Source organism: Rhinatrema bivittatum, chromosome 8 (assembly GCF_901001135.1).
Source record: "Rhinatrema bivittatum chromosome 8, aRhiBiv1.1, whole genome shotgun sequence".
In the NCBI taxonomy this organism is placed as follows: Eukaryota; Metazoa; Chordata; class Amphibia; order Gymnophiona; family Rhinatrematidae; genus Rhinatrema; species Rhinatrema bivittatum.
In genome coordinates this window covers 180,458,176-180,687,987 of record NC_042622.1, presented here as the reverse complement: position 1 = coordinate 180,687,987, position 229,812 = coordinate 180,458,176, and the positions used below count along the sequence as shown (strand labels likewise).

Sequence of the window (229,812 nt, the reverse complement as noted above, 5' to 3'; positions counted from 1 at the left end):
CTCACGACTCAAATACCAACCAATCAAAAGTTGAGCTGTGCAAACCAATGGAAATCCCTAACTATCAGGTCAATACAGTAAAGTGCGGCCGCGGTTACCCTGCTCCTAACCCGCTTTCTACCTACTTTTCGGCTGCATTAGCCCTTCCTGTGATACACAATCCCCTTTAACTTACTCTTACCGCGTCCTTAAATCACCGGGTAACCCCTTCTGCCCGCGGCATGTATATTACATGTAAACGATCGAATTAGCTATTCCCTCCCATACAGTAACGCGCGCCCTGACTCGCTTTTTTACCCTGCCGTTTTGCCGCGCGTTTAACCTGCTAACTTACCGCCTACCCTTACCCCCTGCGTTAGGGGTAAGGGTAGGTGGCAAACTTTCCCCCAGCCCCCACTCACCTGCCCTGGCCGCGTCCATGGGTGCTGGTCTCTAGTGCAGCCCAGTCCTCTCCCCTCCTCCCGAAGCAACGAAAAGCGGAAAAATAGTTGCAAGAGAGAGGGGAGAGAGGACAGGCAATCCTACGCTCGAGATTTCCAGTCCTCTCTCCCCTCCTCCCAAAGCGAGGCGCGAAAAGCAACGAAGCGACTTACTTTTTTGCAGCCCCCCTCCGGAGACGGACATTGGCGACGAGGGACCGCGGATCCCCTCCCCTGCCTCCAGCTGCCCGTGAAGATAGACGCATCGCACGGGCGAAAGCGGCCCCTGTGCGTGCAATTGGGCCACTCAAGATGTGATGTCACGACTCGCCGAGTTTCACCACATTCCAGTGGCTGCCTCAGGGGCTTAAATCAAAGCACACTGAACAAATATATTAGTTCCAAACACGCATCCGCAGTACAAAGCAAAAGCTTTTCCTTTGAATCGAGTGGAGACAGTGTACGCTGATGTGCAGATACATGTATGCAGCACCATTAGAGAATGGAACCGAGAGAGGCTTAAGCGATACAGTTTGCATTCAAGATACGTTTGTACTGTGGATGCGTGTTTGGAACTAATATATTTGTTCAGTGTGCTTTGATTTAAGCCCCTGAGGCAGCCACTGGAATGTGGCGAAACTCGGCGCGAGTTGAGCATTTTAACTAATTATTTACATCTCCACTAATTAAAGATTTGGAAAAGACCCTTGGGCATCTATTCTTTGTTGTTCCCACATAGGATATGAGGACATAACATAAGAAATGACACAGCATATAAGACATATAACATTTAATTTTATTTATTTTAAAGCTTTTTATATACCGAGTATAGCTAGCTGCCTTCATCCCGGTTTACATCATCAACAACCATTACATAACAATAAGTGAACTCATAGAACGTAATCAACACGCTTGCTCCTTCATACGTTTTACAATTTAACATCAAAAACACAACCTTACATCTAACAGTAACTGGTCTCAGTAACAAAATTAAGAAATTAAAAAGAAACTGCTCAAATTCTCTTATTATTGGCATATCTAATCAATCTTACACATTGTCTAAGGTAAGACCATTAAACATATCAGGTAAACTGGGGGGGGGGAGAGGATCTAATCATGTGTTGTATGTAATCTATAGGCCTATTTTAACTCATAGTCCTAGCTTTATGTTCGCTATTGCATACCCGAAGAAGGTATGTATTATATTTGTTGAGATGTTATACAATGCCATTCTTGTGTGTTTGTAAGAATAACCACATCTTGAGCTCTTTTTTGAAGGATTTAAAGTTACTTTGAGAGCTCAGGTGTTCTGGTAGAGAGTTCCATAATTTTGGACCGGCAATAGATATTGCTCTGTTTCTTGTTGTGGATAATTTGGCTACTGGGAGTGAGGGAATTACTAGATTTATTTTACTTGCTGTTCTAGTTGTACGTTGTGCTCCGTGTAAGTGAATGACATTGTCAAAGGCTGTGTGGTGTTATCTACTTTGTATATTGCATTGTATAGTACTGTTAGTACTTTGAATTAAATTTGTTTGTTCACCGGAAGCCAGTGTAGACTTGAGTATAGGGGTGATGTGTTCTGTTTTCTTTTTGCCCGTCAGGACTCTAGCTGCTGCATTCTGCAGCAATTGTAGTGGTTTTAATGTCGCTTTAGGTGAACCCAACAAGTGAGTTGCAGTAGTCAAGGCTGGAGCAAATTAGGGATTGTAGTGGTGTAGCATTGGTTTTAGATGTTTCAGAAAACATAGGACATTCCCTGTATGTACCAGGATCAGTCCAGACTGCTGGGTTATGCCTCCCTTCCAGCAGATGCAGTCAGAGAAAAGCTGAAAAGCACCCCCTAGATATACTGGAGTGCTACCTTCCATCCTTCAGTATCTCTCTGACTCCAGCAGATGCAAGAGAGCATAACTTTCGGTCCTGATCCTTGTCAAGTTTTCTACAGATTCATATTCCTTCTGACAGGTTTGGTTTCTGACTCTTGACTAATCAACCTTGGTTTAAAAAAAAAAAGAAAATAATTCTTTGAGTTTTTTTCTAAGGGGAGGCCAGGCAGGGCATTGCCCTAAAGCCTTTATTCCCGGAGACAGTTACCTTGCCCGGTGAACTGGGGGGAATATTTACCGGTGGGCCGGTCACTCTACCCCCTCTATACTAGCCCAGAGAAGTATAATTCCTCTGGCCCAAGAAGTACAATCCCTCTGGTGGGTGATATCATAGTTTTCTTCAGGGAGGTTTGGATTTTCCCTGTAGCTGGCTGAAAAAAAAAATAAAATTACATATATACATACATACATATATACACACACACATATATACATATATATACACGAGTGACAAATTAAGCACAGACCTTTTTTCACTCCTAGCCTGCCGCGATCTCCTGGGCCTCCGGAGGGGGTGGAATTGTTCACCTGACTGCTAAGATTTTTCGTGTGCTTTCATGCTGCGTGGTTCGTCATGTGAGGCGTGTGGGGAGCCGTCGACACGGATCTCCCGTGAAGGCCTCTGCTCCCGGTGTATTCCCAGGGGCGAGGGGCCTTCGCGGAGGCCGATTTCGGGGCGGAGCTCTTCTTCCTCACGATCGTGCGGCCCCACTAATGCTCCAGCAGCCAAGAGGCAGAGGCCTGACCCCGGCACGGGAGCGGTGGCCATCTTGCCTGCATCGGGTGCCGATGCAGATCAGACCTGGGAAGGAGATGATATCCCTCCTCTCTCCCCGCTGGCCTTAAGCCTTCAGTGACCCTGCGATTCACAGCCAGATTCGGCCCCTCCCTCGAGTTTACAGCTGGGGGGGCCTTGAAAGAGGACATCCTTTTTCTTCGCAGTTTGTGCTACTGCTTCATAAAGCATATATGGAGGCTGAGGCTGGCTTGGATCATCCAGTTCCTCCTCCGGTTCCACTTTCAAGATCGGTGGCGTACCTGGGGAGTGCTGGGCCATGACTTCCTTGCTCAGCTCCGGATCAGGAGCTCTCCATGGCCTCTGCACTTGCGGATCCCGGACTTCAGGGCTCCTCCACTCTAGATACGGGCGATGATATGGACAGTGCTGCTCCAGTGGAGGGGGATGATCAGCAGGTGCTCCGCTTTTTCAGCAAGGAGGAATTTGGACCCCTTGATAACTCATGTGCTGCAAGAACTTGAAATCCCTCCCCCATTAACTCCAGTGGATCCCTCTCCAGGGGATTCCATTTTATCAGGGCTTCGAGCCCCGCCTCAGACCTTTCCTTTTCACCCAAAGCTTTTTCAGATTGTTTCTTGGGAATGGGATTCGCCTGAAGTCTCATTACATGTTAGCAGAGCCATGGAAAAGCTTTATCTGCTGCCTCAGGAATCTTTGGATCTCCTTAGAATTCCTAAAGTGGACGCGGCCGTCATGGCCATAGCTAAGCACACCACGATTCCCGTGACTGGGGGGGGGGCAGCGCGCTCAAGGATCTTCAGGATGGAAAGCTGGAGATTTTACTTAAACGCATTTTTTAAGTCTCTGCTTTAGGGGTAAGGGCCGCTGTTTGCAGCAGCCTCATGCAGAGGGCTACCCAATTGCTCACATCCCAGGAGTTTCCCCTGGGGGAGACTGAGCAGGCTAACCGAATGGAGTCTGCGGTTGCCTATACGGCTGATGCACTGTATGATCTTCTCTGGACCTCTGCGCGCACTATGTCTTCAGCGGTCTCTGCAAGGAGGTTCTTGTGGCTCCGCCATTGGTCGGCGGATACCTCTAAGTCTCATCTTGGTTCTTTTCCTTTCAAGGGGAAGCTGTTTGGGGACGAGTTAGAACAACTTAAGGCTTTGGGGGACAACAAGGTCTACAAGCTCCCAGAGGAGAAGCCCAGATTGTTTCGCTCCTCGGGCGCCTTTAGGGGCCGTTTTTGGAGCCAGCGCCATTTCTTTTGCTCCTAGGCAAACGTGGACGAGGTCACAGACATTGGTGGCCTTAGCGCAATGCTGTCTCTCACAGTTTCACCCCTAATAATCCTTCCCAATAAAGGGACGCCGGCCTATTTCTCCGTTCCGGAGATCGGGGGGTGGCTCTCCCTATTTCTCGAGGAGTGGGTCAAGATAACCTCGGACCAGTGGGTGCTAGATATTATAAATCACGGCTACGCTTTGGATTTTGCTCACCCGCTTCAAGATCTCTTTCTAGTGTCTCCCTGCAGGCCTCGGGAAAAAACAGGTGATTCTTCAAACTCTCTCTCGGTTGAGGGTGCTGGGAGCGATTGTCCCCGTCCCTTCAGCCAAATGTCGGACCGGTCGTTACTCCATATACTTCGTGGTTCCCAAGAAGAAGGGCTCCTTCTGACCGATACTGGATTTGAAGAAGGTCAACCGAGCATTGCAGATCCCACGGTTTTGGATGGAGACATTGAGATCAGTCATTGCGGCCGAGTTTTTGGCTTCTTTGGATTTGACAGAAGCCTACCTTCATATAGGTATACAAGAACACCATCAAAAGTTTCTGCAGGTTCATGGTGCTGGGAGAGCATTACCAGTTCCGTGCCCTACCCTTTGGTCTGGCGACGGCTCCACGAGTTTTCACCAATATGATGGTGGTCGTGGCGGCGTGCCTTCATCGGGAGGGGATACTAGTTCATCCCTACCTAGACGACTGGCTCATTCGGGCAAAATCAGAGGTTCTTTGCAAGGTGGCGGTATGGTCGGTTTTGAACCGCCTGCATTCCCTAGGCTGGATTGTCAATTATGCCAAGAGCCACCTGGTCCCGTCACAAGTATTGGAATTTCTAGGAGCGTGCTTAGATACTGCGGTGAGCAAAGTTTACCTGCCTCCGGTGTGGATGGAGAAGTTGATGACTCAGGTTCAACATCTGTTGACCCTTCCTTTGCCCCAGTGTGGGATTATTTACAGGTTCTTGGTTCTATGGCATCTACCCTGGAGTTGGTCCTGTGGGCCTTTGCTCATATGCAACCGTTGCAGAGGGCACTGCTTTCCCATTGGGACCCCAGGTCGGAAGAGTTCCATCTACCCCTGCCATTGCTGGAACCGGCAAGGGCCAGCCTGGCTTGGTCCCGGATCACTTGCTTCAGGGCGTGGAACTGGAGATGCCCCAATGGATCATAGTCACAACAGATGCCAGCCTGACAGGTTGGGGAGCAGTTTGCCAATCTCATTCAACACAGGGCAAATGGTCCCCTATGCAAGCCAAGTGGTCCATAAATCGATTGGAGACCAGAGCAGTTCATCTAGCGCTGCGCCAATTTCTACCACTTGTCCAACACCAGTCGGTCCGGATCCTATCAGACAACACAACCACTGTGGCTTACATAAACAGTCAGGGTGGTACCAAGAGTCGGCCGGGAGCCTCCAAAGCAGACCAGCTCATGGCCTGGGTGGAGCAGAATCTGTCCCGCATAGTAGCATCTCATATAGCCGGAGTGGACAACGTTCAGGAAGACTCTCAGCCAGCAGTGGATAGACCCCGGAGAATGGGAATTGTCCGAGGAAGTGATGAGACTTATAACACGCCGCTGGGGGACCCCCCCGGCTAGACTTGATGGCGACTCGACTAAACGCCAAGGCGGCTCGTTTCTTCAGTCACAGAAGAGAGCACAGGTCAGAAGGAGTGGATGCTCTGGTTCTACCGTGGCCTCTCGACATTTTCCTCTACGTGTTTCCTCCTTAGCCCTTGGTGGGAAAGATTCTGTGACGCATAGAGATTCACAGAGGACCAGAATTCTCATAGCTCCAGAGTGTCCGAGAAGGCCGTGGTTTGCAGATCTGATCAACCTAAAGGTGGACGGACCTTTGCGTCTGCATAATCTACCGAATCTTCTACGCCAGGATCCAGTATATTTAGACCAGGCGGATCGCTTTTGTCTAGCGGCTTATGAGAGGAGGCAATTGAGAAAGAAAGGCTATCCAGAGGCGGAGATTACCACTCTTCTACAGGCACGAAAGACATCTACCTCCCTCACCTATGTTAGGGTGTGGAAAGTGTTTGATTCCTGGTGTAGTGGGTTGAAGGTATCCCCACCCCAGGCCACGATCGTCCACATCCTTGCCTTCTTGCAGGATGGCTTGAAGAAGGGTTTGGCATATAGTTCCCTCAGGGTTCAGGTAGCAGCATTAGGTTGCTTAAGAGGTAAGATTGCGGGTTCCTCCATTGCGGGCCATCCAGATGTTGTTCTTTTGAGGGGAGCTAAACATTTACACCCGCCGGTGTGAGCAGTTTGTCCTTCATGGAGTTTGAACCTGGTACTCCGTGGACTTTGTGGTTCTCCTTTTGAGCTTATAAAGCGTGCCACGTTGAAGGATTTAACTCTTAAAGCTGTGTTTCTCGTGGCTATCTGTTCAGCTCGCTGCGTCTCGGAACTTCAAGCGTTGTCCTGTAGGGAACCGTTCCTATGAATATCGGACTCGGGAGTCTCGCTTCGGACGGTGCTTTCTTTTCTGCCAAAGGTGGTCTTGGCATTTCACGTCAACCAGTCTGTTGAATTGCCAGCTTTTCCGGAGGTGGATAAGTCTTCCCTTCAAGGACAGGATATGAGGAGGTTAGATGTGCGGATTCTTCTGCGGTATTTGGAGGTGACTAATTCTTTTCGGCTGTCTGATCATCTTTTTGTCTTATGGAGTGGTCCAAAGAAACGATGTAAGGCTTCTAAGATTACCATTGCCCGTTGGCTAAAGGACGCTATTGCTTCCACTTACATATGTCACGAGCGGCAAGTGCCTGATGGGGTTAAGGCTCATTGTATCAGATCGCAAGCGGTGTCGTGAGCTGGGAGCCAATGTGTCTCGCCTCAAATCTGCAGGGCAGCTACTTGGAAATCGTTGCACACGTTTGCTAGGCATTACAGATTGGATGTCTGGGCACTGGATGTGGATTCCTTTGGCAGCAGTGTGCTCAGAGTGGGACTCTCTGGGTCCCACCCCATTTAGTGCAGCTTGGGTACATCCCAGCAGTCTGGACTGATCCTGGTACGTACAGGGGAAGGAAAATTTGTTCTTACCTGCTAATTTTTGTTCCTATAGTAAGGATCAGTGCAGACGCCCGCCCAGAAATGATTTGTCCAGAAGAGTCCGCTCAGATGTTGTTTGTTTCTACTTGCAGATCTTGTCACGTTGACGTATTGTATGTGCACGTCTACATAGTTCTTTTCGCTGTTTGTTTAAAAAAATAAATATATAAATAACTAAATAAAATGAGCTCAATAGGGCAGGTTGTTTTGCTTGATCTAGTCATTGGTTATTAAATTTACTTCATTCTGCTTTGATATTGATTATACTGAAGGATGGAAGGTAGCACTCTGGTCTATCTAGGGGGTGCTTTTGAGCTTTTCTCTGACTCCATCTGCTGGAAGGGAGGCATAACCCAGCAGTTTGGACTGATCCTTGGTACTACAGGAACGGAAATTAGCAGGTAAGAACCAATTTTCCTTTATGCCATAGCACATAAGACAAGATATAGGAAAGACATAGGACATAAGAAATGACATAAGACATAGGTCATTAGGACATTAGACAGGACGTAACATAACATAGGACATAAGAAAATACATAGGACACATAAGATACATAGGACAAAAGAAATGACATAGGACAAAACACATAAGACAGGACATAGGACAGACAGAAGACATGTCTTTCCTGTGTCTGATTTATGTCCTATAAGACATAGGACAGAAGACTGCATAAGGACATAAGAAATGACATAGGACAGAAGAACACAGGAAATAAGACAGACAGGATGTTAGACATAGGACATAAGACAGACATAAAACATAGGACAGAAGAGATGACATAGGAAAGGCAGAGGTAGATCTTAAAAAAAGTATGCGCAACCAGTGCAAACAAAAGTATGCCAAAGTGGCCTCTGAGGGAACTTTCCTTCCACGTTCCCCCACCTACCCCTCCCTTATCTAACCCACCACCCAGCCCTACCTAAATCCCCCCTCACCTTTGTTGTGCAAGTTACGCCTGCTTGAGGCCGCAGTGCCAGGGGTCTCGGGACTGCCCCCGGCCCGCCCCTGAACTGTCGCCATGCCCCCGGACACGCCCCCTCCCGCCCCTTTTACGAAGCCCCGGGGCTTTGCGCGCGCCAGTGCGCGAGTGCCCTGCGCGCATAACTGAGTCACTACTATCCATTAAGAGACCTTTCTGCACAATGTAAATAGTTACTTCTGTAAAGATTCTTATACTCTTGTCTCCTTCCTCCCCCAGTTCCAGTAACCCTGTTTTATTGTAACTTTTTTGTTTCCGCTGCACTTGTTAAATGTACAAGGTTACTGCACCCCCCGTTACCTGTAAACCGGCATGATATGATTGTATCATGAATGCCGGTATAGAAAAGCTCTAAATAAATAAAACATAGGAAATTAGGACATACGACATAGGACAGACAGAAGACATAGGACAAATATAGGACACAGGAAACTAGACAGACATAAGAAATGACACATAGGATGTTAGGACATACGAAATAACAAGACATAAGAAATGACAGGACATAAGACATTAGGGATATAGGACAGACATAAGAAATGACAGAAGACATAGGACATTAGGACAAAGGAAATTACATAGGACAGTAGGACATAGGAAATGACAAGACAAAGGACAGAAGACAAAGGAAAAAAGACAAATAGTTCATAGGACATAAGACATTTATTTATTTAAAAGCTTTTCTATACTGTCGCTCAGTGGTGTACCATCACAACGGTTTACATATAGGCACAAAATAGGTTTGGTTGGTTTCTAAGTTATCCATAGGGTGCCAATATTATACAGTTACATAGATCAATAATATATTCTAAATGATACGTGGATTAGGGTTACTATTTGTCTGATTAATGAGATAATCATATGAGAATACTGTTTTAATTTAATTATGACTAAAATAAAATAATCAGTTCAGTTTTGTTTTTTTTTTACAGGTGACATTCGCCTGAATATTTTGTTATTCAGCATCCTCACTGTGAAATGCTTTTTTGTAGAGCCAGGTTTAGGCTTTTTTTGAAAAGTTTCAGTTCTTTCATTAGTCTTAGCTCAAGTGGTAATGTGTTCCATAGCAATGGCCCTGCTAAGGATAGTGCTCTCTCTTTCTAACTTGTCAACTTTGCTGTTTTGACATAAGACAGATATAAGACATAGGACACAAGACATGGGACGTCTTTTCAATAGTATGTCCACAATGGCTTTTGAAGAGAATACTGAATGGCTGAGGTCACTGCAAAGTTGTATCCAAGGTGACGTCAGCTTTGAAACCTGACTCAGTCTCCATCTGCTAGCAGGGGAGCATAACCCATTGGTCTTGAGTCTGTCTACATTAAGGAAAACGAAATGATCAGGTAAGTCATTTCTCCATTGTCTTTCCATTATCATCCACTAGAGCAGCCCAGACAATTGTGTTTTTCTCCCCTATCAGCAGATGGAGCCTGAGAAAAAAAGCTTTACTGTACTGTCAGTACTTAAGTTACTGTGCCACCTGCAGTCTTTCAATATTATGTCTCCAGCAGATGGTAGGGGTGTCTAACCTGCATTCCCTATAAATACCCAGATCAGTCCAGACTCCTGGGTTTTGCTTCCCTTTCAGCTGATGGAGACAGAGAATGTTTCACAGGCACCACTTCTTAACCTGGTGAGCTATCTGGATCTCCTCAGTATTTTTCTATCTCCAGCAGATGGAAGTGGTGCAAAACCTGCGGTTCTGTACCTGAGTAAAAAAAAACAAAAAAAACACAAAACCACAAAGTAGGAAAAGGTGGAGAGAAGAGAGAAATTCCTCCCAGGGAGTTGGCAGGTTCTGGTGGGACCATCCTTCCTGGTAGCAAGTTGCCGACAAGCAGGGGTTGGGAACTAAATTGCTCTTTTCTGGTGCACCAGGGGTGATAGCTGGTGGTCCGGCTCCCTCCTCTTCAGCGAGGATTGTGAGAAGCCTCTGCCACTCTTCTTCAGAGAAGTAGTTTGTCGTCACTTGTCCTGTGTAAAGTTAAAAAAAAAAAAAAGACAGGAAAGCAGCTGCTCGCCCTGTCGCTGGTGGCGGCTAGAGGCAGGGCACTCAGGCAGTAGGGCTATTGCGGCTACCAGCTCCCAATCCTGCTTGCTCGTGTCTGCGCTTGCCCCGTGGACAGTTGTGCCGGCTATGCCTGTGGAGAGCAATCTTTGCGGCTCTCCCAGGCTGGCCGATACTCCTGCTGCCTCTTGGGGAGGGGAGGTTTGTCATTGGGTGCTGTAGTGGCATCGGGTAGGTAACGCTGCCCTGGTAGGTTGCCGGCTGCCCCAGAGGATGAAGCCATTCCTGCTTAGCGCAGGAATGGCAGCTATTTTGTAAACTTTTAAGGCTGCTGAGGAGAGAGCAGCAGGGCGAAGATCCTGGAGGGAGATTTGTTTTTCCCTGGACTTTGTGCTTTTCCGTTCGGCTTAGCCACAGCTCTGAGATGTTCACCAAGGTGGTGGTAGTGGCAGCCCTCAGAAAGGAGGGGATGCTGGTTCATCCGTATCTGGACAACTGGCTCATCCGGGCGAAGTCAGAGGAACTTTGCAGACAGGTGGTGGAAGTGGTCTTGCACCACTTGAGATCCTTGGGCTGGGTTGTAAACCTGGCCAAGAGCCACCTTCACAGTTTCTGGAGTTCTTGGGCATGCGCTTCGATACCCGGGTGGGCAAGGTCTTTCTCACGAGGCGTGTTACGGTTATGGCTGCTGTGCAACCGCCTCACCACCAGGGGTCCTTCAAGAGCAGGCTCTCCTGACTGGCCCAGTCCATCTTCCTTGTTTTCTCTATGTTCTGGACTTCCCCTTTAACCCTGCCTGGCAGTTCCCTCGGTGCTTCGGCATCGAGCTCACTTGGGCTCTCTGCTCTAGCCTTTCTTGCCTTGCTGTGCGTGTGGCCTCCGGGCCTTCTGTCTTGCCTTGCCTTGTGTGGGGCCTTCTGTCATCTTGCCTTGCTGTGCGTGTGGCCTTCGGGCCTACTGCCCTGCCTTGCTGTGCGTGGACTCTGACCGACTCTGCTTGCCTGCCGCCTGCCCTGACCCAGCCTGGACTTGGACTTTGTCCCAGCAAGTACTCTGCTCCATTTACCAGCCATCACCCAGCTCCATATACTCTTGCCACAACACTTCTCTCCCAGCTATCAGAGACTTTCCAGTTACCCCTGTCTCTCTCCACCTGGAGCCACCCTTCTGGGTGGTGTTCACAACACTGGACCAGTGCTCAGCGTAACAAGGAGCAAATCATAAAGCTGCAGGCACAAATGCTGCACCTGTTGGACACCCAAGTACCCAGTGTCTGGGATTACTTGCAGGTCCTTGGTTCCATAGCCTTGACTCTTGAGCTTGTCCCGTGGGCATTTGTTCATACGAGACCACTACAGGAAGCGTTGCTATCCCACTGGAATCTGATAGAGCAGTTTCATCTTCCACTACTGCTTACAGAATTCACCAGGCCCAGTCTTGGCTGGTGGCTTGCCTGGGACTATTTGGGGCGCGGGGTGGACCTCAAAGTGCCTCAATGTGTGGTAGTGACTACTGATGCCAATCTCATCGGTTGGGGGGGCTGTAGGTCAGTTCCAGTTGGTTTAGGGCCAATGGTCAGAGGAGGCGACTTGGTCCATTAATCATCTAGAGACAAGAGCGGTATGATTGGTTATGGAGAGGTTTCTTCCTCTTCTGCACAATCTGGCAGTCAGAGTCCTATCGGACAATGCGACAACAGTGGCCTACATCAATCGTCAGGGAGGAAGCAAGAGTTGGCCAGTAGCTCTGGAAGCGGAGGTGCTGATGTCCTGGGCAGAGCAGCATTTGGCCTTGATAGCAGCGTCACACATAGCAGGGTCTGACTGTGCAAGTGGATTTTCTGAGTTGACAACGGTTGGATCCTGGAGAGTGGGTGCTATTGGAGAATGTAATGGCCCTCATTTCTCGTAGATTTATTTATTTTACTCTTTTCTATACTGACATTCATGATAAGTATCATATCACATCGGTTTACATGGAACAATGGGTGATAACTGTAAAACAAACCATTTAACAAGAAGCAAAAGTTACATTAAAACAAGGAGAGAAGAACTTGGGGGGCTGAGGTAGCCGGAAAACAAAGGATAGAGGGTAAATAATAAAAACTAACTGGCAGTGGGGCACTCCTCAGATGGGCTACTCCTCACATGGATCTGATGGCAACTCAAAGGAATGCCAAGGCGCCGCATTTCTTCAGTCACAGAAGAAACATAGAAATGACAGCAGAAGAAGACCAAACAGCCCATCCCGTCTGCCCAGCAAGCTTTCACAGTTATTTTTCTCATACTTATCTGTTACTCTGACCGCTGAGGTCAGTGGCAATGGGAGACGAAATTCTTCCGATACCGGGTTCCAGCAGGAGAGTACTGCTGACTGTAAGGGACTGTGATGCTTTCACCGGTCCGTACACCGTCAATTGCATCCGTTCCAGAGTCCAATCCCTGAACGAGCTTCCCTGGTCACTCGGAAACTCAAATAGCAGTTTAAGGTTATTTATCTTTACAAGTCCTCAGGTGGGGTGTGAACCCTCCCCACCTGGATGAAAGGCAGATGCCCTCCCCACTGAGCCAGCAACTCAATTTCTGAAGGCTGGCTTCAAAGGTTCATCTCCTGTCTTTAGCCTTTGCTGTCCTTCCGCTAGGCCATTCACCAGCAAATAAAACTCTTCCTAGGTTCTCACCAAGTCCAAAGTCTGGCCCACTAGGCCTAACTGCCACCTCCCACTGTATCGCTCAGGATATTTTCTTGTCCCTTTAGATACATCCACCCGCCTGGCAGTTCTCCCGGTAAAGTGTCCTTAAAATAAATCAAAACACACAGAAGCTCTTATATCCCCAAGCTCACCTTCTTTGTGATAAACTCTTGCCATCCTTCTGCACACGGTAATGGGATATCCAGAAACAAAGTCTCCCCGAGCAAACAAGCAGGCCAGTCCTTCCTCCTCAGTCCCCAGCAGGAGACGACTCTGCTCTACTGGGGAGTCCTTTTTATCCTGTGGAAACTCCTCCTTCAATCATAGGCGATTGGCTCGGACAGGATCCTCCTCAATTTGGCCCTCCCCTTGATCCCAAGGATTGGTTTCCAGAGCTCCACCCTTAACCTCCCACACCTGTGGTTCCTCCGCCCTTGTAACATCCGGGGGAAGGAACCAAGGGACGTCTCTAGTCTGGTGTTGCCATATTTTCCTTCCCCCCTTCTCTTGAATCTTTGGTTCCGGGGATTTTAACTGGCCTCTCGGGTTTGGGACATAAACCCCGTCACAGGGACGCATATGAGCGAAGGCCCAGGGAACCAATTCCAGAGTGGAAGTCATGGACCCTAACACCTGTAAATAGTCCCAGACGATCGGAACCTGCTTGGATAACAATCTTCGAACTTGCATCTGCAATTTGAACATTCGCTCCTGCGTGAGAGACACCGTTCCCTGGCACGTGTCGAACAAAGCTCCCAAATACTCCACAGACTGCGACGGCACCAGGCGACTCTTGGATACATTGACTATCCAACCAAGGGTGCATAATAATTGGAGCACTCGCTGAACAGCTGCTTGGCAGAGTATCTCCGACTTGGCCTGAATCAGCCAATCGTCCAAATACGGGTGCACCAACAGACCTTCCCTGCGTAGCTGAGCTGCTACCACAACCATGATCTTGGTGAACTTTCGAGGTGCCGTCTCAAGGCCGAATGGAAGCGCTTGAAACTGGAAGTGCTGCCCCAGCACTGTGAACCTGAGAAACTGTTGGTGTTCCGCCCGAATGCCGATGGGAAGATACGCCTCCGTGAGGTCCAGGGAGGCCAGAAACTCCCCTTGTCTTAAGGACGCGATCACAGAACGCAAGGTTTCCATCCGAAATCAAGGAATCCGAAGACATCTGTTGACTCTCTTTAGATCGAGAATAGGACGAAACGTTCCTTCCTTCTTTGGCACCACGAAGAAATTGGAATACCGGCCCTTGCAGAGCTCAGTGGGAGGAACCGGGGAATTGCGCCAAGATCTCTAAGCCGACCCAGCGTCGCCTGTACCACCCAGCGCTTGTCTGAAAAACCGCAAGGCGATACCAGGAAACACTGGCACGGCCGGCGTAAAAAATCTAACGCGTAACCGTGTCTTATCACCTCTAGGACCCATTGATCCGACGTGATTCTGGTCCATTCCTCGTAAAACTGACTCAACCTGCTGCCAATTCTGGGTATGAAGGAATGAACCAGCCGCACATCATTGTGCAGGCTTACCCCCCTGCACATTCTGACCGGACGACCGAAACAGCGCCCGCGAAAGGACTGCGAATAAGATTGTTGCCGGTTAGCACTGTGACGAAAGGAAGAAGTCGAGCCCCGAGATGTCCTAGGCCAGCGACCGCCACGAAAACGAGAGCGAGCAGCTGGAACTCCCCTGTTCCCTGGTCTATCTTCTGGTAGCCGATGCACCTTATTCTCACCTAACGATTCAATCAGATCTTCTAATTCCTTGCCAAACAACAGTTTTCCCTTAAAGGGTAAAGAACCCAATCGAGCCTTGAAGGTCACATCCGCCGACCAATGACGGAGTCACGGCAGACGCCGCACAGACACCGCAGAAACCATTGTTCTGGCCAAGGTGCGCAAAAGATCATAAAAAGCGTCAGCACTATAGGCAATCACCGCTTCTAAGTGCCCCGCCTGGCGCGCCTCCTTAAGCGACAGAGATTCATTGGCCAAAAGCTGTTGCGCCCAGCGAAGACCTGCCCTTAAGGAAAAATTACTGCAAATCTCCACACGAATTCCCAACGCCGAGACCTTGAAGATTCTCTTGAGCTGAACTTCCAGCTTCCTGTCCTGTAAGTCTTTAAGCGCGGTACCCCCGGTTACCGGGATGATGGTCTTCTTCGTCACTGCCGCTAACGCCGAATCTATCTTCGGCATGTGCAACATCTCCAGGGCGTCTTCCGGCAGGGGATATAGCTTATCCATCGCCTTTGCCACCTTCAGCCCCAAGTCAGGAGTATCCCACTCCTTAAAGAGCAAATCCGAGGCCGAGAAATGCAAAGGAAAAGCTGAAAGAGGACCCCGAATTCCCAAAAGGACCGGGTCCATCATGCCGAGCCACGACTCCTCCTGCGGTACCTGGATCCCTAATTCTCCCAGAATTTCCAGAATAAGGGGCCCCAGCTGATCCTTTTGGAACAATCTAATCACCTTCGGATCATCTCCCTCTGTCCAATGGGGAATGCGGGAACCCATGGCCCCTGGTCTCCGTCCCCATCAACCCCCCTCGGGGGCTGGGACGGAAGGTCCTGATCCTCTGTATGCTCCACCGGCTTATCCGTATCCGTTGTGGAATCCGGCTCACCTCTGGAAGCCCAGGGCTGGAGGGGCCGGGACCTGGCTGGGCCCTCTGGCACTGGGACTGACTTAGACTGCTTCCCCGCTCTAGACCCTGGGTCCGGAGTGGAGGTATCCTGGGACCTCTTCCTGGCCAGTCTATGGGCCTTGATTGCCTTGTGCATAAGAAGTACAAACTGGGAGCCAAATGACGAATCCGAGGACTCCCCATCATCATCCCCCTCAGAGATGGGATCAACAAATGGGAACAATTGGACGTGCAGATCTGTCTCCCCCCGGGGACCCTGCGCTGGGGTGATAAACGCGGTGGGGGTCGTCCTCCCGCCTACCCGCTGGCATCGCGTTTGCCTCGGCTCCACGAGGCGAGAAAATGGCCGCTGTTCCCATCAAAAATGCAGAGACAGGATTCAAAATGGCGCCCGTCCCCGGGATCCCCGAGGATGGCCCGCCAGTAACCGCCGCTGTGCCTGCAGTGGACCTGGTACACATCTGCTTACCCCCCCGGGTCCCCATCACAGTCACCGAAACTCCCTCCCCTCCGGAAATGCAGGAGGAACAAAGGCTGTCCCTAGACAGCCGCGCCAACGCGGACCCGCAGGCCCGACAGGCAGACTGCCTCGGCATGCTCTGCTGCGGCGCGGGAGAGAGGAGCACACAAATCAAAACTTAAAAATAAACAGGCCCTCCCCCCCCCCTGCGAAGGAAGGGAGACAAACAGGCAGGCAATCCAAAAACGTGACTTTTTTTTTTTTTTTTTTTAACACGTTACCGATCACCTCGGGTCTGGAGCCAGCTGGGGGGAGTGAACCGGGCACCCCGGTGTCACCCCCAGCCTCGATGGTGCGCCGGAATATGGGGATCCCCCACTCATCGGCGGCCTCAACCAGAAGGGATGGTCCCTTCAGGACCTCACAACCCTCTGGGAGGCGGAATCCGGGACCAGCAGGCAAGCCTCTGCGGTCCTTAACCCTAACTGAGCTTATCCCTTTTTTTTTTTTTGAAACTAACTACCACCTAAAACTTAGGACTCAGCACAGACTGTGGGGTAGATCTTTAAAAAGTACGCTGGATTTTATAAGATTCACGCGTAGCCGTGCGTATCTTATAAAATCCGGGGTCGGCGCGCACAAGGGGGTGCACATTTGTGCAACCTGCGCGCGCCGAGCCCAGCGCGGCCTGCCTGTTCCCTCCGAGGCCGCTCCGATTTCGGAGCGGCCTCGGAAGGAACTTTTCTTCACCCTCCCCCCACCTTCCCCTCCCTTCCCCTACCTAACCCACCCCCCCGGCCCTATCTAAACCCCCCCCACCTTTGTCGGCAAAGTGCAGGCGTAACTTTGCGTGCATCGGCCAGCAGCCCGGCTCCGTCCTCCGGTCCCGGGGGCTGGTCCGGAGGCCTCGACCATGCCCCCGGGCCGGCACCACGCCCCCGAAACGCCACGGCCCGCCCCGAAACGCCGCGTCATTTCGGGAACGCCCCCGGACACGCCCCCTCCCTCCCCTTTTCGAAAGCCCCGGGACTTACGCGTGTCCCGGGGCTTTACGCGCGCCGGCCTTTTAAAATCCGCCCCTGTAGGTTTTGCACCCTCTCCCCCTGCTAGGAGACCAGAAGAATACTGCCAGACTGTAGGTGGCACCAGCCTAGATATAGGCGGAGTTTTAGTTTGTAAACTTCTGTCTCCATCTGCTGGGGGGGGGGGGGGCAAAACCCAGGAGTCTGGACTGATCCGGGTACGTACAGGGAACCTGAAGTTACTCAGTATTCTCTGTCTCCAGCAGATGGTAGGGGTGTCTAACCTGCAGGCGGACTTTGAGACTAAATTACTCCCAGGGGTGGTAGGTTCTGTTTCTTGGATCATCACCCTGGTAGAGTAGGGTGACTCTTGTAGGAGGAGGATTTGATAACCAGTGCTGCTGGCTACCTCATTCCCTGACTTCCTATTCCTCTCTCTCTAGTTGGCTGGTTCTTTCTCTCCTCAGAAGACTCCTTCAAAGGGAAGTATTTTTTCTTTATTGGTTTGTGGATTTGGTTGGTTTTTAAAGGATTTTAGTTCATTTAAGAAACTAAAAAAACAAACAAAAAACCAAAGCAAACCAGTCAATTTCAAGCATTGGTCATCTCCAGGGACTGAAGGGGGAGGTACAGCCAGTCCTACCAGAGGTATGGGCTGGATCAGGGCAGAAGTTTGCTGCCAAGAATAGGATGAAGGACGGCGGCAGTTTCCCCACTGGGATTAGAGCCATGCATGGGAAGCAGTGCCTGGCCTACGGTAAGCGAACAAGGAAGTTACAGGCCTTGGGTGTATGCACTGTAGGGAGGGCGGCTCAGAATCCTCTTGCTCCTCCGCTGAGGGGAGGAAGTAGTGATTAGGAAGCACCAGTCCCGCGGTGCAGATGTATGCATGGTATGGGATTCAGGTACTTGCAGGCCACTCAAGCTCGAGAGAAGGGGTTTCGGTCCCCTGTGCTTGTCCCCCTTGTGCTCAGTGATGTCTCAGCTGGTGTTTCTGAGCATGATCCCAGTTCAGAAGAACTGTTTTCTCCAGAGTTTATGCTGTTTACGCACAAAGCATTTTTGGCTAAGAGGAGCTCTGAGGGGGAAGAGGTCTCGCCCCAAGCTGTCCCCGGTGGGTGGCTTTTAGTTCCATCCTAGACAAAAAAAAAAAAATGAGTAGAGCCTGATCCAGATTTGGCATCATTTGCTTCAGAGGATGATATTGAGCTCCTAGAGGATCCTCTAGGGGAAGAGGGCACAGATGTGGAGTCCTTAGAGGAGGGCAAACTCCCAGTAGCAGTGGGGGATGACCCTAAGGTGGTTCGCCTCTTCAAACAAAATGAAGACTTACCCACTATGATTTCTCAAGCTGAGCCAGAGCTGGGGATAAAGGAGCAGAAAGTGGGGTTGGACCGTATTGAGGATTCCATTCTGAAGGTAGTGGGGTGGGGGCAGCTATAGGCTTTCCTTTTCACAGGAATGTGAAGGCCATTGTTTTCTAGGAATGGGATACTCTGAAGTCAGGGTTGAAAACTGTTAGAACCATGGCAACATTATGTCCTCTGCAGGGGTAGGCCTTGGATCTCTTCAAATTGCCCAGGGTGAATGACTGGGATGAAGAAGGCCACTGTCCTGAGGGAGTGGTATGTGTGGCCTGAACGACTCAGGATTGAGAGAGAGAGTTTCATTTTGAGAAGATTTTTTAAATTTTGGCCTTAGCGATCTGAGCAGTGGTGTGCAGTAGCTTCATGGCTCGGGCATGTTTAGGATGAGGACAGCAGATTCCACTAGCAGATTTGGATGAGGCTCTTTCCATAAAGGAGACTGAGTGCCTGGAAGCTGGGTTGGCCTTTATATCAGATGCCTTGTATGATTTGCTTTGTACAAAAATCTGAAATATGGTATCGGTGGTCTTGGCCTGAAGATTATTCTATTTGCATAATTGGTGGGCAAACATCTGGTCCAAGTCTCAGCTTGGTAATCTTCCCATTAGAGGGAAACTGCTCTTTGGGGAAGATTTGGAAAAGTTGGTCAAACACCCGAGGGAGGCTGTTTCATAAGCTCTCAGCAGATAAGCCTAAGTATTATCTTCTCCGTGAGGAGTTAGCAATCCGTTAGTGAAAATCTGTGATGAAAGCTGGGAGTTAGCAATCTGTTATTAAAGCTCTGCTGAGAGTTAGCAGTATGATGTTATATAGAATAGTTGTGGGTGGATCCTTGGATCAGTGGCAGGTGACCACGCCCTCAGGGGAAATCCCGAGAGGGACCACTAGTCAGGCTTAGTGTAGTAGACAGACACACTCTAGTTCTTTTATTAGACAAAATAGTAAACCACCAGAGGTGGCAGTAGTGAGCTGGAAGTGCCCGGCAGGGCTGTAGTCCCTCAGGTACTGGAACAGATATCCCCAGGTGGCTGAGCTGTAGAGAAACTAAGAAAGTGAGTAGGCAGGCTGTGACTGTGTGATTGAGAAGGAGCACCCGGAGAGCCCCGATATTTCCTGTGCTTTCGTTTGCCTGCCAGCCCCGACGTCATTGGGAGGGGCCAAGGAGACAGAGCGGCATCAAGGAGGTACCTTGTGCTGTGACTGTGTGATTGAGAAGGAGCACCTGGAGAGCCCTGATATTTCCTGTGCTTTCGTTTGCCTGCCAGCCCCGACGTCATCAGGAGGGGCCGAGGAGACGCCATAAGAGCAGCGTCAAGGAGGTACCTTGTGCTGTGACTGTGTGATTGAGAAGGAGCACCCGGAGAGCCCCGATATTTCCTGTGCTTTCGTTTGCCTGCCAGCCCTGATGTCATTGGGAGGGGCCGAGGAGACGCCATAAGAGCGGCGTGCTCTAGGCGCGCCACTGCCGCCGGCTCGCCGCCAAAGCCGCACGCGCCTAAGGGGCGCACGCGGCTTTGCTCGGCTTAGCTCGGTTAGTGAGGTTCGAGGAGGAACTCTGCTACACTAGTCACCGCCACAGAGGCAAGTAATATTGCATTGTTAGCAGGAACGAGCTGATTGCTGATTAATAATTTAATCATATTATAAGATGCCGCCAAAACGGAAGGGGAAGATAAGGGTTTTTCCCTCATTGCCCCCTCCGTCTCCTATTCAGCAAGAGATTGTTCGTTTTCTGTCTGTTCCTGCATCACCAGCAGTTAAGGATACCGCTGACTCAGGCTCTTTGGGAGAACAGCCTGAGTCTTTGGAGGAAGCGTCGCTGAGTCCCAATCTGGATATACCACCAATGTACAGGGAGGCTGAAGGTTTCTTGGGAGGTTCGCCAGAAGAAATCAATTTAATTGAGTCAGGAACCCCGATTAGAAATATCGGAGGTGGAAATGGAAAAACGGCTGAGGGAGGAGATCTAGCCTCAGGGGGTGACCACATTGAAACTTTAAAGCGCCCTGCGGTGGTCACATTGGAACTGTTATGGGATATGATGGCTAAAATGTCAATGGATATAAAAGGGTTAGAGAAAAAGGTGGACATTGTGACAGGGAAAAATCAGCAGAACTTAATGCAAATCCAAGAATGTGTTAAGAATTCTGAATTAAGGATAAAGGTTTTAGAGGATAAGGAGGAAAAGAATTTAGAATTTCAGTCAACTGTAGCAAAAGACAGAGATTATTTGTCCAGACGACTTGAATTATTTGAAAATAATAATAAGGGTTTGAATTTGCGCCTGCTCAACTTCCCTAGGGTAGTTGGGCAGGTACCGATGGAAACCCTAAAGTCATTCCTGGTGGAAGTATTGAGTTTCTCAGAAAATGATTTACCGATAATTAGTTATTGCTATTTTTTACCTAAGAGAAACCCAAATCTGAATACAGAAGAGATGCCTTATCAGGGCAATCTCACAAATTTCCTTGAAAGTACTGACAACCAGATAATTGATAGGGGTTTACTATTGGTTTCTTTTTCAAATTTACTTGATTTAAATAAAGTTATGAAACAATATTTTGGTAAATACCCTATCATTTTTCATGAAAGTTGGGTAAAAGTTTTTCCAGATTTATCCATTACTACTCAAGTTAGAAGAAGAGAGTTCGTTTTAGACAGGAAGTGCTATCAATGGGATTTACATTTACCCTCCGATATCCCTGTAAATGTATTATTAAAAAACATCAGGATATTTATATATTCTTTGTCCCTGATCATCGAAAAACTTTTATGAGCAAAAAAGATTAGCCATGTTACCAGCACAGACCAGTGAAATGTAATTAAAAGCAGGACTACAATGCATGATCGTGGATTATATTAATTTCTGTTTTGTTTCTCCCTTAGTTTGCCATGTCTCTGGTATTTTAGATGTGTAATGTAATGATATCTTTTGATTAGATCATAATTAGACCAATAATTGTGATTGGAAGGTAAATTTTGGATTTTGAATTCTTAAACTATGGTGTAATTATTTACTTATTTTTCTGTCTAATTTTGAAAAACCAATAAAAATTATAAATTAAAAAAAAAAAAAAAGAAAGTGAGTAGGCAGTATATGCAGAGTTCTGGAACAAGTCCTTGATAGTAACATTCACACAATAGTCTCTTGAGACAGCCCAGGAGATGGTTTACACCAGGCCCTCGAGGAGCGAGTACCTGATCCTAGGGAAAGCTCTGAGAGATAGATGGAAACTCACTGATGTTGTAAGCAGCGATGACTTCTTAGCAGAAGTGGTATTCAGGAGCAAGTCCGGGATGTGGGCCCTCGAGGAGCAAGTACCGGTTCCGGACTGCGACCTGAAAAGAGAAAGAGAGAGCGAGGCCCCCGAGGAGCGGGTACCTTTAGTGAAGTCCAAGGAGGCAGAGTAGCGAGGGTTGCGGACAGCGAATCCCATCCGCAGCAACCAGGAAGAAGCTAGGTAATCCAATACCTTGCTAACTCGTCTTGTTAGCGAAAACTGAGACCTTAAATATCTGGAGCTGATGACGTCATCTCAGGGGGACGCCCCTGAGGTTCCCGGCAACGCCAGTACATCAGTTGGGCTGCGTGCCCGCCCTTAGGCATCTAGTCAACATGGCGGCTTGCAGCGTCGAGCTGGTCCGGGAACGCCGGAGGACAGCCAGAAGAGGCCGCAGCAGCTAGCCTTCCATCAACCCCGAAGGGAGTTGCCAACAAGGTAAGGTGGGTGGAGAAGAGACGTCGGACAGCGATGGACACAACACTAAGGGAGGCAGGAAGACCTTTCCCAGCAGATAGAAGTTAAGGAAGCCAGGCATTATTGCCTAGGAAAAGGGTCCTCTTTGCAGCACTAGTGAACGAATTTTGGAAATTCTCACAGGAACTTGGGCCCCAGTTCTAAAGGGATCTCAATAATTTGCAAATGATCCACTTTGTGTTCACATGGGGGGGGGGGGGGGGGGGGGGGGGGTGTCAGCTCGCCTTCACAGAGAGTAGATCAAAATCATTGAGTCCGTTCTGTTGTAAGAGATGGCTATGGCTTAGAATTTGCTTGCCTAGTAGTCGAGTCCTTCATCCTGTGTGTGTGTGTCATGAGAGGCTTCTAAGAAAACTAAAAAGTCATGGGATAGGAGGCGATGTCCTTTCGCGGATTACAAACTGGTTAAAAGACAGGAAACAGAGAGTAGGATTAAATGGTAAATTTTCTCAGTGGAAAAGGGTAAACAATGGAGTGCCTCAGGGATCTGTACTTCGACCGATGCCTTTCAATATATATATAAATGATCTGGAAAGGAATATGACGAATGAGGTTATCAAATTTGCGGATGATACAAAATTATTCAGAGTAGTTAAATTACAAGCGGATTGTGATACATTACAGGAGGACCTTGTAAGACTGGAAGATTGGGCATCCAAATGGCAGATGAAATTTAATGTGGATAAGTGCAAGGTTTTGCATATAGGGAAAAATAACCCTTGCTGTAGTTACACGATGTTAGGTTCTATATTAGGAAGTACCACCCCGGAAAAAGATCTAGGCGTCATAGTGGATAATACTTTAAACTCGTAGGCTCAGTGTGCTGCAGCAGTCAAAAAAGCAAATAGAATGTTAGGAATTATTAGGAAGGGAATGGTTAATAAAACGGAAAATGTCATTATTTATTTATTTATTTATTTAGAATTTTTCTATACCGACATTCTTGAACAAAATATCAAATCATATCGATTTCCATAGAACAGAACAGTAGCGGCTATGGCGTTACATAGAACATTTGAGCAATTGAACATTTGTGCAATGCACATAGAACAAGTCAACAATAACAAGTCAACAATAACAGGCAACAGTAAAATAATTCGTCAGAGAATAACATAATAAATAGAGCCACATAATAACATAACATAATGCCTCTTTATCGCTCCATGGTGAGACCTCACCTTGAATACTGTGTACAATTCTGGTCGCCGCATCTCAAAAAAGATATAGTTGCGATGGAGAAGGTACAGAGAAGGGCAACCAAAATGATAAAGGGGATGGAACAGCTCCCCTATGAGGAAAGGCTGAAGAGGGTAGGGCTGTTCAGCTTGGAGAAGAGTCGGCTGAGGGGGGATATGATAGAGGTCTTTAAGATCATGAGAGGTCTTGAACGAGTAGATGTGAATCGGTTGTTTACACTTTCGAATAATAGAAGGACTAGGGGGCATTCCACTCTGGACTTCAAGAAGGTGAACTCATATCTAGGGATGCCCCACTTTCACATGGAAACTGTGCACTCTGTGTTCAGGAAAGGGAAATTCCTGGCATCCTTGGATCTGTCGGAAACCTGACTTCACATGCCCATTCAAAAAGAACACCAAAGCTTCCTAAGGTTTGCAGTTGTGAGAGGCCATTTTCAGTTTCAGGCACTTCTTTTTGGATTGGTGACAGCTCCTTGCACTTTTTCCAAGATGATGGTGGCAGGGGTGGTTGCAGTCCTGCGCAGGGAAAGTATTCTTGTGCATCCCTGCTTGGATGACTGGATTAGTCAGGCAAAGTCCAGGGCAGATTGCCTGCAGTTCATTCACAGGATGATTCAGAGATTGCAGGCTCTTGGTTCGGTGATAAATTTTCTCAAGAGCAAGCTGCTCCCATTCCAGACCTTGGAATACCTTGGGCAGGGGCAGCCAATCCTGGTCCTCAAGATCCTCAAACAGGCAGGTTTTCAGGATAATCACAATGAATATGCATGAGATAGATTTACATGCAGCACCTTCATTGTATGCAAATCTATCTCATGTGTATTCATTGCGGATATCTTGAAAGCCTGGCTTGGTTTGTGGCTCTCGAGGACCAGGATTGGGGTTCAATTCAAAATGAATGTAGATAAAGTATCTTTAAAATTATGAGAGGTCTAGTACGGGTAAATGTGAATTGGTTATTTACTCTTTCGGATAATAGAAGGAATAGGGGGCACTCCATGAAATTAGCATGTGGCACATTTAAAACTAATCTGAGAAATTCTTTTTCACTCAATGCACAATTAATCTCTGGGTTTTGTTGCCAGGGGATGTGGCTAGCTCAGTTAGTGTAGCTGGGTTTAAAAAGGGTTTGGATAAGTTCTTGGAGGAGAAGTCCATTACCTGCTATTAATTAAGTTGACTTAGATAATAACCACCGCTATTACTAGCAATGGTAACATGGAATAGACTTAGTTTTTGGATAATTGCCAGGTTCTTATGGCCTGGACTGGCCACTGTTGGAAACAGGATGCTGGGCTTGATGGGCCCTTGGTCTGACCCAGTATGGCATGTTCTTATGTTGTTAAAGGATGGTATAACTGCAGGGGCAGGTCTGGCAGTAGTCAAGTCTTTCTTGATGGCTCTCACAGGACAATTTGTCTAAAGGTGTGGATTTGGAAATTCCAGATTGGGTAACAGTGATTATGGATGCCAGTGTGGATGTCTGAGGAACCATTTGGCAAGGCCACTTTACTGAGTCGGAGGCTTCTTGATCCATCAATTGGTTGGAGATGAGAGATATATGGAGGACCTTACTAGTCTTTCAGCTGTTAGTCAGACACAAGGTTGTGAGAGTATTTTTGGGCAATGCGATGGAAGTGGCAAATAGAAACAGACACAAAAGAGTGAAAAGCCCCTCATTTTTCTTGGAAATGGAGATGTTTTTCCGTTGGGCTGAAGAAAGTGCGAAAAGCGGAATATAAATCTAAATAAATAAAATAAATTGTCTGCAACACATGTAGCTGGGGTGCAGAGTGTGCAAGCAGATTATCTTGCTAGGCATACTCTGGTCTCTAGTGAGGGACTTAGCAGAGGAAGCCATGTCCTTCATCAGGACCATGAGGGGCAGTCCCAAGTTGGATCTGATTGGCAATGAGGCAACATGCCAAGGCTCTGAGATGCTAGTATACTATGGAATTTCTGGAGAAGGGAAGAATGATGGTGGGGCTACCATGAAGAACTAATGAGAGTCTTTAGGAAAGTGATATATGACAAAGGACAATTTTTTTTTATTTATAGTTTTATTTTAAGCTCTTTCACTTAAATGATACAGTGCAGACTGAATTAATAAACAGCTTAAGATTTCTAAATAATTTTTGGTTAATTGTGTTTAGCTTTGTAAAGCTGCCAGGGCCCTATTATAAAATTGTTAATGTATACTTTGTGCTGGCTTTAAATCTCATCAAAGTCCTTAGCGGTAGGATGTTAAATACCTCTCCCTACCCCTGCTGCCCTTTAAAATAAACGCACCAACTCACCGCCCCCTGCACCGTAGCAATGCCCAGATTATTGCATTATATTTTCAAAGCTATATTATGTGTTCAGGTCTGCCTTACTCCTCACTTACATCAGCTCTGGTTTACTGAGCAAAGGTGTATGCCTTAATAATTTTTTTAATGAGTCTGAACAGCTCTTGGTCTTATTAAGTCTATTTAGCCTCACATTCTTTCGAATCTGAAATCAATTGTGGTAATGAAGGGGGAGGAAAAGTCAAGGCTTCTTCTTCCCCCTGCACTTCCAAACCAAAAATTGTTTATGAAACGCCAGAAATAAAAAGAGAAGGTACCTCGCAGCACCTACCGCCTACCGGAGGGGGCGTGGCCGGCCAGGGGGAGGGGCTTCAGCTGACCCCGGAAGCGGTCGCCGCTCAGCTGACACTTCTCCCCTCCTCGGAGCAGGAAAGATGGCGTTGCAGCCGGGACCCGGAAGAGGCGGTGGAGCCGGCGGCAGGTAGCTGTGACTGGGTAGGGGGGGGAGGCGGGGAACGGTTCTGGAGAGTCGCCTGGACGGGGCCTACACGAGGGGTTCCCGTCCCCAGTTAGCCCAGTGTGAAAAGATTGGCTGCAGGGGCTAAGGTGCTCTGCGCTCGTAAAACGACGCTTTTGCAGTCTCTTGGGACCCGGGGAATAGGGGTCCGTGCTCTGCCGCTGCGGTGAAGGCGGGAGCGTTATCTCATTTGGGGACTGAGGAGGGGGGGACTTTATTTTTGTTGTCACAGCAGGATTGTTTATGATGCAGCGCCTCTTACCTTCCAGTTTATCCTTAGGTTTTATTACTGAACTTCTGAGGAAAGGCAGGTAAAAACCTGGAAGATTAAAAAAAAAAAAAAAAAAAGTAAGGATGATAGAAGACAAAAATCGCAATGTTCCTGCGATTTAAACCCCAGAAATGAGGCTGGGTAGCGGAGGCGCAGCCTACTGGTTAGAGTAGTGGGTTGGGGGACTAGGGTTCAAATCCTGCTTCCCCCCACCTTATGACTTTGGGAAGCACCTTAGGTTCCCGATTGTAAACTCTTTGGGCAGAAACGTGACTATTGCCATTGTGATCGTCTAGCAGTGCTATAAAAATAAGCATTATAAGATGGCATTTAGACTTTATTTCTAGTCTAGTGGATCAGCATTGAGTTTTCATTCTTACCTGTTTCTTTTACAATTCCATTTTAAGTAAACTACACATCCAGCTAAGTAAACTTGTACCAAACTACACATCCAATAAATGTAGTTGTAGTAAACAGCATAATAAAGTAGAAATTTGATCTTTAGTAACATTGTCAGAGTGGTTTGAATGTATATAGATAGCTTCTTTCTGCCTTCCTGATATATTACTATCCTGTACCTTTCATACTCTTGCCATGTATTACCCAAACATTACAGGTTGTTCTTGATGGTATGTGATTTTGTGAATGTGAGAGGTGTGCAGGCAAAAAATATACTCCCTTTTGCTAGAAAGGTATCCCCCAACAAAATCATAGAATGTTTAATATAGATCTAAAATAAAGCCTCCAGAAATGTGAAAGAGAAGATACTGTAACAGCAGTTAATTGGATGAGACTCAATACAAAATGGAAAGTATGCATAAAATGTACATGGTTACTGCTACTTAATATTTCTGTATATACTAGGTGTATGCTATGCTGTGTATGTGTTGTATATGAAGGACCATATATATGGTCCTTCATTTTCCATTTAAACTGATTTTCACCCATACATTCCAAAGGTGACAATCAGTTTAAATTGATATTCACTCTCATTTTAGCATGATTAAAATGCTTCAGATGCAATATTTTAAGGCCTCCCACCACTGCTAGAAGTCAGTGTGGGCCCAAGTACATGCTATGTTTCAAGTCCCACCCTCCACAGCCACCCATGCTGTGTTTTCAAGTCTTGCCTCCACCCCCAAGCAGCCAAACTGTCTGCTGTTTGGTCCTGTAAATGCATTTTGAAGCAGGCCTTGTCTGCCAGAAGTAATTCCTGGTAGGCTTTCTGGCTCAGCACAAAAGCAGAAGTGAAGTGCTGCAGGGGAAGAGAGCCTCAGGAAGCATGCTGCTCAAGGAGAGAGGAGACACCTAGAACCACCATTGGTTAGGTTGAATGCTATTGCAGTGTGGGGGTGGAGGAAGAGGGAGGGACTTGCCAGGCAGGGGATGGGAGTAGAGATGGGGATGCTGCTAAGTGTGTGAGTGGGAAAATCTGTTTTATATTTTATTGTCCAGGCTATGTCCACCAAAATAAACTCTATTTACCCGGAAAAATGCGGAGACTTTTTTTTGTTTTTTTTTAATGACTTTCTCCTATTTTTGTTCTTGTCATAATAAACCCTGATAAATTCCTGAGAAAAATAAAGAACAATACACACCGAAAAGCATACATTTAAATAAAATATCTATCTATCTATGACAATGAAAGGTCCACCAAACAGTTACCAGCATGGTAAATGGTGAGGTGAAAGAGGCTATTTAAAAAGAAAACAATTAAAAAAAAAAATGGTAGGTAGATCCAAATGAGAAAAAGAAATCAAAAGCACTGGGAGGATGGGTATAAAACATTAATAAGGCAGTCCAAGAAAGAATTTGAAAAGAAACATGCCATAGACGCAAAAACTAATAAAATATTTTTCTATTATAGGAAAAGCAAAAAGCTTGTGTGTGTCATTTGAACCAGTAGATAACCAGGGGAAAAGGGGTGCTGAGGGAGTACAGGGTCATAGCAGAAAAACTAAATGAGTTCTTTGCTTTGGTTTGTACTGATGGGGATTTTGGGAATATTGTCACACCAGAAACTATCTTTGAAGGTGATAATTCAGAGGAACTGAAGCAAAATAATTGTGAAACTGGAAGATAGAGCACCTTGACAAACTAAAATTGAACAAATCACCAGGCCCAGATGGTATTCACCTCAGAGTTCTAAGGACTTGAATTTGAAATTGTAAACTTTTTACTGTCAATCTGTATCCTATCATTAAAATCAACCACTATGCCTGAAGACTGGAGGGTGACCAGTGTAATGGGCTCCAGGGTGATCCAGAAAAATATAGATGTGAGCCTGATGTTGGTGCTGGGCAAATTAATAGAAGCTATTCTTTAGAGCAGAATTATTAGTGTGGGTTGGTAACTGGTTAAAAGATAGGAAACAGTGTAAATGGTCTGTTGTCAAAATGGAGAGAGATGGATAGTGAGTGTCCCAGGGAATAGTAGTTCGATTGGTTCTGTTTAACATTTTACATAAATGATCTGGATGAGGGAGCTATGAGTGAGTTGCAGTTGAAACAAAATTATTCAGAGTTGTTGAAACACGAGTGGACCGTGAGGAACAGCAGAAGGATCTTGTCAGACTGGGGAAATTAGGCGTCCGAGTAGCAGATGCAATGAACTGTAATGCAGATAAGTGCAAAGTGATGTACAGAGAGAAAAATAATTCTAACCTTAGGTACACAATGTTGGGCTCAGTAATCACCCAGGCAAAGGGTCTTGGAATCATTGTGGACAGTATATTGAAATCCTCAGCCCAGTGTGTGGCAACGGTCAAAAAGACAAATAACATGTTAGAAATAATTTGGAAAGGAGTGGAGAATAAAACAGAGAATACATTTCCTCTGTATTTGTCTATGGTGTGTGTTCGCACCTTTGATTATAGAAACCTAGAAATGACAGCAGAAAAGGTCCATCCAGTTTGCCCAGCAAGCTTCCCATGGTGGTATTTGCCGCACTGTGCAGGTTACCCCCATATATCAGTCACTTTTGCTTGACATGCTTTGCTTAATGACTTGACCATAGAAGCAGTTCTGTGTATTTTTGTTTCTTAATCTCTGGGCATCGGTACCCCAGACTGTGGTTCTGGTCTCCACATATCAAAAAAGATATAGTGGAAATGGAAAAGATACAGAGAAGGGCAATAAAAATGATGAAGGGAATGGAAGGGCTCCCTGTGAAGAAAGTCTAAACAGGTTAGGGCTCTTCAGCTTGGAGGAGACAAGGTGACTGAGGGAATATAACAGAGCAGGGGTGGCCAACTCTGGTCCTCGAGCTACAAACAGGCCTAGTTTTCAGGCCATCCCCAACGAATATGCATATGAGAGGTTTGCATGCACTGCCACCCTTGTATATAAATCTATTTCATGCATATTCAATATGGGTAGCCAGAAAACCAGGCTTGTTTGTGACTCTCCAGGACTGGCATTAGCCACCCCTGTGAAGGAGGTTTATAAAATTATGAATGGCATTGAACAGCTAAATGGGAATAGTTAATTTAATCTTTCAGATAGTACTAGGGTGCACTCCATGAAATTAGGTAGCAGATTTAAACAAATTTGTAAAAAGCAATTTTTTCATTCAGTGCACAGTCAAGCTGTGAAATGTATTGCCAGAGGATGTGGTCACAGTATCTAGCAGAGCTGGACTTTAAAGAATCTTTGGATAAATTATTGAAGGAAGGATATTCATAAATGATCTGGAGACAGGAATGATGAGTGAGTTGACCAAAGTTGCAGTTGACACAATTGTTTTGAATCATTAAAATAACAGCAGATTCAGGCCGATACAGTACAGTGCGATCCGGAGCGCACTGTTAACACGCATCCAACCCCCCCCCCCCCCCCCCGGAACTAATAGCGCCCGCAACATGCATGCTATTAGTTAATCCCGCACGCTTCACTAAGTAAAATGTGCAGCCAAGCCGCACATTTTACTTTCAGAAATTAGTGCCTACCCAAAGGCGATATTAAGTTGGAGGTCCCAAAGTAAAAAATAATTAAAAATTTAAAAAAAATGTTAAATCGGCTTGCGGATTGAAAAACAGACTCTCAATTTTGCCGGTGTCCGGTTTCCAAACCTGTGGCTGTCAGCAGGTTTGAGAACCGACACTGGCAAAATTTGAGAGTCGGCTGTCAAACTCGCTGACAGCCGCCGCTCCTGTCAAAAAAAGAGGTGCTAGGGACGCGCTAGTGTCTCTAGCGCCTCTTTTTACCATGGGCCCTCATTTAAATACTGAATCGCGCGCACGAGTGGCCTGTGCGCTCGCCCGCGACTTTTACTGAATCGGCCTGATTGTGAGGAACTGTAGATAGACCTTGTCTGATTAGGAGCAAAGTAATGCACTGATTAGGAGCAAAATAATGCACATAGGGAAAAATAATCCCAACTACAGGTACCCGATGCTGGGTTCTGTGTCAGGAGTCACTACCCAGGAAAAGGACTTACAATCAATACCTTGAAATCTTCGCTCAGTCTGTTGCGGCGGTCAAAAAGGCAAATAGAATGTTAGAAATTATTTGGAAAGGAAGAGAGAACAGAACTGAGATTATTGTTAATGCCTCTATATAGATCCATGGTGCGACTGCACCTAGAGTATAGTGTCAGTTCTGGTAGCTGCACCTCAAAAACGTCATAGTGGACATAGAAAAGGTAGAGAGAAGGGTGACAAAATGATGAAGGGAATGAAAAACTCTTATTGAGAGAGGCTAAACAGATTAGGGCTCTTTAGCTTGGAAAAGAAACTGCGATGGGATATAAAATCATGGTAAATAGGGCATGGTTATTTACCCTTTCTGACAACACTAGGACTAGGGGACACTCCATGAAACTAACAGCTAGTAGGTTTAAAACAAATCCGTAGGAAATATTTTTTTTCACTCGGGGCACAGTGAAGCTATAGAATCTGTTGCCGGGGGACGTGGTCAAGGCAACTATAACTTAGTGTGGTTGAAAAGAGGATTGGACGAGTTCCCGAAGGAAAAGTCCATAAACAGTTCTTAGCCAGGTAACCTTGGAAAAGCCAAGCGCTTATCTCTGGGAGTGAGATACAAGAAATAGGTCAACCATTGGGGACCTGATGGGTACTTGCAACGCAGACTGGGCTTGATGGAATTTGCTGTGACATAGCTTGACATCGCTTATGTTCTACATCATTATTAGCCAGCTAGACTCGGTGGGAAAGCCATTGTTTACCCCCGGTGGGGGGGCAACAAGAAATTGTATCTATGCTTTGAATCTGTTGGGTACTTCATAGTGACCCAGATTGAGCACTTTTGGAGACAGGATGCTGGGCTCGATGACATTTGGTCTGACCGAACATGGCACATCTTATGTTCTTATGCTTCAAACTGGTCAATTTTGTTGGTTACTTAATTATTACTGTAAATTGTTAAACTTGAGAGAGCCATCAGGACAAGTCAAATAATCTTAGCTTAGTAAATAATGGATGATGGTATAGGTGTACATGCTCCCTGCTCTGCTTTTCTCCTCTTCATTATCTGATTCATTCTGCCTCTTTGGGCTATGCTGGCTTGAGCCTTGAAACACAGTCAGCAGCTACCATAGCCCCACTCGAAGTAGTGACAGTCGTCCTGACGGCGTCCCCTGAGATTTTGTGCACTCTGTCTCTCTGCAGCCCCCTCAAGGGAAATCCAACTTAAAATATCAGCTGGACATTTCTTGATTTTCCTCTTCAGGTATGATTTTTCAGGTATGTTCAGAATTACATAAACTATGAATTGGAAACCATTAGTTCAATAAACCTAACTGAATTTTTAATGAAAATCCTAATATTTTTTTTCTGCCATGCTGGCTCATCCAAATTAAAATGAAATTGCCACAGATTTCAAATTTTCACCCTCAGTATACTAACCAGCAAAAACAGTCATCCATATTTATTTATTTTTTTTAAATAATTACTATTTTAGGTGACTAGTGTGCCCTGTGTGTAAACTTGGAATCTCTGTTTTGTCAACTTAGCTTTCTCAGTGTTGGATTAAATGTAATCCTTGAGTGATATTAGTTCACTGTTCAGAGAGTCTTGAGTAGATAGTATTTTTTTTTTTTTTTTAACGATGGTATTTCTTACTAGCAACTGTGCCCGTTCTATGCCTGGGCGGGGAGCCTTTTTATTGGCACATCTGCTCTTGTTTTGAGCCGAATTTCCCTAGAAATTCACTGTAAGAGTGTCCCTTCCACATACAGACACCCTCATGCAGGCTCCCTCACTCTGGCATACACACACATCCCCTCATATAGGCTCCCTCTCTGAAACCCACAGTCAAGCAGCCCGCGCACTCCCCCTCTTACCCACCAAAACTGTCTCTCGCACTCCCTCACACACACAGTCTCTCTCACCGGCATCCCCCTCCACCCACCCTCTCTTACCTCCCATGTTCTCTCTCATACCCTCCCCACCCACCTCTCACCAACCATGCTCTCTGTCACTCCCTCTCTCACATACACATTCTCTCTCACCGGCATCCCGCCTCCCCACCCTGCGCTCACCAACCATGCTCTCACACACACACACACATTCTCTCTCACGGCATCCCTCCCCATGCTCTGTCTCACACCCTCCTGCTCTCTCTCATTCTCCCCTCCCCGACAAACATTTATCTCTCACCGGCAAGCGCGGGATCCGCGCCGTTCATGGTGAAGATGAAGCCTTCCATTTTCAGCGTGATCAGAAAACACACGGAGCCTTCCGTTTTCACTGCGAACAGCGCACCAGGCCTTCCTCCTCGCCGCGAACGGAGCGTGTGCCGCGGGACGCGCTCCGTTCGCTGCATGCCAGGGTCTCCTCTGCTATATTCTGCCTTTCCCGCGATGGCCGCTGTCCTTCCTACCTGTGCTGTGTTTGAGCTGCCTTCGCCATTTATCGGCGGGCTGGGAAACTCAATGCCACTCAAAATTAGACTGCAGAGAAGCTTTAAACTTTTCAAAGTAAGTCTAAAAACCTGGCTTTTTAAACAGGTTTTTTATAAGGAGAACGAAGAAAACAAATGAGCGCATAAGTAAGCATCAAGCAATCAGTTTTTAAAATTTTTTTTCGTATCTCCTAATACATATTAGAGTGTTAAATTTTATATAGGAACCGTAAAGAAGTTTTTTCAACCAACATATAAGTAAAATCAACACAGCTTTTTATATTAGAAAAAACATGTTACCGTTCACTAATGGCACATCTATAATATGTAATGTATACCAATCAACTTTTAATACTATTTGTGCCTTTTTGTAAACCGTTGTGATGGTGAATTAACTTAACGACGGTATAGAAAAGATTTTAAATAAATAAAAATAAATATTATAGCGCCATCTATCGGTGGGCTGCGGAACATCTGTGATCACTGACGGACACACTCCAAGCCCGATATATTATGGATGATGACTTGTTTGATCTGCAACTGGAATTTGCGTGTTTATTTGGTGTTGGTCCATATTTCTTTTCTCACTTTTTTTCTTGACTTATCTTTTGGATGTTATAGTAGCTCTGGTTGCTCCTGAATAACCTGCGTTGGGGGACAGGATTGTGTTGAATTTTATAGCACTGGAATGGCTTTCAGAGCATTTCCCTTTTGGTTCTTGTATGCCCTTTACAGGACATTGGAGAGGGGAGGTGAGCAATTGCTTTTGTGTGTGAGTTCTGACATGGAACGTGTATTCGGATCCATAACACAGTTCTTACAGTTACAGGTGCTAATAAATAAATCAGTGTTCCCTTGAGAGGTTAGCAGAAGGTAAATATTTAATGACTTAGCCTCTTTCCATGCCACTCATGACGGTAATTTATTTTGTCACAAGCACACCCTACAGTTTTTTGACCCATTCTGAGATGGAGAATTTTTTTGAGCACAAAATTAATTACAAGTTTTAATTAATTTGGTATGTTCTCAGGAAATGCAAAATTCCTCCATCGACAAATGAACGTAGCATAAAGCACTTTTGTTATAAAAGAAAAGGTTATTCTGAAAGGATTATCAATTTATAAGTTGTATCTCCCTGCTTCAACGGCAGGGGAGAAGAAAAACTGATACTTCACGCATATCCAGCATAGCTCTCTGCTTCAACGGCAGGGGAGAAGAAAAACTGATACTTCACGCATATCCAGCATAGCTCACTGCTTCAACGGCAGGGGAGAAGAAAAAAGGATTCGCACTCACAAAGCGGGGAGTAGCTGGCTTGTTACGGCGGTTACTACCCCAAACCAAATAAGCCTGATACTTCACTTTCAATGCATTTCCAGCATAGCTCTCTGCTTTAACGGCAGGGGAGAAGAAAAACTGATACTTCACGCATATCCAGCATAGCTCTCTGCTTCAACGGCAGGGGAGAAGAAAAACTGATACTACACGCATATCCAGCATAGCTCCCTGCTTCAACGGCAGGGGAGAAGAAAAACAACCAATAAGGGCTGAATAAAATAGTCTGGGTAAAACAAATAAGCATGGGTGTAGCTTGCTTATTGCGGCGGTTACTTCCCCTACTACCCCTAACTAATCAAGCTTGATATTTCACTTGGATGCAGCTTTATCACTGCTCTCTACATTAATGGTGGGGGTGGAAGGGAAATAGAACCAAAGAGCTAAGAGAAACAGATAAGTATGAGAGAAAATGTGTGAAGCTTGCTGGGCAGACTGAATGGGCCGTTTGGTCGTCTTCTGCCGTCATTTCTAAGTTTCTATTTATCTGCAAGTATGGTGGCTGAAAGCGCTGGAGTACAGAATCATGGCATATTCCTTTGTTTGGTTCTGTCCTCTGTGAAATACTTTTTTTGTTTGTGTTCACCAGATTAGATATAGGTAGTCTCAAAGGTATGGCGCTGTATTATAGAAATAAATGGAAATCTTATACATGTTAACATAAAAGCCGTTTTCAATTAGCGGCAGAGCTAATGCAGAATCCCTGCTATTCGATGAGCCATTTCTCTAGTGGCCTGAGTTTGTTCTATGAATGCTGCTTTTGGAGGCTCCCTAGCCTTGGGCTTGGTGCTCTTAGTTAGAGGAAAGGACAGTGAGCCTGAAAGTGCCTGAGTCTGAGGCCTGACCTTGCCTTTTCATTCAGCACAACTCTGAATTGTTAGTTGCTTTTCTTGGGTATTTATTTGTATAGTTTGTAGTCCGCTAATCCACAGATCTCTGATTACAGTCAAACATTCACAATTAATTTTGATTTAGTATCATGACAATCATGGGAAAGGACAAGACACACAGCTCAAAGGACAACCTGCATCAATTGTGTTACCACGCTGTCACTGCAGATGAGGGAAGAGAAAGAGAAACACTCTTAATCCCAGCAAAGTCAGTGGTCAAAGGCACAGGTGAACAGATTGGTTTTGAGGAGCTTGCAAAAATGGAGCAAGTCCTGCTCAGCCCTGATCTCATCAGGAAGACTTTTCAGAGCACAGAGACAGCCATGCTGAAGATATGATCCCTAGATTCAGCTAGACAGATATGTTTTACAGAGGGGACTTCAATCAAGATTTTGGAGGAAGAACAAAGAGGGTGGGTCAGATGAAAGCCTGAGATGCTAGAGGCAATGCATAGAGGACCTTGTCCATGAAGAGCCTTGAAGGCCAAGATAAGTATCTTGAATCTCACATGCCATGCAACCTGAAGCCAGTGTAAACTGGCCAGGACAGGGGAGATATGATCTCTGAGAGCAGAGCTAGTAATGAGACAAGTGGCGGAATTTTGAACTAATTGTAAGGGGCATACATAAGAGGCTTGAAAGCTCAGGAAAAGTGCATTATGGTAGTTGAGGGATGATAGCACCAAAAATTGTGTTCCCTGTATGTACCCGGATCAGTCCAGACCGCTGGGTTATGCCACCCTTCCAGCAGATGGAGACAGAGAAAAACTTGAAAGCACCCCCTCGTAGACTGGTGTGCCACCTGCGATCCTTCAGTATTTCTCTGTCTCCAGCAGATGAAGGTGGCAGAACCTGTGGTCCTGATCCTTTTAAAAAAAAAAAAAAAAAGAAAATTTAAAGTTAGCCTTCTGTTGGGAAGGTCCTTGTACTTTTAATTTTTTCCTCTCACTAGATCAATCAGTTTAAAAAAAAAAAAAAAAAAGGGAGAAAAGGAGTACAAGTCCTCCCAAGGGGTTGGAGCCTATCCCCCTTGGTAGCAGGCACGGCTGGGGTTGGGGACCCTGAGAGCCTGATTGCCCAGAGCTTGTCTGTCAGACCGGTGAGTAGGGGGATTTACCGGTGGGCCGGTCCCTCCCCCTAACAACCCAGAGACATTTCCATTCCTCTGAGACCTGCATTTACAAAGCCTAGACCCAGGGATGTTTCATTCCCCTGGTTGATTGTGAGCAATATAAAAAAAAAAAAAGAAGAAAGCACTTAGCTGGCTCAGGTCTCCGGAGGTACTAGTTTTTTACTGATTTTACTTCCCTCGTCGCAGCTCCATTTGAGAATACCGCGGGGATCACGGCGCTCTGCATGCGGGGAGCCGGCTGTGTGGCTGTCCCACGATGGGCTCTGCTCCCGATGCCTTCCTGGGGGAGAAGGCCCATCGGGGACGACTAGGAGCGATAGTGGGACATCCCTCATGCAGTCCCAAGGTGCGGGGAAGAAACTACCTGCTTGGAAGCCTTGGCCTGCCCTGTTCCCGAACAGTGCTGGAAAGGCGGCCATTTTGGATCCTCCTGGCTCCGATGCAGTGCAGAGCTTGGGGGGGGGGGAGGGGATTTCCTTCCGCACCTTTCCCCACCAAATCTGAGCCCTGAGAGGCCTCAGGGCTCTGTCTGCTTCTCCCCATGGTTCGGGCTTACCCCCGGGGTGGGGGGGGGCCTTAAAGAGACAGCACCCTTTTTCTTCGCAGTTTGTGCTTTTACTGCACAAAGCATATCTTGAGGCAGAGGCTGATTTTCAGGCACAGGAGCCTCAACCAGTGAAGGTCTCCAGACCTGCTGAGTGCTAGGACACTGCTAGAATTTGGGTGGTTTGTGGGACTTCGGACGCGTCGGGGGCCCCAATAGCCGAACTTCTGGATCTTTCATCGCAGGACCCTCCCGACGAGGAGGCTGACAAGTCCGTCCCGGTTGAGGGAGATGATCCACGGGTGCTCAGATTGTTTCGAAGGGATGAGCTTGATCCTATGATCCCTCGGTTCTTGCGGAGCTGGGGATTCAGGTTCCGCAGCAAGTTTCTGAGCCTTCCACTATGGATCCCATCCTGTTGGGTATTCAAGCTCCTTCTAGGACTTTTCCTTTCCACCCGATGCTATTGCAGCTCATGACCCAGGAGTGGGACACGCCGGAGGCCAGTCTGCGGGTTGGATGAGCTATGGAGAAGCTCTATCCGCTACCGGAGGAGTCGGATCTTCTCAAAGTTCCTAAGGTGGACGTGGCAGTTTTATCCATCACCAAGCAGACAACAATTCCGGTGGCAGGAGCGGCTGCGCTTAAGGATCTCCAGGATAGGAAGCTTGAAGTCCTCCTTAAGCAGATTTTTGAGGTGTCGGCGCTTGGCGTCAGAGCGGCTGTCTGCAGTAGTCTCCTGCAGCGGGCAGTCCTGAGATGGGTGCAACAGTTGCTCACTGCTCAGGATCTTCCCAAGGTGGAGCGTGTGGAGGCGGCAGCGTATACGCAGACACTTTGTATGATCTCCTCCATACTTCCTCGCGCACGATGGTCTCTGCGGTTTCGGCCAGGAGGCTTCTATGGCTCCGCAATTGGTCTACTGACGTCTCTTCCACGTCTCAGTTGAGGGCTCTTCCGTTCAAAGGAAAATTTTTATTTGGAGACTATCTAGAACATCTCATCAAGTCCATAGGGGACAATAAAGTGTACAAACTTCCGGCGGACAAACCTAGGCCTTCTAGGACCTTCAGTTCATCTCGTCCCCTTCCTTCGCTCCGCGGCAGCCTTCGGCAAGGTCCCAGTCTTGGGCTCCATTCCTTTCGCGGCCAAAGGCCTCCCTGCAACGGGGTCCCCCAAGGATCTTCCAGCAACAAGTCTTCCCAATGAAGGTGCGCCGACTCACTCCTCCATTCCAGTAATAGGAGGTCGTCTCTGTTTTTCAAGGAATGGGTCAAGATTACTTCGGATCAGTGTGTTCTGAGCATCATAGAACACGGTTACGCTTTAGATTTTGCTCACCCACTGTGAAACCTGTCTCCCTGTGGGTCTCCCTGTGGGTCTCCCTGTGGGTCTCGGGCAAAACAACTGGTAAACCAAACCCTGTGTCGGTTGAAAGCCCTGGGAGCCATTGTTCCAGTTCCTCCGGCCGAACGCAGGACCAGCAGGTACTCCATATATTTCATGGTTCCCAAGAAGGAAGGCTCCTTCCGCCCGATATTGGACCTAAAGAAAGTGAACAAGGCGCTTCGGGTGCCCCGCTTTCACATGGAAACTCTACGGTCAGTCATTGTGGCCGTCCGCACAGGCAAATTTTTGGCTTCCTTGGATCTGACGGAGGCTTATCTTCACCTAGGGATCCGCGAGTATCATCAGAGGTTTATGGTCTTAGGCGAGCATTATCAATTCCAAGCGCTTCCGTTCGGATTGGTGACGGCTCCCAGCATCTTCACCAAGGTGATGGTAGTAGTGGCGGCGGCGCTCAGGTGGGAAGGGATCTTGGTTCATCCCTACTTGGATGATTCTCATTCGTGCGAAGTCGGAGGAGTTTTGCAGAATAGCAGTTCACTCTGTTTTGCAGCGTCATCACTCTCTCTTGGGTGGGTCGTCAATTTTTCCAAAAGCCATTTGGTCCCGTCCCAGGTGCTGGATTTCTTGGGAGCCCGATTTGGCACTGCTGTTGGCAATGTTTTCCTCCTGCAGGAGCGGATCAACAAGCTGACATCTCAGATTCAGCGGCTGTTGGCCCTGCCGATGCCCAAGGTATGGGACTACTTGCAGGTTCTTGGTTCTATGGCATCTACTCTGGAGTTAGTCCCCTGGGCCTTTGCTCATATGAGACCTTTGCAGAGGGCGTTGCTTTCCCGCTGGGATCCCAAGTCAGAAGAATTCCAGTTACCCTTACCGCTCATGGACCCCGCCAGAGCCCGTCTCAGCTGGTGGTTGGTCCCCGAGCACTTGTGACGTGGGGTGGACCTGGAGGAGCCCCAGTGGGTAATCATAACAACAGATGCCAGCCTTTCTGGTTGGGGGGCAGTTTGTCAATCGCGGTCGGTACAAGGTAAATGGACACGTCAGGAGGCGAAGTGGTCCATAAATCACTTTGAAACAGCAGTATGCCTGGCGCTGAGCCACTGTCTCCCTCTCGCCTGACATCGGTCAGTACGGATTTTGTCCAATAACGCGACGATAGTGGCATACATCAATCGTTAAGGAGGAACAAGAAGTCATCTGGTGGCCAGGGAGGCGGACAAGCTGATGGTCTGGGCGGAATGCAGTCTCGCCCGATTGGCAGCTTCACACACAACCGGGGTAGACAACGTGCAGGCGGATTTTCTCAGCCGACAGCAATTAGACCCCAGAGAGTGGGAGCTATCCGAGGAAGCGAGGCAGCTCTTAACTTGTCAGTGTGGAGTGCCTCGTCTGGACTTGATGGCGACTTTGCGGAACGCGAAGGCGGCTCGTTTCTTCAGTCGCAGAAGGGAGCACGGTGTGGAAGGAGTGGAAGCTCTGGTCCTTCCATGGCTCCGCAACATTCTGCTCTACGTTTTTCCTCCTTGGCCATTGGTGGGCAAGGTCTTAAGAATAGAGACCCACCCGTGGTTGGTCATCCTTGTAGCCCCGGAATGGCCATGGAGGCCATGGTTCGCGGATCTGGTCAATTTGACGGTGGACGGCCCCTTTCATCTTGGTCATCTTCTGAATCTTCTTCGGCAAGGTCCAGTATTTTTCGATCAGGCGGCTCGCTTTTGTCTAGCGGGCTAGCTTATGAAAGGAGACAGTTGAGGAAGAAGTTTATCCTGATTCAGTCATTTCCACCCTCCTACGGGCGCAAAAGACATCTACTTCACTCACATATGTTCGGGTCTGGAAGGTTTTCCATTCGTGGTGTAACGGGTTGGATGTTTTCCCATGGCGAGCCACCATTGTTCATATTCTCGCCTTCTTACAAGAAGGGTTGGAAAAAGGGTTGGCATACAGTTCTCTCTGGGTTCAAGTAGCAGCTCTGGACTGTTTAAGGGGAAAGATTGACTGGGCATCCCTTGCAGCCCATCCTGACAAAGCGCATTTTCTGAAGGGTGCTAAGCATTTAAAGCCCCCAGTTCGACCAGTGTGTCCTTCTTGGAGTCTGAATCTGGTTCTCCGGGGGTTGTGCGGTCTTCCTTTTGAGCCTCTCAAATGGGCCACTTTAAAAGACCTAATGCTCAAGGCGGTTTTCCTAGCGGCTATCTGTTCGGGTTTTCACTTGAATCAGTCAGTGGAGTTGCCGGCCTTTCCAGATTTGCATTGTGATTCCCCTCAGGCTTGTGACTTGTGGAAATTGGATGTCTGACGGGTTCTCCTTCGATATTTGGAGGTGACTAATTATTTTAGGTTTTCGGACCATCTTTTTGTCTTATGGAGCGGTCCTAAGAAGGGCCATAAGGCATCTAAAGCTACCATTGCCCGATGGTTGAAGGAAGCTATAGCTTCGGCATATATATGTCATGGATGGGCAGTGCTGGATGGTCTAAAAGCTCATTTGATCAGATCTCAGGCGGCATCTTGGGCAGAGAGTCAGTTTGTCTCGCCGCAGGAGATTTACAGAGCAGCTACTTGGAAGTCCCTACACACCTTTGCTAAGCATTACCGTTTGGACGTCCGGGCCCCGGATGTTGACTGTTTTGGCAGCAGTGTTCTTTGAGTGGGACTCGCCCAACATGGGGTGGGACCTGGAGAGTCCCATTCAAAGAACACTGCTGCCAAAACAGTCGACATCCGGGGCCCGGACGTCCAAATGGTAATGCTTAGCAAAGGTGTGTAAAGACTTTCAAGTAGCCACTCTGTAAATCTCAAGCGGCGAGACAAACTGACTCTCTGCCCAGGGTATTTTGGTCTGGAGAGCCCGCTCAGTATATATATTTTGTCCTTTTCATTGACATGTTTTTTCTACAGAATATATTGAAGAGGGAAACTTATATCGGAGATATCCAAAACAGTACTCCTTCCATGTGCATAGTTTCAAAGTTTACTGTTGGGCTGTTTTTTGGTCTAGCCATTGGTTCTTAAATTTACTTTGTTCTGCTATGGTATTGATTATACTGAAGGATCGCAGGTGGCACACCAGTCTAAAAGGGGGTGCCTTTCAAGTTTTTCTCTGTCTCCATCTGCTAAAAGGGAGGCATAACCCAGCGGTCTGGACTGATCCGTGGTTCTACAAGAATGAAAATTAGCAGGTAAGAACCAATTTTCCTTTATGGACCAGAAATCTTGATAAGAGAGAATAATTTTCAAGGAGTATAAAAGATGCAGCTTGAAATAGGATGAGTGAATCAAGGTGTTAATATGAAGTTTGAGAGAGTGAAGAGTCCACTACTACCCCAAGATCATGGACATGCTGAGAAACAAACTAAAGTTTGTAGGGGCATCAGCAATAGGTGTCTGAGAGAGCAGGATGATCTCCATTTTGTTAGCATTCCATGTGAGTTTATTGGCAGTCAATTGATCTGCATCAGGCAAGCAGCTAACTTTGTAAAAGCAGCATAGTAAGAGGAAGTTATGGGAAAGAAAAAACTGGATGTCTGCATATAATTTGAAGGTAATAAACAATTAGGGCTAGCTCAAATTAAAGTGATTATATATGGTAGAATCGGGGAAACCTCATATAGTGCCAATTGAGACTGCCTATATGGCTACACAGTTAGAACCACTAACTCCAACAATGTGGTTGTTAGCTTGTATAATCATTGGAAACCCCGGATGGACAAGATGAGAAACCTGTTACTTGGTTCAACTATCTTGACAATCTAGTATAAGTCCACTGTTGCAGGAGTGTCCGATGGTATACAATGCGAATTCAATGTTATACCAATCACCACTCACGGTTATGACGCCAAGGTACTGTATATAAGACTTCATGCGATAAGTGTGATGATCCCGACACTGCAATGTTTCGAATTGGCTTTCTTCCTCAGGGTGTCAAAAAGATGCTCCTTTATTCAAGAGCTATGTGTGAGCTGATGGCACGATCCAGCTACACAGCGCAAGAACTGGATCACAAATAAAGAGATCATAATCGCGTAAAAAAGAAGTACTACTCTGACCACGGAAAGGCTGGATCGTGCCATCAGCTCACGCATAGCTCTCGAATAAAGGAGCATCTTTTTGCCCATGTTTCTCGAGTGTTTTTTGCACAGCCGAGACACACAAGTACATCCATGCTTAAGAGTGACACCCTGAGGAAGAAAGCCAATTCGAAACATTGCAGTGTCGGGATCATCACACTTATCGCATGAAGTCTTATATACAGTACCTTGGCGTCATAACCGTGAGTGGTGATTGGTATAACATTTATACCATCGTATATTTAATACACCAGTATTAAAAGGAAAGGACTTAGGAGGAGGCATTCCCAAGTGTGTTTGACAGAAAAGAAGCAAACCATGGAGTGGCCAAGATGGCGCCCGTGAGAGACGTTGGTGTGTGAAGCTCCTGAAGCGTTGTTTTCTTTTTTGATACTTTCTTGTTTGTTGGCCTCCGAGAGATGCCACACACAAAGCGTAAAGGCCGGGTAAGAGAGGGAGCCGCACCCCTCACTAGACCCGCGCTGATTCAAACAATGCTGACTGGCTTTCAACCTCTGGCGGAGGTAACGGTCCCGGAGAGTCCCACTGAGCAGTTAGGTAGAGAGCAAGCACCTCTGCTCCTGGGAGATACCACGCTAAGTCCCGGGGCTCCTACAACCCCTAATCCACCAGGTGATGCCGAGACCGCTGCGGACTTTGGCTCAAGACGAGGATGGATGGCGTCTCTGGAAATGAGTCCTATTGGGGAAGGTGCAGCTGGAGAAACGGCGCCATTAGGAAGATCGGGAGGACCTTTCATCTCCTCCCCACAAGTGGAGGGAAATATTGGCTTGGACCGAGCTGCAACCAGCGAAATGGAAGCTGGATTAGCAGTGAAGATTGCTCAGCTTCAAAGGAATTCAGAAGCTCAAGGTATTTCTCTATCACAAGCTATAAATTTAACACCTTTTTTTATCGAATGAAAAACCTAAAGTTGTGACTATGGACTTAATATGGCAGGCGTTAATGTCGATGCAAAACGCTTTGTTGAACTTGTCTCTGTAAAAAAAAATGCAAATAACTTTACATAACTTAATCCCAGAAATAAATCAACATACTGTTAACTTGATAAAGTGGAAGAAGAAATAAATCAGATAAAGCAAGTACAGCTTTCTATAATCAAAGGAGAAACTATGCTGGAGAGAAAGGTGGAAAATATAGAAAACTCTATAAGGTACAACAATCTAAGGATATTAAATTTTCTGAAGTGCAAAATGACTTCTCCAAAAGAACAATTAAAGAACTACTTTCAAGAAATACTATTATTACCGTCTGATATGTTACCAGTGATTCTGAAGGCATATTTTCTACCGAGGAAGAAAGAACAAGTACATGAAAATCCCCCAGCAGAGAGAATGTCACTAAATGTTACCAAATTGATAGACTTCCTGTAGTTCCCAAATAGAAATGCGAGGAACCTTATTGGTAAAATTTAAGTTTTCAGAAGACGGCGATAATGTATTAAAATTATTCCTAAGTAAAAGATCTTGTTTATATCTAGGAAAAAAAATTATGGGTCTACCCTGACGTCTCTAAAGAGACTGACAAGGCGTAAGAAATTCTTAATGTTGGCTAATCAGGCTAGAATTTTTGGGATTCAGTTAAATATTAGATTCCCTTGTAAATGCATAATGAAAGTGGATGGTACAAGATTTGTTTATTATGAACCTGAACAGCTCGAGAAATACAGTACTTAGAGAGCCGAAGGAGCCATGAGACTGAGCATATAACATCTTCTTCTTAGTGTAGGAAAGAATGTGAATACTCCTAAGACTCTCAATGTTTGGTTTATATTTCTTTTTAGTAGATACTTGCTTACAAATGGAACTCTCCCCCATTGTTTGGTAATAGGGAGTCGAGATAATTATATTTTGTGACAGTATATAATACAGAGTATATGTTTTCCTATTAGGATAATATATTTAATGTTATTCTATGTACTCCCGAATTATGTTTGCTGAATTTGAATTTGTCAAATTTGAAATATGCAAAATTAAAAGAAAAAAAAAGAAGCAAACCACATACAATCCCAAAGGAGCCAAGATGGTGTAATAATATATCATGGTTTAAGGTATTGATGAAGATGAAATATCTATTAGAATCAGAATTTAATACCGGCATCAAAACCCCGACTAAGGTGGACAAAGCAAGATAGAAGTAAAGTTTCAGTTTTATGTAAATGATGAAACCCAAATTGTCAATGACATTTTGCAATTGGTCAAGGACCACCTTCTCAATGATTTTAGAGATAAGGGGAAGATTGGAAATAGGGCGATAGCTCATGGGATCCAGAGAAGCCAGTTCAGGTTTTTTAATAAGGGGGGATGAACCGCACAGATTTTAAAGATTGAGGCAGTAGCCCTTCGGAAAGGAAGGCATTAACCTGGTCCACTAAGAAGCTGCTGATCTCAGAGCGTAATGTTTTGATCAGTGCTGTGAAGCAATTGTTGAAAATTTCAGAAACCTCAGACAGAATAGAAGGCAAGAACTCATTCCACGTGGCCTATACAGGCAAATCAGGAATGAGGACTACAGTGGTAGGAAATGATTCAATAATCAGAGAGACTTTCTCATTAAAGGAGGACGCAAGTTTTTCACAAGAAGCAATGGACACAGGCAGGGAGCTGCAAGTGGGCATTGAGGTCAGAGAATGGACAATTTGAAGCAGCTTGCAGGGTTAGGAGGCAGCTGCAGATATCTGTGCAGAGTACCAGGTCCACTTGTCAGTATCAATAGCAGCTTTGTAAGCCTCTAAACAGAACAGTAGATAGAATAATTAGAGTTGGACTTGTCCTTGCACCACTGGTACCCAAGCTTTTGTAAAGTGCGCTTATGGTCGCATAAGGCAGTTGAATACCAGGATGCTATTGTGTGGCGCTTTATTGTGAAAGACTTCATGGGGGCAATGGCATCCTAAGCAGCATGCAAGGATGGCTGCCAATGTACAATCAAACTAGGCCCATCCTTGGAGCAGGCTTTCATGAGAGAAGGAACCTAATGAGATATGAGCCACTCAACATTGACTGGGGACAAGAAGACATGACACAAGATGGTAGAACCCCATGAAACGGTGAGGAGCATTGCAACAGGCAGCGGCGTTTCAGTGAGTGATCAGACCATAGCACTTCAGAGCAGGATATATGTGGCTGTGCATTATCAAATAACCACTGTTCATGAACAAAAATCAAGTCAAGTGTGTGACACTCCCCCCCCACCCCCCCCCCCCATGTTGGGACATGGAGTAACTGACTCCATCCCAGCAAATGCAAAATATTCAGGAAGAGTCCCTACATATGTTGGATGGCAGGTAGCAGTCAACATGCAGGTTAAAATCACCTAAGACAATAGCATTCTTTGCATCAGCCTTGATAGAAATCAAGCAATCAATAAACGTAGACAAGTTGAGGCCAATACTGCCTGGGGTGGGGGAGGGTAGAAAACCAAGCAAAGTCTCCAATTTAAAGGGGAGGTCGCAAATCGTTCCACTGGTGAAATGTCATCAGATACAGACAGATAACTGCAGAGAGGATTTGGCCGCAATTAGTAACCCACCCCCATTCCTCTACACTTGAGGCTTAGAGAATGCCACTTAGATGGCTAGGCATAATTGATTAATCAGGGCAGAAGCAGGAGAGTAACCTGCTTCTGCCCTGAGAGGAAGTCCCAGATGCATAAAGCATCTGGGACTTCCTCTCTCCGATCAGCCAAGAGAGAGATTTTCTTATGAACAACTTAGCCATTTACAAGCATAATTGATAGATGGGATTCTAACAAGGTAGAATGCACACCCAACTTCACATACTCTTGGTATGATACCAAGGGCCAGATGGTAATAAGAAAAGTATGTCTGTGATATATAGAGTTATCTGTCTTAACTGAGGGTTCACTTTTTATGTTTGGTTTTGAATTTTTACTATGTATTTAGGTTAGATGCATTTGATGTAATTGTTTGTTAGTGCTGTAACTTGTTTGGATATTTGTGTGATTAAGGTGCATGCTAAATAAAGCCTGTTGATTTAATATATTCCTTTTCTGTACTTTTCAGCTTTATATTCCCAGTAGCAAGTGGCATCGGTCCTCCTCAAGGTCTGTATAGATTTTGATTAATTAATCTGTTCTGTCTCCCTGTTCATTCTTCCTTGTCTAAGTGTAGAAGAATATAAACCGAGTTTAGTTTAAATATGGAAGGAGCTTTTCCTGCATGTCTCCTGTACAGCACAAAATTCTCAGGCATGTTAACCTTTACATAATCTCCTTTAGCCACCTCACAGACTTCTCTCCTCTCTACTTTATTTGGGTGCGGTGGTCTCACCCTGAAACTCAGAAAGCCATACTTCAGCTTGGTCCAAACTTACTGTGTTGTCACACGCATCTGTGTTGTGCACACCACCTATTTGCAAACATCTTTCTTTTTTTTCTTTTTTTTTTCGTATGTGCGCAGTTTTACAGTTTAGCGTGTACCGTAAGACTTCTTTGACATTTCCAGATTCTTGGGCCTGAAAGAACTGCCCAGTGGTCATATAGGAAAACACAGAACTGCATATCATAGTTGGCTTATTGTTTTGACCTCAATATCATTTTGATAGTATTTTATTAGTGAGAAACTTTAATATGTCTGCCTGGTGATACCCCGTGTAAAATGAACAGTCTAGTTTTCCTTGGCCATATATATCTTCTAGAAAAGATCCTTTGTCTTAGACAATCTTAGCATTCCAGCCATGCACTGCCACCTGTCCTGTAACACTTCCTTTCTTTGGATTACTTATGTTTTTCAGAGCTTGCACTTTGCTTTTCTAACCCCCTCCCTCTCCTCAGGCGTGCCAGGGAATATTACCAGCCTCAGACGCAGAGCTCTTAACAGGCAAAAGGTTCTGATGAGCTCTTTTAAATCTCATGCTGTGTGCCTTGTACATTTCTCACCTTTTAAAGCCACTTTCTTTTGACCATTTGCACTGTTTTAGTTACCAAATCATTCTTAAGTGTGTTGATGTGCGCAGTTTCTGAATGCTTTTGTCTATCTAATGTTGGCGTAGGCATGATGCCCATTCAGCAGCAGCATCATACTTTCCCCATGGTCTCTGTAATGCAGCCTAACATGCAAGGCATGATGGGAATGAATTATGCCTCTCCGATGTCTCCAGGACCCATGGCAATGCAGGTAATTTGTAAATCCTTTCAGATTATTAAACTGCCAAGTAAGAAACAACATGAAGAGTCACACACTTTCAAACTATACATAAAAACTGCTCGGAGAATGAAAATACCAGGTCAGAGGCCCCCCGGCTCAGGATGTAGGACCCTGTGCTAGGCTGTGAGAGAGCGATGCTTGGATCCTGCTACTGATGAGCCCCGGGAGGCAAGTCCACTACCACTCAAGTAGCAGCATTTCAGGTGCACCTCGGGCAAGACACCCCCTGCAGCCCTGGGGCTGGCGAGGGATTCCCATGCTGCCCAGGCAGGAGCAAACAATAACATAAGTAAATAAGAATAGAAAAGTGAAACTTTTTTTTTTTTTTTTAAATTAAATTTTGGAGATATTTTCCCCCTCCTTCATAACATGACTGAGGCATAAATACTGGCTCTGAAAAGCATCTTCTATATCTTTATTTTGTACATTTCTCATTTTTTCATCTGCATACGGATACCTAGATTAAGCCTTTTGTCATGTAACTGGATGCTATTTTGTTATTTTTGTTCCATATGATACCCCCCCCCCCAGTCCCTAGTGCATGTCCCTGAAATAGCACAGCCCAGCTCTGTGCATGGGCTGGAAAAAGGACGTCGAGGACTGCTGAATTTCTGTGCCAGCAAGACTGCAGGAATTGCCCAAGGCATTTCTTCTCATTGCCTTCTCCTCCTATCTCGGATATATGGCAGCTCTTGAATGCATTTAGCCCGGGAAGGGAGAAACCCTGGGTCCTTCTAGAGTTGCCTTTGGCTCACGATCCCGGTTGAACTTGAAAAGTTAGTTCCTTGAGTAAGATGTGCCTGAGCTGAAGTCACAGCTGGCTACCTTTGTACAGATCTGGATTTTGTAAATAGAGTGGTGTATACACAACCAAATAATTTATTCTTCAAACAATTGTCGGGGGGGGGGGGGGGTTTTATGATACAAGTCAAGGTCATAGAAGTGCAATGCTGGGTCAGACCAATGGTCCACTGGCGCTAAAACAATCTTTAGAAAGAAATGCTTCCTTCATTCAGCCTTGCAGCCCAATCTAAATAAAAGGCCGAGATGAGTGCACACACTTGATTTCCTTGTAGCAACATAAGAAAAAGGTCACAGTCTGCAGGTAATTGTTAGCATTAATGTGGGTGAAAATAATTTTAGTTTTGTGCGGTGACAGAATATTTTTCTTTTCTCCCAAGATCAGGAGAATGATATTGGAGGGAGGTTTGGAGCTTGTTACCCTAACTGTGAAAGTCCTGTTTTTTTGATAGGGTGGCATGCCGATGGGCTCTCTGCCAACAGCGGGAATGCCTTATATGCGACAGGCTCCTTTCATGGGGATGCGCCCTGCTGGATCACAGTACTCCCCTGACCTACAGAAACAGTTTGCAGAGGAGCAGCAGTAAGTGACAACTAGCAGAGAGAGATTATTATATATGTAGCCTGCATAGTCTGTTAACTTTCCACAGAATCAGAAAGTTTTGTCAGATGTGAGCTCTCGTATGGCTTTTCTGTTGTGGTAAGTGGATGTTTTTGTAGGTAAAGAACAATACAATTAACACCGAAGCTGGGGCTTTTCTTTAAGCATAGTCTTCAGTGTAGCTAACTTGACAGTCGACTGCTGATATGGACCCTCATGAGAGTGTTAGAGTAGCGCTATACAGTTATAAAGTGCAAAGTAAATGCATCAGCAGCTGAAAATGATCTTTTCTCGGCGCGCAGAGTCCCTGCTTAGCTTGCTGGCAGGCATCACCAAGAATGTGTGACCTGGCAGCAGGCCCAGTAGGGGTGCTACCTGGGAGAGAATGGTTAGTTCCTAGCTTATCCATAAAATAGAGAAGTAAACAATTTTTTTGACCTTCTAATGGTGTGTGGCACCATAATCTAACAGGAGTGCATGTTCTCATTGCCAACTGCGAGGAGCGCTATTGTTTTTGTTTAACACATTTCTAGTCTGCATTTTACAAATATATTGTGCAAAGTGGATTCCAGATTTAAAAAGTGTAACATGGAGATCCATATGTTTAACATTAACATGGCATTGCACAATAAAAAATAAAATACCGTAACATAAATCCCTGAACTTAAACTTATTTATCTAATGACATTTTAGGTAGGGACTCCAATGACTTGAGACTGGTGCCCTTTTTTAATGGGGCAGTGACTCTGTAGGAGCTGAATATTTGGGTTGCAGCTGCATGTTTTCTCCCAGACAAAGAAATACCCTGTCCAGTGTGAAATGTTATTAGTCTAATGCCTGTTTGAAAAGCAGAAGCAATACTTGAGCAATATGAGTGATTTATATTTTGTGAAATGGGGCCTGGTTGTAGATAGAACAACTAATAAGTCCCCAGGATTGTGGATGATTTTTGTTTTTAATCCTGACTTCTGAGAAGGAGAAAACTAGCTGAATACATTGTATCTTGTCTGCTGCTTTAGGAAAAGGTTTGAACATCAGCAAAAACTGTTAGAAGAAGATAGAAAAAGGCGCCAGTTTGAAGAACAAAAACAGAAGCTAAGACTTCTGAGTAGTGTAAAACCCAAGGTAAGTGTAGAGAATGATTATTTCTTGTTTGTGTCCTTAATGTAGACTTGTTGGCTGTGCAGCTCTGTGCCATGACTGGCTTTGTAGCTCTATTAGGAGTCCTGAGATGATGATGTTAAGGATAGTGTCTTTTTTTTTTTTTTTTTTCCATTTCATTTTGGAGTGTGGTGTTTCCCTGTACGTACCTAGATCAGTCCAGACTCCTGGGTTTTGCCTCCCTGCCAGCAGATGGAAACAGAGAAAGTTTCACAGACACTGTACATAATCCAGTGTGCCACCTGCAGTCCCTCACTATTTCTCTGTCTCCAGCAGATGGTAGATGGTGTAAAATGTGCAGTCTGGCGAGGGGAAAAAAAAGATTAAAAGACAATTTCTGGGGGGGGCGCTCTAGGGAGCCGATGAGAGAGGACGTCTGAGGGCAGTGCTCCGCTCTCCGCAGGCCTAATTACCGTCCAAACGTAGCAATTTCCACCCAAAGCTTCGCCAAATTTGCAGTATCCCTAAGAGGAGTACGCCTCGGCTCTCCCTATGGCAAGCAAGCGCCGAACGACGGATTTGAAACAATTTGCTTACGGCAAGTTGCCTGAGGATCCGGATCTTGAGATGGCCGCCGCTGCGTCTGAAACACCGACCGGCCCGGAGAACAGCCTGCCGGAGCTCCCTGTCGCGAGTTCGGTAGGTGAGGACCCGCGTTTTAATTTCCCCTCAAGGGATGAATTACGGGGCTGGTTTATCGAGCTGCGAGCGGAGTTGCGCCAGCAGAAAACCGACCTCATGGCGGCCATGTCGGATCTCAGGGAGGATTTTGGCGCGCTGGGCCGTAGGGTCGATGAGATAGACTTGCGAGTGGAGCAACACGGGGACTCTCTCAATCATTTAAATTCTCAGCAAGGCATCTGTCGCAAAGAAGTACTGGCTCTTTCTGATAAAGTGGAAGATTTAGAAAATAGAAATAGGAGTAACCTACGTATCAGAGGGGTTCCGGATACAGAAGCGTTCTCTGATGCAGCGCTGATAGCGAAGCAAATTTGTGCTTTTATCTTAAATCAGAACACCTCTGATCAAAATGTTGAAATGATCACAGAAGCTGATATCACACTGGATAGAGCGCATCGAGCATTAGGGCCGCGAAGGGACAATGGTGCCCGGGATATTATTATATGCTTCCATAGCTATGTACAAAAAGAGCGGGTACTGGAGTCAACTAGGAAGATGAAGGAGATAAATTGGCAAACCAACAAATTGGCTGTTTACCAGGACTTGGCACCATCCACGTTATCTAAAAGGTATGCACTCCGGGAAGTAACAGCTAACCTTCGCGAGTGTTCCATCCGGTATCGGTGGACATTCCCTTTTGGCCTCCAGTTTCAAGTTAAGGGGGTGACTTATAAAATTCAAACACTGGAGGACGCTGCGGAGGCTTTTCAGCGGGCGCAGTTGCCAGCCTCCTTCCAGGTACCTAAAATGGCGGCTACAACATCTAAACTGGACACCTATCCCAGGTGGCAGCGTGCAGCCAAAGGCGGCAAACGCCTGAAGAGGCAGTCTGATATCTCCAAACAGCCCACTAGTGTCCAGGGGTGAGGATGTGAACCCCTCTGCGAATCTGTGTGTTAATCTCGCAGCGAGAGGAACCGCTGCAGGATGGCTACATTTGCCTTCATAGCGGGAAACTCTGGTGGATGCCAATAGGGTGGACTGTGAGCTTCTGGTTACTAATATTGGACGGTTATTTTTTCAAATTTTTCAAAGTTTTAAAGTTTAAACGTTTACAGGTTTAATAGTACTAGCCAATGTTGCTGAATGATTTTGCAGTAAACCTATTTATAATGGGTGCAATTTTTCTTCACTCTCTTACGGCCTGGGGAGGGGGGGGGGCGGAGATGTCTAACCTTGTCTAAGGGGGAGGAGTGCACCCCGGATGGCCAATCCCAGTACTCAGACAGGGATTGGGTTCAAATTCTGCAAGCTGACAGTCACTGATATACTTATTCAAGGATGGTTTGGGGTGAAGTGGAGCTTTTTCTTGGTGGGAGGGCCCGTAGGCCCTACCGTTAAATTCATAGGGTTGGGAGTATTTGGCCTTCCAAGGGCGTGGGAGTTACACAACTTTTCTTTCCAATGGATACACGTTTAATTTCTTTAAATGTTAAAGGTTTGAACTCGCCTCAGAAGCGTCTCATGCTTAACAGGGAGTTACAAGCGCAGAAGGCAATGATTGCCTTCGTACAAGAGACCCATGTGAGGAGGAAGCATGAACACCTCTTATTGAATCCTCAGTATCACAGTGCTCACTGGGCGGCGAGTGCGAAGGGCTCCCGTTATGCGGGGGTGGGTATTCTTGTAGCGAATTCATTGATACATGAGGTCCTGTTCAAGTTAGCGGATGAGAATGGTCGTTATTTGCTCCTTCATGTTCGTGTTGGTATTAGAGTTTTCACCTTTCTCAATGTATACTTTCCAAACACGGAGCAGGGGTCTTTTTTAAAAACCATCGATAAAGTCCTGCATCGCCATTTATTGGGGGACTTGATTATAGGGGGCGACTTTAATGCTATAAGGGATTCCAAGTTAGACTCATCACATGGTGGTGTAGCTCCAAGAGGCATGAGACAGGAGTGGGCAGCATTTTTGGACCGCTGGAGTCTTACTGATATTTGGCGTCAGCGCTACCCCAGATCACGCTCCTATACTTTTTTCTCTAAGCCCCACAATACGTACACACGTATAGACTACCTATTTTTGCATGTAAACCTACAAAATGCGGTTGGTCGTGTCGGAATCGATAGTATCACCTGGTCGGACCATGCCCTCATTTGGCTGGAGATTCAATTTCGGGACCCAGACACAGGGTATAGGCCTTGGAGACTTAATGAAAGTCTGTTGACTGACAAGGCATTTGTGGGCACTGTAAATGTACAGCTTAAATCATATTTTGAATTAAACCGCGTTGACGACCAGGCTGACACCACGGTCTGGGAATGTTCCAAGGCAGTGGTAAGGGGTCTTTTCATAGCCAGGGCAGCTTATTGCAACAGGGAAAGAGAAAAATCTCGACGGCTACTCACGGAGGAGTTAGAGGCGCTGACGCGACAGCACCAGTCCTCCCTCTCTCCGACAGTTTATGGCAAACTGCTCAAAGTAAGGGACGCACTGAGGGCCATTGATGACGCAGCTATTAGCCACTCTTTAAATCTTCTTAAACAACAGTATTACGAAGGCGGTAACAAAGCGGGCCGGTATTTAGCACGCAAATTGCGGGCGGTCAGGGCTCAAACACTAATAGCTAAAGTGAATACCCCCAGAGGGAAGCCTGTCACAGCGTCAGCGGACATTCGTAAGGCCTTTACAGACTTTTATGCTACTTTATACACTCCAGGGCGGACGGTGGGGGGATCTAATATCCAGACCTATCTAGATTCGGTTGTCTTGCCATCGCTTACCCCAGAACAGGCCTGTAGGCTGGACAAGCCTATTGCTTTCTCGGAGGTTATGGCCGCCATTAAACTATTGAAAAAAGGAAAGGCCCCAGGATTGGATGGTCTTTCAGCGGCCTATTATAAAACATTTCAGGAGACCCTTGTGGAGCCTCTGGTGGACATGTTTAACTCCTTACAGGAAGGGGGGCGGTTGGATACACAGGCTAATACGGCTGGGATATCGGTCATTGCAAAACCGGGTCGAGATCCGGACCTATGTAGCTCTTATAGGCCGATTTCCTTGATTAATTTGGATCTCAAAATATTGGCTAGAATTCTAGCCGCGAGGTTGAATCTTATATTGTCCGAACTGGTTCATCCCGATCAAGTGGGGTTTGTCCCAGGACGCCTTGCTGCCGACAACGTACGTCGGATTGTAGACCTCATAGAATATGTCCAGCAAGAGGGTATACCATCCGTCCTTCTATCTCTGGATGCCGAAAAGGCGTTCGACCTTGTTCACTGGCCATTTTTGTTTGCCACCCTTAAAAAGATAGGGTTTGGGGCCTATTTTGTACAATGGATTGAGAAATTATGACTCCCCTTTTGCTAGGGTAAAAGTCAATGGCAGATACGGCGAGGCCTTCGCAATCGGGAGGGGAACGCGTCAGGGCTGTCCACTGTCCCCGCTCTTATTTGCCCTTTTTTTGGAGCCATTCGCATCGCGTGTCCGTGATGCTATAGGGGTACAGGGGGTAGTTCATGGTCGCCACCACTTTAAGATCTCTTTATTTGCAGACGATGTGATGTTCACTTTAACGGACCCTATGTCATCCCTACAGGGGGTGATGTCAGAGCTGATATCTTTTAGTGATGTATCAGGTTTGCGTGTGAATTATGACAAATCTGAAATCCTTAATATTAATTTACCCGAGGTTGAGGCAGCTGAAATAGCGAAACGTTATCAGTTTAAGTGGGCGGCAACTGCACTGAAATACCTCGGTGTCCGTATAGGCGCAAGGGCCAGTCAATTGTTAGCCCTTAATTATACTCCACTGATTAACTCTCTACAGAAGGACATGGAGGGTTGGCAAGGGGGAACCTTTTCATGGTTGGGCCGCATAGCCATCGTTAAGATGAATATCCTGCCTAGACTCTTATATTTTTTCACTACCATTCCCATCCTTCTCCCTTCTGCGCTCATAAAGAAATGGCAGAAACTCATCTTTGGGTTCATATGGAGGCGCCGCCCGTCCAGGGTGGGTAGGTCGACCCTGTATTTATTTAAAGTGCAGGGGGGACTTGGTGTACCGAATCTCGAAAAATACTATGGTGCCGCACAACTCAGAGCCCTAGTTATCATGCATAAGTCCAAAGCGCTACCGCAGTGGGGCCCTATTTAAACAATCCTGTGTTGGTCATATTCCCCTTTCTGCTCTCCCCTGGCAGGCAAAGAGCACCTGGGAGGGGATCGACTATGTGCCTTTTGCCTTGGAGACCACTCTGCAGGTGTGGTGTCGTTGGAAATTGTCACTGGTAGGATCGGGAAAGTATACTCCGCTGACTCATATCTTTAGTAATGCTCTTATCCCGTCCACTATTGGGGGTGGCGTTGTCTCGCAATGGCAGCATGCCGGGATTGTGCGTATCAAGGATGTTGTTCGCACAGCGACTATAATGTCTAGTGCGGACTTGGGGACACATTATCATTTAGCGCAGGTTGACTTTTTACTGTATGCTAGTGTGTATTATGCTCTCAAGCACCAGTTACGCTGTGGAGCTCTCCGCCTCACCACAACGTTATTTGAAACTATATGTCTCAATGCTCAATCTGTCAAAGGAATTATATCTAAGATATATGTTTTGTTAGCTAACAAAAAACCAGTTCTTTTCCGTCAGCTACACTTATGGATGCAGGATTTTGACCACCAATTCTCCAATCAGGACTGGGATTTGATCTTCCTCGCGATGTTCAAATGTTCTATCTCGGCCAACATTCAAGAGAACTGTTACAAACTGTTGTATAGATGGCATTATTCTCCGAGTCAGATCCATAGGTTCGCACCCACTTCTTCTGACCAATGCTGGAGGGGCTGCGGAGGAGTGGGTACCTATTATCACATGTGGTGGCAATGCCCAAAGGTACAACTTTACTGGTCCTCAGTTATTGCGTGGGCCTCTACTATTCTTCACATGGATATACAAGCAGAGCCCTGGCATGCCCTGCTAACTTTGCCTTTGGAGAACTATAATAAAGACACGCAGCGTTTTCTTTAGCAACTCTTTATTGCGGCGCGACTGGAGCTAGCACTACATTGGAAAGACATTAATACACCCACCATGGCCATGTTACAGCATAGAGTGCATCATACGTTCCAAATGGCACGACTAACGGCCGTACATTGGGATCGCCTTTCCGCTTTTACTAAAATTTGGTCTCCATATCAGAAATGGATAGACTCTCAACAATGACTCTCTAGTATTGCTCACATAGGAATGTGCTCCTTCACTTTGACTTTAATTTCCATCGTTCTTTACTATTCGCTTGATGTACTTGTATATGTTTTGACTGTCGGGGGGGGGGGGGGGGGGCGAGAGGCGTGGGCTCTCTCAGGGGGATTGTAGGGTATCCAAAATGTTTTGACAGAGTACACAGTATGGGTATTTGTGTTGGACCTGCTGCTGTTGGTCCTCTGTATGTCCTGTCAATAAAATGTTTAAACTAAAAAAAAAAAAAAAAAAAAAAAGACAATTTCTGGATCCTCCCAGGGGGTTGTGAGCTCCTGGTGGGGCCATCCTCCCTGGTTTGAGGCGGACGAGCAGAGGGTTGGTGACCCATCTGATAGCTCGGCCAGGAGGTCCATGGAGTGGACATCGGGTGGTCCAGATCCCTCATCCCCTACGAGACAGCGGTGGAACCTGCTGGCAGTTCTGCACTGCAAGCCCAGTGAAGCAGGAGTGTGCCCCTTTTATATGGTTTGTCCTGGGCTGGGTCACTAAAGTTTGATGAAAAGAACTGATAGCCAGTGGTCTGGCTCTTTTCTGATCTGCCATGCAGCCTGTGCACATGGAAGCTGAATTTCTGCACCAAAGGAAAGTATTGGTTTCTATGTAGTTCCAGGGGGGAAGCTAGCAGCTCCCAGGGAGCTCAGCGATGGGGTTTTTCAGCAGCTTCTCTCCCTGCAGAGGAGACTGGGTATTGGCTCCGTGACACTGAGGGGACTGTTCCCCTGTTTGCCATTGAGGTGCTAGTGGTGGTGTGGGGAGGAACAGTGTGTGCGTGAGGCAGAAGTGGCATGGCATTCGGGGGTCTGTGTTGATCATGACCGTATCAGTAGAACAAGCCTTGTGGGTAATGGGGGTCTAGCACTGATGCTTTCTCTGTCAGCACGGAAACGGTGGCCATTTTTTATTCCCTTGCTGAGTCGGCGGGAGAGGCAGGGGAATCCCCTCCTCAACTTTCACCGGCAGTTCCCTGTCAGGCAGTGGTGCAGAGAGGCACTTGCACTGAGGGAGGAGTCTCTGGTTCTGTAGAAGTCTTCTGCCAGTTTTAATTTGCTTATGCAGGATGCTGGCTCTCTGCCCCAGTCTTCATGGATTTTTGGCCAGTCAAGAGGCCTAAACTGTTGAGAAGCTCTTCAGGCCAATGATTTTCGTGCCAGATGTTCAACGGATTCTGGCCTAAACGCGATGAAGGTGCAGTTAGGCTTTGCTTAGCTATGTGTTAGTCCAAGGCAGCGGTTCTTTTCCCACATGCGTAGGCGTGCTCGCACATTCTTGCCACGTGGCGGTTGCATGCGCAGGGACCTGTGGCATAAGAACTCATGCATTTGCGATCTAGACTTGAGTGCGTATTTGCACAGGTACTTGAGCGTGAACTGCGACCTAGTCTTGAGAGGTAGGGGTGTGCGTGTGTGTACACCCGGGTGGCATTGGTGTGCGCACGGGAGGCCGCCTAGTGCCAAAGTTCAGGAGAGCTAGGTGCTGGAGGCAAACAGGTCCAAGCGTCTTGCCGTCTGATAGCAATTTAATCCTCATTCTCTCTCCATTTTTGTGTCGGCGCTGTTTAGAAGCTCAAAGCGATTTGACTACTACAGCTTTTGCCCATGGAGGGACATCCCCTCGGCCTATGGTGTCTCTGGAGGGGAGTGGAGTGGGAGGCAAGGCAATGGTCAGTTCTCCTCTTCCCTTGTTCCCGAGGGCAGAAGTGTCCCTGAAAGAGATTGGAGAGAGCGAGTTTGGGCCTATGGGCTCCGGTATAGATCCATCCTCCTCTTCCTGGGTAGAATGCTCCCAGGGTCTGCAGCCTTTCTGTGGGGGCACCCAGCAAAAGTGAAGCAACCTACTATATAGGGATCTCGTGCTCGGGCCTCCCATTTGTCAGTGACAGCAGACAAATGCTGCAGGGAGGCAGTTCCTGGTAATGTTCAAGGGGATATGGATCATGAGACATCGGAGGATTTCAATGGGGAATTGGCTTTCTCCCCTCTAGAAGAGAGAGAAATTGCATTTTCCTAGCGTGTAGCCAGATGGACACGGGACCAGTGGGTTATGCTCCCCTGCCAGGAGATGGAGACTGAGTCAGGTTTCAAAACTGACATCACCCTACGTACACTCCTGCAGTGACCTCAGCTCTTCTGTATTTCTCGGTCTCCAGCAGATGCGGACATGCTTTCCTTATGGAGATCACTGTATCTTTTGGAAGATGAAATTCTACTTTTAAATTGGAGAAAAGATTGAGCCCCACTCTCCTGCGGTGATACCTAAGGGTCCCTCCCCCAGTTGAGAATTCCTGAGGTGATTTCCGAGATCCCTCAGAGGTGGGCCTTGGACTGGTTAGCCGGTCCCCGACGTTGACTTTGTTGCTCAAGCAGCTGAAAGGTAGCGGGTGTAGGAAGCCGAGCGGAGCAGTGACGGCCAAATTCCTCTCCCCCTGCAGCTGGAGACCATCTCTGTACTCAGCCGGTAAGCGCTGAGCCCAGGTAAGTTTAAAAAAAAAAAAAAAAAAAAAAAAAAAGGAAGATTTGCCTTCAGAGAAGCAAGATTTCCCAATCTCATTGAGGCAAAGGAAAGCAGTCTTTCGAATGGGTTGAGAGGCCCCCCCGGTGGGCCGCTCCCTGCTTTAAGCTTGGTCGGCACACTGCCTGGTGGTAGGCCACGCAGCACCATCTTGTGCGCGTCTTTGTGCATCTCGTATTGCCTGCCATAGGATGTCTGTACATGCAGTGCATCTGCTCTGCCCACTGCTCGTACTGTTGCTTTGTATATAGTGCAGAGTTGTTGAAGGTTTTCAGTGCTGATCGCTGATGTTAAATTTGGGAAACGAGTTTTCCATTGTCTTTTTGGGCAACTTCACTTTCTTCCAGCTCGTTGGAGGGGAGCGAGTTTGCTTAGAAATTAAGGTTGTTGCTGTCATCTTGGCTTGGGTACAGGTCAATACTGAGGGACTTCAGGTGGCATCCTGGGTTATGTCCAGTGTCAGTGAAACTTGGTCTCCATCTGCTGGCAGGGAGGCAACACCCAGGAGTCTGGACTGATCTGTGGTACTACAGGAACGAAAAGTAGCAGGTAAGAACTAGTGTTCCTTTTTGTCCCATTTCAGACAGGGGAGAAGAGCAGAGATGATGCTTTGGAAGCAATCAAAGGAAATTTAGATGGGTTCACCAGAGAAGCAAAGATGCATCCTACACCATCCCACCCAAAAAAGCCAGGTATTGTGTGTGTAAAAAAAAAAAAAGAGAATTGAAATGCTAGTCATGTCCTGATTTACTGAATTGATGCAGGTCTGTGAATGTGGATATTTTAGTTCCAAAATGACACTTTGGCCTTGTGGCTTACTCTGAGTTTGGTAAGAGTATAATAGCTCAAATACATTGTAGAAAGTTATGCACAAGACCTTTTTCTCCCTGACTCTGAGACAATGTATATGAATGACTATATCAAATGTGTGTGTAATTTTATTTATTTTCATTTGATTTTCTGCCTTTAAGTAATATAAGCCTCAGTGGATTGAATTAGTATAGAAAACACCACTTGCTTAGTAAAGTAACACAATAGCTAAATTCCATTTTATTTAAACAGCTTGTAAATCACAAGATCTAAACATCATAAAATCTACCTCTAACAGATAACAAGGGTGAAAATAATTTCCTGGGGCTTTGGCCTGGTGTTAGAGTATGACCAGGCTTAGTTGATCCCGTGCATGGCTATTGAAAGGGAAGTTGAATGCTGTGGTAGTTTGGAGAGGGCTCCCAGGTCTGCTGCCTTACCCTGGGCGGAGGTTCAGATGTTACCCCTTCACAGATATCTGCTGATTTGCATCATCCTGGACTGGCCGGGGATAGTGAAGCTCCAAGATTTACTACATTGGTTACAAATGGCAGCGGGAACTACAACCAGGCACTAATCCAGTAGTCCATTCCTATTAAACCTAAATAAATGTTACATTTGATGTGTATTTTGCCATTCTGTGGCACATTACGAAGAGCAATGTCGTCCCCCGTCGTCCCCTTATTTATTGATGGGGTGAATGATTTATGAAGAAATACTATTTTAAGTGCTATGGGACTGTATTTCTTTTTTTTTTTTTTCTCTTTAAACCTAGTACAGTTCAGGGTTATGACTTAGCTGGCTCTAATGAGCTAGTGATTAGCCAAAGAAAAATGTCATAAATCGAGTAAGCCCTAGACTTAGAACTAGCTTTCCATTCTTGAATGTTTGTGTCTCATCATTATTTGTCTTTTTTAGAAACATTTGCCAACCCAATTTCCTGTGGTTCTTTTCCTTCATTTTTCCTCCATGGTCTGTCTCATTGCTGTTCTCATTTTTCCATTTACAGATGGTCCCTCGCCATCCCATCCTGTTTTCTCTGTCTCCCAACACAGTACTTTTCGCAGTGACGAAGAATTCAGTGACTTTGTACAAGGGCCCACCCACTCCCCTTCATTTAGGGCTCCGGCCCCCTCCCAACCCTTCCAGCCTTTCCACCCTTCTGCCGGGGCTGGGCACTTGCTTTCTGAGCAGGCTGCAACTGTGGCCCAGCCTCCTCCTCCAGCACAGGTCCAGGGGTCCTCTCTTCCTCATGACATTGTTGGGCAAGTTCCTTATTCCTCTACCTCTGCAGCTCCACACCCTGCCCAGAACACAGGTAACTTGTGCTGTAAAGTGTAGTGCTCATGAATGGGGCTTTCTTCTCCTCTGCCCTTCTGTGAATGTCCCAGTTATGTAACTGGATTTACAGTGAGAGTGAGGCGAAGGAATTTGCACAGCATAACTTGCTGAATAAACTGATGCAGAAGACTCGAATGGTAGCTAAATACAGGTCTGCAATACTCTTGTGTCTTTATTAGAATGGTCTTGCTCAGGCTTATAATAAATTTTAACTATGAGCAAAATGTCACAAGGAGACGAGCGAGTGGGGAAATCCCGCTTTGAGTTCCATTAATATTATGTTCCCTGTACGTACCTGGATCAGTCCAGACTCCTGGGTTTTGCCTCCCTTCCAGCAGATGGTGACAGAACATTTTGACAGACTCTGCCATATTATACCAAGGTGCCACCCACAGTCTGCCTGTATTCCTCTGTCTCCAGCAGATGGTTGAGGTGCAAAACCCACAGTCTGATTTGATCAGTAGCATTTAGGTAGAGATTGGTTTGGAAGTTGTTAGTGTAGATAGAGAGGTGTGTTAGCTGTAAAGTTTAAAAAAAAAAAAAAAAAAAAAGTTGAACAGCTTGGAGTCTCAAGCCGCCCGGAGGGTTGTCAGGTCCTGAGGGGACCATCCCCTCTCGTGTTGCAGGCAGCTGCTTGAAGGGGTCAAGGGCCCTAGTACCACAGACAGAGCAGCTCTGGGGGTGCTCACTCCACCCAGATGGAACTGAGGCTCACACGGGCTGTCGTGCCAGCACGGGGGTAAATATTAAAAAAAAATAAAAATTATACAATTCTTCTGTTTTTTGGTGTGCGGCCTCTCCCTTGACTTCCTAGGTCTGCGACTCATTTGGCGATTTGCTCGTTCGGGGGGCTGTGTGCTTGCGTGGCAAGGCTGTCATGCACCGATCGTGCGGCTTGGTGCACGCGCGATTGTCCCGCAATGGAATTTGTTCCGCTTGCCTTCCCGGAGGGGAGGGCCCTGGGAAGGTTGGCAACAGGCGCGCACGAACGCGGCGAGGTCCCCTGCTGCCCCGGTGAGCCGTTCCCGCAGAGTGCGGGAACGGCGGCCATTTTGTCAACGGGCAGCATAAGCAGGAGAGCCACGAGGAGCGCGCGGGGGAGGGAATTCTCCTCCCGCTTTATCTCCGCAGAGGTCTGTCTCCGGAGGACAGGGGAGGCAGATCCAGAGTCTACTGGAACGGATGATGACCCCGACGGTGCAGGTGACTCCTCCTCTTCCTCTTCGTTTTCCTCTGAGTTTGTATTGCTTATGCATGAGGCCTTTAGGGCAAAGAAGGCAGGTAGGAAGCAGGTTGAGGAGGGTCCCTCCCCCAGTGGCTCCCACAAGACTAATCAGAAGCGGCATGGATAAGGGGGGCTCCGGTCCCTCTAAGGTACAATGCCCGTTGAGAACAAGGGCCCATCAGACAGGTACAGACACCTCTGATACGGATTTGCAAGAAAAGCCCTCAGGAGAGGTGGATGAGAATCCGGACTTGCCAGCGGACGAGGTTCGAGCAACCCAAAGGTAGTACGGCTGTTCCGTAGAAATGAGCTTGGCCTGCTCATCCCCTTTATTTTGAGAGAGTTGGGGATCGAGGCGCCCCCGGCAGAGGTCAAATGGGAATATGGATCCTGTCTTGTTGGGCCTGAGGGGTCCCACTACTTCATTCCCATTCCATTTTTCCGCCACGGATTTGTTATTCCGTGAGTGGGATACCCCTGACCTCTGGCTCAAGGTGAGTAAAGCTATGGACAAGCTATATCCTTTGCCGGAGGATGCTCTGGAGATGTTACGAGTTCCTAAGGTGGACTCGGCGATGACAGCGGTTACCAAGCGGACCACTATACCAGTCACCAGAGCGACGGCCCTCAAGGATCTGCAGGATAGGAAGTTGGAGATTCAACTAAAGAAGATTTTTGAAGTGTCAGCGCTGGCGGTGCGGGCCGCCATGTGTAGCAATTTTGCCCTGCGGGCGGGCCTCCGCTGGGTTCAGCAGCTGCAGGCAAATGAGGACTTGTCGGAGGGTGAGGCTCTCCAAGCGGGCCGACTTGAGTCGGTGGTTGCATATAGTGCTGACACCCTTCATGATCTGTTGAGGGCCTCGGCCAGGTCCATGGTATCAGCGGTGTCAGTGGTTGAGAAACTGGGCAGCCGATGTTTCGACTAAGGCGCAACTTGGCTCCATGCCCTTTAAGGGAAAGTTGCTTTTTGGTAAGCAGTTGGAGGATTTGATCCAATCTTTGGGAGAAAATAAGGTCCATCATTTGCCGGAGGATTGGCCCAAGTCCAGAGGTTCCTTTTCTGCGAGGTCTCGTTTTCGAGGAAATTGGAAGTTTCGTCCTGCCAGGGCTGCGGGGCCTGCCTTCAGGCCAGGGCCTAACAGGCAACAGTCATGGTCTCGGTCCTTTCGTGGCCGCCGGTTCAGGAGACCCGGAGCTTCCCCAGCTCTTGACTCTAGTCAAGTCTTCGCAATGAGATGGGGCGGGCCCACTCCTCGGAGGTTGTTGTGGGGGGGGGGGGGGGGGGGCGGACTGTCCTTGTTTTCCAAGGAATGGGCCAGGGTGACGTCGGATCAGTGGGTCCTCACAGTGATAAAACACAGTTACGCATTAGATTTTGTATGCCGTCCCCGCGACCTATTTCTGAGGTCTTTGTGCGCATATCAAGAAAAGCGTCAGGCAGTACTCGACACGTTACGACGACTTCGGGCCCTGGAGGCAATTGCCCCGGTCCCGTTGGGCAAACAAAGGAAAGGCCGGTATTCCATCTACTTCGTGGCCCCAAAGAAAGAGGGAACTTTCCAAGCCATCCTAGACTTAAAAGGAGTCGATCGTTGTCTTCGGGTGCCTCGCTTCCGCATGGAGACCCTGCGGTCGGTGATTGCCTCCGTACGTCCAGGCGAGTTTCTGGCGTCGCTGGACTTAATGGAAGCTTATCTACACATCAGCATACGAAAAGATCACAGCGGTTTCTACGGTTTTTCGTCCTCTGACACCATTATCAATTTCAAGCCCTGCCTTTCGGGCTGGCCACCGCTCCCAGAACGTTCACCAAGATCATAGTTGTAGTGGGTCGCAGGGAAGGCTGGTTGGTGCAGCCATATCTGGACAACTGGCTGATTCGAGCAAAGTCCAAAGAGCTTTGTCAAGAGGCGATTCACCGGGTGCTACAGCTACTGAGATCCCTCGGGTGAGTGATCAACTTGGCCAAGAGTCAGCTTATTCCTTTCCAGACCTTGGAGTTTCTGGGAGCGCTGTTCGACACGCGACAAGGGAAAGGTGTTCCTGACAGCGGACCGCATTACCAGGATACAGAGTCAGGTTCAGGCTCTGTTGGTAAACTGTCTTCCCTGGATGTAGGACTACCTGACGGTCTTGGGATCCATGACTTCCACTCTGAAGCTCGTACCGTGGGCCTTTGCGCATATGCGTTAGTTACAGTCTGCATTGCTGTCCAAGTGGAGTCCGGTCTCAGAACAGTTTCAATTCCCTCTCCCACTCCCGGCGGTGGCGAGATCCAGTCTCGACTGGTGGCTTTGCTCGGACAATTTGCAAAAGGGAGTTTCCCTAGTAATGCCCGAATGGACAATTGTGACTACGGTTGCCAGTCTCCCTGGTTGGGGAGCAGTATGCCTCCGGAAGTCTGTGCAGGGCCTATGGTCTCTACAGGAGTCTCAGTGGTCCATCAATCATCTAGAGACCAGAGCGGTGCTTCTGTTCTTACAAGCGTTCCGTCCTCTGATTCAGGGGAAATCGGTCCGGGTCTTGTCCGACAATGCGACCATGGTGGCGTATATCAATCGACAAGGAGGGACCAAAAGTCGCCCGGTGGCGGAGGAAGTGCAGAAGCTGATACACTGGGCGGAGCAGCACTTGTCTGGTATAGCAGCGTCCCACATAGCGGGCGTCAAAAATGTACAAGGCGGACTTTCTCAGTCACAACAGCCTCGACCCAGGAGACTGGGAGTTGGCGGACGAAGCCTTTTGACTCATTTGAGATGAATGGGGCACTCCCGCTCTTGATCTGATGGCGACCTTCAAGAATGCCAAGGCACCTCTGTTTTTCAGCAGATGCAGGGAGAGAGGCACTGAGGGCGTGGACGCGCTAGTCCTCCTGTGGCCAACCGACATACTACTGTATGCTTTTCCACCATGGCCCCTCATAGGGAAGATGCTTCGGATAGAACTACACCTGGTGGAGGTAATACTAGTAGTCCTGGAGCGGCCGAGACACCCGTGGTTTGCAGATCTACTCAACCTGACTGTGTCGGGGCCCCTCTCTCTACGGGCCATCCCGTTCTCCTTCATTAAGGCCCTGTATGTTTGGAAGAGGCGGATCGCTTTTGTCTAGCGGCATGGCTTTTGAGAGGTGATGCTTAAAAGGCAAGGGTTACTCAGACACTGTGATTGCTACCCTTTTTGAGTTCGCGAAAGTCGTCTACGTCTTTAATGTACGCTAGGGTGTGGAAGGTGTTTGAAGATTGGTGCGTAGCATGGAAAGTTGATCCCACCTGGGCGTCTATAGCGGATATTTTGGGTTTTCTGTAAGCTGGTCTCGCAAAGGGTTTGTCTTGCAGTTCGCTTAGGGTCCAGATGGCGGCGCTTGGTTGTTTCCAAGGTTCTCTTAACGGAATGTTGTTGGCTACCCATCCGGATGTGGCGCATTTTCTTCGGGGAGCCAAACATTTGTGTCCCCCGCTTCGGTCCCCTTGTCCTTCGTGGAATCTGAATTTGGTTCTCAATACTTTGTGTGGTACTCCCTTTGAGCCTTTAAGGAGAGCAACCTTGAAGGATCTTCCCTTAAAAGTGGTTTTGGTTGCTATTTCCTCAGCTCGAAGGGTGTCGTAACTTCAGGCATTGTCTTGTAGGGAGCCTTTCCTACAGATTTCTGAGTCGGAAGTTTCATTGCGTACGGTCCCGTCTTTTCTTCCAAAGGTAGTTTCCTCCTTTTACCTGAATCACAGTGGAACTTCCATCGTTTGCGGATGTGGATCGGTCGGATCCCCTCGCGCGAGACTTGCGGAAGTTGGATGTTTGGAGAGCGCTCCTACTACAGTACCTGGAAGTCACGCATGCCTTTCGATTGTCGGACAATCTCTTTGTACTGTGGAGTGGTCCGAAGAGGGGAAATATGGCTTCCAAGACTACTATCGCTCGCTGGTTGAAGGAAGCTATCAACTCGGCTTATTTACTGCGGGGCAAGACCTCGCTGATAAATGTTCGAGCACACTCTACTAGAGCTCAGGCGGCCTCCTGGGTGGAATGTCAACATATTTCTCCTCAAGAGGTTTGTAGAGCGGCCTCGTGGAAATCTTTGCATACGTTTGTGAAACATTATCGACTGGATGTCCGGGCGCCGGTCCCGGGGGGATTTGGAAAAGGTGTGCTTCGAGCGGGCCTCTCCGGGTCCCACCCTAAGTAATTGCGCTCTGGTACATCTCAGGAGTCTGGACTAATCCGGGTACATACAGGGAAAGGAAAATTGGTTCTTGCCTGATAATTTTCGTTCCTGTAGTACCACGGATCAGTCCAGAATCCTACCCTTTTCTCAGCATTAAGTCAAGGGAGAGTCCGCTTGGTCGATAATTGTCTAAGATGATTCTGCAGATTTGATTTCTCCGGTTTGGGTCATGGTCAGCCTTAGTGATTCGGTTGTTCAAGTTTGGATTTACATTTCCTGTATATAGTTAGTTTGGTTGGATCCATTCTGCTTTGACATTGAATAATACTGACAGACTGTGGGTGGCACCTTGGTATATATGGCAGAGTCTGTCAAAACTTTCTCTGTCTCCATCTGCTGGAAGGGAGGCAAAACCCAGGAGTCTGGACTGATCCGTGGTACTACAGGAACGAAAATTCAGGTAAGAACCAACTTTCCTTTGATTAGGGAAGGTGCTGAAGATACACAAGATTTTGCTGTAGTGTGTTTTTTTTAACCATCCTAATGGTGCTTATGAAAACGGCAAACTGTACAACATCCCTGTAGAGAAATAAAAAATCGCCTTGATCACCTTGCAAGCGAAACTGCATGAGATTTTGATTCAAACCAGACTGCCCTGTTACTTAAGGGATTTAAACAGTTATTTTTGGTATTTAAATGTTTCTGATGATCAAAATTTTATATAGCTTAAAAAAAACTTATAATTCCTGATTTATTTAGTAAAATTTGATTACATGCTTTACATAAAAATATCAAAGCATTGGACATTAATTCATAAAATACTTTAAATTTCCAATTTTATTAAATGCCTTCCCACCCCCCAAAGAATAGGAATTCCAGCCAATGCTCTAACCCTCATTTCTGAAATTGTCAAAGCAAGAGAAGTTGCTAGGTAGCTTTAGAAGTGTTCAGATTCTGATCTCTCTCGCTGCTTTGCTGTTTGGAGAGTCCGCTCCAAACAGCAAAGCAGCGAGCATAGCTGGATTTTCTGGTCCTCTCTGCCTTTTTTGTGAATTTTTTGTTTCCTCTTAAATGCATACACAGTGCTTTATCAATATTAAAGGAACTGGATTGCTCCTCTGGGCTTCCGTTTTATTGCTTCTGAGTTAGCCAGTAAGTTAGTGCTAGGTTTTGGGAGCGGGTTGCAGGTAAATAAACCCTGCGTTGGCTGTTGCATGCCACCATGTTCTAGGGTCGTCAGTCGGCTCCCAATCAGAAGGGAAAGGGCTGAGCCAGTCCTGATTTTTTTTTTTTTTTTTTTGCCCTGCATTTTTCTAGGATGCAGCTGGGAGTAAAACCAGACCTGGTTCATCTTGTCTCTCCTGTTTCGGACCAGCTGATAACTCCATTGCTGTTGCACTCAATATTATCCCTATGACCTAGTCTTAGGACAATGGGCGAAAAACTAAAAACAAACCTCAGCTGTCCCTCGTGCTGTTTATTTAGGCCCTGCTGTGGAGGCGAAACCTTTAACTTCCTGTGACTTGAGTGCATCCAGCCAGAGGCAAATAAAATTGAAACCTTCTGAAGCTGCAGGTGACGTGGGGCACAAGGCCGCGGCCTCGGCTGAAAGCCGAGCTCCCCCCAGTTTCACAGCCCATGCCTGTGGGGCTTTGGGCCGGCAGTTCAGTGGTTCTTTTGCAGCAGAGTCACCCAAGTCTTCTGAACAAAATATGTCGGCCGAGGAGTGCGGTGAGCTGGTAAAACGTTCGCACAGTACACCTGGATCCTGTCGCTTTGAGTACTAACTCCTCACCTGCATTAATACTGAAGGGGGGGTGCTGCATAATTCTGCTTGGATTTGCTGCCCTGCTCTGATGCCTCGAATGACGACTCCTGATCACGCTTTCACTTACCATAAGATGTCACTTTTCATCCCCCTGACTAATTGCAATTGTTTTCTTTCTTTTGCTTTACACCTATGCACATCTTTCCAAATTGTTTTTCTTCTTATATTCATCAACCTTTGAAGTGTGTCATTTTTGTGCAAAACAAAAATGTGTAGCGCAGAAGGCGGGTACTCTTTTATGTTTAAATTTTGGGGTTTTCTCTCCAGGGTCAGAGAGGAAAATTTCCTTTTGGTAGGTTTGATGAAATCATCTGTGACGGTTCTGCCATTCATGGCTAAAAATTGTATTTTAATGAAAAGTATATGGAACTGACCACCTGATCTGGAGGCTGTGCTCGGGGTTGCAGCATAGAAGACCCAGGGTGAAGAGAGTGACCCATGATTAATATTTATGGGACAGGATCTGCATTGTACTGGACTTTCACTGCATTGTACTGCAGTGAAAGTCCAGAATTTCCCCCAATAGCAGGGATGGAAAAACGGAAAAACACTGAAATCTCACAAGTAGTCTGTGGTGCTAAAATATAGTAAATGCATTTTCTTTTTTTTTTTTTTTTTCTTTTTTTGCATTTTGTTGCCAGAGGATGTGGTTAATGCAGCTAAGTTTAAAAAAGGTTTGGATAAGTTCTTGGAGGAGAAGTTCATTAACTGCTGTTAATCAAGTTGCCTTAGGGAATAGCCACTGCTATTACTGGAATTAGTAGCATCTGATCTACTTAGTGTTTGGGTACTTGCCAGGTTCTTATGACCTGGATTGGCCACTGTTGGAAACAGGATGCTGGGCTTGATGGACCCTTGACCTGACCCAGTATGGCAATTTCTTATGTTCTTAAAATTCTTTTCTGTGTAACATTGGGGGTTGCCTGAATGCTGCATGCATGGGCTGATCTCTGACCCCTTCCCACCCCAGAGGATGGTATAGGGCAGCCACTGCTGGAGTGCCACCGGCTAGGAAATGCACATGCCAAGCCACTTAGAAAATAACATTGATTCCAAAATGAATTGCCCTACTGGAGGATGTGTAGGGCTATGTTTAATGTGGTATGCCTCCCAGGAGCCTTTCAGGATCCAACCATGTTAGTCGGTGAGGTTGGAGCGTCTATGTGAAGAGTTCACGCGACAGCAATTTTCAGACTGCCTTCAGAAGTTCAAAGTCGGCGTCTGCTTGCTTTCTTAGCTCCAATTTTCAAAGGGAAAATATGCACCTGCTCTTTAAATTTTTTTTGTGTAAAAGTTTGTGCAGGCTCCTCTTCCGGCACGTCCCTCCAGGAACTCCTTTCGCTGCAGATAGTTACACCTGTAATTGTATCTGCACGTAGATCTTTAGAAGTCCTAGTTTCTGCAGGGAAAGGTGTGATTTATCCTCAGAAATGGCTCTGAATATTACTCTCGCTGTACTTTGGTGTTAATGCAAGGACTATAACTCAGCATAAATGGCATGCTGGGTCAGACCAAGCTCCGTCTCTACCAGTGGCCAGGCCAAATGTCCGGCAGGGTCCCTTTAGAGTCCAGGTTGGATGTGACCAATCTTGTGCTAATATTAGTCAAGCTAAAGCAGCAAGAAACAAAGCAGTTGGCTGAAAGTTGTTCTAGTCACTTGAAAATAAAACAACCCCCCCCCCTCACCCCTCAGATTTCTTATTTAGGTAAAATCCTTCTGTTTTGCAATCTGCATGGCCTCATTTGAAATGTAGTATGGTGACATTTTCTTTGCATGGAGCTGCTGATCTTTTTAGCTGCTGGGTGTTAGCCATTGTTTTAGGCTATGGAAAAGGGGGTTCCAAGTCAGTTCGGCGGCGGGAGGTGGCTTCTGGTGAACAGATTAATGAAGCGATATTGGCTTGCGCTTACACAGGTGAGGGAACCAGTTTTCACAACTTGCCGGCCTATTCATCCAGCAGTATTAACAGGGTTAGATTTCAGCCCCTTCACAAACAGCAAAGGGAGTTACAGGAAATTATTTTTTTTTTTGCCATAGACATGCGTGCTTGAGAGCTTCCTTGCTACTGAAATGATCTTGAGCTTATCATTGGGTTGTCTCTCTTTGTGTTTAAGCTTAACGTGTAACCTTCCTTCCTTCACACACCTGTAGGTGTCGGCATGTTCCCCTCTCAAGATCCGATCCAGCCTGTGGTACCTTCTTGGATTTACAATGACAGCTTGGTTCCAGGTAACACACTGCTACTATGGCATGATGCAGCACCTTAAAGAGTCCCCTGGTTTTCTTTGTCATATCTTTCAACAGTGAGAAATTTGGTAGCTTTTCACTATCTTGTATTTCAGTTCTAATGCTACTTGGGCAAATGTATTTTTTCCCTTGCATGTTACCTTGTTAAGCAATGCTGATTTTGTGTCCACACCTCTAGTTCCCTGTACGTACCTGGATCAGTCCAGACTGTGGTTGAGCCTCCTGTCCAGCAGATGGAGACAGACCAAAACTGCAAGGGTATCCTATATCAGGACAGAGCCTACCCTGCAGCTCTTCAGTATTTGTCTGTCTTCAGCAGATGGATCAGCTCACCCTGCGGTCTCCTGATTTGCGCTAGTCAGCCTTCTTTCCTTCGGGATTCTTGTAGGATTTTTCAAATAAAAAAAAAAAGATTTTACCTTTTAAAGTTAATTGATTTCAGTGCTTTGCAGGAGATGGTCCCGTCTCCTGGCTCTTGCCGGACTTAGGGGGGCTTCGCCCCTTGTACTGGGCATAGCCTAAGTCCGTGGTTGCTTCCTGGTTTGGGGACCGAGGCTGGTGGTCCAGTCATTAATCTCCCCCCTTCTGGCTGCCTAGGGAGCTTAGGGCTCCATTGCTTTTTGCTCAGTTTGGCTTCATAGAGAGAAAAAAAAAATTCTAAACTTTAAACTTTTTTTCAATTGGTATCAAACCAGCAGCCAGACACAGAGGAGCGTGCAGGCTTCACTCCCTTCCTCCGCTCCTGCCGGCAGAGCTGCCAATCATCTATTTTTAGATTTTTTTTTTTCTTCAGCTCGCGGCTCCTCTTCGCTGAGGATGCTGCGGCCAGCCGCCTGCCTAGCTTGTGGGGAGCCTTTGTCGCGCCAGGGGCTCTGCTCGGCCGGCCGAGGAAGGCCCCTCCTCGGCAGGACAAGCAAATTTAGCCCAGGGACGGAATCTCTCGTGCATGGCCAGGCCGTTCCCGGGTTGGCAAACTGCAGGAATGGTGGCCATCTTGGGGATTTCGGCAGCTCCCGATTCGGAGCTGCCTGGGGCTGGGAAGCAAGAATTTCAGGATTTTCCCCCCCCGATTTAAGCCCAGAGGTCCCCCAGAATAACGTCCCTGACCCTCCTTTGCCCCCCCCCCCCCTCCCGGGAAATCCAAGGCTGAATTTTCCTCCAATTTTGTTCTCCTCCTGCATGAATCATATTTAGCTTGCAGGAGGAGGAGGAGGACCCTTCCCCAGGCCCCCTCCCAATGAAAATTCCGTGCCCTGCGCTGCTACCCATTTTTCCTGTCTCAGAACCCCCAGGGGTCTGTTTGGGTGTGGGTGGCCCCGATCCTGATCCCACATCAGATTTAGCGAGTGCACTCCCACCCCTGGAGGGGGATGATCCTAGGTCCTCCGCATGTTCCAGAGGGAGGAGTTGGAGCCCCTCATCCCCTTTGTCCTTCAGGAACTGGGGCTGGAGGGGGCCCCCTGCGGGATACCCTTACGGCCTCCTTGCCCAAGGATATGGACCTGGTCCTGGCGGGACTCAGGGCTCCGGCAAGTGCTTTTCCCTTTCATCCTATGCATAAGTTGCTGCTCCTGCAGGAATGGGAGGCTCTCGAAGCGGGACTCCGGGTGGGGCGGGCTATGGATAAGCTCTATCCCCTCCCGGAGGAATGCTTGGACATGCTGAAGATCCCTACCGTGGACTCTTCTTTTTCGGCGGTCACCAAGCACACCACTATCCCTGTGGTGGGATTGACTGCTCTGAAGGACGGACAGGATCGTAAGCTCGAGGCCCATCTGAAGCGTATCTTTGAAGTCCTGGCTCTGGGGGTCCGAGCAACTATCTGCAGCAGTCTCATGCAGCGGGCAGGTCCTAGATGGGTTCAGCAATTACTCGGCACCCAGGACCTCCCATCTGCAGAGGCGGAGCAGGCTGAACATCTGGAAGGCGTCATAGCATATGGGGCTGATGCGCTCTACGACCTCCTCCGTGTCCAGGCGAAGGCGATGGTCTCGGCGGTCTCCGCTAGACGTCTCCTCTGGCTGCGCAATTGGTTGGCCGACCCGTCCTCCAAGGCACGGCTGGGCACGTTGCCTTTCAAAGGTTAAGTTGCTTTTTGGAGAGGACCTTAAGCAGCTTATTAATTCCTTGGGGGAAAACAAGGTTCATAAGCTACCAGAGGACCATCCGAAACAGTCTCGATCCTTTACGCCCTCCCGCCTCGCTTCCGGGGGCAGAGGAGGTATATGCCCCGAGGACGAGGTGGCTCCTCTAGGGGTTATTCGTCCCGGTCTCAATCTTGGTCTCAGCCCTTTCGTGGGCATCGCTCCTTCCGTGACGAACAGTCTCAGTGCGCCACCCCTAAGCCAGCCACACAGTGAAGTTCAGTTGACCCATTCCTCGGTCCCTTTTCTGGGCGGTCGTCTCTCCCTGTTCTTCAGGGAATGGGTCAAAATTATGTCGGACCAGTGGGTCCTCGACATTGTCAGAGACGGTTACGGCTTAGAATTTGTTCGCGATCTACCAGACCTCTTCGTATTCTCGCCAAGCGGTCGTCTCAAGGGGGAGGCGGTGGTGCAAACCCTCGCCAGACTACTGAGTCTGGGTGCAGTTGTCCCGGTTCCGAAGGAGGAGCTCGGCGCAGGCCAGTATTCTATTTACTTCATGGTTCCCAAGAAGGATGGGGCTTTTCGGTCGATCTTAGACCACAAGAGGGTCAACTGGGCCCTCAAGATCCCACATTTTCGCATGGAAACCTTGAGAGCGGTCACCCTGGCGGTTCACCCCTGAGAGTTCCTCGCCTCTCTCGATTTGACAGAGGCATACTTCCATATTCCGATTCACCTCAATTACCAGAAGTATCTTCGCTTCCACATCCTCAACCGGGATTTTCAGTTTCGGGCGCTGCTTTTCGGCCTCGCTACCGCACCACGCACCTTCACCAAGGTCATAGTGGTGGTGGCAGCGGCCCTCCGCCACGAAGGAGTCTTAGTCCACCCCTATCTGGACGACTGGCTCATAAGGGCCAAGTCGGAGACTCTCTGCAGATAGGCGGTGGATCGGGTTCTAGCTCTCCTCGCATCTCTCGGCTGGATCGTGAATTTTCCCAAAAGCAAGCTTCAGCCTTCCCAGGTGTTAGAGTTCCTGGGAGCCCACTTCGATACTCGGATAGGCAAGGTGTTCCTCCCTCGTGTGGGGGCTATCAAGTTGATCGACCAGCTTCAGAATCTGCTCTCGCTGCCTCTTCCGACGGCCTGGGAGTACCTTCAGGTCTTGGGCTTGATGGCTTCCACCATCGACCTCGTCCCCTGGGCATTTGCTCATATGCGACCGTTACAGAGGGCTTTGCTATCCCATTGGCAGCTGGTGTCGGAACAGTTCCAAGTAGTTCTCCCGCTTTCGGCCTCTACCTTCGCCGCCTTGCAGTGGTGGCTTTCGCTTCCTCATCTTCTCCAGGGAATGCCTCTCCAATCTCCACAGTGCACGATAGTAACCACAGATGCCAGTCTCTCGGGCTGGGGTGCAGTCTGCCAGACCCAGTCCACTCAGGGGATCTGGTCGCCGGTTCAGGCTCATTGGCACATCAATCGGTTGGAGGCTCGGGCGGTGCGTCTGGCTCTGCAAGAGTTTCTGCCCAGATATGCGGCAAAGCGGTGAGGGTTCTTTCCAACAACTCCACCACCGTGGCTTACATCAATCGTCAGGGAGGCACTCGCAGTCACCTAGTGGCCCTAGAAGCCAGCCGTCACTTCGACTGGATGGAATGGCATCTGGATTATCTGGCGGCCTCCACATAGTGGGCAAGGAGAATGTTCAGGCTGATTTCCTCAGTCTCCAGTCTCTAGATCCAGAAGAGTGGGAACACTTGGAAGAAGCCATGGATCTGATCGTCGACAGGTGGGGTCCCCCTCACCTGGACCTCATGGCGACCTTGCGCAATGCCAAGGCCAATCGGTTTTTTCAGCCGCTGGAGAGAGCACGGCTCGGAGGGAGTGGATGCTCTGGCTCTTTCTTGGCCCGCAGACGTCCTTCTGTACGTATTCCCTCCGTGGTCTCTGGTGGGAAAAGTTCTCCGAAGAATAGAACTACACTGAGGGCCAGTGGTTCTAGTAGCACCCGAATGGCCTCGCAGACCATGGTTCGCGGATCTCGTCAACCTGGCGACGGACGACCTTCTCCGCCTAGGTCATCTTCCTCGTCTGCCCGTATTTTTCGACCAGGCTGATCGCTTTTGTCTAGCGGCCTGGCTTTTGAATGGAAATGCCTGAGGCGTAAGGGCTATAAGGAGGAGGTTATCTCCACTTTACTGCGAGCTCGGAAGCAGTCGACTTCTCTAGCTTACGTGCGCGTTTGGAAGGTTTTTGAGACTGTTTGTGTGGAGTCGGGCATCTCAGCATGCTCCGCTCCGGTCTCGTTGGTTCTTTCTTTTCTACAGAAGGGTCTCTCCAAGGGCCTTTCATTCAGTTCCCTGCACGTGCAAATTTCCACTCTCGGCTCTCTCCTTGGACGGGTCAAGGGTCATCCCTTAGCGGGCCACCCAGACGTGGTTCGGTTCTTGAAGGGAGTCAAGCACCTGCGTCCGTCTGCTCGCTCTACTTGCCCATCGTAGAGTCTTAATCTTGTCCTCCGGGCCCTCTGTGTTGCTCCATTTGAGCCTCTCCATCGGGCTACGGTAAAGGACCTCACGCTCAAGACAGCTTTTCTAGTCTCTATTTCTTCTGCTCTGCGTGTTTCCGAGATCCAGGCATTGTCCTGTCGGGGAACCTTTTTTGCGTTTTTCCGATTCAGGAGTTTCTCTCAAGACTGTGCCTTCTTTCCTGCCAAAGGTTTTCTCCACTTTCCATGTCAACCAGTCAGTGGAGCTTCCAGCATTCTCCCCAGAGGAGATTGCGGGTACCGCTGGGGGTGATCTTCGCAGACTTGATGTCAAACGAGTTCTACTCCAGTATCTGCAGGTCACCAATGACTTTCGGGTCTCGGATCATCTTTTTGTCCTCTGGAGAGGTTCCAATCGGGGCAAGCAGGCTTCAAAGACTACTGTTGCGCAGTGGTTGAACGAGGTGATTTCCTCTGCCTATCTTTGCCAAGGTCGGGCGGTTTCTGAGGGCCTAAAGGCTCATTCGTTGAGTTCTCAAGCTACTTCCTGGGAGGAGAGCCAATCGGTTTCTCCGCAAGAGATTTGCAGGGCCGCCACATGGATGACCTGCATACTTTTGCTGGACACTACTGTCTGGATGTGCAAGCACCGGTTTTTGGTTCTTTTGGGCAGCAAGTGCTTTGAGCGGGATGGTCTCTGTCCCACCCGGGTTAGGGAAGCTTTGGTACATCCCACGGTCTGGACTGATCGGGTACATACAGAGAAAGGAAAATTAGTTCTTACCTGTTAATTTTCGTTCCTGTAGTACCACGGATCAGTCCAAATGCCCTTCCCTGTTTCTTTTTGTTACTGTCCACTAGAAGCTTGTTATTGCAGATTCTCAGAAGTTGATACTTCATTTTCTACTGAACACAGGACGATTTACACCGGAAGCCTTGGTCGTTGAGAACCAAGTATATGCAAGAGCGCTTAGTTCTACCATGTTCTGTGCAATGTTATTGAATTGCTCAACTGAGCTTTTTGGTTACTTGCTTGATCCTACTTGTTTGATCTGCTTTGACAATGATTATGCTGAAGGGCTGCAGGGTAGGCTCTGCCTGATATAGGATACCCTTTCAGTTTTGGTCTGTCTCCATCTGCTGGACAGGAGGCTCAACCCATGGTCTGGACTGATCCGTGGTACTACAGGAATGAAAATTAACAGGTAAGAACTAATTTTCCTCTTTCTATCAGGCCGATACAGTAAAATTCACAGGCGAGCGCCCGCTCTCCCAGCGCGCGCACAGGCCAGTGTCCTGTGCACGCGAATCAGTAAACCAAAATATTTAAATTAGGGCGCTAGGAACACTAGCGCGTCCTTAGCGCCTCTTTTTGGACAGGAGCGGCAGCTATCAGCGGGTTTGATAGCCGACGCTCAATTTTGCCGGCGTCTGTTCTCAAGCCCGCTGACAGCCACAGGTTCAGAAACCGGACACCGGCAAAATTGAGCGTCTGGTTTTCGAGCCACGGGCCGATTTTTTTTTAAATTTTTTTTTTTTTTTTTTTAAACTTTTGGGACCTCTGACTTAATATTGCCATGAAGTGGTATCTCTCTGTTCAGGGAGTGCATTAAGAATTCCTTTGCACCACTGCAATGTGCTGCAGCAGAGTGGGCCAGTGTCCTTGTGGCAGAGCATACTCTTAGTAGAAGGACTCCTATAAAATTGGCAGTGTAATGATGGCACGCTTTCTGTACACAGCGTAAAAAACAGGGCAGTGATTTTAGAAAGGACCACATTTTTGGACAGCTGGAATATTAGTTGAAATCCTTGTTGTTTGCTGTGTGAATTGTGATGCTGTATAAGTCACTATATCTGCCTGTGACTCACTTTATCCAGTTTTGGTGGAGGAGAAATACTAATGCTGGTTTCTTTTCACTTTGAATTCTGTTGTGTGTTGTACCAGAAATGAGCTACCAGGTTGTCCCACCCCAGAAGAGGCTACATGACCACTTCCGGAGCGCTAGCATGGCATACTTTAACAAGTAACACAGAAAGAGAGTTGATAGAAACACCAGTATTATGTGTTGATGTAAACTTTTTTATTTTGTTTGTTTTTTAACCTTTTCACTAGAACTTTATAAGAAAATATTTGAAACAACTGTTTCTCCAAGTGGAATAGACACTGCTAAGCTGTACCCGATCCTGATGTCATCTGGGCTTCCCCGAGAGACTCTTGGACAGATCTGGGCTTTATCTAATCGCACCACACCTGGGAAGCTTACAAAGGAAGAGCTTTATACCGTGCTGGCCATGATAGCGCTAACACAGGTATGGATCTGTGCCCTGGCTACTGTTCTCAGAAGATTTTCTTTAGAACTTCATAGGGTGTGTTATGACGATGTCTTGTTTCATGTATACCTGGCATGTACTGTCGAGTAAATGTTCAAAGGCGTTTCGCATGTAAAAATAGCATATATGTGAGTGTTTTATAAATGTCGAGAGTGTGCACGGATTTTCCATTTTGTGCTTACATTTTATTATGGAAGTAAAGGGGCAGAGCTTAGAATTCTGCATGGTGGTTGCACTGTTGTGAGAGAGATGTGTGTGTATATATTACTGAACCTCTTTACACTCTTATACCTGCTAATTGACTCGCGCAAGTGAAATCGGACTTGTCAGTTGTCTGCAGTTTTTGGGTGGGAGGCCTGGGTGAAGTGTGAGGAGGACTGGGTGAACTGGTGAAGGTATGTGCAAAGTATTTTCAACAGACAGTTTGCATGCATAATTTATAAAATGCATGCCTCTGCCTATAAATTGGGGTTATTATGCATGCAATTTTAAATTTTTTTTCACACTTATGCGTGTACATTTTTATGTTTATAAAATAGGTAGAGAAAGTATGCATTTTCTTGCATTGGAAATACTCACACATACTTTTGGAGCAGAAAATCAGCTCCTGCCTAGTATTAATCTCTGTCTATCCTCTTAAGCATGTAAATGCTGTAGCGTGGATAGGTTTGAAAGTTAGGCTCTGTGTGCTTAGTACGGTCTCTTTTTAGTGTCCTGGGAGGGGTGATCAAGTGGTTAGATGTGATGGATCTGCTGGCAACAGAGCTGATGAAGGCTTTGTTTTGGGTTCATCTGAAGGTTTGAAAGATCAATTAAACCTCCATGGAGGTCTGGATGATCCTGGGTCTTTAGACAGGGATATGGTTTAGCAAGCTAGGCACTGGTTTTTTTCACAATTCTTTGGAGCACCTTTCTGACACCACCTCTGATATTTGAACCTACGGAAATTATTGGATGTTCCCGCTGATAATTCTTATGACTGCAGCAGACTGTTGGGGTTCAGCTGTGTCTGAGCTTCAGCTTGTATGTAATTTGGTGGCTGAACAAGTATTGTCATGTTAGGTATTGATTTTGCTTTTCTTTTTGGTGGTTTGAGGGTCCTCGTTTGTTTTGGTTAGTGTTCTATTTATAATTTTTTTTACTTTATTTTTTTAGGTAAATTATTTGTATATAATGTGTTGCTTTTGTTTGGTACCATTCTTAAGATCGTTTATTCCTCACTACTTTGCTTGTAAAATGCCCTTGATTGCAGCCCATATCAGTCAGCTTATGGTGGGGTTTTTTTTTTGTAATAGCTTTCTCTTGTACTTGTTTTGGGCTGTTGCATATGATTCTTCATTTGTATCTAGGCTTCCACTTTGTATGTTTTTCTTCTGTATGTCGTTTTTGTGCAATGCTAAGGAGTCTTTACGCTGAAGTAAATAAAATTAATTTTTCAACTTACTTGGTCTGCTGGCTTTGTAAATAACCACTTAAATGTATTTGCATGCACACAGTGGTAATTCTCTTGTTTTCCTATATATATAGAGAGGAGTGCCTGCCATGAGTCCTGATTCTCTAAACCAGTTCCCGACTGCCCCCATACCCACCTTAACTGGTTTCCCGCTGACGTTGCCTGCCCCGATGAATCAGCAGCCCATGATGCCTTCTGGACCAGCTGTCTCCAGGCCCCTGAACATTGCACAGCCAGTGATGGGAATAAATATCACGGCCCCAGTAGGTGGCGCTGCAGCACAACTACCAAGTGGTTTTATACCCTCTTACCCTCCAAATCAGGTCAGTGTTCTGAGTGCAGACAGGTTGGTGGCTCCAGCTAATGTTACCATTCCAAAGGTGGATTGACTTCTAAATGTTTTTTTGAAATTCTGTTTCTTGTTGGTGAACTTCGAAAGACTGGTGTTGGAATTAACAGAGCTTGTGATGCTTCGTAGCAATGGGCCTCTGCCATCGTGTAAGGTGAAGAGTGTTCAGGTCTGGGCAGGAAATACAAGGGCATCTCCTTTTCAGAGGTGTCTCAGATGGCTTACAGGACACTATAGAAATCTTGCAATACCTGTCCTTTACCGAAAGGAAAGAAGTCACCCACGCTTTTTTTAACATGTCCTTTAGCTAATCATCGTGCTCCATGCCACTAATCCCTATATATATATATATTTTTTTTTTTTAAATTTTTTGTTCTAACCCCAAATAACTAACTGAATCTTATACTAATCTCTCTAAACAGCCTTACCCTACAAGGGGGCAAATTTTTCATAACGCAGAGGAACACATTTTTTATGTTTCTCACGAGCCTGTGACTGCAAGTAAACTTTGCTCCACCTCCAGAGCTGGAGTTAATTTTCCGGGGTAAAACACAATGTGCAATGGGTGGCCCAGCCTTTGGGCCTGCTTTCCTCCATTGGGTGGTAAGAGCTGACTAATGTCTTTGTCTGCATGCAGTTTAAATGTGACGGGCGCTATCTGATGCGCTTCGGTTAGGATGTGTGTTATGGATGCTCTGCTCTCCTCACTGCATCCTCCTGCGAGTAAGCCTGTGTGCTAGGCTGAGCATACTTTATTGCATCAGCCCGAGGGACTTCCAAAGCTGGCTTCTTTAGGACTTGTTGAAGGAGGACGGCTCAGGCATGGGTTGTTTTTTTTTTTTTTTTTTATTCTTTATTTATGAATTTTTCAATATAATTACAAGAATAAACCTTGACTGAAATTACAGAAATTATTATAACATGAAATAATATAATTACCATTAGCATATATATTCATATCCAATGGTTACATCAACAATAATTTTCTTTGTTTTTCATAGGCAAAAAAAGGGGGGGGGGGGAGGAGAACCAAAGGAAAAAATAGAGAAGTACATCATTGAAATAATATTCACTTAACTATTGGTATCTCTCTATATATTGACTCCGAGCATTTTAACTTAGGCCCTTCCATCCAAAAACTTTCTCAATTGGTCTGGCATAAAGAAAACATATATATTTCCAGCAAATTTTACAATACACCTACAAGGAAAACGGAGAGCAAAGCTAGCCCCTTTGGCCAAGACCTCCGGGCGCATAGCTAAGAATAATCTCCTTCGTTGTTGGGTGGGACGTGATAGGTCAGGATATACCCTCACAACCCCTCCCATGAAAACATCATTAATATTTTGAAAAAATGCTTTCATCAAAAAATTTCTTTCTGTTTCAGTATAAAATTGAACAAACAGTGTGGCCCTTTCCGTGATTTCCAATTCCGAATTCTCCAAATATTGTGTCAAATTATTGGAAGTCTCTCTTTCTCCTCCAACGGAACTTTGTAAACTACTCCTTAAAAAGAAGAGTTTTTTAACAGTCGGAACTTTTGCAGCTTCAATCTTGAGTGTTTCCATGGCAAAACGCTTGAAAGTCACCAAAACTGGCTCACCCATTACTTTGGGGAAATTAACCAATCTTGCATTGGAACAACGTAAATAATTTTCAACAGACTCCAGTCTCCTTTGTGATGTTATACAATCCTTCATAATTGAGGCATTTTGGGACTGTGTCTGATTTACTTTAGTAGTTAAATCTTGGATGCAATTTGTATGGTTTTGGATCAACAAAATATGTTCTTTTTTAACAGATTCAACTTTTGATTCAAATTTGCCAAGCAATTGAGATTGAGTGTTCAGAGTACGAGCCATGGTAGCCATTAATTCCCAAATGGCTTCCAGTGTTACAACTGCTGGCTTCTCAAACTCCAAGGGACTTAGAGTGTTTCCTCCCAATTCCCCCAGTGGAGCCTCTCTTGATATTCTTTGAGATTCCTCACTGCCCGCGTTAACCGAAGTCTCCTCGGGCCTTTCACATACCTCCAGCAGCTGGGGGAGGGGAAGTCCTGCTCCGTATAGAGGAGTAGATCCCTCTCGTTGTTCACCCGCAGCTGGTGTTGCTTCCGGGGTTACAATTCCACTGCTCGAACGAAGGGGAGAGCTACTCAGCAGGCCTCGGGGTGCTGGTGGGCTCAAGGTGATCTCGCCTGGTGATAGTACCGCTTCTCCCGGTTCCACCACAGCGGCGCTTGAATTCCCCACCACCGGAGATACCGACGCGAACTCAGTAATGTATCGTTGCCCCGCAGGACTGGGTAGGCTTGAGGGATAAACTCTTACCCTTCCTTTGCGCTTATGAGGCATATTAAGAAAATTGAGCCTCTTCGGAAAATTTTAAACAGGAAAATTGTAAGCGCAGTGCGGAGCAACTCGGTTCAGCGTCTGCTGGCGGCGGCCATCTTGGCTCCTCCCCCGGGTTTTTTTTTTTGGTTTTTTTTTTTGTACATGAGCCAGATGAAATGGTTGATGCCAGTTTATAAAGTAGTTTGCAATACTTCTTGCCTGCCATCGGCTAACTTTATTTGCAAAAATATGTGGACTTGCTTAGGAGAGCACAGCAGTGCACATTCTTCCCATGGAATCTGCATTATTTTATTGAAAAATTGAAGAAATGGTACCGATGGATATAGTACGGTGGCTTTTAAAATGGATTTTCCCTGTACGTACCCAGATCAGTCCAGACTCCTGGGTTTTACCTCCCTGCCAGCAGATGGAGACAGAGAAAGTTTCACTGTCACTGTACATAACCCAGTGTGCCACCTGCAGTCCCTCGGTATTGACCTATACCCAAGCCGAGAAAATTTCTGGATCCTCCCAAGGGGTTGTGAGGTTCTGGTGGGCCATCCCCCCGGTTTGAGGCAGATGAGCAGAGGGTTGGTGCCCCTTCTGATAGCTCGGTCAGGAGGTCCATGGAGTGGACATCTGGTGGTCCAGATCTCTCATCCCCCCCCCACAAGACAGAAGTGGAACCTGCAGGCAGTTCTGCAGTGCAAGCTCAGTAGAGCAGGAAGGTATCCCTTTTTTATATGATTTGTCTTGGGCTGGGTCGCTAAAGTTTGGCAAAATGAGACAGATATAGCCGGTGGTCTGGCTCTTTTCCGATCTTCCTTGCGGCCTGTGCTCCTGGAACTGGAACTTCTGCACCAAAGGAAAGTATTGGTTTCAATGTATCTTTATTTGTTCTCGGACAGTAACAAAAAACAAGGAACTAGTTATGAGAATCTGTGCAGTATCGGGGTTCCAGGGGGGGGGGGGGGGGGCCAGCTACTTTAGCTGCTCAGGGAGCTCAGCAATAGTTTTTCAGCAGCTTCTCTGCCTGCAGAAGAAACTGGCTCTGGGGCACTGAGGGACTGTTCCCCTGCTTGCCGTTTAGGTGCCGATGGTGCCCCTGGCATGGGGAGTAACTGTGTGTGGGCGGCAAAAGCAGCATGGCTGCACCAGTAGAATGAGCCTCGTGGGGGGTGGGGTCTAGCGTTGAGGCTTTCCCTGTCAGTGTGGAAATGGTGGCCATTTTTTATTCCCTGCAGCATCGGCAGGAGAGGCAGGGGAATTCCCTCTTCAACTATCGCCAGTGGTTCCCTGTCCCTGGGAGATGCAGAGAGGTATTTGCTCTGAGGAGTCATCTCTGGTTCTAGTAGAGGTCTTCTGCTGGTTTTAATTTGCTTATGTGCAAAGCTTGTTTAGCGGAACAGGCAGTGGAAGATGGTTTCCTTCTGTTTTTGGCCAGTCAAGAGGCCTGAGCTGTTGAGAAGCTCTTCAGGCCTTTGATTTTTAGTCGGAGATGTTGAATGGATTCGGGCCTAAACACGCTGAAGGTGCAGGCAGGCTTTGCTTAACCGTGTGGTAGGCCGTGTCAGCGGATCTTTTCCTGTGTGCTTAGGCCTGTGCGTGCATTCTCGTTGCATGGTGGTTGCATGTGCAGGGACCTGTGTGCTTAAGGCTGTGGCCTAGATTTGAGCGTGTATTTTCGCAGGTACTTATGTGTGTAAGACCGTGACCTAGACTGGAGCACGTAGTTGTGTGGGTATTGTGCATATAAGACTGCAACCTAAACTTGAGTGCATATTTGCGCAGCTACTTGTGCACCTAACACCATGGTCTATAAGAGTGCATATTTACGCATGTATTTGTGTGTGTGTGTGTGTACGACCGCAACCTAGTTTTGAGCGTGTCATTGCGTGCTTTCTGGAGGGATATGCGTATACACCCGAGTGGCATTGGTATGCACACAGGAGGCCGCCTAGAGCCAAAGTTCAGGAGAGCTAGGTGCTGGGGTCGACCAACCTTCTACATTCTTGACGTATATGCGAATTTGGAGGATCTTGAAGTCCTGGTCTGCTGTTGATGGAGTGCAGCCTCAGTCTGTTCAGGCTAAGGTGTTGCGTATTTTGACTTTTCTAAAGAAAGGTTCTGATCAAGGGACTGGCCTTTAACTCTCTGAGAGTCCAGGTAGCGATATTGGGTTTTCGCCAGGGTAAGGGGCAAAGATATCCTCTATCCACACATCTGGATGTTATACAGTTCATTCGGGGAGCTAAGAACTTGCGTCCTCAGGTGTGGAACATTGGTCCATCTTGGAATCTGAATCTAGTCCTTAGAGGATTGTGTGAGGCTTGGTTTGAATCACTAAAGAGAACCATGGTTAAGGACTTGACTCGTCAAGTGGTTTTCTTGGTGGCTATTTGTTCAGCCAGGAGAATTTTGGAACTCCAGGTGCTGCTGTGTTGAGATCCCTTTCTGCAGATGTCTGATTCGGTGGTGCCTTCTTTTCCACCTGAGGTAGTCTCTGTGTTCCATCTGAGTTACAGTGGAGCTTCCAGCTTTTCCAGATTTGGATTCCTCTACACCTCACATGGGGGAGCTTACGTTCTTAGATAGGAATCATGCACTATTGAGGTATCGAATGTCACATGATTTCTGTAGATAAAATCACCTCTTTGTACTGTAGAGCTGTCCAAAGAAGGGGGAAGTAAGGTGTCTAAGGTTGCTGAGGGGTTTAGGGGTGTACTTGACATGTTCTTGGGCAACTTCCTGGGCTGAGTCGTAACAGGTGTCTCTGCATGAAATTTGCTGGATGGCTACTGGGAAGTCGCTGCCCACTTTTGCTAGGCATTATCGCTTGGATGTCAGGGCTCCAGCTTCCATGTGCTTTGGTGAGAGTGTTCTATGAGCGGAACTTTCCAGCTCCTACCTAAGTTAAGGGGAGCTTAGCTACATCCCAGGAGTCTGGACAGTTCTGGGTACATAAAGGGAAAGAAAAATTTGGTTCTTACCTGCTAATTTTCGTTCCTGTAGTACCTCAGATCAGTCAGAGCGGGGAATCCACTGCCCGTACTGTTGCTTTTTGTTGCTATTTATTGCGGAGCTGTTGGATGTTTTTCAATGCTGACAGCTTAAAATGTTAAATCTGGAAGCACATTTTCCATTGTCTTTTTGGCCAACTTCACCTTCTTCTGGCTCATTGGAGGGGGGGAGGGAGTTTGCTTAAAAATATATGGTTGTTGCTGTCATCTTGGCTTGGATACAGGTCAATACTGAGGGACTGCAAGTGGCACACTGGGTTATGTACAGTGTCAGTGAAACTTCTTCTATCTGCTGGAAGCGAGGCAAAACCCAGGAGTCTAGACTGATCTGTGGTATTACAGGAACAAAAAATTAGCAGGTAAGAACCAATTTTCCTATACCTGCCATCTCCCTCCATTTGCCTTTTTCGTTGTCATTGTGAAGCCTGTAGCTTGATGTACTATCAATCAGTCCAGTCCATGTAGTAGTATGGAAGAACCAGCTGCTAGAACATACTGCCTCAGGTAGAAATAAAATTCTAGTATGATTCAGCTGCCTTGTCACATTTTCCGACAGACACTGAAGCCAGAAGATGATGACTTTCAAGATTTCCAAGATGCCTCAAAATCAGGATCACTTGATGATTCCTTCACCGATTTCCAGGGAGATACAGCTGGGGCATCGAAAACAGCAAATTCCCAGTTATGCAGCAGGTGGGGAAAATGTTGCTTGTTCTAATGCTCTTTCAGAAATTTAATAATTTTCATAAATTTACCGATTGGGTATCCATTTAACAAGGGGACTGATTCATTAAGGTTTTTCTCCATGGGCACAAAGCCATTTTGGGACAAACTGTGCTCACCTGTGTTGGGAATAGCTGTCGCCAGACCATTGGAATGGGCTATACACTTCTTCTAGCGTTACTGCAATGCCATTATTGATGTGACAAACAAGTTCCTGAATGCTATCTAACTGCGCTTTCACGATTTGTCATTATCTTCTGAAATTATATATTCTAGTTAACAATATTTTAGATTCTAAATGCTATTACCAACGCTTTACCTCTGACATATATTATAGCTGTTATCATTCCTTTACTATATCATTATTGCACTTTCCTATAGCATTACTGCACTTTCCTTGCTAAATGTTTATAAACCACCAAGAAAGCTCCCACTGATTAGAAAACCAGTGATCAACCCTTGGCATTTGCTTTGCTTATCCCTTAGATATACTATTGAATTACGCTCCCATGATTTGTTACTGTCTTCTGATAATTATATATATTAGTCAAGAATATTTTAGATTTTGACTGCTATTTCCAATGATCTACCTTTGATATATACTATAGCTGTAATCATTCCTTACTATATCATTATTGTACTCTCCTATAACATTACTGTACTTTCCTTGATAAATGTTTGTAAACCGTTATGAAGGTTCCGACTGATATGACGGTTTAGAAAACCAAATAAACCATAAACCATGGCATATCTGATTTACTTGTACAATGCCATGAAATTTGAATTCTATTTCCAGGCCTGCTTTTTGATATTTGTACTTGGGTATATGCTGTGAGCAGCCTTGTTTAGTTGACTGATGAGATGTATAAGGGGCTGTGGGAAGTTTCTTGCTCCACACCCGAGGAGTTAATAGAAAGAAAGGCATTCCTGACGTCAGCATGCATGGCACAAAATAGAGGCAAGATCTAATCTTTCATATATAAAGATTTTTCTTTTGTGGCACTGCTAGTCAGATCCAAAAAAAATAGGAAGTTGCTGAGTACACTTTAAACCATTCATGAATAGCAGTGTAGGACTGAGTAATGTTAGTTTCCTATTAAAAACAGTTTGTCAACATCTGAATGGTTTGGCACAGCTTGTCTGTCTTAAGGTACAGTGCTGCTTTTACGGGAATGCAAATAGTAGCATGATGTGAATGGGTTGAAGTGTCCTAAGCTCAGCCATGTGCACAGTCACTGAATAGTGACAGATAATGCAAAGCAGAGTTGTTGCAACAGTGGCCTGCCAGAGCAGCAAGGCTTGGAACTTGCATGCTCTGCTCAGATACCATTCTTTTGAATTATTAAATTCAGAATCTAGTCTGAGGCAAGTCTTTTAAGACTGCTAAATAGTGTTAGCCATATAAGCACCTGTGTACACACTAACCACATGCATGCACTGTACACAACATTAGCAGGGGGGCAAGTATGTGCATCTCTGTGGCTTTTGCTTTCCTTCCTACCACTCCCTGGCTGTTTTCATAAGTTTGACGGTATCGTGCTCTCACCACAAGGAGTGTGCTGAAGTCCTGATTTGTGTTTTTAAGTAATATTGATTTTTATTTTAAAAGTTTCCCAGTTATCATGAAACGTGTGTGTGTGTGTGTAATATATATTCTCCTCTCTGTAAGCTATAGAAAGGTTTTGTTTTTTTTGTTAAACTATTTTAGTGGCCCTTCCTTACTGCTTCCCCTTTCTGGAAGTGCATCTGCCACAGACAAGTATGCTGTGTTTAAAGGAATTACAGTTGATGGGCCCTCTGAAAGCCCAGCTATATATGGAGGTAAGCAATCTGTTTAACTATGCAATGTCTCACTGCTTGGGATTAAACATGTGGGTTTAGTTCTCTTGGAAAAGATGTGGTCTAGTTGGTTACAGAAAAGGGCTGCAAACAGGAAAAACCAGGATTCAGATCCCACTTCCCCCACCAACATTCCTTGTATCGTTAGTCACTTTCTCCCTCTGCCTCAGATCCCCACTTGACAGTAACCTGTTTGGGATAGGGACATATTATACCTGAATTATAATAATGCTGAAAGCTTCTGAGCATCAATTGGAAAGGTGGGCGATTTAAAATGTATTTATAGAATATTTTCTGCTCACCTGGGCACATAGTATTTTTCCTGTAAAAGACCAATTTTAAAAAGTGGTTTCTCTGCTTTTGAGCCTATTGTTAAAGCCTTTATGAAATCTTTTTGTCACCCCCTTCCTCCTCCTAATTTAAAGTTTACAGCAGTTTCCACAAAAGTTCCCTTACAGCCCAGTGATTGTGCTTAAAAACATTCACTTAAGATAGCAAGGAGTTGTATTGCACTGCTTTTGAGGTATTCCAGCCATGTGTGTTAAACATACTTGCCCCTCGAAACTTATAAAAAGTTGGTTGTTTTTTTTAATCCAAGAAGGTTTCTAACGTCCCTCACTCTTTGGAACACCCTTTACCTCTTATATTTAAATCTTTTTTTTATTGAACAAAACATTCATAGTACGGTACAAAAAGTCTGAAGGTGGGTTGGCTGTGCACCCCACCCCCACACACACACTTTAATCCCTAAAAGGTAAGGTGCCCCAAGAACTGCAGTGGAGCAGACTAACTTGTAATGTTATCAGGCTCAGTCTTTGCAGCCCTACTAGTGACCAGCACCTTATAACACATTGACTAGATATTGAAGGATTTTAGTATCTGGCTCACTGTGCCAACTAACCAGTCCAGGCTTGAACTTCAGAATTGTGTTATAATATGTATTTTCCTAGCATGTAGCCAGATGGACTCAGGACCAATGGGTTATATGCTCCCCTGCTAGCAGATGGAAACTGAGTCAGGTTTCAGAGCTGACATCACCGTAGATACGCTCCTGCAGTGACCCCAGCCCTTCAGTATCTCTCCGTCTCCTAGCAGATGTGGACCTTCTTTCCCTATGGGGATCACTGAACCCTGTGGTGATAAAGGTCCCTCCCCCAGTTGGGTGTTCTTGAGGTGATTTCTGAGATCCCTCAGAGGTGGGCCTTGGTCTAGTAACTGGTTCCCGGCATAGACTTTGCTGCTGAAGCAGCTGAAAGGCAGCGGGTGCAGGAAGTCAAGTATGGCGGCGACTGCCAAAGCCCTCTCCCCCCGCAGCCAATAAGCACCGAGCTCAGATAAGTTAAAAAAAAAAAAAAAAGAGTATTTCCTGATCAAATGGGTTTCGGTAGACTTCCTCCGGTCTCCTTGCTCGGTGCGCTGTACCGATGTTGTTCCCGATCCATTGGTGTAAAGGGAAGTGGGCATCCGAGCAGGTTGAGTGACCCTCCCAGTGGGCTAGGCCCCGCTTCAGGCTTAGTTGGCACTCCACATGGTAGGCTGCGTCGGCCCCATCTTGCGCACGGTTTTCTGCACCTTGTATTGCCCTCCATATAGTGTCGGTACGTGCGGTGTGTGCCAGCTCTATGCACAAGTGCGCGCACAATGTCGCGTGCATTCATATACGCACAACTACATAGGTGCAGAATTCTCTAGTGCTGGGCTGTGTGCGCCTCGTCGCAGCCTGCTTAGGCACCCGAAATATGTGCCCACTAAAGTCTTTAAGTGTGAGCCGGCTGAATTCGCAGCTGCCATCTCTAATGGCTCCGGCAGCAAAGAAACATAAGCACCATTCTCTCTGTGCTGCTTCTCATATTAGGGCTATACAGTTTGACCTGGATTCTTAGTTATGTCAGCAGTGAGGAGGCCCAGGGAGAATTGGCCTCCCCAGACCTTAGCAAGCCCGGTTCCTCCCATTCTGAGGATAGTTCAGCCACAATCTTAATCGAAGTACCCATGATCTGAATAATCCTGGGCCTGGATCTTCCATGGGAGAGGGAAATTCAGCGGCACCTACTCCAGTTTCTCCTGGGCTAGATATGGATCAGACTGCCTTCTCTTGGGTGGAAGTTTTTCAAGGCTTTCAAGCCTTTTACCAGGTGCAGTCTGCTTCACTTGCCCCTGCAAGACAGAACCTCAGCCGGTAAAGCTTCCCTCTCCCAGCCCTATCGGCAGATATCAAGACATGACTTGCCCTACCAAGCGTATTCCTGGCAGGGACCCAGACAGCATGGACAAAGAAAGGGATCCAGATTCCTTGGAAGTTGGAGAAATCCCTTTGGGGTTAGAACCATATTGGACCATGTTACATTTTTTTCCATAAAGATGAATTGCCGGCCCTGGTTTCCCAGACTCTGAAGACGCTGGGAGTTCCTGGGGTGGACTCCATGATGGAACCTAAGAAGAATCCCATTCTGGTGTCTCTGCAGAAAGCCTCTTGCTATTTTCCGGTACTGAAAACCATCCAGGAGTTGATTGACCTGGAATGGGACACCCCTGAAGTGAATTTTAAAGGTGATCGAGCCTTAGAAGCTCTATATCCACTGGATCCGGTGGCAAGAGAACGCCTGCACTTCCCTAAATGGATGCACTGTTCTGTGCTGTTTCGAAGCGAACAACTATCCCAGTGGAGGGAGGCACGGCCTTAAAGGATGTTCATGATAGGCGGATGGAGTCCATCCTCAAGCCTTTGACGCGACAGCAATGACCATAAGATTGCTTCCTGTTGTGCCCTGGTGGCTTGCTCATACATGTTCCTCTCGAGAGAGGTTGATGACTCCGGAGCGTGTTAAAATGAGCTATGGAGCCTGCCACTGCCTTTTTAGCTGACGCGGGTTCTGACCTAGTCCGCACCTCGTCCAGAGTGGCATCAGTAATAGCAGTCAGAAGACAGCTGCGAAATTGGTCAGCAGACATGATCTGTAAGGAAAACCTCACAAAGATGCCCATTAAGGGATCACTCCTCTTTGGAAGCGAATTGTAAAAGTTGGCCAGTAAGCGGGGTGAATTTCTGGTGCCCCGGCTACTGGAAGATAAGAGAGAGCAGTTGCAGCACCCCTTATCTATGAGGGGTCGATCCAGGGGCGCCCAACGCTTTCAGCTCTACAGAAACTCAACATTTCAGAGGTCTCTGTCCTCGGGGAGTTCTCAGTCCTTTCAGAGCCGACAGCCCAAGAAAAAGGGCAGGTTCAAGTTCGGCCCGAACTCCCCAGTGAAGTTTTGCCGACCCATCCATGGAATGAGGAGAGAGGTCAACTCTTCTACCAGTGGTGGGTCGAGATCACATCGGACAAATGGATAATGGTAGTCATACGAGAAGGATACGCACTGGAGTTTTGCAGCACTCCTCGGGACATGTTCATGATGTCTCCTTGCCACTTCCAGCACAAGAAGCAGGCAGTGGAGTCTACCTTGATAAGGTTCCTCAAATTGAGGGCTATAATTCCAGTACCTGTGCCCCAGGAAAATATGGGGCATTATTCCATCTATTTCATTGAACCCAAGAAGGAGGGTTCTTTTCGCCCCATCCTGTACCTCAAGAGTGTCAACTGACATCTACAGGTAATTCATTTCTGCATGAAAATTCTGCACTCCATGATAATGGCCATACAATCGGGAGAGTTCTTAACTTCCTTAGACTTCTCTGAGGCCTACCTTCATATTCCAATCCGGCAAGAACATCAGTGTTTCCTAAACTTTGTGGTACTGGGCACTGCCCTTCGGCCTGGCCACCACCCCCAGATCATTTTCCAAGGTTATGTGGTTGTAGCAGTGGCACTGAGGAAAGAGGGAATCCTGGTGCACCTGTACTTGGATGACTGGTTGATCCGGGCAAGGTCATTGGGAGAGAGTCTCCGGGTGACCAGCAGGATGACGTTCCTGCTTCAGGAGCTTAGTTGAGTCATAAATATGGACAAAAGCATCCTCAAGCCCTCCCAGTCCTTGGAATATCTGGGAGTCCGGTTCAACACCAAGCAGGGCAAGGTCTTCTTTCCACCCTCGCAGATGAAGAAGTTGATATCCCAAGTGCATCTGTTGACGAACACGATACGCCCCATAGTGTGGAGCTATCTTCAGGTCCTCTGTTTGATGGCGTCAACCCTGGAGGTTGAAGTCATCAAACCGAGAACACATATGCAGCCACTTCAGCGCTTCCTGCTGTCACGTTGGAACCTGCTGTCTCAAGAAGATTGGATTCGCTTCCACCTACCAATGGAAGTATGTTATTGGCTCCAGTGGTGGCTGCAGGAAGCTCACCTGCGCAAGGGTGTAAGCCTATCCCTGCCGAACTGGCTGGTCCTCATAACAGACGCAAGCCTCTGGGGATGGGTTGCTCACTGTCAGAAACTGACGGCCCAGGGGAATTGGACAAAGGAAGAAGCGCTCTGGAACCTAAACTGCCTGGTTGGTCAGATTGGCGTGTCTACAGTTCAGCCACATATTCCAGGGTCAGGCTGTCAGTATGATGTCAGACAATGCAACAACGGTAGCCTACATCAATTGCTATGGGGGAGCCAAGAGCCAGCAAGTGTCACTGGAAATAGATCTCCTTATGGAATGGGCGGAATTACATCTACAGATGATCTCTGCTTCCTACATCGTGGGAAAAGACAACATCAGAGCAGACTTTTTAAGCAGGGAGAGTCTGGATCCAGGAGAATGTGTGTTGTCGGCCAAAGCTTTTCAGCTGGAGGTAGATCGCTGGGGGCTCCCATCAATCGACCTGCTGGCTGCATCTTACAATGCGAAGGTTCCCCAAATTTTCAGTCACAGAAAAGATTAGTGGTCCCTGGGAATTGACACCCTAGTTCAGACCTGGCCAGAAAAGGGATTATATACACACTTCCTCTGTGGCTCCTTCTGGGCAGGGTCATCCGCAGGTTTGAGCACCACAGGGAACTAGTTCTACTAATAGCACCGGATTAGCCCAGGGGCCTGTGGTATGCAGATTTGTGGAGACCCCCCTATGACTCCCACTGCACAGAGACCTGCTCCAGCAAGGTCCGGTCTTTCGCGAGGATCCAGCTGGATTCTGTCTTACGGTTTGGCCCTTGAAAGGGCTCGCCTAATGAAGTGTGGATATTTGGTGCAGTAATTACCCCTTGCTCCGCATGTGAAAGTTATCTTCGTCCTTAGTGTATGTATGGGTCTGGAGAGTATTTGAGGCCTGGTGCAAGGAGCATGATGTTGCCCCTCGGATGGCCAAAATCTTATTGGTTCTGGAATTTTTACACAATGGCTTGAATAAAGGGTTGGCCCTTACCTCCTTGAAGGTCCAGGTAGTGGCTCTCCTGTTTCAGGGGCAAGGTGAATGGAACCTGCCTGTCCATGCATCTGGACATGACCTGTTTTCTGAAAAGGGTAAAACACCTCCGGCCACCCCTACGGTGGCCGGTTACCTTGTAGCACTGGCACGATCTTTCCTTGTGTTTATTTACCCTGAAAACGGTGTTCCTGGTGGCGATATACTTGCCTCTTTGTATCTCTGAAGTACAGGCATTGTGTTGGGAAACATTCCTCCAAATCACTCCAGGAGCATTACAACTTTGTTCTGTTCCATCCTTCTTGCTCAAGATAGTCTTGGAGTTTCATTTGAATCAGTCCATTTTGTTGCCATCCCTAGACAGGCTGAAGGATACGGAAGAATACTGCCTCCTCTGCCATTTAAACATCAGTACACGTTTGGTGCAGTATCTGGAAGTTTCAGAGCCAGTGCGCAAGACGAGACTGCCTGTTGTTTGTTCATTGTGGAAGGAGACAGGCGAACCAGCTTCGCAGGCAACCATAGCTGCCTATGTAAAGACAGGAAAGCCATTACCTTTTCAGTTTAAAGCTCATTCCACTAGGGCTCAGGCAGTATCCTGGGCAGAAGCTTAGACTGCTGTCTCCCGTCGTCATCTGCCGAGCGGCAACGTGCTCCTCCTTGCACACCTTCTCCAGGTTCTAGCGCCTGGACGTTCAGGCCCGAGAGGACGCAGCCTTTGCGAGGGCGGTGCTAATTGGACTGTGGGCAGCCTCTTGCCCCAATCGGGAGTAGCTTTTGTACATCCAGTTGGTCCTGAGTCCATCTGACTAAACACTAGGAAATGGAGAAATTACTTATTTGATACTTTCGTTTTCCTTAGTGTAGACAGATGGACTCAGCATCTTGCCCGCGGCTGCCCAAGAACGGTGCCAAGGAATCGTCCTCTAGGAGGTTTACGGGTAAGCTGTCGCTCAACCCCTAGATCAGGGCATCTATAATCTTGCCTGGATTCAGCATTCGTTTGAGTAGAGTTACGGTTATCTGTTTTTAATCAAGTCTTTTCAATACTATGTCCACAATGGCCTTTGAGGAGAATACTGAAGGGCTGAGGTCACTGCAGGGGGTGTATCTAAGGTTACATCAGCTTTGAAACCTGACTCCATCTCCATCTGCTAGCAGGGGAGTACATAACCCATTGGTCCTGAGTCCATTTGTCTACTGTAAGGAAAACAAAATTATCAGATAAGTAATTTCTGCATTTGTAGCAATTAACTACATTCTTATGTTTAATGTGCACCACAGATGGGGGAGACAAATACAGTGCCTTCCGGGAGTTAGAGCCAACACCTGAGGCGAAGTCCTTTGGTAAGCGTTAGTCATGTTGATAAAATGACGACCACCACCATTAATTCCAGATGCATTGTTTTCCCTGGTGTTTGTGTATGTGTCTGCTTAGAGCTGTAATAATTACTGTATATGGCATGTGCCATGTTTTCCAACTGGAATTGCTAAACCTGACATAAGGGCATACAGCATGGATCACGACATAAACTAAGTGGATGGTTTCTGAAGAAGTGAGAGACAACCTGAGCGATTTATAAGGTTCTCTTCCCAGGGCCTGCAGTGAGGCCATATTGACCAGCTTGACCAAGGCTGGCATTGGATGTGTAGGGGGCTCAGAGAGCAGCTGGAAGATGAGAAGCTATGAACAGGTAGAATTAAATGGTTTTTGGCAAGCTGAGGTTTTTTTTTTTTTTTTTAATAGCTGTTCCCTTAGTGCAATGGCAAAGTGTGATCATATCCCAAAGGTATCGCAGCTGTGCTCGGCTTGTGTGTGTGTGGTGTATGGCTCATTGTACGCAGAGTTGTTGAGAAACTGATGTAACTAGGCAGGTTGTTGCTTTCTGTGTACATACGGTGCTTTGCACAATTACTTGGAGTCGTCTGTCACTGACATCTGAAATCCTTTTGTCAGCTTACACTTCTAATGGAGAAGCTTGCAATCTGTCAGTAAGTGACAGCTTTACTGTGCACTTTTTGTGTGTTGGTTTTGCATTGGGGATGTTTTTTGGCTTGAAAAGTTTTGAGCTATCGAATTTTCCTAAAATGAGCATTGATTTCACAAATGTATTTCTACTACAATGTAATGATGGCCCAGGCAGGATAAGCATAAGATCTTCAAAAGTCTGAACACCCTATGTGCAAATTAGCACACATAGGATATAAACTGCTTATAATGATGACTCTCTAGAAAGATTTGTGGAATCTGCTTACTTTCTGAATAATTAATTTGTAAATTCTGAAGTAAAAATCCTTTTTTTTAAATGAATATCTCTTCACATTACTGTCTCTGTGGTACTAAAGACTGTGTCCATTTTTTAATACTTTAAAAATGGACAATACTAGTGATTTCTCTTTTTAAATTTTTTTGTGTTCTGGCTGCTCTCTAATCTACTCTGATGGTCAAATAAGCACATACTGTACAAGTATTGTCCTCCCATGTGTTCTTTTATAATACAATATTGCTACTAGCAAATAATCATTTCTAGAGAGTTGCCAGGTAAAATATGAAGGTCCTTGTCTCTCTGTTCAAATTGTTTTCATTTTATTCTTGTGCTTTAAGATTTTGCTTGCTTAGCCGCTGCTGTTGTCATGACCCTTCATTCACAACTACCAGAGGATTTTTTTGTACTTTATTTTTACATCCCTGCCTCAGTCCAGTCGTTGCTGCGACAGTCCTCAGGCCATAGGCCTTGCAGCAGGAGTCCTTCCAGGGAACGTGGCCCTCTGAGGTGTGCGGGAGCCTGCCGATGCTTTTCTTCTCGGCAGGTGTGCTCTAGCGGCACAGGGTCCCATTGTCTGTGAGAGTTGCCGACCCTGGGACTGCTGGAGTGCTCCTGGAGAGGAGAAATGTCTCTGGCTGGTGTCGGTAGGACTTCCTTTTCTGTTAAGAATTGTGTGCCTTCTGAGCACCAATAGGGGACTGGCTGTGAGTGATAGCACAGGGTCAGCTTTAGTGGCCTAAGTTTTTGAAAATGTAAATAAGCAAAACCAATTGGAAGCTGATTTTTTAGATGGGCTAACTCCTTGAAGCAACAGGCTTTATCTGTTGCTTCAAGGAGCTTTCCAATCCTCTCATCTTAACTTCAGTCACAAGCATTCTGAGTCTCTCTTTCATGGATACTTAAGTCAGATAATCAAAACCAAATAGCTCCCCCTTCACTCCCAACATCTAGCTGAAAAGCTGTTAGATTTGAAGATATGCAATATGATTGCTAAGAAAATGGAACAGTACAATAATTTAAACTGGAACACATTTATTAGAGAGGATAAGAGCCATATATTGGTTGTTGATGAGCAAGTTAGAATGTGTAGTAGTGCATTAGGACTGGACATATCAAGCAACCCTGCACTTTGGGGTGAATGACCTCCAGAGCTCCTGGGACTGATCCGGTAGTAGCAAGTGTTCTGTGGAAGACTTGGGTTTAATTCCTGGATCCACTTTCCTGGCTGGCTGGGTCTAGGGATGCTGCAGAGGCGGTATTCACGGCCTCTGCAGGAAGGAAGGGAGGGCCCATCATAACTCGATGATGACATCTACTGACTGGACCTAGCTGGGTTCTGGAGGGAGCCGAAGTCTGTGGCACCTGGTGGAGTACTGTTGCTGCAGTAGGTCAGATACCTTAGATAGCTGTGAATGAAGGCTTAAGGCACCGCAGCCCAGTAGAGACTTATTCAGCTGGAAGCCTGAAGAAGCGGGAGGATATTTACAATTTACTATATGTGCCTTCATGTAAACCGTTGTGACGGTATAGAAAAGATTTTAAATAAATAAATATTGCCAGGCTAATTAAATAAAACTAGTAGATTTATGGTTTGAGGGCTTTTGTGATCGATTAAAATGTTAATAGAATAAACACACTTTTTGCAACTTCTGATGCAGACAGTCTTAGTAGGACATCTTTTAAAAACTGTTTCCATTTGATATTGCATGAAGTAATGCTAGCTTTTGGTTTGTGTTTGTGGGTGTGTGGTAGAGGTAGGCAGTGTTACTTGCATCTTAAAATCTTCTTTATTTGTGTGTGTTTTAATGTGCAGGAGACGGTTTTGCAGACTTCAAATCAGCAGGGTGTGATGATGGTTTTACCGACTTTAAAACCGCTGACAGTATTTCACCATTAGAAGCATCAGCAAAAGATACTTTTCCAGCACCCTTCCCCTCGCTACCTGTACAAACAAAGCAATCCCCACAGCCGAAAACGTCTCTGCATCTTGAGGACCTAGATCTGTTTTCCTCTGGTAGCTCCACTACAGACAACAAACCACTTTCCTTTCCAGCTGCCTTCGGTCTGACCAAACCTACCTCCTTCCCTGCAACTGCGCCCCTGTCCTCTGCTGCTGCCATGGCACCTGCTAAAACTTCCAGCGATGAATTTGGAGAGTTTGGCCTCTTTGGAGAGTCTGCCAATGGAGTGTCGGCAGGGGGGCAGGATGACTTTGCCGATTTTATGGCCTTCCATAACAGCGGTGGCTCCGTGGAGCGAAAGGCAGGCGACCGGCCCGTGGCTTGTAAACCAGAGCCAAGCAGTGGCACGAAAAGCAGGCAGCTGTCTGCAGCCGCCACACCTGATAAGTATGATATCTTTAAACAGCTTTCCTCGGAGCTGGACTCCTCCTCCACAGGGTTTGAGGATCTGAAAGACCCCGCCCCTTCTAGCACAAAGAGCGACTTTGACTTCGCCGACTTCCAGCCCAACCGGTTTTCAGCGGCGGGCGGCAACTCGGAGAAATCCCTGGTGGACAAAGTGGCAGCTTTCAAACAGGGCAAAGAGGATTCTGCGTCGGTCAAGTCTCTGGACCTTCCTTCCATTGGCGGGAGCAGCGGCGGGAAGGAGGACTCGGAGGATGCCCTCTCTGTTCAGTTTGACATGAAGCTGGCCGACGTGGGAGGGGATCTCAAGCACGTTCTGTCGGACAGCTCTCTGGATTTGCCCACGGTTAGTGGTCAGCATCCCCCAGCTGCAGGTGAGGAATTGGTTAGATTGCTCTGGTGATTTGAAGGGGGATAGAGATGGAAAATAACCAACAAGCAGAAAAATAATTTGTGTGTACTAGCCTGTAGTATTATATATATATATATTTATATTCACTGGCCTTTCAGTTCTGCTAGGTACCTCGGGCTATGAAGCACATCTTTCTTGCCAATCCCTAGCCAGAAAATAGCGTGATTGTGGATTCTGTTCAATCATGTGTGTGGATTTGGCACTCTTTGTAACCCTGTGCTGTGTCTTCTTACTTAATACACACAATGCGACTTCTTTAATGAACACGTGAAGTTCCCCCGGCCCCCCTCAGATATTGCAAAGAGTTAAGCAGCAATTCCGTGTTGACGCCTGTGCAGAACCCAAGCGGTATTAATAAGCTTACTCTTGCCATTTAATTAATCGGAAGCAGCTACCTGACGAAGGAATTGCTACCTATGCTCCGCCAACCTTATAGCTATTACGAGCGTGCGTACGGCCAAGCTGGTGTGCTTGAGCACGCCGCTGCGTTTCCAGTATTAAAAATCCGTGATAGTGCTGCTAACTTGAACCAGTGCAGGATTGCAGTGTGCTTTTTTTTTTTTTTTTAGTAAATCTGCCTCAGACACCTGTGCAGCCACCTCTGGGGGGGGGGGTGAGGTGGCCTTGTCGCACAAATCTAGGGTCCACGGGGCATGAAATCTAGGAAGGCGCCTTGCTGTTGCTACCCGATTACAGTATTGCGAACGGACGTAGCCGAGAGAGAGAGAGAGAGACGGAGCTCACGCGCAGGGTCACGCAGTCCGTGGCAGAGCCAGGATTCAAGCACCACATCCGCTGCATTCTCCTAATCTTTAATCCCGTGCTGGACTGCACCTGTTCCCGAGAGTAATGCCTTGTGTGTGTGATGAGCCTGCAGATGTTAGGAAGGTAACCAGAGGAACCCGTGGTAATCTTTCCTACCCTTTTCTAAAGTTTTCTTTTGGAAAATGACTTGGCAGTAGGGAATATATTGTGTTTCTCTCTCTCTCTCGTTTTTGAGTTTTGTATACAAAACTAATTCCCAAGTGTCCTGTTTTTCTACTATATGTGTAGAAATAAGATTATGTAAGTAAATCTGTTCTGTGGCCTTTAATTCCATAGTAGGAGACATTATCTCTGCATTTTGAGTGTTAGGAGAGGGATGATGACAATAGTGTTTTTTGAACGGTGGACTGTCATTGTAAGACTGACTAGTATAAAATAAAAATGTTCTGTTTGGAAACCTGAGCCAACAAAATACCTAAATGGTAGCTTTATAAGAGAGAGAATGATGTTTAAATGTCTGTTTTGGTGTGAGGTGATGAGAAGTAACTTCAGCTTGTCTGGCTGGAAAGCTATCCCTCTTCAGTTGGGGTTATAATGTTATGGGGTGTTACATAGCTGACCAAGCTGAAGTGCCTCCTACACCTCAGAGAGCTTCATCTTTAAAAAAAAAAAACCAAAAAAACATACGCAGGAGCCTACAATCTGATCCTATCCGGGCTTGTGCTATCAAGACAAGCTCACTGTCCTCAGAGCAACCATAAAGTGTGTTTTCTAAGCACAGACCCAAATATCTCTCCCGTCTTTCTTTTCCCTTGCCTTACTGGTCTCAGACAGTGCCATGCATTGTAAGCGGAATACAGTTTTGATCAAGTTCCATGACAATCTGTGTATTGGGGAAGATGAAAAAAGATTAGGTTTTTTTTTTTTTTTGGGGGGGGGGTGGAGAGGGTGGGGTGGGTTTTTGGGAGCTCCAACTGCTTTTTTTTTTTTTTTTTTTTTTCACCTTAACAGAATCGTATTGGAGGGCTGTCTACATTTATCAGAGGATTGGAGGGTTCCTATGGGTGGCTGGAGGTGGGGAGTCAGACTAACATTTTGTAATGCTCGCTTTGCTTCCAAAGTGAGCCAGCACTAGTGAGTGCACTGTAAAATATTTTCTCTCTCTAAATAAGGGAGAGCTCCCGCTGGGATGTTGCTCACACCATGAGTAGTAGCTGCTAGATTTTGCTGAAAACATGCTTTAAATGTTTGTGCTATAACAGTATTGGCACAGTTTCTAACCTGTGTGAGGCTATACATTTAAAGTCTGCAGTATTAACCCTGATTTAAAAAGCAAACATTCTGATAAAAGTAGTAGCTAACTATTCATGTATGCTTTCATGATACCAAACTCTTTATTTTGACAAAGAAATGTTGATCGCTGTCCCGCTTTCCTGGGGATAATTTGACTATTTCTACTCCTCTGTGTTCTCAATAACCTGCTGTGCTCACCTGCTTCTTATGTGTGTATCTTATTTTTACAGCTTTGAACTTATAATGTTCAGGCTGCTTCTGTTAGATTTGATTCATATATGCGTCAACAGAACTTTTTCCACTTTCTTTGGTAAATTTTGTCAGAAAGGGACAGTATTCCTTTTTGGTGGTTAGCATGATGGACTTGTTAATCACCCAATGATTTTTTTTTTTTTTGTGGTGAATGGGGAGATCATAAGCTGGTACAGAAACCAAAGCTTGACCTTGGAAAATGATTAGAAACCCCCTTCCTAAACCATCTAGCTCTCATCAAGGAGCCATTGGGAGGTGCAGTCAGTCCAAGCCCAGTTTTCCTTCTCCCATTCCTGTGCATCTGCTTTTGCTGAAGACTCTGGGATAAGTTCCTGCTGCTGCATTTTGGACCGCCAGCAGGTGGCGCAGTAAGAGCCGGCACTTCGCTTTGCTTGCGCAGGTCCCAGAAGCTGGGAGCCTGCCTCTTTGGGTCTGATGGAACATCATGACATTAAATCTTGTTTTCTTTACACTAATATTATGAGTGTGTTGAGCTTTAATGCAAATATAACTAATGTTATCGCATTTATTTCCAGAGCAGTACAACATTTTGTGCTTGCCGGTTTGGACCCTTGTGGCAGTATTCATGGCTTATAACTTCTGAGGAAGAATGTAGTGGAAATACGTCAGATCAAGGGACGACCCCTTTGTATGGTACCACTTTTGGCCAAACAGTCGTCCATGCTGTAGCTGAAGGGGATACTGTCTCTTTAAACTCTGCTTTATTTTGCTTTGTATGGGAGCTGGGACTAATAACGCTGTCTGGTTTCTCGCTGCCTTACACGCTGTAAACCCTTGAGCACTTGGCATGTGATCAGCTTTAAGTAACTGTGCTATATAGTTGGGTTTTGTTTTGGTGTTTTGTTTTTTTTAACCAAAGTTCTCCAGCCTCTCCTGCCACCGAGAGGCCCGTTCAAATCTATCTACAGCCACAGAATCTGCCCAGTATGATGAAGTTTGAGTGGCACCCTAACCAGTTTGGATTATATTGTGAAAGTTACGTGGCATATACTTTGTGAATTGCTAATATAAATAAAATAGACTTTTCTCACGAGGGCTCATCTGATCACAAATGTCCTCAAAGTGTTAAGCGCAACTGCTCTGCTGACTGACCTGTAAAGTCATTTATTTGGCAGTATTGAAAAATCTCTGTATTTTAAACCAACATATTTAATTTTCTCTGCTTCTTTGTCTGACATGTCCTCCTCTGAACGACCATTTCCTGTGTGAAATGTGCCTCCTCCAATCTGCTCTGATAACTTTTCTGCAAAGATTGACCTGCATGTGTCCTCTTTACAAGCTCTGATGTATCACTTTTATCTTTTTGTGATCTGTAAGTCCTGCTGTCTTTAATAAATATTACCTTGGCATATTTTGAAAGCTTAAGGGTGTGTTCAATTTCTTTGTGATCCACACATCTCCTCTGTCTACCTTAGCGGGCTATAGTGTTTAAAGCGATAGTATCCCTCTCTGAGCTTGGTGCATGAGAATTTTCTTCCAGTGATACAGAGGTGACTATGTTGACTGGTTATGTGGCAGAATAATTACTTTTTTTTTTTTCTTCTTTGGTTTTAATGTTTGTGTTTTCCATTCTTTGCACAGTATGGAATTTTGAATTCAACTAGACTTACGTCAAATGTAAAACAAAAAGGTGCAACTGAGCTGGCCTGGACTTTTGGAGGTCTTGGGTTTTTTTTTTGTTAAATATTTCTTTATTTAAAGACACACAATAAATGTCAATCTCTAATGGAGCCTTCAAGTGGTACATAACATACAGCCTGCAGTATAAAACAACAATATATTCAGAAGGGCATAAAAATGTTAAGCCCGGCTATAAACAGGATTGTCTCATCGGCTCAGTGTGCTGTGGCGATCAAAAAAGAAAACAGAATGTTAGGAATTATTAGGAAGGGAATGGCAAAACGATGGATGTCATAATGCCTCTGTATGGGTCCATGGTGAGACCACATCTTGAATACTGTGTGCAGTTCTGGTCACCACATCTCAAAAAGGATATAGCTGCACTGGAGAAAGTGCAAAGAAGGGCGACCAAAATGAACGGCTGTCCTATGAGGAAAGGCTAAAGAAGTTAGGGCTGTTAAGTTTTGAGAAGAGATGACTGAGGGGGGTATGATAGTCTACAAAATCATGAAAGGACTTGAACAGGTTAATATAAATGGTGATTTACTCTCAGATAATAGAAGGACTAGGGGGCACTCCATGAAGTTAGCAAGTACCTCATTTAAAACAAATCAAACAAAATTCTTTTTCACTCAGCGCATAGTTAAGCTCTGGAATTCATTGCCAGAGGATGTGGTTACAGGAGTTAGTGTAACTGGGTTTAAAAAAGATTTGGATAAGTTCTAGAGGAAAAAATCCATAAACTGCTATTAATTAATAAGCATAATAGCTTGAGATTTATTTAATGTTTGGGTACTTACTAGGTGCTTATGACTTGGAAACAGAATACTGGGCTTGATTGGACCCTTGGTCTGGCCCAGTATGGCATATCTTCTGTTCCATTGCCAGTAAACCCTCCAAATCGTCTCGTAACCCTTCAAATTATTTTTAAGCACATATGACACTTTTTCCATTACAGCCATGTCAACTATTACAGTTCACCAGTGAGTTAGTTGTGGCATGGACTTCCCAATAATAAGCCATAGTGATGAGTGCAGCATGTCACAAATGTACAAGGAGGAGCTTGAGTGATTTTTTCCAAAATCTTGATCACCCCACTGACCTACTTAACATAAAAGAGCAGTGAATTGTAGACCGGAATTAACAATGGCCCATTCGTCAATTTGCACTCATCCACAAAAATCACGCACAAGCAACAGTCCCACTACATACGTAAATATGAACCTGAAATCCCGCAACTCTGCTAATGTAGCGGACTCACTAAATCTAGGAAAATGAAAGGCATATCAATATATTCTGTGTAATAAATGAAATGTCATTTCCCTTACTTTATACCTAGGAATTTTAAGGTTAGCATTATTATTTATATTCTGCTTTTTAACACTTCAAAGTGGATTACGTTGAGGCACTATAGGTATTACTCCATATGTCTCTCCGATCATCCTCGTCCAGTGTTAATGATAAATCTGCGTTCCATATTTCTATAAGGGATGTACCACCATCAAATACCTTGGTTCCCTCTTGTAATCATGTATAAAGATGTGACATCAGCTTGGATTGAAATTTAGAAATTATTCCACCCCAGCAAGTCCTCTAGGTACAAGCATATCTCTACGCAATTGGAGGAAAACATAGTGTGTGTGATCAGTTACCAAATTCTGCCTTAAATTCACCAAATATTCTAAATCGACCCCTTTGCCAAATTTGATCCAAGAAACATAATCCTTTTTCATACTATTCCGCACTAAGGTTGCTATTAAGGACTTTAAAAAAGCATTAAAAACTTGGCTTTTTAAGATAGCATTTCAAGAATAATGTACCTGGTCGGAGCAATATAAGAAGCAGCTAAGGTAGTAGTGATGGCTCAAATTTTTAATTAAGAAGGATGATTTATATCCTGTCTAAATGGTTGGACATAGAATGCTTGATTGCATTTTTAAAAGTGTATATCTGTTACTTTTAATGTTGTTAGTGATCTGATTGTGTGTTTTTGATGTAAGCTACATCAATCTGCAGCGTGTGCAGCTAAGAAATTTTAAATAAATAAAATATCAATCGCCCATATCCACTGACATAGTAGCCATAGGCTATGATGGGTTTGCCTTCAAAGAAAAATTAGAGAAGAATACCTCTAAATTAAAACCCAGTAACTTTATTTGTTAAACGCTAGTTCCTGTTCATACCCCAGATCAGTCCAGACTAGTGGATTTTGCATCCCTACCAGCAGATTGAGGTAGAGAACTAAAAACTTTGAGGCACTGCTACATAACAGAGAGTGCCGCCTGCAGTCCCTCAGTATTTCTCGGTCTCCACAGATGGTAGAGGTGCAAACCTGCAGTTAAGAAAAAAGAAAGCAAGAAGAGAAGTTACTGAGGTGTTAGGTTCCTTTTGTGAGCCATCCCTCAGGTTGAGCTGGGTGAGCGAGGGGTTGGTAATCCCTGATCAGCTTTAGCCCGCAGCAGATCCAGGGTTCTGACAACCAGGGGTCCTGGTTCCCTCGTATCGCCTGAAGGCTCCTTCCCAGAGGTGTTCCTTTTTTTTTTTTTGCTTGAATTTCTTCCTTTGCGGCTGCTGTTTCTTTAAAAAAAAAAAAAAAGTTACATTTTTCTTTCAGCAGCAACCGCTCGGGCTGTTTCTTGTTTTAACATTGGGACAGGCTCAAGCTGGGGAAGGGGAGCAGTGTAGCCTCCTCGGTTTGCGGCTTTGGGCTGTTTGGGGAGCTGGAGGTTGCATTGGGCAGGGTTTCCCTCCTCTTCCATGCGCCGCGATCACGCAGCTTCTGTTTCTCTGCAGCAGGCCCAGCCACATGGAGATAAGATGGCACTGACTGTAGTTTCCCAGCATGGGAAAGTTTGTCGGGCCGGTGGCCTGGCTCTTGGATAACTGAATGCAGCGGCGCCTTGCTGCGATTTGTTTCTGGAGTAGAGTGAACAAGGCTGGTAGGAGGTTACCAAGGCCCTGACTGGATCAATGGTAGGAGGTTACCAAGGCCCTGACTGGATCAATGCTGGGAGCCTAGACATGCAGGAGAAGGGCTATAGCTCAGAAAGTGACAGACTCTTAGGAGCCCAGAGACTCCCCTCTCCTGTTGTCTCCGGCGATCCCGTTTGGGGGGGGGGGGGGGAAGGAGCTGCGAGCACTGGGCCAGACAGGGGAGAGGATGACACAGTTTTCCTCGGAATTTGTCTTGCTTATGCATAAGGCCTTTTTAACTACAAAAAGCACTGGCTATAAAAGGGCATTTCTGTCAGCTGTTTCGTCCTACTGCAAAGAGGCCGAGGGGCTCCTTGCCCAGGGGGTCAGGGGACCTCCTTCGCCGGCTGGGCCTGGACCATCCGGAAGGAACTGGTATTAAGGTGGTTCAGGAGGAGTGTGACAATGAAGGGGTGGATCCTGTGTTGTCTCTGGGGCCCACCAAAAGCCTTTCCACTCCCTAAAAGGATCAAGAAGCTGGTGAACCAGGAATGGGACTTCCTGGAGGCGAGCCCCAGGGTGGCTAGAGCCAAAGCAAAATTGTATCCTCTCACGGAGGATATCCTGCAGCTGCTGGTACTGCTGATGCTTTGGTCTCGGCAGTCACTAGCAAGACGACCATTCTGGTTGCGGGTTTGGCAGCATTAAAGGACTTGCAGGACCGTAAGCTAGAGATTCATCGGGAGAGGATGTTTTAAGTCTTGGTGCTGAGCCTGCGAGCTGCGATTTGTAGAAGTCTGATGCAGAGGGCCTGTTTATGCTGGGTCCAGAAGTCTCAGGAGAAGTCTTCAGCAGACGCTGGTGTTAATAGCCAGGTAACTCAGGTGGAGGCCGGGATTGCATATGAGGCTGACGCGATTTGACTTGAGCTGGACTTCGTCTAGGAATATGGTTGTGGCAGTCTCATTGTAACAGTTGCTCTGGTTGCGGAATTGGTCAGCTGATATGTGGTCCAAGCCTCAGCTCTGTAATCTTCCCTTTAAAGGAAGGAAAACTGTTGTTTGGGAGGATCTGAAACAATTGATAAAGGTTTTGGGGGAGTCTAAAGGGAATAAGCTGCTGGAGGATAAGATGACAGGAAGTCTTTTTCTGCCTTGCTCTAGGCTTTGGGAGGTGCAGCGGTTTTCATCCCAATAAGGGTTCTGCCCTGTCTTCTGGGCAGAACCAGGGTTCCGGTAGGCAGCAGTCCTTTCGAGGCGCCCAGAGACTTCTCTGAAAGGGCTCCAACCAGGGGACTGGCGGCGGTAATGGTTCACAATGAAGCCATGCTGGTCCACTCTTTCTTAAGATGGCGGTGGAAGGCTGTCTATCACAGTTTTACGAAGAGTGGAACAGGATTACCTTGAACCAATGGGTCCTCACTGGGCTTGATGTAAGCCTATCTGCACATACCCATTCGGGAACAACATTGGTTCAAGGACAGCTATGCTTTAGAATTTTTTCGTCCCAACATGGAAGCTTTCATGATGTCTCATTACAATGTCTGAGCAAGCAAGCAGCAATTCGGTACACGTTGTCGCCTTCAGTTGCTGGCATGATAGTACCGGTGGTGGCCAGGGAGCGTGGTCAAAGGAGGTAATTGATTTACTGTGTTGTGCCAAAAAAGGAAGTAGCCTTTTGTCCCATCCTCAATCTGCAAAAGGTGAAATGTGATACTGCGAGTTCCCTGTTTTCCCGTATGGAAACATTGCAGATTGTGATAGCAGCAGTTTGTCCCGTGAAGTTTTTCGGGCCTCACTGGGCTTGACGTAAGCCTATCTGCACATACCCATTTGGGAACAACATCAAAGTTTCTTCGTGTTATGGTTCTGGGGTAACTTTTCCAGTTTTGGGCCCTCCTGTTCGGTTTGGCAACTGCACTTCACATGTTCACAAAAGTGATGGTGGCAGCAGCTCTCCTCAGGGAGGGGATCCTAGTTCATACTTATCTGGATGACTGGCTTATCTGAGGGAAATTGGAGGAGGTATACTGGCAGTGTGTGCACATGGTGATGGATATGTTGCAGTCCTTAAGCTGGTGAATTTGACTGAGTCACCTGAGCCGTACCCAGATGCTGGAATACTTGGGGGTGAAGTTTGATGCTCAGCTAGGAGAGGATTCAGAAGTTCTCACCTAGGAGAGGATTCAGAAGTTACAATCCCAGGTGGTGCGGATTTTTCAGATGCCAATGTCCAAGGCTTGGGATTATTTTCAGGTCCTCTACAGAGGGTGTTGCTGATGCGCTGGAATCCATTGTCAGAGGAGTTTCATTGGCTTTTACCGCTGCAAGGTACTTCCAGGTCCAGTCTTTCGTGGTAGTTGTGTTGGCCTAATTTGGAGAAAGGGATGGACCTGGAGGTTCTGGACTGGGTTATAGGGATCACTGATGCCAACCTCAAGGGTTGGGGGCCAATCTGTCAAGAATGGATAGCACAAGGGCTATGGTCACCAGTGGAAGCATCCTAGAATCTCAATCTCTTGGAAACGAGAGCAGTGTGCAGAGCGTTGGTGGAATTCCTTCCACAAGTCCAAGGTCAAATGGTCAGAGTGTTTTCGGATAATGCTACAATGGTGGCTTATATCAATCAGCAAAGGGGAGTGAAGAGTTGCGCAGTTGTCCAAGGAGCCCAGGATCTTTTTGCCTGGGCAGAGTAACATTTGCAGGGGATAGCCACTTCACATGTTGCAGGAGTGGACAATGTGTAAGTGGACTATCTCAGCAGGCAACAGTTGGACCCAGGTGAATGGGAGCTGTTGAAGGAGGCCTTTGGCCTTATCCAGTCTTGTTGGGGCAGTCCCCTTCTGGATCTGATGGTGTCAAGGAGCAACACCAAGGCAGCAAGTTTATTCAGCCGCAGATGATAGGTTGCAACAGAGGGCATAGACGCTCGGGCTCTGGTTCTTCTAAGGATCCTGCTGTACGTGTTCCCTTTGTGATGGTTAATAGGTTGAGTGTTTAGGTCCATCAAGAGGCATCCGGGCCTAGGTGCTACTGGGGGTGCCAGAGAGGAGGCGTCAGCTGTGGTTCGCAGAACTGGTTCAGCGCACAATTGATGAGTCCCTGAGATTGGCTCATTTGCAGGGGCTGTTAAGGCAAGGTCTTATTTTCTCGGATCAGGTGGATCACTTTTGTCTAGCGACTTGACTTTTGAGAACAAGCACTTTCAACAAAAAGAATACTCTGATCCCATGATTTTCAAGGGCTTAGTTTACAATTCCTTGCGGGTTCAGGTGGCAGCCTTGGGGTGTCTCAAAGGTATACTCCAGAGAAAAGGTCATTGGCCTCTGATATGGATGTTGTAAGGTTTTTGAAAGGGGGCGAGCATCTGCAACTGCCAGTGCATAGACTGAGTCCGGCATGGAATTTAAACTTGGTCTGCTGGACAGGAGGCTCAACCCATGGTCTGGACTGATCCGTGGTACTACAGGAACGAAAATTATCAGGTAAGAACTAATTTTCCTTTATCCTCAGGAGTTGAGCAGGTAGTATAAAAAATAGAATAGAGCTTTCCATCAGAGTAAGATATAGCAGAATACCATCCTTGTACAAAGATACTCTATGCATTGAGTGTACCCGAAAGCCTACAATAGCTGTTGAGTCCCTTATCAATTGTGCCATGGTTCAAGAGCAAGGTTGAACATCTCTATATCTAATATCCCTATATGTGTATAAAAAAAAACAAAACTGAAGGGCCCCAATTTGCCATTATTTGAGCTCTTGGACTTTTATATAAAGCTTGTACCCATTGTAAAAACTGGTAGAAAACCATAATTCTTTAATATTAAAAATAAGTATCCGCAGAAAATCCTGTCCAACACCTTATTGGCATCTAAGGATAAAATTATCCTGGGAGTCTTTTGTTTGCAAATGAATAATAATCATTTTCTTAGTATTACTGATAGAAGTTCTCCCTTTTACAAATCTAGTCTCATCAGGACCAGTTAACCATGATAGCAAATGCTCCAGATGAAGCGGCAAAACCTTTTGCCATGATCTTCACATCTGCATTTATAAGGGGGATTTGTAATCGAGAGGATCTTGCCCAGGTGTAGGAATCAAAATAAGAGCATCGAGTAGATTCCTAGCTTGAGAGGTCAGAGTTTCTAAAAAATAAAATCATTATGTCAATAAGAGCCAATTCCTCTCTTGATGATGATGATAATCCAATGGAAAACCATCAGGCCCTGGACTCTTCTTCTTCAATGGCAGGGGGAAAGGGGAATTGGATTCAGACAACCAACGAGGGCCCCAACTTCTACAGTCTGGGGACCTGATAAGCATGGAAGTAACATGCACGGAACAGCAATTACTATCCTTAACAGAAGGCATGGGATTACTACCCTTAACCAATAAGCCTTTGATGCAGCTGCAACACTGCTGTCTGCTTTGACGACAGGGTGGGGGTGGGGGAAGAGGAATTAGATTCAGTTGACAAACAGCATGGGCAATGACCATTACAGTCTTGGGTTACTGATATGCAGACATAAAGGAAAAAGCACAGCAGTTTCCTTGGCCAAGTCCATAAGCAAAATGCATCAAGCAGCACAATCTGAATTTTCAAAAAAAGCTTATCACTCAGTAAAAAGGTTGCTAGCAGTACATTTTTCTATGGGATATCATAAGGCTTAGGGATAACTGCATGGAGCAAGCAGATACTACCATAAGAAGCGTGCTGGACAGATTGGATGGACCATTTGGTCCTTTTCTGCCATCATTACTATGTAAGGCCAAGGATATGATAGCCAGAAAGACTCTGTAAAGTGAATCCCTAACATCCTCAGGAAGCTTGGGTAGGCAAATAATATACAAAAACTGTATAATCTCATCTGTCACACTGGTAGATTCCATATATAATTGTTCAAAGTATATTTTAAACACATTTAATATTTGAGTTTTAGAATTTAAAAGAATATCTGAAAGCCCACTAACAGAACTGATGCCAAAAGAGGAGCTAAGCATTAATCTGATGAGCCAATAAGGTACAGGGTTTATTTCCTTGCTCATAGCACTTGTGCTTAGTAAAGCTAATTGGGTTTTTTTTTATCTGCTGATCTTGTAATTTAGCAAGCTCATCCCTCGCTAATTGTAATGACCTATAGATTTTTAGTGAGCAATCCAATTTATGCCTATTTCCTAGAATCTCAATAGTGAGTAGAAGCTGTTTTTGATTAATCAAAAACTGTTTTATTTCATGACTGGCAAAAGAAGAGAGTATTGGGGGAAGAGATTATCTTTAAGGTTTCCCAGCATAGTCTAGGGTCATAATTGGAGACTTGGAGATGACCCTGAAAGTCTCATACAGTCTTTTTTTTTAATTTTATTTTTATTATGTATTTCCATTTTTCAAAGGATAATACACAGCATTTAAAGATATACATAGTATTTGAAACACAATAATACAGGAAAATTACCATGTACAATGAATGCTGTGAAACCCAGAATAACATATTTATCAGAAATTTAAATACTGGCAAAAGGGAAAAGAGCAGATTAACATAGTAATTTAACATTCAAACATTTATGTCTAAACCATATACATTCATTCTTTACCCCATTGTTAACTAAGGAGACAATTGAAGTTAAGAATCCAGGTATGAGAGCAGTTGGTCAGGAGAATTAAAAACATATCTCACATTTTGATGCAATATTATACAATGACATGGGAAGCGTAAAATAAACTTGGCCCCTCGTTGGATGACTCTGTCTCTCATTGAAAGAAACTCTCTTCTTCTTGCCTGAGTATTGAAAGATATGTCAGGGAAGATTCTAATAGGGTGACCATGAAAATTCACATTTTGATACTTAAAATATAATTTAAGTATTAAATCTCTTTGAGACATTTCTGTAAATTGAACAACTAAAGTAGCTCTTGTTTTAATTTCCATTTCAAATGACTTCTCTAATAACTCTGTTAAATTCGTATCTTCCTTTTGATCTCCCTGATTCTGATCTTGAGTACCTGTAGGGGGTGCAGGATAGGAAATATAATATATCCTTGCAATTAACGGTATTAATATTTCCGTATATTTCAATACATTAATTAGGTAACTCCTAAATAATTCTTTGGGGGATAATAGATGAGTTTTAGGAAAATTTAAGATCCTCAAATTAACTCTCCTTATCTGATTTTCTAATTGTTCAATTTTGTCTGCGTGTATCTTTTCTGATTTAATTAAATTCACTTGAACATTTTCTATCTGATTAGTTTTAACTCCCAAAGTAGTTACCGACCCCTCTATCTGTTCTATTTTTGTTTGCAAAACTTTATTTTGACTCAAGCCATCTTGAACGAGTTTGGCCAACTCATTAATTGATTTTTGCATGGAAAAAATCATGCTCCCAATTTCTTCTAAAGTAAATTTCGTAGGGGAAATTAATACCATTTCCTGCTTTGCTCCCACTGGGCTCCTTCTAACTCCTTCTCCTTAGAGGCCATACCGGAACTGACTTCCCTCCCTTGAACACTAAAAGACTGCAAATCTAAATCAATCGGCGGGCAATCTAAACCTCCTGCCCCCCCTTGATCACTAGATATTGAAGAGGTCGAATTCAGTATAGGTTCTTCGAAGATATAATCTACTCCCCCTTTCCTCGTAGGTGGCTCAGGTGTAGTAGGGGCACCAGGGCTTAACGATGTTTCTAAAGTCAAAGAGCTTTGGCCCTGCTCCTGGCCAAAGTCTCTAGCGACTTGGCTTCCTGGTGATAATATGGTCCTTGCAAAAAGATCCGATATACGTGGTTGATTATTAGTTGCAACTGGTGTAGATGTAGATATTTTCCCTTTTCTCTTGGTGTATGGCATCACAGAGAAAACTGAAACCCACTAGAATTTAGAAAAATATAAAAAGTACCTCAAAGTTTGGATCCTTTGTGACACAATTATTACTTCTGCCAGTATCAAATGGCCGCTGAATCCTGACTAAGTCCGGATTTCCAAGATGGTCCAACGAAGCCGCGCGCCCCTTAGGTGCGCGGCTTTGGCGACGTGCCGACGGCGATCGCGCCATCTGGACGTCGATGATATGGGCGTCCAAAGTTGCTCCTCCCTCTGATGTCAGAGCCCGGTGGGCCGGCGGGAAAACCAGGAAATGGCTCAGTAAAGCAATATTAGCAGTGTCAACCGCTCCAAATAGCAAAGAAAGAGCCAAAGAAATCTCCACAGGTAATGTCCTCAATCAGAGCGGTGTCTGCTTCAGCAGATAGCTCAGACAGTGGCAGTCTCGTACAGTCTTTTTAACCATCTCTAAAATCCCAAGACAATTTAAAAAAAAAAAAAAAAGATTGATACCATCTATTTTGAGAGCCTCTATACCCCAATAAGTCTAAGGTGGCAGTGAAAGGATGGTGATCGGATAAAAAGAAGCCAGAATATCAAAATCTGTAATGTTCCTCAATAGAAAGAAATCTATCCTGCTGTAAGTTTGATGCCGAGGCAAGTTGAAAGTATAATTGACTACTGGGGTCCCATTCCCTCCAAATATCTTCTAAGGGTATAAAGTTGTATAATATTTTGAAGCGCTACTGGGCTTGGTGTACACTTGATGTGGAATGAGATCTAGCAACTTGAGAATTTAAATGGAGGCTCCAACCACCACCCCTGATAACTCTCTGTGAAGGAAAGGCTTTTGAAGTCTGTCAAAAGGTACAGCAATAAATGCCCTGCGAGCACTGATTTGGGACCATAGACTTTTTTACCAATAATAACTCTACACTATATAAAATCCCCTCTATGATATCATAACGTTCTTCTGGAACTTTTAAAAAGATCTCGGAATAAAGAGTTGTAGAGTTTTATGGATCAGTACACAAGCATCCCTACTCCTGCAGTTAAATTTTTAAAAGTGGCACATGTGTGCACCTATTCGGCTCGCGCAAAAGGACGCGGCTATTTTATAACATAGGCGTGTATATGCATGCATGTTATAAAATAGGCTGAACGCACGTGTATGTGTGCAAGTTTATAAGGGACGCACGTATGTGCTCACAAATGCCGCCTCTAGCACGTAAGTAGGGGAATCTTATAAGAGATGCGCGGTGACACAATTGGCTAATTTCCCAGTTCATTCCCAGTTTGGCCAGGTAAGGAATAAGACTTCCTAACCCCCCTAGTTACCCTGTTAACCCCCACCCTTAAAACCCCGCTCACCTCTTCACTTTTTTTTTGTTTTGGGACTTAACACACCATCCATAGCTGAAGTAAATAAAGTTATTGTAGTAGGGGATCCTGGCGTGTGCTTGTGCACATAAAAAAAATCTAGGAATTGCCCATGCCCTGCCCTTTTTTGAAAAAAAATGTGCGCGTAGCAGGAGATACATGAGTACTCGGGTGGCTTGCGCCAGCCTGAGATACTCGCGTGTCTCCCGGGTTTGGTGCACGCAGGGCTTTTAAAATTCACCTGTTAGTGTTATAGGGCGATGCTGTCACAGTGCCCACCGAGGCCCTTGTGAATTTCTCAAGTTTAATTTTAGACACATGAGTTTCTTGAAGAAATGCCAAATGGAATTTGTTTCTTTAGATACTGTAAAAGCCTGGTTCATTTGAGAAGCCCTTTATATTCAGGGAGACAGTTTTTAAATTAGAAAGAGACATCATGCCTTATGAACATATTGAGTACCAGATATCAATCGGAAACACAAAATAGATGAACTAGCATCGTAAATGTATTACCAAATGTTTAGGGTCCTTTGTTTTCAGTTTAAACCAATTTTAAGCTGATTAAAGAGCAGCCCCAGAGCTGCAGGTACAGTTTCTCAAGACCTCCAACTATTGCTAGAAGCCAGTAGAGGCCAAAACACCTGCAGCGTTTCATCCTGATCCCACCAATGCCGCTGATGTGTTTTCAATGTCCCACTCACCAAGGCAGCCAATGTGCTTGCTGCTTGATGCTGCCAATGCAGCATTTCAAGCAGGCTATGCCCACCAGAAGCACTGCCTGGCAGGAAGTGCCGTGCTGCAGAGCACGGGAGCCTCAATAAGCTGCTGCTGATGGAGAGAGAAGCCTGGAGACCCCACCAGTAAGGAGGAATGCTATTGCAATGGGTGGGAAGAGATTCTCTGGGCATGGGGAGAAATAGGGTCATGCTAGGCAGGGGATGGGGTAGAGAGAGAGATGCTGCTGAGTGGGAGAATCTGCTCAATATTTGTCCTGGCTTCTGGCCACCAAAATAAACTGATATTTACCCAGAAAAATGAGTTACATTTTTCCACTAGCTTTTCTCCTAGTCTTGTTCTTGTTATAATAATCCTTGATAATCCCAGGAAGAATTTAAAAAATAAAAACAAAGGTCCCTACAAATGCTTCACCTTCCAAAAGTATAAAAGGCATAAGAACATGCCATACTGGGTCAGACCCAAGGGACCATCAAGCCCAGCATCCTGTTTCCAACAGTGGCCAATCCAGGCCATAAGAACCTGGCCAAGTTCCCAAAAACTAAGTCTATCCCATGTTACTGCTGCTAGTAATAGCAAAGTTATTGAGATGTCTAATTTTATCATTTAACCCTTTCCTCCCTCTAAACTGGGAAGAGCTAAAAAAAACAAAACAAAACCCACGCCCTCACGAACCTCATCCAACCCCCTCTGTAAGCAGAGATTATCCACCCTAGCCCTTTTCCTCCCCCACTCCCCTCCCTCACCCCAATTTACAGCCACAAAAAACCCCAAAACGTTTGCAACACTGAGCAGATACCAAAACCAGGCTCATAATTTTTGCAACTTTGTGCAAATAAAAAAGAACTCCCCCCCCCCCCCCCCCCCCCCCGGAAAAAAGTGTCTAAAAATAGATGGGTCCTGAATACCACTTGGGTAGTAAAAGACTTATTCTGCCAATCCTAGGGCTAGGGAAAAAACATTTAAAAAAAAAAAGCCTCAAACATTTCCAGATCACAACAAAGAATGCAAAGCACAGCCCACAACAACTTAAATAATGGGCATAAAGGTGTTCCACTATCTGAAAACACATCACCAGGATTTGAAAATAAAGCATCCCGAATTCCAGTCCCTATAAAATATCCTGCCTGCATCCTCAGTCCAGCAAAAGTAATCAAAGCATACAAAAACAAAATAGCAAGGACCACAGCTCTCAGCAATGTAGTAGGCACAACAGACGTGCACATCCGCTCGATCCAGTATTAACGTGATCTTACGTCACATTTTAAATGTTATCCCCATTGTGTGAAGAACTGTTATGAGCAAGGAAAGGCCTCAGCCTCCTCTGGCGATTGGAACATCCGTTGTCATTATTAGTCTACTGGAGTTCCGCCGGATACCCCTTAGCATATTGCAGGCCTCTCTTCTGCAGTTTGCGTTTCACATCAGAAAAGCCCTGGTGACGTTTCTGTACCATGTCTGAGAAATCTGGGACCATAGACTCTTTTCCCTTGTTGTGATGGCTCTTTTTTTTTTCTGTTGAACCACATCCAGGATTCAGTGCTTATCTCAGAAATTAAGTAATTGGATAACCATCATACTTGGCCTACCATTTGGGCCTGGTTGAAGGGCCAGAGTTCTGTGGGCCTTGTCCACCTTCATTTGTACCTCCATCGTGAGCTCCAACAATATTGGCAGCCATTTTGAAATAAAGACTACAGTGTCACGGCCTTCATTAGATTCTGTAAGTCAACTAATCTTATGTTACGTCGACTTCTGTTGTCCAAGTCTTAAGATTTTTCTTTGAGGACTGGACGGATCTCTCCAGTTTATCAGTTTTCTTTCCGTATACAGAGGGATGGTAACTTTAATGCTGGCGTGTGGGCGCACATGTACGTGGCCATTTTATAACACACGCGTGTATGTGCATGCATGGTATAAAATAGGCTGAACATGTGCACACAATTTTATATGGACGTACATGTGTGCGCAAATGTCGCCTCTACCGCGTAAGTGGGGGGAACTTTAATAGAAACACGTGCTGACACAATTACCAGATAAACCGCTTCGTTCCCAGTTCACCCAGGTAAGGGATAGGACTTCCCGGCCCCCTATTTAAATAGCATTTAATTAGCCTTCCTTTTCCCCTTATAACCCTGACCCTTAAAGCCCTGCTGACTAGCCTAGTCTTTTTGGTGTATTAGGACTTACACGCCATCCATAGCAGAAGTAAAGTTAGGCGGTAGGGGACCCCAGCGTGCACTTGTGTGTGTAAGTTTTTACGTGCGCGTTTCATTCATAAATCTAGGAACGCCCCTGCCCCACCCCTTTTTTTTAGACTTTTTCATTTGTGCGCATACCGGGAGGCTTTTAAAATCCGCTAGGCCCATGCCGGCCCACCATATTTGCGCATCTCCTGGTTTTGGTGCACGTTGGGCTTTTTAAATTCACCTAGCAGTGTGTTCCAGATCACCCACATGCAGGTCTGTATCCTCCAGCTGCTCTTCCTGTTCGCGTATGAAGCCTCACTAGATTAGCTACTTTTTCCACCACTGTCGAAAGTGTAGAATCAATACTCTTAGCCATTTTTTCTGAAAATACAGCAAAATATTTCTTGAAGGCATTGCCCGAAGCTGTCGTCATTTGAGATTGCAGCGCAGCCTTCCTCACTGGAAGATGAATCTTCTGCTGCACTGCTGTGTTCTTTCTCGGGAGCTGTCTTGCACTCTGATTTTTCCTTTTTTTTTTTTTTTCACCCACATTTTGGCAATAGATCTTTTCAGTAACTCTTTTGTACCCATGTCTCTTGTTTCTGAAGTCCACCAGTGATGTTTAAAGGATAAATTTAGAGGATCAGGCAGGAACTTTTCCAGCTTGCTGCTGCACACTCAGATCATCAACTTTGGAAGTTGCTTGAGAACTTTATAAACCCTACCTCATCGTTGTTGTTAAACGCTCTTCCAACATATAAGCTCAAAGTGAATTACAAAACAAGGCCAAGGAGGCCAAAGTTAACAACTTACATGGTGTGCTTTTGTAACTGAGGTGCAGCCGTTACTGTGACGGGGCTGAATCTATTCAATTGCTCAGTTCCAAACTGTAATTTTCTAGTTCTGGAAAATAGAACTTCAGGATTTGGAGAAATTGCCTGAAGTGCCACCAACCTTTCTGGTCCTCCTTTCAGCTCAGTGGTGGTAGGGTCTCTGAGTTGGGTGCTAGGACAAGAAGGGGGCAAAAGGCTCAAATCCTGAGATACGTGGTTAGAAAAATAGGCCATGGAACTCTGCCACACACCTGTAGAAGTGTTTCTTGGAAGTGGGTGAGTCCATTTTAAATAAAATGGTAGAAGATAGGCCGACTTGGAGGATCTGGGGCAGTGCTGCACATTGCCAGACAGAGCATCCAAGTTAACTTCCCACATTAGATCTTCCAGCTGGCCGAGGTGGCTTTCAAAGCCTTTGGGGGTGGGGGAGGGTCCCAGTGATCATTCAGTGACAGCACTTAGGGGCTGGACGTCTGGACCATGATCACAGGATTCTGGCAGGAGCCCTGGGCTGTGAGCCCACTCAGCTGAAGGCAGTGGTTGCAGTGACTGAGCTGAGTGAACTGGGAGGGGATATAAAATAAGGGCAAATTTCCTCAGGTAGTTGTAAATGAAGTTTCATGCTGCAGAGTCCCAAGCCTGGTTCCAGTTGATCAGGAAGCCCAAAAGGTGCAGGAGAAAACTGCTGAGCCCAAAAAAAAAGAAAGGAACAAAACAAGTGAGAGAGCCTAGCTGGGAAAGTGATTAAAAATTCACCTGCTGTGAGCTTTTCATTTTAACGGAATTAATCAGCTTTTATGATCTGTAATATAACTTTTATTGGGTAAATTTTCAATAAGACATCTTAAGTGGCAATGTGCATGTGTACTTTCAGCCTGCATAAACCAACCTGATATTCAGACAAAAAGAACCCACAGTGTTTCTGTGAAGATCTGGCAGTTGTGTGTACTTTGTCATGTCAAATGGAGGGGTAAAGTATGTTAGGGACTTGTTGACTTTTTTTTTAAAATAATTGTATGCATATAATTTTCAACATCTTTCCCTTCCCCTTAGAATGCCTCTCTAATGCGGCTGCAAGGGTGCATGTTCTGAAAGTGCATGTCCACTTTTACCTCGAATTCCGCCATTCTAATTGCATAACACTTTTTAAAAAAAATTTTTTACCCTGCGTAGATCCCAGCTAGGTCTCTGAAAATGTACACCTCTGCATGTTGAGAGAACACATTTTATTGCTTTACTAAAATTTAAAATTTATTAAAGAAACACCTGTGGCATATGACCTGAGAAACGTCAGCTTGAAAGCATTCACCTATCTGCTGCTTTCGTTTACGTGTAAACTGAAGCGAAACGAATGTCTGCACCTGTTCCTTGTTAACTGCTACGGAGTCTCATGCTGCTGTTAAACATAAGAAGCGTGACGGCAGAAAAAGACCATATGGACTCTCTGGTCAGCCCATCCATACAAGCTACTCCACTTTACAATCCCTACCACTCCCTCAGAGATCCTTTGTACTTATCCCATGCTTTCTTGAATTCTTCATATTGTTGCTGCACACTGGTGGTAACAGATAGTGGGACTCACAGTGGCCCTTAAACATTCACATTTTTGTTAAAATAAAAATCTCTTCTCCCCCCCCCCCCCCCCCGCCCCCACCCAAAAAAATGGATCCAAAATTAGTTTTGGCTGTTAGAGATTTTTTTAGTATTCAAAATATACCCCCAAAGTACAAAAAATAATTGCAAATGATAGTACCTGGTCAACGATATAAAAACATACTTAATGAAAATTATTTGAGGGAAAAAGACTTCAGATGCCAAATCAAAAACTTTAACCGCCTTTGAGATGGACTCAAATTGCACCACAATAAGTCAAAAAAACCCTCTTTTTTTTTTTTTTTTTTTAATATTTTAAAGTGAGATGTGTCTTCAAAACAAAATTGTGTAAAAATTGAAAAATGTGGCAAAGCACAGTACTCGTATCTTGTCTGAGTACTCGTATCGTATCATTTCAAAATCCAGAATTATGAGAATGCAATCACACTTATCTTACGTAAAACTTCACTTTCAAATCTGGATGAATTCAGCTCCAATCAATGTCCAATGTCTAATGCGGTCAGTGTATGTATGGCAATTGTATTCTCCCCTGAAACCTTTCTGAAGTATGTGCTTGGGCCAGTTAGTAGCACTTGCTCATTTTCAATGACAGCTGGTCTCCTCGAAGGGATGTATCATAGCTGTGATTGTAAGGCAGAAAGAGACCAAATAGATCTATTCACGTGGCACAGTTATTCTGGTCTACACTGCTAAGCAGGGCTGACTCTAAGGGCGAATCAGCAGACATGGGGACTCCCCTCAGACAGAATTGGGGAGAGGGGTTCTGGATTGTCTGCCAACATCGGGAACATCGTTGGGCTAATATGAAATTAAGAGAACTGGGGGCGAGGCTGATGTGATCGTGTGGGGTCGTCCAGGGCAGTTGTCACATTTTGCTCTTTCGTGCCCCCCTTCCCCAAGCATGCCTCTGCTGCTAAGGATATACTCCAGCTGCCAACTGTAAATGCTTGACTGCTTTTGGGATATTACTTTTGATCCAGATTTAGTTGTGTGTGTGTGTTTTTTGTTTGTTTTTTTTTAATCTTTGGTTCTCTAAGTAAATAAGCACACAAGATCCCATACTTAATTCAACATCTGGTGTACATCCCTCTCCCTATGTTTTACCAACAAGCTTTATAATCTAAACCACTACCAAGTGAGGCTGTTGCCTGAAGATCCAGCTCTCTGTGTCCCTCTGGCTTGCTGGACAGTGTCTAGTTGCCACCAACCTTCTGGCGTTATCCCAGTTACATTTTTGGAGAGTTGCAGCCTGTTGATTTCCTACCCGGTCTCTACAGCATTCACACCCCCTGTCAACTGACCTACCGGAGAAGCAATAGCCTGGGACAGGAATTGAATCTCCTCCCCACCCCCAAAATGGCAGTGAGGTTGGACTGATCTAGCATTACAACTTTAACCCCTTCAGTATTCACGGCCTCTCACATTAGAGCTGATAATACGTTTTGGAAGTCCCAAGAGCAGATGCCAGAGGGTAGCTGAAGCCAGTAAGGTTTCTGATAATGCAGCTTACATGGGAGACTTGCGTTTCCGATGTAGCTTAACACTGCAGACAGTTTAAAGATGGCTTTTGTAGATTAGTATATAAATCTGTTTTTCCGTTAGTTCGGTGATCTTATTTTGGATGTTGCTTTATGTTTGTAAGCTGCTCAGAGCTTTTGTAATTGGGCTGCTTATAAATATTTTAAATAAATGTCATGCAGTCGCTTAGCATAAGTTGGTGTTAGCTAGAAGGACCTTAGTCCTCCCTGTCCTGCAGTGTGCTCTGGGGCAGATCTCATTCAGATTGGAATCAGCCCCTCTCATGCTGTTTCGGGTTCTGCAGCTGTTCTCAGCAGGCCAGATGTGCCAGCTTGTCAGCAGAAGCTACTGGAGCATGTTTATAATTTCTCCACTTTGCTCTTGGTTTTCTGGTCAGTAGCCAATATTTTTCAGTTTCTCGACATTTCACTTTTTTAAATTCTGGCAGTTTTGCAAAGAGTTTTGAGAGGGATTATTTTTTAAGTAATGAATCTTTGTGTGATAACATTTGGCTTTCCTGTTTCCGGTGGATGTGATAACCGCTGATTCTGCTTTAGCTGATGCCTTTAAGAACCTTTTTTTGGCTGCACCAGCAATGCTCTCAATTGAAAATGGCAGATCTCCATTTCATGTGGCAAGGGGAGCAATCCTGGATCATCACACTTTCACCTGCACTAGCAGCCCGCTAGGATCCCCAGTCTTCTAGCGTCTGTTCTTCCAGAGCTGAGATGGGTGTAGGAGAGCACACTGCTTGACTTTTATCAGTCAGATGATTGAACCAAGGCCAATGAGCCTTCATGTTCATGCTTTAAACTGTAACACATGATCAACTATATGCCAGTGGAAATACATTGTCCCACCGTTTCCTTTTCAACCTTAGTTCACTTCTTTCTTTTTGTAGCTTTACCTTTTTTTTTTAACCATTTTTACTGGAGTCTGTGCTTAGTTGCAATTCATTTTTTTTTTCAAAGTCATTAAGCATAAAAATTGGACGCATACCTACTATCGTGTTACTGTCTGAATGCCCACTGAGAATGTAGCCAAATACATTTGATTGCCAGGAAAGGCTTGACCACCTTTAAAATATATTTAAGGTCTTTTTCAGATTTTTAACTGTAAAAACTAAAAAAATTTTATATATTTTTTTAAGTATCTTATTGAACTTTTCACCTGCACCTAAATACCCTAGGATTAAGCCATTTGCTACTGCTCTCCTTGATGTGTAGCAACTGTGACTGCTTCTCTTTTATGAGTGCGCTCATAATTTTTTCTTTTTTTGTCTTTATCTTGATTCTGGTACCAGAGACCAGTATTTAACCACCAAATATTCAGTAAACAATCCTTAATTTTTTACAAATTTTCTGAGTTTTTTAATACATGAATACATTTGTGAGAAATGTTTAGTTTGGTTTTTTTATACTTCTACGCATGGCCCACTGTAGTCCATGCATGGAATGCCCTCACGAGCAGGTGCTAAGATAGTAGCAGACTTCAGGAAGTCCTGGGATAATCCCAGAGGTTCCTCGCTTAGAATAAAGAGAAGAGAGAGAGAGAGTGGAAATGCAATCTAGCAGTACATGCTTAACGTGACCACCTCATATGATCCAACACCACACATTGGAGCTGCTAAAAGGAATAAGAAATTGAATGGTGTGGAAAGGCAGGCAGCCATGCTATCTGGCAGGCTGCAGTGATGGAACGAACGAGCCTGTCAGGTTGCAAGAACAGAAATGATTAGAAGACCTAGTGGAAATGCAGGTGCTCACATAGCCAGGTTATGCACTTCTCAGGTTGGCGTGACAGGTTGTTGGGTTTAGGATACCATCCAGAAAGGTCTTAGGGACCCAACTGGTCTAAGGATTGTGCAGTGCCCTAGGAATCTCTCTTCCCAGTGGTGGAAAGACAGCATGCATGCTTTTTTCAGCAGAAAAATACTCCTGCTTTTATCGGTACAGAGGCCCGGCAATGTTCAGAAGGCCTTTTTACACACACACACAAGCACAATTTTACTCGTGTGAAATGTGTAGGATATTGCCATCTTTATATGCCTCATCAAAAAATCCTTTTTATTGTATTTCATGTTCAGGTAGGGTTAAGGGTCAATTTTTGTTGAAATAGCAAGAGTAGATTAAGGAAATGAGATCTTTCAGTAAAATGCCCCTACAAATTGGCGCAAATGTGTATTTTGGAGCATGACCAACACACAAATGCAGCAAATTATCAAGAGAGAGGCCTTGCTATCTGCAGTGCTACACTGTCACTTGATCTTGTTCTCTGGCTATCATTGGTTTCAGGAGGAAATTTAAAAGAGAACATTTTAGTTTGAAGTGATTTAGACATTTCTAGTGAATAAAAATCAAAGCGATGTACAGGAAAATGGTTTGTTACAATTTCAAGTATAGGTAAAATAATGGACATAAAATAGTAAGGTAAAATATGGAATGGTCAACACAAACATTTCAGTATAAATAAAAGAAAGGTATAAAACTAAACACAACCAATGAGAGCTAGTGGTTTTGTAAAGGCACACACAAAATGAATAAAAGTACATTTAGAAACTTAATACATAAAAGTAACTTAATAAAATGATCAAGTTTGGCTGGGAAGCTAAATAACTATGCCTTTACATGTTTCCTGAATTTAAGATGTTCTTATTCCGAGAACTGACAATAAGGAATTCCATAGCAGGAGAGCAAGGCATGAAAACCTCAGCTCCCGCGTTTATTCTAATCTGAGCTCTTTGGTGGAGGGGAGTCTTAACTCCTGATATGACCGTAGAGAATGCCCTGGCTGGTAAGAGACAAGAATTGGTGAGGGGGGGGGGGGGGGGGGGGTGTAATACTCGTGTGAGCAAAAGGCTTTAAAAGTAAGGCTCCGAGACCTACACTGGATAGCCAGTGTAGGTCTCGGAGCAAAGGGGTTATATGATCATAGTTTCTTCTTAAAAATCAATTTTGCTGCAGTATTTTGGACTATCCAAATCCTTTTTTTTTCTAAACTAGATTTAGAACTTGGTCAAGGCTGCTCAAGAATAAACGAATGAGTCAAGATTTTAAGATCATAAAGGTCAAGGAATGGCCGGAGACACCAGTTAAAGCGCACAAAATAGTAGGAACGTTGGCCAAAACCCAAAACTTGGTGGGAGAAATGTAATTTGGAGTCTCTTTTAACTCCAAGTTTAATAACTACGTCTTTTAGTAGAATAGGGGGGCCAGCCATCAAGCGGGGTGGGTAGTCCAGATTTGTCACCTTTATAGTAAGCCACACTGCTTCACATTTGTTTGGGTTCCCTTTTAGTTTGGAGGGGAAGAGCCAGTCGGCGACCTTAGTCAGACGGTCATTAGGATGGAGGTGTGTGACCATCTCTATATCATCTGCAAACAAAAAAAAACCTGAAACCTAGGCTTGGAATTGAGGTGGCTGAAGGTAAATCCCTGAAGGGGACTCCACGTGTTTAATGAACAGCTAGACTCCCAATCGACTTGGTAAGTGTGATTTGTAAGGAAAGAGCACAGGCAGTTTAGTGGCGTGCCTTGGATCCCAATATCTGTCAACCATCTGGCTAGAAGGAAATGATCAACAATATCCCGATGTCGAGGAAAACTAAGGCAGCATCTTTGACCCTTGTCTTGATTTACAGAGCTACTCTATTCTAAAACGTTTCTGAAAACCTGACTGTCGGGGATAGAAGACCAAAGTTTTATCAAAAAAATCCAATGGTTGAGTAAAAACATCTTTTACTGGCAAATTAGAAATGGGTCTAAAATGGTTAGGAATGGCAGAATCTGTTGTTGTAGGTTGTTGTAGGTGGTTGTTTTTTTTCAGGGCAGGTTGCACCTTTGCTCAAGTCGGGTGTTAATGATACTGGCACATTAAGGGAGGAGGCACAAAATCTGAGTTATTTTAAAGTTTAAATGGTATAGGGTCCAACAGCGAAGAAGTAGGATTCATCTGCCTTACAGTAAGATTAAAGGCAACTGGAGTAAAGTATTAAAACAGGAGACTTTACTGACAGCAGTCTTAGGTTCATCTGCAGCTATGGTTGCATCTGTTTCTGGAAGAATTGGAGGCTCAGTTGACGCTCTGGTCATAGACTTGTTTTTATCCTCCGGTACACTTAGAACAGGAGCAACTATAGTTGCATCTGCTTCTTGGGGGAAGGCGAGGTCTCAGAATACAGTTCTGCTTGTTTATTCTTGATTTTGTCCTCAAACGCATTGGTAAACTCTTCTGCTGTGAATTTGCTAGGGTTGGAACTGTGACTAGGCTGAATTTCAGAAACTTGGGAGATCAGTTTGAAGAGCTGCTTAGGCCTATTTTCAGCTTTTATTAAGTTCTTTCTTCGTGTAATTGTAAGAAAATTTAGGCTAGCATGCTCTGTGCTTTGGATGTTCAGATCTGCTTTCTACTAGTGAAATACATTCCCTTCATAAGATAAGAGGTAGCCCAAGTATCTTATTTCTGGCTGCGACATCCATTAAGCTTTGTTTCCATGGGAACTGGTTTTAATTTGAGATAATTGCTCATTAATTGTATTTTTAGTTTGAGGAAATAAGATGCTTCCTGTTAGTTTCTGAAAAATGTGAAAAACCTTTATGAATAAAGTTAATATGGTCAACCGTAGAAGCATCCATTTACAGAGCAGCATAAAGCTATTCCCCTGTGGTGGATGGCCCTGTTTTTGGAGTCCTTTAGAAATTCTTGGCACCCACCTCTTTACCCTGCCCTTTGCCTTATTTCCTGTTTCTTGTTTTGCTATCCGGCAGGTCTTCACAGTAGAAACCCATGCTCCATTCCTCGCTCCCTGACACCTTTGTTTTAATATGGGGCTTAGCAAATTGTGGCAGCATTTGAGAGAATGTTAAAGTTTTAATCTGTCGCATCCTAAACTCACAAGCTCAAGAATCTGCTAGCAAGATGTATGGGCAAAGAGTCTCTCTTCTTTCAGGGAGCCGGCTACCGTAAGCCATATAAGGTGGTTCAACGTGGTTGGCTCAGAAAGTTGGCGGGGTACAAATGCAGGTGTGCTTGAAAGCACTTTCAGGCCGATACAGTAAAAACGCAGGAAAGCGGGCGAACGCCCGCTCTCCCAGCGCACGCACAGGCCACTCTCCTGTGCGCGCGATTCAGTATTTAAATTTATTTTAATTGGGGCCGGCGGTTAAAGAGGCGCTAGGGCCATCAACATGCATTTGCATGTTGTGGGCGCTATTAGGTTCGGGGGGGTTGGACCGCATGTTTTGGACGTGCTATTACCCCTTACTGAATAAGGGGTAAAGCTAGCGCATCCAAATGCCGTACTGTATCGGCCCGATTGAGAGCTATTAAATCCTTTTTTAAATAGGACATTTTCTTCATAATTCTGAGGCATCCTTTCAGTTGCCGTACACCCACCTACTGGGAAGAAACATGCAACTCCGAGTTAGTGGCTAATACAGTATGTTAGAGAGTGATATATCAAACCCCCCCCCCCCCCCCCCCCCAAAGCAAAGAAAATGTTTCAGTGGAGATTTTTTCCTTCTCAGAGCCCTGTAGTGCCAGGCACCCGTGGGTAGGAGGAATTTCACCTGAGCTGGCTGCCCTCTCTAAAACCGACGTGTCACGCAGAGATCAGAGTTTGAACGACTTTGTATTATCACCCATGCAATGTATTTTTTTTATTAGAGATTGCACAACATGCTTTGGGCCTTTACAGTTATTACTGTTTTTATTTCTAACAGAACAGTATGACTGCATGGGTTCAAAGCGTCTGCCTCAGAGACCGTGCAAACTTGTTTGATGTTGCAGGAGGTCCATGTGATTTGCTCAAGGTCACACGGGTTGTTGGAACCTGGCTCTGCAGACTCTACAGCTCTGTGCACTTGAGTTTCACTGCCTCTGCCATTGTTCTGGGGTTTCTAGCAATTTGATCCCATTACCAGATTACAGTAGAAGGACATAAGGCATGAAGTAAATTGCCAAAGATCACGCAGAGGAAATCTTTAGAAAAGAACCATCAAGAACTGTGCTAGCTTTCAACGCCTCTCTTGGCCTTGACACAATCTCTGCATGTCCCAGTGCTGTTAACAGTTACAAATACAATATTGCAGGGCTTGGTTCAGACTGATAAACAGTTCATTTTATCTTTCTGAGACACAGTACTTTATAATTCATTGTTCTGCTTGAGGCAGGGACTCTGGTTGCAGCTCTTTGGAGCCCTCATTGTCGCCGGTTATCCAAATTTCAGTTATTAAATTGGCAGAGAAGAAAATGGAGCATAAGAACATGCCATACTGGGTCCATCAAGCCCAGCATCCTGTTTCCAACAGTGGCCAATCCAGACCATAAGAACCTGGCAAGTCCCAAAAACTGTCTATCCCATGTTACTGCTGCTAGTAATAGCAGTGGCTATTTTCTAAGTCAACTTAATTAATAGCAGGTAATGGACTTCTCCAATAACTTCTCCAATCCTTTTTTAAGCACAGCTATACTAACTGCACTAACCACATCCCCTGGCAACAAATTCCAGAGTTTGTGCGTTGAGTAAAAAGAACTTTCTCCAATTAGTTTTAAATGTGCCACATGCTAACTTCATGGAGTGCCCCCTAGTCTTTCTATTATCCGAAAGAGTAAATAACCGATTCACATTTACCCGATCTAGACCTATCATGATTTTAAACACCTCTATCATATCCCCCCTCAGCTGTCTCTTCTCCAAGCTGAACAGTCCTAACCTCTTTAGTCTTTCCTCATAGGGGAGCTGTTCCATCCCTTTATCATTTTGGTTGCCCTTCTCTGTACCTTCTCCATCGCAACTATATCTTTTTTGAGATGCGGCAACCAGAATTGTACACAGTATTCAAGGTGCGGTCTCACCATGGAGCGATACAGAGGCATTATGACATTTTGTGTTTTATTCACCATTCCCTTTCTAATAATTTCCAACATTCTGTTTGCTTTTTTGACTGCCGCAGCACACTGAACCGACTATTTCAATGTGTTATCCACTATGACGCCTACATCTCTTTTTGGGTTGTAGCACCTAATATGGAACCTAACATTGTGTAACTATAGCATGGGTTATTTTTCCCTATATGCATCACCTTGCACTTATCCACATTAAATTTCATCTGCCATTTTGATGCCCAATTTTCCAATCTCACAAGGTCTTCCTGCAATTTATCACAATCTACTTGTGATTTAACTACTCTGAACAATTTTGTATCATCTGCAAATTTGATTATCTCACTTGTCGTATTTCTTTCCAGATCATTTATAAATATTTTGAAAAGTAAGGGTCCCAGTACAGATCCCCGAGGCACTCCACTGCCCACTCCCTTCCACTGAGAAAATTGACCCTTTAATCCTACTCTTTGTTTCCTGTCTTTTAGCCAGTTTGCAATCCACGAAAGACATCGCCACCTATCCCATGACTTTTTACTTTTCCTAGAAGCCTCTCATGAGGAACTTTGTCAAACGCCTTCTGAAAATCCAAGTATACTATATCTACCGGTTCACCTTTATCCACATGTTTATTAACTCCTTAAAAAAAGTGAAGCAGATTTGTGAGGCAAGACTTGCCTTGGGTAAAGCCATGCTGACTTTGTTCCATTAAACCATGTCTTTCTATATGTTCTGTGATTTTGATCTTTAGAATAGTTTCCACTATTTTTCCTGGCACTGAAGTCAGACTCGCTGGTCTGTAGTTTCCCGGATTGCCCCTGGAGCCCTTTTTAATTATGGGGGTTACATTAGCTGTCCTCCAGTCTTCAGGTACAGATGCTTCTGTCTTTTATTCTTTTACAGGAATATTTCTATTCCTGTAGCCAAAACTGTTTTTAGGGGAGAGAGCATGGCCCAAGGAGAACCAGCAGCAGCTGGGCCCTTGAACACTATAAAATTATAGTGTTAGGTTTGGGAGTTACCATGGCACAGGGCGGTTGCCACTTTTAATCCCAACCCCAAGGATGGCCCTGCCTGCAGAGTACCTTGCACTTCCAGCCGGGAGAAATACAGCAAGGTTACAATTGTTCTGCATGACCACTGTTCTCCAGACTGCTCTTTTTGTGAGGCAAAATCATGTTGATTGGTTGGAAACTGTTCTCCCTCATGCCCACCTTAATGTGAGCATTTTATCCCTGCTCTCTGACACTTTATGTAGCAGCATTTCCTTTGCAGTATTGGTTTGTTTGGCCGTTGATCTGCTGTGTCTTTCCTTCTTCTCTACTGTGATTGCAGAATATTTTGAAGATATACATGGGTCTGGTAGTGAGGTACTGAGGCCTAAAGCCCAGGTAAATGAAGAGAAATGCTTGATAAACTAGACTTAACCCTGCAGCTCGCTGAAAAGGGCAGCTGGAATTTAAGCCTGCCTCTGCACTCTCCACATTAAACCCAAAGGTTCTTACATAAGAAATTGCCATGCTGGGTCAGACCAAGGGTCCATCAAGCCCAGCATCCTGTTTCCAACAGAGGCCAAACCAGGCCACAAGAACCTGGCAATTATCCAAACACTAAGATGATCCCATGCCGCTGATGCAATTAATAGCAGTGGCTATTCCCTAAGTAAACTTGACTAATAGCCGTTAATGGACTTCTCCTCCAAGAACTTGGTTGCTTTGAAGCAAGTTAGAACGTCCACTGAAATGATGGTAAGATTCTCTGTTCTCCTCCCTTGCTTATGCCGACTATGTTCAGAGCATTTTACTGTCTGCATTCGGTATCAAATCCAAGCTTTCTGATCTAAGTTGACAGTGGTTAATGGCCAAAAACCAACACCAAACACATATATTAAAATTCTTGCCAAAATAAATGGCTTCTGGCTTTTCTTTCTTCCTCTTATGTCATGATCTCAGTTTAAATGATAGAAACATAAAAAGAAAAGTGAGATGTAGAGCCAGAAAGCCTTGAGCATGCCAGATCATTAGTTTAAATCCGTTTCCTTTTGTGCGCTTGAGTAGAGACACTGGCTTTCGCCCTCTTCCACCCAGTTCTGGCAGCATGAAGGGCTTACTGGCCCAGGGAGTTACTCTGTAAGTGAAGCTACTTAAAGCCTGGGATCTAGCTGGCAGTGCAGGGGACTTTTGAATAGGGAGAAAGTGATGTGAGGGGATTCTGGTTCTAAAATCAGATAGGAGAAAGGTTTGAGAACTCAGTGGAAAGTAACCTGTGAATGAAAAATGAGGAGGGGGGAGGGGAAATGATTTAAATGAGGAAGGCAAAAAAAACAGAAGTGTGTTAATGTCCTTCAGAGCAGCCAACCAGTGCAAGTGGGGACTCGAAGTGGTCGCTGTAAGTTGCCCATATAAGCAGTGAAGGAAAACCAGGTTTAAAAGTGTTGTTCAATACTAAAAACAACCAATATTTCAGTTTCTCTGTTATGCTACACACATTACAATTTTGCAAATTGTACTTAGATGTTGAGGCTGAATTTTTACATTTTGATTACTTAAAGATAAACCCCAAAATATTAGCACTAAAAATGTAAAATTTGCATACTTGTTATATAAATAAATGTGATATTGGAAAGGATGGCTATGGTATGTCATCCTATCTGAATGATTGCTATGTTGCCAGGATTACAGGGTTTTTTTTCCCCTCCAGGTCCAGTAGCCCAGGAAAATACATTTTTACTCTGAACATGGTAAATGTTTAATGCTGCATTTTTTGGGTTTTTTTTGTCAGCTGATGCTGAATACCAATAGCTCATTGATTAGAGTAAAATTGACAAAACTTGATGAAAACAGTGTAAAACATTTTGCTAATGTAGAAAGGTCTTCTAAAATAACTTGGTAATTTAATATAAGAAATCCATCAGAATGTCTTCATAATTTCACTGCACGTAGATGGTGGTAACTTCTAGTGGATCAACAACAAAAAAAAAGTAATATGATTTTGAGATCACAAGTCCCTTTTCCAGATAGGATATCTTTTTGTGATACTGTCAACCTCTGTTCTGTTTTTGGTCCAATTAAATTACAAGTTGCAAAAATTCCAGTTTTCTGCAGGACCCATGGCTAGAAGAATGCCGGACGATGTAAGTTCAATAAAAATATAAGATAATTGGGCATTGTAGATCTCTAGTGATGATCCTAGATTGTAATATAGTAGAATTTAGAAAACCTAAACTAATTTATCCTGTTAGATGTGCACTCAGTGTGGGTTCTTATTTCTTTTAGATATAGATGATTTAAAATATCTCTCCTTTGGAAACTACAATAGTGATTCGGCAACAAGTAGTCTTACCAGCTATGACTGGTCAGAGAGAGAAGATGCAACCCAGAGCAGAAAGCTTCCTTCCTACTTCCTGAGCTCTGAAAATGGAACCTCTATTCTTCAGAAGAAGGAAACTTCGTTTGGCAGTTCGGAAAACATCACCACCACCACTGTTTCGAAGGTGACTACCTTCTCGAGCGAGGAAACCTCCCAGGAGGCTGGCTTTGTCACCGTCGCAAAGTTTCGAGATTTTCCCCTGGGACCTGGTCAACGAAAGGATGAGGCCGATGAGTTTGGGAACTTTGCTAGGCCTGTGCGAGATGGGCCAGAGGCTGAGGTGGACCCTAGACCAGAGTGCTCAGGACTCTGCGAGACTTTGTCTAAAGAGCAGGAGGAATCCACAGATGAGTTTGGGGAGTTCCAAAGAGAAAAGCCTAAGATTAGTAAATTTGATTTTCTTGTGGCCAATTCCCAAGTGAAATCTAGTGAAGAAATGATCAAGAGTGAGCTTGCAACCTTTGACCTTTCTGTTCAAGGTGAGCATGCTCAGTGCTTTTATTTTTTTTCCTCATTTTGGTGTGTTACAATTAAGATATTGCGATATGCTTGAATGGTTCTTTTGATTCTTATCTTACCAGTTAGTAGTAATGGTAGTTTCCTAGCGTGTAGACAGATGGACTCAGGACCAGTGGGTTATGCTCCCCTGCCAGCAGATGGAGGCGGAGCAAGCTGACGTCACAGTATATATAACCCTGCAGTGACCCCAGTCTGCCAGTATTCTCCGTCTCCAGCAGATGGACGTGCATCTCCCTAAGGGGATTGTTTCAGATTTTGGAAGGAAAATTTAAAATTGGAAGATGAAAAGCCCTGCTCTCCTGCAGTGATACCAGATGGTCCCTCCCCCAGTTGAGAATTGAGGTGATTTCCATGGTCCCTCAGATTTGTGCCTTGGTCCAGTAGCTGGGTTTCCTTGCGTGGATGTAGCTGATTGTACAGCTTAAAGGCAGTGGATGCAGGAGGCCGAGTGCGGCGGTAACAGCAGATGCCCTCTCCCCCTGCAGCTGGAGACAGTCTCTGTACTCAGCTGGTAAGTAAGAGCTGAGCTCAGGTAAGGTTTAAAAAAAAAAAAGATTTATTTTTTTTTACTTTAAGAAACAGAGAGAGGGGTTTGTAGGACTTCCTCCAGTATCCATGCTCGGCGCGCCATTCTGATGCTCTCTGTATGTACCCAGATCAGTCTAGATTCCTGGGTTTTGCTTCCAGCAGATGGAGACAGAAAGTTTTACTGACACTTAACATGAGGTGCTACCTGCAGACCTTCAGTATTTCTCTGTCTCCAGCAGCTGGTGGAGGTGCAAAGCCTGCAGTCTGAGTTTAAATTAAAACAAAAAAAAGTAGAACAGTTATCAGCAGTGCTTGCCTCCTAGGGGATTGTTAGGTGTTGATGGGGCCATCTCCCCTGGTGTTTGAGGCGGACGAGCAGGGGGTCTGGGACCCTTTCGTAGCTCACTCCTTACTAGCTGGACAGGGCTGAAAACCAGGGTTCCCGGTTCACTCGCCCTGAGGGACAGATGGAGCCTACAGCCATTCTTAAGGGAAGTGCTTTCTTTATTATTTTGTTTTAGTTTTTGTTTAAAAAAAAAAGGAATAAGAGGAAGGAAATTTTTTCAGAGCAGAAGGGGGTTGCTGTGGGACAGCACATTTTCGATCCCGGCTCTGCTACCTTCTCCTTCGAGCAGCTCAAGTCTGTTTTCTCCTGTTCCTCCTCTGTTTTCTTTCTTGCTGCCCAGCACCAACATCAATGCTGCGTGGTTCGGCTTGTACAGCTTGTGGAGATGCTCGTGTCTCTCATGCGACGGCTTGTGCTCCCGATGCCTTCCCAGTGGGGAGGGCACTTTGAGAGCATGGCGGGGGGAAAAGTCAGCCAGGCGCCATGAGTCTGGGAGGCTCTCGCTGGCGCGGCATCTCTCCAATCCCTTCCGGCTGAGCGTGGGAACGGCAGCCATTTTATCAAAATTAAGGACTCCCACGCAGACCACGGAGGGGGATGGAGATTTCCCTTTTCCTTTATCTCCGGAGGTGGGGACCTCCGGGGGAGGACAGACGCTGAGGGGCCCTCATTGCGAAGTGAGGAGGACCCTAAAGTAGATTCAGATGCCTCTTCTACCTTCTCTTTGGATTTTGTGCTTTTATTACACAAAATCTATAAGGCTAGGAAGTTTGCACAACGCAGACCTGAAAAGGGGGCTCTCCCGTAAGGCCAGCAAAGAGGTCCAGACCCTCTGGGGAGGTGGTGACCACGAGGGGTCAGGTGACTCCTGAGGGCCACAGCACCGCCATCTGCTGAAGACAGCTCCTCTGAAGCTTCTGAAAAGGATGATCGACAAGTGCAGGACCCTCAAGTGTCTGATCTAAGTTTGGTGGTTCAGGACCCAGATCAGGCGTTATCAAAGAACTCTGCATTTGATGGAGATGATCCTAAGGTGGTTCGATTGTTCCACAGGGAGGAGCTGAGTCCCCTCATACCCACAGCATAGAGATCCTATGAGAGGATTCAGAATTGGGAGCAGTGGGACCCGGTCATGGTTGACCTCCAGGGTCCAGCCAGGTCTTTCCCTTTTCATAAGTTGGTTAGCACTTTACTGTTCAGGGAGTGGGATACTCCAGACACTGGTTTAAAGGTCAGCAGGGCCATGGATAAGTTGTATTCGTTGCCGGAAGATGCGCTTGACCTTCTCAAGGTCCCAAAGGTGGATGCCTCAGTCTCGGTAGTCACCAAGAAGATGACCATTCCAGTTGCCGGCGCCACAGCTCTGAAAGACCTTTAGGTTAGGAAGCTGGAGGTGCACCTCAGGAAGGTTTGAGGTGTCTGCCCTTGGTGCTCAGGCTGCTATATGTAGCAGATTAATGTTGAGAGCAAGACTTTGCTGGGTGCAGCAGTTGCAGGCAGTCAAGTCTTTGATTCTGAGTCTAGACATGCAGAGCAGCTGGAAACCGTTGTGGCGTATAGTGCGGATGCATTGTATGATCTTTTCAGAGACTCCTCTGGTTGAGGAATTGGTCGGCCGATGTTTCCTCCAAATCTCAGTTGGGATTTTTGCCCTTTAAGGGGAAATTGCTCTTTGCTAAAGTTGGGGGAGCAAGGGATAGGCCGCTATTCCATTTATTTCATAGCTCCTAAGAAGGAGGGAATGTTCCATCCAATCTTCATGGCTCTGAGGGTTCCTTGATACTGAATGGAGCACCTACGTTTGTTGTTTGCCGTGGTGCACAAGGGGGGGGTACCTAGATTCCCTGGATTTAACCAAAGCGTACCTGCACATAGGATGTCATAATGCCACTATATTGGTCCATGGTGAAGACCGCACCTTGAATACTGTTTGCAATTCCAGTCACTGCATCTCAAAAAGGATATAGCTGCACTGGAGAAAGTGCAGAGAAGGGCGACCAAAATAAGGGGCATGGAACGGCTGCCCTATGAAGAAAGGCTAAAGAACTTAGGGCTGTTCAGTTTGGAGAAGAGCCGACTGAGGGGGGGATATGAAAGAGGTCTACAGAATCATGAAAGGACTTGAACAAGTTAATGTAAATCAGTTATTTACTCTCTCAGATAATAGGACCAGGGGGCACTCCATGAAGTTAACAAGTAGCTCATTTAAAACAAATCAAAGAAAATTCTTTTTCACTCAGCATATAGTTAAGCTCTGGGATTCATTGCCAGAGGATGTGGGTACAGCAGTTAGTATAACTGGGTTTTGAAAAGGTTTGGATAAGTTCATAGAGGATAAATCCATAAACTGCTATTACGGTAATTAATAAGCAATAGTAGCTTGAGATTTATTTAATGTTTGGGTACTTGCCAGGAACTTGTGTCTTGGATTGGCCACTGTTGGAAACAGGATGCTGGGCTTGATGGGCCCTTGGTCTGATCCAGTATGGTATTTCTTATGTTCTTAGGAATCCAGCCTGATCATCAGAGATATCTGCGTTTCATGATTCTGGGGGAGCATTTTCAATTTTATGCTCTGCCCTTCAGTCTAGCGACTGCATCCAGGACTTTTACCAAGGTAATAGTCGTGGTGGCTACAACTCTTCGGAGAGAAGGGGGTTCTGGTCCACCCCTAGCTGGATGACTGGCTGATTCAGGCGAAGTCTGAATCCATTTGTCGAAGGGCAGTATATTTGGTCCTCTGGTACCTGAGATTGTTGGGGTGGATAGTCAGTCTGTCCAAGAGTCATCTTGTTTCTTCCCAGAGTTTGGAATTCCTGGGGGGACGTTTCAATGCAAGGGTGGGGAAGGTGTTCCTCACCGAAGAGCGGATTTCCAAATAGCAAGCTCAGGTTCGTGGATTGTTGGAAAAGCATGTACCCAAGGTCTGGGATTACTTGCAAGTTCTCAAGTCTATGGCTTCCACCTTGGAATTGGTTCCTTGGGCGTTTGCTCATATGAGACCTCTCCAGACGGCTTTACTATCTCGCTGGGACCCCTTGTCGGAGCGTTTTCAGCTACCTCTCTCTCTTCCGGAGTTTGCGATTTCAAATCTTTTTTGGTGGCTCCTCCCAGACAAGTTGAGTTGAGGCGTGGACCTGGATATTCCAATCTGGTCGATCGTCACCATTGATATCAGTCTCTCCGGTTGGGGAGTGGTATGTCAGAACCAGTCTGTGCAAGGGCGGTTATCAACGGAGGAAGCCTTGTGGGCAATCAATCATCTAGGGACGAGAGCTGTGCGATTGGCCCTGCAGGCGTTTCTACTCTTGGTGAGAGGAAGGCCGGTGGAGAGTCTGACAATGCGACAACAGTGGCTTACATCAATCGACAGGGGGGGCGGGTTTACCAAGAGTCGAGTGGATGCTCAGGAGGCCCGGATTTTGGTTGATTGGGCAGAACAACATTTGGAGTGCTTGGCAGCCTCCTACATTGCAGGTTTGGACATTGTGCAAGCGGATTTTCTAAGCCAGCAGCAGCTGGATCCCGGAGAGTGGGAGCTGTCAAAAGAAGCGATGCACCTCATCAATCACAGGTGGGAAACACTGCGCATATTTGGCAACCTCCCACAATATCAAGGCCCCGCGTTTCTTCAGCCAGCGAAGAGAGAGAGGAGCAGGGGGGGTAGATGCCTTGGTTCTACCTTGGTCGACGGACATCCTCCTATATGTGTTTCCTTCTTGGCCTTTAGTAGGCAAGATCTTGCAGCACATAGAGATTCATCCGGGCGACATGATTCTCATCGCACCAAAGAGGCCGAGGCATCTGTGGTTTGTGGACTTAATCAACCTACAGTGGACGGACCATTGCGGCTTTCTCACCTGCCAAATCTTCTACGCCAAGGTCCTGTTTATTTAGATCAGGCAGATCGATTTTGTCTAGCGGCTTGGCTTTTGAGAGGCAAAGTTTGAGAGAGAAAAGTTATTTTGATGCGGTCATTGCTACCCTCTTGTAGTATAGGAAGACCTCCACCTCCCTCGCTTGTGCGAGGGTACGGAGAGTTTTTGAGGCCTGGTGTTCCATTCAGCAAGTGGATCCTAGGAGAGCCTCGGTGGTGCATTTTTTGGCCTTTCTGCAGGACAGTTGGTCAAAGGGTTTATCCTTTAATTCCCTCAGGGTTCAAGTGGCGGCATTAGGATGTCTATGAGGTAAGGTTCGAGGAGTTTCGCTGGGAGCGAAACATTTGCGTCCCTCTGTTCGGCAGCTGTGCCCTTCTGGAGTCTTAATGTGGTCTTAGAGAGCATGTGTGTGCCCCCCTTCGAACCTCTGAGACATGCGACTATGAAGGATCTCACCCTGAATGTGGTTCCTGGTGGCAATCTGTTTGGCTCGTTGAATTTCCAAACTTTAAGCCTTATCACGCAGGGAACCTTTTTTGAGAATTTCAGACGAGGGAGTGTCCTTGAGAACGGTTCCCTCCTCTCTTTTCAAGGTGGTGTCCTCATTCCACTTAAATCAGTTAGTGGAACTCCTGTCCTTCTCAAGTTTGGATCCTTTGACGCTGCACACTAAAGATTTATGGCAGTTGGACGTAAAGTGTGCTGGATTTCTTGGTGGGCCCTATGTTGCAACTATTGTGTAGCCTTTCCTTGCGGTTATTGACCTTGAAGGCAGTGTTCCTGGTGGCTATATGTTCTGCGCATTGAATTTCCAAGCTGCAGGCCTTGTCTTGCCGGGAGCTGTTCCTTTGGGTGACTCAAGGGGCATTGCAGCTGTGTATGGTTCCATCCTTCTTGCCTAAGGAGGTCTCAGAATTTCATTTGAATCAGTCCGTTTCCTCTCTGTCCCTGGATAAGGTCAGGGACTTGGATGAGTATTGTCTCTTGCGTCTCTTGGACGTAAGGAGACTTGTGCAGTATCTGGAAGTTTCTGAACCTTTCTGGAAGATGAATCACCTGTTTGTCCTCCATGGTGGAAGGAAGCAGGGCAAACCAGCTTCGCAGACAATAGCTAACTGGATTAAGGAGGAGGTCACAACCTCATACGTGGATGCTGAAAAGCCGTTGCCTACTCATGTTAGGGCTCATTCCACTAGGGCTCAGGCAGCGTCATGGGCAGAGGTTAGATTGTTGTCTCCTCCTGTCGATATCTGCTGAGCTGTGACGTGGTCTTCCTTATACACTTTTTCCAGGTTTTATCTTCTGGATGTGCAGACCCGGGAGGACTTGGCCTTTGCACATGCTTTGGTACATCCCACTGTTCCTGAGTCCATCTGTCTACATGCTAGGAAATGGAGAAATTACTTACCTGATAATTTTGTTTTCCATAGTGTAGACAGATGAATTCAGCTTCCCGCCCTCTGCTGTCGAATGATTGTCAATAGTCCTCATGTGGGGCTCCGGTCCCAGGGAATTACTGGTAAGTGTTCATCCAGTCACTAGATTGGGGTACATACATTATTACTTGAGTTCAATGTTTCTTGTTGGTCGAGTACAGTTATGGTTGCCTGTTTTTAATTAAGGTTTTGCTAGTCATCCATAATTGCTTTTGAAGAGAATACTGGCAGGCTGGGGTCACTGCAGGGTTATATATACTGTGATAGCAGCTTGCTTTGTCTCGCTCTGTCTCCATCTGCTGGCTGGGGAGCATAAACCCACTGGTCCTGAGTCCATCTGTCTACACTAAGGAAAACAAAATTATCAGGTAAGTAATTTTTTCATTTTGTGTTGTGTGGGGTTTGTTTTTTTGTTTTGTTTTTTAGCCAGAAGTTAAAATATCTTAACAGGAAAGCTTGTATTTTACAGTAGGATATGGAGTATGGTTGCAGATACTCTCCAATTTCCCACTGGGCATAGCAAACCTATGCTAGCACGACTGCTATATAGCTTATATGGACTGCTATATAGCTTATATGGTGCTAAATCCACCATATAAGCTAACATTGTCCATTTTGGCAAGACTTTTAAGCTACCTAACCATGCAGATAGTTCACATAGTCACTAAGGGGGTAATTTGATAAAATTGCACATAAATGACACCAGTTTTCAAAGCAGACAAACACACATAAGCCCACTTTGAAAGTTATCCCACCAAATCAACTCGCACGTTCTTATGCATGCTATTTAGTGCATGGGAAATTTTGTGGGAAAATATTTTGAATTTTCAAATGTATGCGCATAAGCACGAATAAGTCCGGTGCTTTTGTTTATACAAACTAGAGCACCAAAATTTTGGGGGCGGCAAAATCCCACCAATGCGTGGCCCAGCGGAAGGCTAGTTCTTTGGCAGAATTGGCTCTGTAGGGGGGAACGCTGTGCTAGAGCTACTTCCAGTAGATAAGTTGGGGGCAGGCTTGCCTAGGGAGTCAAATACTCTTGTACTGGCCATGAGTACAAACTCCTCCCCAGCTCCGTCCCCAGGAAACCCTCTGCTCAGCCCAGGCAAACTTCAGGGTTGTATGTCCTATTGTACGCAAGTTTATTTGCGTATAGGGTGGGCGATTTAAAAAAAAAAAAAAAAAAAATTTCTGAGGATAAAACACTGCACCTGTAGAAATGCTTTTGAAAATTGCTCTCCCTATGCAAACTCCTTAGTATATATCAAAAAAACCAGTGCAAAGAATTTTTTTTTTTTTACCTTTTTAGTTAAGATTATTTTAAGCTACCACAGTTCTTCATAGTGTTTCAGTAATCCTAGGCCATGCCCCAGCATGTGATTCAGCTGTACAGTGAATCTTCATCAGAGAAATTGATCCTTGCACATAAACTTTCTTTTTGTAAAAGGCCTCAAAATGGCACAAACTTAACAGGTCATCAGACAACTGAGACGTGAATAATCTAAACTCTGCACAGAGGCACGAGTTGCAGCATTGTGTGTGTATCTATATAAAACATAAATTAAAATAGAGGATATACTCTAAGTACTCTTTACACCATGAGATAATGCCTAGTTTTGATTTTAATGCTGATTAATTGCCTGAGTTCTGTCCTGTTTAATGGTTGTTTACCATAACCCCTTTCTAGGGACTCATAAAAGGAGTTTGAGTTTGGGGGATAAAGAGATAAGTCGCTCTTCTCCAGCTCTAGAGCAACCTTTCAGAGACCGCTCCAATACGCTAAGTGAAAAGCCAGCTTTGCCCGTCATCCGCGACAAGTACAAAGACCTAACTGGTGAGGTGGAGGTAAGGAAGAAGGCATGCTGAGGCCCCATAGCATTATTGGAAAAATGCAAACGCGTTTATTTTTTTGGTATTTGGAAGCCCTCACAATAGGATGTCCTAGGCTGTAATTTAGGTAGCCTGTGCCTAAATCTGGCACTAGATAGTACCCAGGACAAGATGATTAGCTCCAGAATAACAGATGGGCATATCCAGAGCACAAATGGATCCCTCGTGTCCTTCCTACCCTCCACCAATCTCCAATCCTGACATCTTCTACCTGAAATGAAGCATCCTCTGTGAAGACTGTAAATATGTGCACCATGAGGCAGACTGGATGGGCGATTATAGGTAGTAAATACCAATTTGCCTGTTTTCCCATCATTGTGTAGTGATCTGCGTCAGCAGTGCTATTGCCATGCTGTATCTGGCCCAGTAGCACTTGTTAGAGCAGAATCTATTGCTGTAAGCTTTCCTGTTCCCTATTGCACGTTTTATGTTGCAGCTGACGCCGTAAAACTGTTATCTGAAACCGATTCTCTTTCAGCCCCATTTTACATTAGTTTCCAGCGTGGTTATGTGGGGAGCCAGTCTTAGGAGCTTCCAAAGAGCTTGCCCCTCAGTGCACAACCACTGGAAATTGAAAATCCATTTAAAATCAACAAGTGCCAACACCAAGACCTACAGATCCCCAAATCTTCCCAGCCAATGATGGGGTGGCACCTAGCCAGGTCATTACGGTTCCTCTGCATGTGCTGCTTTTGGCATGTATTGTAAACCAAATAGCTTGAGTGGATTAACAAAACCTAAAAGACTAGAACTGCATTTCTTGCATGGTAGAGTAAGTAGTTCCCGTAAAAAAAAAACAAAACCCCCCCCCCCCCCCCCCAAAAAACCCCCCGTTAATATCTCAATGATTTCAACAGAGGCTAAACGTGGAACTGGCTTTTCCTTCTAGGAGAGCGAGCGGTATGCGTACGAATGGCAGCGATGCTTGGAAAGTGCCCTGCAAGTACGTTGGTTTTTTTTCTTTTTGCATTCTTTCAATTTGCATGCATCTATCTGCAGAATTTTAGATTCAGAGAGCTTTCCAAAGTGAAATTCCCATTGAGTTAAATGAACTCATTTTTATGGACGAGGGCACGTTTGCAGATGATAGATGATTGATTATAAAACACATCTGTATCATTTTTGAAATATGCACTTTTTTTTTTTTTTAAAGGAAAACGCTTTAGCTTGTAATGGATACTAGTTATACTTTAAGCATTTTAAATATGAAGCGGCCATGGTGGGATATAGTTTCATGATAAAGTGAGACTTCTCCTATCTGCATTTGGTGACACCGTAATAAACATCCTACTGTTCACCACTCTGTTAAGTAGACTACACTTTATGCCAAAAGTAATTGGTCATGTAGAGCCAGGATAATGTTTACAGTGAAGTCTATCCCTGTATGGAGGATAGTTCTGTACAAGTTCTAAACAAAAGTCCTTAAAAGTTGTTGAAGTCTCAAAGACCCTTCTGATCGCTCTTATTTTTCTCTTCATGCCTTTCACGTCACTTCCTGTAGTTGACAGGTTTCCAATAGCTTCTGTCTAGGACAGCTCCTCTTGCTGATGTACATTTGGTTCTTTTGTAGGTCATTAGGAATGCAAATGACACCTGAATGGAATCAGCAGCTCATCTGTTTGCACAGAAGTCATTCAGTCTGCGCAAGGCATGGAATACCTGCTTGGTGCGTTTCTTGTGCTAATGTCATTCCAGCAGTCCCTCTTTGCTTCTCCCCCTTTGGAAGTTTTTATGCAGGCCTTGTGCCTTAAATTCCGGGTCATCTATCCCAGGAGAGGCTGCATGTATGTTTCTTACCAGTTAACTGTAAAATTAGGGGCTGTGTTTAGTTAGAGCCTGTATAAATTCAGATTATCATTAGTAGGTGGCTTCTTTTGGAAATGCACATTTCTGATGATTGACCGGAAGGTGAGTGTATGAGAGTGTTTTTTTTTTCATTCTGTGGCCCTGTGTTGCTCTACAAACATTCATGCATTGATCTCTGAGGCTGATGGACCGGCACAAAGGGATATCCATACTTGATGGATTCCTTTATCCACAAGACACTGTCTCATCTTGCAAGATTCAAGTTTGCTCCTGCACGTATTGTAGATGCTATCCATGTCTTCCGGAGTGACCTAAAGATTTCACCCACTTAAATCTGCCACCAATGAAACCTGGTGATGCTTCATCAAACTCTGTACAGCAGCAGCATAGTACATAAATGCAAAAGTTGTTTACTGCAGATGTGTTTGTCGGGGTGGGAGGGAGGTGAGGAGATTTCCCTCTGCCACTGCCCATCTCCTCTCCACAGTTTTTTGTTTTTTTTCCACTGTGCAGTAATCTGACATCGCTAAGATGTGTGAAAGTGCACCCAGCAACAAAGACAGTACTTAGCTGTGTCCATTCCCCATGCTACTAGTCACAAACAGTATAGAGAGTGGTGTTTAAAAGACCGCACTAAAATTATTGCGTGAAATATTTTAGGCCTTGCTAAGTTCCCTGTACTTCTCTCCACGTTTGGGGCAGGTGTTGTGGAGGTGTACAGAGTGGCCAAGCGGGTGGAACTGGGCATAAAAGCCACGGCGGTGTGCAGTGAGAAGCTCCAGCAGCTACTGAAAGACATTGACAAAATGTGGAACAACCTCATTGGATTCATGTCGCTGGTCGCTGTGACGGTGAGGCTGGCGGTCGTGCTCTCATGTTCCTCTGCACGTGCAGATATCTTTGCACTCATTTCTATTTTTAATGTATTCATTGGTGGCCCTTTGATTGTGGATATCCTGATAAGTTTCATGGCTGAACAGAGCTTACAAGCAAAAACAGACTAACGTGCCTGCATTTCATTATTGGTTGGTTGTTTCAGTGCCCGATTAATGATTTAAGAACATTGCTGTTCAGTGAAGTCAGTGGTCATGTCATGATGTCCAGTGTCCTGCTCCAACCACTAGGGCACACCTTCTCCATCCACATGTCATCAGAAGTTGGTGGCCTGGTTAGTGTACCCAGTACATGGAGGGCATCTTATTACAAAGTCTTATCAGTGCATTGTGTGTTAACTTGGAGCAAGTCCTTTTGTGAATATGTCTGCAATCATGGCTGTTACTAATGTGAAACAAATAGTGGCACCAGAACATGGGACTAACAAAGTTGATCTTTGGTTGCCCTTCAGCCAGACGAAAGTGCTTTGGACTTCTCGTCCTGCCTTCTGCGTCCTGGAATCAAAAACGCTCAGGAACTTGCATGTGGGGTTTGCCTGTTGAACGTGGACTCCAGAAGTAAAGTAAGTAGATAGTTCTTTGTGCCCGCTCATACCTCTTGTGCTTTTCATTTTTCTTTTTTTTCTTTTCTTAGCTCGTCATTTGAATTCCTAGAAGGTAGTAATGGAACAAGCCTTGATAGTACAAGCATTCCTCCTCGTCTGACGAGTCCAATGTAACCTGAATGCTTATGCCCGGTCTGTCATGTTTCTAATGAATTGGGCCAGGAGTTTCACATGGAGATGGCCAGATCTGTGGGACTGGAAGTTTGTCCTGTTAATGCAGAAGCATAGAATCTGATGGCAGATAAGGACCTTAAGACCCATCTAGTCTGTCCAATTTACTTCCTGGTGCAGCTGATCTCTGGCTTTACCCTCTCTTCTTCACAAGCAGGGGTCGTCTGTGCTTATCCCAGGCTTTCCTGAATTTCATTACTGTCCTTGTCCCTTCCACCCACACAAGGAGGTCATTCCATGCATTCACCATCCTTTTCTGTTGAAATGGTGCTGTACGCAGTAGTTTTCGGGATTGTCCACATGAGAGAGGAGGCTCCGTGTACCCCCAGGACTGCATGCAGTGAAATCAGTCTATCCAGGACTAGCGCAGTTACAGCATCCCCTGTAGAAAAAACTGTTTGGCCTTCCTTCCAGGCTTTTAACCTTGCTTCAAGTCAGGAGCTGAATCCCTCAGCTGCTTAAAATGCCCATTATTAATTAAGTGGTAAAAAACACTAAGAAGGTAAAGTGATGAGGAGATGCACCTGGAACATTTAATGACACTTTGCAAGCATAGAATGGGTCCTGCCTCATGAAAGTTAAATGCCCCTTCCCCCCTCCCCTCTGTGCAGGGCCTGAGGGCATCAATTGAGAGGCGATGTAGAAATGTGAGTGAGCAGGAAGTGATCTCCTTACCGTACCTCCTAAGCGTGCAGAGGGACTTCCATTGACCTCTTGGTTTCAAACGTTTTCTTATAGAAAGAAGAGAGAGCTGGCCGGGAGCGTCGTAGAAAAGTACAGTACAGTGTTGATTATTTTTTATAACTATTATTATTGATTTTGTGAATTGCAAGGCCGACTTTGTCTTCAGCTGTTCTAAATTTCACTGCTCCCGACCCCTGTCTGACTTTGTTTCTGTAGCTATAACAGTTTAGACCTGTAATCCCACCTGGGTGCGGCTGCTGCTTCTCTTGCTTGAGTACCTGTGCACTGTAGGATGCACCTCTCCTGATCCATGCTTCTGAGTAGTTTTTCATTAAAACAGGAATAAAAAAAACAAACCACTAGAAGCACACGAAGGCAGCTGGAATGATGGTATCAGTGATTGAAACTTTCCCCAAACACCATCCATAGGAAAAAAAGAGTTCCTGAACATACCCAGATCAGTCCTGACAAGTGGGTTTATGCATCCCTACCAGCTGATGGAGGCAGAGAACAAAAACTTTTGAGGCACTGCTACATAACAGAGAGTGCCACCTGCAGTCCCTCAGTATTTCTCTGTCTCCAGCAGATGGTAGAGGTGCAAACCTGCAGTCCTGACTGAAAGTGAAGACTTGGAGATTTTAAAGTTGGATTCAGCTCCCCAAGGTGCTAGGTTCCTTTGTGGGCCATCCCTCGGGTTGAACTAGGTGACCAGGGGGTTGGATACCCCTAGCTGTAGTGGCCCGATACCCCCAGGGAACTTAATAAAGGACTGGCTCACTCTGGGTGGCCAGAAGTCTCCTCCTGTCTGGCTCTGTGCAGAGTAATATCCCTATTTTTGTTATTGCATTTAAGCTTGTTTAAAAAAAAAAAAAAAACCCCAAAACAAAAGAGAATCAAGTGGAGTGAACCAGGATTATCGGCCTGTGGTGCAGTGCTGGGGCAGTTGACCAGCATGAATTGCTGGGATCGTCAGGAGGGTGAGAACACTTAGGCCCGCATGTGAGTTTGCCTCTTTCCCCCAGTGGGGGAAGGTTTGGTGGATGCTGCACTGCTTGAGCAGCTCTTAGGCCGCTACCGTTTTTCTTCCCATGCGCCGTCAGTGCCAGGTGTGTGTCGCCGCTGCTTGTGCGGCGTTTAGGTCACTGCTGATTTCCCGCACACCGTCAGGGCTGGTTAGGACACATGTTTTCGCGCAACTCGGCAGGGTGATGATGGCATGGCAGATAAGCCATGCATGGAATCTTGTAAAGCCTATGGGCTTTGGTCAGCCTGCGTGAATGATCAATCCCTCTGCCCAGGTTGTGCTAAGGGAGGGGAGGGCTCTTCCGGTAAACCTTCAAAGGCCAGGAAGGCCTCTCGATCCCCAGATATCACAGCTGGCTCCAAGGGAGGGGTCTCCTTTGCTGCTTCTCCCATGGGGGATCGCAGTCAGGGGGCCTCGGCTACCGGGATTCTTGTGACTCTCCTCCCCCCAACTCCCCTGCGGTGCAGGAGCCTGAGGAAGTGCAAGAAGAGGGAGTGGATCCAGAGTCCAGTCTCTTTGCTCAAGGGATTGGGGGCCCGTGGGGTTTTTCCCCCACGTTTGTCCTGCTAATGCATGAGGCTTTCCTGGCTAGGGAAAGCTCAGGACAGAGGAGATCCAGAGAGAGAAGGTCGGGTCCACCCAAAAGACTAAGACTGGCTTTGGTGAGTGATTCTGAGCGGTCAATCCATGCCACAAGTAATCAACACCCTCTGCTCTCTGGGTTGGGTCATCAATGTGGCAAAGAGTCACCTGGTTCCATCTCAGTCACTGAAATATCTAGGAGCCTATTTCAATACTCAGAAGGGCAGAGAGTGTAACTGACAGCGGACAGATTGTCAAAGTTGCAGGCGCAGGTGACAAGGCTGTTGCGTCTACCAGTGCCAAGGGTCTGGGATTACTTACAGGTGCTGGGATCCATGGCCTCTACATTGGATCTGGTTCCATGGGCCTTTGCTAACAAGTGTCCGCTGCAGAGGGTGCTGTTGTCCAGATGGAATCAGATATCAGAGCAGTTTTATCTAGCCTTGCATCTTCTAGCAGAGTGCAGGTCCAGTCTTTCGTGGTGGCTGTCAAGGAGCAACCTAGATAGGGGAGTGGACCAGGAGGCTCCGGATTGGATGGTAGTGACCACAGATGCCAGCCTCAAGGGCTGGGGAACAGTATGCCTGGGTCGTCCTGCCCAGGAGTTCTAGGCAGTGGCAGAGGCAGCCTGGTCCATCAATTGTCTGGAGACAAGGGTGGTGCACAGAGCCCTGGAAGAGTTTCTGCCTCTGGTCCAGGGTTGAATAGTCCAGGTGTTTTTGGACAATGCGACAACAGTGGCATACATCAGCTATCGGGGAGGAATGAAGTCTCGCTGTGGCTCAGGAAACTCAGCTATTGTTTGCGTGAGCAGAGTTTCACCTCGAGGGAATTGCGGCTTCCCACGTAGCGGGTGCAGGCAACATGCAGGCGGATTTCCTAAGCAAGCAACAGCTGGATCCCAGGGAGTGGGAGCTGTCCCCAGAAGCCTGGAATCACATTTGTACTAGATGGAGTGTTCCACAGCTGGACCTCATGGCAATGTGGGGCCAATGCAAAGTCGACAAGATTCTTCAGTCACAGAATGGAGGTCGGTTCGGTAGGACTGGATTGCCCCAGTGTGCCCATGGCCGAGGGTGATCCTTTCCTCTGTAGCCACTCATAGATCGAGTGTTACGGCACATAGAGACATATCCAGGGACAGTAGTGTTGGTGCCGGAATGGCTGCAGCATCCATGGTTCGCGTATCTGGCGGTGGACAATCCTTTTCGGCTGACTCACTTGCCGGGATTATTGTGGCAGGGGCCCATATTTTCGGATCGGGAGGGATCGCTTTTGTATCACGGCTTGGCTTTTGAGAGGCGGCGCTTGCCTATGAAGGAATATTCAGAACCAGTAATTACTACCCTTTTACAGGTGAGAAGGCCTGCTACTTCCATGGTACACATCAGAGTATGGAAGGTTTTTGAGACCTGGTGTCTACAACAATGCCTGGATCCTCTGTCTGTGTCCATTCTGCATATTTTGTTCTTTCTACAGCGGGGCTTATCCAAGAGCTTGGCCTATAGTTCACTCTTCCATGTCCAGGTTTCTGCCTTGGGTTGTCTCGGGGGCAAGGTGTGAGGTAGGCCTTTGGCCTACCATTCTGATGTCATCCAGTTCCTTGAGGGGTGAAGCATGTGCTCAGATTGGAACCACAGTTGAGTCTTCAGGTTCTCTGTGAGGCACCCTTTGAGCCTTTAGGACAAGCTTCTTTGAAGGATCTTACATTGAAGGCAGTTTTTCTGGACGCGATTTGCTCAGCCAGATGGATTTTGGCCCTTCAGGCTCTTTCTTGTCGTGGTCCTTTTTTGTGTATTACTAGCAACAGAGTGCCCTTGCATACGGTGCCTTCATTTTTGCCGAAAGTGGTTTCTGCCTTCCATGTGTAATTGCCAGGTTTTCCGGAATGGTCTAGAGATTCGGCGGAGGGTAGAGATTGCCATCTTTTGGATGTGCATTGTACTCTGTTGGGCTATTTTGAAGGTCACTAATTCCTTCCGGCTCTCGGACCATCTTTTTATGTTCAGTAGAGCTAAGAAGGGAGAGAGAGCTTCCAAAGCTACTTTGGCTTGTCTGTTGAAAGAGGCTATTTGTTCGGCCTACATTTGTAAGAACTGAGCCATTCTGACAGGTCTCAAAGCGCATTCAACTAGAGCTCAGACAGCCTCTTGGACGGAGTGTCAGTTGGTGTCTCCCCAAGAGATCTGTAGTGCCGCAGAGTGGTCCTCGCTTCATACTTTCACCAAGCACTACCGATTGGATGTTTGGTCGCAATAGGATTCGACCTTCGGTGAAAGTGTGTTGAGAGCAGGTCTTTCGGGTTCCCGCCCGGTATAGGGTTGCTTTGGCACATCCCACTTGTCTGGACTGATCTGGGTTTGTTCAGGAAAGGAAAATTGGTTCTTACTGCTAATTTTCATTCCTGCAATACCACCGATCACACCAGAGAACCGCCTCTGAATTGCTGCCGAAAGACTGGTTTTCCTGATATATTTCACTGTATATTAAAGATTTTCTTACCAATTATTCTGTTCAATTTTTGTTGGATCAAGTGGTTGTCTGGTTGTTTGGGTACTGGAGTTATGTTGGTCTTCAGTTCAAGGGTATCTGACCCTGGGGGTTTTTGGTTCACTCTGTTGTAGGAGAATGCTTTCTAATCTTGGCTTGGGTACAGGTCAATACTGAGGGACTGCAGGTGGCACTCTCGGTTTATGTACCAGTGCCTCAAAGGTTTTGTTCTCTGTTTCCATCTGCTGGTAGGGATGCATAAACCCACTTGTCTGGACTGATCTGTGGTATTACAGGAAAGAAAATTAGCAGGTAAGAACCAAATTTTCTTTTAGGGGCAGAAAGAGGGGGCAAGTCCCAGCTTTGTAAATTCCATTGGCACAGTTCATCAACAAATCACTGTCTAGAATGAGAAATATATTCTGTGTTCCCATGTTGAACAGATTGGAGAGATTCTCTTTTTGGTGGTGGGGCTGCGTTATTGGAAAATATTTAGAAATTTGGTGGTAGTTTTGAAAAGACAGTGGGTGGCCCTCTCTTCTTGTCTAGAATCTGTAAAGCATGACCACTGCAGAAAGGAGGGTGCTGCTGGGGTGAGGAGGGGGCCCCCTAAGACCCGCCACTCTTTATTCTTCTGCTTGAAGTTGTATGAGGAGGAATAAAGAGGAGCTGAACTGCATGTATCCTAGCAGGACACGAATATACTAATACATATCATCTCCACGGTAACATGATAAAATGCCAGCCACACCATTCCTTGCACTTAAAGTTCACTGATTGTCACTTCCCATGTGTTGGGAATGATTGCAAAATGGAACGGGCCCAGTAAAAGCTCCCAGGCGTTTCACTTTGGCAAGCTTAACTAGCCACGCCTACACAGGTTAAGAACCCCTTTGCCATATCTGTGCAGGTAAGCAAGTCAAACGTACCAATTGCAGCTCAGTGCAAGTGATTGGTGAGATCTAAAGATTCTCTTTTCAGAATAATCCTCCCTTTCACAGCATTTTGTGACTTATTTAGAGGGTTCGATGACAGAGGGGTTTTGGGGCACTGAGTTTTATTTTGATAATGTGTGTGTGTGTGTGTGTGTGTATATGTGTGTGTGTATATATATATATATATATATTATATTGCATTTTTTATAGTTTTTTATATTGTATTTCTTTTGCATTTGTTAATTGCAACATTTGCAATATTATTGCTTGATTGTGCTTACACGGTGCTGAGGTGTGTAATAAGAATGCTATTCTTATGAGAAGATCGGTGTGGCCTTCCAGCAAAAAAATTGTCTTAAGTGTCTGAAGGTCTACAGCTGAAGTGCAGTCTTGAAATGATGTTGCACAGCTGTCAGCGTCTGCTGTGGGCTCAGGGTGCAGAGCGGGGCCTGCTCTGCCGTTTCCTGCATTCTTTATCTTTTTGAAACAGGAGTAGTTCTACGAGATGATCCCATATTTATACCGCTTGGTCCAAGCTGCTACAGTAGCATAGTTTCTTTCCCAAAGAACTCTCAGTATTAGTACTTAATATTCAGTTACACTTGGGTGTACTGAAGCATAGATGTAAAGTACTATTTTTTTTCTTTTAAACTTATTCACTCTGTCTCCCCAAAGTCACCTTGGGGGATTGGTAGAAGATTCCATCCCTTCACTTTCTGATGAAATTGTAAATCCGCTTTTTCTGTTGCCACAGGAGCACAATAGCTCATCCCGGCACTGCTGAGAATCCCTAAATCCAGACTCTGTTGACAGCCAGGGAGCCGGAAGTTTAGCCTCCTTCCTGGGTTTCGTCTTTACTCTTATTTCTTAAAGCGGTGCCACTTTCCTAGTGTGTAGCCAGATGGACTCAGGACCAATGGGTTTATGCTCCCTTGTTAGCAGATGGAGCCAGTCAGGTTTCAAAGCTGATGTCTCCCTAGATACACCCCTGCAGTGACCTCAGCCCCTCAGTATTTCTCAGTTTCCAACAGATGCGGACATGCTTTCCCTATGGGGATCGCTGTACCTTTTGGAAGAAGAAAATTCTACTTTTAAATTGGAGAAAATATTGAGCTCCACTTGGTCCAGTAGCTGATTCCCAGCATGGACTTTGCTACTGAAGTAGCTGAAAGGCAGCGGGTGAAGGCCAAAGCCCCCCCCCCCCCCCCCCCCCCCCCGCAGCTGGAGTCCATCTCTGAACTCAGCTGGTAAGCGCTTAGCCCAGCAGCATGTTAAATAATTGATAGTTGAAACAAAATCCTTAAGATCCCCCTGTAACGGTCTGATTACAGTTTAAGTATTGTTTTTAAAAGCTGTTTTTATTTGACCACGATGAATACAAAGGCAGTCAGAGTGTCTCCTGTAGGTATCGCACAGAGAGATGCGAAGCAGGGTTATAACAGCTGGTGTGGATTCTGGGAAAAGATTTATTTTTAAGAAGTGGTGTGGATAAATTTCTACTAAAAACATGGATTAGGAATCGGACCTAAGTTACAGACAAGCAGGTATTTTGAACAGCCGCTTGTGAAACTTCACCATGTCTAAAGTGAACCAGGGAACATAAGAAATTGCCATACTGTGTCAGACCAAAGGTCCATCAAGCTCAGCATCCTGTTTCCAACAGAGACCAATCCACGTTACAAGTACCTGCCAAATAACCAAACACCAAGAAGATCCCATGCTATTGATACCAGTAATAGCAGCAACTATTCCCTAATTCAACTTGATTAATAGTAGTTAATGGACTTCTCCACCAAGAACTTATTCAAACCTTTTTTAAACCCAGCTACACTAACTGCACTAATCACATCCTCTGGCAACAAATTCCAGAGCTTAATTGTGCGCTGAGTGAAAAAGAATTTTCTCAGATTACTTTCAAATGTGCTACTTGCTAACTCCATGGAGTGCCCCCCAGTCCGTCTGTTATCCAAGAGTAAATAACATTCACATTTACCCATTCTAGACCTCTCATGATTTTAAACACCTCTATCATATCCCCCCTCAGTCATCTCTTCTCCAGGCTGAATAGCCCTAACCTCTTTGGCCTTTCCTCATAGGGGAGCTGTTCCATCCCCTTTATCATTTTGGTCTCCCTTCTCTGTACCTTCTCCATTGCAACTATATCTTTTTTAAGGTGCAGGTCTCACCATGGAGCGATATAGAGGCATTATGATATTTTCTGTTTTATCCACCTTTCCCTTCCTAATAATTCCTAACATTCTGTTTGCTTTTTTGACTGCCACAGCACACTGAGCAAACAAATTCAATGTATTATCCACTATGATGCCTAAATCTTTCCTGGGTGATAGTTCCTAATATGCAACCTAAGATCGTGTAACTACAGCATGGATTATTTTTCCCTATATGCACCACCTTGCACTTGTCCACATTAAATTTCAACTGCCATTTGGATGCCCAATCTTCCAGTCTCACAAGGTGGTCCTGAAATTTATCACAATCCGCTTGTGATTTTACTGCTCTGAATAATTTTGTATCATCTTCAGATTTGATTATCTCATTCATTGTATTCCTTTCCAGATCATTTATAAATATTTTAACAAGCACAGGTCCAAATACAGAACCTTGAGGCACTCCACTGTTTACCCTTTTCCACTGAGAAAATTGACCATTTAATCCTACTTTCTGTTTCCTGTCTTTTAATCAGTTTGTAATCCACGAAAGGACACCACCTCCTATCCCATGACTTTTTAGTTTCCTTAAAAGCCTCTCATGGGGGACTTTGTCAAACGCCTTCTGAAAATCCAAATATACCTCATCTACTGCTCATCTTTATCCACAGGTTTATTAACCCCTTCAAAAAAAATGAAGCAGATATGTGAGGCAAGACTTGCCTTGGGTAAATCCATGCTGACTGTGTTCCATTAAACCCTGTCTTTCTATATGCTCTGTGATTTTGATCTTTAGAATAATGTCCACTATTTTTCCCAGCATTGAAGTCAGGCTCACTGATCTATAATTTCCTGGATTACCCCTGGAACCCTTCTTAAATATTGGGGTTACATTGGCCACCCTCCAGTCTTCAGGTACAATGGATGATTTTAATGATAGATTACAAATTTTAACTAATAATTCTGAAATGTCATTTTTGAGTTCCTTCAGTACCCTAGGATGCATACCATCCAGTCCAGGTGTTTTGCTACTCTTTAATTTGTCAATCTGGCCTACTGTATCTTCCAGGTTCATAGTAATTTGGTTCAGTTCATCTCACTCATCACCCTTGAAAACCATCTCTGGAACTGGTAGTTTCCCAGCATCATCATTAGTAAACACAGAAGCAAAGAATTAATTTAGTCTTTCTGCAATGGCCTTATCTTACCTAAGAGCCCCTTTAACCCCTCGGTCATCTAACTGTCCAGCTGAATCCCTCACAGGTTTCTTGCTTCGGATATATTTTTAAAAGTTTTTATTATGAGTTTTTGCCTCTACGGTCAACTTCATTTCAAATTCTCTCTTAGCCTGCCTTATCAATGTTTTATACTTAACTCAATGCTTATGCTTTTCCTGTTTTCTTCAGATGGATCCGTCTTCCAGTTTTTGAAGGATTTTTTTTTTGGGGCTAAAATAGCCTCTTTCACTTCATCTTTTAACCATGCCGATAATCATTTTGCCTTCCTCCCACCTCTCTTAATGCATGGACATCTGGACTGCGCTTCTAAGATTGTATTTTAAACAATGTCCATGCTTGTTGTACATTTTTAACCTTTGTAGATGCACCTTTCAGTTTTTTTCTATTTCCCTCATTATATCAAAGGTTCCCTTTTGAAAATTTACTGTTAGAGCTGTAGATTTACATATTGCTCCCCCTTCCAGTCATTAGTTCAAATTTGATCATGTTATGATAACTGTTTCCAAGTGGCCCCACCACTGTTATCTCTCTCACCAAATCTTGAGTTCTACTAAGAATTAAATCTAAAATAGCTCCCTCTCTTGTTGGTTCCTGAACCAATTGCTCCAAGAAGCAATCGTTTATTCCATGCAGAAATTTTATGTCTCTAGCATGTCCCGATGTTACATTTACCAGTCAATATTGGGGTAATTGAAATCTCAATGCCGCAGTAAGGGTAAGTATACAATCAATTTCAAAAACATCTATTAAAATACATTCATTAAAAAATGTATTAGCTTAAACAACTTATATATTGAATTAAATCAATTGTTAACAATATGCTTAGTCAAGTACAAAACAATGTACATATCTACTGTTTATATATCAAAAACATATAAGGCATACAAACAAAATATTACCAAGCATCATACACACATACCAGATACATACAATATAAAATCCAAGCAAAAATAGCACGGCAACAATCACCTAAATTCTTTCTAATACAAAAAGAAACAGCTAGTACTTGGTTTACTCTGCTACAAGTATATGGAGATCTTCCTGAAGGAATGACTAGTTCTTCAGTTCATCGCATAGGTCTTCTTATGAGGAATCAAACAAATGTATAAATCCTTCCTAAGGGAATAGCTTAGATCTTCAGTTCATCACATAGATCTTCGGTATGGCGAATCGTCCCTAAATTTGCATGCTAGAGTATGATCCTTTATTGAGGAAAATATCCCATCCTGGGCCCAGGTTTCACCTCCAAAACGAGGCTGCTTCAGAGGAACTAGAATATGAAAAGTGAACAATCAAAAACATTTTTACATAAATGGAATTAATAACTATTATATTTTAATATATTCTTACCCCAGAGGTAACAGTTACCAACTAACAAAATTCTTGCACCAAAAAAAACCAAGGAATGTCTAAGACAACATCAATCGAGAAAAGCTGCTTTGATTGCAGTCTTTCAGCGTTGCTCTCAGTCGGCACCAATCCTTATTATATACCTCGGCAATACTGAAACCATCTATGAAAAATTTAAAAAAAAAAGAAAGGGTTAAAATCCAATCCAATCTTTCAGACACTGCCAAACGGAACAAAAAAATTTTCCGAGTAGTAAAAACTACCTTTAACAAGCAAACATAAATATTGCCGCATGAGACAAAAAAACCAATGCAATATGTAAGTAACTCAAAGGACTGGAACCGCTGCTTGGTAGAGTAGGAAATTCTTCAGAAAAATGCGTCCATCACCGAAAACCGCCAACAACTGGTCACCGTTATTAACCTCAAAAAGAGAGAGATACATATAAAACTACTTTAAAAAATCTTTACTCATAAGTAACAGCCATAGATGTTAAATATCATAACAGGAATATTTTCTATATAAAGCCACGATAGCCCAATTTAAATGTTATTTATATAGAGCTGCATAGTAGCCCGATTTTAAATAATCTATCTGAAGCAGGAAAAACCTCATATAACCACACTCAAAACTCGCAGCTTTGCAGTCCATGCCAAACTGACTCAACCAAAGCTACTGCAAACAAATGTGTGCCACATTTCCTTCCCTTTTTAAACCAACCTAATGCTAAGAAATAGCCAATCAGGAAGAGCTAACAGATATGAAAATCAGCCAATCACAACTTGCCAAAACAAAGACAAAAACAAAGCATTCAACCACTGCTGCTTCTACACTTCAACACAAACTTGATACCATAGGTAGTTATTGCTATCATCACTAGTTCACAAAACTAAGCACCCATAACAATAAAATAACCAATCAAAGAAACTTTTTATAAAAATAACACAAATACAATATATAAAACTAGAAAAATGGCCAGTGATACTCAAATATTACCACAAGCTGTCTACCTATTTAACACCGAATAATAAAAATAAAATATATTGGAAAAACCAACAGAAGACAAAAAATTCAAAAGAAAACCAAAATTATCTCTTCTAAATAAAGGGTGTACACCACCTTTACCCACAGATGTCAAAAATTAAAAAATTATAAATTATATGAAGATGCCCCACTCTATCTTTTGGTTGAGACCATTAGGAATCACTGAATTTCAACAAAAAATCCATTTTTGCTCAACCTTAATCAGAAATTTGGATGAATCTCCACTACAAGTGTGTGAATGGACCTGCTCTATGGCAAAAAAACACAAATCATTAAGTTCATGCTTTAGCTCCAGCCAATGTGATACTTAAAGGTTCTTCGGTATGTGCATGTTTTAAATTACTCCGATGCTCAATAATCCTTGTTTTTAAAGAATGAGAGGTCTCACCTACATACAGCAATCCACAAGGACAAATGATGATGTAAATAAGATGTTTAGATTGACAAGTGGTAAGCATCCGTAATAGAAATTCTTGCAGTGTTCTGGGATGTTTAAAGATCTCCAATGAAAGGGACAGTGTACATACAGTACAATTAACACAGGGGTAATGTCCCCCATGAGCTTCACCTCCCATATTCCTAGGGTCAGATAAAAATGAGGAAACCAATTCATCTCTCAAGTTCTTCCTCCGCTTGTAAGCAAATAAAGGGAAGTCTTTAAAAATATCAAAATCACTAAGGATTGGCCAATAAGTTTTAATAATCTTCACAACCTTATGTACACTGGAAGTGTGTGGTAAAACACACTCAATCCTGTTGGTAGGAGAAGGAGATCTTCATGTAATAACCATTCATGATCACAAAAATGTGCCCTCTTGTATGCTTTCTTGATCACCTTACAAGGATATCCCTTCTCTATAAACGGGATACGCATAATTTCTGCCTGCTCTTTAAATTCCTCCAGTGTTGAACAAACATGGCAAAGACGAAAGAACTGGCTTACAGGTATGGCTTCCTTCATGGCTTGTATGTGTCAGCTTTTGAGGCACGGTTTATATATCCTAATCCTTTTTGGAATTGTGTTAAGTTTTATAGCTTTGTTACATAGATGATGTTTTTTTGATTTGGAGTGGGGATGAGATCTGTTTAAAATATTTTTTGAGTTTTTCAATTCTTGTGACCCTAATTTGCATTTTGTATATACTGCTAGTCCTCATCGGATAGCCTTTTTGGATATGTAGGTTTTACATGCCAGCTCTGGTTTCGAAACAACTTTGCATAGAAAGAAAACTGATTACAATTCCTTACTGCGATTTGATAGCTGCCATCCTCATCAAATGAAGGAAGCCATACCTATAAGCCAATTCTTTTGTCTTCACTGTATTTGTTCAACACTGGAGGAATTTAAAGGGCAGGCAGAAGTTATGCGTTCTATGTTTATAGAGAAGGGATATCCATATAAGGTGATCAAGAAAATTTACAAGGGCACGTTTTTGTGATCATGAATGGTAGTTACGCATAAGATCTCCTTCTAACAGGATTGTGTATGTGCTTTACCACATACTCCCAGTGTACATAAGGTTGTGAAGATTATTAAAACTCATTGGCCAATCCTTAGGGATTTTGATATTTTTAAAGAATCCCCTTTATTTGCTTACAAGTGAGGGAAGAACTTGAAAGATGAATTGGTTTCCTCTTTTTTTTATTTGACCCTAGGAATATGGCGGTTGACGCTCTCGGAGGACATCACCCCTGTGGTAATTGTAGTGTATGTACACTGTTCCTTTCCTTGGAGATCTTTAAACATCCAAGGATACTGCAAGAAATTTGATTACGGACACTTACCACTTGTCAATCTAAACATCTTATTTACATCATCATTTGTCCTTCCACTCCCCCTCGCAGTCCCCTTTCAGGTAACCTCCTTATTAAGGAGACTTTCATTGTAAATTGTTTTGGTTATTACCTTCTTGTTCTCCTATCCTTCCTACTGCCTTTCTGTTCTTCCCCCGCCCAGTTACATTCCCCTGTTGCAATGTATTTTCCAATCTTTCAGTTACTATGTGAACCGGTATGATGTCCCCACAAATACCGGTATATAAAAGTTTCTAAATAAATAAATAAATAGATTGCTCTATGTAGGTAAGACCTCTTTCTTTAAAAACAAGGATTATTGAGCATTGGAGTAATTTAAAACATATACGTACCAAAGAACCTTTAGATCACATTGGCTGAAGCTAAAGCATGAACCTACTGATTTGCGGTTTTTTGCCATAGAGCAGGACCATTCACATACTCATGGTGGAGATTCATCCAAATTTCTGATTAAGGTTGAGCAAAAATTGATTTTTCGTTTAAACTCTGTGATTCTTTATGGTCTCAACCAAAAGATAGAGTGGGGCATCTTCATATAATTTATAATTATTTTTAATTTTTGACATCTGTGAGTAAGGAGGTGTTCCTCCTCTATTTAGAAGGGTTCATTTTGGTTTTCTTTTGATTTTTTTGTCTTCTGTTTTCTTTTTATTCTTTGATGTTATATAGGTAGAGAGCTTGTGGTAGTACCACTGGTCATTTCTCTAGTTTTATATAGTGTATTTGTTATTTTTATAAAACTTTTCTTTGGTTATTTTATTGTTATGGGTGCTTAGCTTCGCGAATCAGTGATGATAGAAATAGCTATGGTATCAAGTTTGTGTTGAAGTGTAGAAGCAGCAGTGGTTGAATTTTTTTGTTTTGGCAAGCTGTGATTGGCTGATTTTCATATGTTAGCTCTTCCTAATTGGCTATTTCTTAGCTTTAGGTTGGCTTAAAAAGGGAAGGAAACGCGGCACACGTTTGTTTGCAGTAGCTTTGGTTGAGTTGGTTTGACGCAGACTGCAGTGCTGCGAGCTGGAGTGTGGTTATGAGGTTTTTCCTGCTTGAGGTAGGTTATTTAAATCGGGCTATTATGCTATTTAACTTTTATGGTTGTTACTTATGAGTAAAGATTTTTTTTTAAGTAGTTTTTATATATCTCTCTCTTTGAGGTTAACAATGGTGCGGTTTTCGGCAATGGTCGCATTTTTCTGAAGAATTTCCTACTGTAACAGGCAGCGGTTCCAGTCCTTTGAGTTACTTATATATTACATCGTTTTTGGGTTTTTTTTAGTCATGCGGCAATATGAATGCTTCCTTGTTAAAGGTAGTTTTTACTACTCGGAAAATGTTTTCGTTCCGTTGGCAGTGTCTGAAAGATTGTATTGTATTCTAACCCTTTTTTTTGTATTTTTTATAGATAATATATAATAAGGATTGGTGCCAATTGAGAGCAAAGCTGAAAGATTGCATTCAAAGTGGCTTTTTTTGATTGATGTTGTCTTATATATTCCTTGGCTTTTTTTGGTGCAAGAACTTTGTTAGATGGGGAGTAACTGTTACCTGTGGGGTAAGAACATATAGAAATATTAATTATTACAGTTATATAACATTTGTTTTTTGATTATTCATTTTTCATATTCTAGTTCCTCTGAAGCAGCCTCGTTTTGGAGGCGAAACTTGGGCCCTGGAAGGGATATTTTCCTCAAAGGTTCATACTCTAGTATGCAAATTTAGGGACGATTCCCCATACTGAAGATCTATGTGATGAACTGAAGATCTAGCTGGTCCCTTAGGAAGAATTTATACATTTGTATGATTCCTCATATGAAGACCTATGCGATGAACTGAAGAACTAGTCATCCATTCTGGAAGATCTCCATACACTTGTAGCAGAGTAAACCAAGTACTAGCTGTTTCTTTTTGTATTTGTGTTAGAAAGAATTTAGGTAATTGTTTCAGGGCTATTTTTGTTTGGATTTTATATTGTATGTATGTGGATTGTGTGTGAAATGCTTGGTAATATTTTGTTTGTATGTCTTATATGTTTTTATATATAAACAGTAGATATGTACATATTGTACTGGACTGTAAGCATATTGTTCACAGTTGATTTGATTCAATATATAAGTTTAAGCAAATAAAAGCTTTTTATGAATGTATATTAATAGATGTTTTTGAAATTGATTGTATACTTATCCTTACTGCGGCACTGAGAGATCTTTCTAGGGTAGTAGTTTTTTTTTGCCAATATGTTTTTTCCACGGTAATTGAAATCTCCCATTATTACTGCACTGCCAAATTGGTTAGCTTCCCTGGTCTCTCTTAGCATTTCATTACCTGTCTGATCATTTTGGCCAGGTGGACGATAGTATACTCCTATCACTATACTCTTACCCAAGACACATGGGATTTCTACCCATATAGATTCTACTGAGCATTTAGTCTCTTGTATGATCTTTATCCTGTTGGGCTCAATATCCTCCCAGACATAAAGTGCTACACCCCCCACCAAGTTGATCCTCCCTGTCATTGCAGTATAATTTGTATTCTAATATAGCACTGTCCCATTGGTTATCCTCCTTCTACCAGGTCCCTGAGATGCCAATTATGTCTATCTCATCATTCACTGCTCTACACTCTAACTCTCCCATCTTACTACTTAGGCTTCTGGCATTGGCATACAGACATTTCAAAATGTGTTTTTGTTTGTATGAGCAACCTTCTTTTCAGATGATATGGATAATTTGGAATTCTTTAGCTTAGGTGATTATTTACTTAGAGGCACATGGGCTGCTTTTGTATTTATTGGAACCTCTTTGGATGCTCTAACTCTCCTATTTCATTAGTATCCTTCAAAGATACATTCCTTCTAATCATACACTGCTGAGTGACTGTCTGCTTTCCCCCTTTTTGAAAGTTAGCGGCAGCAGCCTTGTTCTATTTTGATTAAGGTGTAGCCCGTCCTTTCGAAAAAGCCTCCCCCTTCCCCAAAAGATTGTCCAGTTCCTTAAAAAATGGAATCCTTCTTCCCTGCACCATTGTCTCATCCACGCATTGAGACTCTGGAGCTCTGCCTGCCTCTGGGGACCTGCATGTGGAACAGGGAGCATTTCAGAGATTGCCACCCTGGAGTTCTGGATTTCAGCTTTCTACCTAAATTTGGCTGCCAAAACCTCCCTCCCACGTTTTCCTATATCATTGGTGCCCACATGTACCACAACAGCCAGCTCCTCCCCAGCACTGTCTATAATCTATCTAGGTGACACTTGAGGTCCGCCACCTTCGCACCAGGCAGGCAAGTTACCAGGCAGTCCTCATGTCCACCAGCCACCCAACTATCTACATTTCTAATAATTGAATCACCAACTATGATGGCCAACCTAACCCTTCCCTCCTGGGCAGTAGCTCTGGAAGACTTGTCCTCAGTGTGAGATGACAACAAATCACCCGGAGAGCAGGTCCTTGCTATAGGATCACTTCCTGCTACACTAGGGTAATGTGCCTCCAACTGGGAGACCTTTCTGATCCAAGGCAGCACTGGGGCTGCCAGATTGGATTTGGGACTTGGCTACTATGTCCCTGAAGGTCACATCAATGTACCTTTTTGTCTGCCTCAGCTCCTCCAGGTCTGCCACTCTAGCCTCCAGAGATTGGACGCGTTCTCTGAGAGCTAGGAGCTCTTTGCACCGGGTGCACACGTATGATCTCTCACCAGCAGGTAAAAAATCATACATGTGATACTCTATGCAAAAGACTGTGAAGCCCCCCTCTTGCTGCTGCCTTCATCTTAATTTTGTTGAGTTCCTAGTTAAGTTTAGGTTGCTAAGGGAGTTGGAATTAGAGTACTTTAAATTTATGGTATATTCACTAATTAATCTGCTAATGACCTACAGGGGGATGATTAAACTCTCAATAAGGGCTGATTTAGAAAAGAGCCTGGTTGGTTTTTTTTTACTGAGAAAGTATTTCTTGCCTAAAAATCCAGGGTTGAGCTAGGGGTGGGTGGGAGAGTAAGACACACTAGAATTAACTCCCTCTGTCTTGCTTATTATCTCAGAAATACACAAACTCTAAAGAATATATCCCACTATTAAATCTCTCTCCAAACTTTTAAGTCCTAAGAATTTCCAAGCCTATACTTACCAATTCTCTTCAACCACCATTAAGTTGATCTTCACTCAAAGGATTGAGAGGTTAGCTGTGTTGTGCTTCCAGTTCTCTTCTACTACAAAGGTCAAAACCTGGATCACTCGCTGAGCCCTCTGGAAGCCTTTTTATAATATTAGGCTATAAGCCAGGGATACCGCAAGGATATTAAAACTGCTGGATCTTAGTCTACATATAGTAATTTATTTTTATTTTAGGATATATCAGCTTTTGATGGGTGGTGTCATCTGTAACCCATGAGACGATGCAGGGCATTGCAGCAGGCTGAGATACAGTTAGGGCTGACAGAAAAGATGTGCTCATGCCATGGCTCCTAAACCTGATCTATTGATCCTATAGCCAGTCGGGGTTTCAGGATAGCCACAGTGAATATGCATGAGAAAGGGAGTTGCATAAATTGGAGGCACAGTATAGGCAAATCTACATCTCATGCATGTTCAGTGGAGACTTCCTAAAAGCCTGGTTGGCTCTGGGGATCACCAGGACAAGTTAGGGAAGCTCTGGTGCAATGCCTGAGCCTTGGATATCTTCGGGTAAGGAGGTTTGTAATTAATATATATGAAGTTCATTTCATTTCATTTTTTTTTTTTTATAGGCATTCAATTCAGAAACTGATAATTTCAAGTTGTCTTATGGTGGGCACCAGTACCATGCGAGCTGCGCCAACTTCTGGATCAACTGTGTGGAGCCCAAGCCGCCAGGCCTCATTCTGCCTGACCTGCTGTAGAGCAATAGAAAGGGGGGGATAGGGGGGGCCCTTGAGTGAGTGTGTGGTGCAGGTTGTGACAGAAGGTGGCCTGCAGGCGAGGCTCCTGGATGCTGAATCTGAAGGCTCCTTTTCAAACGGCCTGGCTATCGCTAAAAGGATCACGCAACACCCCTCTCTCTCTCTCTCCCTGGTGCAACTTTTCAGCGACAAGATTGCTGGAAAGGGAAGTGAAGTATCGGCCCTGTGGTTACCACTTTCTTCTGCCTTAAAATTCCAGGATAGATTCCCAGGCTTTGGACCAGTCGCTACTGGGAAGATTGCTATTGGCCAGTTGAGTAGCCCTGGAAGGAGCTTCCTCTATTCAGCCTCTTATTAAAACAAAGACCACATGCTCTTGAAATGTATTTAATATGACATCTTTGGGTGAACAAAAACATTTCCTGCCGAAGGTTAGTGAATTTAAGACACTTTTTGGTAAAGATTTGGGCACATGCCCTTAGAAAAACAATGTTGAGCAGAAGTCTACGATCCGGCCAGGAATGCAAGCTTCACTTTCCATTATTTATATTTAGCAGCTCTCCTATTGTAACATGGGTTCTGCTTTCAGGGTCAGAAGAAAAATATCCTGTTTGTGTTATTTTTCTTTTCTGTTTGGTCCTTTGCCTGGTAGCTTCCTTTTGGGCCTTGAACTCACTAAGAATCAGCCTCTGGTATCATGAGACCTTCATTCTCAACTACCCCCTGCCCCATTTTTATAGCATCTTCCCAGCCATTACAGCACCGCTTCTTCGGTTAGGGCTATAGACTGTGGCTGCATCAGGAAGATAGCCATAGGGACCTCGGGGCTGGCCACTAGGTGTTGCCATTGAGCAATGGGGGGTGGGGGTGGCACTCCTTCCACCTACCACAGAGGCTGTGAAGGTGGCTTAGTCCTTGAAATGAAATCCAGGCAGGATGCAGCCCCAAAACCTTCTACGTTCCTGGACCCTGTGCAGTTGTCTGCTGAGCCGGTAAGGTAAGACAGCCCTGCTGTCCAGGAGCCTAAAGCTGCTTCCTCCAGGAGTCTCACTGTTGCTAGTGCTGAGGTCCAGCAGGCTGGCAGCTGAGCAAAGGGTATTTTGTTACTTATTCTAAAAGGGACTTACCTACTGCCTGATCCTATTTCAGTATGTGCATTTCACGATTTGGTGATTTTGTTTGCTTTCACAGAGGATTAAAAAGAGAGTTTTTATAATTTTATTTTTTACGTCAAATGCATACTTTTGCAGGTTACAGTTTCCACTTGAGAAGGGTCCAGATCCCTAATGTCAACCTTGTTCGTTAAACACGGGTGTTGGCTGCAGGACATCGGCCACATGCAGACACGGCTAAAAAGGCATTTGCAGATAGTAGTGGCCTCCTTCGTAGCCCACTCGCCCTTTTCCTATGCAGAATTGGCAAGAGCTGGAGGGGAAGATGCTGGAAAAATTCTGGCAGGATGGCTTCCCCTCCCCCCCCCCCCCTCCAAAAAAAACCCCCCAAAAAACCCATTGCTTTTGGTACTGTCTGCAGAAAGGGGCACCTTCGCCTCCCACGTCCCCTTCCTCAGGATGACCTTCACTTCCTCCCACCCTTATGCTTTATGCAGAGTATGCCTGTGTCCTTGGAGACTGTAACTAGGGAAACTGTGCACTCTGCGCAGGGCTTGGCGCCAGGCTGCCTACCCTCGTGTGGCCATGCACCTTGCATTCTGGCACGCGCTGGCTCTCAAGCTGTGCAAAAGGAAGTGCCGTCTTTACAGTGTGCTGTGTACGCGTGTGCGATTGTGATGTATTTATTTTAACTTGATCTTCTGTGTATATCTTGACTACTCTTCAAAGTTAATTTTAGCACACATGCATGGGGCGTTTTAGAAAGGCAGGTCTTGTTTGTGACTTTTTTGGCCCGCTTGCGGTTTTTTGTTTTTTTTAATTGTGTGATGGGAGATTTGTGTGGGGGTTTTGTTTTTTTTTCTTCCTTATAACACGCTGCACTGTACTGTGATGTCTCATAATGACTTTGAATAGGTCGTGGATTGTAAATTTTTTTTTGTACACGAATCCAACTTTGACACTCGTGTTGAGACAGTCAAACCACAGCGCATGAGAAATGCTCTTTCCCACAGCCCATACCTTGCTCACCTCATGTCCTGTCATCTACTTACGAAGTCACTGCTCAATGCACAAGTTTGAATTTTGTAAAATTAATTTCTTAAAATGGTTTAGAATTGCTGCTACTGGACCAGAGATATCACCTTCCCTCCCCTATCAGGGTGATATATTCCTGCTGTCCCGACTCCTCCTCCACCTTCCTTAACAAGTGGAGATGAAGAGGAAAAAATGAGTGGGGGAAAAATGCATTAATTCACTAAAGAGCATCTGTGATGAGTAAAGGATGGAGGGGGGAAAAAAAGGGCCTTGCTGCATGGGACACTTTCACGGTTAGTCACAAGTTGAGATTTTTTTGTTCTGGCATTTTTCTGTTCCCTGTGAAAATCTGCCGATGGTGGGACCCAGGAGAGAATCGCTGCTCTCAAAGCTGTTCCGGGTTCCTTTTCTTGCCGGTCTGAGCCTTTTCTGCTTTAAATGTTACAAAATAAATAGTATGTAAAAGCCGAATGCAGCGTTTCATTTGAAGCGACTGGGGATATATTCTCTTGTATTGCTGTGTCTAAACGCAAATATGTGGTTTGTAAAATCGTGAACAGTATTGTTGTGAATCCTGTTATAGGTGGTATTAAAGCTTGTTTTTTGCTCTGTATTTTAATGTTGATTAGAGGAACAGATTTTATTCTTTGCATTTTAATAAATGATGTACTTGGTAATACAATATTTTATACCAGGCTTTTAATGTATTTTTTTGTTGAGATCAAAGGAGAAATTACTACTTACCTGATGATTTCCTTTTCTTTAATTAAGACAGGGGTTATGTACTTCTACCAGCAGATGGAGCAAAGCTGATGTCACGGTATTATATTACCCTGCCATATTCTCTGCAAAAGCCAACTGTGGACAACTAAATAATACATGATCGTAACTACTAACAGATAACCCTTCAAACACTCAATTAACAGGAAAACATTGAGCTCAGTCAAGGCATGTAGTATCACTAATCTAGGCACTGGATCTGACACTTAACCAGTAATCCCCAGAAATGCAGCCACTCAGGAAAACAATAGCACCACCATCCGGCAGCCAAGGGCAGGAAGGTAGATTAACCTGTCTTCATTAAAGAAAAGGAAATTATCAGGTAAGTAGTAATGTCTCCTTTCTTAGCATTTAGACGGGTTAATCCACCATCAGTGGGATGTACCAAAGCTACTCCTGAACAGGGCAGGAGGCTGTCCACAGTCCAATCAACACCATCAAATGCTGCGTCCTGCCAGGCCTGCACATCCAGATGATAATGCCTGAAAGGTTGTGTGAGGAGGACCACGTTGCAGCTCAGCAAATCTTGAAGGGAGACAACCTAATCTCCGCCTATGACACTGACTGAGCCCTAGTAGAATGAACCCTAACTTGACTAGGCATCGGCTGCTCAGCATCCACATACGCAGCCGTGATAACCTCCTTAATCCAGCGGGCTATCGTAGCCCATGATACCGGCTCATCCTGTTTACTCCCGATGTGGAGTATAAACTGTCTGTCCTTCTTCCTGAGAGGTTTAGAAACCTCCAAACACAATGATATGCCATTTAATATCCAAGATCCATAACAGACTATATTCATCTACATCTCTCTCCCTGTCCAATGTCGGCAGGGAAATAATTGATTCAAGTGAAAATCCAAGACTACCTTTGGCAGCAGTCCAGCTGTGAACTCTTCTGTCCTTTTTTGCCGGAGTCACTCGCAGGAACAGTTCCGGGCAAGACAGGGCCTGCAGTTTGGAAACTCTATGCATAGAACACCGTCCTCAAGTAAGTAACCTCAAGGAGAGGCTATGCAGAGGTCGAAAGGTGGGACCTGCCAGAAAATACAGAACCCGATTAAGACTCCACAAGGGCACAGGCAACCGCAAGGGGGGATGAAGATGCTTCACTCCTTTCAAGAATCGGGCCACATCCGGATGGGCTGACAAGGGTTTACCATTCACCTGACCTTGGAAACAGGCAAGAGCCGTCACCTGAACCTTCAAGGAATTAAGGGCTAAGCTCTTAATGCATCCTGCAAAAAATCCAAAATGAGCGGGATCTTAACCAAACAAGGATGAACCCTTCGTTCCTCACACCAAGCCTAAAACATTCGCCAAACCTGAACATAGGCTAAGGAAGTGGAGAACTTTTGCGCTCGAAGCAAGGTGGAAATCACAGCAGTGCAATATCCATGCTTCAGCCACTGAGCCCTCTCAAGGGCCATACCGTAAGACAAAAATAAGTCAAATAGGCCCTTGCTGTAGCAGATCCCTGTGGCCTGTTAATTTGAGAGGAGATTCCACCAGGAGCCTCCACAGATCTGGATACCACAGTCTCCTGGGCCAATCTGGTGCTACCAGAAGCACCAACCCCATGTGTATCTCGATCCTGTGAACTGGAATGTTTTGTTTGATCTCCTGGATCCAGATTCTGGCTGCTGAGAGAGTCTGCTTACATTGTCTTTTCCTGTAACATGTGATGAAATCTCCTGAAGATGTACTTCCAGCCATTCCATGAATTGGGCCATTTCCTGCGACACTTGCTGGCTCTTGGTATCTCCCAGGCGACCCCACTATCTCCTGTTCGTGGGGGTGCCACCCCTCTGTCAGAAGTGTGGACCAGGTCACAGCTCACAATCACCAAAAAAGGCAACTGCTGGTTCCAGCGGTGCCCTGAAATTCAAACCAGACTTATCAACTTCCTAAGAGAGAATCAAACAAGTGTGAGCCACCAGGGAGCAGCAAGAGCCTATCTGCAAATTCATTGCTACCAGCTCAAAGGCCTGCTTAAGGATAGCTTTGATTCGCCTATCCTGCACATCCTTTAATGTCACTTCCCCTTCTACAGGGATAGCCGTCCACTTGGTGATGGCACACATCAGTGCATCCACTTTCAGAAAGCACAACTGTTCTCTTGCCGCCGGATCCAGTGCACCCCATTCAAGACCAATTCGTGAGTAACATCCATGATGCTTTATGCAAAGAAACTAAAATGGGATTCTTCTTTGGCTCAGACATGAAATCAGCAGCTGGCACCCCCAATATCTTCAGTGTCTGGGAAATCAAAACAACTTATCTCTATGAAAGAAACGTAACATTGTTCTGTACGGCTCCAAACCCGGAGGAATTTCCCCATCCTCCAGGGAGTAAGGATCGCTTTCTTCATTCATGCCATCTGGGTCCCTCTCAGTGTGACCCGCAGTAGGCCTAGACATATTCTGATGCTTACCCGTGGCACCAGGCGTGCAGGTATCTGTGATCCTGAACACTTAGGTTTGGCCGACTGTGCCTGAAAAGAGGACTGCAGCTCTTGAAAAAATTCCACCCAAGAAAAGGTAGAAGGATCAATACCAAAACCAGGAGGTGTCTGTCCTGTGCCCATTGAGTAGCCTTCCCCTGCTGACGAATCAGTTAGAGGAGCTTCAAAACCAGGCGAAACCTCTGGCAAGTCCCATTCCCGCATCATGCTGGGAAGGGCCGAGCTCAGCAAAATCAGCCGGAGATAACTCTCCCTGAGCCTCCAAACAGGGCTGACACAAGTTAGAGAGAACACCAGGCTGAGATGCCTGCAGATGGGAAGCAACATAACATACATATACATATATATATATATGTAGTGATTATATAAATTCATTAGAAAAGATTTTATTATTGTATATAAAACATTTTATCAAAAAACTTCAAAAAACATTCAATTACTATTCATCTTCGGATACATAGAGTGAATAACAAATATTCACCATAAAAACTCATTCACACACAGTCATGCTATTAAAAATTTTTTCTTTTAGAAAATCTATATAACAATGCAGTTCTCACTCCCTCTTTATTATAATATATTTCTTTTGTAGTTCTATTTCACAAATCCATACTCCCAACATGTTTCGCCATTCAATAGGCTTCTTCAGGGGAGCATAATACATAGATCTTCAAAATTTCCTCCCCAAATTCACCCAAATGTATCCACACTCCATTTTCACAGTACAGGTAGTCCTCTGGTTACGACTGTCTCGAGTTACGTTGTTTCATGGTTACGACGCTTTATTACGACGCCTTATTCCGACTTACGGTTACGACGCTTTATTACGACGGACGTCTTATTCCGACTTACGTGGTTGTGCGTCGTAACGCGAACTACGTTCAGCGGCTGACGAATACAGTGTGGTACTGTACTGTCACAGAGCTACTGGCATCTCCTGGAGAGGAGTTATCTTCTGAGGACCTCATTCAACTGGAGAAGCAGATGATAGAGGAAGAGGAAGATGTACCAACCCCAGAACCCAAGAGATTTACAAGGCAGGGCTTGGCAGGAGGATTTGCCTTGATAGAGAAAGGGTTGTCAAGGTTTGAGGCTGAGGATCACGACACGGAAAGGTACACTAGGGTTGCCAGAGGAGTCATGGATTCCCTTAGGTGTTACAAGGAGATCTTGGAGGAGAAGAAGATGGTCTCCTTCCAGGCTAACCTGCAGCAGTACTTTAAGAAGGTAGAGAGACCTGCAACAGATCCTGTACCTGTACCCTCTACTTCACCTATCCCTCTGGACTCACCTGCCAATCTTGACTCGGCTGCCCCAGTATCTCCAGCACCTTCTGCAGCTTCCTTCCAATAAGCCTGTTCTCTCTTTGGAATTGTTCTCTGTTTTTTACAGTACGCAAGTACAGTTTTTTTTATTACAGTACTGTACACTGTTTATGACTGTACTGTTGTACAGTATTTCATTATTAAACCTACTGCACAATATTTTACTGTACTTGTGTGTTTATTGATAATTACTAACTGTGTTAGTATAGGCTAAGTGTTTACAGTACTGTATGAACGTATGGTCCGACTTACGTCGAAATTCGGTTTACGACGCTGCGTAAGAACGGATCAACGTCGTAAGTCGAGGACTACCTGTATATTACTTTTTCCACATCAAGACAAACCAAATGTATTGTATCCACAGTTCCACCTTTGTCTCATTTAAAATCACAGCACTCCCATTTTTTCAGAGAGTCCACATCTTCAAACTGCGTTTACTATTGACTTCCTTACATCAATGACGCTGAAAAGCCCAACTGTCCCAAAACCTCAGTGTTCTCGCACAGCTGTTTGAAGATGTGGAATCTCTGCAAAATGGGAGTGCCGTGCTGTGAAAATTGAGTGTGGATACATTTGGGTGAATTTGTGGAGGAAATTTTGAAGATCTATGTATTATGCTCCCCTGAAGAAGCCTATTGAATGGCGAAACATGTTGGGAGTATGGGGCAAGATGCTGGCAATCCTACAGTTTGTGGAGCCTCTTAAAAAGATCATAATGGTTCCAATACATGAGATCTTTAAGGTGTTGCTGTTGAGGATTTGGGAGCACCCCCCTCACAGTTCCTCCTGTAAACAGGAAGGCAGATGGGGTTTATCTCGTCCCAACAGGCTACTGGATGTGAAAGGCATCGGTTGGCACACCAGTCAGTAGTGGTTGAATCTGCTCTCTGACCCATACCTTGTCACACCTGGAGAAGGATCACAGAGCAATGGATGCTCTTGGGAAGAAGGTATTTTAGGGGATGATGGTCATTGACCGCATTGCCTCCTACCAGTTCTACATGAGCCAGTACACGTGCAACCTCTGGAAGCAGGTGCAGGAGGCGGACAAGCAGCTGCTTCAACAGCAGCAAGACACCTTAGCGCTGGTGTGTCAGGGCCTGGAGTGTGAAAAACATGAGGTACACTCCACCTACGATGTTTTTGAAATGGCAGCGCAAGTCTCTGCAGCATTAAGTGGAGCCCACAGAATGGCAAGGCTGTGGGCTTTGGCTCTCCCATCGAGGTACAGGAAAGACTCACTGACCTGCTATGGCCAGGAGAGAATCTCTTTGGAGATAAGGTGAGGGACGTGGTGGCCCAGTTACGGGATCGCCATGAGACCCTCCAGTATCTCCTCACTGGCACTGCAGACATGTTCTCCTCAGCTTGGAGGTCTGCGAGGCAGGGTCAGAGGAGGTTTTTCTACCGTAAAGAGGAAGTACTATCCTCCGGCCCCTCGCTCCTGTTAAGAGAGGGTGAGTGCCTAAGGTAGTCCCAGGCACCAGTGAGCTCCTAAGCCCCAGCCAAATCCTGGGATGGTTTTGACTGGATCATAAGGAGCATAAGCCAGTCAGCCACCTGTACCTGAGACGCTGGACCTACCCCTGGTCAGAAGCAAGCTATGGTTCTTTGCAAATCGGTGGCCCAGTATAACCTCAGACCAGTGCGTGTTGTCCATCATCCACCAAGGATACCGATTTGAACCTATTGGGTGTCCCGTCAAATTCTCCTCTGTGCCTGTTTTGGGGGCTGATAGTACAGCAGGAGGTACTGTTATGGGCGCGCTCTGCCCTCTTATGGCCAGAGTGGTCAAGCCTGTTCCACCAGGGCAAAGAAGGCAGGGATTCGACTCCCGGTATTTCTTGATTCTAAAGAGAACAGGGGCACTCTGTCCCATCCTAGACCTCAGGGCCTTGAAAAAGTTTCTAAAAAGAGAAAAGTTAAAGATTGTTTCCCTGGGCACCCTGATTACCCTCCTGCAAAAATGGGATTGGCTATGCTCCCTTCATTTAAAGGACACATACTTCATGTGACTTGGAAAACTCTTGATGTGAATGTATCTCAGATTTGTGGTAGGAAACAGCACTTCCAGTACAGAGTGTTGCCATTTGGGCTAGCATCGGCCCCATGTGTCTGGCTGTGGAGGGGGTGCACCTCTGAAGGCTGGGAGTGCATATTTTCCCTTACTTGGATGATTAGTTGGTTGAGGGCACCTCTCAGGCAGGGGCAAATTGGTTCTTGCACTTGACCATCTACGTGTTGGAGTCATTAGGGCTCATCATAAACTACCTGAAGTCCCATCTCAGCCCATCACCTCAATTGGACATCTTAGGAGCTCGCCTAGACATGGCTCAGGCAAAAGCCTTCCTGCTGCACTTCAGGGCGGTCACCGTGGTATCCATAGTGGCGGTGCAGAGCCAGCATGTCAGCTCAGCATATGTTGAGGCTGTTGGGCCACATGCCTGAAACTGTCCATGTCACTCCCTTGGTCTGTTTACACATTCATAACCCAAATGGACCTTAAGGTCACAGTGGCACCAGGCCTACCAAGAGCTTCACGCTCGCATCTGCATCACTTCGTCTCTCCGGGACTCCTTGTCCTGGTAGCAAGTTCTCTCGAATTTGGAGCAGGGAACATCTTTCCAAACTTCCCCTACCCAAATTGTCCCAAATGGACCACGGCTGCGTCTAGCCTGGGGTGAGGTGCTCATGTAGAGGGGCTCTGCACCGAGTCTATGGTCCGCCCAGGAAGCATAATGTCAAATCAACTTCCTGGAGCTCCGGGTGATTAGGTACGCTCTATGGGTTTTCAGGGATCAGCTGTCCAACAAAATTGTCCTGATCCAAACAGCAATATGGTTTGTCAACAAGCAGGGAGGCACAGGGTCATACCTCCTGTGTCAGGAAGTGGTTCAGGTATGGTCCTGGGCTTTGTCCCAAGGGATGGAGCTCTGGTCCATGTATGTGGCCGGAACAGAGAACATGATAGCGGCCAGACTGAGTTGAGCCTTTAGACCCCACGAGTGGTCACTGGACCAGCATGTGGTAAATCGGATCTTCTGTCTTTGGGGAAACCCAGATGTGGACTTGTTCATATCCCCCTGCAACAGGCAGGTGACTCTGTTCTGCTCCCCGTACAGATCAGATGGTGAACCAGCCTCTGATGCCTTTTCTTGCTATTGGGGCAAGGGTCTTCTGTACGCATATCCTCCAATTTCTCTAGTAATGAAGACTCCTGAAGCTTCGAGAGGACCGAGGGGCTATGATCCTCATTGCCTCTCATTAGCCGAGACAGATCTGGTTTCCATTCCTTTGGGAGTTGACCTTCTGGGGACTTCCCCAGATCTCATGCAGGATCAGGGCAGGCTCCGCCCTCCCCAACCTTCAGGCCCTGTCACTCTCAGCCTGGATGTTGAGAGGGTGATCCTGCCGCTGCCTGATCTTCCACTTCAGTCCTATGGACTGAAGTGGAAGAGGTATTCGGTTTGGTGTGAGAAGCCCCTAGATCTATTCTCCTGCCCCCCACAAAAACTGCTTGATTACCTTCTGCACCTATCGTAGGCTGGCCTAAAAACCAACTCCATTCTAGTTCTTCTAAATGCAATTGGCGCTTACCACCAAGGTGCAGATGGTACGCCAATCTCTGAACAGCCTCTAGTGGTACATTTCATGCAGGACCTGCTTCACTGGAAGCCTCCCTTAAGGCCTCCCGCTGTATCTTGGGGCCTTAAAGTGGTGTTCGCTCTGCTGATGAAAGCTCCTTTTCAGCTGATTTCTACCTGTGACCTGAAGTACTTAACCTGGGAAGTCATATTTTTGGTGGTGGTCACTTCAGCACGCAGGGTCAGCAAGCTCCAGGTCTTAGTGACATCCATCTTACACCAAGTTGTATCATGACAGGGTCATCCTGTGTACACCCCCTAAGTTCCTGCCTAAGGTGGTGATGAATTTCCATCTTAACCAGTCAATCATTCTTTTCCAGGCCCCATTCACACCTTTACTCTTTCGGATAGTAGAAAGACTAGGGGGCACTCCATGAAGTTAGCATGGGGCACATTTAAAACTAATCGGAGAAAGTTCTTTTTTACTCAACGCACAATTAAACTCTGGAATTTGTTGCCAGAGGATGTGGTTAGTGCAGTTAGTATAGCTGTGTTTAAGAAAGGATTGGATAAGTTCTTGGAGGAGAAGTCCATTACCTGCTATTAAGTTCACTTAGAGAATAGCCACTGCCATTAGCAACGGTAACATGGAATAGACTTAGTTTTTGGGTACTTGCCAGGTTCTTATGGCCTGGATTGGCCACTGTTGGAAACAGGATGCTGGGCTTGATGGACCCTTGGTCTGACCCAGTATGACATTTTCTTATGTCCTTATGTTCAAAGCGAATGAGCACTGCACAATTTGGATTGCAAGAGAGCCTTAGCCTTCTACCTGGAGCAGATAGAAGCCCATAGACAGTCAACCCAATTTTTCATTTCTTTTGATAGGAATAGATTGGGAGTTGCTGTTGCCAAACAGACACTATCCAGTTGGCTAGCAGATTACATCTCCTCCTGCATCTTGGGGCTCATGTCAAGGCTCATTCGGTTAGCGATGGTAATGTCTGTGGCCCACTTATGAGCAGTTCCCGTGGACAAGATGTGCAAGGTTGTGACATGGAGCTCTCTCCACACATTCATAATCACACTACTGACCGGCTTGGGATGGCCAATATGACAGGTTTAAGTCTGTCTGCCAGAATCTCTTTGAGGTGTAGAACCCAACTCTCCCTGCCTAAGGCACATTGTTTGGGTTCAGGCTATCTCCCCCTCTGTTACCAACAGCACTATGGTGGTTGTGCCTGTTGGTCCCCTTTTATATTGGGAAGCAGCCTGTAGCAAGGGATTCACCCATGGGTGAGGACTACCATCCTGTCCTAAGCAAAAGCTTACCTGTAACAGGTATTCTCCTAGGACAGCAAGATATTAGGCCTCACGAAACCTGCCCACCACCCTGCAGAGGTGGGTTTCTCCTGTTTATTATTTTATTTTTATTGTAATTCTATGTTACGAGACTGAAGAGGGACCCCACGTGGTATAGTGCATGCTGGGCATGCGCCGTGTACCTACTCAAAGTTCTAGAAACTATGACATAAGTTTTCCGTGTCTGGCTTCATCCCTGCTGTGCTAGGAGAAACCTGTTAGATTAACCAGAGTTGCATACCTGTAACCTTGATAGGATTGCCTGCATCAGGTACTTGTATATCATTTGCATAGTTAGCAAATGCCATGCAGGTACCTGAAACAATTCCTCAGTATTACTGAGATTTTTGTATCAGCTTGGAGCCTAATCTGATTCCTAAGAGACATAAAGGAATAGCAGAACTGTTACTTAACACTTAGCAATCTGACACTGTCTCTTTCCAGCTAGAATCTCTTTGCTTTCCTAGTATTTAATTTCAGCCTATGCCTTGGCAGCCCTTAGGCTACTACTTTTAAGCCATTATTAGTTTAGCTGAAATGGAAAAAATTATTGGATAAAAGAAATGTTGAAGTCATGCATAACAAGTACACTGTAGGCCTCTTCCCCCCCCCCCATTATATAATACAGTGGAAACAGACATTAAATAAGTAGGGGGGGGCACAGAATTGAACCTTGCAGTATTCTACATGTCAAACTCTGCAACTTAGACCAAATAAAATGGCCCATCACAACTTGCTGTGATCTTTCCTGTAAGGAGGAGCTGAACCTTCTGTTCCCTACTGACCCAGCCTCCCTCAACTGATCTGACAACTCCTTTGTGGTTGACTGTGGCGAAGACTCCTGACAAATCAAGGAAAATCACCACTGTTCCTGGGCCCTTAAGTTCCAAAAGAAGGCTTTAGACCAGCCAGGGCTGGGAATGCTGCAGAGGTAGCAATTATAGCCCCTATGGGTACTGGTAATAACTACAAGCCGGGCATGAGTACTGGTTGCCAAGCAGAGGCACAGTCCATGCCTCTTTGATTGTTGGGTGAGGGGGGAGAGAGTAGCACATTTGGATAGATTTACGCTAGAGCACAAGAATTACCAGAGGCATTCTTTCCACTCAGTGCAAGCTTCCAAAATGCATATATGTGTTAGAGAGAGAGAGAGGAGGATTTGTGTGTGTGAGCAAGAGGCAGATTGTAGTTTTTCACTTCTGCATGAAATAGAAGGTGATCGTGGCTCTATAGGAGTGGGTCTAGTTCCTTATCAATTTGGGTCCATGTGCTTTTTGAGCACATAGATGGAAATCTGCATTACCCTAAAGCATGCCACAGCACTTACTGTAAAGAGCATCTAAAACTGGAACTTTCATCCTATCTCTGCTAAGCATTTGCAAACGACGGCTCCATGCTCCTCATAGAGGCTGTCCCCTAGCAAACTGGAGGTTCAAAAAGGAATAAGAGGAAACAGCCAGAAACTCCCCCCACCCCCCAAAAAGGAAAATTGGTTCTTGTCTGCTAATTTTCCTTCCTGTAGTACCATGGATCTGTCCAAACTCCTGGGTTTATTCCCCCCCTGCCAGCAGATGGAGACAGAGAAAAGTTTCACTGACACTGCATCATAAACCCCAGTGCCCCCTGCAGTTCCTCAGTATCCATATCTCCTACATCTAGATGATTACTGCCTCGCAAAGGTATGCAGTGACTTCCAAGTTGCCACCCTGCAACTTTCCTGTGGAGAATAAAGTTGTGCTTCCACTCACGAAGTTGCTTGTGAACGTGAAGAATGAGCATGCAAACCTTCCGGAACCAGACAACCCCGTGTCATGTACATAGAAGCAATCGCCTCCTTCAACCAACGCACAATAGAGGCTTTAGAAAACGTGGAATCTTTGCACCACTCCACAGCACAAAGATGATCAGACCACCTAAACTCATTCGTAACCTCAAGGTAACGTAACAAAGCTCTCCTAACATCCAAACATCTGAGCTTCCTTGCCTGAGGATTGGACGCACCTAAGGCAGGAAAAGATGGAAGCTCCACCAACTGCTTGACATGAAACGCTGAGACTACCTTTGGTAAAAATGAAGGTATTGTCCATAAAGAAACTCCCACATCAGAAATCTGAAGGAAAGGATTGCAGTAAGACAGAGCCTGCAATTCAGAAATCCTCCTAGCCGAACAGATGGCCACAAGAAAAACCACCTCAAGAGTCAAATCCTTCAACATTGGCTCCAGAGCGGTTCAAACCTCTAAGGATGAGATTAAGATTTCAGGACGGCCACATTCATTGTCCCCCTAAGAAACCTAATGACATCTGGATGAGCCTAAATAGGAGAACCATCAATTTTGCCACAAAGAGAGCCCAGCACTGCCACCTGCACTTTAATCGAACTGAGACAAGCCCTTGGCGAAGTCATCTTGTAAGAAAGATAGAATATCAGATTAAAACCCTGAGCGGACGCACACCCTTAGCAGAGCACCAGGACTCAAAAAACCTTCCCTACTCTAATGTAAGACAGGTTCGTAGACTTCTTTCTAGACTGTAACAATGTAGGGACGACAATCTGGATAACCTTTCCGCCTCAAATGCCTCCTCTCAAAAGCCATGCTGCTAGAAAAATGTGAGCAGCCTGGACTGAAAATATGGGACCCTGACAAAGGAGATGCATCAGGTGGCTGAAGCAAAACCTCTTAGCCTTAGGCTTATCCTTGGCCAACGCGAGGTCCCTATTGTCCCCAAGCGACTGCAGCAAACTGCTTAAAGGTCCTCCCCAAACAAGAGTTGACCCTTAAAAGGCAATGAAGCCAACTGCGCTTTGGAGGAAACATCCGTCGCCCAATTGTGGAGCCAGAGCAACTTTCTGGCAGTCTCGGCTGAAGCCATAAACCTCGACGAGGTATGCACCAAATTGTAGAGAGCATCCTCCCCACAAGCCACTGCTACTTCCACTCTGTCGGCCATGTCCTTGTCCTCACTCGACTGCAGTAAGTTTCCTGGAGCTGCTGCACCCAGCGAAGACAAGCCCGCTGTATAAAGCTGGAACAAACAGCCGCACGCAAGCGATCCTGCACAACCTTCAACACGGCTGAACCAATCACAGGAATCGTGGGTTTCTTAGTAACCGCTGAAACCGCCGTGTCTACCTTAGGGAGAGAAAAAAAGACTCCAAATCCTACTGTGGTAAGGGATAGAGCTTCCCCATAGACCTGTCAACCTTTAAGCCAGAATCAAGAGTCCCCCACTCCGCTTCTACCGGGTTCCTAACCGACTTGTGGTATGGAAAAAAAAAGTCAGGGGACCCTGCATGCCATCCAGGACTGGGTCCGTTCCCTCCAAATCCTGGTCCTCCTGGGGCATTTTTACCCCAAGGACCTGAAAAGCCAAAACAAGCAAAACATCTAGCTCTTTCTTTTTAAAAAGGCGCACCACTTAAGAACATAAGAAAATGTCATACTGGGTCAGACCAAGGGTCCATCAAGCCCAGCATCCTGTTTCCAACAGTGGCCAATCCAGGCCATAAGAACCTGGCAAGTACCCAAAAACTAAGTCTATTCCATGTAACCATTGCTAATGGCAGTGGCTATTCTCTAAGTGAACTTAATAGCAGGTAATGGACTTCTCCTCCAAGAACTTATCCAATCCTTTTTTAAACACAGCTATACTAACTGCACGAACCACATTCTCTGGCAACAAATTCCAGAGTTTAATTGTGCGTTGAGTAAAAAAGAACTTTCTCCGATTAGTTTTAAATGTGCCCCATGCTAACTTCATGGAGTGTCCCCTAGTCTTTCTACTATCCGAAAGAGTAAATATCCGATTCACATCTACCCGTTCTAGACCTCTCATGATTTTAAACACCTCTATCATATCCCCCTTCAGTCATCTCTTCTCCAAGCTGAAAAGTCCTAACCTCTTTAGTCTTTCCTCATAGGGGAGTTGTTCCATTCCCCTTATCATTTTGGTAGCCCTTCTCTGTACCTTCTCCATCGCAATTATATCTTTTTTGAGATGCGGCGACCAGAATTGTACACAGTATTCAAGGTGCGGTCTTACCATGGAGCGATACAGAGGCATTATGACATTTTCTGTTTTATTCACCATTCCTTTTCTAATAATTCCCAACATTCTGTTTGCTTTTTTGACTGCCGCAGCACACTGAACCGACGATTCTTAGGTGGAGGACTTTAGGGTCCTCCACCTTGAAAACAGTGGGTCATCCCCTTAACCCACATCCCCGACTGCTGGTTGAACTGGACCCACCGGTGCTCCTGGGTCAGGCTCATCCCCAGGGGCCACGCTGGGCTCATCCAGAAGAGACCCCCAAAAGGGGACCTAGCAACCTCTGCACCGCGGGAACTCTCCTCCTAGATATACTGGCCCGAGTGGAACCCCCTGTAGCCCCCCCCCCCCAAGCTGGGGGCTGAACTGGAAGCAGCAGTGGCTGGCTAGCCCCCCCTCCCCCTCAAGCTGCCTGTTGCCTGGCCAAATATGCATCATGGAGCAAGAGAATAAAGTCAATAGAAAAGGTCTCCCTGCACCAACTCCTGCAGGGCCTGGCTGTAAAACTGGAGGCAACAGGCTTTCCTCCCCCCCCCCCCCCCAACCTCAGAACAGGCCGGAGAGAAACATGAGGGATCATCTCCCACCCCAGCCCCCAATGCGGGAACTATCGCTGAGATATCCAAAATGGCCACCGTTCCCAGTCGGCTGGGTGAGGGATCGCAACCACGCTAGAGACCTTGTTCGCAGCCAGCACGAAACTGCCCGAAATGAGACGCTGCTTAGCTGGTGGGGGGGCCAATGGAGGAGCCCTTCCCACAGACCACACATCCCACGAACAACCCCGACCTGTTTAGGCATGAGAAAACTGAGCCACATGAGCGGCATGTACTGCCGTGAGCTGTTCAGAGAGGAAGCCACCCGAGGGAGAAAAAGCCCCAAAAAGCACACACCTCCAAATGCCTGAAGAAGACTCCCCCAAGCACGCTAGGACCTGTAACTAACCCCAACCTAAGGGGAGGAAGCCGCCCACCCAGCTGAGCTGTGCTCCGCTGCAAATACCTTTTTCTTTCTTTTTTTAACTTTATCCCAGAGACAAACTGCCCCTAAAAAACAAACAAACAAACAAAAATAGGCTAAGTCTCAAACAGGGACCCAAAAAAATCAAATGTAGCCTGCAGCCGCCTCGTGAAGAGGAAAGATCTGGACAACCAGATTTACACCCCACGGCTACACAGAAGGGCACCAACCCCCGGCTCAGCTGCCTCAGCTGGACAGGGCAGAACTCACTAGGAGTCTCAAAAACCAAAAGAAACCCGAGGAAGGCTCAAAAGGAAAAAAACTGCTGAAAAGAGGGAAAACGCAGAATTGCAGGACTCGCGCCATCTGCTGGAGACAGAGAAATACTAAGGAACTGCAGGGGGCACTGGGGTTTAAGATGCAGTGTCAGCGAAGCTTTTCTCTGTTTCCATCTGCTGGCAGGGGGGGGGGAATAAACCCAGGAGTCTGGACTGATTGGGCACATAGAGGGAAAAGGAAATATCCCTAATTAAAGATAATCTGAAGAAATGCTCTTATCCCAAAGGTTAGGCAATGATTGTAGAATAATAACCCTCTAAATGGAAGCCTATACCTGTGATCTCAGTATGGGAGTGAAAAGTCACTGGGAGAATTGTGCAGTTAGGGAGGAAAAAATTCGATGTGTATCACTTGGATTATAATTATCATCTTTATTTTTTGAACTGAGACAAAGTTGAAGAAAGGTTTCATACACACTACTGAACAGCTTAGGATCATAAAACCAAATTCTGCAGGAACACATTATTGTCACACCCCTGTTGTATTTTGTGCAACAGCCGAGGCTGAGAGCTATCAGAAAGAGCCACGCAGAGTTGCTGCTGTCAAGGCCATATTCACACAGCCTCTGTTAAGGCCAGTTCTGCAGAACCACCTTTTCTGTGCATGCCACTGAATTAAAGTTATGATTCCAAGATATGTTCCCATTCTCCTTTGCTCTTGAAAAAAGGAATCCATTCCTTCCCTGAGCACCACTTTTTTTTCAGCTGTGATAACGGGAGGTAACATGATGTGGGTAGCTCTCCATCAATGATTAATTGAATTTGTGCTCTTGTTCTATGTGCAGGACATGTTAATTTTCCTTTCAGTTCTTAGAAACTGGTCCCAAAAGCAGTTCTCCTTTCATGTCTTTTTAACTTGGTAATCCTACCAAGTCAACACCGGAACAATAAGGTTGTATCCCACCTGTTTACTATAACGGTAAGGACTCAAGCTTGTCTTGGATCTTATTACCCACTATCTGGGAAGCATTTGGATCAGTGTTCGCAGTGTGGCTAAGCAGGGTCAGACTTCATGACGGACCACCGGGGACTACCAGGTGGTCAGCTGGCTAAGGAACCCACTGATGCATTGCAGCCCCCACCCAGTCTCCAACTATTATCAGCCTCTGGACAAAATTGGTCCTTTTTATTTTACAAAATAACTTAAAATGCTCTTTTCTAAAATTAAAGGTTTTGAAGCAGCATGTTACAGAAGTTGGAAAATACCATAATCTTATGTGCTCACGGGAGTTTCCCCTTTACAGATGTGGAAAATTGTTAAGATTTAAGCTGCCTAGGCTGCAGCATTATTTACCTTTCCCATTGCAGAAGAGCCGGCTAAGTTATATCCCCCAGTAAGGCATCAGGTTTCTCCGCTCCTTCTCATAAATGTCTGGTATAATACCATAAGGGGTGTGCACCATTTTCACACTGGTTTTCCCAAACAGCTTGCGTTCGTAGTCTATTAACTGCCTCCAGAAACCCACATTGGGCCTAATGACTGGGCGTCTGGATTTCACCCAGTTGTAAGCTTCCAGCAGAGACACCTTGTGGTACTTCATCAGATAGGCGATACATAGTGAGGCCGACCTGCTCACCCCTGCTGCGCAGTGCACCAGCGTGGCGCCGTGTTTCCTGGCAATGCTGTGGATTTTGTCGGCAACGCTGTCAAAGTACAAGGAGATGGGCGCGTGGGGCATGTCGGCCAGAGGCACTTTCACGTATTCAAACTGGGGCCAGTTGAAGTTTGGGATCTCTATGGTGGCGTTGATGATGCTGGTGATGCCCCGAGATAGCAGCAGGGTCCTGTTAGAAGCCACACTCCCTCGGCCGAGGTACAGGCAGGAGGTGATTTCGGCAATGCCTCCCAGCGCCCCATCAGACAGTAGGCGAGGGGCCAGAATGGCACGGTGAAGGTAGCTGTGACTTCTGGAGCTCATTGGGTTGTTGTGTGTCATGCCCTCATGGCCAGCAACAGAAGAGTGACTCTGCTCTGCAAAACAAAAGTGCAGTGATCTCTAATACTGCAAGATTTAAAAAAAAAAAAAAAAAAAAAAAATATATATATATATATATATTTATATATATATATATATATATATATTTATATATATATATACACATACACACACACATTGGTTCATGTGTCATAGCCAGAGGCCTTGTACAGATCAGCAGACAATCCTGGTAAAAGGTTACGTGAGCCAACATCTTTCTGCTCCCAGAGTGTGACTGATTTAATAGAAGCCTCATCGGTGCTGAATCTGATCTAGATCACAATACCCCCCACCCCCATTAAGATAATCTCAACATCAGCAGTGGCAGCAGGTGTTCATAAACTTCTGCAGGCATTAAAAACTGCACAAGGAAAGCATTGTCATAATTTGTGCATGAGGTTTTGTTTTTTTTTTTTCCTCCCTCACGTATCCAAAGATGGGATGACATACTGATACCAGACAAAGCCTTGTGGTGGCTGCCAAAGTTAAATTATGAAATTCTACTAAGGTGTTTGCTAGCCCTATGTTAATAGTTTGCATGCCATGGTTTAAAACTTGCACAGTTCCCCACCTTGCAGGAAGCCCCCATGTCTCTCCTAAGCTGCACTAACCCTTGCAGATTTCCCTGCAGGAGAAAACTGAGACCATGTTAACTGAAGCAATGAGAAATTCCTACTTACCTGATCATTTCCTTTTCTTTAATGAAGACAGGTTAATCCACGACCAGTGGGTTATGCACCTCTACCAGCAGGTGGAGATGAAGCACAGCTGATGTCATGGAATATTTATACCCCTGCAAGGACATCAGCCCGCCAGTATTGTCTGGAAAAGCCAACTGTGGACAAACTAACAATACTTAATTATCACCATTAACAGACATCTGTTCAAGCACTTAGCAACAGGAAACACTGAGCTCAGCCAAAGAGTGTAACCACTAATCTAGGGACTAAAACTGACACTTACTAGTTATCTATCCCCAGAACGCAGCCACTCAGGAGGACAAACTGGCATCCAAGGGCAGGAAAGTGGATTAACCTGTCTTCATTAGAGAAAAGGAAATTATCAGATAAACAGTAATTTCTCATTTCTCAGCAATCAGGTAGGTTAATCTACAACGAGTGGGATTTACCAAAGCTATTCTTGAACAGGGTGGAAGGCTGCCCTCAATCCAACCAACATCGCATGCACAGAGGCTGCTTTCTGGGCCTGCAATCCGGGCAGTAAAACCTGAAAAAAAAAGAGAGTGTAAGGAGGAGCATGTCGCAGCTCAGCAAAGCGAAGGGAGACAACAATTGAAGCTTCGCCTATGACACTGCCTGATCTCTAGTGGAATGAGCCCTAACCTGTTTAGTCAACAGATACTCAACATCCATATATGCAGCCGTGATAACTGCCTTAACCCAACGGGCTAATGTAGCCTGCTACGCCGACTCCCGCTGTTTACCTCCACCGTGGAGAAAAACAGGCAGTCAGCCTTCCTGAGAGGTTTTAATAACCTCCAATACCGCATCAGATGCTTCTTGACTTCCAAGTTCTGCAACAGACTATATTCATCCACAACTCTCTCCCTGTCCAGCACTAGCAGGGAAATTGATTGGTTCAAATGAAAATCCAAGGCCACTTTCGGCAAAAAAGGATGGTATAGTCAGAAGCTGGATCGCCCCCGGGGGTCACCTGCAAGAACGGTTCCCGGCAAGAAAAAGCTTGGACCCGACACGTGGAACAATTCATCACGAGAAACACCGCCTTCAAGACTTTAACCTCAAGGAGAGGCTACGCAGTAACCAAAAAGTGGAATTTGCCAAAATTCTAGAACCAGATTAAGGCTCTAATATGGCACCAGCACCCGCATGGGAGTATGAAGAAGCCTCACCCCCAACAAAACCAGGCCACATCTGGATGGGCCGACAAGGGTCCACCATTCACCTGACGCTTAAATAGGCAAGAGCTATCACCTGCACCTTCAAGAATGTAAGTGACTCATCCTGTGAGAATTCCAAAATGAGCGGGATCTTAACCGAATGAGGAAGCATGCCTCATTCCCATACCAAGCCTCAATACTCTCCAACCCGAACATAATCTAAAGAGAGAAAACGTTTTGTGCTCGAAGCAAAGTGGAAATCACAGCAGTGGAGACTTCACGCATCAGCAACAGAGCCCTTTTGAGGACCACACCGAAAGACACAATTGAGATGGACCTACACAAAGAATAGGTCCCTGTGGACAGGTAACCAAAAAGGAGAGTCTGCCAGGAGTCTCCGCAAATCTGCATACCACAGCCTCCTGGACCAATCTATCACCAGAAGCACCAGTCCCGTGTGTCCTTCGATCTTCTAATCACTCTGCCCAACATGGGCAGTGGAAAAAGCAAACCAAAGCTTGTCTTCCGGCCACTTCTGCTCAAGAACATCAATGCCCAAGGACTTCAGATATCCCCTTTGAGTGAAGAAGGGGAGGAACCTTAAATGGTGGGCCCCAGCAGCCCACTATGAGCTGGAACACTTCGTCCGACAATTTCCATTCTCCTGGATCCAGACTGTCTGCTGAATAATTGGCTCTTACATTGTCTTTTCCTGCAATATGGGAGGTGGAAATTTCCTGAAGATGTACTTCTGCCAATTCCAAGAGCTGGACTATTTCCTGCAACACTTGCTGGCTCTTGGTGCCTTCCTGGCGACTGATGCAAGCCACTATCATTGCGGTGTCCAACATTACTTGGAGCATTTGACGTTGCCAGCAATCAACAAACTGCAAGCATGCCAACTGTATGGCTCATGCTTCCAGATGATAGATGATCCAGATAAACTACTCTGCAGTCCTGCGCCATTAATTCCTGAAAGTGAACCTCCCAACCCTGGAGGCTCGCATCTGTCGTGAGTACCAGTCAGTTCGGTGTTTGTAGGTAAATGTTCTTCCTTAGATTATCCACTTTCAACCATCCCTGCATTTGGATCCTAGTCTTCACCAGTAACTGAAGCCGTATTGAAAAGTCCTGACTATGGACGCCATCATGCCACCAGTGTGCACTGAAGAGGACACGTGTGCCCTTGCCCATGGAACCACTTCTAGGGTGGCTACCATCAACCGAACACCTGCAGGTAAGACCGTATCACCGGGCGAATTGCTTATGTCAGTAGCCGTGCTGCACTATTTATTTCTAAATGTGGGACTCCGACAGGAACACTCTGCCTTGCTTTGTGTCGAAATGAACACCAAGACACTCCACTATCTGAGACAGCTGTAACTTGCTCTTGGTCAAGTTCACCACCCAACCTACATATTGCAGTAAGGAAACCACCTTGTGCGAGGCCTGAAGACTTCCTCCATGCCCAAATTATCCAAACGTCTTGATATGGGTGGACCAGAATACCATCCTGTCTCGACACTGTTGCTATCACCACCAGGTCCTTGAAGAAGGTTCTGGGCGTGGTGGCCAAACTGAAAACTGATAATGCTGCCCCAAAACAACAAACCCCAGAACCGATGATGCTCCAGCCAAGTGGAAATATGAAGATACACCTCGACAAATCCAGAGACTTAAACTCCCCCGTCTGTAATGCCATTTTCACTGAGCATAAGACTTCCATGTGTAAACGAGCCACTCGCAATGACTATTGACTTCCTTTAGGATCAGGATGACAAGAGGAAACCTTTTTGGGTATAATGAAATTAATGGAAAAACGACCTGTACTTTCTTATGATTTTAAGCACTGGAACCATGGCCCACCTGCTCAAGAGCCTTGATAATGTTATCTCTACTGCCAGCCTCTTTTCCAAAGAGTTGCAGAGAGAAGTCATGAAGTCGCCCCAAGGAAAGCAGAACTCCAGAGCATGGCCGTTCCTTATCACCTCCAGAACTCACTGGTCTGACGTGATCTTGACCCAACCTTGATAAGAGAAGACAGACGAACCGCTATCTCCAGTTCTAGGAGGTGGTTCAGCACACCTTCATTGAGGGAGTCTGGATACATCACCACTTAGGCCTACGGCCCATCTGAGCTACCTGGGCCAAAAGGACTACTTAGAGGTAGAGCCTTCTGAAAAGGCGCTTCACTGTAGGGCCAAAAATGTTTGAAAGCCCTTGTGCCGAAACAGTGCGATGCCTGCTTTTAATCCTCTGGTAAACGAGGAACTTGGAACTCACTCCACCTGTTGGCATTTATTCTAACTCACTCCCAGAACCAAGTGTGATCCTTTAAGCCGGTTCCATCACTGCCCTGATATTCAAACCATTCTCGTCAACTTCCTGAGATAGAAGCAAAAAAGCACGAGCCACCAGGGAGCAGCAAGAGGCTAACTGCAATTCATTGCCACCACCTCAAGGCCTGTATAAGGATAGCCTCAACTCTCCTGTCCTATGCATTTGCCAAAGCTGCTGCCCCTTCTGCAAGAAAGGTCATCCACTTGGAGACTGTACACACCAGCACATTCCCTTTCAGAAAACACAACTGCTGTCTCTCGCTGCAGGATCCAAGGCGTACAGACTTACCAAGCTCATCCCCCTTTAAAATTAGTTTCTGGAGTGCCCCATTCAAGGCCAATCTTACTCTCCAACCTGAATGCTACTGGTGCCATTTATTTATTTATTTAGAATTTTTTTATATACTGACAACCGTTTGCACATCGTATCGGTTTACAAATAACTTGTAACTTTTCGGCAATGCCTTTACAGAGAACAATAACTATGAATACAGGAACTAACAAACTAATAAAGAAACAGAGTAACAATTAACAAGATTCAATGGCATATAGTCGATAAACTGATTAGAGAACTGGGTAGGCAAAAGGAAAATTACAGGATTTTCGACCAAACATTAGGGTAGCAGATATAGGATTCAAAAGGAGTGTTAGCAGGAGGGGGGAGAGTAGAGTGGAATGAGCAGTTTAAAAAAGTGTTAGCATGGTGGGGAAGTAGAAGCACATTGTACAAGGTTATGCCATGGATAAGACAGCCACTAGCAGCATGCTTACAAACAGCATCTGACAATTGTGCGTCCAGGTGTACGTCCTTGTACAAGGCAAGCCCAGACAGGATGCCTAAAATTAGGGTGCGCAAGTATGAGATACCTTTATTTAAGATAGGATGTCCCATAAGTGCATACTCTTAGGGGCGGATTTTAAAAGGCGCACGAATAGCCTACTTTTGTTTGCGCTCCAGGCGCAAACAAAAGTACGCTGGATTTTAGTAGATACGCGCGGAGCCGCGCGTATCTGCTAAAAACCTGGATCGGCGCGCGCAAGGCTATGGATTTTGTATAGCCGGCGCGCGCCGAGCCGCGCAGCCTACCCCCGTTCCCTCCAAGGCCGCTCCGAAATCGGAGCGGCCTCGGAGGGAACTTTCCTTTGCCCTCCCCTCACCTTCCCCTCCCTTCCCCTACCTAACCCACCCGCCCGGCCCTGTCTAAACCCCCCCCCTTACCTTTGTCGGGGGATTTACGCCTCCCGGAGGGAGGCGTAAATCCCCGCGCGCGAGCGGGCCTCCTGCGCGCCGGGCCGCGACCTGGGGGCGGGTACGGAGGGCACGGCCACGCCCCCGGACCGCCCCGGGCCGTAGCCACGCCCCCGTACCCGCCCCCAAAACGCTGCCGACACGCCCCTGAAACGCCACGACGACCGGGCCCGCCCCCGACACGCCCCCCTCAGAGAACCCCGGGACTTACGCGAGTCCCGGGGCTCTGCGCGCCGGGAGGCCTATGTAAAATAGGCTTCCCGGCCCGCAGGGCCCTGCTCGCGTAAATCCACCCGGTTTTGGGCGGATTTATGCGAGCAGGGCTCTGAAAATCCGCCCCTTAGGCAGCAGGAGCAGAGAACTACACGAACTAAGGACGTCCAAAATTTGGACGTCCAATCCATGCGGTCCAGACGGATGCCCAACCTAGACATGCATTCAGTTATATTGTAAACCGGCATGATGTACCCACGAATGTCGATATTTAAAAGCTAATAAATAAATAAAAAGTGTGAACAGACGTCAGTCACTGTTTCGCGGCAGACTTGCACAGAAGGAGGCGCGTGAATGCCACTGCAGCCTATGACAGGGCGTCTCGGAGAAACCTGAGACCAGGGCCTAGCCAAAAGGCTGCTCAACCCGCCAAAACTGCCTTGACTTCCCAAGACCTTCACAGAGGCAGGAACTAACGTTGGATTGACACGCTGAAGGTCAGAAACCAGACCAGATGAGGGGACGAGGGATCCCTAGAATTATCCCTCACGGTTTTTTTGTTTTTAACATCTCCTTACCTGAGCTCAGCCAGTTCCGGCCGAGTACAGAGTCTGTCTCTGGCTGCAAGGGAAGAGGGCTAATGCCTTCACTTGACATTCCTGCAACTGCTACTCTCTCAGCTAATTCTCTCCTGGCATCTAAGTCCATACTGGAAAACTGGTTACCAGACCAAGGCACTTGACTGAGGCAGGGATCATGAGCTATCACCTCAGGAGAACTCGACTGAGGGAGGGACCATAAGGTATCACCTCAAGAGAAGCAGTGCATGATTAATCTCCTCCTTTTTTTCTCCTTCTCTCTCTCTTTTATTTATTTATTTTTTTTTTTTAAACATTCCCCACTAGGGCGATACACGTAAATCATCTGCTGAAGATGAAGAATACTGGCAGGCTGATGTCACAGCAGGGGGTATATATACCATGATATAATTTGCTCCTGTCTGAATGCTGAGAAAAAATTCTTATTGATCTCAGTAATTTAAGTATTGCATTACACTTAGTTTTTATTATGAAATTCAATACCTAGAGCACCAAAGGATATCTTCCCCTCTTATATATGTAAAAAAACAAACAAGGATATGTTATGATATATAAACATGCAGAGGTAGAGCTACTATTTTGCTGCAATAGGGTGTGAATTTGTTTTTCATTTACAGTTGGATTATGAAATATAGCAATATGCTGAATGAAGGCAGAAAATCACAATCCGGTCCATCCATTCTGACCTCTTCTTCTGTACATGCTGCAGAGGACACATCTCGGCTACCTGCCACTGTATGTGACCAACTGCATGGTTTCTCCTTAGCCAGGACTTCTGTGTTTTGTTTTTTTTTGTTTGTTTTTTTTTATCTTCCTCCTCTGCATGTCACCATCTTGGGCAGAAGAGCACACACAATCCCCACTAAAATTCCTCCAGCCCCCCTTATCCCCCAACAATATGGGCATGACTTTTACCTAAACACCTGGCCTCCTGCAAGCCAGAACCAGCTCCTTGAGCACACCCTAGTGTTTCCATTGGGAATAATGGAAAGCGTTTGGTGAAATGAAGAAATTACTTACCTGATACTTCTTCCTTAGAGTAGGCAGATGGTCTCAGGACCAATGGGGTTTATATTCCCCTGCCAGCAGATGGAGACGGAGTCAGGTTTCAAAGCTGACGTCACCCTAGATACAACCCTGCAGTGACCTCAGCCCTTTAGTATTCTCTTCAAAAGTTACTGTGGATATACTATTGAAAAAACGATTAAAAACGGATAACTGTAATTATACTCAACCAAACAAACACTGAACTCCAGTAAGATTATAGATGCCCTGAACTAGTGACTGGATGACTGTTTACCCGTAATCTCTTGGAATCAATATCCATTCCACAGGCGAATCCTTGGCACCGTTCTTGGGCAGCCGTTGGTGGGATGTTGAATCCATCCGTCTACACTAAGGAAAACAAAATTATCAGGTAAGTAATTTCCCCATTTCCTAGCGTGCAGCCAGATGGACTCAGGACCAATGGGATGTACAAAAACTACTCCCAATCGGGGGTGGGAGACTGCCCGCAGTCCGGTTAACACCGCTCTTGCAAGGGCTGCATCCTCCCGGGCCTGAACATCCAGGCGATAGAACCTGAAGAAGGTGTGCAAGGAGGACCACTTTGCCGCTCGGCAGATGACGACGGGAGACAGCAGTCTAACTTCCACCCATGAGACTGCCTTAGCCCTAGTGGAACGAGCTTTAAACTGAAGGGGTAATGGCTTTCCTGCCTCCGCATAGGCTCCTGTGACCACCTCCTTAATCCAGCGTGCTATGGTAGCCCGCAAAGTTGGTTTGCCCTGCTTCCATCCACCGTGAAGGACAAACAGGGGTCCGTCTTTTGGAACGATTCTGAAACTTCCAGTTACTGCACCAAAAGCCTACTGTGACCTTGGGCAAGTCACTTTCCCTCTATTGCCTCAGGTACAAACTTAGATTGTAAGCCCTCTGGGGATAGAGAAATACCTACAGGACCTGAATGTAATCCACTTTGAAGTACTGAAAAAAAAAGTGTGAAAAGCGGAATATAAATCTAAATAAATAAATACATACATATTGACATTCAAATGGCGGAGGAGGTAGTGCTTATCTAGGGATGACAACGAAATGGACTGATTCAAATAAAATTCCGAGTCTACCTTGGACAAGAAGGATGGAACGGTACAAAGCTGTAATGCTCCTGAAATCATCCGGAGGAACGGTTCCCGACACAACAATGCCTGTAGTTCAGAGATGCGATATAGACACCAGGAACACTTTTTTCAGGGTTAATAAATGCAAAGAAAGACTGCGCAGTGGCTGAAAGGAGGGCCCTGCCAAAATCCCCCCAATACAAGATTAAAATTCCACAAGGGAACCCGCCACCGTAGGGCTGTCCGGAGGTGCTACGCCCCTTTCAGAAAACGGGCCATGTTTGGATGAGCCGACAAGCGGGTTCTGTTCCCTCGCCCCGAAACAGGAGCGAGCTGCTACCTGGACATTCAAGGAGTTAAGGGTCAAACCTTAAGTTGTCCTGCAAAAATTCCAGAATTAGTGGGATTTTGACCATCTGAGGGGAAACACCGCATTCCTTGTACCAGGCCTCAAATACTCTCCAGACCCGTACATACGCTAGGGACATAAAGAACTTCCGTGTGTGGAGTAAGATGGCAATTACTGCCGCCGAATATCCTTTCTTCATCAGGCGAGTCTTCTGAAGGGCCAGACAGTAAGACAAAATTGAATCGGATCCTTGTGAAGGACTGGTCCCCGCTGTTACAGGTCCCTGTGCGGTGGGAGGTACAGAGGGGGACTCCACCTGGAGTCTCCACTTCTCCGCATACCACAGATGCCTGGGCCAATCTGGAGCTACTAGTAGGACTAATCCCCTGTGGTGCTCGATTCTGCGAATGACCTTGCCGAGGAAGGGCCATGGAGGGAAGGCGAATAGCAGCTCCTCTTCCAGCCAGGACTGAATGAGAACGTCGATCCCCAGGGTCAACTGATCTCTTCTGCGAATGAAGAATCAGAGAATCATCACATTGTGAGATGCGGCCGGCAGATCGATGGACGGGAGACCCCAGTGATCTACTATCAGCTGAAAGGCTTTCGCCAACAATGTCCACTGTCCTGGATCCAGACTCTCCCTGCTTAGAAAGTCTGCTATGATGTTGTCTTTTCCTGTGATGTGGGAGGCTGAGATCATCTGTAGATAGATCTCCTTATGGAATGGGCAGAAATTAATCTCCTGTGACACTTGCTGGCTTTTAGTTCCACCCTGGCAGTTGATGTAGGCTACTGTTGTTGCATTGTCCAATATTACGCAGACCACTTAACCTTGAAATATGTGGCTGAACTGTACACACGCTAGTCTGACTGCCCGAGCTTCCACGTGGTTTATGTTCCAGAGGGCCTCTTCCTTGATCCAACGCTCCTGGGCCATCAGTTCCTGAAAGTGAGCTCCCCAGTCCAGAGGCTCGCCTCTGTCGTGAGGACCAGCCAGTTTGGAGGGGACAGGGGTATACCCCTGCCCAGATACGCTTCTTGCAGCCACCACTGGAGCTGAGAGCATATTTCCATTGGTATGTGGAGGCAAATCGAATAGTCTTGAGACAGTGGGTTCCAACGTGAGAGCAGGGAGCGTTGAAGTGGTTGCATGTGTGCCCTCGCCCACAGCACTACTTCCATGGTTGCCGCCATCAAACCAAGGACTTGAAGATAGCTCCATACCGTCAGGCATATTGTGTTCATCAACAGACACACTTGGGACATCAATTTCCTTATCCTCGTGGTCGGGAGGAAGAACTTGCCCTGCTTGGTGTCGAACCAGGCTCCCAGTTATTCCAAGGACTGGGAGGGTTTCAGACGGATTTTGTCCACGTTTACAACCCAACTGATTTCCTGAAGCAAAGAGGTCACCCTGTTGGTCACCCAGAGACTCTCTTCCATGAACTTTACTTGGATCAACCAGTTATCTAAGTACGGGTGCGCCAGGATTCCCTCTTTTCTCAAAGCTGCCACTACGACCACTATAATCTTGGAAAATGTTCTGGGGCAGTGGCCAGGCCAAAGGGCAGTGCCCATAACTGATAATGGCAACACAGTACCACAAAACATAGGAAACTATGTTCTTGCCAGATTGGAATATGTAGGTAGGCCTCAAATAGGTCCAGGGAGGTTAAGAACTCTCCTGATTGTACAGCCGTTTTCATAGAGCGTAGGGTTTCCATGCGGAAATGAATCACTTGTAGATGTCGGTTGAGGTCCAGGATGGAGAGAGAGGAACTTCCTTCTTGGGTACGATGAAATAGATGGAATAATGCCCCATATTTTCCTGGGGCACAGGTTCTGGGATTATAGTTCTCATACTGAGGAGCCTTAACAGGGTAGTCTCCACTGCCTGTTTCTTGTGCTGGGAGTGGCAAGGAGATATGAATATGTCCCGAGGCGTGATGCAAATTTCCGGCACATATCCTTCTCATATGACCTCCAGTACCCATTTGTCCAAAGTGATCTTAACCCACTGTTGGTAGAAGAGGGACAAGTGACCCCCCTAATTCTTTGTTCCGAGGGTAGGTTGGCAAAACTTCATTGGGGGTTTCAGAACAAACCTGAATCCAGTCTAACCCTCTCTTGGCTGCCGACTCTGAAAGGACTGCAACCTCCCAAAGGACAGACACCTCTGAAATGTCAAGTTTCTCTAGGGGCAAAAGCATTGGGAGCCCCTGGATCAACCCCTCATGGATGAGGGGCGCTGTAACTGCTTTCTCTTATCTTTTGGTAGCTGGGATGGAGATTCGCCCCATTTACTGGCCAGATTTTCCAATTCGCTTCCGAAGAAAAGCGATCCTTTAAAGGGCATCTTTAGGAGAGTTGCCTTGAAGGTTACGTCTGCTGACCAATTTCGCAGCCATAGTTGTCTTCTGGGCGCCACCACTGAGGCCACTCTTCTGGCTGAGGTACAGACTAGGTCCGAGCCCGCGTCAGATAAAAAGGTGGTGGCAGATTCCATAACCGCTTGAAATTCACCACAGAGTCATCTACCTCCCGAGAGCGGAGCAGGCATGAACGACCTAACAGGTCACAACAAGAAGCAATCTGTAAGGTCATTGCTATTGCATCAAAAGCCTTTTAAGGATGGACTCCATCCGTCTATCATGCGCATCCTTTAAGGCCACTCCTCTCTCCACTGGGATAGTTGTTAGCTTAGAGAAGGCACAGACCAACGCATCCACTTTAAGGAAACAGAAATGTTCTCTCGCTGCTGGATCCAGTGGATATAGAGCTTCTAACGCTCACCCACCTTTAAAATTTGCTTATGGGGCATCCTATTCCAAGTCTGAAAGATAGCAAGAGGCTTTCCATAGGGAAATCAGAATGGGATTCTTCTTTGGTCCCGTCATAGAGTCTGCCCCAGGAACTCCCAGCATCTTCAGGGTCTGGGAAACCAGGGCCGGCAATTCGTCTCTATGGAAAAACCGTAACATGGTCTGATACAGTTCTAAACCAGAGGGGATTTCCCCATCTTCCAAGGAATCTGGATCCTCTTCTTCATCCGTGCCCTCCGGGTCCCTGCCAGGAATACCCTTAGTGAGTAGGCATGCTTAAAGGTCTGCCAATAGCACTGGGAGGGTGGGGGGGGCTTACTGGCTGAGGTTCCCTCTGGACAGGGGCAAGTGAGGTAGCAGACTGTGCCTGCACGAAGACTTGAAGGCCTTGAAAGAATTCCACTTAAGAGAAGGCGGCCGGGTCCATGCAACCCCTCAGGAGGTACTGGGGTAGGTGCCGCTAAATTTCTCTCTCCCATGGATGATCCAGTCCCTCGGTTACTCAGATCCGGGGTACTTCCGGTTAAGCTGTGGCTGAACCATCCTCTGAATGGGAGGAGCCAGGGAGGCCAACTCTCCCTGGGCTTCCTCACAATGCTGACATAAGCAAGAATCTAGGTCAGACTGTGCAGCCCTAATGTGACAAGCAGCACAGAGAGAAAGGTGCCTATGTTTTGCTGCCAGAGCCATTGGCCGCAGTGAGGTGCACATGCAGCCTGTGCGCCCAGCTTTATTTGTATTCTACGCCTAGTAAGTTGTGCGCGTATGTACATGCACAGAGCCGATTACGCACTGCGCGTACCAAAGCTCTATGGTGGGCAATACAGGTACCCAAACGCGCACAAGATGGCGCCACCGTAGCCTACCATGTGGTGTACTCACCAAGCCTAAAGCGGGACCTAGCCTTCCGGGGGGCCGCTTAACCCACTCAGAAGCCCACTTCCCCTTACCTCAACCGGATCAGGAACGACATTGGTACGGTGCGACAAGCAAGGAGACTGGAGAAAGTCTTACCGAAACCCCTCCAACATCTCTGAATCTAGAGGAAATCCCTTTTTTCTTTTTTTTAAGATTTACCTGGACTCACCGCTGCGTACAGAGACTTTGTCCGACACTGCCGCCCTTGGCTTCCTGCACCAGCTGCCTTGCAGCTGCTTCAGCAGCAAAGTCCATGCTGAGAACCGGCTACTGGACCAAGGCCCACCTCTGAGGGATCTTGGAAATCACCTCAGGAACTCTCAGCTGGGGGAGGGACCTTTAGGTATCATCATAAGAGAGCGGGGCTCAATCTTTTCTCCAGTTTAAAAATAGAATTTCTTCTTCCAAAAGGTACAGCGTTCCCCATAGGAAAAGCATGTCCACATCTGCTGGAGACTGAGAAATACTGAAAGGCTGAGGTCACTGCAGGGGTGTATCTAGGGTGATGTCAGCTTTGAAACCTGACTCCATCTCCATCTGCTGGCAGGGGTGCATAAACCCCATTGGACCTGAGTCCATCTGGCTACACGCTAGGAAACTAATAATTTCATAATGCAGATTATACTGGCCAGTGTTCAGTCACTCTAGCAGAATGACTCTTGGCTCGTTAGTAGTCACTTAGTCCATTAATGTTAGCTGGAAGGACTTAAGGAGCTGGAGCTATGGTAGGGACCACACTGCTGCCTATAGTATTTCAGGACTAAATCACAACCATATCGCACCTGAAAAGTTTATCACTGTAAACTTTTTTTTTATTAAATCTTGAAGCTGCTGCTACCTCCCTAAACCCCTGGGAGCAGCATCTTTCAAAACAGTGTCACAAATTACCCAAGATGGATGGGCACACTATTGGTTCATGTAGTATGTGTGACATCAAAACCAATGTGAACCAATCAAATCCATGCATTTAAAAAAAAAAAAAATTGATGCAATAGTCTACTCCTAATTAATACAAGATTATTTCTGCTTGAGGTGTATGCTTTGGATGCACTGCCCTGTATCTGAAAAAAAAAAGCAAGATTAGTTTTGGCTTGTGAAATGATCACATTTCTTTGTGTCTCAATGAAATGGAATGTCTGGTATCTCACGCAACAGGGCACACATTAAAATATTGACAAGCGACGTCTGGTTCACACTTACACTTAATGATCTGCTGGGGGTGTGCACTAGACAGGCGAACATTTGTCCTGGAGCTGTTGGGGGGAAAGCAGTATAGAAAAGTTAGTAAGAAGGCAAATGAAAGCCAGCAGAACACTATAGCAGTTAAACAGAGCAATGCCATCTTGGCGAAAGGATGAGCGCAGAAATGTACCAATGTTTAAACCGGCATTCTTCCTACGTTGTGCTGCAGTGACAGGGCAGGCTTGAGCGCAGGGGCAGCACTAGGGAAAGGAAGCATTCTAAAGCCATGGTTTGTTCCCATCATCCCCTCCATGAACATGTTGCTTCTCACACTTCAACTCTGTGAATTTAGGGTGGAGGGTTGTCACTAAAAGTGCCATAAACTGAAGTTTCTTGCATCAACTGTCTATATATAAACACACACTCACACATATATATGTGTGGGTATGTGTGCAGAAAGAGAGAGACTATATGATAAATATTTAGTGTGGTGATCCTGAAAAACAAAGCGTGGAACCCTTGCTCCAGGGCCATTATCCTGATGTAGATCCCCACTGATCTGTGAGCAGCAGGCGGCCCTGGCCATGCCTGGGAGTAATAGGGGTAAAGAAGAACAGGCAACTGGGTTTGAAAGGGAATAAAAAGCAAGTGAAGGCAATACGTACTGGAGCATGCTTACACGTGAAATTCTCTGCCTAGGAAATCAATTCTGTCAAGCCATGCTGTGTGTTGTCAACCAATAAAATATAAAACGGAGAGGCTGTCAGAGGAGGTTTGCAGACACACAGGCAGAATCTGTGATGGCTAATCTCAGACCTCCACTCCTCATCTATTCTACTTTCAGTATTTCCCTACCACGGTCTCTCTCCCATCCTTCCTTACTGGCTCTCAGGAACAGTTCCTGTTTATGATCTAACACTGCTCTGCTCTCTTCTTTTGGAACCTGCCTCAGTGTCACTCTCAGCTGTATACGACAGGGGGAGGAGGGGGATCTTGGCAGTAGGCCTCCATTTGCACTTACCTGCAGTAAGTGCAAATGGAGGCCTACTGCCTCGTGGGAGAGTGCACAGGCCACTCTCCTGTGCGCACGATTCAGTATTCAAATGAGCGCCCGCAGTAAAAAGAGGCGCTAGGGACACTAGCGCATCCCTAGCACCTCTTTTTTGACAGGAGCGCCGGCTGTCAGCGAGTTTGACAGCCGACACTCAATTTTGCCAGCGTCAGTTCTCAAACCCGCTGACAGCCACGAGTTCGGAAACCGGACACCGGCAAAATTGAGGGTCCGGTTTTCAACCCGTGAGCTGATTTTAAATTTTTTTTTTTAATTATTTTTTACTTTTGGGACCTCCGACTTAATATCGCCATGAGGGTGCACTTCCCCGGCGCCGGCAGAAATTAGCGCCTACCTTTGGGTAGGCGCTAATTTCTGAAAGTAAAATGTGCGGCTTGGCTGCACATTTTGCTTACTGAATCGCGTGGGAATAACTAATAGGGCCATCAACATGCATTTGCATGTTGCGGGTACTATTAGTTTCGGGGGGGGGGGGGGGGGGGTTGGTCACGTGTTTTTGACTGAATAAGGGGTAAAGCTAGCGCGTCAAAAACGAGTATCCAAATGCGGGTTAACAGTGCGCTCCAAAAGAAGAGAGCAGAGCAGTGAAGCGCACTGTACTGTCTCGGCCTTCTGGTTAGATGCAGTACTCCACCTTAGCCATTGCAATGGTATTACTCCTGGAGGGGAGGGAGTCAGAAATGTAACTTCATCCCCGTTCCCCTTTCTGCCCACCAGATCCAATGGGAAGGGGTGGGATATGTGAATCTAGGGGCCTAAATAAAATCCAAAATCTACACATTTGCAGCTCGTCATAGTCTCTGTTTTTATCACCCAGCAGGCTCACCTATTAATTTTAACATTAGCTTCTTGAGCTCACTGAAGCCCAGACCTTCCCAGGGACTGCTGCTTCCCTCAAGGAACCATAAGACCTGCAAATGCCTTTATCAGTAGCTGCCATCCCAGAAACAGATTTGTGTTCGTTCTCGTCAGCTCAAAAGGCAGTCCAGGGCATGTATGCACACATCTCTTCCACCTGGCTAATCTCTGCAGGCTCCGCAGCACTGAGCTACCCCCTCCAGGCTTTGCAGGGGTGAGAATATGATTAAAGCAAGCAAGGCCATAACCACAGTCTCTGGGACAAAGCCACTACAGCAGCCAGGGCAAATTCACGTTTCACGGCAAGGTTTTAACGTTTCTATTTTTCTTCACTGTTTTCTTCCCAAGCCCCATCCTAAGACATTTCTGGATGATTACCAAGTAGCAATTTTCTTTAAAAAAAAAAAAAAAAAAAAGTTACTGATTCAGGGCCAGCACCAGCTTCCATGTAAATCAGAGAAAAGGAAGTTCAGACAGGTTCCACGTCAGTGACCTGGCAGAAAATCACCACTGATGATTACTTTTTTCTGACACCTCATGGGTATAATTAATGCACACAAAAAAAAAAAACACCTTTTCCAGCAGAATGGAAGCTCTAGAACAAAAGGTTGAGAGTTGAGGATGGATGCATGCCACAATCTCCAGAGGGGGAGGTGGTGAATGCAAAAACTGTAACAGAATTCAAGAACACCTAAGATAAGCAAGAGAGGATCCCTAGTTACAAAGAAGTGGGGTCTATGGCATTGCACCAGGAAGCAAATTACACAGACTGATGAGCCTTCTTTACTGCTTTAAAACTGCATGTTTCTGTGTCCTTCCTGAAACTAAATGACCAATACAAACCTCGCCCAGCCCCGAGTCCAGCACCATTTTGATGTCATCATGGTGCCAATCTCATGGGCCAATTCAGTAAAGTCCGTGGGAGAGCGGGCAATTCTGTATTTAAATGAGGCCCAGCGGTAGAAACAGGCAAAAAGAGGCGCTAGGGACACTAGCGCATCCCTAGCGCCTCCTTTTGGCCCGGAGCGGTGGCTGTCAGTGGGTTTGACAGCCGACGCTCAATTTTGCCGGTGTCAGTTCTCGAGCCCGCCGACAGCCTCGGGCTCATAAACCGGACGCTGGCAAAATTGAGTGTCGGGTTTTCAACCCGACAGCCGTGGGCCGACTTCAAATTTTATTTATTTATTTACTTTTTTACCCTTCAGGGCCTCCGACTTAATATCGCCATGATATTAAGTTGGAAGGTGCACAGAAAAGCAGTTTTTACTGCTTTTCTGTGCACTTTCCCGGTGCCCGAAGAAATTAGCGCCTACCTTTGGGTAGGCGCTAATTTCTGAAAGCAAAATGTGCGGCTTGGCTGCACATTTTACTTACTGAATCGTGCGGGAATACCTAATATAATCCATAACGCAGTACACAATACAGATAACTCTGCAGTCAGTAAAATGTTCCACCCCCACAAACCTCAACGGAACACCAGAACTTCTGACAAACGACTTCTCGAAATACCCACATATCCCATGGCAAAGCTTACGAACACCAAAAATAGAGCTCTCTCCATAGCTGGGCCAAAACTCTGGAATGCCCTACCATACTACCTAACCAATATCATCGATAATAAAGCATTCAAAAAAGAACTGAAAACCTGGATCTTCAGCCAGACTTTCAATGATGACTTAAGCAAATTACAATTATGATGCCTTAAGCCTCCACCTACTTCTCCCCTCTTCTCTTTTCCGCAGATATTTACCCCTTCCTCCTCCCACTGCCTCCCCCTCTATTGTATATACCTTCCTCGTTTTTCGTTTCTATATTCATTTTCGTTATTTGGCTTAAACTATTTTAGTTATTTCCTGTTACAACCTGCTCCATGACCTGTTATATATACTTTTGTTTCACTACTTGTTCTATGTATCATTGTTTCGTTTCAATGTAAACCGGGGTGAAGGCATGCGCTAAACCTCGGTATATAAAAGCTTCAAATAAATAAATAAATAAATAAATAGGGCCATCAACATGTATTTGCATGTTGAGGGCGCTATTAGGTTTGGTGAGTTGGACGCGTGTTTTCGGCCCCTTACTGAATAAGGGGTAAGGGAAAACGCGCATCCAATGGCAGGTTAACTGTGCGCTCCATCAGAGCGCACTGTACTGTGTCGGCCCGTCAGTGTCAACCGGTGAGACTGGAGGTGAGTGGACATCCCTCCTGCCCCTTTCACAATTTAAGACCCCCCACCGAAAGGACAATTGGCCAGGGAATGTCCCTGGCCTCTGCTGCTTTTTCAGGCAAGGGGGGAGAGGGGCCTGTGGAAGCCGCAGCTAGGCTCAGCCCAGCCCATCCAGGATAGGCCCAGGGCCTGGCTCATTTTGGCAGAAGCCCTCGGGGAGCCCCAGACCAGTAACAAAGGGGATTTTTTTTTTTTTTTTTTACAAAGCTTATTCAAAGATTAAATGAAAGGAACACAATTTCAATGGTTTTTCTTTCATTCTATTTTGAAAATGAAATATCGTTGACATTTCCTATTTTGTTTCAAATGAATGCACATCTCTTGCCAATGGGAGGAGGGACAGAAATAATCTACTCCTCTTCATAAAGCTTTACGCCCTGTATAAGATTTTTTTGCACACCTCCTGAATTTGACAGAACAGAGGCCATCATGTAGGTCAGAATTCATGATCCAGAGGATGATCTGCAGCCATGGAGAAGACAAAATCAATTAAAAAGCTAAACTATAATATCTATAAACCCCACTGTGCTCCCTTTTTGGGAGGAAGGTGGTATATGAGCCTAAAATACACAGAGAGATATCTTTGTGCGATATTTGTCATCCCTGGAAAAACATCCAAGACAGAGGCTAAACCGAACTTCTCCTAAGGACTTGCCTGGAGCTGCAAGAAGAGTCAGAATCACTTAAAGTGAACATCCGGGTTTGCTGCCTGCTAACAGAGCCAGAAACTTGCTTTAGGGGAGCCGGGCGCAGTTCCAGCATAAAAGGAAAAAAATTGCTTTCTGCAAAGGCAAAAAGTCCTGGAGCGGATAAAGCTGCCTCCCAAATTCACTTCTGTAGCATGGAGCAGCTGATTGATTTCCAGTAAAGGCTTCTAATTAGGGAAGAAAAAATTATATTTGTGAAGTGCTTTTGCTGTTCTTTGAAGCATCACCAATTTGTATATTTTGGGTCAATACTTTTCACACAAATTACAGCTTAGGAGTGGAGCTGAATCTTACATGACTGCAATGCAAAGTTGGCATGGACGCACACCAAGAACGTGTGCAGCTTCTGTAGGTGGAACCTACCCCCTCATCCCCCCCCACCGCTCCCCCCAAATAAAAGTTCATGCCTGTAAAGTCGGGGTAATTCTACATCTGAACTTCATACAGTTCCAGTTTCTTGCATCTCTGGTTTCAGTACCAAGGGAAAATAAATCTGATAGGATGAAGAAAGAATTCTGACCCAATGTGATTCTCTTAGGAGCACTGCCATCACATTCCACAGTATCAGAGGCAGCTGCCCTCCACCTGCTGCATCCTGGGATTTGTAGTCCTTTTTTTCTTTGTGTCCCAGCGGTTTCCTCCAGCTCAGCTGGAGGGCTGGGATCTGGCGCTAGGAGCCTTCAGTCACAACTTGCTGGGGACTTTAGTCCTGTTTTATACCCGCTCCCTGCTTCCTTTAGTCCTTGGTTAGGGGCCATGCACCAGGGCCTCTAGGAGAGGCTTGGGACATGTTGCTCTAGCCGGCACAGGGGGTGGATGCCTCGGCCTGCGGATCGAACCCAGGTTCCTCTGCACGGCCTGAGCAAAACCACAAACACTCAGAGCATAAAGGACTCCGCAGAATAAAGCAGGACCAGGTTCACAACTGCTGTAACCCTGTAGTTCCTTGATTTTAAACATCAGGATTAGAAATCAGATCCTGGAAGATCAAAAGCAGCAGCTATAAAACCTGTCCTGTTCATCCCACAGCTAACCAGATTTTTTGGATATCAACAAGGAATATGCATGAGCTAAAAATCTGCATGCCTTGAAGACCCACTGTATGCTAATTCATTTCATGCATATTAATTGCCGATGTCCTGACTGGCAGTGGGGTCAGCAAGACAGGTTTGGGGAGCCCTGGAATAGAGTCATTGGCAGACTGCAGGATCCCTGGGCCTTTCGGCTTTGCTCCTTATTTTCTGATTAGCCCTCAAAGCATTTTTGGATTTGCATTTCTGAATTTTATTGAGGGGAAAAAACAAACAAACAAAAAGCAGGATTGCAAACCAGGGCCTGCAAACAGGATCTGCCCTGAGCGGTTCTGTACTGGAACCTGGAGTTCAAGGGAGCGTGAGAGGCAAGTGAAAAAAAAACCCAAAACAAAGGGCAGCGCCTGATTCTAATTCCTTCATTAAAAAGCAGCAGTGTTTTTCTGAAATTCTGCATTTAATCTTCCTTGTGCATGATTACGCCTGGGGAGTTATGAATTTCAGGTTTATAGTATGCCATCACGAGCTTTCATTGATTTACAAATCCTGCACTGCCAGATTCCTAGTGTACGGCCTAGGGATAAAAGCCCCTGGGAAAACAAGTTCAAATCCCACCCTTGCTTTATTCCTGGTTACAGCAGGAAACAAGAACCCCCCCGACTTGCAAGCCCTTCAAATATCATAAGAGGCTGTCCTGACAAACTACTCAAGCAGAAAGACCTCAAAGGCACATTTGCAGCAGGAAGCCTCACTGCCTCTTACAAGTGAAAATACAAGACAACCAGTAAAGAAGACATGGAGGAGTTAAAAATACAGCCACAATCTGCTCTGTGGATTTTATTAATTGACAGGCAGAGGAGACTGACAAGTAAACGGTGGAGAGGGGAACTGTTTGCTGTTTAACAGCCAATGCTATATCATGTGCCGAGCCTAAGGGGCTTAGACCAAATCAGCAGGTAGCTAATAGCGCTTATCACATGTAAATGCATGTAGATTAGCTATTACCTCCCTCCCAAGTGCAAAAAAATCACCATGTGTTTTAACAGGGAAAACTTAATGCCATCCCCTGCAATGGATCAGGGATGTTATTAAACTCCGCTCTCCTCTTCCTCGAACAATCAGCCCTTCCAGCCTGTTGAATTATGAACAGGTCATTTTGGAGGGGTTTTTTTTGGTTTTTTTTTTCAGACAGAAAGATGGAACAGCCTCCTTCCTAATTCAAACCTTGATCCTGAGAACTTGTGGCCCCCTGAGCTTTGTTGAGGCAGAGAATGTGGGGAGGAGGGTGAGCGCCTTAAAAGCTCCTCCCTGTGGGGCTCTCTCTTGCATTGGAAAGACAAGGCTAAAGAGGAAGTGGGGGGAACCTTTGATGTATGCAAAGATGTCTCGGGAATGTTCACTGGGAATGTACTACCCAGCAGACGTGTTGGGGAGGGGCTTTCAGTAGCAGCTTGGATAAGGGGGGGCCCTAAGAAATGTAAAGAGACACTGAATAGCAAGCTGGCAAGCCCCGCCCCCTTCCCTGTCCTGGGGGGAGAGAGAGCACACCTTATTTTAATGAATTTGGACATAACGAGCCTGGGACAGACTAATGACTCCCCCCCTCCCACCTTTCTTTGCGTGAGCGAGAGTGAAAGAACTCCGGCTGAGGCCTCCTTCCTGCAGGGCCAGTCCTGCCCTTACCACCCCCCTCCCCCCAGCGCATGCAGGGGGATAGAGCCGCATCTCCCTGCATGCAGCGCGGCTTAAGGCCATAGGCGCACAGTTTGTCTGCTTAGTATGGGGGACCAAGGCTTAGGGAGGTCTAACTGGGGGCCAATCTGGCACCGTCCCACCGCCCTACCAATGTGTGCCCAGGAAAGCGGCAAGGGCACGGGCAACGAGGGCGACGGCACCAGGAGCTGCCAGCCGTTCAGACTAATGCACGCCCGTAATGCTAATGCGATCTGTTCACGGAGAATGGGCTTACCGAGGATCCCTTTTTAAAAAGGAGCACCGGCTGAAACCTCCCTTGTCTAAATCAAACCCTTACATAACTTCTCCTGCTATTTACCTAAGTCTCATGAATATTCTCTTCTCCTAGGGGGAAGGGGCGGGGCAGGTGACTTTGTATTCTCCAAACCCCTAGAGAGAACAACGTAGAGGGCATGTCTCTGGGTGACAAGGGATGAGAGCAGCAGCGCCACCGGCCCGGCTGCTTTCCGTGGTGTTAAAAGTGGCATTGTCAGTTTTTAAAAAAGAAACACACTAATGAAGAAATTCCACAGAAAGGAGCCCTCCGGCTGTGCCATTCCTGGGCATTTCAACGCATCGTGGGATGCCAGGTCTTAAAGCCACAGTCAGGGAATTGGGCACTCCAGGTGCGCTTTCAGGCCTGCTCCTGTCCCACTTACACAGCTGCCTATCGGTGGCAGCTCTGGCAGGGCATCCACCTCCTGCATCTCCTTCCCCGTGCCCCTGTCCACAGTGCCCAGCATCCCTCCCCCCCGTGTCCAGTCTCTCCCCCCCAGCATCCTCCTTTCTCCACTCCCTGCTCAGCACACCAGAATCACCCTAATCTCTTTGCCCCTTTTTTTGCAGCGTCTAGCGTCCTCCCTCTGTCTCTACCCCCTACATGACTAGAATCCTCTCTCTCTACCCCACCCTCACCTGCCCGACATACTCTCTCTCCACAACTCCCCCACCCCCCCCGTTTCCTCCATCTTCCCATCTACAACTACCCCTGTACACGGGACCTGGAGGTTTCCATGGCTTTTGCCACCCCCCCCCCCCCCCTTCACAATTTTGGCACCCTAGGCAACCGCCCAGTTGGACTAATGGAAGCACCCACCCTTTCCAGAAAAACAGTGCTTCCACTCAAAAAGCGATGCCTGGGGGCCACTTCTGGAGGTCAAGTTTTTGGGGCCCACTCTACTTCCAGCTCTTGCTCAGAACGACCCGATTTCCTAGAGGAAGACTCCTCCCCCAGTCTTAACTGTAATCCGCTTAGCATGCCTTGTCATTATAGGCGGAATATAAATATTTTTAAATAAATAAATAAATTGCTGGGGTTCTGAACACATCCCAAGGGCGATGTGGTACTTGTGGGTTCCGCTACTGCCGTTTGTGATCAGAGTCGCGGATATTATTTATTTATTTATTTCGTGATTTTTTATATACCGCGGCACGTTAATAACATCACCTCGGTTTACAATAAACAATAAATCAGCAACAAGCTTTACAGTCAATATGAAATAAGAAATAAGGTGTACATAATACATCAATTAAGAACAAATTAAGAACAAATAACAATTAAACTAATGATAATCATATTCCATAGTTAATGGCAAGTCTAATAATAACTGGGAGGTAAGAGCCCGATCAAGTAAAATTTAGCAGTGAGATACCAACGGGCACTAGGAGGGAAGTATCAGCACGCCAGCATCAGTCTAAAGGGTCTCCTTCCAGGAAGGAGTCACGTGGCAGCAGGGCTGTCATCACACCCCAGGTCAGCTGAACTTGCTGACCCTGGCCTGGTGTTGCCTCACAGCATGCACGGATTTTCTAGTTTGGGTTCTCTCAGGGAAAATTATAACTACAGACCCACGTCCCATGCAATGAGGGGGAAACCAGGACTGGATCAGCCTATCCAGTTGTCTTGGGGTGAGCTGGCAACCCGGATGGGCAGATAGCAGCTGGAAGCAGCGCAGGTTGCTGGCAAGATTTATTTATTTTTATATGGTTTTTAAAGTGCCAGCATGCAGTACAAGAAAAATGCTGAAGTGGTCGCCCTTTAAGCAGTGCAAAGTAATCTCTGGGCCTTTTTTATGCTGAATTTCAGGCACAGAGGATCCTTAGCTATGGGGGAAGCATGGGTAAAGCCAGCAGGGTCTGCGATATTGCAACAAGCAAGGAACCTGGACAGACTGGATGGGCTGGAGAGCCTGACTCACCTTGCTTAACAATGAATATTTCCCTCATCTTTGGTTGGTATATTTTCCCCCCCCTCCCCAGGTTTCACTGTGTGAAACGACTCACAGGATGCCACGGGGGCAGGATGCCCACTGGAAGGTGGTATCCACTGGCAGATGTAAACAGCGTTGTCTTGAGAAATGCTCGCCCGTTGCACAAGCAAAGTAAACAGGGACTGGAGCTGACTGACAGCTAGGAGGCAGAAAACAAGTGAAAACCTGCAGCAGCAGCAGTCAGCACTAAACATTAAGTAAGATTACATTAGCATCTAATTAACTAAAGAAAACTAACAAATCTCCAGGACATTCATTTCAGTAAACATCATCCCAGCACTATCTGCACTTAAACTTTATATGCAATTAAAATGATGTGGATTGCTCCCTTAAAAAGAACAATATTACCTCCACTCCTCAGAGCAGCAAGTTGTCTGTGTCTTTACGCTGTTGCAGCTCCTTTTGATCTTATTCATGAGTCTCCTTTCTTTTTGGTCCTAGTATATAATGCATTGTATTTCTTTTACAGTTTGGAATAAACAATATGCACTTTTCATTATGGTTGTAAACCTCCCCCTTTTCTAAACATCTCCCCTCCCTGCCACCTGGACCTGAGTCCACTCTTCAGCTGTTCACGCTGTCCTTGTGGCATGAGAGACCAGAATCACCCCAGAATCATTTTGGTCACAATATGTTAGTTAAGTAATCAACCTCTACTACACACACACCACTCACAAAAGTCTCTAAAAATAATCCCCACCTGCATTATGTAACCTAGGGATATTATAGGAATGTTTTATAAGAAATGTAATGTAACTTTATCTCTTCGCACTTGTTGATGTTCTGTTTTTGTGCACACCCTCTTGTTATTTGTAAACCGGCATGATGGGGTTTCTAATCTCGAATGCCGGTATAGAAAAACTATAAATAAATAAATAAAATAAATGTTCGCTGTAGGCCTTGATAAACTGATAGACTGATAAACTGAAGAAGATCAAATACTGAATGCAGTAGCAGAGGGTCTGGGTCACACAAATTTGGCATTGCTCCACTCAGTTCTGGGTATGGCAGGGAAATGCATTTCTGTAAGAGCAGGGGATGGCTTTTCGAGGAGCCTGCAGAGTGTTACAGTAACCAAATTATTCACCTGACCAAAGTTCCTGGCACAAATCAGTTGTTATATTTAAAGGATGTGCAGCAAAGCAGGCCTGTTAGGAGCTGTTCACATTGGGGGTGAGGGTAGATACTGGATATGCAACATCCAGGAGCGAGACCTCCGAGAGATCGTGTCGGATATCTTAAGCCAGCGGGATGTCAGATATCTTAAGCCAGCGGGATGTCAGATATCTTAAGCCAGCGGGATGCTGGCTTAAGATATCTCTCAGTGGTGGGAGAGGACGAGAGGCAGAACCAGCAGAAAAAGAGAGGCAACTCCCAGAGTATTGCATTCTGTTTTGGATACAATCAGCCCAGAGAAGGGGTACCAAAATGGCACAGGGTCACCTTCCAAAATGAGTAACATAGTAGATGGTTGCAGAAAAGGCCAGCTGGTTCATCTAGTCCTTCCAGTTATTTCTGTCCATACTACTAAGGATATTTCGCAGCAGCCAGCCATAGAGCATGTCCACCTATAGGATATTGCTCCTTAACCAAGCCAGATCTTGCCAGCTTCCTCTTTGATTCTTTAGTGAACTGGGTAGGTGACCATACAAGATCCCATACTTAATCCATCGAGGCCTGCAGCAATCCAAACAGCTACCAAAACTGGGAGTCTCTTGCCCAAATGCCTGGCTTCCTAGGATGCCACGGCCTTGCTGGAAAGCACCCAACTACCACCAACCTGTCAATACTGACCCGCTTGGTTCCTGGGGAATTGTAGTCTGCTGGTACCAAAACAGCTACCCTGCCACTCTGGCCTGCAGTATCACTGGGTCGTGCTTGCTTTATCCACCCCCTTCTATCATCTCTCCCCTTGCTCCCGCTCTACCTGGAGTGAAGGACTGGAGTGGGCTGTTTGCAGCACTGCAGCCTCCCAGCCCTTAATATGACAGCAGACAAGGACCCATGAACTCCATCTCACTGCAGATGCCACAAACCCCAGCCAACCTCGGGCTTTCTCCCTCTCTTCTTTGCCACTAGGGATCCTGTGTTTTGTCCCAAATGATTTTGGATTCCGTTTATTGTTTTTGTCTCCACCACCTCTACTGGGAATCTGTGAGACTTGAGGGCTTAGAAATGGCCTCATTAAAAGAAGAGAGAGAGATGGGGGTAGGACAGAGACATTTAAATACCTCAAGGTTATGTCATGCACAGGGAGCAGACCTTTTCCCAGAGGAATGAATGGTCATAGTATGAGGTCCAGGGTGGCAGACTTAGAAGAAACATCAGAAAATATTTCTGGTGGAAGCATGGGGCAGCCTCCCAAGGGAGCAAACGGAAGCAAAAACAGGTAAGAGGATTACAGAAACCCTGGGATAAGCACACGGGATCCCGAGTTGCTAAGAAGTGCAGAGACAGACAGCCATGGGCTGGGGTCTATGACACTGCACTGGGGAATACATTGGGATGACTGAGATGGGCCTGGCCGTCAGATTCCGGTTCATGTATGGGGTAGGCAGTGGTCAGTGGTGGGAGAGGACGAGCATGGCCCAATTTCTGTTTGTAAAATCACCCAGGGGAGGGGAAGCTGCTCCCATGACAGAGCAGTGATGAGAAAGCTCACCTACACCTTAGTTACCTTAATATACAACACAAGAAACCTCTGAAAGAGGATAAAAAGAGCACTAAAGTGAACTGATCGCTAAAGGATTAAAATCCTTTTAAATATCTCTATGTCCCTCTTTGGATCTGTTTTGTTTTTTAAGACAGTTTGGGGGTTTTCCTACATTTTTTAAATAAGACATTAAGCTGAGTTTGTCCCGTCCTTCCATCCCCTGTAGATCCAGCTGACTGCTCGCTAAAGGTGCGGGGCGATGATCTCTCCCTCTCCCTCCGCCCCCAGCATCGTGCATTTCCCTAGGAATGACAAACCTCGGCCCTCCCCGTCCCAATGTTGCCGGAGTCGCTTTATTCTGTACCCCCATGCTAATTCGGATTCAAATCGGAGCGTGCGTGCGTGCATTCCCCTCCCCCGCTAATCGCCGCCTCTTACCGGACCGCTTCCCCATCACGACTCGCCGGAAGACCCCAGATCCGCCATCCTCAGGCTCCGCTCTCGGTGCTGGCAGCAGCTGGGGTGTGTTACCAAGATACCGCGTTACAGGAGAGGGCGGAGCATGAGCGGCTCCACCTGCCGCCAGTCCCAGGAACTGCATCCGGCGCTCCGCCGGCGGCTGCGGCTGCGGCTGCTGCTTCCGGGCCAGACCTTGAACCGCACCCGGCCCCGGCCGCTAATTCCGGGATTCGGTTTTAGCTGGGAACAGGAGGGTGGCGAGGACTCGGCAGTCTGAAAGGTGTCAGATTTAGGGAACTGAAGACCTCCATTTATCGACAGAGCAGGTACAGCACAGGCAGCAGGGCATATCACACACACACACAGACACTGCCCTGCCCCCAAAACACAGCAGACAGAGCACAGGCAGTGACTGCACTGCAAATTACAGACACAGCAGGTAGAGCCAGGCAGTGGCAGTTTTACACACTGCCCCCACCACACAACAGGTACAGCACAGGCAGCAGCAATGTAAGGCACAGCTCATGCACATTAATTACCAAGCAGATAGAGCACAGGTAGTGACCTGCACTACAAGTTACAGATAGAGCACAGGCGGTGCAGTTTCACACACTGCCCCACCACCATGCAGCAGGTTCAGAACAAGTAGCAGCTGTGTAAGGCATAGCACATGCACATTAATTGCCAAGCAGATAGAACACAGGTAGTGATTGTGCACTGCAAGTTACAGATACAGCAGATAAAGCACAGGCAGGAACAGTGCACTGCAAGGTGCAGACACACACAGCAGATTAGCACAGGCAGTGGCAATGTACTGCAAGTTACACACACTGCCCCACCATGCAACAGGTACAGCACAGGTAGCAGCAGTGTAAGGCACAACACGTGCACATTAATACCAAGCAGATAGAGCACAGGCAGTGACTGTGCACTGCAAGTTATACACCCACACACACTTACAGCAGATATAGCATAGGCAGTGACTGTGCACTGCAAGTTACAGACACTGCCCCAGTGTGTGTAACTTGCACAGCAAAGGAAGCAGCAATGCAAGCTATTCCATTTCCCCCAGTCCCATACACCTCTGGACCCTAAGTCTCAGAAAACAATTGAATTCCAAATTCTCCTAAACATGGCCATCCTTGGTTGGGGGTGGGGGTGAATTGGGGCAACTGCCCCAGGTGCTGCACTTTGGAAAGCCCTGTGCTGCCACAGCAGGTCTGTCCCAACATCACTTCCTCTTCTGGAGCGCCAGCAGGCCCAGAGTTGCGGTTGTCGGCGTGGTGGCTTTGGAGACTGGTGAAGATCTTCACTCTCTGTGGGGGACCTGCTCACCCCTACTATTCAACCTCTGGGTGGGGACCCACTTGGACAGATTCATCCCTGGCCTCACAACCCAGCAGAGTCAGTCCAGCTGCTGCTGGATTGACTTGAGTTTCTTTCTGCACTAAAGCCTAGAGTTCAGGTCAGCCTGGACAGGCTGAGCCAGGACTGGGTTTGCCCCACTGCTTGCATGGACTGGTAATCTTGCTTTTCCTAGGGAAATCAGAACCAAGAGCCGAGATATGCAGTGGGGCAAAACTAGAACTGGCTCTGCATGTCCCTGACAACTTGGAGCCAACTCGTAACCCTACGCTAATGGCACCCCTGGCATTTACATTGCTGTAGGGCAGCACAGGCCTGCATTTACTGGACCTCCACTGATTTGCATGCAGTCAACAAGGGGAACTGGCACAGACGCGCTTGCTTCACCAGGCCAGGCTAATTTCTGAGAGACTAATTACTGTTATAATAAGCCTGAGATATAATTACTCTGTTTGCATGTCTAAGTGCTGCCGCACTGCCTTACCCGAATGTTGTTTTTAGGCTGGCACAAGTTTCCAAATTAGGGGAGGAAGTGTAATGACAAAGATGCTGTTTCTATGCTACTGATCAGGTTGGAGAGCCTGGGGCAGGGTGTAAGGAGCTGCGGATAGCCCGGATCAATTCAGCGCTCTCTGCCTGAGTGATCATCATGTATCACCCAGAACTGAGCTTTACCGGCTCTGCCAACTGTATCCAGGACCGTTCCTACTGAGTGCGTCTTGAGCAGAAACGTAACACGCGTGGCTGCAGCTGCCGTACCACCACCTTTGGTTCTGACCCAGGGCCTCGTAAAACAAGGCTGGGTAAGCACCTGGAGGTGACGGGGGCTGCCCTCCATCGCAGTGCACTGTGCTGGCATCAGGTGAGCGACGCAGGATTTACCATTCTGAGGTCTTTAAAGGAGACCCCCAGGGTGGCCGCTTCTTGCATGGCGGGATGTGTTATCCTGCGCAATTCTAGCACAGGCGTGGAAGAAAGGATGCCGAAGAACAGAGCCTAAGCACCAAAGCCGCAGGACATGCATCTTGGTATTAGAAGCTTCTGCTTGGGTTGCAAACTTAAACTCAGGGATCCTCTTGTGTGCGCTGACTCCCGGATGACCTGAGGTTTGTTGGCAATCCTTTCTGTGCCGGCAGTACGGGATTAACCCCAATGGGATTTTCTTTTGTTCTTGCCATAAACCACAGAAGACCAGAGAGCCTCAGTTTATTCATTCAGTAATCAAAGCCTGCTGCAGGATTAGAAAGCTGCCTTTAACTCTCCTTTTTCCCAAGCTTACTTTCTGCAGCAAGGAGGCCCCTTTAGCTGAGTTTAAAAAAGGGTTTGGATAAGTTTTCCAGAGCAGTGGTTCTCAACAGGTGTGTCGGGAAGTCTTTGAATAGTGTTTGAATAGTTCCAATGCAACGTTTTACAATTTTTGTTCGAGATTTATTGCTGGAGTTGTGGGAAGTTTGTTTGTTTGTTTTAGTACTCTCTAGTGGACCTTTCTATTTGCAAAAGCAATGGCAGTGGGGGAGAGAGACAAATACCCTCCCCCCCCCCCCTTCTGATACATGCTGTGATGTGGCATCTCCTCCTCGTGGCATCTCAGCTGTGCTGAGTTTAAAAAAGGGTTTGGATAAGTTTTCTAGAGCAGTGGTTCTCAACAGGTGTGCCGCGAGGTCACGGAAGGTGTGTCGCACACCCAGCAGAAGGCTGCCCTTTCCTCATCAGTCTGGACAGGAGTTGGCTGATTTTTCCTTTGCTGGGTATGAGAGGAGGCTGCTCTGGCTTCCTTCTCCTCTTCCTGGGAGGTTATTCCCTTCTCTTTCACCCAGATCAGAGCGAGATAGCACCAACTCCTGTTCATATGGGCCCGGCAGGACACCAACTTTATCTTCCTCTGCCGGGCCTGGCAGTGAGGCTGCTGATGCTCTCTTCACCCCATGGAGCCTGGATATGGAAGCAGGAACGTTAGGGAGAGAGGTGCGTGCTGTGTGTATCCACTGCTGCCGCCTCCTCATCTTCCACTCCTCAGTGCTTCTTGCTCTCATCTGCTGCTGGTAAAGCAGGAGGGAGACTCTGGATTGGACGGCTGGGAGCCTGGAGGAGGGCGAAATGTACTGGAAGGCGTGGGAAGATAGGAGTTCAAGAGTCTGCTGGGCAGGAAGGGTTGGGGAAAGGAGATTGGGGTTGTTGGGTAAGGAGAGGTGGAGGAGGGAGGGGTAGGGGCTGCTGGGCAGGGTTGGGGGAGCAGGAAGGGGTAGGAAAGAGGTGGTCAGAGGTATTCTGGGTAGGGAAGGAGAGAGGGAAGGGCAGAAAGAGTTGAACAAGGGATAGAGAGAGCACAGGGAAGAGGATGTGGGGTGGGGGGTGTCGGGAATGTTGGACAGGGATATGAGCATGTGAAGGGACGATTGAGTAGTTGGGAGAAGTGAGGGGCGATGGAGGCACAAAGGGGAATGAACAGGGTACAAGGGCCATACTGGGTCAGTTTTAAGAATAAGCATTTCTTCTATCTTTGAACTTTGCTTAGTGTAGGAAGAAATGTATTTCTGTTTCTAGTTCTCCAGTTTTGCACTGTGTGCAGAAGGACTTCTTGGTTTCCTTTCCTGTTTTGGTTTCCGCATTTGTCATTTGTGATATTTTATTCTATATTAGTTTTAGGCAGGTCTGTAGGTGTGTGACTGAGATGAGATACTGTACTAGAGGTTTGTATCAGTCTTATTTGCTGTACTTTCTCAATAGGATATTGTACTGGTGGGGAGCTGCTGCCGTTTCATGGGTAGGGCTATTGCTGTTTCATTTCTTGCAGTTAGTGCTGCTGAGGTATGGCAGGTTTGATAGACATGGATAGTGTGAGGTTTGTTTGTATTATTTTACAATGCACCTGGTAGCAGAGGGAGTTTGTGATGCTGTTATTGAGATGAGACCAGACTCAGAATATCTTTTTTATATGGTGAGTTGAGCAGGAAATGTCTTAGTTTTGCTCTGCACACATTCAGGCCGATACAGTAAGGACGCGGTAGAAAGAGTGCGGTAGTGCCGGGTGCACCCTCGTTTGCCGCGCGCACAGTTCGCATCACATACCGCTCGATACAGTATTTAAATGGAATGCAAATGCAAGCCGCGTCCAAAGCGCATCCAAGAAGCGTCCATGAAGCGCAATCCATTTTACTGTATAGGCGCTATACAGCGCTATACAGCATCTTGTCCCCGACACGAGGAAGTGCAAATAGGAAAGATTATTATTGCATGTCGCTCGCTCCTAGAAGCAGGCGGCAGACGCCTATAAGGATATCCAGCTAAATAACAGTTAATGGACCTGTCCTCTAGAACAGTGGTTCTCCGCCTTTTTCCTGTCAGGACCCACCTGAGAGATGAGGCTCCCATGCAAGACACACTGAACACCTGACCTAATTATAGGCATATGCTCTGCATCTTCCTAACAATCAGGCCGATACAGTAAAGCGCGGCCGCGATTACCCCGTTTCTAACCCGCTTTGTACCTGCAATTTGGCCGCGTAAGTCCAACCCGCGATTCACTATCCCTTTTAATCCATCCTTACCGCCTCTTTAAATCAACGGGTAACCCTATCCGCTCGTGGCATGTATATGAGATGTAAACTCTCCAATTTGCTATTCCCTCCCATACAGTAACGTGCGCCCCGACTATTGCCTTTTTAACCTGCAGTTTAGCCGTGTCTTTAACCTGCTAAATTACCGCCTTGAATCACGGGCAAACTTTACCGCCTACCCTCTAAGGCAGGGGTAAGGGTAGGCGGTAATTTAGCAGGTTAAAGACACGGCTAAACTGCAGGTTAAAAAGGCGATAGTCGGGGCGCACGTTACTGTATGGGAGGGAATAGCTAATTGGAGCGTTTACATATCATATACATGCCGCGGACGGAAAGGGTTACCCGTTGATTTAAAGAGGCGGTAAGGTTGGGTTAAGGGATAGTGAATCGCGGGTTGGACTTACGCTGCCAAATTGCAGGTACAAAGCGGGTTAGAAACGGGGTAATCGTGGCCGCGCTTTACTGTATCGGCCTGATTGTTAGGAAGTGGGGACTCCTGTGGATGCAGAGCATATGCCTATAATTAGTCCCATGATGGTCAGGTGTTCAGTGTGTCTTGCATGGGAACCTCATCTCTCAGGTGGGTCCTGACAGGAAAAAGGCCGAGAACCACTGGTCTAGAGGACAGGTCCATTAACTGTTATTTAGCTGGATATCCTTATAGGCGTCTGCCGCCTGCTTCTAGGAGCGAGCGACATGCAATAATAATCTTTCCTATTTGCACTTCCTCGTGTCGGGGACAAGATGCTGGGCTCGATGGCCCGGCTTGGGCAGGGATGCTGCTGCCCTGCTCAGATCTTCCAGCACAGGATTGGTTTGATGAGTTGTCTTTTGAGAGCCTTCTCCGATGTTGGGTCAAAGCCCTTGTGAAATGCTTGGCACACCTTAGAACAAACAAAGGCTCAAAACGCAGCCCCTGGACAGACAGATTAAAACACTCCAGCATTCTGTTAATCTGCTAAAACAAACAAAAACAGAAAAAAAAAAACCCTCGAGGAACAAAGCAGGATAGACTGGCTAGCTTTTCCAGCCTTTCAAGCAATGAGGCTGAAGTCAGAAGCAGTAAAGAACTCAAGGGGTGAGGGGACACGAGTGACAAAGGATACATCTTCCAGTAAATGGTCAACAGAAAAAAGGATGCATTCCCTAACACATTAGAAAGGTTTCATTCATTCATTCACAGAGTCGATTTTAGTCTCCAGGAATAAAGTGTATCTATATATCTATATCGCAGGTATAACTAGACAGACCGCATGGAGGAGTCAGAGAAACCTGTCATGTGTCCTCCCAGGCTAATTAGTGTTTCTGAGAATAAAGAGCAAGCTCTTAGATGCTGACATGTTGTGTGTGGGGGTGTCAGTCTCTGTGAATGATGGGTCTTCTGCCCATCCCCCCTCCTTCCGGTTCTCCTTTGGAGAGACCAGACACATCTCAGACCTCCGTGCCCGTACCTGCAACTGGCTGTCCCTTACCTGCTGAGCTGTGCTGTGCAACTGCCACTCTTTTCTTCCATGGAAACACAACTCTTTGGCTTTATTTGTTATTATTATTTTTAAATTCTGCTTTTCACACTTCTTTCAGCACTTCAGAGCAGATTACATTCAGGTACTGTAGGTATTTCCCTATCCTCAGATGGGCTTACAATCTAAGGGGCCGATGCAATATGGTGCGCTGAGCCGAGGACACTCTTAACCTGCAGTCGGACGCGGGTAGAATAGGCGCTAATCAATCCCCTAATGCAATAAGGGGATTAGCTCATGTTCAACGCATGTCCAATGTGGAGTGAATCTAATAGCGCTCATCACATGCAAATGCACATGAATGAGGCTATTAGACATTCACTCCCGATGCAAAAAAAAAAAATTGTGCATCTCGGATGCACATTTAACTGTCATCTATTAACACCTGCCAGGAGCAGGCGTTAATAGCTGTGCACATCAAATAGCGATATTAAGTTGGAGGCCCCAAAAATAAAAAAAAATTTAAAAAATCGTAAAAAAAAAAAAATCAGCCTGCGGCTCGCAGATTGGAAGATGGACGCTCAATTTTGCCGGCATCCATTTTTCGAACCCGTGGCTGTCAGCGGGTTCGAGAACCGACACCAGTAAAATTAAGCATCAGCTGTCAAACCCGCTGACAGCCGCTGCTTCTGCCAATGAGACGCTAGGGACACGCTAGTGTCCCTAGCACATCCTTATTACCGTAGGCCCTCATTTGAATACAAAATTGCGTGCCCAGGAGAGTGGCCTGGGCGCGTGTCGGGAGAGCTGGTGCTCGCCTCTGAGCGCCGGCTCTCCCGTGCATTTTACTGAATTGGCCCGATAGATATTTATACAGAACAAGGTCTCTTTCCTTTGACACTTAGCGTCTTCTTCCTGTTTGCTGAACTAGTCAAAGGTCAGGCCTTCTGAACATCGGCCCTCATGCGCCCCAAGCAGGGCTGGTTTTCAGGATGTTGGCAACAGATAGCCAGCACATGTATTTCCATACACTGGGTCCAAGAAAATGTTTTATTTGCCTACTTTGGCTATTCTGAAAACTGGACCTGTCTGTGGCCCTCGGAGAACCTATAGGCCTCATCGCCCTTGAGAGCTTCACGCCGGCCGCAGAGCTTCCAGCCCCTCCCAAGGCCAGTCACCCTCGTCCCTGGATTATTTCTCCCACAGACCAGGGCTTTCTAAACTTGTCTTGGGGACCCCGCAGCCAGTTGGGTTTTCAGGATATGCATAAGATACATTTGCATACATTGAGCATCCGGCACATGCAAATCTATCTCATGCATATTCATTGTGGATATGCTGATTGGTTGTGGGATCTCCAGGACAGGTTTGGGAAGCGCTGCCATAGTTTGTTTCTTTTTTCATTTGCGATTTTATGAATGTACCGTTGTTGCCCACCCAGAGCCATGGATGGAGCAGGCTACAAATCTTCTAAATAAGTAAATACAAATTAATACTCGGCTTAATCCAGGACAGGTCAACTACTCTTTTGGAGGCTTTATAGGTCCTTCACCAGTATTGCCGTATGTTCTCAGTCAACCAGCCCAGCAGTGAACGTGTACGTTGGTTTTGGTGTTGAGTACTTAAGGGTTACAGCTTGGCTGTTGCCATTGTACAAAAATGTACATTTAAGTCATCTTGAATGCAAGAGCTGAAGAGTCCTCCAGTGGCGGGACACTTTGCCTCCAGTCCTTTGTTTACTTGTGGACTCCGCTCATTGGATAAGTCACTCCTATCTGTGCCCGTCTCCTCTATTGCCAATTCCTGACTCTGTGCTTTCCTTGTAGCTGCAGCGTGAAGTGGCCCACCCACTTTCCATTCAGGCCCACCCAAAACAAGGGAGAAAAAAATTAATAAGACCGTGGTGCACTAACAACAAAACAGACCATGTCAAGATTAAGAGGCAGGCAATCGGCAGCACGTCGGCAAATGGAGCAAGTTTCAAGCTTTGAGCGGCCATGACTGCTCACTGCACCGCCCAAGAAGAGTCTGTGCACACCGTGCCGGTGGGCCCGAAGAAAAGAAGAGCGGCGCTGCCAGCTGCTGCTGGAGACCAGGCCGTCGGGGGCCGAAGAAAAGAAGAGCGGTGCTGCCAGCCACCGCCAGAGACCAGGCCGGCGCAGCTAGCTGCTACCTGAGACCAGGCTGGCTGGTCGAAGACAAGCTGTTCAGCTGGGGGCCTTTGTGTGTGTGTGTGTATATTTGAGATCGGAAGGGTGCTTCTGTGTGTGGGTGGTGTGTATGTGAGAAAGGGAGGGTGCTTCTGTGTATGTGTGTGTATGTGGTGTGTATGTGAGAAAGGGAGGGTGCTTCTGTGTGTGTGTATATGATGTGTATGTGACAGTGGAATGGTGCTTCTGTGTGTGAGATAGGGAAGGTGCTTCTGTGAGTGTAATGTGTATGTGAGACAGGGAAGGTGCTTCTGTGAGTGTAATGTGTATGTGAGACAGGGAAGGTGCTTCTGTGTGTGTGTATGTGGTGTGTATGTGAGAAAGGAATTGTGCTTCTGTGTGTGTGTATGTGGTGTGTATGTGAGAAAGGAATGGTGCTTCTGTGTGTGAGACAGGGAAGGTGCTTCTGTGAGAGTGTAATGTGTATGTGAGACAGGGAGGGTGCTTCTATATGTGTGTGGTGTATATGTGAGTCAGGGAGGGTACTTGTGTGTGTCAATGTGTGTGCACGAAAGAGAGATGGAGCATGTTTTTGGCTGGCTGTGGCTGTGAGAGGGAGCATGTGTGTGATTGAGCCTGTTTGTAAGTGAGATAGAACATGTGTGTGATTGAGAGCTTGTGTATAAGTGAAATAGAGAGAGCATATGTGTGATTGAAAGCCTGTAAGTAAGAGAGAGCGAGAGCACTATGTGATTGAGAGAGACTGGCCAGACAGGTGATGCGTGTATGTGTGAGAGACTGATCAGGGAGATGACTGGTATGTGTGTGCTTGGGTGTGAGTGAGAGAGACTGGTTGGGGAGATGATTGGTATGTGAGAGACAGAAACTGGTCCTGAAGGTGTGACTGGTGTGTGTGTGTGTGAGAGAGAGAAAAGACTGGTTGTGGCCCCTAAGGAAGAGGACTGTGAGGACAGCTTCAGCAGCTACTGCTGCTTCTGGTGTGGCCTGCAAGGGAAAGGAGTAGGAGAACTGCTGGAGAGGATAAGTAAAGGTGTCTTTTTAAGTTCCTTTTTCTTGGTTGACTACCATTTTAATTATTGGGTAGTATATGATGTGATTGCTGTTTTGAAATATTTTATTGGTGTTTGGTAAAGCTTTCAAAATTTGCATGAGTCTTTAATTATTGGATATTCTATTCATCAGCTGTTTTGAAATTATTTTATTAGTATGATTTTACTATTATGATGATTTATATATCTAGATTTTATTGATTGTTTCATGAGAAATGGTGACATTTTTGTTTTTCCATTGTTGCTCTGTATAGAGTCTGGCATGATGCGTTTTACAGTTCAGTTTTTGTCTGCACATTTCTATTTATACTTAATGTGGCTTTATTCTGTATTTGGTGAGGGTTTGTGTTCTGCAAGCAAAGACTGAGATGAAGCATTCTTTTAGCATGTGGTTTCTCTGTAGGGATCTGTAGTAGCTTAGCCTGTTCTGTTTTCCTGATAGGAGGTGTATTGATATTTTAGATTCTGGTGTAATATTTGTGGTATTCTTTTTCATAGGTACGGTTGTTATTCTTTGAGTGTTGATACGGGAGGACCATGCCGAAACATATCACAATAGGTATGATTCCATATGAATTCCAAGATGCAAAGTTTTCTTGTTGGCATCACAACAGTGCATGAATTTATCACAACATCGTGTATATTAATTTTACCTCAGAATGTCATTTTTCATGTAAAATATGTTATAAATGCATAATTTAAAATTGTGTATGGGGAGGGGGCGCCAGGTTGTAAGGTTTGCCTAGGATGCCTGATACCCTTGCACCAGCCCTGGGTGAGGGGAAATGAGTGTGTGGGGACAGAGTCACTTGAGATCTCTTTAAGTATAATTGAAATGCTTCCATAACTATATATAAGGTTTAGCATTGGTAGCTGCTTGAAGTCATTGAGTTTAAAATATTAAAAGTATAACAGCTGTAGCAGATTATTTAGAAATCTATTGTCAGGTGTGTGTGTGTGAAAGTATTTATCAATAAGAATATGAATTCCATGGCTCAGACTTTGTTTAGTGTCCACCCATGTTAACCTTGGGCCCAGCCAAAAATTCATTGCTGGCTACGCCACTGGCACCGTGTGCTTGGAATAGCCTTCCTGAACTAGTGCGTCATGCTCCCTCTCTTGCCGTCTTGAAATCCCATCTAAAGACCCGCCTTTTTGAAACCGCTTTAAAATCCGATTGTCTGCTTTTAGTCTTGTTAACTAACTTTCTTCTTTTTAATCATTATCTTGCTTTATACCCCAAATCTCGTCCTGTATTTTTGTATTATTAGATTGTAAGCTCTAGGTCTTTTTATGTGTTTGTACATCGCTGTGTTATGTCGTGTAGTGCTATAGAAATGTTAAGTAGTAGTAGAAAGGACTACGAATCCCAGAATGCAGTGAGACAGAGATAAAAAATAAATCCAGGGCTGCGTAAGCCTGTCCTTAGTGAACTGGTACCATCTGGCAGCCTAATAAGTCCTCCATCGCTGTAATTAGCTTGCCCATGACATATTTTGCAGCAAGTTTCTTCTCATCAGTAGCATTTTCCTACTCATCGTATGCTGCATTTGTTTATCCTTCTGTCCCTGCTGTCTCATTTTCCCACCTGCCTTCTCAGAAATGCAGCCACTCGCTTTCAGTTTTATAAAAGTAAAATTCACTTCCACTGCTAAGGGAACAGCACTTTAGCGAAGCGCAGCAGATGCTTTGCCAAGGGTGGGCGTCACTTTTATATTTATAATGAAAAACAGTACAGCATATACCTGCAATTTACCTTTACCAATAAAGACAGATGGCTTTTTTTGTTAATTGCTATTTTATTGGAAGCGTCATAAACAAAAGCAGAGTTGACAATAAATCTGTCTCACACATACAAACACAACAGTCAATAAAGATTTTTTTTTTTTCCATAGGAACAGAATGGGAAAAAAGAGCTTAGTGAGTAAGGTTCCAGGTCAGAAAGAAGGCGAAAGTCAGTCTGCTGGACTGTTTCACGTCCACAACTAGAATTTTAGGTGGAAATATGACCAAGGGGCTGCAGACACTGCTGGAATGATATTAGGAAGGGTTTGATTTATGGCGTTATTACTGGAAGATCTTGTTGTCGGATCACTATTATTTCCCCCCAGGTTGTCTGTAAGGTGGATGTGAATGGGTTAATCACAGCAGGACCTAAGGATAGCCCTGTGGTGAAGGCCCCCAGCAGGAAGGGAGCCGGGCTAGGGCATGGATGCCATCTCCTCCCAATCCCAAAATGGGAGAGGCTGCAGGGACCATTCTTGGGTCGGGATTAGCTCTTAGTCAGACATAGTGTCCCTTATTAGGTTAAGGATAAACATTTTTTGGGGGGTGTGCTTAGTCAGTTTTTGACCTTGTATTATTTGACCTATTTAATCTGAATTGAGTTTTATTTAATGTTTATTGGACAGGCCTTGGCATATTTTACTTGTACGCTGTCTTGAGCGGTTGCTTGACAGGGAAGATGTAGAATGTAAAATGTGTAAATAAATAAATAAAAGGAAGATTATTATAAAATATTGACATACCAAGCTCAGAATTTAAGACATGGCTATGATAAGAAGGACTTGGCAACAATTATTAACTAGCCAGACTAATAATTCCCTGTACCAAGGGCTTCCAAAAACAAACTATGGGTCACCTGCAGCTCTTTCATAATGTAGCAGCGAGATTACTGGTGGGGGAAACCCCGTGATCACATCCTGCTTGCTCTGCAGGAGCTGCACTGGCTCCACATCAAAAGCAGGCTTAAATTCTAAATAGCATCCTTAGCTTTCAAGTCACTTCCTCAAATGGGTCCCAGACAGCTCACCTGTCTCTTGCCTTGATATTCCCAGATGAGGATGCTATGCTCTTCATGACAAGCTTTGCAGGGGAGGTTAGAGAGGGCTACAAAAAAAAAAAAACAGGCAGGGATGTGCTTTTCAATTTTTGTAAACAAAACTGTTGCATTGGAGGTGGACCCTTGGTCCGAGGTGGGGTTGACCCTACCCGCAGGGGAAGCCCTACGGGTCCCCACCGTTAGGAGGCGGAGCTGGTTGGGAGATGGAGGCTGACTGGAGCTTCGCCAATACCAGCCTGCGTTCCCCGCAGGTTGAGCCCTTGGGTGCCGGGGCCAGCTGGTCTTAGGTGGGCCTCCGTCAGATGACTCCCAGTTGGAGAAGTGGTAGATAGCCAGGGACCAGTAGAGGTAACAGGAAGACTGTAGCAGGTCCTGACGAGGCAGGGGTCCAGAGACCTGAGCGCCAAAGAGGGCCAGGAACGACAACAGGTGACACCTGGTAGTAGTAGGCCGGAGCCTGAGAAGGCCAAGTCCAGGAAGATACCAGGAGACAAATAGAGGACAGGCTGGCATCAGAACAGGCAGTGAGTTAGGCGAGGTACAGAGTTCAACAGAGCAAGGTCAAAGCCAGAGGTCAGTCCAAAGCATAGTCCAAAACATAGCAAGGGACAAAGCCAGAGGTCAGTCCTGAGCATGGTCCAAAGCGTAGCAAGGGTCAAAGCCAGAGGTCAGTCCTGAGCGTGGTCCGAAGTGTAGCAAGGGTCAAAGCCAAAGGTCAGTCCAAACAAGGCTAGGAAGGAACCAGGAACGAAGTCAGGAATAGGAACCAGGAACGAAGTCAGGAACAAGCAACGAGCACACGACAAGCGTGGAGACCTGTTGCCAAGGCAAGAAACTAGTGGCAGGCCCTGTCTTAAATAGCAGGGCCCGGTGACATCAACATCTGAGGCCACGGGTTTGTTTCTTTCTGTGGCCCCTTTAAAAGGCAGCAAGGCATGCGCGTGCACCTAGAGGACAGCAGGACGCTGGACAGTGGCGTCTCCCCACGGCACCCGTGGGGAAACCCGCCAGGAGCTGGGGAGGTCCGCAGTGGCGCCAGAGATGGTCGCGGAGGCAATGGAGGCTCGGGAACGTAGGCTGCTGCCCACTGTAATGAGGGAAGATGGGCCAGGACCGGGAGCTAGGTGCCGGAGGTGAGTAGGCCCGGTTGCGGGCCTGCCGCAATTGGACACGCAACAGAAACAAAATAAAAGCAAAGTGAATGTTAGATTTCATTGTGTTCAGTTTTCAAATGGTTGAAAAGGACTCAAATAGGTAAATGTGAATCAATTATTTACTCATTCAGATAATACAAGGACTAGGGAGTACTCTATGAAGTTACAAGTAGCACATTTAAAACAAATCGAAGAAAATTCTTTTTCACTCAATGCACAATTAAGCTCTGGAATTCCTTTCTAGAGGATCTGATTAAGGCAATTAATGTAGCTGCGTTTAAAAAAGGTTTGGACAAGTTTCTGGAGGAGACATCAAGTTGACTTAAGGAATAGCCACTGCTTATTACCAGTATTACGGTAATAGCATGGGATCTACAGTGGGCTGCAAAGGTATTTGACCCCCTAAAAATTCAGCAGATTGTGGATTATAAATGACACACGGATTGTTTCAGACAGTATGTTTATTGCAAACTAGTATGCTCTTAAAGTAAATTTTCAAAGGCACAATTCATTATTTCCCTGCATTTTTTTGTAAACTAAAATAAACTGGAAAATGCTGTTTGTGTAAAGTATTCAACCCTTTCAGACTAGTACTTGGTAGAACCATTTCCTGCAATAACAGCTTTAAGTCTGTTGGAGTAAGTTTCTACCAGCTTTGCACACTGGGAGTGATTTTTGCCCATTCTTCCTGGCAGATTTGCTCCAAGTTGATCAGGTTGGTTGGATGACGCTTATGGACTGCAATTTTCAAATAGGGCCACAGATTCTCGATTGAATTGAGATCTGGACAGAGACTTGGCCATTGTAAAACATTCACCTTTTTGTTGTTCAACCTCTCCTGTTTTGCTTTGGCCTTGTGCTTGGGCTCATTGTCCTACTGAAAGGTGAACTTTCTCCCAAGTTTTAGTTTTTTTTAGCAGACTGAAGCAGGTTGTCTTGTAACTCCCTAAGGGGCGGATTTTAAAAGGCACGCGAATAGCCTACTTTTGTTTGCGCTCCAGGCGCAAACAAAAGTACGCTGGATTTTAGTAGATACACGCGGAGCCGCGCGTATCTGCTAAAAACCTGGATCGGCGCGCGCAAGGCTATCGATTTTGTATAGCCGGCGCGCGCCGAGCTGCGCAGCCTACCCCCGTTCCCTCCAAGGCCGCTCCGAAATTGGAGCGGCCTTGGAGGGAATCCTCTAACGCCCTCCCCTCACCTTCCCCTCCCTTCCTCTACCTAACCCACCCCCCCCGGCCCTGTCTACACCCCCCCCTTAGCTTTCTCCGGGGATTTACACCTCCCGGAGGGAGAAGTAAATCCCCGCGCGCGAGCGGGCCTCCTGCACGCAGGGCCGCGACCTGGGGGCGGGTACGGAGGGCGTGGCCACGCCCCCGGACCGCCCCGGGCCGTAGCCACGCCCCCATACCCGCCCCCAAAACGCCGACACGCCCCCGAAACGCTGCGACGACCGGGCCCGCCCCCGACACGCCCCCCACGGAGAACCCCGGGACTTATGCGAGTCCCGGGGCTCTGTGCGCGCCGTGAGGACTATGTAAAATAGGCTTCCCGGCGCGCAGGGCCCTGCTCGCGTAAATCCGCCCGGTTTTGGGCGGATTTACGCGAGCAGGGCTCTGAAAATCCGCCCCTATATGTTGTACCACCCTCCATCCTTCAATTTTAACAAGATGCCCAGACCCCGCTGAGGAAAAGAATCCCCACAGCATGATGCTGTCACCCCCTTACTTTACTGTTGGGATGGTGTTTGCTGAGGAATGGCCACACATAGACTTTTGAATTTTTTCCAAAAACTCCATTTTTGTCTCATCATACCACAAAACCTTATTCCACATTTTAGCTGGGTCACTCTGATGCTTTCTGGCAAACTCCAGATGTGCTTGGATAGGTTTTTCTTCAGTAATGGCTTCTTTCTAGCCATCCTCCCATGCAGGCAGTTGTATGCAGAGCTCTTGATATGGCTGACTGGTGCACCTCCAACTCCAGGCTCAGCACTGAACTCTGTAGCTCCTTCAAAGTGATTGTTGCCTTCTGAGGCTTTTCTCACAAGATTCCTTGCTCTGTTGCTGAGTTTTGAGGGTCGGCCTTGTCTAGCCAGTTTCTGGGTGGTATTATGCAGCTTCCATTTCTCACAATTGATAAAACAGTGCTCTCTGGGATATCCAAGCACATGGATATTATTTTGTAGCCTTTTCCTATCTTGTGCATGTCTGTAACTTAATCCTTAATTTCCTTAGAAAGCTCTTTGGTCTTCATTTTCACAGCTTTCTTTCGGATTCATAGTCTGATCAATGGTACTGGAATTAGGGGGTCTTTTATCCAGAAAAGCTGACTTTTTTTTAATGATTCACATGTAGAGGCCAATATCTTTCATCTGTATAAACTTAGAGCTTCCACAGCATAGGGGTTGAATACTTATGCAAGCAGCTTTTTTCAGTTTTTAATTTTATTTTACAAAAAATGCAGAGAAATTGTGACTTTGAAAATTTGCTTTAAGAGCATACTGGTTTGCGATAAACATACTGACTGGAACATTCTGTGTGTCATTTGTAATCCACACAAATCTATTGACTTTTAAGGGGTCAAGGCACTATATTTACTGTTTTGATATTTGCCAGGTACTTGTATCCTGGACTGGCCACTGTTGGAAACAGGATGCTGGGCGTAATGGACCCATGAGCAGATCCAGTATGGCAACTTCTTATGTTCTTATGGTTGGTGCCGCTGACACGAAAACCCCCACAGCACTTCCATCGCAGACCTTCTAAAACCACTTACCCACAAGTCTAAAGGGGCAGGAGTAATCACCCATTGTTCCTGCCCTGCCATGCCTATTTCAAAATGGCACCGGCGGGGCCCTGAGGCTGGCACCATTTTGTTGTAGGGAGGGATCGCTGTTACCTCTCAGAGATATCCCCCATACAATATGGTGCCTGCTGGTGCAATTGTGAAACAGAGTCTTGGATGGGAGGGGCAGCAATGAAGTAGGTGGGGCAGACCAGATATTTTTGTAAAAATGAAATGTGCAGTGCACATCCATAGAAAAAGGCATTTTGATTTTCTGTGCCTTTTCTGTGGCACGACTCGCTGCTGAAGAGTAACTTAGATTAGAGCTAGTTTACTTTGCTTTGAGAAAAAGAACAAAAGCCTGGATGTATGCTGCCGTTTTTAATTAATTGACGACCCATGCTTTTTATTTACATTGATGCATTGATTGCATTACAAAGCCATAGCCTGTCAGCATTGTTTTAATTATTAATTTTACATATTTCTATGCATGAAAACTGTTTTATATTTTGTAACCCACCTTGGGGGCACCTTGATGCATTTGTATGGAATATCAAATCTGAGAGATCAATAAAGCACTCATCCAGTTCCCCACATGGGCAGTTCATGCAAGCTGCTCGACTTAGTCCCCCGTGGATTTACTGTAGTGAGATGTGGTTTATCCACTTCAGCTTCAGCACCTTGAGGTAAGGCATCAAGATTCATTAAACACACTCCTCATGCCTATTCTGAGAAGGAATGCCTAAAGCCACCTTCTCTTTTTCAGTTGTGGGGAGGGGAACATGAACAGCCTGTGCATTTAAAGCAAGATTTTCCATGGCCACAAGAAGTTCTAGGCCTATAAAACGATTAAAGACAGTTAAAAAAAAAATCCAATCCAGGGTGGTTAATGGCTGATCAAGGTAAACCTCTGTTGTGCACCTTTAAACGTATATTTTATTTATTTACTTACGTGATATTAGATGACGGATCTGAATTTTTGTAAACCCACGTACTAAACTTATTTCTAAACAAAAATATAGTAGCCAGATTTTTCTTGTAGCTTAGAATGTTGGAATCAGCATGTCCATATTCTCTAGGCAGACTCTTAAGTGGATCCTGGTTTTTTCATGTAAGAATTTAGATCTCTTCTAATACTTTTCCACTGAATGCCGACGTTAAGAGACAATCTGAGTTCAGGGTCAATCCTAAAAATAAACTTGTCTTCTTGCAGTATAACCTGCTGAGAAATCCTTAGGTTGTCCAATATAATTTAAACTGAAAACCACATTTATTGTATAATCTGCTTAATTTTCTTTAGTTTGAAATGAACACTTCTAAATGATTTCCAGGTTAATTGTGATGTAACCCTTTGGGACCTGCAGGTTCAGAGCTCCTACTGTTGCTTTGATTGTATTCAGGCAGTGCAGATCTCCTGATTTTATACATCAAAGGGATTAAACAGTGACGCCATCTGTCCCAGCACAGTCCAGCCGCCCTGCATTAGCACAACTCTTGGCTTGTCATTGAAGGTTAAAGGAACTGGGTTAGTTTGGGGAAACCTCTGGAAATTCTATTTTTCACTGTGAAGTGAAATATTTAGGGACTGGTGGAAATGCAATGGAAGCATCAGGCTTTATTTTCCCTTCATGCATTTCTAACTATCGCCCAGTGTACTGTGGCGATCAAAAAAGCAAACAGAATGTTGGGCATTATTAGAAAGGGAATGGTGAATAAAACGGAAAATGTCATAATGCCTCTGTATCGCTCCATGGTGAGACCGCACCTTGAGTACTGCATACAATTCTGGTCGCTGCATCTCAAAAAGGATATAGCTGCACTGGAGAAAGGGCAGAGAAGGGCAACCAAAATGATATGGGGCATGGAATGGCTGCCCTATGAGGAAAGGCTAAAGAAGTTAGGGCTGTTCAGTTTGGAGGAGAGACAATTGAGGGGGGGATGATAGAAGTCTACAAAATCATGAAAGGATTTGAACAGGTTAATGTAAATCAGTTATTTAATCTCTCAGATAATTGAAGGACCAGGGGGCACTCCATGAAGTTAGCAAGTAGCTCATTTAAAACAAATCAAACAAAATTCTTTTTCATTCAGCACATAGTTAAACTCTGGAATTCATTGCCAGAGGATGTGGTTTCAGCAGTTAGTGTTACTGGGTTTAAAAAAGGTTTGGATAAGTTCCTAGAGGTTAAATCCATAAACTGCTATTACGGTAATTAACATAGAAACATAGAAATGACAGCAGAAGACCAAACGGCCCATCCAGTCTGCCCAGCAAGCTATGCACTTTTTTTTTTCCTCTTACTTGTTACGCTTGGCTCTTAGTACCTTTTAGTTCTATTTCTCTTCCACCCCACCATTAATGTAGAGAGCAGTGTTGGAACTGCATCTAATTGAATATGTAGCTTAGTTAGGGGTAGTAACCACCTCAATAAGCAAGCTACACCCATGCTTTTGTTTACTCAACTATGTAATTCAGTCCTTGTTGGTTGTTGTCTATTATATAGATCCTCTTTTCTACATTGCCCCTGCCGTTGAAGCAGAGAGCTATGCTGGATATGCGTTGAAAGTGAAGTATCAGACTTTCTCCCCTGCAGTTGAAGCAGAGAGCTATGCTGGATATGCGTTGAAAGTGAAGTATCAGACTTTCTCCCCTGCCGTTGAAGCAGAGAGCTATGCTGGATATGCGTTGAAAGTGAAGTAATAGACTTTCTCCCCTGCCGTTGAAGCAGAGAGCTATGCTGGATATGCGTTGAAAGTGAAGTATCAGACTTTCTCCCCTGCAGTTGAAGCAGAGAGCTATGCTGGATATGCGTTGAAAGTGAAGTAACAGACTTTCTCCCCTGCCGTTGAAGCAGAGAGCTATGCTGGATATGCGTTGAAAGTGAAGTAATAGACTTTCTCCCCTGCCGTTGAAGCAGAGAGCTATGCTGGATATGCGTTGAAAGTGAAGTATCAGACTTTCTCCCCTGCCGTTGAAGCAGAGATAATTAATAAGCAATAGTAGCCTGTGATCTATTTAATGTTCAGGTACTTGTGACTTGGATTGGCCACTGCTGGAAACAGGATACAGCAAAATTGCTTACCTTGTAATAGGTGTTATCCCAGGACAGCAGGATGTAGTCCTCACATATGGGTGAAATTAGTAATGGAGCCCTATGTACGGAAAACTTCTGTAAAAGTTTCTATGAAACTTTTGACTGGCACCAGAGTGCCTACTGAGCATGCCCAGCATGCCACGATATTCCCTGCCACAGGGGTCTCCCTTTAGTCTTTGTTTGTAGCAAATAGCGTTAGCCAAAAATAAAATAATAAAACGTATCGGACCCAACTCCGCGGGGTGGCGGGTGGGTTTCGTGAGGACTACATCCTGCTGTCCTGGGATAACACCTATTACAAGGTAAGCAATTTTGCTTTATCCCAGGACAAGCAGGATGCTAGTCCTCACATATGGGTGATTAGCAAGCTAGAGGCTGAGTCATTTTGTGCTGAAGCAACAGTAAGGTATTGACGATGAAATGACTCAGCCGAAATCACAGCAGGTTGGATGTAGAAGGAGTTGGGATTAAACTGGAAACAAGTTCTTTAAGACGGATTGTCCATATGCTGAATCTTGTCTTCTCTCTTTGTCTAGACAGTAGTGAGCTGCAAAGGTGTGAAGAGAACTCCATGTTGCTGCTTTACAAATGTCCAGAATAGGTACAGAGCGAAGGTGTGCTACTGAGGTTGACATTGCTCTGACTGAATGTGCTTTTACTCGCCCTTGGAGAGTAAGGCCTGCTTTTTCATAACAAAATTGTATGCAATCTGCTAGCCAGTTTGACAGAGTATGCTTACCCACTGCTTTACCCGGTTTGTTTGGATCATAGGACACAAACAGCTGATTTGATTTTCTTTGGGCTGCAGTGCGGTTTAAATAGAAAGATAACGCACGTTTACAGTCCAAAGTGTGTAAGGCTCTCTCTCCCTGGTGAGAGTGAGGCCTAGGAAAGAATGTAGGCAAAACTATGGTTTGGTTTAAATGAAATTCCGTGACAACCTTAGGAAGGAATTTTGGATGTGTACGGAGGACTACTCTGTCATGAAGGAACTTCGTGAAGGGTTCGTAAGTTACTAGTGCCTGCAGTTCACTGACCCTTCTAGCTGATGTAATGGCTATGAGAAATACCGTTTTCCAAGTGAGGAATTTAAGGTCACAAGTATTTATGGGTTCAAAGGGAGAACGCATAAGTCTAGTGAGCACTACGTTCAGATCCCATTGTATGCTTGGGGAATGAACTGGAGGTTTAATGTGAGTTAGGCCTCTCATGAATTTACTGACGAGAGGCTGTGTGGAGACAGGTGCATCTTCCAGCTTGTTATGGTAAGCTGAGATTGCACTTAAGTGTACCCTTACCGATGACGTCTTAAGACCAGAGTCTGAGAGATGGTAAAGGTAATCTAGTAGTGAGGTAGTGGGGCAAGTGAAAGGATCTAAATCTTTGTTAGTGCACCACAATGTAAACCGTTTCCATTTGTAGAAATAATTCTTTCTAGTGGAAGGTTTACGTGAAGCTATAAGTACTTGAGATATAGAGGATGGGAGGTTGAATGGCTGTAAGATCAAGTTTTCAACATCCATGCTGTCAGGGACAGGGATTGAAGGTTGGGATGGCGCAACTGACCCTGTTCCTGAGTTATGAGATTGGGAGCTACTCCCAGGCGAATCGGGTCCCTGACTGAGAGATCTAGCAGTGTGGGGAACCATACTTGTCGAGGCCAATATGGGGCTATGAGTATCATGGTCCCCTTTGTCCTGTTGCAGCTTCACTAGTGTTTTGGTTATTAGCGGTATTGGTGGATACGCGTATAACAGGCCTGAATTCCAATGGCGGGCAAACGCGTCTCTTGGTAAGCTGTTCTGCTGCGAGAGGAGAGAGCAGTAATTGCTCACTTTGTAGTTCAGATGGGATGCAAATAGATCTATTGATGGTTGACCCCAGCGTTGGAAGATCTTGGCTGCCAGTGTCGGGTCTAGAGACCACTCGTGTGGTTGGAAGTGACGACTGAGGCGATCCGCTACTGTGTTGTGGATGCCTGCTAGGTAGGTTGCCCGTAGTAGAATTGAGTGTGCTAGGGCCCAGTCCCATATTTGGGCTGCTTCCTGACAAAGGAGGTACGAGCCCGTACCCCCCTGCTTGTTGATGTACCACATGGCTACTGTGTTGTCCGTTTGGATCAGAACAGTCTTGTGTGAAAGGCAGTCCTTGAATGCATATAGAGCATAGCGTATAGCTCGAAGCTCCAGGAAATTTATCTGAAAAGAGGCTTCTTGCTTTGTCCACTTGCCCTGTGTTTTCAGATGAGCAATGTGCGCTCCCCATCCCAAGGTGGACGCATCTGTAGTTAAAGTCACTTGTGGAACTGGCTGCTGGAAAGGTAGGCCTTTGAGCAAGTTGATCGGTGATGTCCACCAGAGAAGGGAAAACTTCAGATCTGGTGTTATCTGAATGTGAGTGGACAGTGGCTGAGTGGCTTGAATCCATTGAGATTTGAGTGTCCATTGCATTAGTCGCATGGTCAGTCTGGCCATGGGAGTGACGTGAACTGTTGAGGCCATGTGTCCGAGTAGGATGAGGCACTGATGAGCTGTGACTGTATATTGATTGCAAATAGAGTGTGCCAGGAGAACGAGTGTTTGAGCCCGGTCTTTCGGAAGAAAGGCCTTTGCTGTGATGGTGTTGAGATCTGCACCTATGAACTGCAACTGGTGAGATGGTGTGAGATGGGATTTGTCTTAATTGATGAGAAATCCCAAGGAGTGAAGCAATCTTATTGTGAGATGGAGAGAAGTGACAGCTCCGCTCTGTGTATGACTCTTGATGAGCCAATCGTCTAAGTAGGGGAACACATGCACTTTTTGCTTGTGAAGATGTGCCACCGCTACTGCTAGACATTTTGTGAATACTCGAGGTGCTGATGCAAGGCCGAATGGTAGCACCCTGTATTGGAAGTGTTGACCTTGTACCAGAAATCGCAGGTACTGTCGATGAGGTGGAAAAATGGGAATGTGAGCGTAAGCGTCTTGAAGATCCAGAGAGCAAAGCCAATCTCCTTTTTGAAGAAGAGGTAGCATGGTGCCTAAGGACACCATCCTGAATTTTTCCTTCTTTAAAAATTTGTTGAGATTTCTGAGGTCCAGGATAGGACGTAGACCCCCGGTTTTCTTTGGAATGAGGAAATATCGGGAGTAGAATCCTGTGCCCCACTGAGGCCTGGGAACTCTTTCGATGGCCCTGGCAGTCAGGAGGGTAGATAATTCTGCTTGCAGGATTGTGTAATGATGAGACACTGTCCAAGACGGAATAGGGGGATTGTCTCTTGGCACAGTGAGGAAGTCCAAGTGGTACCCTTGAGATATGATTGAGAGTACCCATTGGTCTGTAGTGATGGAGGTCCAAGTTTGAAGATGGTGAGCAACTCGGCCTCCGACAGGTACTTGTGGATAAGGATTTTGGGAATGACTCATGCCCTCTGGTTGTACTTCAAAATCCGGAAGTGGACGCCGCAGGCGGAGGCTGCTGAGGCCTAACAGTTCTTTGGCGAGGCTGAGACCGTTGAGCAGGTCTTTGTTGTCTGGGCCTGGCTACTGGTGGATAATACCACCTAGGGCGGTAATATGGCTTTCTTTGTTCCCTTCTTGGAGGCCTCCTTGAAGGTTGATGTACCTCTTGTGGCAGCTGAGAAAGCTGTTTGAGGGTTTCTGTGTGGTCTTTGATGGTGGCCACCGCCTCCTTGACTTTATCGCCAAAGAGGTTTTCCCCTAAACAAGGCAGGTCCGCCAAGCGCTCCTGTACCTCTGGTCTCAGCTCTGAAGATTTAAGCCAGGCCCATCTTCTAGCTGTTATTCCGGATGCAGACAATCTGGATGCTGTCTCAAATGAATCATACGTGGCCCGAACCTCGTGTTTTCCTGCCTCTAGGCCTTTATGTACGAGGTTTTGAAATCGTTCCTGAAGATGGTCAGGTAACTGATGAGACAGGGATTCAACTTGTTTCCATAGGTCACGCTGGTATTGATTCATAAAAAGCTGGTATGAATTTAACCTAGATACCAGCATAGCAGCTTGGAAGATCTTCCGGCCAAGATTGTCCAAGAACCTGTTATCCTTTCCAGGAGGTATGGAGGCGTGTTACTTTAATCTTTTGGCTTTCTTTTGAGCCGACTCAACCACCACTGATTGGTGTGGTAGTTGAGTTTTTTGGAACCCCGGGATGGGTTACACTAGATAAGTGGCATCCGCCCGCTTATTAACAGCTGCCACCGACCCAGGGTGTTCCCATATCCTGTACATAAGTTCTTGTAATACTTCGTGAACAGGAATAGCAAGAATTTCCTTGGGAGGATCCACGAATTGAAGCACCTCCAAGGTTTTTTGCCTGCTGTCTACTTCAGAAATGAGGGAGAAAGGAATTGTTTGAGACATTTCTTTAATAAAGTTGGAGAAAGACAGATCCTCTGGCGGTGACTTTCTTCTATCTTCTGGCGGAGAAGGCTCAGAAAGGAGATCTTCATCCGAGGAGAATTCTTGGTCACTATCATCCAGAGGGTGCTCCAACGGCCTAGTAGGCTTAGCTGGAATTTCGGATAGTGGAGTCTGAGGTCTAAGGGGTGGTATGACACCCGAGGGACCTGGTAATGGCTCTTGATTCTCATCTACATCTATAGGTTGTGGTAAAGATGAGAAGCAATGGATCAGTGAGTCCAGCTTGTCCATT

General features: G+C 45.7%; 2 protein-coding genes across 4 annotated transcripts; one reads left to right on the top strand and one right to left on the bottom strand.

Moving 5' to 3' along the window:
- The first annotated feature begins 25,951 nt into the window (after positions 1-25,951).
- SYNRG (synergin gamma) lies at positions 25,952-162,858 on the top strand. The gene is given in 24 exon segments (XM_029611812.1): positions 25,952-26,320; positions 46,856-46,896; positions 47,844-47,968; positions 49,252-49,382; positions 50,420-50,525; positions 59,547-59,655; positions 60,783-61,091; positions 67,984-68,229; positions 70,479-70,556; positions 77,263-77,459; positions 79,008-79,256; positions 85,192-85,328; positions 87,067-87,179; positions 93,781-93,843; positions 96,577-97,503; positions 129,648-130,220; positions 138,136-138,293; positions 139,228-139,281; positions 139,909-139,930; positions 139,933-140,004; positions 140,847-140,995; positions 141,490-141,600; positions 142,552-142,587; positions 159,891-162,858. Coding segments are annotated over 24 exon segments (4,185 nt in total). The 5' UTR covers positions 25,952-26,273; the 3' UTR covers positions 160,023-162,858.
- Positions 162,859-177,364: 14,506 nt separating this feature from the next.
- Positions 177,365-205,981, bottom strand: DUSP14 (dual specificity phosphatase 14). 3 transcript variants are annotated; one of them, XM_029613417.1, is made up of 4 exons: positions 205,652-205,981; positions 202,909-202,997; positions 192,679-192,731; positions 177,365-178,996 (listed from the first exon to the last, which is right to left on the bottom strand). In XM_029613417.1, the coding sequence occupies exons 3-4, from the start codon at positions 192,718-192,720 to the stop codon at positions 178,352-178,354; spliced, it is 687 nt and encodes a 228-aa protein (XP_029469277.1). In that variant the 5' UTR covers positions 192,721-192,731; positions 202,909-202,997; positions 205,652-205,981; the 3' UTR covers positions 177,365-178,351. The 3 variants fall into 3 exon arrangements, with proteins under 3 accessions (XP_029469277.1, XP_029469278.1, XP_029469279.1); XM_029613418.1 differs by having other exon boundaries at positions 177,366-179,001; positions 205,652-205,979; XM_029613419.1 differs by lacking the exons at positions 202,909-202,997; positions 205,652-205,981 and adding an exon at positions 193,477-193,488 and having other exon boundaries at positions 177,366-179,001.
- Positions 205,982-229,812: the final 23,831 nt, after the last annotated feature.

Coding starts and splice junctions, on each gene's coding strand:
- DUSP14 (XM_029613417.1), bottom strand. CDS start 192,720: ATGTTCGCCTGTCTAGTGCACACCCCCAGCAGATCATTAAGT. Junction 178,997..192,678: donor CCCCCAGCAGATCATTAAGT/GTAAGTGTGAAC, acceptor TTTGCAGAGCAG/AGTCACTCTTCTGTTGCTGG.